We start from the raw sequence: 288,358 nt of genomic DNA on the forward strand, positions 1-288,358 counted from the left end.
CACACTTTGTCCCATCACTCTTCACATGACTCTCTGTCATCCAACTGTGGTCCACCTGGATGTTCCTTACCCTTAAGGCATCTGCTTTACTCACAGAGGAAAATCAGACATTTCTGAGAACAGCTATAGACTAGCAGGGTAGGTCTCTTTTGTGTGTGTGTGTGTGTGCAAGGCACAAGCACAGATTCAACAGATGACGTCAGAAACAGGAGTGAAAAGGGGAGGGTCAGTGTACCATTTCCCCCAAACTTGCTATATAGTACTGACTGCAGTGCGGAAGGACTACTGCAATTCTGCATGTGACCACAATGGCTGGCTGTTGCCACAAAGACCCTGCTGAGTCCTGTACCACCCAGGGGTGAGATGCAGGGGAGTGAGTGAGTGAGTGGAGGCAGTGGCTGCACCTTGCAAGCACAGCTATTTCTGGCTCCATCACCCACCTGCCTTCTGCCTTCTCCTAGTCCCTACTGTCACACCACTCAGCATTGCCCCCAAGCAACAATGGCCTTGCTCTGCTTGCCCTCTGAGTCTGGGAGAAAGGAGGAGGCGTTACCTCTGCAGGCAGCAGCAGGGCACAGAGAAAGGAGATCTTCTCAGGGTTGGCCCAAGACTTCTGATGCCAAATGAGGCTGCCCCCCCCTTACCTGATGATGTACCAGCCTCTTCTCCTTCCCCCACTCCCTGAGTTGGAAAAGGAAGGAGGTGGAGCTGAAGTGGAAGTGCAGACACTCTAGCGCACCACTCTTCTGTTCTCCACAGCTCCTCTTCCACCCTCCTCTTCCAATCAAAATAGTGGGGGAAGGAGTAGTGGAGGTGAGTGGATAACCCCTGAGGTAACTGTCTCAGTTGTCCTCATGGACTGGCTGGCCCTGCATCCACCCAAGGATCTCTCCACTGCTGATGGTGGCCATTGCACCTCACCAGCAGTTGTTGACAGAGTAGTGTCTGTGGCCTCGGCCAGATTTTCTGAGTCAAACAATCACCATTCTCTTTTGGCTTCATAACAAGGGAAAACTCAAAAGGGGGTTGCAAACATCTCCTTTTGAATTCCTGCTTGTTATGGAAGAGTTAGGGCATATCCATACCACATTATATCGGATTTTGTAGTGTTTATAATTTCTTTTTTTTCCTGATAGGTTTTGTATTTGGGAATGTATTATCTAGTGATGTTTATTGAATGAACAGCAAACAAACAGACAAAATCCCTCATTTAATTCTCTCTTTCTAGGGGACGCTGGGAACTCTAGTTACGTATGAGGAATAGGGGGTCTCTAATGAAATTTTCAGCATCTTACAAAGCTACAGTTCCTATGATTTCTTGAGAGGCACTGTGACAGTTACAGTGCTATAACTTTGATATGTTTGTATTGCTGATAGAGTCTCTATTGTAGCAAGAGCCTTAAAGGCACAGCGGCCTTGCTAAAGAGGAACGGATGGTAACTTTGAAGTGTTCTAAGGGCACATGACACTATTCCCAGATTCTCAGTTCCAATCCTTCATGGTTTCCCAGTTTCAGTTTTCTCAATGGATAGTCTTTGGGCACAATCCTAACCAGGTCTACTTAGAAGTAAGTCCTATTTTGTTCAATGGGGCCTACTCCTAAGTGTGGTTAGGATTGCAGCCTTAATCTTACCAGTGTTCTTACCACTACCAGCCCATCCATGAGACCGCCTAATTCAGGTTGCATCAGTGGCAAATAGTGGTCTGAGTGGACAGTAGATCCGGGGTGCCTTTCACCCAATGTCTGCCGCTGCCTCTTCCCTTCAACCTAGTGGCATCACTATGGAGGTGCGGGCTGCACCGGGTGACACACATGGGTGGTGGTGGGGGGGTGACACTACCACTAGCCAAAATTTTTAAAATCTTAGTATTATTGAATAATACCACTATGTTATATATCATTCGATGTGTAATTTCATATGGAATGCAGTGAAACAAACTGTGTTGAAATATCGCTATTTTTTCAAAAGTTATAGCAAAAACAGTGCGGATTCCGAGCCAACAGGTCCACCACTGATATGGTATTCTCCCTTAGACAACTGCAGGAGAAATGCAGGGAACAACGACAGCCACTCTTTATAGCCTTCATAGATCTCACGAAGGCCTTTGACCTGGTCAACAGGGATGGCCTCTTCAAGATTCTCCCCAAGATTGGATGTCCACCCAGGCTCCTCAGCATCATCAGATCCTTCCACAAGGACATGAAGGGCACTGTTGTCTTCGATGGCTCCACATCAGACCCCTTTGACATCCGAAGCGGCGTGAAGCAGGGCTGTGTTCTTGCACCAACCTTGTTTGGGATTTTCTTCGCTGTTCTGCTGAAGCATGCCTTTGGAGCTGCAACAGAAGGCATCTATCTCCGGACCAGATCAGACGGAAAGCTCTTCAACCTCTCCAGACTGAGAGCAAAGTCCAAAGTCCAGCTGAAATGTCTGCGTGACTTCCTCTTTGCCGACGATGCAGCTATCACTACCCACTCTGCCAAAGATCTCCAGCAGCTCATGGATCGTTTTAGCAAGACCTGCCAAGATTTTGGACTGACAATCAGCCTGAAGAAAACACAGGTCATGGTTCAGGATGTGGACTTACCTCCCTGCATTACAATCTCTGCACATGAACTGGAGCTTGTCCATGACTTTGTGTACCTTGGCTCAACGATCTCCGACACTCTTTCTCTCGATACCGAGCTAAACAAACGCATCGGTAAAGCAGCTACCATGTTTTCCAGACTCACAAAGAGAGTCTGGTCCATCAAGAAGCTGACGGAACATACCAAGAGGTCTACAGAGCTTGCGTCCTGAGTACACTTCTGTACTGCAGCGAGTCATGGACTCTTCGCTCACAACAGGAGAGGAAAATGAACGCTTTCCACATGCGCTGCCTCCAACGCATTCTCAGCATCACCTGGCAGGACAAAGTTCCAAACAACACAGTCCTGGAACGTGCTGGAATCCCTAGCATGTACGCACTACTGAAACAGAGACGCCTGCGTTGGCTCGGTCATGTCGTGAGAATGGATGATGGCCGGATCCCAAAGGATCTCCTCTATGGAGAACTCGTGCAAGGAAAGCGCCCTACAGGTAGACCACAGCTGCGGTACAAGGACATCTGCAAGAGGGATCTGAAGGCCTTAGGAGTGGACCTCAACAAGTGGGAAACCCTGGCCTCTGAGCGGCCCGCTTGGAGGCAGGCTGTGCAGCATGGCCTTTCCCAGTTTGAAGAGATACTTGGCCAGCAGTCTGAGGCAAAGAGGCAAAGAAGGAAGGCCCATAGCCAGGGAGACAGACCAGGGACAGACTGCACTTGCTCCCGGTGTGGAAGGGATTGTCACTCCCGAATCGGCCTGTTCAGCCACACTAGACGTTGTTCCAGAACCACCATTCAGAGCGCGATACCATAGTCTTTCGAGACTGAAGGTTGCCAACAACAATAGCAAAAACAACAACAGTGGAGGCAAGACAATGGTGCATCACCACACCCACCGCCTGGAGCCTTGCCCCGCCCACTGCACGGGAGGAGGTCCATCATGGGGGTGACACGCTAACCTCCTGCAATGGGCGACACATACCCTAGTGCTCCAACCTGCTGAAAACTACAGTCTTCTGCTTTTTACTTGAGTGAGAAGCCGATCATTTCCCTGTTTACCAAGTTCCTTGCACTGTGCTGTGAAACCCAGAAGGATGGGACTTCCAGGTTTATGGCAGCACATTAGGACCATAGTAAAGGTGCAGCAGATCCAAGGCAGCAGTTTGAGTCATGCCATCCCTGGTTCTGCTCATCCCCTGAATTTGAGAAAGAACGTACCTTACAGTCCCTGGACTTACATTTCATATTGGACTCTGATGGGGACAGAACTAACACTTATTGGAAATCTACTTCATCTTCTATCACTTAAGGTGGCCCTACTAAGAATGTCTTGTTCTGTTTCCACTTTAACACACATTTGCATGACCGACATGTGGGTTTATGCAAATGTTCAACTTGGCCATCAGAAGATGTAGTTTAAAAATATTCCCTTTGCCATGCTGAATGTTAAGCAGATGGGTCACTTGAGTTGCCAGGTCGCAGTGGCTGAGTTCTCTTTGGCTGAGGCACAAAGAGAAACACCCTTGTTCTTGTTAAGCATTTCCTGGGGTTTATGGAGTTTTTGGTTTAACACACAACTTGTTTAAACAATTAAGGGCCCAATCCTATCCAACTTTCCATCATCAGTGCAGCCGCAATGCATCCTGGAGGTAAGGGAACAAATGATCCCTAACATTGACGAAGCTTTTGTGACTGCCTCCCCGCCAAAGGATGAAGCACACACCCCATGGCTGCACCAGCCCTGGAAAATTGGATAGGATTGGGCCCTAAGCTATTTACTTGGGGGCAACAATACTAGAGTGCATATCTGATTTTTCCATGCAAAGTCTTCTCTCATTCCTTTTCTAAAGGAAAATCCTTAATTGACTTATGTCAGCTGGCAAAAACAAGGCCTAACATAGTACAGCTGTATGCAAAAATAATGTTTGGAGAGAACTCAAGGCCCAAACTAGACATGACACCAGAATTCTCCCACTGCTGTTTTCCCCCCAAGAGAGCTTTGGAGGCAGTTCATCTTAGCTGGATTGGGTCTGAAATTTGTTTTTGTTTTTAATTTCCTTTAGTAGATAGATAGATAGATAGATAGATAATCAGTAAACATACAAATAGCCATATATAAAAATGGATATTAATTATACTGTACATACATTTCTAAAAAGGGCTTCCAAAAATGTACCTATATACAATTGTTATCTATAAGCCATAGATGCAAATATTGACAGAGTTAAAAGGTTCTTCATCCATTGAAGAATAATGGGAAGGCCCTTGTCTTTCCAACATTTCAGTAGGAGTCTTTTAGCTACAGTAGGGGGCACCAAGAGTCAATTTCCGATGTCCTTCGCAGTGGCGTAGCTAGGTCATTTGACACCTGCGGCCCATAAATTTTTGACACCTTCCCATATGACAAAATTAATTAATTAATCAATATTTTCCATTTTTATGCCACCCTTCCTCTAAGGCAGCATTTCTCAACCTGTGGTATAGGTGCCAACAGTGGTACTTGAAGTAGTACTTGGTGGCACTTGTGGGACCCCTGGACACCTGCCATCTGGCAGCAAGACCAATGACACAACAAATAGCAGTAGGAGCTTGGTGGGCAAAGCTCCAAAATATGTTTTTAGTGTGCTTGAAAAAGCTCTTCCTCTTCCACCCTGAACCTTTACTGATGTCATCACCAGTTACTTCCAGTGGTACTTCGAAGAGGTGAACCACGTGAAGTGGTACAGCGGAGAACAAATGTTGAGAAATGCTGCACTAAGGAGCTCAGGGTGGTGTGCATGGTTCCTCCCCTTCTTTTGTCCTCACAACAACCCTGTGAGGTAGGTGAGGCAGAGAGATAGCAATAGTCATGTCATGAAATGAATAATAACAGTGGCCAGAAAATAAATGCAGTGAATATTTCCACACAATCAATGGATGAATGTCACTGCCCTTCCCTGCTATTACTCCCCTACACATAGTACTCAGTGACATACTGCCCTTGCAACTGGAGGTTCAATGTAGCCATCATGTTTAATAACCACTGATAGACTATAGTCCACCATGAATGTTTAGAATCCACTTTAAAAGTCATCTAAGCCAGTGACCAACAGCACCCAGCCTTCCCACCAGTGGCATCAGTAGGGTTGGTGTCACCCAGTCTGGTAACTCTTGGTGTCACCCCCAATAATTTGATTTATTTATTTTACTGTAGAACAGTACAGGTCACCCAACCAATCAGTAAACAACAAAAGAACAGTGGCCAATTTGATGACACTCCACTGAATAGGTGTTCAAATTATTAACTCTGATACATGGGAAAGAGAGGTGACTCATAATAAAATCATATTGGTTCCAAGCTGTGTGATAATAACACCTCGTTAGTTCTCAGAACACTCAGACTCATTGGTCAGTTCTGAGTTAAGGAAATCCACTTTGTCAAATGTCAGTTGTGTTTTCTTTTTCCTGGTTGTTTGGCTATAATTTTTGATAGAACACAGATATTTCAATGCAGTTAGTTACATTCTGCATTAAATTACACATCAAATGATATATAACATGATGGTATTATTCCTAAAAGCCATGATTTCCACAATTTGGTCACTAGTAGTCTCTCTCTCTCTCTCTCTCTCTCTCTCTCTCTCTCTTTCTCTCTCTCTCACACACACACACACACACACACACACACACACACACACACACACACACACACACACCCGGATGGTGTCACCTTATTAACACCTTATTGGTTCCATGCTGTGTTATAACAACATCTCACTGACTCTTCAAACAGTCTCATTGGTCCATTTTGAGTTAAGGAAATCTATTTTTTTGTTACATAGTTGTTACATACATAGACAGTTGTATTTTTGTTTTCTGGGGTTTTTTTGCTATAACTTTTGATAGAACAGAGATATTTCACTCTGGTTTGTTTCATTGCATTCTGCTGTAAATTACACATAAAAAGATGTAAAACATGATAGTATTATTACTAAAAACCACAGTTTTCTCAATTTTGGTCACTAGTGATGTCTCGTGCCCCCACCACGAGGGTGGCACCTGGGGCAGCCAGCCCTCACCCTCCTCTAGCTACGCCACTGACTTTGCTTCCATACAACAGGCAGATAATGGGGTTGAAGGTTTTAAGGTGACCTTTCCCAGTCCTGCTTCTCACATCTTTTAAGTGGAGATGCCAAGAACTGGAGCAAGATGATTAGCTGAGACACCTTCAGGTCCCAATAATAGGATTGAGCTCTCGATCAAATAGGTTTTCCACCCTGCTCAAGCCCGAAAACAGAATGTCATGGGGGGGGCAATTTTCCACATATGCAACAATGAGAAGTAAAGTACAAAGAAGGAAAAAAAATGCATGGAAGAGCTGTGAATGTTTTTGTGATCTTTTCCTTACAACAGATATGCCCAAGGCTGGAAACTCAAGATCCTCGGTTCTTGCTGTGTACTGCTTTCTTTAAGAAGCAAACCCAGAAGGCTTCAGGGTGAGATAGGTCTTGTGAGTGAAGGAAACAGTTTTCAATTGTGCAGTAGGTGCCCTTGTGAATGGTTCGGCCTCTATGAACTCCTAATGGACAGAGCTGGGAAGCACCCATCTCTGTGTGCACATTTGCCCCTCTACGGCTCCCCCTTCTCCTTTGGATTGGAAAAAGGAGAGGAAGAAGACATGTGGAGGGGAAGAAAGTGCTGAGTTAGAACACTGGAGAGCAGGAGTAGCAGAAGTTGGTGCATCTTCGGGTATGGGGGGGCAGCATTTGGCATGCCTCCCCAGGCATTGGGAGGTCCTGGGTGAAGACTATGTGTGACACATGACTAGAGCTCTGGTCAGAATGGAGAATCTGACTGGCCATTTCCTTGGTCAGCTTCAGTGCAAACAGAAAGCTATCATTTAGGGAGGAAGAAGTTTTCTTAGGAGAAGGGTGCTTGCTCATGACAGCCCAGTATAGGGCTTTACCCCAGCTAGGCTCCCAATAACTTGGCCCCAGCACTGCACTGTACTGTACTTCTGTTTATTCCAGGGGAAGCTGCCTGTGTTATTGATCTGTTGTGGTGTGTTCTTCAGCACCCACCCTCATCCAAAGCAAAGAGGTCAACGTGACACATTAAAGCACTGTGAGCAAGCCCCAGAAATCTCCCCAATGATGCATTCTCTGCTTGTGCTGGAAGAGAAACACTGCCTGATTGATAAAAAATGGCCTGGAGTACTTATTTAAAAAGTCTCCCAAGTGGCCAAATGAAAAAGAAAACACAGTTCGTCTATAAGAGTCACTTAGAAAGCAAACCAAAGGGGAACAGAGTTAATTGAATGATGAGAAATTGTCATCGTCAGGCACACCAGAGTGGGACAGGAGAACATTGTGGTACAACATGATGTTGGAGATGCAGGCTTGAGGGGTACAGCCTGACCGGTCACCCAATCCAATGTGCTTACGTGGAGCATTCAAAATGAGGCCTGATAAAGGAACACCTAAACAGCACAGCAGAAATTAGAACTCACCCTTGGCTGGAGAAATGGTAAAAAAAATACAAAACTCAGGCTGACCTCTTGGCATGCTGCAGCCAATCAGTGTCCACAGTACTGAGCTTGACAGATGAAGGGGCTGTTTTGGTATGACACAGGTTCATGTGTTTGTTATGTAACACCATAATCATGTTATATCTGCACTGGATCTCAACCTAATCCATCTCATTGGTCAGGGGTCTCCAACCCCAGCCCGGGGGCCAGATGCGGCCCGTGGCCAGCCTCTATCTGGCCCATGGTCAACCTCTTGTCCCCGGAAAGCCACTGGCCCACTCAACCAACCATGATCGGAGCTATGCTTCGGTTGTGTCTAGAGGGCATACTGAGGGCCGGAGAGGTTGAATGAATGAGCCCATTCATTCAATTATCCACTCATCTACGTTCCATCTCTAATTTATTTATTTAAATTTTATATTTCAATTTTTTCTGGCCCTCAACACTGTGCCAGATATTTGATGCGACCCTCTGGCCAAAAAGTTTGGAGACCCCTGCCATAGGTAATGATGGGAGAAAACAGTTTTATTTTTTCACCAATTTTGGAGTTTTCTAAAAGTAGAAGGGCAGAAGTCAGTCTTATGTGTTTTTGTTCAAAATTGACATTATCATTATAAACTTAAATTGCTTTACAAGTGTATTAGGTAGGCGATATAGCTGGTATAGTGTCAGCAGATGCAGCCACAGTCATTACCCACGCACCTCCCATCAAATAATAAATAAAAACCAAATGAAATTTTTTTTGCAGATTTTGTGTGTGTGTGTTTACAAAAATGCGAAGCGCAGAAAGTGGTGTTATGTGTTTTTATTTCATTATCGACATTCTCTTCCATCTCTGGTCATATGTTGTTGTGAAGTTAGAATAAGCTCTTTGGAGAAGAGTGGAAAAAAATACAAGGGCTATTCTGAAAGTAGGTACCACTTGGCTGTTAAAAAAACAAGACTTAAGGAAAACAATTTAATACTGCTTCTACTTCTCCATGCAATTTCCATCTGAATTGAGGCAATTGTCATGTTATATGACAAGCCTCTTTATCACCTCCATGAAGAATGTTCCTGCCAGGCTCAGCCAGCTGATAACCCTTTCTGCAGGTCGATGTGTGTGTGCATGCATTGTCAAGCAGAAGTAGCAGCCCAATGTGAGCATTCCTCTCCTTTTCTTCCTAATCAGCCTCCTACCTCCCAGGTGATTTTCCTCCTTTAAGGTCCTTCCTTTAAGGTCCCAGAACACAGTGGCCATTCACTTCTTGTTGTAGAAAGTTTGTTCAAACTGCGGTTGTCTTAGGGACCTAACTGCCCAAACAGCCCACTTGCCAAACAAACTTTGGGCACAATCCTATCCTGCGCTGGAACAGGCAAGCCAAGAGGCTTGCGCTGTACCCAGTGCAGGATAGGGGCCAGAATCGGCTCAGCCAGAGGCAAGGGGAAACTTTTTCCTTTACCCCTGGGTAAGGCGCCCTGGCTCCAATGGGAGGTGGCACAAGTCTGTGGAGAGCGGAGCAGCTTCAAGCCACTCTGAATTCCCTAGGAATGGGGGTTGGGAGCCAGCATAACTGCCAGATTCCAGCCCCGCCTCCTGCTCCCCACCTGCCCCCAGGGCCACCACCGCCCGCCCTACCCCTGCCAGGAATGCCCAGCTGGGCCGACACAAGGCTCTCTCCCTCCGCCAGCATGGAGGCTTCTGCTGATCTCCACAGGCTGGTGCACCTCTGCGCGCTGGCCTTGCCAATTCTTGAGGAGGCGCAAATGTGCCTTTCGGCACATGTGCAGCTCAGGATCGCTCTGTTTGTCTGTTTAGCCACTGTGTTCTGGGACCTTAAAGGAACCAAAGATTAGGAACATTGGGCTGCTTCTTCTGCATGGCAATGTATGTGCACACATAGCAATCTGCAGAACAGCTGGCTGAGCCTGGCAGGAACATTCTTCATGGAGGGCATAAAGAAGCTTGTCCCATGACATGATAATTGCCTCAATTCAGATGGAGATTGCATGGAGAAGTAGGGTGGCCATGCTATTTGAACTTCTGAGCAGTATTGAATTGTTTTCCTTAAGTCTTGTTTTTTTTAACAGCGGTACTTACTTTCATAGCGCTTTCCACATGCGCTGCCTCTGATGCATCCTCGGCATCACCTGGTAGGACAAAGTTCCAAACAACACAGTCCTGGAATGAGCTGGAATCCCTAGCATGTATGCACTGCTGAAACAGAGAAGCCTGCGTTGGCTCGGTCATGTTGTGAGAATGGATGATGGCCGGATCCCAAAGGAGCTCCTCTATGGAGAACTCGTGCAAGGAAAGTGCCCTACAGGTAGACCACAGCTGCAATACAAGGACATCTGCAAGAGGGATCTGAAGGCCTTAGGAGTGGACCTCAACAGGTGGGAAACCCTGGCCTCTGAGCAGCCCGCTTGGTGGCAGGCTGTGCAGCATGGCCTTTCCCAGTCTGAAGAGACACTTGGCCAACAGACTGAGGCTAAGAGGCAAAGAAGGAAGGCCCATAGCCAGGGAGACAGACCAGGGCCAGACTGCACTTGCTCCCAGTGTGGAAGGGATTGTCACTCCCGAATCGGCCTTTTCAGCCACACTAGACACTGTTCCAGAACCACCATTCAGAGCATAATACCATAGTCTTTCGAGACTGAAGGTTGCCAACAACACACATTTACTTTCAGAATAGCCCTCATATAAGTACAGTCTACTAAATGCAGTCACTTACTATGCTATACAGGTGAGTGAAAATGCAATTTTTCCTGAGTTTGCTTGATTCATTTATTCATCATTATGCTCTTGTTCTAATGGATGCTGTTGTTTTACTGTGTTGATAATGTGTGTTTCTAATAGAGAGTGTAAGCCACCTTGAGCTCCCCAAAATGAGGAAAGCCAGTAGATGTTTTTAAAAGAAATACAGAAAATTAAAATACAGGTTGAACCCATTTCTCCAGATTTTCCATTCACAGATCTGGCTCAACACCGGTCCCCCGGACCTGCATTTGGCCAGACTTGGCCCAACCTGAACCCTCTGAAGGCAACTGGAGCTGCCTTCCGATCACCTCCAGAGGGCTTTCAGAAGACCACAGAGACCACCTGTCTGCCCACGACCTCTGTGGGCTTCAGAATGGTCATTTCAGACCAAAAAAATGCAACTTCCAGTTTCCCAAGAGAAACTGTAAGTGGCGTTTTAATGCCTTTTGAGGCATTCTAACACCCAAGGAGGTGCACGGCCTCTGGGCTTCAGAAGGCCTTTTGGAGGCAACTGGAGCACAGCTCTGGTCACCTTTGGAGAGTATAAAGGAGCCAAAACCACAGGTTTCCGTATCTGCGGTTTTCTGCATCCACAGGGGGTCCGAGAACAGACTCCTCACAGATACCGAGCTACCACCTGTAAACCCACATGGGGTCTTTGTGTAAATTTACAGAATGCACCATGATTTATGAATGCAACCCACTGAATGTTAAAGCTTGCCCTGTCAGAAATAATTATGGGGGACAATATACCAGTTGCTGAACTGAGTTCCAGAAAAGGGCCTTCTTGCCCAGTATCCTACTTCCAAGAGTGGCAAGCCGGGTGTCTCTGAGAAGCTCACACTATGAGCTTCACAGTGTTCCATTTCACAATATGTAAAATGGGGTTAACAATATTACTTTTCCAAAAATGCATTTAAATACCTGTCCATGTGAAAAACACTGTTGTTAAGCATTGGTCTTATTATCTCCATAGCAATTGTTAGTAATGCCCCCCCCCGCCGCAGTATGAAGTCCTCCATAGATTTCAGTTTCCATTGCCTTGCTGTGAAATTATTATTATCCAAGAGGGCATAGCAATGAACCAGAAGTGTTGGCTTTGTAGCAAAGCACCGAAAGGCTGACCTGATTAAGACGAATTGGCTGAGTTTTGTTTTATTTTTTTCTCAAAGTTAAAATAAAAGTGACCTGGCTGATCTGGGCTGAGATCAGGGAAGAGAGATTTGATTATGAATACCACACTCCATTAGCAAAACCGAATAGTTTATTGTATATGTTTCACCTGTCCTGCCTACCCAGAGGAGCTTTGAGCTTTACTCATACTTGCAGAGATGTGTCCCATAAAATAATTAGGAACTGATTCACGGCACCAACAAGAAAGCAGATCCTGGCGCAAGATGTAGGTGTTGTTGAGTTCCTTGGAAATACTGTAGTGACTTCAGTTCAAGACGTGTGAATGGAATACCACCACCACCACCAGCCCACCACCCGTCAACACAGTTGGTGAAGGAGAGTGAGAGACCCAGGCAACTATGCTAGTCATCTTCAAGACAGGACACTTTATATAGGCTCTGTGTGATTTCCCTCAGTTCTGTTGTTGTTTTTAATGAAAAGCAGTAATCGGAGGCTGCCTTTGGGAGTAACCGAAGAGCAGGTTGGCTGCACTTTCTTCCTCTATCAAAACTGCCTCACTGGGCTGTGTTGTGGGAAAAATTATACAGGAGAACATACCCCCCCCCCCGGCAACAGGTAGTGTCAAATGGCAAACTGGCTGGACAACAGCAGCCTGTGGAGGCATTGGTGTCACTAGGCTGGGGGGGGCAACCACATGCATGAGTCTTGAGGGGGTGCATCACCACACCACCATGGATCATGTTTTTGCTGCTAGCAAGAGCACCCCCAATCTTCTGGAACTCGAAGCTCCAGGTAAACACTGATGCCCTGCATACAATCTGCGGTAGATGCCTTTGTGTGGAGGGACAGGAAGATCCCTGGTCTCCCTCAGTATTGTTTTGCAGACTGAGAGGAGGCAATAGATCTGAGAGTCTTTGAGTCAGTGGCCCCAAGTGAACCCTCTAGCACAGGGGTGTCAAACTTGTTTCATACAGAGGGCCAGACTTAGCATTCATGCTACCTGCTAAGGGCCAGAAGTGACATCATTAAGCTGAAAGTGACATCACTAAGCAGATTAAACACTTTTTTCTCACATAGAAACTGATTAGCTGCAAGGGACAGAAGAGAAAATGTGCAAATCATATTTTCAAGATAAGGGAGAGCCCAATTATTCAGCTGGGAGAGTCCAATTATAACAGGGGGTGGGAGGCAGATAAATTGCTTCCAGGGGCTGCATTCAGCCCATGGATCTTTTTGTTTGACACCCCTGCTCTAGTATTAACAATTCCTTGGCCTAACCGGAACTGCTTGTCATTCCCTAGGGGGCAAGAAACCAGTAGTTGATCTGTAGGTATACTCCTACTCAGGCTCCCAGAGCTCCTCCACCTCTGTGCCTGTCACTCTAGGATTATTTAATTTCCTTATTATCATTCACAATTTGCCATTTAATACTTCTTATTCCCAGCTCCTTGGCCATGAGACTCATGGAAATCCTGCTTTTCAGAATAATGAAGTCTGCAGAAATGTTGCAGCTTGTCCAACAGCAGTTGGTTAATGGCTGGAAAGGAGGTTGACGGTCTGAGAAGGGTTGTCCAAGAAGTTCTCAATAAAAATCAAAGACCTTCTGGCACAGCGGTGTCTGACTTTAGCTTGCCTGGCAGGCTGGCCAGCTTCTCTGCTGGTGCTGATGAACTCCAAAGGAGGTTGGCTGCACCAGCAATTGAGAGTCTGCCTGTACGGCTGCTGCCATTCATGTAGCTGTCTGTCTACCAAACTTGGTAGCTGTCTGTCTATGGGCAAAAGGTATCAGAGGATGAACCTTTACAAAGGCCGCCCCCCCCAGTACTTGTCACTTTGGAGATCAATGAGCTTAACATGGTAAACATGGCTATGCTCCTACACCATCCTTTATTTATTTTATCTGAGATAGTTGTATCCTGCGCCTCTCAATCATATGCCTTCACAAGGCAGCTAGTAAAATAAAACACCATAAAACAACAAAATGACAGCCATTAAAAAAAGAATGAGAACAATTCAAGCAGAGAAATGGGAGAACCAAATGAAAACAGCCACAGCCTTAAGTCACATTAAAAGTCACATAAAGTCACTCTATTCTTTGCTCATTGGCTGATGTTATGCTTTGATTGCTTCAGTTGCTCGTCCAGGTGCCCTCGATCCTTTGTTGCCGTAGTTTTCCTACTGATTCTGTCTTTTACACTTTTTATAATGTTTTGCAAGCTGCTTGATTGTTGGTGATGAAAAGCAAAATGTAAATATATTTAGAGACCAATCCTATCTCTCCCCCCCCCCTTGCTGATGCAGCCACGCTGAAAATTGGCACACTGTATCCAGCCGGGAGGGGGGGCGGTTGGGAGACTTCATACAGGAAAGGGGAATTATTTCTCCTTACCCATGCTTGCTCCACAAGGGGTCTACTCGGACCTAGCTAAATATCTGGCACAGGTCTGCATGGATCTGTGCTCCAGGATTGAGTCCAGAAAGGGGGAGTTAAGATTTGGCGGCTGAGACTGCCTCTGAACCTGCCCCCTTCCCTGACCCAATCCACCCTTCCCCCTGTCATGAATATGTACAGTTCAGGCCTAGTAGCATTGCAAGGCCTGAACCAAGCTAAAACAGTAACACAGAAGTGGCTTGCATTTCCTAGCTGCTAGGATTTACAACACAATGGAAGGTGATTATGTAGCACCTAGGCAGCCAGAAAGACACCCATCAAGGATGGAATGCAGCTGCAGATCTCCAGGGGGAGGGAAGAGCTGAGAGGGGGAGCTTCCAGCCCCACTTCCTGAGGACAGGGTCTTTGTTCCTTGTCTCTTGGTGAGAGAGGTGGTGGGTGCACATCCTGCCCTACCAGGACCATGTGGCCATAGGTAACTGGCCTGAGGATCTACAAAAGAAGCTGACCCAGGTGAGGGTTAGGAAATAATAGAGTTAGCCAGTTAGCTTTGTTGTTTTATGCTGTTATGTTTCCTAGAAGTTTTATGCCTCTAGCATTTGCTGCCTTTTGTAACCTTTTGTAACCCTATGTATTTAATAAAGTAGAAAATCTTTTTACCATGTTGGTTCATTGTCTGTTGGGGACAAAGTTTCAGAATCCTGCCTAGCCGTTCAGCAAGCTACCAAAAATCCTCATTGTGGACTAGTAACTTGAGGACTGAGACTTTAAGTAAAGAAAGTGCTCAGTGCCTACAAGGGATATAGTTAAGCCTAAAGGGTCTTGGTTTCCCTGGACCGAGGCACTGGCTCTTACAGGGTGGTGTCAGTACTACCGAACAGGGATCTTTGAGGGCTCTAGGGTTCAGAACCAACAACTCTGAGCACCCGAAACCCTGGGAGTGAGACCCAAGTGTACGACACCCCTGTCCCAACGCTGCCCTCTTTCACCCTCCCCCACCCACGTCATCACCTCACTTTGACCTCCCCCACTCTTGTTCTGTCCCTCTGTCACCCCTCCCACCTTACTTCCAGTGGTGGGCCGCTCCAGATCTGCTGGCATGGATGGAAAGGCTTCAGCTTTACAGCAGTCACCACCAGTGCTAAAAGTGCTCCGACGACAGCCAGCCCTATTAGTGTTGGGTCCTATTAGGTTGGGCCATAACTGCCACAAGATATAGGAATGGGCTCAGGTCTAGATGACTTGAACAAGGTTCAAGACAAATTCTTGAAATAAAGTTCAGTTAATGGCTGTTAGCCATGCTAGCTAAACCAAAGTACAGGTGGTGCTTTATTATCCATGACGGTTCTGTTCCCTGAACCCTGCGGATGCTGAAAACTGCAAGTAATGAAACCCATAGATCAGGCACACCAGACTCTCTGAATGTGACTAGAGCAGAGCTCTGGTCATGTCTGGAGAGTGTTCTGAGGCATGTGAGGCCACACACAACTGCCTGCAGCCTCTCCAGTCCTCGTCATGGCTTTTTAAAGGCATAAAAACATCACTTCCTGTTTTAAGACAAAACCCATGAGTAGCTTTTTTTTTTTTTGCCTCTAGAAGGCATTCTGAGGCCCACGGAGGCCACAGGTGGTAGCACATGACCACCCCAGGTCTCAGAACACCCTCTGGATGTGACCGGTGCACAGCTCCTGTCGCATTCGGAAGGATCAGGTCAGGCCTGATTGGGGCTCAGTGCAGGTTGGGGGACCCATGCTGAGCCATATTCATTAATGAAAAATCTGTGGATTATCAGGCACCACCTGTATGTTTAAAGGTAGTTGTATTGGCAACCTTCAGTCTCGAAAGACTATGGTATCGCGCTCTGAAAGGTGGTTCTGGCACAGCGTCTAGTGTGGCTGAAAAGGCCAATCCGGGAGTGACAATCCCTTCCACACCGGGAGCAAGTGCAGTCTGTCCCTGGTCTGTCTCCCTGGCTATGGGCCTTCCTTCTTTGCCTCTTAGCCTCAGACTGTCGGCAAAGTGTCTCTTCAAACTGGGAAAGGCCATGCTGCACAGCCTGCCTCCAAGCGGGCCGCTCAGAGGCCAGGGTTTCCCACTTGTTGAGGTCCATCCCTAAGGCCTTCAGATCCCTCTTGCAGATGTCCTTGTATCGCAGCTGTGGTCTACCTGTAGGGCGCTTTCCTTGCACGAGTTCTCCATAGAGGAGATCCTTTGGGATCCGGCCATCATCCATTCTCACGACATGACCAAGCCAACGCAGGCGTCTCTGTTTCAGCAGTGAATACATGCTAGGGATTATGACATAGAATACCAACTGCTGGGGAACAAAGAGGGTTGGAAGGTCTGTTAACCATCATGCCATCTTGTGGGCTTTCCTAAATTATCTGACTGATCAGGAGTCTCAACTTGGTGAATCCATAAGAACAGCCCCACTGGATCAGGCCATAGGCCCATCTAGTCCAGCTTCCTGTATCTCACAGCGGCCCACCAAATGCCCCAGGGAGCACACCAGATAACAAGAGACCTCATCCTGGTGCCCTCCCTTGCATCTGGCATTTTGACATAGCCCATTTCTAAAATCAGGAGGTTGCGCATACACAACATGGCTTGTACCCCATAATGGATTTTTCCTCCAGAAACTTGTCCAATCCCCTTTTAAAGGCGTCCAGGCCAGATGCCATCACCACATCCTGCAGCAAGGAGTTCCACAGACAAGCCGCACGCTGAGTAAAGAAATATTTTCTCTTGTCTGTTCTAACTCTCCCAACACTCAATTTTAGTGGATGTCCCCTGGTTCTGGTGTTATGTGAGAGTGTAAAGAGCATCTCCCTATCCACTCTGTCCATCCCTTGCATAATTTTGTATGTCTCAATCCTGATGTTCCAGCAGGGCTCTTCAGTTGAGAAACAAAGATGCCTCCGGCATGGAGGTGCCTTGGGCACTGTTGGCTTTTGGGATACCAGCTTTTGGATTCTTTGGTTCCTGGTCAACACTAAGAAAAGCCCAGAGATTTGGATTCAGGGCACGGAAGACCAGGCTGGAAAGCCACTTTTATTGTACGTTCTGAGGCAAATGGCTCAGCCTCCATTCCTAGCTAAATGGAATCTCTGTGAATACCAGATACTTGAGGAAATGTTGACCACACTCTGCTGGTTGCTGCTGAGAACAGAATGCTAAATAAATGTACCATTGGAAAATCTGATCAAATCTTAAGGCAACCTTAAGGAAACTTAAGGTAACTTTCTTAAAAGTTACCTGTATCAAACAGGAATTGTCCTGACGCAGGCACAGTAAAGGCTGTAAAACATATTACAAATTATCGCAGTAGCCCTGTGAATAATCTTTTAGAAGTAAATCCCACTGAAGTGGGAGTGACTTGTCTGGATATAAGCATACTTAGCTCCACTGGTACCTGGGATGTACTGCTCCCACCACCTCACCTTTGATTACAGGAGGCCATAGGTAGACCTGACCTCTATTTCATGATACCCCAGTGGAGACCAGGTCTATCCAGCATTCCGAACAACAGGAAGACCTGGTCTCCACCTTGAGTTCCTCACCAGGGAGGCCAGGTCTACCAGGCATTTGAAGCAGCAGGCAGACCTGGCCTCTATTTTGATATCCCCCTCCACCCATGGAGACAAAATCTACCCAATATTTGAACACCCAGCTGGGATGCATCTGCTCCTGAGCACACTGTGGCCAGAAGGAGTGGGTTGGATGGGGGGCAACAGAATTGGGCTGCTAGGAGGATCAATTTTATTTACAGGCACCTTACAGTGATGCAGGCACCCCCCTCTCCCCATTGCTGGCACCTCAATGGAGTGGTTCAATTTTTGTGCCAACCAGCAATACATGAAGCGACAGACACATGATACTGGCACACCCTCTTATGGCTGGCACCCAGAGCAGACTGTGTCCGTTCCCCCTCCCAGTATGCTACTGTGCATAAGATCCAGCTGCAAAAGTAATAATAATAATAATAATAATAATAATAATAATAATAATAATAATAATAATAATAATAATAACTTTATTTTTACCCCGCCTTTCTCCCCAAAGGGACTCAAGGCAGCTTACAACAGATTAAAAAACATAATTTAAAACAAATAAAAACATATTAATACATGTCATATAAACAGCAGTCAGATAAAAAATAGGTAAAAAGAGCATAGAGCAGCAGCAAATCATAAAACAATCAGGCCTGTAAAAAATATTAAAAGATGTTAAAAAGGCCGAGAACTCAGAAGGCTTGTTTAAACAGAAGGGTCTTCAGGCCTCGCCGAAAGGTCTCAAGAGAGGGAGCCATTCTTAAGTCAAGGGGAAGGGAGTTCCATAGTGTTGGTGCCACTACTGAGAAGGCCCTATTTCTTGCAGCCGCCCCACATACCTCCCTAGACGACCTTCTCTGATGACCTCTGATGACCTCCCTTCTCTGATGACCTAAGAGGACGAGCCGGATTGTATAGGAGTAGGCGATCTCTAATGTACAACGTACAAAAGTACAATGTAATTTTAAGTAGGAGAATCTGGGTGCACTTTTGCAAAGCTGGATTGCACTAATGCGATCTATTTTTTGTTGTTGAAAATTCACCTTTATTCTCCCCACGCTTCTCTATTGCTTTATTGGCAATTGATGATAAATGTATCCTTGCCAACAGGACAGGGTCAACCCAGTCATGAAGCAAGCTGATGTGGTTTGTGTCAGTAACAGACAGTGGGGGGGAGGGGCAAGGCGAACATGTCTAAGGTGCCCTTCACTTTGAGTCTACAGCTGATTTCCTCCAAGCCACTGCAGACTCAAGACACATTGATCAGCTTCTTGCTCTCTGAAAGCAAACAGAAAGTGGATCATGCACTTCCCTCCATCTTTGTATGGGGTTTAAAGTTTAGAGGGAATGAGTCACTTTACAGTGTAAACCCCATACGAGGAAGAAGACTTTACTACCATCTGCCTTCACTCTATCCAGAGTTTCAAGTTTAAAAGGATGTGTTCCCTTTAAATTTTAAATATTGTGCAAGGATAGGGTGCAATAGGGAGGTAAAGGGCTTGTTTGGAGGGTAGGTGTGTTGCACATGGTCTGGTGAAACGGACAGCAGCAAGTCAGGGATGGCATTGGGCAGAGGACCTGGTTAGCCCGTCCCTGCAACAGGAAAACAAATAAAAGCAACTGATTGTGTTACATAATATTCTAGCTACTTTTTTAAAAAAATTGTTGTATATCTTTGTTTTTCCTGGAATTCTCTTAATCCAGATGGAATACTCAATCAAGAGTAAAAGTGGGTGTTGCTGCTGGAATTAGAGAATAACACAGAAAGCAAAGTTATCCTAGGAAAGAAAAATGACTAGGGTATGATGAAATGTAAGCTATGGCTTCTATTTTGTTTCCTGTTGCAAGAATACACAGCATCATCAACTTTTTTAAAAAGCATGACTCGGGATCTAAAACCACACTGATTCTTGTGATGTGGAGGAATCTACACTCTTTGAAGCAAGGGAATTTAACACGTATGTCCCTGTCTGCTGTGTAGTTTTCTATCTCATTTCTGGCACACATTTCAACACGGCTGTGCTTCATAGGAGATTGTTTTGTGCACCAGCAACATAGAGAATGTCAGCATGGCGGTAGGAACACTGTTCATCATTCAGCTTGTGTTTGCTGGAGACCAGCAGGTTGTAAAAATACTGTAAATTATTTATAGTGGTGTTGTCTTCCTCTAGCAGAAGTGTACATTTAGGGCGCAATCCTAACCCCTTTTGTCAGTGCTTTCCAGCACCGACATAAGGGCAATGCAGCTCTGAGGTAAGGGAACAAACATTCCCTTACTTTGAGGAGGCCTCCGTGAGTGACATCCAACTGCAGGATGCAGCACATGTCCCATTGGCACCGCTATGCCAGTGCTGGAAAGCACTGACATAATGGGTTAGGATTGCGCCCTTAGTCAGTAGTGTAGCTAGAGGGGGTGCAGAGTGCTAAGTTTTGCAGGGAGCCTCTCCATGGTGTGCAAGCGGCCCCTTCCCCTTCCCTTTGGAGCTATTCCGAGTAGGGGGCACGAACGGAGGCGTGCTCCAGGGCAGGTGAGGATTGGGCTGTAGGTTTTGCAGGGCATCTCCCCACAAAAGTTATAGGTCAATCCTCACCAGTCCTGGAGCAGGCTGGCTGGCTGGCTTCCAGAGCAGGGTTGGGGCTGAAAGCAGCTCATCCTGGGGCAAGGGGAATCCCTACCCCTTACCGCTTGTTGTGCTGCAGCAGCCCCAATGAGGCTACTCGGATCTGTGCCACCTCAAGAGGTGGCGCAGATCCAAGAGCCCAGAGCTGCTCCAGGCTGCCCGGGACCAGGGTTAGGATCTGGCACAAAGGTTAGGATTCAGTATAACTGCCAGATCCTCCCGCTACCCCCCTGCTTGCCCAGGAACACCTGCCGCCTGCCCTCCCCCAACTCAGAAACGCCTCCTCCCCGCCCTCCTCATGCCCCCCCCATCCCTGCATTGGCCGAGCTCCTCCAATGCAAACTTAACCCAGCAGGCCTAGATCTGGCACATTTGTGACACCCTTAGGTGGGAGCAAATGACTTGTGCCAGCCTAGCCTGTGAGTTAGGATTACTCCCTTTATCAGGTACAATGTTTAGAACAAAGAACTATGATTACTTAGCTTTTCTTGCAAATATTTCATATTGCATTTTCTGGCAATCATTTGGAAGTTCCAGTAGAAGTTCAATGAATTCAGTGGGATTCCTTCCTAGAAAGGATTTCAACAGAGAATGAAGTCTGAATGAGTACTGTGCTATACAGCACAGTCAGTGAATTAACTGCATACTGTCATCCCAAGTACATTGCAGCATCCAACAGGAGACCCTACTGCAGGCCTGTGTTAGAATTCCCCAGCCATGGAGCTGTATATAGCCTTGCACATAAATCATTCATTCATTCATTCATTCCACCTTTATTGGCATAAACAATCCAACAAGAAAACAAAATTAAAACATTCAAGGTAGCCACCAATCATTGATCAGGCAAAGAAATACAGAGGAATTTACGCCTCGACAGTGCCTTAAATAAATATTTTGCTACATTTGATGAGCGGCACTCATTTCTCCCGTCCAACAAGTACAGGAGCAAGTCTGTATCTGAACCATGAAAGTTTTCCAGGAATGGATATAGAAATCGATGGTGTAAATCAATATAGTGGGTGCAATACAAAAATACATGGGTCAAGGACTCTTTTGAGTTCAGGTCGCAGGAACATGATTGGGGACTCTCCAATAGTCTATTAAATCTTGCTCTTAGTACATTTGTAGGTAAGATATTAAATGCACTTAGATCAGTTAAGCTACTGATGTGGGGCCTGAATCTGTAGGGAAGTTTGAATAAACAGCAAAATAGAGCAAAATGGCTTCAGATTAGTGCAAGAAATATTATTATTAACAACAGTATTTCTATATGCTTTCTATGGATTTTTAAAACTGGAAATATTTCAGTGAACTGAACTAGATAATTGATTTTTGCAGGACCAGAGTCAGATATGTGGTCTTACACCACAATCCTATGCATGTCTACTCAGAAGTAAGGTGTGAGATATGTGTGTATAGGATTGCAGCCTTATTCTGACATCTAAATCCTAAGCATGTTTGCTTAGAAGTAACTCCCAATGGGACTTCAAAGAATGAACAATGACATTCAATGCCATTAGAACACTTTACATATGTTTCTCTCTGCAAGGGAGCTTGGCTTTATAACCAAACTACAAGTGCCTTCAGATCATTAGATCCATATAACTAACACTTTGACATTTCTTACAGGGCGTTGTAAAAGCCTTTGTTGTAATTAAGGAGAAACCAAATGCAAATTTCTTGGCGCATTAGCTTGTCTGTTTGTTTGTCTAACCTTGATTTAATTGTGCTCCCTGCATAAGCAATGACCTCACTTAGGTCATGAATGTTTGAATCAATGGAGCAAAGAATACCACTTTCAGCCTTGCCATTAATGGCAAAGCTTTGAAAGAGTACAGTATAATGCTCTCAATGAAACATGCTTACATTTTCCTTTGATTCAATATGACTTTCTTTAAAAACATAAACATAACATGAAATGATCATTTCCAAGTTCTAAACCCAAAACACAGTCAAAGGGATTTGGCACCAAACCTACACGCAGCTCCTAAAATGTGCATCTCGTTGATTACACTGGAATATTTTTGAAACAAATGGGGACAACATCAGCCTATGAACTAAGGTAATTGTATGCAATCCAGTTTCACTGCCAAAAGGAAAAATTGATTGTATAAAAAAATTGATTATTCATTAAGCATTTTGCAGTGAAGAGCCTTGTAGGGTTTGGGAAGAGCTGAAAAACAGAATAATTTGTAATATTTTTCAAGAAATAAAACTTGACAAAAATTAAAGTGGATATAAAATTTTGTTGAAACAACTCCTATAATCTTGCTTTTTTTCCTCTCTTTAAAGTGGTGGTTCTCATATATTCAACGAGAGGACAGCAACTGACCCTATTCACCTCAATACAGCATGTTTTCTAGTGGTGATTCTAGTCTAAATGTGTGCACACACATACAACAAGGGTGTCTCATCTCAAGAAAATGCATATATTGCATAGTGTACACAGAAGCAGTTGCTTGACCCAGTTAACTGGACCAGGGGTGTCCAAACATTTTGGCAGGAGGGCCACATAATCTCTCTGACACTGTGTCGGGGGTCAGGAAAAAAAAAGAATTAATTTACATTTAAAATTTGAATAAATTTACATAAATGAATATATTAGAGATGGAACATATGAATGAATGAAGGTCTTGCAGTAGCTCAAGGCCTATAAAAGGCCTTGCACAAAGCAAGGCTGGCTTTTCCTTCACTGCCAGTGCTGCATCGCAGACGTGAAACAGCAAGTAGTGAAGGCAGCCCTCATCCCACAGCTCAGGTGAGAGGTCCAACATTCATCCTCACACTGAGAGCAGTTGCGTCGGGCCAGCACGGGCTCCAGCAAGTCTCCAGAGGGTCAGAGGCTCACTGGAGACTGAGGGCTTCCCGCATGCTGGATTGGGAGCCCCCGAGGGTGGCAAGTGGTCCCCAGGCTGGGGTCTGGGCACCCCTGAACTAGACCATGTACAGGAGATGTTCCCCATTGGTATCTGTTTCCTGCTGACATCATTGACTAAGGCATCTGTACACAGTGTGTGTGCTGGGGTGGTTCCACGCATCTGTTCAATTGCATCCTTTAGACTTCAGGCACGTTTACGTCTTGGCCAGGTCTGCATATAGCAATTTGCCACCACTGGCAGGTCAAGGACAACTCTCAGGCAGACGGAGTCATATCTTATAAGGCAGTGTCTCTCAAACTTTGGGTCAGGACCCACTAGGTGGGTTGCAAGCCAGTTTCAGGTGGGTCCCCATTCATTTCAATGTGTGTTTTATTTTTAATATATTAGACTTGATGGAATGTGACATGGAAGGACATCTGCAAGAGGGATCTGAAGGCCTTAGGGATGGACCTCAACAAGTGGGAAACCCCGGCCTCTGAGCAGCCCGCTTGGAGGCAGGCTGTGCAGCATGGCTTTTCCCAGTTTGAAGAGACACTTTGCCAACAGTCTGAGGCTAAGAGGCAAAGAAGGAAGGCCCATAGCCAGGGAGACAGACCAGGGACAGACTGCACTTGCTCCCGGTGTGGAAGGGATTGTCACTCCCAGATAGGCCTTTTCAGCCACACTAGACGCTGTGCCAGAACCACCTTTCAGAGCGCGATACCATAGTCTTTCGAGACTGAAGGTTGCCAATACAATACAACAATGTTAGTCAATGGGGCTTATTCCCAGGTCAGTGTAGATAGGATTGCAGCCTTTGGGATGTTTGGGGAATGTTTTTAAACAGATCAGCAACAACGTGGGAGGGTTATGTGGGTTCTTCTTCAATAAATTATTGAGCTTATACTTTTTGTAAACTTTGATTACTTCATTACTTACTTACTTGATTACTTACTCAATTTTATTTTATTTTGTCATATAGGGGCTGTTAAAAATTTTCCTGCTTGATGATGTCACTTCCAGCCATGACATCACTTCTAGGTGAATGACATCATTCCCGGTGGGTTCCAACAGATTGTCACTATAAAAAAATGGGTCCTGGTGCTAAAATATTTGGGAACCACTGTGATAAGATACCTTTGCAACACCTAGGTAATGACCAGAGAGATCACTGCTGCTTCTCAGTCTAGTCAGATTAAGAGATCTGGGCAATCAATAGGGGCCTGGCTGTCCCCATACAACTGTTGCTTCAGGTTTGGTCCTTCAGTATGAGCTTCACCACCCCTCTCCCTGGACTCCCACCTTAGCAAACCTGAGTGGCTGCCTGACCTTGACTATGTACCTGCCTCTGGTCTCTCAAATCTCTGTTTACTTCTGCCTAACCTGTCTCTGGCGTACTTGAACCCTGATCTGTCCACTCTGGAACAATCTCATTTCTGAAGCTGGTTGAGGCCTGCCATTGCCTCCAAACCCGTACTTCAAGTACCCTCCACTTCCTCCTGATGTGTAGTCTAACTTACTGTGTATTCTGAAGTCACGACATGGAGCAGAGCTCTATCTTAGCCAGCCAATATTGTGGAGCCAGAACATGGAAATGTGGTGACATCAAGACCTAGAGCAGTGTTATTCAAACTGTGCGGCGCGGCTCTTTAGGGAGGCACCAGGAACTCAAAAGGGAGGCGCGGGATGTCCTCTTGCAGCAATACAGTCACACCCCTGGGCAGAATATGAACCCATCTTCTGCCCATCGTCTGAACTTTTTTTTAAAGCAGAAGAAACGGGATTTGCTCAGCTACGAGAGGGGCTGCTGCCACCCCGCCCTCTTTTCCCTCCACTCTGAGGCAGCCGCCTTCTGTGGCAACCCCCACCTGGCAAGTACCGAGCATGCTCAGTTTGCAGTCCTTAACCCTCGCTGATCCTTGTCTGGTTGGTTCCTAGTTCCCAGCCTGGGCTCGCTTCTCATCAAAGTGAAATCTCTCTTTTCAACCCCCTCCCTCTTCCGCTCCCCCCTTTCAATCTCCAAACCTTCCCGCTTTCCTTCCCCTCCCCAAATGAAACACTTCCTATTTTACCAGTCAGCAGGGGTCTTAAAGTTGTTTCCATGCAGTTGGCAAAGGGGGAGGGGGGAGAGAGAAGCACACACTTTGCTTGGCCAGGAGCAGAAAAAGGGTACTGTTTTTAAAGTGATTTATTAATCTTGTTGTTTGACTGAAGAGGAACGGCTGTATTTTTAAAGTGATGAATCTTGCTATTTGAAGGGAATACTTATCAGCCACTGATGAAGTGATTGCCAGCCCAATCCTATCCACACTTTCCTGGGAGTAAGCCCCATTGACTCTAATGGGACTTACTTCTGAGTAGACATGCATGGGCTTGAGCTGTGCATCTCCTAGTATAGGAGACAAATCAGCTTCCTAACCAAACCCTTATCAGCTCTGATATATTTTCATGGTCTATTTTTGTTTTCCCCACCAGCTGCTGGAAAAATTTAATTTCATTAAATTAATAGAGGGTTCAATCCTATCCAAGGAGAATGGGAGAAATGACTAGTTGGATTGGGGTTCACAGGGGTGTGTGTGTAATGTTGGTCAGACTGGTTGTTCACAAAGTTCATTTGATAAAACAATTCTATTGGTATGCTTACAAAGTTTAAAAAAACTTTTATGTTTTTTTAAGTCCTCCTGGACTAGACAAAATCTACCTACTCCAGCATCCTGTCTCCAACAGTGATCAGCAGCTGATCATTTATAAAGCATGTATATTGCTGTGTATTAATAATATATTTTAAGATCTGCATTTAATTAATGATATGATTAATATAATATATAATTAATATAATATAATTAATAATTAATATTAATATAGTTAATATATATATATATTTAATATTATAATAAATATAATATTATAATATTATATTTAATGTATTTAATATAGTTAATATTTCTGGCCACTTCCTGTTTAATGATGTCACTTCCAGCCCTCAGGAACATGATGGGGAGTCATGGCCAACAGCCACGGGGGTCAAGAGAGCCACTGGCCGGAAAAGTTTGAGTACCACTGGCCTAGGGGGATTTGAACTACATGTTATGGAGTGAAGCAACTTGGTCCACAGCTGCCATTTTTGGTGGAAGTTCCCTCTTTTTGAAGGAAGGGTGTACTTCCTCCCTAAAGAGGCAAAAAAGTGTGACACAGCCCTGAACAACTCCTCCCCGCTCTCCCCAGACCCCTGTGTTGGCAGAGCTCCCTCCCCAAGTCAGTGCGGAGGCTGGATACAGCCTCCATGGACGGACACGCATCCCTGTGCTGGCCCAGATGACTCCCAAGGAGGTGCAAATGTGCTTTATGGCACGTTTGCGACCCTCCTGGGCCGGTGCAAGTGACTTGTGCCAGCCCACAGCGCTTTAGGATTGCGCCCTGTGATATACAAAGTTGTACCAAAAGGCCAAAACTTTGTTTTGATTTAAAACAGCAACAAACTGTGATTATTCAACCAGTCTCTAAACCTATGCATAGGTGGGAGTAATGAGGTAGGGGAGAGAAAGAAGTGACTCAAATTCCATTAAGATTATTTTGAATTGACCTGAAATTACAACTAATGCTTAGTTATTGAATGAATTGGAAGGAGAAACTGTTGCAGATTGCCTAATACATGGTCTGTATTTTACTAATGGAGAAGGTTCTATTCTGAGATCCTTACTGCATTACGGAGGTCACCCTGGAGCATCTGCTGAAGAGCCACTTCCAAGTTCTCTGAAAGCCTTTTGTCACACTGCCTTGAGATTTGAACAGACACACTTTTCAGTTCTTCTTGCCCCAAACAGGCTGTCGTTAGGAGTTACGAAGCAAAATGACAGAGACAAAATCTGCCATCTCCTGTCTATTAAAATTATACAGTAGGACAGCTTTTCTTTTCCTTAAATGCAATATGAAATTGACTGCTGTTCAGACTGACTCTTGTAGATGAGCCTCCAGAAGTAGTTTTGTTGTTTAAAACTGTTCATGTTCATTGTATAGAATGTGTCATGGGCCAGGGTCTCTCTGACCGACCTCATGCACGCCTGACTCACTGCAGAACAGCCCCAGTGAGTCAGAAATGCATGTTCCCAATTTGTTTTTTGTGCATCCAACTATCTCAAGAGTCTTAAGACACCAGGGGAGAGCAGGGTACAATTCCCAGGCAAATAAACCAAATGTTGAGTACAGGTTCTTACACACATCCACCTGACTGGTCAAACACACCATACACGTGCATGTATGAGTCTTCAGAGCAAACTGACCTCTAGTAGGCACCACCACCACACCTTCTAACAGCCAGTCCTATAGGCCAACTTCCCAGCTCTTGCAAGCTCTGAGCACCCCCAAACTCCATGGACTTAAAACTCAAGATTCTGGTTCATTCCAGTACCAGACTGAATGACCTAGGACACACTTGATGACCCCAGTTCCGTCTTTTGTACTCACACAGGCACAATCTTGTAAGAATAATCATTTATTCAAAATATAGAATTAAGGTTACATGTTACTTTGAAAGGCATTTAAGTATTTCAGAGATTACATTGCATACACAATACTAAAGCAATAAAGCTAAGTTCCTAAGCTTACTTTTTCCTAACATCCAGCTGGATCTTTCCAACATCTAAACATACACACAGCATAGCTCTTCTACCTGTTGTACCATTCATGATGGAATACCAAAGAACAGTTCACCCTTGACCAACTACAGGGTTTTTTATACCTTAAACATAGCTCTTAGCCAATCAGTGTTACAGACCTACCAAAGCTTCTGGAAAATAATCTCATCTCCTGAGACTATTGTTAGTCACTCACTCTGACACCTCCCAGATGGAGAATCACAGCTGCAGCCAATTCCCATTTAGGGGGACCTTGAAGATCCAGTCCGTTATCAGACCTCTCATCCCACTAAATTGAGGTTAAGAACATAAGAACAGCCCTACTGGATCAGGCCATAGGCCCATCTAGTCCAGCTTCCTGTATCTCACAGTGGCCCACCAAAAGCTAAGTTCTTAAACTTGGTTCAAGAGAGGTTCAAGAGAAGGAGCTTCTTTCCCAGTTTACTAGCAAGCTCTGTTCGCACAGCTGCCCCCAGATGGCTGCAGGCGTACAAGATGGAGTCAGACCTAAGTCAGTGATTTTGGACCTGCTCTTCTCAGGCTGTGTATATATGCATTATGTATATAAGCTGTATAGGCACAAAAAAATTAGTTCAAGAAGACACAGAAGCCTGCAGGGATAGGTAACTGGGTAGTTGTCTTTGGGGAACGGAGCCTTGTTCAAGTCAGACAAAACCAATATTTTGGCAATGAAACTCAGTGGAACCTCACATGGTTTTTTGAACTTTCTCCTGTCCATTCTATTTCTGCACCAGTTTAAAGCAGCAAATGAAAGGCATGTATCTGACGTACATCCCTTTCAGGGGAAGGAGGGCTGCCAGCAGCCATTTTTTCCCACAATGTCTCAGACAGAGATTTGCCAACTCTGACTCAAGCTATATCTGGCTATTTTTTTTTCTCAGTGTAACATAGTGTCATTGAGCCAAGAAGTCTTGGCTAAAATCACCAGGATTGCTTTCATTAGTTTGGACATCAGTACTGTTTCCTGGAGACTCCAGGCCAGTCTTGGAAATTACCAGCCTCAGCCCTATCCATATGGTACCCTTGCAGATCCCGAGCTCCGTCAGCATACCACACAGTCCACCATCACTGCCACCTCTCTGACAGACTGCAGAGCATGGCCCCCGGAGCAAAGGCCGGGAGGCCAAACACTGGCAGCGGGGTTGCACAGACCAGCTGGCGGCATGGTGGCGATGGTGATGGATCAGGGGGAGATCATGTAGGGGAATAGGTCAGGCCCTGGGATGAATTGGGGGAGAAACTTGGCAGCAATGGTGTCCAAAGGATTCAGGGACCCCACTTCGGGCCTGACACACTCTCTCTGCCTTAATAGATCTATGATAGCAAAAGAGATGGCATAGAACTGCATAGGCCTTTAGGAGACCAGAGAGCAGTGTAGAAGTGTAAATGGTTGGCAACCTTCAGTCTTGAAAGACTATGGTATAAGCCTACAGCACCCGGTATTCCCAGGCGGTCTCCCATCCAAGTACTAACCAGGCCTGACCCTGCTTAGCTTCCAAGATCAGACAAGATCAGGCATCTGCAAGTGTAAAATTGTTCATTATTTTCCTCTCCTGGCTGCCCTGCACTGGCTGGTCCGGTAGGATGCAGCAGAGACTATGTCAGCTTTAATTTAATTAAAACTTTGCTTTAATTTACAGAGTGAATGCAAATTAACGGAATGGGTACCTTTAATTCATTTTCCCTTCTTTCCGAAAAAGAATACGGTACACACCTCAGGTTGGAGGAAATCATGTTTGCTGCAAGGCCTACTCAACAGTCCAGCTTCAAACATTTTCATTTTTAATTGTACTATTTTTATGATGCAGATTATTATTATTATTGCACATTGTATTTCATTCCTATTTTGGCATATTGCTGTTTTCTCTCTATGTTGTCTGCTGCTGTGAACATTCTGTTTATTTGGAGGGAAAGGCGGGGTATAAATAAAAAAAATAAATGAGCAAGCAAGCAACTAGTGGTTTAGCTTTAAGCAAAGAAATATGTTAGGCTTTCAGGCACCTCCCTGAAATTGGCTTATGCTGCTAGAATATCCAAATGCCTTTCTGAATGATGCTGGGATCTGAAGCAAAAGCTGATGAATTATGACAGCGACCTACAGACAAAGCTTTGTTTGTCTGCCCACCTGTGTGAATGGGCTCCTGAGATAAAGGATGGGGCCGTTGCATCCTTCTTTCTCACACAGCACATTACAGGTGATGTGCCTCGGTTGAACATTTGGCCCTTCATTTTCTCTGCTGATAAGTTTAGCAGCGTCCCGTCCTGCACTTTTATAAATCATGGTGTCTTCTTGGAATATGCTAGAATCAATGCTTTGGAATACTGGGGGAAAGCTGCCTTTTCTGCTTGTCATTTTTTATTTGTTGCATTGTCACATGAATGCATCTTCTTGGGGCTCTGTTATATTTCAACTTTATATCTAAAAATAAGTGGGTTCTGCAAAGTGAATTAAAAAGTTTAAATTCCTGCCACGCCAATCATGCCTTCTCTTATCTGAATTGCCAGCTTTCTCACAGAGGAGGAAAAAGCCGTACCCCAAACAGAATTAAATCAATAGCGATAATAATAACACCATTGGTTGAAGAATTGTATTATGGCCAGTTAAACACAAAATAGAAAAGAAATGTAAAACTGAGCAATCTTTCTATCCAATGCCTATCCTCACTATGTACAAGCCTGAACTATTTACACCATTGCATTCCAATGATATCATCAGGAGTGCAACAGAGTCCAATCTGCACTCCTTCTGTGCAACTATCTGCCTCTCTTCCTTTATCCCACCCACCTGCTTATCTGGCTTGTTGTTCTGGCAGTGGCCATGGAATCAATAGAAGAAGGGAAATGACACATCCATATGACCGCAAGTCAGGAGCACTAGGAAAATTACATTTCCCAGTGCTCCTAGTCACAGCCATAGCAGATGCCAGGCATCAGAAAGACATTTTTCTCTCTCCATTTCATTGCTGCCAGAGCAGCAAGAAGTGGGTGAGTGAGAGGGAGAGGTGAAACAGCTTGCTGGTGGCTGGCTGGAAGAAAGTCAGGTCAAAAGCACTTGACCACATCTGGCTCATATTAAAAAGCAAGCTTTAGGAGAATTTTTGGAACTGTGATGCTTGCCTTGTACTTGAGTAAGAATACGTGAGTAAGAATACAGATAGCCAGGATTCACATTTACGAACCAGGAAATAAGAAAGTCAGTGACATCATTAGTACCAATGCATTCATCATACTTCGTTCAATTTTCTAAAATAGTCTCTCTCTAGCAGATGAGTTAAACTAAAAATGAATTCGCAACTAATTTCTATGTGGCTGGAAAGGGCTTGATTCATCCCCTTTCTCTCCACATATTCTCCTTTTGGTTAACCTAACTTGTCCTTTCCCTGTTGTTAAAGAGGTTGTATGCCCAATTTCCTATGCTGAGCAATGCAGGGTGCCCATCACTAATGCTCAAGGGCCCATCGCGTAGCTAGAGGGGATGCAAAGCACACTTTCCTGGGGGTACACTTAAGTGAACGCAATGGGACTTACTTCTGAGTAGACACACATCAGGTTGTACTGTCACTCACAGATGCGAGGGGCCTTTTCATGCACATTTTTTCCTTTCCCTTAGCATGCTTCAGGTAGTATTCCTCGCCTTCCAAAAATTGTACCACCAGTGAGAGGTGTACCTTAGTAAATCTGCCCAGGACTACAGCCTAAGGCTGAGAGGCTAAACACACCTACTGGGAAAAAAGCCTCAGGGTTAGAAAAGCAGTGCTTGTTTGGTAGTATTTGTTGAACAAGCAAAGAGTTCCCCATCCAACTCACTTCGCGTGGCGTAAGACTCACTTCACATGGCCTTAGACCCCCCCCCCCAAATAAATCTTGGGAAAGGCACTTCTTGTGATGCTTGTCTTGAACATTATCACATTTTTTGAGTGCTTCATGTCACCCTGCCTCCCTGCTCTTTACTCCTACTATAATTTTCTGGCAGTGAGTGTTGAGTGTTTTTGTCTTTCATGCCATGTCCTTCAAGTTCCATATGCCAACCATCGCCCTGCTCACCAGGAGACAAGTGTCTTTTCTTTCCAGCGTTTGGGTCTTGCTAACTACTAAAAGCAAGAAAGCTGGGAAGCAACGCTTGTCTGAGGTATTATGCTGCCTAGCAACCTCCATCTTGGCCTAGTAATGTAGCAACATCTTAAAAGCAGAGGGTCCTGGGAAAGGTGTTTGGAAATCATTCAGTACTGACACATGGACGTTCTGCAAAGTTTTGTTGTGCAAAAGAGAAGAACAAGCCAGGTGTGATATATTTTCAGAGTTATACTTGGTTGTATAGGTTTGTATAAAGACTAGAGTTGCCAGCCCATTTCACCTACAGCAGGACCTTACTCAGAGCCCAATTCTACTAAGGGCGCAATCCAGAGTGTGCCTTGGGCTGGCGCAAGTACCTGGCACTGGACCATCAGAGTCGTAAACGTGCTGTAAAGCACAAGAGGCGCACCAGCCCACAGAGGCTGAATCCAGCCTCCGTGCCGACTCTGACGGGGAGGGTTGTGTTGGCCGACCTCAGCCGACGCAAGGGTCTGGTGTTAGGGGAAGAGGCGGAAAGAAGGCGTTCTGGGTCAGGGGGAGGGTGGTCCCGGGGACAGGAGCAGAAGGCAGGGCTGTTATGCCAGATCCCAACCCCGTTCCCCAAGCAGCATGGAGCGGTTGCAAGCCGCTCCGCTCACCTTGAACTTATGCCACCTCCGGAGGTGGTGCAAGTCCGAGAAGACCCAATGGGGCTGTGGTGGCTTACCCAGGGGTAATGGGAAGGATTTCCTCTTACCTCTGGCTGAGCCACTTTGGGTCCTTATTTTCACTGGATACAGCACAGGCCTCCTGGGCTGCCTGTTCCAGCGCAAGATAGGACTGCGCTATATGCCACATGCTCAGTACAGTGCAGTTGCAAAATGCAAACCACCATTGTTGCCATCATGTGCCAGCAACCTCTGGAGATGCCCTGGCACTGGTAAGTCAATGTGGGCTGTGGGTGCTGGTGGGAAGGGGGCAAATATCAGCAGCAACAATTCTGCAGATATCCTATCCCTCTTCCCAATCTTGAACCACCTACCCAGGTTTACTTGGACTTGTGTCAACAAAATTGCTGGTTCAAGTCTGAATAGACCCATCAGGGCAGCAGAGCCTTACTCCTGGGCAAGGGAACAAATGTTCCTTTACCTGATGCAGACCTCTGGGACTCTCCACAGGATGTAGCACAAGCTCCCGGGGGGCCGGGAATTGGGCTGTCAACATATGAGAAATCTTGAGGGAAGAAAATAATAATTTCATTGAGAAGAGTGATATTTCCGGTCCGGGATATTTTTCTTTCATCGGTATCATATCCTTTCTTCAGCACACATCTTCAAAATGGTTAAGGATGGCTTCCTGTTTCATAGCTGGACAGTTTGTTCAGATGAACTCAATTTTTTCTTGATATTTGAGTATCACAATTTCTTATCTCAGTTATTTCACCAACCTCGTAAGTCTTACTGGATTTAATTTTATGATTTGTCACTCAACACTTTCATCAGGGTTTTTGTTGTGGTGGTTTGCATGAATGCAAAGAAAATATCATTCACCCATTTCCAGTGTTGGGAAAATCCAGCGTGGCTTGACTCGAGACGAGCCACCAAGTCACCACCCCCCGTGATTCGACTCAAAAAAGCATCATAACGGGGGCACTTTCCAAGTCTCGGAGTTACCCTTTAGTGACTCTAATTAATGGACTCGAGATGAATCGTCCCCACTTTAAAAAGCCAGCTGCAGGAAAAACAGGGCTGCTGCTGGGCTGTGCGTATGTGTGTGTGTGAGTTCTCTTTGAACAGTCCCCTGCTGTCCCCACCCATCTGTAAACAGGGAGGCGGGGTGGGAGGGACTGCAAGAGAGCCATGACCTAAGCAGCGAGAGGGAGGAGGATCATGAACAGCAGCTGCGAGGCTTACCAGGATGATCAGATCCTTGGCAGCCCTACTCACAGGTAGTCCCATTTGTGCCGGTCATTTAATGAGGGTTGCCCTCCCTCCTCCTCCTCCTGCCCTCCCTCAGCCAATGGAAATATGAGAATGCCATTCCCTTTTTCATTGATCATCCTTTTTCCTTCTTTCCTGTCAGAGATGGGGAAAAAGAGCTCACTCCACCCTCCTCCCTCCTGCCCAATTCATTAACCCTGTGGTTTTCAAACTCTCCAGGAGTTTGAAACCCACAGTAAGTCTTTGCCCGGGGCGGGGGGAGGCAGTAGGGGCAGGGGGAAGGCAGCGATGTGATTCCCAGGATCGTATCGCTCAGGGGGCTGCAGGGACTGGGATGTACTCACCAGTCCCTGCAGCAGCCGTCCCTGTGTGCGGGGAGCCCTGCGCAAGCGCCTGCAGGGTGCCCCAGGTCAGGGAAAAGGAGAGTGGAGTGATGCACCCAGTGGAGCGAGAGTGGAGGGTGCACCCCAGTCCCTGCAGCCCCATCAGAAGGGAAAGTGGAGCGATCGTGCTCCACTTCCAGTTTTGTGGAGTGGGATGCAATAGCTCCGCTTTCACTTTTCCCAACCTGGGGAGCCCTACCGAAGGTTGTGCAGGGCTGCCTGCACCCCAAGGAGGCTGCAGGAGGCTTGGGCAAGTGCACCCAAGCCCCTGCACCCAAGCGATCCTGCGGATCACGCTGCTGCCTTTCCCCTGTCTCCTGGCAGCCCCTGCCCCTTAAGGGGGCAGAGGCCAGGACCCACAGGCTGGGGTGTCGCAATGCCCCAGTTTGAATACCACTGCATCAACCCTTTCCTGCCTCCCACCTGGAATTCCCTCTGCTCACCCATCAAAATGCTTACCCCAAAAGATTTTCCACATGGCAAAAATAGTAAGCAAGCACCCCAGACACAGACAGATTTGAGTCAGCACATATGGGGACGAGTGGTGAATCAGGGGGGCCCTGACTCGAGTCTTTTTCAGAGTCTTCCACTCATGAGTTGCTGAGTCAGCAAAATCACACATTTTCGCACCTTGAGTCAGGGTCATTGACTCGAGTTCCCAACACTGCCCATTACCCCAAAGCAGCCATTCCTCTTCAACATCCAGTCTTCAAATATTTACGCTGATTCACATAATCAAAAATTAGCCTTCACCCTACAATGAATCGATTAGATCTTATAGTTGTCTACTTGACTACAAGGTTGTATGTGCACTGACAATTACTGTTCAGGAAGCAAGAGTGTCGTTTTTGTTGCTTTCGCTTCACATCTCATTGACTGCTAAACAGCCATGTGAATATGATGTGACAGTGTGTTTGAGACTATCGTACACCATTACACCCCATCAGCCCAGTAGGCCACTGTACGTGCGTGGCAGGGTTCACTGTGTTGTTGAAGCTTCTGGAACAAGAGAATTGTTCTGGATATCAGTGGGTTTGGTCTGTTCCACTGTGGCCAGAACCTGCTGCTGAATTCCATGTATCTGACACTGTTTCTGGAGTGTTCATGTTCTCCATCATCACTTGTGATCCTCCACAACTCTGCTAAGAGTTGCCGGGACAATGGAGTTGCACAGAAACTTAAAACATGATAGCAGAGACTAATTCAGTAAGGTAGTGGTTCTGTTGCAGTAAGCAAGCAGCCAAAATGCACTGAATCTGTGGCTCAAGGCCAGGCAACACACTCCCGGGAATGAAGACGACACACGGCAGATGTCCACCACCAGATGTCCTTTACTATGTACAATATATTTACAGATCCAAGCAGACTTGTAAGCAAACAGTTCTGATAATACACAAATCCTCACCGACGTAGCCTCCCGCACACAATCCACTCTGCATCTCCCACAACGCAGCTTGCTCAGGCTGCAATATATACTGGCGTTAGCCAATCAGGGCAAGCTACTGTCTGGTGATGTGCTGAGTCACCATCGGGTGATACATGGGGTGACACACCAGGTGACAGTATCTGGTGACCTGGTCTTGCATCAGCCACTCCCATGATGCTATGCTTTGTGTCAGGCCTAGACACCAGGGCCTTGTTCTATCCAGCCTGCAAATTCCCAGCAGGCCTGGGGCTGATACCACAGCAGGTTCCCAAACTCTCCAGGACACACCAGGGCAGACCTGGGCAGCCCCAGGACACACCAGTCACAAATCTGTATCTGCCATTGGTCTCCCTCACCCCTTCCCCCAACTCTCCTGCATGACCGTCCTGCCTCCATGTGCCCCTCTGGGTGTCTGACTGGGCTTTCCTCTTGGGATTTGGTATTTAAGCACAGCCCTGCCCATAACTGCTGGCAACAAAGTCAATTCACTGCTCACTGCCTGCCTGCTCTCTGGTGCACAGTCCAGTAGCCACATGAATGGAGAAAACAAGGGCGATGCTGGCCTTTATTGCCAGTGACCCCAGAGTAGGCTGCTTGCGCCCCACTTGCCTCCAGATTTCTTTCCCTACTGACCCTATAGAAGGCTGCACTACCTTAGGATGGAGAAGTGCAGGGCCTCTGAGAGGAATTTTATCTGAAGGTTCAAAGTTTCTTTTTGGGCCCCTTTCAGAATTTGTATGCATCACAATATCGAGAATTATGTGAACACCAAAAAAGTGAACGCTAGTCTTCAGAATACATGCAAACCTTTTTTGAGATCCCACAAAATTAACCACCTCCCCTCGTTTGGTTTCTGCGTCCACTATTCCACTATTTGACCCCGAGCCCAGGTACGATATACCCCCTGTACCCCCTTCTCATAGGCCCTGGTAAGATCAGAAAATGTTAGATCCCAGGAAAATTGGGGGGTCCCTCCTTTGGCTCCTTAGATCTGTTTTTGACCCTTGGCCCAGGTACAATTTACCCCCTGCATGTCATGGACCTCGTTATGAGCCTAATATGAGTACTGTCAAACAGAAAGTGTTCTTTAACATTTAGTTGGTCTCTTTCTCTTGCTCTGCTTGGGTTTTTATTTGGGGTGGAGGTTGAGGGTCTTGTTTTAGATACTTCTTGGATTTTACTGTGAAGGATACTGTAGAAGGTTTGGTGCTTTTTTCATCTGTAATGTCATGAAGCGTAGACTCTCTGCCTGTAACAGTCTATGCAGACCACCATTTTCAAGTCCTCCTTTTGGTCTAGAAATAACACTCTTCACTTTAGGTGATACCCCCAACAGAATGCAACAAGCTCTATTGAACAAATATTTAGATTTCACTAACAGAATAATTCTGTCCTAGTTTATATCTTTCCTGATCATCACAGCATTAAGTACTTCATATATCGTTTGGCCCTTAAATTAGCAAGATAAGACAGTATCATAGCCTGCCATCTGTTTATGTTAAATGTTTATTTCCAGCACTAGATGTTCCTTTTAGGCACTTTGAAAACTCTATATAATCCTGAAGAACTGGGTGGCAAAGCCACAGTAATCTACACAGCTTACTCTTCAACCCTTCTTATTGCATGATTTGCGTTACCTTTGTGCAATATATTGTTTACTATCATGATTAGAATGCAAAACCTTGACAAGTGGCATAGGTGAGGGGGTCAATTGCCCCAGGCACCAAGCTTTAGGGGGGCAACAAGCTGAACTTGACACTAGTGGCCAAAATTGTGAAAACCTTAGTAATTCTGAATAATGCCATCATGTCATTTGAAAGGTAATTTAATGTAGAATGCAATGAAACAAACCACATTGAAATATCTGTATTCTTTCAAGAGTTATGGCCAATTAACCAGAAACAGAAAACACAACCGCCTTATGGAACAAAAAGTGGATTTTTTAAAACTAAAAACTGACCATTGAGACTGATTGTTCTGAGAGCCAATGAGGTGTTACTATGACATTTCATGACACCAATAAGGTATTAATATGAGTCAGCTCTCATTTCCATGTATCATAATACAGTTACTCTTGCTAACCGGATAAAAAGTCACTTTTTCAAGTGGTGCTCCTCTTATATTTCCCAGGGAGGAGAATAACTGTCCCTCTTCACCCCAGCACAGTGTGTTTTGTAGTGGCTGTGTGGCTGGTGTTCTTCTGCATCTTTTTAGATTGCTTGTGGGCGTTTCTGTGAAACTAGATGGGGCTGGGGGGGGGGCAGTGGCAGGGAGCTCTTTGTGTGTCAGCTTCATTTGGGACATAGTGCCTTGCTGAACATAAGAACATAAAGACATGAAAACATGAAAAAGGGTGCCCACCTGTTCAGGTTTCTAACATTGCGCAAACAACCAAGCAGCCCAGTTTTTCATGTCTTGCTCTTTTCTATGTTTCTGTGCATTTAACAGAACCCTCCCTCGCTCCCCCCCCTCCCACCGAGGATCATGTACTGGACAGGGGTGCTTGTAGAACTTGCCTCTAACGAAAACAGGGCACACGTTTAATTTATTTACAGCGTGATCCTATCTTGCGCTGGAACAGGCAGGCCAGGAGGCAAGGGGAAACTTTTCCCCTTACCCCTGGGTAAGTGCTGCTGGCCCAAATGGGTCTCCTTGGACTTGCGCCACCTCCTGAGGAGGCACAAGTCCAAAGACAGTGGAGCGGCTTGAAGCTGCTCCATTTCCCCTGGGGACAGGGGTTGGGATCCAGATCCCAGCCGTGCTTCCCTCACCCACCCCTGGGGATGCCTATTGCCCTCCCTCCCCCACCCAGGAACGCCTCCCTCCCTCCTCCTCCCCGCCCCCCCAAGCCTACCTTTTCCGCTTGGGTCAGTACGGGTGGGCCAACACAAGCGGCGGAGGGGAAGCTAGCACGGAGGCTTCTGTCAGTCTCTGCAGGCCGCTTGGAGCTCCACTTCTTGGAGCTCTGGCCTGGCTTCCCCTCGAGGAGGCGCAAACGTGCTTTATGGCACGTTTACGACCCTTCCAGTTTACAAACTGCAGGTTTGGATTGCGCCCTAAGTCTCATTGAACAAAATAGGACTTACTTCTGAGTAGACCTGGTTAGGATTGTGCCCAAATTCCCGAAGCACATAGACCGCTGACATCAAAAACTCATTTGCTGTAGCTGCCGTCCATGCTTGTCACAGGCGGATCAGCAGTTTAAATGCTTTTGCATCAAGTTGCCTGGTCACAGCACCAAAACAGACCACCTTCTCTGAGGTATAGAGAGGTCACATCTCAGTGGGGGAAGCACATGGTTTGCATGCAGAAGTTCCCAGATTCAATCCCAGGCATCTCTGCCGCATGTATCAGGTAGTGGCAGACCTGACCCAGACACAAACACCAATTGAAGTGGGGCTCAGATTCTGCCACTGCCACCCCCTGAAAAACACTGTGTGAAAGTCAACAGTCTAGCCCCCCCCCTTCCACCATGGTCCCTTTAAACAAGACAGGAAATGTAGGGCATGCTGGGAGCAGTCCCAGTGCATTTTGCATGGTTTTAAACAATTAAGAGTTTAAAACCGTGCAAAATTAATGGCTTAATTAAGCCATTTCTGCCCAACGTTGCATATACGCAACAGGGACCAAATGTGTACACCTTTGGGCTGGGCAAAAATGGGTTAAGCTCTGCTACACAGAGAATAGTAGAATGAGGAAAAGGTCAGAAATGGTAGAAAATGGAACTTCTGTGTATACAGTACATCTGTAACAAATTCTGTAGACCAGGAGGGGGGACTTGCCTTCATATTACCTGTTTGAGATTGTCACTGAAGCATGTAGCCAGTCACTGTTAGAAACAGGATACTAGTCTAGTGCTGCAATCCTACACACCATTACTTGGGACTAAGTCTTGCTGAACTCAGTGGGACTTATTTCTTAGTAGACGTGCATAAGACTGTGTTCTTAGTCATTTCAATCATATTCCCCAGGATTTGATTAGCTTTCCTAGGCATCTATTAAATTCTTATTTTCTTATTAAATATTCTTATTTTCTTATTAAATTTTCTCCTGCAATGTTGAATGAAATTTGGTGCTTCGTAAGAAGTTCTGTTGTTATGTTTTGTGCAATTTCATAACTGAAGACTCATTGCCTACTATACACTTTATGGATGTAGCTTTGGCATGGTTTCTTAAAACATGAGTCAATGTACTTTTGTGGCCAATTACTTGATATGGTCCACCCATCCCCATGAACTATGCTTTGCATTTCGATACCCAATACCTTCCATCACTGCCACCTATAAAATCCAGTTTCAAGCAGCTGCGAATCCAGTAACTTGTTAAATACAGTATGCTTTTTTTAAAATGTCAGTTATTAAACCTTAGTAGCCAGCCTATTTAGGCTAGAAGTGTCATAATTGGTCAATGGGATGCAGCCACAATGTCATTCCTCAGAAAAAAAAAAATTCACATTATTATGTCGTCTTTCTCTTGCGCTTAAGACAAAACATCCAAGGAAAGGTTCTCAACTTTCTCTGACCTCTTTAACTGCTCCGACCATGGAACTTCATACAGAACATTCTTGAGAAATAACTTGCTGGTAAAGTTGATTTCAAAAACAATGGACTGAAGAAATAGCTCATTGTATCATGGTGGGCCTTGCAGGATGAGGAAGACGTCCACATGTTTGCATTAGTGCAGGCAGCACCATGACTTGTCTCCTCATAAAAGGGGGTGGGGAAGACATATCTGCTGTACAGGAAGGAAAGAGGCAAGCAGCCAGCAGTTTGCCTGTTGATGACTTTTTAAAAAACTCAACCTACAAGTGCATTCCAGGGCTGGAGAGAGGAATGCACGGCTAGGAAGAAAAAAAAAAGGAGAAAAAAATGGCAGTTAGCCATGGGAAAGAAGGTAGTCATGCTTGTGTACACACTCTAGCGTGAAGTCCGGTGTACGTTATACACTTTTATTTCGCTATATTAGTGCAATCTCGTGACCTTCTGAGTACAAATGCAGTCTCATTTTCCTCTTTCCCTCTCTCTCCGGCAGAGTTCCAAACCTCAGGGCCAAACAAGATGAGTTTGGATCAAGGTCACAGTGCAGGGGAACCAACCTTTCCTCCCCGTCCCCCCACATGTCTGTTTCCTGTCTTGAACTCTCTCCACCCATCCCCTGCTACTGTGGAAGGGGAAACTTGCAGGCCCAGTCTGTGTCTGCAAACTTTCACCTTCATGAGGAATGGCAACTTAGATTGGTAACAGTTGGCATTAAAGCCAGGGTGTAGAAGGAAGGGTAAGACCCTGCCTCTCCTTGCTGTGGTACCACTGCAGATGAGAATCTCTGCAGTCTTCCCAGCATGCCACACCTTTTCCAGCAAAGATTGCAGCCAACACATTCCAACATGCACAATCCTCCCTCCTGACCAGCAGATCATATCCTCATAGAATCCCTGAGGCAGAAGGCCAGCTTCTCAAGACAGAGGATACTGGTGTGAGATGCAATCTGCTCACTTTGCAACTTCTTCTTGTACCACCACGTCTAGTTCCATGTTCTGATTCTTCAAGTAGCTGGTGCACAGCTCAGTCAATCAGGGGAAGAATGACTGCTCTTGCATGGGCTTCAGCTTTAGACTGGTGTCTAGATCCACGCTCCAAGGTATGTTTCTGATGCCCAGGGCTCTATGGCTGTGCCCTGCCTCCTCTTCCCATAACTGACCATCATCAGGGTGACTCAAGAGGCATTCCTATTCAAAAGCTCTCTTATGAATTAAGGCTGTGCCAGAGTAGAGGTCAGAGAAGAAGGGACTCAGGGGGCAACTGTTGCTCATGCATAGGCCCAGTCCAAATATAAAGTTTTTATAGGACTCCCTATCCAGCTGGGCCTGGTATCCTTCCTGGGCAAGCAGAGCCAGCTTAGAACTCAGGAACTCTTATTGTCTCCAAATATACTCCATAAGGCCTGGAGGCCTCACCACATTGGGAAGCCATGCACCAATCTTTAGGACTGGCCCAAGCAGTAGCATAGCTAGAGGGGGTGCAAAGCACTCAGTTTTGCAGTGGGCCACACTACAGCATGAAAGCAGCCCCTTCCCCTCCCCTTTGTAGCCATTCTGGGCAGTTGGCACAAAACAGAGGCGTATACCTCTGTTTTGTGCCCACTAACCAGAATGGCTCTGAAGGAGAGGGGGAGGGGTTGCTTGCCTACTGTGGTGAGACTCCCTGAAAAACTTGGTGCTTTGCATCCCCTCTAGCTATGCCACTGGGACCAAGCCCTCCTGATGCCTGAGGCAGCAAGCCAAATACTTCCCCCTTACTTGATGATATGCCAGCCTCTGCTCTTTTCAGTGCTCCAGTTCAGCAGCACTCTCCTTCCCATCACATCTCTCTAACCCATTCTTCCCTTTCCAATCCAGGGGGTTGAAGGAGAAAGTGGGGCAGGGGAGGCAAGTAGACAGACAGAGATGGGCACCTCTGCCAACCTGCTGCTTGAAGCGATCGCTTCAGTTATCCTCATGGATGGGCTGTCCCTGCAAGCTGAGTGTTCCTGGTCCCAGGACCAGAGCCTCCTGACACTCTTTCCCTCTCTTTCTTACCAGCTACAGTTCATGGCAAGGCTTAACTGCAACAAGTGTAATTACAAGACTGGTTATCTAAATGAAACGTCCATGTTTATAGGCAAAGATACTTCTAAATCCCCCAGGAACTGGGGTTAAACATCAGGGGAAGACCATTGCCATGCCCTGCTTGTGGTTGCTACTGTTGAAAACAGATTGCTGGACTACCTGGGCCCTAGTCTGATCCAACACAACCGTTCTTACAGTCTAGTCCTAATGGGCTGCCCTGCAGAGCAGCCATAAAGCACGCTCTGATAGCACGCACTGCCAGAGCCTTCCCACATGTGCTGGCAGATTGATAGAGACCCTCCAGAGCAGGTAAACCCATGCAGGGGGTGGAATGGGGCAGAGGGAGGCCTGGGAGGGGGCAGCTTTGGTAACGCACACCAAATCCTGACCCACCTTCCTGGGCCTGATCCATCTTCCTGGATCAACGAGGACTTGTGCCAGAGTTTGAGCTGGTGGAGGTCCAAGTTGACCAATACCAGCTGCTGGGGCTTACCCCAGGGCAAGGAAACAAATATCCCCTTACCCTGAGAAGACCTCTAGCAGCCAACTCCCCCCCCCCCCCTGCAGGATACAGCAGAAGCCTCACTGGCACGACTGCAGTGCTTCCTGGGGAGTTAGATAGGGTTGTTCATCTTTTCCATGGTGCTATTTCTTTGTATCTTGCAAAACCATCTTTAAACTCTTTCCCCTCACTCTGCTAGATAAATCCATTAATGACTGGCTGCATCCACATCACACACTGATGGACTGCCTTTCATGCAACTCACATTCAGCAACTTGCAGCCAGTCCTATGCTGCGGACAGTATCATCGTTCTCAGAAATATACCAAGCCTGAAGGTAAAAATTTCCAGGAAGGCTATCTAATCAAGATAGGGTCAGCATACTCTTGTGTGTTTTTGTATCTACCCATCTGGATATGCCTCCTATATTGACCCATGTTTGTTCTGGCATCCTTTTGGTTTTAATATGTCACATTGTCCCTTCGCTACAAGCACCGAGTCTGCACGGCAATTTTACACTCAGGAGGTAGCTGTGAAACTAAGAAAAAGTGGGGCTGTAAAACTGGGAAATAGGTTTCTTTGCAAAATGTGTGAGATAGATTAACACACTGCAATTTTAAAAACAGTTTGGGTTTCATTGTTGTTGTTGTGTTGTTGATCACAGATTTTCACTATCACACTCAAAAGTGGTTTGCAAACTTGCTTGGTTCCACAAAAACCTGTCTGCTGAGGAACTCTACCATGTCTGCATCTGCAACAGAGTCTCCATTGCAGATAATTTTTCATAAGCACACACTTTGGACTGATCTACATGTTTGACAGAATTAGCTGGTCCAGAATGGAGCTCCTACCTCCTCCTGAAGTAAGGGAATGGACTGTGCCACTTCATATTGCAAGGGAGAATTGCATTTTTGTATGATTCTCCAAGTTTTGTGTTGTTTTTTAAAACTCTGCAAGTAAAATGCTAGCACATTAAGGAGTGTTTAGCAGTTTAGCACAGAATTCAGCACAGACGCACTCCCTTCTTTGCTAGTTTTCTACTTGCAGGAAGCTCCAGAGGGAGCATTCAGAAAAGTGCTTTAACCTGAAGTCTAGTTTCATGGTCCATTCTGCCACCTCAAGATTCCACCACCTCATTCCATTATGGTTCTGTGTAAATGTGATCCAGGTTCATGACCAGCTCTGTGAAGCTTTCCAACTGCTCCATGTGAACTGAGTTCCAAAGCAACACACCCATCTCCCTCCTTGCAGCAGTGTTGCTGAGGTTGGTCAATAGTGACTAGAAATCTTTGGGGGAAGCTTGTCCACAATTATTGATCCTTGAGGTTTCCTAGGAATCTTCCAGGGCACCTGAGGGAACACTAGAAGGAGGAACAGAAACTTTGGGTTCAACAGAAACAGAATAAATAAATATACAGATAGAAACAGAATAAATCACAGAAGATTGAATGAGTGGTTTATGAACTAATGAATGAGAACTCACTGTTAGCCTTTTGAATATCTTGGGATTTGTCATCACTTGAAATGCAGACAGCATACTGCCCCTGGAACTGCCTACAAGCTGGACAGGGTGCAAAACAGACACCAAAGATCATGTCACATATAGACAGTTGTTGACTAATTTCCATTATTTGATGTTTCCTTTGCAACATGGAGTCATTAAGCCTGTTTTCTCAAGCCAGTAACTAAAAAGCCAGACATCGGCTGGCACAGAGCCTTAGACAGAGCAGCAGACCAGGCAATATGACACCTGGACAAATAAATTAGCTTATTGGCTCCTCAAGGCCACACATTTCCATTTGTGTCCCAGAGTGTATTCACTGACCACTGAGTAGTTGCCATCTGACCCCGAATTACAGTCAAGGCGATAAACCTTGCATTGGTTCTCAAATTACTTTTAATGTTGGATGCTATCTACCACCTACAGCAATGTTTCTCAAGGTTTGTCCTCCACTTTACCACTTCACATGGTCTACCTATTCAAAGACATCATCGCCAGTTACTTCCAGTGGTACTTGAAATAGATGGACCATGTGACATCATCGCCAGTTACTTCTGGGTTTGGAGTTCAGATGCAATGCAACAAACACCGGTTAGAGGCTCAGGGTGGACTTGAAGGCTTTTTCGAGAATGGAAAGACATGCTTTGGAGCTCTGCCTGCCAAGCCAAGCCTCGTACTGTTGTTTGTTGTGTTGCATTCCTGGTCTTGCTGCTGGGTGGCAGGTGTCCGCAAATAAGTCCAGACACCACCTCAAGTACCACTGGTGGTACCTGTAGCACTGGTTGGGAAACTCTGATCTAGCCCTTCAGGTGCCATCACCACATCCTGTGGCAGGGAGTTCCACAGCTTAACAATCCCACTGGGTAAAATATTTTCTTTCGCTCTTGCTGTTTCCACCTCCTCCTCCTCCTCCTCCTCTACTAGCAACTGATATATTCAGAGGTAGGCTGCCCCTGGACATGGAGACTCTACACAGCTACTATAACGTCAGTCAGTCTGTCAGAGAAAAGGCAAGTGTCTCCCCCCCCCCCAAAAGCAGGTGTTCAGCAAGTACCACCAGACACCATCTCAAGTGCCACTTGTGGTACCAATACCACTGGTTGAGAAACAATGACTTAAGGCCCAATCCTATCCCACTTTTCAGCACTGGTGCAACTGCAATGAACAAATGTTCCCCTACCTTGAGGAGGCATCTGTGAAGGCCTGCCCACCACAGGATGTCGTGCACGCCCCACTGGCATGGCTGCACTGGCACTGGAAAATTGGATAGGATTTGGCCCTTAGAGTTTGATGTAACAGTTTCCACTTCTCATAGCAGCAACAGAGGAAAAATAAGACGTCATATTAACGTCATAGCCATTACTCTAGTTTCCCAATCTCCTCAGACCTATTTGCATGTCTATCAACCAATATCCTGACACTGAAAAAAGGGGCAGGGTGGTTAACAGGCGTGGAAGCAGACAGTCAAGAATGAATACAGAGCTGAACAACCACCAGTATTCACGCACACTCTTCTAGTATAGGTCATTTTTCTGGCTAGATTTCCATACACATTTGGTGGACATACCCTAACACATCACAGTAAGATTTGGAATCTTTATTAAAAGGTCATGGAGAATCAGGCAGTAGTGATTTCACCTGTGCTGGCATAGTTGTGTGTTTTAATTCAAGGTTCACCAACAATCAAAGGACCATGATCCAGTTCAAAAGTTCTAGAATAGCCTTGGATTCTGGAATCCAAAATGGATTTTTCAAGCATTTTTCAAGCAAAAATGTTCAGTTGCAAAAGAACAAATCAGATCCAAAGTGTTTGGTGTTGTTGTTTTTTTGTGTGGTTTTGGTTTGTTGAATTGACATCAGAGATGTATGAATGAATAATTCTCATTCTGCTGTCAGTGTTTTGCTATCAGTTGAAAATTGCTGCTAAGATGCGACACAGCTGAAGCATCAAAGATTCAGAAAGATTGCATTCTCGCTCATCCAAATGGCTTGGGGTGCATCCAGGCTTTGAGGGCTAATCAGGAGACTGAGTAAACAGGACTCTTGTTTGCACAGGGTTACAATGACATGAGTTTTAAGCAGACATTTCATCATTTAGTCTGCCCAAAGCTTTTGGGAGCATTTGGTTTTTGCTACAGAAGTCACATGAATTTGCATAAGTAGGTTTATTCCGTAAGGTGCCAGGCTACAAGATTCTTGCGCTGCCATTTGATCAATATTCCTGTGTCCTGGCATGCATCAGTAACTTGCAAAAAAACAAAACAGAAGCCAATTTTGAACTGAAATGCACAGCAAATTCCACGGGCACCCATTCCCAAATCAGTTTACAAATTCTCCAAGTTAAACCAAAGGCAAGGGACAGCAAATCTATGCACCGCCCATGTCCAGTGGAGTAGCTAGAGGGGATGCAAAGCACAAAGTATTGCAGGGAGCCTCACCGCAGCATGCAAGGGGCCCCTTCCCTTCCCCTTCCCTTTGGAGTCATTCCAGGTGGTGGGAGCAAAATGGAGGTGTATGCCTAGCTCTGGAGGGGCTGCTTGCATATTATTGTGAGGCTCCCTGAAGAACTTGATGCTTTGCACCCCCACTAGCTATGCCATTACCCATGACACATCCATTTTAGCCCTAAGATTTGATATGCTAAGACAGGGGACTGGAGAGAGACACAGTGGAGGTTTGGCCACGATGAATCCTGCTCTGCAGTGAAAACTCAGATGTGGAGATGTGCTAGAAAAAGAGAGAACATTGCTATTCAAGGCTGCCTGGCAAAAACCTAGCTGCCTTGACTTTTTTGTGTGTTTGTTGAACTGATCCAGAAAAAAGCACGTAACATCTTAAAGGGTATAACATATATATATGCCTTTCCTCTTGGAGCCCAATCCCTTCATCCAGCTGAGTTGGGCACCTCTCCGTATTTTTTTTTATTTGCTGCAGCCTGCAGAAACACACTAGCACAATAACCAGGTGGGCAGCCCAATCCTAAAGGTGATGGCGCCACCACTGCATCCTGTTGCCCTGCAGCAGCTGCTGAAGGTCTTCTCAGGGGAAGGGGATTTCCCCCAGAAAAAGCCCCAAGTCCCGCAGTGGGGCTTCTCAAGTCTGCACTGGCTATTTTGCAAGTACAGACTTGAGAGACTCTAAGAACATAAGAACAGCCCCACTGGATCAGGCCATAGGCCCATCTAGTCCAGCTTCCTGTATCTCACAGAGGCCCACCAAATACCCCAGGGAGCACACCAGATAACAAGAGACCTGCATATTGGTGCCCTAACCTTGCATCTGGCATTCTGATACATGGCCCATTTCTAAAATCAGGTGGTTGCACATACACATCATGGCTTGTAACCCGTAATGGATTTTTCCTCCAGAAACTTGTCCAATCCCTTTTAAAGGCATCCAGGCCAGATGCCGTCACCACATCCTGTGGCAAGGAGTTCCACAGACCAACCACAAGCTGAGTAAAGAAATATTTTCTTTTGTCTGTCCTAACCCTCCCAACACTCAATTTTAGTGGATGTCCCCTGGTTATGGTGTTATGTGAGAGTGTAAAGAGCATCTCTCCATCCACTTTATCCTTTCCATGCATCATTTTGTATATCTCTTTGAGACCCCTGATCTCTGCCTGCCTAGCTGGCCCTGTGCATGGAACAGGTAGCACTTCCAAGAATGCTACCTTTGAGGTCCTGGCTTTCAGCTTCCTACCTAATAGCCTAAATTTGGCCTCCAGGACCTCCTGGCTACACTTGCCCACGTGATTGGTGCCGACATGCACCAGAACCGCTACCTCCTCCCCAGCACTATCTACCAGCATGTCTAGATGAGAAGTGATGACTCTGTGTCGGGTCTTCCAGCCTGACAAGGAGTTCAGGATCTGGTGGAACAAGGTTCAACTGCTACCACCCCATTCCACCCTAGTTCCTCCCCCAACCTGCCCTCCCCCCCCCGAACGCCTCCCCCTGAGACCCTCACTGCCGCCTGGAGCTCTTAACTAGCTCCGGGTGGTGTCCAGCCATCACCGGGATCAGCGCAGACTGGCACTGAGTCAGCACTGACTCAGCGCAGGATGCTGCAGATGTGCCTTACAGGTCACTTGCGAAACCCAGAGCTGATGCTACGCTCATACTGCCAGCACTGAAGAGCTCAGGACTGGGCTCTAAAAGAACTTGGATAAAGGTAGGAAATGGATGCCCCTACTAATGAGATGGTAGCACTGAGCAATTCCTCCACCAGCCACAGTGTTATTGCAATTACAGAGTGAAAACACCAATCAGGGTACCTCACCCTGGCAAGCAAGTGGCCCCTCCCACTCTCCTTCAGAGTCATTCTGGGTGTGAAAGCAAAATGCAGGCAAATGCCTGGCTCCAAAGGGGAGGGGGGGGCCACTTGCATGCTGCGGTGAGGTTCTCTGCAAAACTTTGCGCTTTGCACCCCCTATAGCAACGCCACTGGATGTGCCTGTCTTTCTTTGAATTTGTCTCTAGGTCAAAGCCATTTAACCCAGTGGCTATGGCCACATCTCAGTGAGTTCTATGCACTAATCCTGCATTGTGCAAAGCAGCACTTTCTCTTGCCTGTTCTGAACCAGTTTCATTGGACGACCTCTACATCTATGCATTTCTTCAACACTATGCAGAAAAGACCAATCCCAGAGTACTGCCATTTGGCAAATCCCTCCTACCTATGATTCTTGCTGTTTAGGATACTTACTAAACACTCTTCAGCCAAAGCTGTGGGAGCATCTTACAAAAGGCAAACGCGATAAAAGTACAGCTAACCATAAAACAAATTGGTAATAAAACAGAGCAATAACATTCCAGCAGAAAAACAAAGGACCCAACCAGATGTGACTTTATTACATCATGGGCTCTGGTGTTTATGGTTTTTTGTATGCAAATCATGTACATGGAGATCCCATCCAGATTGGGACCATGGACACGGTTAGGGGAAGCGTTGCCATGGTCCCGATCCAGATGAGCCTCCCCACATGCTATTGACACCGTGGTGTGTAGTGGTTGGAAGTGCAGGAGAAAATCTTCTCACCCGTCATAGCCATGCCCAACAAAGGCTTTATAACAAATGAATCAACTTTAAATTTTGTCATTAGAGTGTTTTCTTCTCCTGCTATTTATTCTTACATTGAAATGCATTACATGTAGCTCAGGGTTTCCCAAACTATGGGTCGCAACCTGCTCATGGGTGGTGACCCCATGCCAGGTAGGTCAGGGCTTGAGCTCTCCCCACCACCCTTTCCTCCATTTGGCTCCAAATTGAAGCCATTCTGGAGGTGAGGGTGTAATGGAAGTGTGCAAGATCCCTCGAGGAGTGTGGTGTCAACAGTGGCCCCTTGCTCTGGCAGGCAAGCATGGGGTTAACACCAGGGCCTTAGATTGCAGTGAGTGTGCTGCACAGCTGCAGCCATTTGGAGGCAAAAAGGCCCTCAGGGTTAAAAGCAGCACCTGGAGGAAGGAAAAGGGGTGTGGGTAGTAGAAAGAGGAAAGCTTGGAGAAGGCAGGAAGGAGAGAGCAAGAGTTAAACTGATGGATTAATGGACTGAGGAACTAATGGATTCGCTGATGGATTACTGGACCTGATGGCTGACTAATGGACAGGTGGGCAAATGGACCTGAGGACTGCTGGAATGGAGACTGCTGGAGACACTGGAGATTGGTGTGTGGCTACCACTCCTAAGCTTTTGTATGCAGATACTGGGGGGCTGACGCTTTATGAAATGTATTTTAATTGTTATATTGCATTGTATTGTTATATTGTACAATGCACATCAGACCCTTTTGACATCCGAAGCGGAGTGAAGCAGGGCTGTGTTCTTGCACCAACCTTGTTTGGGATTTTCTTCGCTGTCCTGCTGAAGCAGGCCTTTGGAACTGCAACAGAAGGCATCTATCTCTGGACCAGATCAGACGGAAAGCTCTTCAACCTCTCCAGACTGAGAGCAAAATCCAAAGTCCAGCTGAAATGTCTGCGTGACTTCCTCTTTGCCGACGATGCAGCTGTCACTACCCACTCTGCCAAAGATCTCCAGCAGCTCATGGATCGTTTTAGCAAGGCCTGCCAAGATTTTGGACTGACAATCAGCCTGAAGAAAACACAGGTCATGGTTCAGGATGTGGACTCACCTCCCTGCATTACAATCTCTGAGCATGAACTGGAGGTTGTCCATGACTTTGTGTACCTTGGCTCAACGATCTCCGACACTCTTTCTCTCGATACCGAGCTAAACAAGCGCATCGGTAAAGCAGCTACCACGTTTTCCAGACTCACAAAGAGAGTCTGGTCCAACAAGAAGCTGACGGAACATACCAAGATCCAGGTCTACAGAGCTTGCGTCCTGAGTACACTTCTGTACTGCAGCGAGTCATGGACTCTTCGCTCACAACAGGAGAGGAAACTGAGCGCTTTCCACATGCGCTGCCTCCGACGCATCCTCGGCATCACCTGGCAGGACAAAGTTCCAAACAACACAGTCCTGGAACGTGCTGGAATCCCTAGCATGTATTCACTGCTGAAACAGAGACGCCTGCGTTGGCTTGGTCATGTCGTGAGAATGGATGATGGCCGGATCCCAAAGGATCTCCTCTATGGAGAACTCGTGCAAGGAAAGCGCCCTACAGGTAGACCACAGCTGCGATACAAGGACATCTGCAAGAGGGATCTGAAGGCCTTAGGGATGGACCTCAACAAGTGGGAAACCCTGGCCTCTGAGCGGCCCGCTTGGAGGCAGGCTGTGCAGCATGGCCTTTCCCAGCTTGAAGAGACACTTGGCCAACAGTCTGAGGCTAAGAGGCAAAGAAGGAAGGCCCATAGCCAGGGAGACAGACCAGGGACAGACTGCACTTGCTCCTGGTGTGGAAGGGACTGTCACTCCCAGATTGGCCTTTTCAGCCACACTAGACGCTGTGCCAGAACCACCTTTCAGAGCGCGATACCATAGTCTTTCGAGACTGAAGGTTGCTTCAGGTACCACTCCTAAGACCTGCTGAGGACCAAGTTGTTGCTGTGGTGCTGGAGAAGCTGCTGGCAGGAGAGGGGAGGAAGGAGGACATCTGCAGGTTGAACAGGTCAGCTACAGGTGATGGTCCTGCAGTGCAGAACTAGGGCCAGGAACAAAGGGGAGCTAATTAGCTTAAAGTGGGCATAGGTTCTCTAGGCAAAGCTTGGACTAGGAATTTGGCAGAACAGTGGGGAGGCCCCAGAGGCCTCTTCTGGATTGTACCAGTCTGGCAACCCACTCTACAGCCCTCTGAACGGCCTGTTGAAGCCACCAAAATTTACTTCTAGGTTATAGAAAGCAACTTTTGGTTTGCCTCCAAAAACCAGAAGTAGCTTTCTGTAGCTTTCAGAGGCCGTTCTGAGGCCTGCAGAGGCTTGAAGAGTGGGTTGCCAGCCCAGTGTGACCCGGAAGAGGCTTCTGGGACCTCCCTGAGTTCCACCAGGATCATTAGCCAGACAACATGGGTCATAGTGTGGGAAAAATTTGGAAGTGCTGATCTAGCTCATTTCATCCCAGCCACTGGGATGCAATTATAACCCAAACACTGGGTTGCAATAATTTAAAACAAACGTATACAAACTGAAAAATGGATTTAAAAAAGACATATTTAAAAGGTATGCTATGGGCCAATCCCATTAGCCAATCTCGTGATCCAATAGCGTGAGGCTTGGACTGCTAGAAACACAGCCACTCCAGCATTTTGTACACTGCTGCATCCAGCGCCAAACCCTAAGGGCCACATCCAGTCAACACCAGTCTAAAGAATCTCCACCATCACTGGTAAGTTGGTGGCAGGGGCAGGTTGTGGGAGGATCAGGGCAGGGAGTAGGCTGAACCAGGGCAGGGTTCAGGGGCAGGAGGGCTGAATCTCAGCAGCAGTTTTATACACCAGATCTCTTCCTTCATTCCCAGCAGAACCTGCTCCCAGAGTCTCTTCAGAGTTGTACTAGCAAAAGAGTTGGTGTAGGTCTGAGGAGACCCATTGGGGACCGGGAGGTAAATAAAATATGCCTTTACTGACCTTCCCTGGGCTGTCTGGCGCTGCATGTCTTGGATTGGCAGAGGACAGGATTGGGCTGTTAGAGTGCTAGCCTGTGAATGTTTGCATAAGATTGTAACATGAGTATAGCACGCACTTTATACTGTACTCAGGCAGTCCTGGAGAAAGATGATGGCTCCTAGGCATATTTTTCAGCTTTCCTTCTGATGAGCCAAATGCTTCTCCACTAAGGTCCTTCATAAAACACTTCAGAGGCAGCCCGTGAGAGCTCCTGCTGATGATATCACTGCTTTTGCTGTAAGGGAAAACCAGAAGCTCTGCCTCCCCCCAAATTATAGTCTTGGTATTGATGTAAGAAAAAACAAGCAAGTGGGGCCACTGACATGGTTAAAACCATGTCTAATTTGGCTCTAAAAGGCTTACAGGGCAATCCTATGCACATCTACTCAGAAAAGTCTTCTTGTGTTTAATGAGGCTTACTCCCAGAGACGTAAGTATAGAACTGCAGCATTAGACAACTAAAAAGGTTTTTCTGGTGCCAGGCTTGTAGCCTGGGGAAAGGCAGTATAGAAATCTATGAATGAATGAATGAATGAAAAGGAAACAAATGAAGGCCCAGGCAAGAGGAAGTAATTTCAGAGATGGGGTGCCATAATTGAAAAAGATCTTTCTCTGGTCACCAGTCAGTGGTTCCCAAAATGTGGATCGGGACCCACTGATGGGTCTGTAATGTCCATGGCGGGAGGAGGCCCCTGCGCTGGGGTCTGTACCGAGCGCGAGGGGTTTACCCGGTCTAGGCGCGGTGAAGTAACGCACGGGACGCAGGTAGGGCAGCTTTACACAGACAGTTTAATTTAGTCACTCTTTACATTCATGGGGCTCGTTGTTTCACGGCCCCCTTCAGTCTATGCTGACTGATGCCAGCGTCGGCAGAGTGGTTCTGGCCCCATTCCTTCGGGTTCCTGGGAGTTGGGAGTCCAGGCTTCCCAGCCTGGGTCCCTCTGCCTGGGTTCGGGAGGCTTCTGCCCCGGCCGGCAGGGATCTGGCTGGCTGGCCCTGGGATGGCCCCTGGCCCCTTGGTGTTGGCTCCCATCTCCATTTGTACTCTGGGTTTGTAGTTGGCATCGAGTGCCCCTCTCAACCACCACGGATCTCCAGGGTATGCCCCTTGGGACTGGGCAGGCCCTGGCTCCTGGAGGTTCTGGCCCCAACCTCCTGTCTCTATAGCTGACAGTAGTCTCCTCCCTACGGAGGCCTCTCTCCTTTCCCCTTGGCTGGGGTCACCCTTTACCTCGGGCATCCTCCTGGCCTTCCACCCCTCCTGAGAGGAGTGACCTCCCTCTTCCCTCTCCAGCTCCCTTATGAGGCTTACCTCTGGCTGGCCTGACCCCACCCTTCCTTCCCACCTGTCTTCCTGCTCCCAGCTGTTCCTTGTCCCTACTCCCCTGTAGGTGTCCTACCCGGGCCCCAGTCCTGCTGACACTTGAGGCTTCCTTCCGAGTAGACCTTGTCTCCGAAGGAGACCCTTGTGTCTATGGAACTCCAGGCCACCTGAGCTGGGCCCAGGTGACAGGGTCACAACCTGATTTTTGGTGGGTTGCCAAAGGTTGATGGAAACATTAGATAACTAATTGCCTCAAACCCCGGATGCTATTCAAAAACCAGATACTGTAGGTGCTAACTGCCCTGCAAGGAGCTGAGCTCCTGCGGTTTGCAAGCATGTGTAACTATAGGGAGATAAATGTTTGTGGGTCTCTCTTTCTGGTTATTATTATTATTTAAATAAATAAATAAATAAATAATTTCTTTCTGGGTTTCCTTTTCTTTAAAGTCTGGTAAATCTAGGTGGGTCCCGATAGCGTTTCATTTTAAAAAGTGGGTCCTGGTACTAAAAAGTTTGGGAACCACTGTTTTACATCAGCTGTTGGTGGCCGGGGGTGGGGGGGGCGATGGGGCAAGAACATGGAACTAAATGTTCAAGCAGGTTCACACTGGAAGAAGCAATTCTTAAAGGACAGCTTCAATATTTGTTTGAAAGCATATGGTGCTGTGCTTCAGCACCCCTTGTCGCATGCACCTTTATCCTTATCATGCCAGCTACGTTAGCCTCATAGTTCAAAACAATCTGCTTGTATGACGAAGAACCCAGCGTTGCTTTTCGTAGGCCTTGAGAGTTAATCCTCACGGCATCGTTTGTTGACCTTGCCTCCGGGAGCAGCTAGGATCAGCCCAAGTGCATTGACACTGATGTTTTTCCGACTCCGCTTCCTACTTGTTCTGTCGCAACTGATTGCTTCAGGGTTACGCCGGACACCCACACTCAGGGGGTTAAGTGGCAGTGCAGATGCTTTGCACTCAGAAGGTCCCAGGTTCAATCCTCGGGATGCCCAGATAGGGCTGCGAAAGACCCCGCTCTGAGAGCTACTACCAGTCAGTGCCAATTACAGTGAGCCAGACAGACCAGTAGAGTTGCTTCATATAAAGAAGCTTCATATGGAAACCTGTTTACTGCAAGGAACATCCAGACATTCCCTTTTCAGGCATTCCTTCCCTCTTGATGGAGAATGGCATCCAGAGTGACGTCCACAGAAAATTGCTGGATAGCCGGCTTGACATCATGCTCCAAGTGATTTATTGGCATAGACAAACAGCATACCCAGAGAAAGATTCTCACTATGATTACAGTAACATAGCTGGGGGAGGAGACAAAATGGTAAGTACTGCTGGCACCACAATGAACTGTGTACGTGGCCACTCACTACTGTGGCCATTTTGTGGCCAAATCCTATCCAATTTTCCAGCGCCAGTGCAGCCATGCCAATGGGGCATACGCTGCATCCTGCAGGGAGGGGGTAATCATGGAGGCTTCCTCCAGGTAATGGAATGTTTGTTCCCTTTCCACAAGGCTGCACTGCGGCTGCACCAGCACTGGAAAGTTGGATAGGATTGGGCCCTTGGGCAGCGATGGTAATGCACAGGTACTCACAGAACCAAACGGCTTCTCCTGCTCATTGCCATCACTGTCCGGAATGGTGAGTGGGAGAAGCTTCTTACACGGTACATTGCAGCACCTGAAATACTTACTATTTGCCCCCCCCCCCACACACACACCTATGGTATTATATGATCAGGGATCCTAGGCACTCTACACCCTTAGTGGGAGGGATGATATCTACCCAGCTACAGCATTTGTCTGTAAGGACAAGAAAGTGCACTGACCAGCCCTGTCTCCACTGGCAAGCCCTGTCATCACATGGGTGATGGGGCGTAAGGCCACACTGGCAGCAAGAGACAGGACCTGCCACTTCTGATGTTCAGTTTTCTTGTCTACAGAACATCTGCAAAGGGCTCAACTGCCTCTTCTCTGGAGCAATAGACAGATGGACACTTCTGGAGATGAAAAGAACAGTTTCGACACCCAAGCACAATTTACTTAGCGGAGTGGCAACACAAATGCCTACTTTGCCTTGCTTTTGGATACAGATAAATTCTGGAATTTTAAGTCCGGTCAACCCATGCAGCAGAATTAGGTGGTGCACTCCAGAGTGCACACTCTGAGCACTCTGAGCACTCTGAGGAGAGTGGACTGTACCACTTTACGCTACATGTAAGGGATTCCAATTTTGCATGTAGAAAATGAGCACAGTGGAGAGTAGACTGGGACAGATATTTCTCTCGAATCTTGTGTGCATTTGTACACATGTATGCATTTCTTGTTCAATGGAGATGCATTGGCAGCCACCAATTGCAATCTGAAGTGGTGTTAGGCACTCCCAACTTCTCGGGCTACTGTTTTATTATTTATTTTCCACATTTTAAAACCACCCTTCCTCCAAGAAGCTCAGGGCGGTGTACATTGTTCCTTTCCTTCTTTTGTCCTCACAACAACCCTGCAAGGTAGGTGAGGACGAGAGCTAACTGGCCCCAAGGGTCCTCCAGTAAGCTTCAAGGTTGAATGGGGATTTGAACCTGGATCTTGAACAACACCACTAGCACTACTATTAAGGCCATTCTGCTGCATGCATACATTAGCATTTAGTTTATACTGTGGTCCAAAGGATCCATGCCTTACAGCCCAATCCCATCTAACTTTTCCCCTCTGACCAGTGGCAGCCTCACCACCAGCGGGTGCGCTGCATCCTGCAGTCCCAGAGATGTCCTGTTGGTAAGGGAAAATGTGTTCCCTTGCTCAGACATAGGCCTCCACTGCCTGAATGGTTCTACTGGGACCTGTGATTGGTTCTCAGACCTATAATTTTGCTGATGCAAGTCCAAATGGACCTGGAAGACAGATCAAGGTCAGGAAGAGTGACAGGATATCAGAAATGCTGAGGCCACCAATATCACCCTCTTCCAAGCCTCAACCACCCGCCTTCTGCCTGATATTATGGAGTGGAAGAAGAGGATAGGATTGGATAGAGAGTAGATTTTTTTCTGCTGTAGAGACCTGGGCCTGCCAAAGGGTTTTGTGAAGCCTGGAAATTTGTAGAAGGCTTTAAAATATGCATTTGTCCCAATAACATAAGTAATGTATGCCAATTCTGTCTCCCCTAAGTCAAGAAAGCAGTACGGCCATCACAAGCTACTGACATAGCTGGGGGGGTGGGGCACTAAGTTTTGCTGGGAGCTTCCCTGCAGCGTGCAAGCGGCCCCTCCCCTTTGGAGCCATTTGCCTCCCCCCCCTGCCCAAATGGCTGCAAAGGGGAGGGAAGGAGCCGCTTTCACGCTGCCGGGAGGCTCCTTGCAAAACTTAATGCTCTGCCCCCCCTCTAGCTACGCCAATGTCACAAGCCATTTGAAACTGTTGTTGTTCTTGTTCCTGCCTGAGAACGGAAGGAAGGCATAAAGGTCTCCTCTCAAGACACTAATTAAATCTTAAGGGAGAGGTCATAGTTTAGCTTTAAGAAGCAGAGTACATTTTATTGCTGGGGGGAAAAAAAAGTTACAAGCAACAGTTATTTATAATACAGAGAAATTGCACCTGATTTAAGTCCTCATATAAATTTTAAGGTCATGTTGCTCCATAGCTTTTCTCTGAAAAACACTACATGTCGGTGACTTGAAAGCATCTGTCTGTGTAGCGTCATAATAAAAGCAAAGAGGAGATGCATTTATTTTATAAACACATGGAAAGGACAGGCTCCTAAAAGTTCTGGTCTGTCGCAATGTAAAATGTGAGGCTGAAACCAAGGCACATGTTAGGGACCCAAGACTTCCCATTCCAAATTTTGGAAGACCTGATCCACACTCATCTGAGAAACCTCAGAAGAGATTTTTAGATTATATTTTTATTGCTCTTGCTCTTCATGGAGCCTCGGGTAGCATACACAGGCCTCTTCTGATTTTATCCTCACAACTACTCTGTGAGATAACTTGGGCGCAGAGTTAGTGATTGCAGCAAATCTTACCTTGCACATGCCCGATCTCGTCTGATCTCGGAAGCTAAGCAGGGTCAGGCCTGGTTAGTACTTGGATGGGAGACCGCCTGGGAATACTGGGTGCTGTAGGCTTATACCATAGTCTTTTGAGACAGAAGGTTGCCAACCATTTTTAGTTAGTGGCATCATTGGTTAGCAATTGACAATTGAGGACCCAATTCTATGGCCTCAGTATACGCCCCTCCTCAGTTTCCACCCTGTTTCTCCTTCTAACTGGTGCAAGTCCAGGGAGAAAAAGGGGGCATGCTGGCTGTTATCGGAGAGGATAGCATCAACTGTTACCCTGCACATGCCCGATCTCGTCTGATCTTGGAAGCTAAGCAGAGTCAGGCCTGGGAATACCAGGTGCTGTAGTCTTTCGAGACTGAAGGTTGCCAACCAGAGTTAGTGATTGGCTCAATAGCCAATCTCTCCTCTCCCCCACACTTCCTCTTCCACACCATCTCCCCCTTCCCTTTCCATTCCAGAGAGTGGGAGGAGGAAGAAGAACTATGAAGACAAGTGGTCAGATGGACATGGACATACCCCACCAACCTGTTGCCTAAGTCAACCATTTCACAGTCCAATCCTGAGCTGCCCAGCGCCTAGAGAAGCAGCACCGCTGAAATGGCTGCCACTGCGTCCAGTGGCTGCTGGGCAGCTGCCGGCTGCTCCTTGAGGGAAGGGGACATTCATCTCCTTCCCCTGGGTAAGGGAGGTGGCCCCACAATGGGGTACTCAATTCTGCACTGGCCATTCAGCCGGCGCAGAGTAAAGCAGTCCCATCTCGGGCAAAGAGTCCCAACTCCCACCCCCTGTCCCACCTTCCTCCTGCTCTCCCCCCACTCCAGAACACCTCTCCCTACCCCCACTCCACTGCCCAGTGCTCACCCGTAGCTCTGGGCAGTATGCGACGGGCCACCATCCACGCTGGCTTAGGATGGGCTCACGCTGAGCGGAGGGCCAATGCTGACCCCATAGAATTGGGTCCTCAGTGGTTATCATGGATGGGCCAGCCTAACCCTTACCCTTTCTGCTAAATAGTTCTTGTGACCTATACCTATGGAAGGTTACAGAAAAGTAAATCCCATTTCATTCAATAGTACTTACTCCCAGGAAAGTGTGGGTAGTAGCCTTAGGGTACAATCCTAACCAACTTTTCAGCACAGAGGTAAGGGCAATGCAACCCTGAGGTAAGGGAACAAAAATTGCCTTACCTTGAGGAGGCCTCTGTGACTGCCTCCCCCTAACTGCAGGATGCAGTGCATGCCCCACTGGCACAGCTATGCCAGTGCTGGAAAGTTGGTTAGGATTGTGCCCTTAGTTGGCTAATCTGAATGTAGTCAATAAATCAATTGGTTAAATTTATGTAAATTTTCCTAGGAGGGAAACTATAGATTGGAATTAAAAAATGTACTTTTGTTGTTTCAGATGATGCACTCTTGTGTTGTAGAAGACCTCATCTTAAAAAGAGGCATTCCCTCCTGTGTGACAGAGAAAGGGGGATGCCTCTTTTAAAATGCCCCTTGCCATCTGCATTAGGAGTTATCATAATAGTTGTCTTAACTATTAATATATTAATAGTTTGTTGCTTAATATATTGTTTAAAATTAATCATTATAAAAATTTGGAATGCTGCATCAGACACCAGGACCGTGATCAGCCCTACTGTCTTATACATGTCTGTTTTGATGGGAAACAGACCATTGGGTATGGTTGTGTACAAAGCAACATCAGTCCACACCTGACTGAGACCTTTAAGCACACAGGCATGCACAAACACAAATGAAAATTGTTCTGTTCAGTACAACTGCAGCTTGGTTTTCGTTTGTGATTCTGTTCCAACTTTAGCCTTCAGATCTAAGCCACAGTTTCTGGAAAGTGATAAAAATTATCTGGAAGTTTAGGAGCGTAAGCAAATGATTCAAATTACAACCCAATTTTACCCGTTTCCAAAATCACATTGTGTTCTGTGCCTGTCCTTCATCTTAAAAAAAAAAAATGCATTAGCCACATGAATGCAACCAGCAAAACAGATGTGGAACCTACAATTGTTTTTCAAGGGCTTCTGCTGGGGAAATACGGGGGGGGGGAGACATGCACCCAAGGTACAGCCTATGCGAGGGCTCCGTTCAACATTGAGATCCACTCTGATGTTGCAAATGGCTTGCTCAGCTCTGAATGAGGAAACCTATATTTAAACCTCCTGAAGTTATGGAACTTGGGGGAGAACTACTTTGAATTAAAGCAAAACAAACCATGGAGCAGCCACCAAAAATGTCCACATTCTGTCACATGCTCCTCTTCCTCTTTTCATTATAGCGTTTCACATCCTTGGCTAGCAAGGCATGGTCATTGTCCATAAGAACATAAAAAAGCTCAGCTGCGTCACGCCAATTTAGTCTAGCATTCGGTTTCCCATCAGCTGCCTCTGGGAAGGCTACAAGCAGGGGGGAAAAAGTAAACTGTCCTCGTTCCCTTGCAACAGGTTTATTGCCCTTGAACCTGGAGGTAATACATAGCCATCATGACTATGTATTGGTAGACATTGGTAGACTTGTCCTCCACGAATTTGTCCAATCCTCTTTTAAAACAAGTCAAGCTAACGGCCATCATGTGGCAATGAATTCCACAGGCTAATTAGGCATTGCATAAAGAAGTATCTGGTTGTCCAGCCTGAATCTCTTGCCAGTCATAAAAAGGGCTAATTTCCTCTGTGTATTGTGGACAAGAACCAACATAGGGCTCCTATTTAAAATAACAACATGCAGTTCTGTCCTCACTGATCCTCAGAGGATTGTTGCAAGGGTAACATGGGAAAAAACTAGATACAGAGCACCCTGAAAGAGCAGCACATGATACATATGTGATAGATGGGATGCATCACCTATCCTGCTCAATGCAATCCAGCGGTCACAACAGAGGGCTGGTTCGGACAAAACTTTAAATGTCCAACTGGCTCCATGCAATAAAAAGTACTCATATGCAAATGGGGTACGCATATTATTATGAAGTCTGGCCAATAGGTGTTATATCTCCCAATCTGTTGAGATGAGTTCTGGTATCTGCAGGCCAAATTGCATTGTTCAGACTAAAGCAGTTGAGTAAAACTACAGGTTCACATTCAGGACTATTCAAGAGAAAGGACAGGTTTACAGAAAGAGGGCCAGCCAAGCACAGTCATGTCAGAACTCTGTGTGGTTCCAGCTTTATTTCAACTTTGTATTGATCTCAGCTTTATCTCAGCCTTATGTCAGCTTTACCTCACCTGCGGTAAAGGACAAGGGATCATATAGTTCTCATTTCTGATGCTGCCAGTGCTTCTCAGGTCATCCCCTCTTGACTTGGTTAATATCAAGTTGTCCATTTGGGGTGTTTTAATGTGGTTTGTTTTTCCAGATGTAGAGAAGCTAAAATTGCCACTTAGTGTTAGCCACTTTGCCACTGGTGGTTAACACTTAGCCACTTTGAGTGTTATCTTGTCAAATGTGTCTCAACCTAGGACAGTGTCCTGACAAAAAGCAACGGCTTCTCACAGTCAAGGCTTATTATTGCCGAGGGAAGAGTCATCCAGGTTGATGTCACACCTAACTTTAAGCAAAAGCTTTAAAGAGAGCCTAATGATAGGTTACCTGCATTTAGATTGTTGAACACTGAAGTCAGGCTGACCTATGCAGAAAATGAAATGGGATTCATAGGAAATAGCAGGGTCCTGTTGAAAGAGTGATTGAGCATTTACAGTAGCTCCCCTTCTCATACTTCTTTGCTTCCACCCTTTAATAGAACAGTGCCTCTTATTTTGTTCCAGCAAGCTTTGCATGCCTTGTTCATCCAGACCAATTGCTTATCACTAGGGCTGGTTCACCCACGACAGTGTCTGCAAGGCTTGTGTTCAGGGATGAGTTGGGAAGCCACAACAAACTGATGAGAAGTGTTCTGCCCCTGGCACCTGCCCCCACCCTCCTCTGGCCCACCAGCCACAGAACCACCTCCAACGGCTCTCCAGTTCTCTTCCTGCTCGTTCCAGAGTGCTGCATCTCACCCTCCTTCTCCACCCCAGTGAGGGGGAGAAGGAGAGTGAGAAGAAGGTGGCAGCAATGCGCAAAGAGGTGGTGGAATTGACCTACCCCAGCAAGCACCCAAACTTCATCTGGACCTGCTCGTCACAGAGATAAGCGTTTCAAAAAATATCTCCTTTTCCAACTTCGGACAGACATGTAGCCAAACTACATGTGATGTTACATGTGTAGTTTGGCCCTTAAAAAAAAGAAACCAAAAACCCTTGAAAAGTAGCCTTGAGGGCTGATGCATTCAGGATCAGAGTGTAGTAGCATAGCTATTGTGGGGCTGGGGGGGCAATTACCCTGCAGAAGAGTGGCAGCTTTCCATCGTCTCCGCTGGGGGGAGGGGGTGACAGGGCTTACCACTGTTGGGCGGCAAGCACCATGAAATGGGCCCTCCCACCCACCGTAGTCTCCATATGACTCCCAATGGAGTTGTTTCCAGGGCCAGGGCCATGCATGAACGAGGGAGGGGTGGTGACTGCGTAGGTGTGGGGGTGACGTCATGATGCGGGGGGGCGGGTGTAAACACATCATCCGACCCTGGGTTCCCGCCCCTCCAGCTATGCTACTGGGACTGTGACCCACAAGGAGTGGGTATTTAACCCTTTTCTGGTATGCTGGGATCTTGATGAACCCCTGCTTCCTCCCCCCAAAGCATAGCAAACATATGTTGATATGTTTATTTAGCTGTCCTGGAACTAGCAGTACTAATGGGTGACATGAATCTTATCAATAAATTGACAGAGTGTACATTATAAATCCAGCGCTACTGTACCTCTGCTCCATCAGTCCTGTTGTGGCCATACCTCTTCTATCAGCCATAGTATCCTTTTCAGCTGAGATGTGCACTAAATATATACACTACAATGGCTCTTACTAGGGACCATCCCTATTATCTTGTGCCTGTAAATCTCTAAAAAGACCATTGTGGTGCTCCTTTTGCAGTGCCTTATATGTACCACCTGTCTGAGAAGCTGATGTCACCACTTTGACTCCTCTGCATTACTGTCACCGACAGGAATGGCTCTGACGGCGAAGGGGAAGGGCAGCTTGCACAGCGTGTTGAGGTGGCCTGCAAAACTTTGTGCTGTGCCCCCCATAGCTATGCTACTGATCAGAGGGCAGTTTATCCTGATGACTCATGCATCCACCTGTTAGGCCAGTTGGGGGAATGTGGGCAAGAACTTGTACTCAGTGTAAGGCTTATTTGCCTGGGAACTGTACCCTGTTCTCTCCTGGAGAATTAAAACCCTTAACATAGTAGAATGCACAAGAAGAAATTGGGAACATACTTTTCTGACTCACGGGTCAGTGAACCTGAAGTGAATAAGATCAGAGAGTGGATAAGGTCAGAGAGACCCTGGACCATGACAATATTATTCTTGGTACTTGTTTGAGTTCTGACAAGTAGACTCTACCCAGTTTCTTCTGCATTGTACCTTCCTCTGTGTGTCCTCTGTGTGTCCTTGCCTTAAGGAGGAGAAGGAGCTGTATCTCCACACTCCCAAGGCAAAAAGTATGGATTGTAAACATTAGTCATGTCTGTCTGTCGCGACCCACCAGTTTGTGTAACACTTCCCCTATCCCTTTAAGGATCGGGGGAAGAGGAGGGAGGCAGCAACGCGATCCCCAGGATTGCGTCGCGAAGGGGGGCGAGGAGGGGCGCTTGTGCCTTACTTGCATGATGCTGGGCTGCAGCAGGCTGCAGGAGGTGCAGGCAGCCCTTCACAGCGCTCCCCAACGCTTGGAATCTGCAAAAGAAGCGGGCGCAAAGCACTTCCGTTTTGCAGGAGGGTGCCCGCATGGCTAACCAGCCAAGTTAGAGAGGCCATAAAGGGCAAGGAAGCTTCCTTCCGTAAATGGAAGTCTTGCCCTATTGAGGAGAATAAAAAGGAACATAAACTGTGGCAAAGGAAATGCAAGAAGGTGATACGGGAGGCCAGGAGATACTATGAGGAACGCATGGCCAGCAACATTAAGGGGAATAATAAAAGCTTTTTCAAATATGACAGAAGCAGGAAACCCGCCAGAGAAGCGGTTGGCCCTCTGGATGGTGAGGGAGGGAAAGGGGAGATAAAAGGAGACTTAGAGATGGCAGAGAAATTAAATGAGTTCTTTGCATCTGTCTTCACAGCAGAAGACCTCAGGCAGATACCGCTGCCCGAACAGCCCCTCCTGACCGAGGAGTTAAGTCAGATAGAGGTTAAAAGAGAAGATGTTTCAGACCTCATTGATAAATTAAAGATCAATAAGTCACCGGGCCCTGATGGCATCCACCCAAGAGTTATTAAGGAATTGAAGAATGAAGTTGCAGATCTCTTGACAAAAATATGCAGCTTGTCCCTCAAAACAGCCATGGTGCCAGAGGATTGGAGGATAGCAAATGTCATACCAATCTTTAAAAAGGGGAAGGGGGAACCCGGGAAACTATAGGCCAGGCAGCCAAATATCTATACCAGGTAAGATGGTGGAATGCCTCATCAAAGATAGAATCTCAAAACAGATAGACGAACAAGCCTTACTGAGAAAGAATCAGCATGGCTTCTGTAAAGGTAAGTCTTGCCTCACAAACCTTTTAGAATTATTTGAAAAGGTCAACAGGCATGTGAATGCGGGAGAACCCATGGACATCATATATCTGGACTTTCAGAAGGTGTTCGACACGGTCCCTCACCAAAGGCTACTGAAAAACTTCACAGTCAGGGAATTAGAGGACAGGTCCTCTCCTGCATTGAGACCTGGTTAAAGACCAGGAAACAGAGAGTGGGTGTCAATGGGCAATTTTCACAATGGAGAGAGGTGAAAAGCGGTGTGCCCCAAGGATCTGTCCTGGGACTGGTGATTTTCAACCCCTTCATAAATGACCTGGAGACAGGCGTGAGCAGTGAGGTGTCAAAGTTTGCAGACAACACCAAACTTTTCCGAGTGGTGAAGACCAGAAGTGATTGTGAGGAGCTCCAGAAGGATCTCTCCAGACTGGCAGAATGGGCAGTAAAATGGCAGATGCGTTTCAATGTAATTAAGTGTAAAGTCATGCACATTGGAGCAAAAAATCAAAACTTCATATATAGGCTAATGGGTTCTGAACTGTCTGTGACAGATCAGGAAAGAGATCTTGGGGTGGTGGTGGACAAGTCGATGAAAGTGTCAACCCAATGTGTGGCAGCAGTAAAGAAGGCCAATTCTATGCTTGGGATCATTAGGAAAGGTATTGAGAACAAAACGGCTAAAATTATAATGCCGTTGTACAAATCAATGGTAAGGCCACACCTGGAGTATTGTGTCCAGTTCTGGTTGCCACATCTCAAAAAGGACATAGTGGAAATGGAAAAGGTGCAAAAGAGAGCGACTAAGATGATTACTGGGCTGGGGCACCTTCCTTATGAGGAAAGGCTACAGTGTTTGGGCCTCTTCAGCCTAGAAAAGCCTGAGGGGGGTCATGATTTAGACATACAAAATTATGCATGGAAAGGTTAAAGAGGATAGAGAGATGCTCTTTACACTCTCACATAACACCAGAACCAGGGGACATCCACTAAAATTGAGTGTTGGGAGAGTTAGGACAGACAAAATAAAATATTTATTTACTCAGCTTGCAGTTAGTCTGTGTACCTCCTTGCCACATGATGCGGTGATGGCAACTGGCCTAGATGCCTTTAAAAGGGGATTGGACCAATTTCTGGAGGTAAAATCCATTACGGGTTACAAGCCATGATGTGTAGGTGCAACCTCCTGGCTTTAGAAGCAGAATGCCAGATGCAAGGGAGGGCACCAGAACATAAGAACATAAGAAGAGCCTCACTGGATCAGCCCAAAGGCCCATCTAGTCCAGCTTCCTGTATCTCACAGTGGCCCACCAAATGCCCCAGGGAACACACAAGACAACAGACACAACCTGCGCCCGGTGCCCTCCCCTGCATCTGGCAATCAGACGTAGCCTGCCTCTAAAACCAAGAGCTTGCACATACCTACTATGACTTGTAACCCGTAATGAATTCTTCCTCCAGAAATTTGTCCAATCCCCTCTTAAAGGCATCCAGGCAAGATGCCTTCACTACTTCCTGTGGCAAATAGTTCCACAAACTAAATACACGCTGGGTGAAGAAATATTTTCTTCTGTCTGTCCTAATTCTGCCAACACTCAACTTTCACGGATGTCCACTGGTTCTGGTGTTATGCGAGAGGGAAAAGAGCATCTCTCTATCCACGCTGTGCATCCCCTGCATGATTTTGTATGTCTCAATCATGTCCCCAGTCAGGTGCCACTTTTCTAGACTGAAGAGGCCCAAACGCTGTAGCCTTTCCTCATAGGGAAGGTGCCCCAGCCCAGTAATCATTTTGGTTGCTCTCTTTTGCACCTTTTCCATGTCCAGTATATCCTTTTTGAGACATGGTAACCAGAACTGGGCACAATACTCCAGGTGTGGCCTCACCATCGATTTGTAGAACGAAAGGTTGTGTCTTGTTTTCTTGTGTGCTCCCTGAAGCATTTGGTGGGCTGCTGTGAGATACAGGAAGCTGGACTAGATGGGCCTTTGGCCTGATCCAGTGGGGCTCTACTTACGTTCTTATGAAACAAATGGGATCCATTCCGATTGCATTCTGTTTGTTCCAAAGTTAAAGAACTGGGGTAGGAATGGGGGTCCTTTGGACGCCTATCCATACCCATTTGTTGAGGGTCAGCGTGTGTGTATGTTGTTATTTTAAAATCTTAACTGCTTCTTTACCACTGCCTTTGGGGTTGGTAAAAGGAAATTATGGGAATGGCCATCTGTTTACTAGCTCTGCCCCAGGAATATGTCACACCCCAAAACGAGTTTGGGTTAGAACAACCCCCTACCCCAAGGAGCACTCCTAGGAGGTAGCTAGTGTGGTGTAACTGCTGCCAACAAGATTTAAAAAAATTTAAAGCCCATAAGCAGGGGTCATTTTCCAGACTCACAAAGAGAGTCTGGTCCAACAAGAAGCTGACGGAACATACCAAGATCCAGGTCTACAGAGCTTGCGTCCTGAGTACACTTCTGTACTGCAGCAAGTCATGGACCCTTCACTCACAACAGGAGAGGAAACTGAACGCTTTCCACATGCGCTGCCTCCGACGCATCCTCGGCATCACCTCACAGGACAAAGTTCCAAACAACACAGTCCTGGAACGTGCTGGAATTCCTAGCATGTATGCACTGCTGAAACAGAGACGCCTGCGTTGGCTTGGTCATGTTGTGAGAATGGATGATGGCCGAATCCCAAAGGATCTCCTCTATGGAGAACTCATACAAGGAAAGCGCCCTACAGGTAGATCACAGCTATGATACAAGGACATCTGCAAGAGGGATCTGAAGGCCTTAGGAGTGGACCTCAACAGGTGGGAAACCCTGGCCTCTGAGCAGCCCGCTTGGAGGCAGGCTGTGCAGCATGGCCTTTCCCAGTCTGAAGAGACACTTGGCTAACAGTCTGAGGCTAAGAGGCAAAGAAGGAAGGCCCATAGCCAGGGAGACAGACCAGGGAGAGACTGCACTTGCTCCCGGTGCGGAAGGGATTGTCACTCCCAAATCAGCCTTTTCAGCCACACTAGATGCTGTTCCAGAACCACCATTCAGAGCGCGATACCATAGTCTGTCGAGACTGAAGGTTGCCAACACTTGAAGCATGGGTCAAATGGTGGGGCAATTTAAAAGTTCCTTTCTTGTGCCAAGTTATGAACTAACTAACTAACAGCTCAAAACACTAGATGGGAAATCCTTTAGGGTGCATTTTTATTTATCACAAATGGAGAAAGAAGCAGGAATAAACTTGAAAGGGTTCTGTTTTGCCCTCGGGCCTCAGGCTATAAATTCTAAATGGAAGAGGGACAGCTATTGCTTAGCACAGCTCTCCTGGAAGAAAAAGATATATTGGACTAAAGTTCTGCTTCATTTATGAAAATGAAATACCATCTACCTGTCAGGGTTAATAAATAAAGCTCAAGAGATTAATTTTTTCTTCAGATTCAACAAATTAAAATGTGTGAAATATTTACTCACTAAATGCCAAGGCTTTATTTAGGGGGGGATTTTTAGTCTAAATTTATGCACTTTTTTCCCAGTTGCAACTTGCAACTGCCTAATCATAAAACCACTCAATTAGTACAGTGTTGTCTCCTCTACACCAGTGGTCTTCAACCTGTTTCAACCACAACCCCCCAAAATAAATAAAGTATGAGACTGGGGATCCACTGCTGATTCTGCCCCCCCTCCTGGGACCCAATCCCTGTGCCATCATCACCCACCACCGCCCACCCCGTTTCTCCCTACCTCTTGTGTCTTCACAACAACCCTGTGAGGTAGCAAACTGAGCAGGGCCAGCCTTAGGAACTGCAGGGCAAGACTAGTAGTTAGCAACCTTCAGTCTCGAAAGACTATGGTATCGCGCTCTGAAAGGTGGTTCTGGAACAGCGTCTAGTGTGGCTGAAAAGGCCAATTCGGGAATGACAATCCCTTCCACACTGGGAGCAAGTGCAGTCTGTCCCTGGTCTGTCTCCCTGGCTATGGGCCTTCCTTCTTTGCCTCTTAGCCTCAGACTGTTGGCCAAGTGTCTCTTCAAACTGGGAAAGGCCATGTTGCACAGCCTGCCTCCAAGCGGGCCGCTCAGAGGCCAGGGTTTCCCACTTGTTGAGGTCCACTCCTAAGGCCTTCAGATCCCTCTTGCAGATGTCCTTGTATCGCAGCTGTGGTCTACCTGTAGGGGGCTTTGCTTGCACGAGTTCTCCATAGAGGAGATCCTTTGGGATCAGGCCATCATCCATTCTCACGACATGACCGAGCCAACGCAGGCATCTCTGTTTCAGTAGTGCATACATGCTAGGGATTCCAGCACGTTCCAGGATCGGGCGCAGCAGATGGAACGCTGGGTGCAGCACTACTCTAAGCTATATTCCAGAGAAAATGTAGTCACCGAAGAAGCGCTGAACAACATTGAGTGCCTGCCTGTGCTGGAGGAGCTTGACAGTGAACCAACCCTAGAAGAACTTCACGTGGCCCTGGACTCCCTTGCCTTTGGCAAGGCACCTGGAAAAGACAGCATCCCTGCTGAAGTCCTAAAGTGCTGCAAAGAGATCATCGTCACTGAGCTGCATGAAATCCTTTGTCTCTGCTGGAGAGAAGGTGGAGTACCTCAAGACATGAGGGATGCAAACATCATCACGCTGTACAAGAACAAAGGCGACAGGGCAAGTCAGTGAGAAAAGATTGTGCAGGATTATATCAAGAAGTCATTTTTAATAAGGCAATACTATGACTGGAGTGGATCCAAGCCCTCTCTTTCACAGGTTTTGAAAGGGTGCCACAACCCCTTATAGGAGACTTCAACCCTCAGGTTGAAGAACACTGCTCTATTATACTATCAATTATACCATCAAGCCACTAGTTGTTTGATTTTTCTCTGTAAACCGCTTTGTGAACTTTTAGTTGAAAAGTGGTATATAAATACTGTTAATAATAATAATAAAATCAATAAGGACCTAATAACATGAGAACATTAAAAGGTCTTTCTGGATAGGACCAAATGTTCATGACCACATGCTTTGATTTTTAATTCATTGCCTGAAATGCTAAAAAAAAAAAAAAGGGGTGATGTGATGAATGCCCAATCCTGCAAGTGGTAGAAGCTAACTCAAGATCCGTCCAATTCAACAGCCTGTTTCAGACAGTGGCTTGCCAGATGCTTGTGAGAAGCCCGGAAGGAGGATGTAAAGGTGACAGCTGTCCTGTTATTGCCTCCCAGATACAAGCTTGTGAACCTGCAGTTCCATTTAGCCATCATATGGGCTAATAGCGGTTGACTGGGCTGTTTTCCATAAAGGTGACTAAATCTCTTCTTAGCCATCCATACATCTTGGAGCAGCCAATTCTATATATCAGAGGTTCTCAAACTGGAGCATCGCAACGCCCCAGCCTGAGAAGCCCTGCCTCTGGCCCCTTAAGGGGCAAGGGAATGCAGCAATGTGATCCCCAGGATTGGGCCACTGCTGGGGACGGAACGGTTTTTTTTTTTTACTGACCCACAGCCAGCATATGAGGGTCCTGGGAGCGCTGGGGAGCCCTCCGCACCTCCAAACAGCTTTAAAAAAGAAAAAAACAGGCACTTCTGGTTTTCAATGTCAAACCAAAAATGCCAGTTTTTTTTTCTTTTTTAAAGGTGTTTGGAAGTGTAGGGAGCCCTGCGGAGGGCTCCCCGGATCCCCTAGGACTCCTGTGCTGGCTGCAGATAAGGGGAAAAAACCCCTCTTGTCCCCAGCAGCAGCGTGATCCTGAGGATCACGTTGCTGTCTTAGCTCCTCCCCTACACACACTTAATTCGGGTCTCAAACTCCTGAGGAGTTTGAAAACCAAGGTCATATATATATATTTATTTATTTATTTATTTATACAGGTATTTATATACTGTCTTTCTTTGGTCAGCAGATTTCTCCTCAGACTTTAATCCAAGGCGGTTTACATAGGCAGGCTGTTCTAAACCCCCATAGGGATTTTTACAATTGAATAGTTCTAGTCTTTCATAGAACTCCTCGTTCCAGCTGGATTTCTTCTGGGCAATACATTCTGGGCAGTGGAGCAAAACAGAGGTGAATGCCTCCATTTTGCTTTCACCAACCACAATGGCTCCAAAGGGGAGGGGCTGCTTGCACGGCGCATTCAGGAGCCTGCAAAACTTAGTGCTTTGCACCCCCTCTAGCTATGCCACTGGCCAGAACCATACATTTCAAGGACAATGAGCTAGACCAGGGGTGTCAAACATAAGGCCCGGGGGCCGGATGCGGCCCGCGGAAGCTTTTTATTCGACCCTCAGGCTCTCAGCTGCTGAGCAGTGCTGAGGTGTTACTACTAAAAGGGCAGCCCCCACGAAAATTGGTCTCTCCCATATCTTGAAATATGATAAAGATTTGCGTATTTTCTCTTCTGTCATTTGTAGTTAATGAATTCCTAAGTGAGAAAAAGTGCTTATTTTTGGTTATGAGTTGTTTAATGACATCACTTCCTGCCTAACGACATCACTTCCTGCCCTCAGCAGGTATCATGAATGCCATTCGGCCCTCGGTATTGACACCCCTCTGACACCCCTTTGACACACCTCTGGTCAGGCAGCAAGTCTAATGAGCCCCATTTTCAACAAACGTCATGCATTCTACCTACAGAGTGCCTCCTGTTGCACAATTCCTGCTGTTGTTAATTCTTGTGAAATTCTCCCCTCCATAAATATTTGGGCTGTTCAGATGTCTGTTTTCCACAGAGATTGCAGGACTCTGATAGGTGACTGGCATGCTGATTCAATTTGCAGAGCGAACACTGTAAACCAGATGTTCATTGCGGCAAAAATCCACGTTGATTCTTGCTACTCTAATGTACTAGCAGAATCCATCCAGAAGGGAACAGCAGTTATCCTTCTTCCTGTGAATCTAGCTAAGGTCAGCTTTGGGCCTATAGTCTAGCAGGGTGGACAATTCCAACGTATAGATTTGCCTTTGAAAACTGCTGGGAAAGTTCAGGTAGTGCAGAACACAACAGCAAAAGCGTGGAGATCGTGTAGCTCTTTTATTTCAGCGATGTGGCTCCTCCCCCGCATCAAGGTGTGATTCAATGTGTTGCTCATTACCTTCAAAGCAGTGATTCTCAAACATTTTAGCACCAGGACCCACTTTTTAAAATGACACTCTATCAGGACACAACTAGCTTTATGAGACTAAAAAAAAACAAAATAGTTTCACCTTACCAACTGCTCACGACTATGCTTTTGTCCTTTTTACTATTGGGGGGGGGGGATTGCCTTCTGGAGCATTTGTTCCATGTTCACTGGATTGGGACCATTCTGGTGGCTTTGCATTCCCCTTTGCCTGGCCTTCAATAGCAGCCCAGGCCCAGTTACCTACTCAAGAGTATGCAAGCCCAGTTACCTTCTCATGAATAAGCTGATGTGTGACTCAGTTTCACTGTCCATAGGGCTCAATATATTTTCCTTGTCAGCATTCGCCTCCATTTTGCTCCCCCACCCGGAATGGCTCCGAAGGGGAGGGGGAAAGGCAGCTTGCACACTGCTCCCTGCAAAAGCCTCCCACAGTGAGGCTCCCTGCAAAACCTAGTGCTTTGCACCTTCTCTAGCTATGCCACTGCCTAGAAATCAGACTCTGAGTACTGAACAGATGTGTCTTATTTACAGCATGTGAGTGTATCTGCATATCCCTTTAAGTGACAGAAGGAAGAGGCCCCAATTCTAATTTGGAGCATTAGCACTAAAGCAAAAGTGTGGGAAGCTGTAATAGATGCCAGAGGAAATACCATGGGTGCTTTTGCATGATTGTTACAAAACCATGGCATCTTGTACATTGAGGCACAAATAACCATGTCACCCGACCAGGGAACAGTTTGTGGCCCTTGTCCACATGGTGAGCTACACATTACCACTGGAATGATCCAATATGTACTATAAAAATTGATAAAATTCACTTTATGGGCATCCTATGGCAATTTTTAAACATTTTTTTCTTCTGTATTCACAAATACGTGCACTGCAAACCATTCTTGAAATTCCTCATTTTCTCAAAAGCAAGTTTGGCATGTGGGAAGGAAAATAGCCTGCTGTTGAGAAAAAAAAACAACACAAAAACCCCAAAGTTCAATGCTCCTTGGTGCTTATGGAATTAGTTGTCATAGTCTTCTGGATTGTGTTATTATCAAGACAAGGATGTGCCCAGTGTTTAATATTAGCTCTCATTCCTTGTTCTAGCTCTTACTTGACTTGGTTAGAGCTCTAGATATTTGCTTTCTGCCTGCGTGAGTCATGCCACTGAACTCTGTCACTCTGTTATCTCTTTGAACCCTTTGAACCCTTTCAGTTTTGACCTGTTCAAAGCACTTCATTGGCAGGGCACTCAAGGAAAGGCTTGCCAGTGCATAACATGCAGTGGACCCGAACCATGAAAACTCCAACACAGTAAAAATGTAATAAACTGGTACAGATATCTGTATTGTCCATTTGGATTGCCTCCAGTGGTATGCCTGAGCACCATTCACTGTTGCTTTGGTGGTGAAGATGGAGGAGAATCCGGCATTACTTATCTCCATTCTTATAGCTACTGATCTGTCTCAGAGTCCACTTTAAGCAGAATGTCTTATCTCAGTGTTTCTCAAACTGTGGGTTGGGACATAAGAACAGCCCCACTGGATCAGGCCATAGGCCCATCTAGTCCAGTTCCTGTATCTCACAGCGGCCCACCAAATGCCCCAGGGAGCACACCAGATAACAAGAGACCTCATCCTGGTGCCCTTCCTTGCATCTGGCATTCTGACATAACCCATTTCTAAAATCAGGAGGTTGCGCATACACATCATGGCTTGTACCCCGTAATGGATTTTTCCTCCAGAAACTTGTCCAATCCCCTTTTAAAGGCGTCCAGGCCAGTCACGAGCCAATTTCAGGTGGGTTCCCCTTCATTTCAATATTTTATTTTTAATATATTAGACTGGTATGTGACTGCATTTGGGGAAATGTTACAGATCTGTACTTTTAACAGGCTACTAGATATATGCTTTTAACAATGATAGTCACTCCTGGGTAAGTGTGGGTAGGATTCCAGCCTAGGATTGTTAAAATTCTTCCTGCTGGATGATGTCACTTCCAGTCATGACATCACTTCCAGTGGACCTGACAGATTCTCATTCTAAAAAGTGGGTCCCAATGCTAAACACTTGAGAACCACTGTCTTATGTCATAATTAGAAATTGGATGCTTCTAATTCAATGGATTTGGTCCTTTCCACTGCACCACTGTTACAAAGGCCAGTTGTAGATTTACAGCATCTGAACAAGGTTCTCCCTGTGTTCCCCATATTTAATTGTGCCACAATGCCATCTCCAGTCAGGGTTCATTGGCACCTCGTGGGTATTGTAGTGCCTTGGTTTTGGCTCTATTCCCCATCCTGCTTTTTGGCAGCTTTGCTCTCTTGTTTTGAAAACCTCGGGGTATTTGGCAAACCTGTTGGTTGAAGAAGACCATGTTGTTCAAACTTCAGAGGAATGACGACAAAGTGCATTTGTTTTCCAGGAAAAAAGCTTGCTGGCAACTTAACAGAAAAGAAACATTTTTTTTAGTTGAGGCTAGCAAGCTTATTTTGGGTTACATAATGTCCACAAGCTGATAAATGACAGAGACTAAAGTTTGAACTTCAGAGGCATTGGCCCAGCTTGGTGATGTAAGTACTCATCTGATGAAGTGCTGTTGCTGTAGGAACTTAAAACAAAGACTCTGCTCGTACATCTCTCATTTTCTTGGATCAAAGCTCGTATCTCTGAGTTGAATTGCCTGTTGCTCAAGCCAGTGTGCAGCCTGTTAAGATGGAACGTCTCATTAGGAATTTTATAAACTAATTGAGAAGCGGAAGTGTTTCCACCTAGGAGTGCAGAAGTGACTTCTGAGTGGACATTACAGAAGGCTAAAATGTCACCTTGTTAAATGGGAGCCATCATTTTCATGACCCTTCTAGCTGATTGAAGAAATGCAATACCTCAGTAACGCTCAATGTCTATGGTATGGAAGCCTTCTTATAGTGCTTTTGGATATTCACTGTGCTGGAATATAGTTGGCCTGCATCTTGTGCAAGGGTCGCATTCCGAGGGTGGCAAGTTAAACTGAAAGCACATAAAGTCAAAAGTGTCTTTAAAACCCCTGACCGTAGGAAAATGTATACTGTCCCTTTAAAAATTCAATTTCAATTTCAGTAACCTCTATTAGGCATAATTTTAAAATTGATGAGCCCCAGGTGGGGACTGAGGTGAGTAGCAGCTTAATTCTCCAAGATCTTGGGCTCTCTAGAGGTAGTGGCATCACTAGGGTTCGCGTCACCAGGTGCGGGAGGCCAGCGCATCACCCCCATGCAGTGGGCAGGGCAACACTACAGGTGGTGGGTGTGATGATCTACCATAGTCCCGCCCCTGCTGCTTTTTGCCTGTACCTTTTGATAGAATAAAGATATTTCAACACAGTTTGTTTCATTGCATACTGCATGAAATTACACATTGTTTGATATATAACATGATGGTATTATTTTTACAAACTGTGATTTTGGGCACTAGTGGTGTCACCTCCCCCCAGGGTGTCAACTTACTAACACCTTATTGGAGCAGTTCTCAAACTTTTAGCACTGGGACCCATTTTTTAGAATGACAATCTGTCCAGGGCCCATCATAAAGCAAATTAAAATAAATAGTTATAAATAATTAAATTAAAGTAAAACAAATAATTAAATAAGGGGAAGCCAGCCCTGTTCCACCAAGTGAATTTTCTCTGTAGCCTGCCTGCAATAACACCCCTCCCCCAAAGAATCAGTAAGACTTTCACCCCTACCCAGTACCCAGGTCAATTTAAGTTCTTATATTTCAAGCATGTCACCATCAGGACCCACCTGGCTTTACAAGTCTGAGAGCCCAATCCTACGCCTGTCTACTCAGAAGTAAGTCCTATTATAGTCAGTGGGGCTTACTCCTAGGAAAGTGCGGCTAGGATTGCAGCCTAAAACAGAAAAAAATTCACCTTACCCTGTCAAGCCTCTGCTTCATTCTTTTTATGGGGGATGCTGCCTTCTGGAGCATTTGTTGAGCTCCAATTGCATGAAATCAGGACCACTCTGGTGGTCTCACATTTCCCTTTGCCTGACCTGCCCAGGAGCCAAGTAGGTATGTGTAAGCCCTTTTGTTTTAGAGACAGGCTGTCTCTGATTGCCAGATGCAGGGGAGGGCACCAGAACACAGGTTGTGTCTGTTGTCTTGTGTGCTCCCTGGGCCATTTGGTGGGCCACTGTGAGATACAGGAAGCTGGACTAGATGGGCCCGTGGCCTGATCCAGCGGGGTTCTTCTTATGTTCAAGGCACATTTGCTTACTTGTGAGTAAACGCAACCATGTGGCTTAGTTTCGCTTTCCATAGGGCTCAATGTATTCGCCAGCTTGAAGGGAGGGACCTCCTTCTCGGGTGTTTTTTGGGGCTACATTCATTGGATCAGGACCATTCTGGTGTTGTTGGATTCCTCTCAGCCTGCCCTTTCAGGTGGACTAAGGCAAGTTCGCCTACTCACGAGTAAACACGTGATATGGCTCAGTTTCACTTTCCATAGGGCTCCATGCATTTTTTGTTTTCCGGTTTTATGCCAATAACTTTTTATAGAAAGGAGATATTTCACTCTGGTTTTTTTATTGCACTCTGCTGGAAATTCCACATTCAGTGGTATATAACATGATGGGGTTACTCCTAACCACTGCGATTATAGCGCATCACCCCCAGTGTGCATCACCCCCCTTGTGCGTCACCTGGTGCAGCCCGCACCACCCACACCTCCCTAGCGATGCCACTGCTAGAGGGCATGTATTTAGTAAGTAGAATGGCGGGCAGAATTGCCTGCACTATGTTGCTTTTTTGTTTTTAGTTTGCTGAAGTTGAATTGGCACAAGTCTGTCATGTGCAAGATGTGGGCTGACTCTACATTGAGCAGTGGTGCAACTTTTCAGGTTGAGCAGATAGGAGGTCTGCTACAGATATTAGTTTGCAAGCAACATCACATCAACACCCGACTCTCTAAGGAAGTGGTTCTCAAACATTTTAGCACTGGGACCTGCTTTTTAGAATGACAATCTGTCAGGACCCACCAGAAGTGATGTCACTAACCTGGAAGTGATGTCATGAAGTGACTGGGAGTTACATCATCAAGTAGGAAAATTTTTAATGCTCCCCATATCAAAATCAAAAAATCAAATCGATTCAATAAGTAAGGGTACAATCCTAAGAACAATTTCCTGGGAGTAAGACTCACTGGGCAAAATACAAATTTCTTCTGAGTAAACCTGCATAGGATTGCGCTATAAGTAAATTAAAAGTTTACATTTAAAAATTTATTTAAAATAAAGAGGAACCCTCTTAAAGCTCTAAAGCAGTTGCTGATCTGTTTAAAAAAATTCCCCAACATACCAAAGGCTACATTTCTATTCACACTTATCCAGGAGTAAGTCCCATTGACTATCATTGTTAAAAGCGTATACACAGTAGCCTGTTAAAAGTACAGATCTGTAATTTCCCCAAATGCAGTCACATACCATGGGAGCATCAAGTCTAACAGATTCAAAGAAAATACACATTCAAATGAATGGTATCATATGGTGCCATTCTCCTTGAGTCCAGCTATATGTGCAGTGAAGGAACTGAAAATATACAAATATATTTGTATAATATACATTTACATTTTGTATAATATACATTACAAAATATATTTTGTATTATTTGTTGTTTTGTATTATTAACAACAACAACAACAACAACAACAACAACAACTTTATTTTTACCCTGCCTTTCTCCCCGAAGGGACTCAAGGCGGCTTACAACAGGTTCAAACAGATTAAAAACATAATTTAAAAACAGATAAAAGCATATTAACACATATCATAAAAACAGTAGTCAGATAAAAAGTAGTCAGGTAGAAAGAGCATAGAGCAGCAAATCATAAAAGAATCAGGCCTGTGACCAAGTATTTAAAAAATATTAAAAGATGTTGAAAAGATGTTAAAAAGGCGGAGAACTCAGAAGGCTTGTTTAAACAGAAGGGTCTTCAGGCCTTGCCGAAAAGTCTCAAGAGAGGGAGCCATTCTCAAGTCAAGGGGAAGGGAGTTCCATAACGCTGGTGCCACTACTGAGAAGGCCCTATTTCTTGCTGCCTCCCCACGTACCTCCCTAGGCGGCGGCACTTGTAAAAAGGCCTTCTCTGATGACCTAAGAGGATGAGCCAGATTGTACGGGAGTAGGCAATCTCTAAGATACCCTGGCCCAGAGCAGTATAGGGCTTTAAAGGTCAAAACCAGCACCTTGAATTGGGCCCAGAAACAAATGGGCAGCCAATGCAGCCACTGGAGAAGCGGACTGACAGAGTCAAACCGCCTACCTCCAGTAACCACACAGGCCGCCGCATTCTGTGCTAGTTGCAGTTGCAGAAAAGTATTTCACTCAGTGTGAAAATGAAAAAATAACAATTTTTCCACTGTAAAAACCTGGGAAAATTCAACTAAAAACATTAGGATTCCCAGCAACTCATTCCCCCCCTTCTTGCCACCACTTTGCTGTGGGGCTTCACCCTGGTACCAGAAGCTTTTGGGCACTCAGTAGCACATAATGATATGACATTGCCAGGCCTCGCCTCCTGAATCTCAAGTTTCAGGGTGCTTCTGACTTGGCAATCCTACCTGGAACACACCTTCAACCTTATCTGCAGCAAGGCCCACTTTAAATTAGTCAGCCTTGTGCCCAGTTATTTTAAACGTTACTTTAAACCTGGCTTTCACAGACAGACTTAAAGAAGGAAGTGGGCCAGAAGTGATCCTTTTAAGCCCCACAAACAGTTGAAGGACTGGGAATGTGGCACATGGTAGTGGAGGGGTTTAACACTTTCTCCCTCCAGTGGTTGCATCAGAGCAACCAGGTGTCAAGATATGTGCATTTCCTCATAGGCTGAGTGAGAGCATCAGCCACAGCTCTGCATCATCCATATTGCCAAGGATATTGCTTTTCCTCAAATGGCTGGGGTTGGATGCCATGGAAGTGAGAAGAGAGTTGATAAGTTATAGAGACTGGGATGCCTTCAGTGAATGTAATGTCCTGTATTCAGTGTGGGAATTTTCTTTCAAGGGCGCATGGTCTATTTCATGTGCACATGTGCATGTGCTTTCTGCAGGTTAGCTAGAAGGTAAAATTTTCTCAGGGGAAGTGGTGAAGCTATTCTCCCTCCCTTCCACTTATCAGAAGGCTCTGTCTTGGTGTGTGTTACCGTACCCATCTACACATTTGGGGCCAAGTCCCAAGAAAGTTAGCTGGACTTAAGTGTCATTTAAGTTAATACGCATTCAAGGCAGTGGCAAGCAATCAATTTCAGTGGGATTTCACAGGATTCATTTTCTGTGGTTTGAAAGTTACGGCTGCAATGTAAATAACGTTTGCAGGGGTCTGTGTGTTTCTCTGTCTGCGTTTTTTTCTAGCCTGCATTTTCTAAATTTATCTGTTGAGGAATTTGAACAGTGTAGCCCGACATAGCTTCATTCTTGGCACAGCCAACAGGGTCAGATTACTAAATTCGGTAATGAGCATTCAGGAAAGAAAGGGAAAATGAAGTGAGGGCACAATCCTAACCAGTTCTACTCAGAAGTAACTCTTATTTTGTTCAGTGGGGTTTACTCTCAGGAAAGTGTGGCTAGGATTGCAACCTAAGTTGCAGTGACTAGGTAACTGTGCATTGGCTGTACACCTTTGTATGCATAAAATACTGAAGAATGAATGAGTGGCAAGGAGATCGCCTGCATATTTTTGAATCTAACCTCTGCACTACAAAATCACATTCTCCCAACTAATGCAAAAGTTTCTTAAGTGAAGAATTTCATTTTATTTTTTTTTTCCAGCACAGATGGTCTGGAAGCAACAGAAATGGCTGGTGAATTTCATTTGTATTTCCACTGAGCAGAGCTAGGGATGACATCAGGCCCCAGCAAATCAAGCTCCAAGGAATCAAATACTTTTGCTTCCATGTGTAGATATCATTTTCAGGTCTGCAGAGGTTGCAGCCTGAGCAAGTTCAGAAAGAAAAATATGGAGTGGGTGCAGAGATACTACATGTGATTTACGTCATGTGTAATTTGAGCCTCCGTGCCCTGTTAAGCAGGTTGGAACTTCCAGACTTGGCAGCCGCACCAGTTAAACAACAAAGGATCTTGTGGCACCTTAAAGATTAATAAATGAATTTCTGAAGAAGAGGACTATAATCCACTTCATCAGATGCATGGAGGGAAAAGCTTAGGAGGCAGATATATATACCGAAATTGCAAAGTGGAACAAGGATGTTCAAACAAACAAACAAACAAACAAACAAACAAACAAATAGCAAAGTTAGTGGCGAAAAGCCTGATGACAAGGTCACCGTTGGTGATAGCAACCTCCCAACCATGCTGAATCAATCAGCTTTGGAATATAAGAATCCATGTCCTTATCTGAAGCCTATTCCATCACCCTTGAAGATGGTACCCAACCCAAGTTATAATTCAATGGGCAGCCCAATCCTATCCAGCGCTGGTGCAGTAGGGCCACATGGCCAACGCTGTATCCTGTGCTGGGACCGAGCAGACTGCAGGTCTGCTTGGGATACGGAAACATTTGTTCCCTTACCCCATGTCGAGCCCCAGCCTGTTCAATAGGATCTGTGCCAGCAAAATTGCTGGCACACGTCTGAGAAGGTCCGGGAGAATGAAAGTAGCATATGCCAGCACCGCCAATCCCGCCTCCCTCCCAGGCCTGAGCTGCCCCCTTCTGCCCTTCCCCGACTGCTGCATCACTCAGCGGGAGCTTACCTGCTCAGTCCAGCAGTGCTCCAGGATTCAGCATCGCCAGGATGGCGCAGGCCTTCCCACCCGCACCTCTTACTTGTAGGGTGCCACAAACATACTTTACGGCTTGCTTGTGACACCCTACACAGTTGCAGCAGGTAATTAGGTTTGGGCCACCAGGCTGCAATCCTATGCACCTTTCACTGGGAGTAAGACCCACTGAACTCAAGGAGACTTACTTCTGAGTAAACATACATAAGATTGTGCTGTGATTCTTTGTCTAATCAGGTCACAATTTAGCCACATCTAGATTTTAGCCATAGAAAGCTGCCACAGAAATAACTATTGAGTATTGCTACTATTTTTTAGTTCTTTCAGTCGTACCACGAAAAGACACCCACTACAACCAAATGCCAGCTGTTCCATCTCCGACCATAGCTAGGTCAGTTAGATCAGATTACCCGTGTGTTGACGTCCATCAGTTGGCTGTTCAAATCCTGTACAGATTTGAAACATACTCCTATTTGTTTACAGGTTCTTCCATAACGCTAGTCTAGGGTAACCATGTTTCCAACGGAAGCTTTAGAATCATGTGTGTTGTCATCAAGTCTCCACTGAAATAAATACATAAAATGGAACTTTAAAATGTTTTAATTTTGATTGGATTGCTTCATAAGCGGGAAGGAGGAGTTCAAGTAATCACTTGTGTGCCCAGTTCCCTGTTTGGGTCATCACCTAGTTTTGAATGTGTGCATCTGACTGAGACTGCTTGTGTAACATCCACCCCACCGCCCAACAGTTTCCTTTGCTGAGGTGAAAAGAGTGATCCCAGAAGTGGTGTTGATTTCCCCCAGTCTGGGGGAAATCTGGGATGTTGACATTTGAGACAAGGCCGTGTACAGTACTTCAGGATTTGACCACCTCCATGGCAACCATGACCTTGTCTCAGATAATATCGGGTCCTTCACACATGGTAGGACACATGCTTGATTTGGCAATTCTGCCTGAATGCGATGGAGGTGGAATATTTATAATGTTAACTCCTTTGTCATGGACAGAGCAGTGTCTGGCAGTCTTTAGATCTTCCATTCCTTCTGATCTTTGCAGGCTCATTCCAGGAGAACTGATAGTTCCTTAAGAAGGGGCCCCAGGAGATGGTTCCTGAAGGATTTGAGATTGTACTGGGGGAGTTTCTTGTAACAATGACTGTTGAACCTGATCAAAACCTATCAAAATCGTAGTCAACCTTTGGACTGGAAAAGTATCCTGGGCTTTTGATATAATTACTCCTTTCAAGCAGACCCACTTCTCCTTGGTTTTCCAAGAAGCTTAGAGTGATTAACCTATTGGTATGACGGGGCAGTGCACTCTAACTTGCGCTGGAACAGGCAGGCTTGCAAGCCTGTACTGTATCCAGCACAGGTTTCGGGCTGACTGAGGCTTGGCCCAAGGCAAGGGAAAAATTCCCCTTACCCCAGGGAGAGCTGCAGCAGCCCCAATGGGTCTACTCGGATCAGCACCACCTCAAGAGGTGGCACAGATCTGAGCAGAATGGAGCAGCCTAGAGCCAGGATCTGGCATAAGTGCTGAATCCTGGTCCCTCTCCTGCTCCCTGCCCACGGGCTTGCCAGCTGCCTGCCCTCCCCCCACCCCAGAATACCTTCTTCCTACCACCACCCAGCCCTCCTCACACCCCCTAACCCCCACGCCAGGCAAGCTCAGCCGACACAAACTTACCAGTCTCGGTCAGCGCGGGGGCTGGATCTGGCCTCCACAGGCTGGCATGCATCCATGCGCCAGCCCAGTCGACTCACACAGAGGCACAAATGTGCTCTATGGCACGTTTGCAGCACTCCCAGGCCAGTGCAAGGGACTTGCGCCGGCTGGGCGCGGGGTTGGGATTGTGCCCCCTAGAGAAATGTTCATGGATGGAGAAGGGTTCATGATGACTCTGACCTAATATAGGCTAGATTAGGAGCAACTTCATAGCAGTAACAGTGGCAGAGAAATCCTACTTCATAAACACTGTGTTCATTCAGAGTTGTCCAGTGAAACTTTTCTGAGTGGTTAAAAGCCTTTTACAACCTGGCCTGCTTGGAGGGGAGGTGGAACTATTGGTAGGAACGTGTTTGTAAGGCACTTTGTTGTCAAAAACCCTCAAATCCATCTGTTTTGAGAGCAGCATTCTCACTGAACACTGTGTTCAATGAGGCCTACTCCATGTAAGTGTGCATTGGATTGCACTGTAGGTTTCAATCCTGAGCATACTTCTTAGGAAGTAAGTTCACTGAAGACGCTGTCCAGACAGTGGGACTTGCTTCCAAGTAAACATAGTATTGCACTGTTAGTAGATAAATGGGCTTGTTTTATTTAGTTATTGGAATGTGCACTATGGACATATTAGCCTTGAAGAGACTCCTTCAAAACAAATGTGTGATATCTTACTTTCAATGAAATGAATGAAAGGCATCTCTTTTGATTTTAAACACAGTAGTCAGCTTCATCATGGACAGTGTGTTCATTAGGAGAAAAAAAAACACTCTGAAAAGTACAGTAGCTTAACACACTCTTTGGAATGGAGAAGTTATAAAGTTATAAAATAGTGAGCTGGCTTTGGAGATGAGCAGATTTTGAGGTCTTTTAGCTCTCTGAGATACATTTGTTCTGTGAAAGGATGTTGTAGCTCTTAGTTCCATAGTTTTCCAATGCTGGTCCAAGACCTCTTGCTGCATTAAGTGGTGTGAAAATACTGTTTCCTCTTACCCAGTGATCTAACAGCCTCTCTTTCTCCCACTCCCTGGATTGGAAAAAAGAGGGGGTGAGGTGGAGGAGAAAGCTCTCTCTTCCTCTTCCTCTTCCAATCTAGGAAATGGAGGGAGGAGATGGAGCAATAGAAGCAAATGGGTCAGCAGATCTCAAACTTTGAACTGCCACAACCCACATCCTCCTTCGGAGTGGGTCATGACCCAATGCTTCCTGGGGTGGCAAAGCATTATTGGGAGCCACCAGAGGCCACTTTGGGGTCGCACCAGGTGTCCAGCAATGCATTCAAGAATCTGACTGAAACTGACAGAGCCTTGTATACATATAACTATGTACAAAGATCCCAGTCCCATAAATCAAATGAAAGTAGGAGCATACTACTGTCTGTGTCTCTTCGAGACAAGAGTGAGGAACTACTGCCCCAGTGTGGTGCACGCAGTTCTTAGGAGTTTCAGGAGTTAGCATCTCCACTGAGAGCTTGAAAATGTTCCTAACTGATCAGGACAATGTCCTGGTATTAAAAAAGAAAAAGAGGACACAACTCTACAGATGTTGCTGCTAGAGCTGAAACAGTAATTGAAATACAACCTCTTCTCTTTGTTATTGATGGATGGAGCTTTCCGGTTGCAATTCAAAAAATTATTCAGACTCGCCAAAAAATTTTCTCCAGACATCTGCAGGAAGATTCACAGCGTCTGAATTGCTCCTTGCTGGCTCGGAAGTCAGTGCCTTCTGAGGCATTGATATTCAGTGCCAGGCCCAGAGAATTGTGCCAGATCTAAGCCCTGGTCTACTCAGGCACAACGATTGCCATTATCGTTGTGTTGAAACCAGGCATCTTGAATTAATTGTGCACTATCCCTTAAGTACAATCCAGCCTCCAGACTTCTCCCTCCCCTTATACCAGGGTGTCAAACTCCTTTCATGTAGCAGGTCAAATATCATTCACGGTGCCCGCTGAGGGCTAGAAATGACATCATTAGGCAGGAAGTGACATCATTAAACAGATAATGGCAGGAATAAATTATTTGTTCACACATAGAAATTTATTAGCTGCAAATGGCAGAAAAAAAAAGTCAAAATCGTGTTCCTAATTTCAAGATATGAGAGAGCCCAGTTATTAGTAGTAGAGTGAATCAGTGCGATCCCACTCCCCTCCATGTGTTGACTGAACTCATGATCATCCCAGGTTTCCTCTGGTATGGAGTATATGGGTACATCTTCTTGCCCGTGCATGCCAAATGCAGGAGGGCATGAGCAGTGGGTGCATCAAAGAAGATGGTGATGAATGTGCTTCCTCTTCCACATTCAGTGACTGCGAGTAGAAAGAGAAGTGTACGGTGTAGTCTTCAAGGCTGGTAAGCACAGCTGCAGATATCTTAGAGCTTGTCTACTCTGAATTAAGTACCATTTCATAGTGGTTCCATTTCATAGTGGAAATGGAAAAGGTGCAAAAGAGAGCGACTAAGATGATTACGGGGCTGGGGCACCTTCCTTATGAGGAAAGGCTACGGCGTTTGGGCCTCTTCAGCCTAGAAAAGAGGTGCCTGAGGGGGGACATGATTGAGACATACAAAATTATGCAGGGGATGGACAGAGTGGATAGGGAGATGCTCTTTACACTCTCACATAACACCAGAACCAGGGGACATCCACTAAAATTAAGTGTTGGAAGAGCTAGAACAGACAAAAGAAAATATTTCTTTACTCAGCGTGTGGTTGGTCTGTGGAACTCCTTGCCACAGGATGTGGTGATGGCGACAGGCCTGGACGCCTTTAAAAGGGGATTGGACAAGTTTCTGGAGGAAAAATCCATTACGGGGTACAAGCCATGATGTGTATGCGCAACCTCCTGATTTTAGAAATGGGTTATGTCAGAATGCCAGATGCAAGGGAGCGCACCAGGATGAGGTCTCTTGTTATCTGGTGTGCTCCCTGGGGCATTTGGTGGGCCGCTGTGAGATACAGGAAGCTGGACTCGATGGGCCTATGGCCTGATCCAGTGGGGCTGTTCTTATGTTCTTATGTACCATTATAGTCAATGGGGCTTACTCCTAGGTAAGTGTGGATAGGACTGCAGCCCAAGGAACATTTCAGCCAGTGTGTTCATGACCCTTTCCTTCATGCAAGCCATGATGCTTCAGACTGGAACAACTGCTGTTATGAACCTCTGTAAAGGGGCATACAAATATTCAGTCTAATCAAACATGAGTGAGAATGGGCCCTACCAGTGGCATAGCTAAAGGGGGTGCAAAGCACTGAATTTTGCAGGGAGCCTCACTGCAGCGTGCAAGGGGCCCCTCCCCCTCCCCTTCGGAGTCATTCCAGGCGGTGGGAGCAAAACGGAGGCATAAGCCTGGCTCCAAAGGGGGAGGGGCCACTTGCACGGTGTGGTGAGGCTCCCTGCAAAGCTCAGTGCTTTGCACCTCCTCTAGCTGGGCCCTACAAAACTAAAAGGAATTTGGAAGATACAGACTCATCCTTTCTTATTTCATGTTGCAACCATGCTTAAGCAAAAACAAACAAAAGTAACATTTGTTTTATGTTAATTTTAAGATGGTGTTGTTACTCACCCTGACTCTACAGGACAGGGGAGGATGCAGGTATGAATGCATAAAAAGCGTTTCCTTGTCTTCGAACCAGAGTTTGTTAACTTCTCCTACCTATGTTATTAAGGTACAGCATAGGTTAAAATACATTCACTGCTAAGCAGGGAAATCTCTTTTGCGAAGGTCAGAGCCTAAAATATACAACCGAATAATCTGGCCAGCATGTACTGTGTATGTGAGTCACTGAGTATGACTCAATCGTCAAAAAACAGCTGGTGGTGGTTGAGATGAATGTCTACTGAAAAAAAACTAAGACCAAGGACTTACACTGGCCAGACAGTTAACTCCAGCAATGGTTCTCTCGCCCACCTCTGTCTGTCTGTCTGTCTGTCTGTCTTTTTTTCTTGGCTGATTTAATTCTTGTTCCCTTAACAGAAACCAGAAATAAAGCAGATAAAACTTTACCAGGCTGTACTGTAAAATTATGAAAAAACTGCCCTCTGTTTCACTATCAGTGTGTCAGTGTGCTGCTGTTAAAGGCACCAGGATGCTGGTTGTGCCTGTTGTCTTGTGTGCTCCCTGGGGCATTTGGTGGGCCACTGTGAGATACAGGAAGTTGGACTAGCTGGGCCTTTGGCCTGATCCAGCGGGGCTCTTCTTATCAGCCAAAGGAAAAAATGGCAACTACATCCTGCTTCCTGTTAACTCTCGATTAGTCTCTTCAAGTGTTCAGGCTGCCTGCCTGCACAGCATCCTCTAAGCCTGCATGCTTATAGAGTTCAGTAAAAGGAATAAACATTTTTGCCAGTGGTAAGCAATTAAACAAAGTTGGGGTGCGTGGAGTTAGGGTTGCTCCAGATCTGCATATACCGGATTCATAGATACAGGAGGATGCCCATAAATAATTCTAAGTAACAAAATAAAAATCCAATTCTGGGCCCAATGGTGTGAGCCTTTTTTTCTGTACTTCTGCAGAACCAAGAGCCCCTGATTGAGGCTGATGCACCCAAAGGAGTAGAGCTCCAGTTTACATTGGCTGATGCTTGAATGAAACAAGGAGAGACCTTAACTGATATGCTTTTGGATTTGGATCTTGTTTGTTCTAGTCTTAAAATTTTAAGGGCAGAAATGATTCTGGAAAATACAAGAACAATTTATGTCAAAACGAGTTTGAGACATTGTTCTGACTCCGTACATTTCTATTCACACAAAAATGGCACAATTCCTTCTTTGAAAGTCAATGAAGCCAAAGGACTTCAGAACTGAAGAATTAAAAGGAGTGAGCTTATTCAGTGCCATGAACAGGAGATTAATTTCCTGCATAATAAATACATTTGATGTGTTCATCATATTCAATCAATGCAATTGTCTGCCATTTTTTCCAAAGTTATCAGCATTTTAAAAAATGCTCGGTTGAATACAAAATCCATAGGCATAACATAATGAAATGCATATTTACAGTGAGACCATTCAGCAAATCAAAAGAAAGAACTGAAATTATTCAGTGATATCTTGGTAGAGAAAAAGTGTTCATTTCAGGGGTTCCTCCTTCCCCTGGTGGATCTGGTGGTGCAAAACATCTTCCAACAGGACAAATGTCAAAGACAGTTGTCACTAAAGGCAAGATTCTGCTAAAGTCATTTACTTCATAAGAACATAAGAAGAGCCCCGCTGGATCAGGCCAAAGGCCCATCTAGTCCAGCTTCCTGTATCTCACAGTGGCCCACCAAATGCCCCAGGGAGCACACAAGACAACAGACACAACCTGCGTCCCGGTGCCCTCCCCTGCATCTGGCAATCAGAGGCAGCCTGCCTCTAAAACCAAGAGCTTGCACATACCTACTATGACTTGTAACCCGTAATGAATTCTTCCTCCAGAAATTTGTCCAATCCCCTCTTAAAGGCGTCCAGGCAAGATGCCTTCACTACTTCCTGTGGCAAAGAGTTCCACAAACTACACGCTGGGTGAAGAAATATTTTCTTCTGTCCTAACTCTCCCAACACTCAGCTTTCATGGATGTCCCTGGTTCTGGTGTTATGCGAGAGGGAAAAGAGCGTCTACTTCAAAGTAGGCTGTATATGATCTGTGCTTTAACAAGAATGAAAACTTTGGGACTATCAATGTTTGAATAAATAAGCATAGAGTAGCTTATTTTGCAATAATAACCACTGTTTCTGGTAGTCTTGAGGAGGAGAAACTTTAAACACCGGAAATCCTACCACTCTTGGTTTTTAATCCATACCTTATACCCATCTGAACAGCTAGAAACTTGGTTGATTTTGTGTTTTTGTTTGTTTTCGCTTTTTGAAATGAGCTTAGATTCCGAAGACCTTGAATTCTGTGCCTGTAACAAATTCTGTACACCTGTGGTGATTATTGAGTCATTTGGTGACAGAATCCTATATGCCTTTTCCATACATTCAATGTGTGCTCTGTCAGTGCAGGCTGTCACAAACATGCCAGTAAGCACGTTGCAACCATGTAGGGGTTAGTAGTGGGAAGTGTAGTGGGAAGGCCTGTGCCATTCTGCTGGCACCAGATGTAAGTAAGTAAGCTCTGCGCTGGGCAGTGGACGGACAGGGAAGGGGATGTAATGGGGTGGGATTGGCAGCAGCAGTGGATGCCATAACCTATTCCCTTCCCAGCCAGATCTGCCAACATGGATCCACTCAGATGTGCACAAGTTATTTAGCAGGCACAGTTTCAAATAGACTCATTGCGATGACTGGGGCTTTCCCCAGGGAACAAATTTCTCCTTACCTTGAGAAGATCTCCAGATTGAAAAATTCTCCCATAGGATACAGCTCAAGCCATGCTGGCCCTATTGAATGGATGCACAGGAATTCTAATAGGACTGGGCTACCTATATGCTTTTGTCTTAGAGCTAGGGAACTGAGTGGCTTTCCCCCCCCCCCTTGAAGAATATGGAAATACAAACCCTCATGGACACGGGGGATTGAGTGCAAAGTCTTTTTCTGTTGTCCCTTTGTTACCTGCATATCCCACACAAGGACCAGGGAACAGTTAGGAGGCAACAAACAGTAGATGTCTCTGTGCCACCTGATTCTTGAATTATAGGGCATCGAGAGGAGCCTGGCCCCCATTTCAGTTGTGAGGGCTATTTTTAAGAGACTCGGGGGGGGGGTATAATACTGGCTAATAGTGGTGATGACCACCACCCACTTTCTTCTTTACAATTTAAGTGCCGAAACAAACTTTAGTTGATCCTTGATCTGGAGTTCAGTGCTCTAATGAAGAAGCTAGCCAATACCAACACTGCTGTTTGGCTTTCCTGAGCTGGCAATATAAGTTGGTGAATTCCAACAGCCAACTTTTCAAAAGAAGTTGCCAACTTTGGGCAACCTGTTCAAGAAAAGCTGGACAGCAATCCGGCAAAATCCACTGAATACAAATGCTAAAATGTGCCTCTGTGACAATCCCTTTGGATGCAGTGCCATGAGGGAGATTCACACACATAGAAAAAGGCCCTGCCATTTTCGCTTACAGCAGGGAAAAGTATCTTGAGAATCTGCCAAAATTGGTTCATAGGACTCTGGTGAGGCAGACAGACTTTTGGATTGTAGCCATACTCTTAATTTGAATAGATAAAGTGAACAAGTAGGAATTTCTACTAATTTATACAGATAATCTTTGACAGGCACACACTGGTCAGAGTGGATAGATTTTTGTAAGTGGATTTAATGGAATTACTGGGTAATCTGAAACATGTTTGTTCAGCAGTATCGCCCCATAAATGATTGCAGATTGAGTGTGACTCTTCCATGTGACTTCTGAATGAGGCTTACTGTTACATTCCAGTTCCATAAACCCCTGAAATGAGCCAGTGTTTCAGAGGATGCAGCATTAATTGCAAAGGAACATCCTTTGCCATTGAAAGTACTAAGATTCAAATTCACACAAGAACATAAGAAGAGCCCCGCTGCATCAGGTCAAAGGCCCGTCTAGTCCAGCTCCCTGTGTCTAGTCCAGATGCCTCAGGGAGCACACAAGACAACAAGAGACCTGCATCCTGGTGCCACTCCCTTGGCACCTGGCATTTTGAGGCAGCCTCTTTCTAAAACAAGGATGTTGCACATACCCATCATGGCTTGTAACCTGTGGTGCTATTTTTTTCTAGCAATCTGTCCAATCCCCTTTTAAAGGCATCCAGGCCAGCCACCATCACCACATTCTGTGGCAAGGAGTTCCACAGACTTAATTGCATGCTGCGTAAAGAAATATTTTCTTTTGCCTCTTCGCTCGACCAACATTCAATTGTAGTGGGTGCTCTCAAGTGTTATGTGAGAGGGAAAAGGCCATTCCATATTAATATTTATAAGATCCAAAATCCTCCTCTCCTGTCCCTTTTTTCTCCTCTTTTCCACTCATTTTCTTCCCAGTTCTATTTTCATTTTCTTCCTCCTTCTATTTTAAATCCCCTCTTCCCTTAACTTACATAACCCTCTGGGAAATGAAATTTGAGCTTCTGGGAATGGTTGGTTCTAGTTATTAGGAAGAAAAGAGGCTATGGGTGGGGGAAATGCTCAGTTTCAGTTTGGCCTGTACCATCTTCATTGAGCACAGCTCAATGCTCTGCAGGGCCTGATGTACAGGGGAAGAACACCTGCACAGTTAGAGCAATGTAAATTACCAAAGGCTGACAGATTAAGCAGCTATAAGAATTAAGGGACAGTGAAAGGAGATGCTTGAAGACCTGCCTTAACAAGACAGAGTTCCTGCAGTTTCCAAAATTCCCTACCCCAGGATAAATTCTACTGCAAGGTAGCTTGGGGTGCAATTCTATACACACTTAATTGGGAGTAAATTCCATAATGCTCAATGGGGCTGAGTAGGCTTGCATAGTACTATCCCATTAGTAGAGGTGTTTGTTTCTGATGAGTAAGATAGGATTACAGCCCAAGACTTACCAAACACAACAGGCTAACTTTTGAGTAAAATAAATAACACCTTGATGAGGTCTGTATCATCTCATCAAGTGGTCAGATGGATTTCCCCATATGTCAGATACAGATGTATGGTAACACAAACACCTGTATCCAACCAGTGCAGGCTCAAGGTATCAAGGTGACTATCAAGTGCCTGGCAGTGGCCAATGAACATTTGGCTGTGGGTGGGTTTACCGTGGCACCAAGAATTGTAGGTCTGAAAGTTTAAATAAGATGATTGGATATATCAATCATTGGATATATGATTGGTTTATCATCAGCTATTTTTCATCAGACTGTATAACTGATGCAGACCCCAAATCCTGTGGTCCGCGGCACAGCTCCGTGCCATGGACCACAGTCGCAAACTGTCATAAGGCACCACAGTAGCAGTAGTAAGGCACGTTTGCGGGGCTCACCGCCAGGCTCCTGCCAGAGCTAGCCCCGTGCTGGCCAGAGCTGGGCTAGCACGTGGCAGTCACCCAAGTTCCATAGCTTGGCGGTCTCCTGGACCACCGGGCTGCGGAACAGGAGGCGGGGGCATGGCCAGGGGTGTGGGGGAGGCGTTCCGGGGAGGGGGGAGGCATGCTAGGGGGCAGGCAGGAGGCATGTCGGGGGAGGGGGAGAGGCAGATCCACGGAGCTGAGCTCCACAGGATCCAAGGCGCTCAAGGAGGGCTGCGCGCCCTACACGAGAGTCTTTACTTTGGCACCGACCTTTTGGTCGGCGCTAAAGAGAGTAGCCCCATTGCGGGGCTGCTTCCCTTACTCAGGGGAAGGGGACGAATGTCCCCTTCTCTCAAGGTGCCTCCCACGGTAGCGCGGGAGGCACAGGATCCAGTGGCAGTCCTCCACGGAGCTGCCAAGCCTGGGTGCTGCGGGCAGCTCAGGATTGGGCTGGGAGTCAGGAAGGGAATGTGGCAGACATGGAATTAATAAGTAGCCTTCTAAGGCTACTTAGGGCTTTGGGCATTTGCTCCTAATCTCAATAGTTTTTATTTTAAATTAATTAGTAGGTGGTATCCTTGTAATCTTCAGGTTAAAAAATCTGCAATGATCGCATTATGGTTTTCAAACTTGCTGTTGCCTTGAAAGCTTCCCTCCATTCACACAAAGCACATCTTTACTGGCATAGACATTCTTTCTCAGTTCAATTAAAACCATTTAAATATATTTTGTTTCTGTTCCTTTATCAGATGCGATTTTTCAACCACTGTGCTGTGGCACACTGGTGTGCCGTGAATGACCCATAGGGGTACTATGGGAGTTTGGAGGAGGGTCATTTATTAGTAGGGCCACTGCGGGATGTGAACCTCCGGCCAGCAGTGTGGTATGCCTTGTCAATTGTCAAAAAAACCGATGGTGTGCCTTGACAATTTCAGTGTGCCACGAGATGAAAAAGACTGAAAATCACTTATTTAGATACAGTAATAACAAGTTCAGTTTTAAAAAAAAAAGGGATCACAACTCTTATTCCTAAAATACATTTATTTAGAAACCTCATTGATTTCAGTGGAATTTAGCCCCAAGTAAATATGCTTGTGTGTGAGAGAGAGAAAAAGAGAGAGAGAAAGAGAGTGTATCTTTGTTATCAACAGAACCAGGGCTGGCCCATCTATGAGGCCAACTGAGGCAGTCACCTCAGGCAACAGACTGGCAGGGAGTGTCCACTTCTGTGCACCCATTCATGATTGCTCTTCTCCCATTTCCTGAACTGGAAAGGAAGAGAGTGATGGAAAGGAAGTGTGGAGGAGAGGAAAATAATGGGTTAAAATGTCTCCAGTGTTGTATTTCACCACTCTCCTTTCCTCCACACTTTCTCCCTCACTCTACAGTCCTCTTCCTTTTACAGTCCGGGGAGTGGGAGGATGGCACATCACCAGGTTTCGAAGACACATGACCTCAGGAGCCAGGAGGTCCTTGGGCCAGGTCTAAATTAAACCAGCAATTGAAATCTTTGATCGTGCAGCTTCTCAAACTATATTTTATGCTGTTTCTAAATGTTCACATTATTTTTAAAAAATATTTTTCCCCTTCTTGGACTGGGAAAACAAAAACAAAAACACCTCTGTTTGTGGTTTCTCCCAGTTACACATGAGAAAAGATCCATTCAAGATGTATCTGCTTCTGCAGTAAAAGTGTCAGTTATATGGGGGGAGGGGGAAGAAAAAGTAGAAGAAAGAACTGATATGGCTTTCAGTGGATGGCCAGCTTGGAGTTTCTCTTCAGAAAGAAGTTCATGTTATCTGTTGCTTTGTTCCTGCTTTGGCTCAATGCACAGTTTCTCCCCGAGTTTCCTGATGAGTTCTGCCAGGTCTTCAGTGTTCTGTGATTTTTCTTCAAGGAGTTCATAACGAAGGCTTGAGATGTCCTGTTTAATTTCTTTCAGCTCACCTGTGAGAGAAAAGATCAGAGGATTACAATTAGAGAAAGGAGAAGCTAGATCAGCCTTTTCAGAGCTAAAGGTGCTTAAAAAAATCTGTTCTGATAATTTTTTAAAATGCAGTTTGTGGACTTGTTGGCAGCTGCACAAAACACACCTATCATGAGCAAAAATGGATTCTGATGGATTATGGTGAGTTTATCATGATCCTAAAATGGTTTTCTAGCATTTACAAACACCAGGTATTTTGTTTGCTGTCCTTGATAACTATAGCTCAGGTCTGAGTTATCTCGATGTCTACTTTGCCAATAGTATTCCAGGGATGTTCGGAACTCTGACATTCTGTGAAATAATTTGGCAACCTCATCCTAAATTCCATCTGAAGGTGGCTGCCATTCACCCCTGCTGGCACTTGTACAGAAGGACCTCAGTAACAGTGGGGGTTCTGAAATGGAAACACCAAAATCTGTGGGTATCGGGGTCCACATGTAAATGCTTTTAAGAAAATCAAACCCATGTTTTTAATCTTTGCATGGTGAAACTGTTCAGTTTCCCAGCCTCTTCAGCTATTTTTTAGATCTGAATAACCAATTTCAGGATTGCGCAGAGGTTATTTGTTCCTCCCAGCATCACCCTAGAATGCATCGCAATGGAACAGGCGGGAAAGAGGAGCTGAATTTCAAATACCAGAGTCCCAGAAGGAGAAAAATGGCTTTAGATAGCTACAGCTATTCAAGTGAGGGGTCAGCTCCTTCATCCTACCTGCTCATGTTGTACCTTAAATTACACCTACTTTATAAGGAGTTTGTAAGACTCAAGATGGATCCTGTTCACAACCTGTGAGTCACAGGATTACTATTGCTTCAAGTTCTGCTTCCCGGTTTTCAAATGCTATCATTTTAGAAACTTACCCTCATTGACTTCGTCACTCTCCTTGTCCACTTGAGCTTTTAAGACATAGCGTTTAATAAGACGTTTCATAATCTTCTAAGAAAGAGAAGAAGAAAGATGTATTTGGCATTCAAATAGTACGCATGTTTGCTCAGAAGTAATCCCAGCTAGTTCACTGAGACTACCTAATAAGCATGCTTAAAATTTAAGCCATAATGCTCAAAATGAAACGATGTGTAGAATAGCTATGATTGGAACATGTGAATAAAAAAAAATTAAGAGTAAGAACATAAGAACAGCCCCACTGGATCGGACCATAGGCCCATCGAGTCCAGCTTCCTGTATCTCACAGCGGCCCACCAAATGCCCCAGGGAGCACACCAGATAACCTCATTCTGGTGCCCTCCCTTGCATCTGGCATTCTGACATAACCCATTTCTAAAATCAGGAGGTTGCACATACACATCATGGCTTGTACCCCATAATGGATTTTTCCTCCAGAAACTTGTCCAATCCCCTTTTAAAGGCGTCCAGGCCTGTCGCCATCACCACATCCTGTGGCAAGGAGTTCCACAGACCAACCACACGCTAAGTAAAGAAATATTTTCTTTTCTCTGTTCTAACTCTCCCAACATTCAATTTTAGTGGATGTCCCCTGGTTCTGGTGTTATGTGAGAGTGTAAAGAGCATCTCCCTATCCACTCTGTCCATCCCCCGCATAATTTTGTATGTCTCAATCATGTCAGTAGCTGTAAGAAGACCCTGTTGGATAACAGCAATGGTGCTGGAATAGGTGGTGTTTACCTCTGCACTGTTTTCCTACTGAGGGCCCAGTCCTATGGGCCTCTGGTGCTTAGCTCCATTGCTGGTGCTGGGTGTTGCAAACATGCCATAAGGCATATACACAACACCCAGAGAGGAGGGATTGCCAGTCAGTGCTGAAGTCAGTGCTGGACAGACTCCACCAGTAAGAGCATAGTAAGAGCCCCAGGAGGTGGTGAGGGCCTTGGGGGTGGGAAGGGGTTGTGTTCTGCCATGGAGCAGGGTGATGGAAGGAACTTAGGGAGGAAGGGAGTAGGAACAATGGAGCCCTGCCCCACTGTATTCTATCTGTTGGGCTGCAAAGCCTGACATGGAGGTTCCCAAGTCTACGTCGGCAAAATAGTCTGTGCGGACCTGAGAAGCCCCACTGTGGGGCTTGGAGCTTTGCCCAAGGAGACCTCCGGTGGCCCTGGAGGTGCTGCTAGATACAGCAGTCACCATTTTGACACTCAGTGGTGCCAACGGGAATAGTGCTGAATAGCTGTGAAACTGCTCCCCAATTGCGATTAGTTCTACTGAAGAAATAGACACTGTATTGTGCCTGGAGAGCCAGGATGGTATAGAGGACTTTGGGCCAATCACCATCTTCTAGTCTAACCTACCTCAAAGGGTTGTTGTGAAGACAAAAGGAGGGAAGGAACCATGGAAGGAACCTACTCTTTGGAACCCCCCCCCCCCCGATTTACAAACTGCTTCCTCCTTAGAGACTTTCCGGCGGGGTCTGAAGACTTTTCTTTTTAGACAAGTCTTCTGAGTTCTTGGCCTTTTAAAATGTGAACATCTGGATAGCTTTTTAAAAAAGTTGTTTATTGATGTGATAGTATCAAGATCCTACCTGGTACTTCCTTTGAGGATTGCTTAAGCTATTCAAATTGAGGTCATCTGCACTTCTTATACTTGATTCTTTACTTTGGCCTAGCTGAAAAAATAGAAAAAAGTGTTTATTGGAAACACTGAGGATCATAAGGTGACTCTGTTTTTTGTCCCCACTCCACCTCCACTTTCAGTGAAAAATATTACTTTTTTGGGCATTATTAATAATTAGAAAGATTTGGATCTGGAAGAATACATATCAGATTGTAATGCTAATTGCAATCAGAAGAATTGTAATTGTACCTAGTGAGACCAAAAGGTCATAAAATGATTGAAGCAGAAGTGGATCTGTGACATTTCTGTGCAGAACTCAAGTGTATGCAAGAATAGAATATAAGTAGAATATAAGTAGAAAGTAGAATACTTAACCCATTTTTGTCTGGCCCACTGGTTTGCACATTTGGCCCCTGTTGCATATATGCAATGTTGGACGGAAATGGCTTACATGATCAAGCTATGCAATAGTATATGATTTAACATATATCATGAGGTGGTTCCAATTAACGATTTCTCTCAGTGTTGCATATATGCAATAGGGATCAATTGTGTACACCCGCAGGCAAGGCAAAAATGGGTTTTTAAGAGAGAGTTGAATGAAATCAAACTTGCCGATATATTCTAGCTTAGCAATTTCACATTGGAGTCTCCCTTTGAAATCTTTGTGTTGTGTTGAAATATGGTCAGCAGTGCCCTCCCACAAATTTCTGGATGTTGCCACTTGTAGCTTTTTTTTTCTTGCATAGAAAAAAGGACAATGGCAGGGGATGGCAAGATCAAAAGTCGTTTTCTGTCAATTCAAAGAAGTGGCTTCCACACGAGATCAAATGACTTTCAATGCATAACTGCTGTCAAGCCACATCTCATGTAGTAACCGTCATTTAAAGGAAACGGATGTTGTGAGCTCACTGCAAGAGGACAAGGAAGTGCTGACTGCAAACAGGAACTAAGGAACTGAAATGGGGGACTGGCTTTCATTAAACATTATTAGGAGATGTGAGTCAGTGGCACTTACACAGGCAAAATAATGTGGAGCTTGGCCCCAAGTCACTGTGTGTAAAACGTAACAGCTCTAAATTTAAAGTGTGATTCAGTCAAATGGAAGCTAGGAGCTGACAGAAGTTCTAATGAGATCTATCTAATTTGTACCTAGTTTGTATGTTGCATGGTTGCAATTTCCTGTTGCTTTTCTTTAATAATATGTTTTTATTTGTTTTTTAAATTATGTTTTTAATATGTTGTAAGCCACCTTGAGTCCCTTTGGGGAGAAAGGCGGGATAAAAATAAAGTTATTATTATTATTATTATTTCATGTTGCCTAGCTAACACTTAAATCTTAGCAGTCATGTCCAAGGGGCTGACAACATGGTTACTGTCACTCCCAGCATCAAGGAGCTGCATACACCCTGTGGCTGTTGTGGAGAGCCTTGGGGTGAAGTCCCCTGCCTTCCCCCAAGTACATATTAAGCACTGCCACTGATACTCGGGGGTTGGCCTGACCAAGTGGACCCCTGGCCAGTGCCTGACCTGCCTTACCTGATGCTACCACTGCACTGGTCCCTTCCAATGTGAGCTCCAAGGTTCAGTTCTGATTGATGTGGGAAGTGCAAAAGGGATAAGAAGCCTAATGTAAGAACTGGGCATTTTTCTTTGCATATCAAGAAAAAGCTGTTCAGTCTCTGCTAGCATATCAGAGGGGTACTATGTCTATTAGTATTTATGCAACAGTCAGGAAGTGTAAAATAAAGCAGCACAGAGCTCAACACACCCAAATAATGGATTAGTAGTACAGCTCCTAGGAAGCAAAATGCCTGAGATAATAAGCAAGTGGTGTTTTTCTTAAACTTGGAAAAAATTTTCTAAAAGCCTCCTTTTCCTGTGCATGTATGACATGTTGGGAGCTCAATGATGAAGGGTGGCTAACACATTTTCTAAATAAATAAAAATTGTTCACACTAGTAGACCCTTGTGTGAACTAGCTGCAATAACACCTGGACTGGGTACTGCATGGTCTGTATGTAAAATAAGCCTAAGTAAGGAAACATAAGCTGCATTCTCATGTATGTCCACTTGGCTGTGCTCTGCTTCCAAGCTTCTTTTTTATTTTACTTAGGGTTTTGAGACTCTTGAAGCATGATTTCAGTGATATTGTGCTTCACTGTTCATTTCCTGGGATGACAGGTAAGTAATAGGCATTCATTTCAGCTGCAGTAGTGAACCCTCAAATTAGGGAGAGCTGATAAACCATCTCTGTGGAGATATTGAGAGCCCAGTGTGAACAATTCCATATCAGCCAGCTGCATCTGCATTCCTATCCACTGCGAGGAATGCAAGACCTCTTCAGGACATGCAGCATTTAGCAGATACAGGCTGTACATTTCAAAGTTGTTTTTAATTGGACTAATGGCTGGGAACATGCTCGGTTTTTTTAAAAGAATGCTAAAATCAGAGGCATGGAGGGACTGAATGTACTACTTTGCTGCTGCTTTCAGTGGAGAGTAGTGGCATAGCTAGGGGGGTGCAAAGCACTAAGTTTTGTAGGGAGCCTCACCATGGCATGCAAGCGGCCCCTCCCCCTCGGAGCCATTCCAGGTGGTGGGAACAAGACGAAGTGTTTGCGTCCATTTTGCTCCCATGCCCAGAATGGCTCCAAGGAGGAGGGGGATGGGCTGCTTGCATGTCATGCTGAGGCTCCCTGCAAAACTTAGTGCTTTGCACCCCCTCCAGCTACTTCTCTGGTGGAGAGCATGGCTTTGTAGTGAAAGAGGGAGCAGCAAAGGCTGCACAGGTCTTTGGATGCAGGTGCTCCACTTGGAACAACCACTGTATGCCAAACACTACTGGCTTGCAACTGTACTCAGCCTGCCTCTCCCATTCCGAATATGCCTCCTAAACTGTACCCAGCCCAGATCTTCTCTCTGTGCTGCCAAGGCATACCAATAATGACAGGTGACCCTTCCCCTTTTAACTACTTGGCAATGGCCAAGCAGAGCATTCAGCATTTCCCCTCCTGCACAAACCACCATTGGCTAAGACTCCACATTTCCATTAGAGTCCTTTGGTGAACTGCTACTTCCTTGCTGCATCCACAGCAGTTTCATTCTGAGATACCTTGACAACAGTTAAGACAGATTATGCTTGTTTTTCTCTCCAGCAAGAGGTCCCTCTCCAGGCAGACACCTCAGCTGTTGTTCACCCACATGTTCAGTTTTTGGTCACCACTATGATAACGTATGAATGGCATCCTCTGGCAAAAGGTGGTGAGTGAAGTCTGGTCACTCCGCGCAGAGGAACCCTGGATGTCTTTGCTGAGTACAGCTGAATTCCATGCTGTCCTCTCCTGCTGCAGAGTGGGGAGGGAAATAGTGGCCATGCTTGGCCAAGCTGTCCAAGATGCTTGGCTGAGTACAGGCAAACAGCTGATCCCCAGGCTTTCTTCTCCTGCTCCAAACCAGGAGAGGGATGGGGGGGAAGGGTGTCTTTGCTTTGCTGAGATATCCAAGAATACCTTAGCCAAGCACAGCCAATCGCCTCGCCGATGTAAGTGGAAATGTGTGGGCCTGCTTTACGGAGACAACCACAGCTGTGGCTTGCCAAGTAAAGTTAGCCAACAATTGTGGAACATCGCACATTTACAAGCTCAATTCCTAAAAATGTAAGCCACAGAATCAACTTGATAGCTTTGGCTATTTCTAATTTAAACCCGAATTACACAGCCGTCCCACTGAGGGGCTGGAACAGGTAAAGTTATTTGCAACTCTGGAATATGGCAGCGTGTCCCATTATGACATTACCTGATTTAGCTCTGCATCTTCCTGAAAACCTTTTTTATGGCAAAGTAATAATTTATAAATCCACGTCTTTATTCTGAGTGAGAGGTAAATCAGAGATTTGGGACTAGGCACTAGGTTGAAAGGTACTGGAAGCGTCCTGCCCTCCTCAAAATAGGAGAACCATAGTTTTGCTCTTGCAAACTTCCATTCCACATCAGCATCATCCTGGAAGGCACAAGAAACAGTTTACAAACAACAAAGCAAACATCAACCAAATGTAATTTTGCTGACTATCAAAAGTTAGGGTAAAACAGTTCTACACACAACTATAGGAAATAATAGGAATGCTGCCTTCTAAGAATGTAAGAGCAACCTTACTGGCTCAGGCTAAGGGGTCCATTGAATCTATAAACCTGTTGCCAACAGTGGCTAACCAGATTCTTCTGGAGAGTTCACAGGAGGACATTACATGAAGTTTGCAGCTTGAAAAATCATGCCCATTGTCAGCAATGAATACAAAAATTGGAAAGGCAATCAATTTTGACAACTTCTGTTGGCATGAGAGCATGATGTTTACTGTAATTCATTCATTCATTCATTCATTCAGTTGTGTAAACTACTTTGTGAGTTACCTTTATTGAAAAGCTACTTTATTGAAAAGCAGCATATGCATTCTTCCTAATACTCCTAAACCAATCCAGACTAGAAAACATAGGTGGGACTATAGCTTGTATAGAAAATACAGGTAGGAGTACAAGTTGAGTCTTGGCATCCATGAGGGTTCTGTTCCCAGAATCCCCAAAAATAGCATTAAAGGAAATCCATTTAAAAAACAATGTCCTTTTGCTCAGTGATTTAAAAATAGCCTCCCTTACCATTGTAATGCACAAGAGTGGCAATAGGCACACAGTCTCTCTCCACGTGTTTAGAAGTGCCTGGAAAGAGAGAGACTGATTGCCTGCTGCCACAGTTACAATGGCAAGCAAGGTTATTGTTAAATATTGTTAAAAGATGTTTTTCCTTTAATTTAAAGGGCCCTTCTCATCATGTTGAGATGAAAAATCTGTGGATAATCAGGTTATACCTGTAGTTTGTATTTCATATTTTCCAGGACCAACACAGCACCCATTGTCTGTATTGGCCCACAATGTTGCTGATTTTATACACTGGTTGGTTGGCAACCTTCAGTCTCAAAAGACTACAGCACCCGGTATTCCCAAGCGGTCTCCCATCCAAGTACTAACCAGGCCTGACCCTGCTTAGCTTCTGAGATCAGACAAAATTTTATACACAGGTACAAACAAACATCCTGTACTTTGTATTATCACATATTCAAAATCATTGGAAGATCACAACACATTCATCAAAATGAATCTAGGTATAGAAAGCCATTTTTTAAAAATGTGTATTATTCAAACAAGGCCAATGTCTGTGGGTTTCAAAGGTTAAGCTAGTGGTTAACTCAAACCTGCACAGTTTGTGACCTACCAAGACAATCACACTTCTCCAGTCATGTACAGCTTTATGTCTGAATGTGAGACCAGCTGGGAACCCCTGAGTTCCAGCAAGAAAGAAAGACAAGAAGCAAGTGTAATTATATAAAGTATAATAATAAAAAATTCATAACGGATAATCTGCCACTCTTTAAGAACTCCTGGGACCAAATCCTACTCAACTTTCCAGCACTCATGCAGCCCTTTTGTAATGGAACAAACATTCCCTTACCTTGAGGAGGCCTCTGTGACTGTGCCCCCCACAGTAGGATGCAAATGAGCATCCCATTAGCACAGCTATATCAGTGCTGGAAAGTTAGATACAATTGGGTGCCTGAAATTGCCACCTGAGGGCCCCATTCTATCCAATTTTCCAGCACCGGTGCAGCCACAATGCAACCCCAAGGTAAGGGAACACATGTTCCCATACCTTAAGGAGGCCTCTGTGACTGCTGCCCCACCACAAGATGCAGTGCATGCCCTATTAGCACAGTTGCACTGGCACTGGAAAATCGGACAGGATTGGGTCCTGAGTTGACTATTCTTGGACTACTGCCCAACAATGCCTACTGTGTACATTTTTAATTCTGTGTACTGAGTACATTTTTAATTCTTCTGATCTGTTAAACCAGCCATTTCAACCACTGTGCTGTAGCACACTGTACAGTACACACACAGCACACAACCACTGTGCTGTGCCGCAGATGGCCTACAGGTGTGCTGCGGGAGTTTGGGGGAGGATCATTTGTTAGTAGGGCAACTGAGGGATGCGAGCCCCTGCTGTCAGTGCTGCGTGCCTTGTCAATTGCCAAAAACCGATAGTGTGCCTTGACACTTTTAGTGCCTTGTCAGTGTGCCGTGAGATGAAAAAGGTTGAAAAATCGCTGTATTAAACAGTTTAGAATACAGCAAAACAGACTGTAAAAAAGGATTATTTGAGTTTCATCATGAAATTATCTTTGGGGAAAAAATTAATGTACTGATATTAAAAAAAAAATGGCCAGAAATTACAATGGAAAGGCTAAAAATAATTCAACAGATTATTACCTCAATCTCTTGGAAAGAGCTGTTGATCATTGCAATAAGCATGTTCAAGAGTACAATCACCATGGTGACATTATAAACACCATAGAGAACATAGCCAATGTTCTCAATAAATTTGTGGTTATAATTTATGACAACTGATTTCACTTCTGAGAGTCCAAATATTGCCCAGAATAAAGTCTTGAAGCTTTCTTCCACCCTGGAGAGAAAAGAAAAGTCACCAAACATGAACATGTCGGGTAGTGAAACATCTAAAAAAGCTGCACATCAATAGCGTATTGATTTTGGCACCACTGGAAGCTTTTCCCCTTCCAGAGTTTATAGCAGCTCTGTGGGACAACAAGAAAGGGTTAAAAAAAAACCAACCTTCCCTACAGGCTCAATTCTGATGTCCCCCTTCCATGGCTGCTATTTGACTTAAAGCACCACACACATAAATCCACAGGACTAACTATATGTTTAACGTAATAGGTACTTTGGCACTAAGGTAATAAATATAATTACATATTTATTGCCTGGAAGAACCTTGAGGGTCACTCAGTCCAATTTGAGAAAGAGCAGCTAATGCATAATTGCTTGTGTCTGAAGCAGGCTTCTTCTCTAGTCCAAATTTTGGCATCCTCTTACCTAACTTTCCCTTTTCCTCATGCTGTGGGGTGTGAGTAAGTCACCTAGTTCTCAGGTACTACAGGACCTTACTATAATCTTATCTGGGTATTTTCCAAGGTATTATAAAAGCAGGAGGGTGAAAGGAAATCATTGTTTTTTTACTGGGTAACCTATGAAATTGCTAGGAGCAGTTTGATTAGTCACCATGGATTATTTCCCCTTTCAGACTCAATAATAAGACACAAGTGGGAGTTTACGAGCTGCTCACAAGTTGGTTATCAACGTGATACATACATGGCCAGCCTGGATGGTACCTTTTGAAAATCTGCCCTATCTGTGTAGTGTGGAAGCCTTCCAGCCCTTGATTGTGACCTGAATTTCTGAACTTTATCTTGAATATTGCATATGTTGCTGGTGTTATATAGGCAGGCCATTTTCTAGCATTAAAGCTGATATGGGTGGCTGGAGACATCCAAGGTAGGGCAAAACTATGAGGTGAATATGGAAGGAAGGTACAGTCTCCCTCGCTACTACATTGATGGGATGGATAGGGGAACAGATATTGTTTGATCTGGCACACACGTGAGCTCACTCTATGTGCTGCTGACTTCCACTATGATCTTACAGCAGAACGGGTAAAGAGACTTCATACTAACATACCTAGGATCACAACAGCATTATGTATTTATGCAAAGTAAATAGTACAAATAATGCGGAAGTGTTCTTCATGTGTTGCTGTTTGCTGTGGCAAACTGAAGTGACCACAGTTTGGATGCAGTGGTGCCCCACTTTAAACGAACCAAAATAATGGTCACAGGACTACTCTACCCTGAATCTGAGATTCAAGGACCCTGTGGAACTCCGATTAAAACACCAATCACCTGTCATTCATTCATGGGGCAACTAGTACAAGCTTAGGAAATATTCTTGGCAAATCAATGTTTAAGAATTGTACATCACAGCTGCCTATGACCATGAGGTTGGGTATTTACATCTTACTCATACTAAACACATTGCAAGACCCAACAGGCCTAATCCAGATTATTGCCATCCTTTGAAATCATTTGCATTCATAAAACAGGAGCAGATTTCAGAAACAATAACTTACGTCGTGAATGCTTCATTTTGTTTTGCCCCCAAGTAGTAGGAGTAGAGGTTAAACATTCCTATCATGAAGGCCACAAAGACCATGATAAATATGACCATGAACTTGAATATGTCTTTCACAGTTCTACCAAGAGATATCTGCAGAGGTCCAAAGCTTTCATTGGCTGGCAGAATGTAGGCGATTCTTGAGAAACTTAAAACCACAGCAATTGCATATAGGCCTTCAGATATGATTTGAGGGTCAGATGGATCCCAGTCTATTCTGGCTAAAGAGAAAACACAAGGGTCTATGTTTAATATTTTGAGATACAGGCATTTACATGCATAAAAGCCAAGCTCAGTCTTGGAGGGCTTGCTTTGTACTTCCTTGCTGTCAGAAGGATGGGAGCAGGTTGGAAAAGAAAAAAGCACCTTCTCCAGTGTAGCACTGAGGTTGTGGAATGCCCTCCCAAAGGACATCTGCTTGAAGTCCTCATTGTTTGCTTTCAGCAAGCAGGGAAAAATCTGAATTTTCCAGCATGTGTTTGCTATGGTTATGGCTCATTAGCAAAAAGTTTGCAAATCCTGCTAAAAGTTTTAAATGCTGCTACTTATTTCTTCTGGATTGGCTAATAGCTGCTGGGTTGTTTATTTTTTAAGGTTCCAGTATGTTAAGTTTAAACATTTGATGATTGTTTTTGTAATATATATTTTGTAAGATTATTTTGTTACTGACATTGAATACAGGTGGCCCTCCTCACCTCTGGGTTCGGCACCTGTGGATTTGACCCAACATGGGTGCTGAGCCCACATCTGTAGGGCCTCAAGAACCTCTCAGATGCAACCAGAAGGCACTTCCTGTAACATCTGGGAGCACTGGCATCGCTAGGGGGGTGACGGGGGTGCGGGCCACACCAGGTGACGCGCTGGGGGGTGATGTGCCCCGGGGGAGGATGTGCTAACATTGCAGGGTTAGGAGCTACCATGTCATGCCACAGACTGTTGGATGCGGAATGGCCAGTGGAGTGCAATGCAAAAAACAGAATTCAAATAGCTCCTTTCATTCAAAAGTTATGGCCAAAAAACCGGAAGGAAAAAATGCATGGAGCCCTATGGAAAGTGAAAGTGAGCTGTATCTCTCGTTTACTCGTGAGTAGGCGTACTTGCCATAGTCCACCAGAAAGGGCAGGCTGAGAGGAATCCAACAACACCACAATGGTCCCGATCCAATGAATGCAGCCCCCCAAAACACCTGAGAAGTCCCCCCTCCCAGCTGCGAGTCTGAGCCCGAAACGAAGCCACGTGGCCACGTTTACTCACAAGCAGGTGGACTTGCCTTAGTTGAGGCAGGCTAAGAGGCTCCAAGGACGTCAGAATGGTCCTCATCCAATGAGCGCAGCCCCCAAAAACACCGGAGAAGGAGGTTCCTCCCTCCCAGCTGCCTCCCTCCCAGTCTATGGAGCCCTATGGAAAGCAAAGCAGCCTCACAGTTGCGTTTACTCGCGAGTAGGCAGACATGCCTTGGCTAGTGGTCAGGCCAGGCAAAGGGGAATGTGAGGACACCAGATGGGTCCTGATCCGATGGAGCTGCTCCAGAAGGCAGCCTCCTCCCCCCCCCCCCAAAAAAAAAAAACAAAAAAGAGGTTTGAATGGTAAGGGGAAAGTTTTCTATTTTGCACTTGCAAAGCCAGAGGGTCTTTATCTGGATATGCCTGAAATAGAAGAACTTTAAACTGGGCACTGGGGAGGGCTGGATATCTCAATGATTCTTTTTGGGGGGTTGTTATTGCAGGCAGACTACAGAGTAAGCTCCATTGACCACTATGGGACTTCAGAGTAGACGTGCACAGGATTGGGCTCAGGGGCTTCAATCCTACCCACACTTTCCTGAGAGTAAGCCCCATTGACCACAATAGGACTTACTTCAGAATAGATTCACTTGGTGGAACAGGACTGGCTCCCCCTTATTTAATTATTTCTTTTATTTTAATTTAATTATTCATAATTATTTATTTTAATTTGCTTGATGATGTCACTTCTGGCCATGACATCACTTCCAATGGGTCCTGGACAGATTGTCATTCTAAAAAGTGGGTCCCAGTGCTAAAAGTTTGAGAACTGCTGCAATAAGTTGTTAGTAAGTTGACACGGGCGTGTGTGTGTGTGTGGGGGGGGGAACTCTACAAGTTTTCAAAATCACTAAAATCAGAATTTGGAGGAATAATACCATCGTGTTATATGTCAATCAATGCGTAATTTCATGCAGAATGAAATGAAACAAACCACATTGAAATATCTGTGTTATAACAAAAGGTACAGCCAAAAAAACGGTGGGGGCAGGGTGATGGTACATCACCACGCCCACCTGGGGCGTTGCCCCGCCCACTACATGGGGTGACGCACAGGCCTCCCACACCGGGTGTTGCGAATCCTAGTGACGCCACTCTCTGGGAGGACCTGTGTGGCCCTTCCATGGATTTCATTATTCACTGTATAACCCGTACAGACTGTTAACCACTGAGAAATATAGTTTTCCCAGGTCACCTGAGTTCTTAGTATGGAATTCAGAGGAAGGAGTCCTAGATCATACAATTTCCAGGGTACCCGAACCATCTGCAATGTTGCTGCTGCAGTGTTCAAAGTGCCAGGGAGAGAGGCATTTGCTTGGAGATTAAATCCAGCCAGAGAAGAATTCTTGGGAATGTGGTGCTCAGTTCAGAATATTACCTAGCATTATGAGCTGAGCAAATGCATTTTCCTGATGAGGTGAAATTTAACTTCTGGTGACACTGCTAAGGAAGGATTCATTTTCTTATCTTTTTCAGAGATACAAATGCACGTGTTCTACCACTAGGTCCCAGTATAGTGCTGCAGCATTACTTTCAAGCAGCATACAAGAAGTCTAACAAACATCATACCGAAGTCTACTGAACAAAGAGAACACAGAAAACAGTGGCTACTCCATTATCTATGATAAGGTACGACAAATACTTTCAGTTCCATGGAACTAGTGCATGAATATATTATACACACACAAATCAGGACAAAAGGGGACTACTGTTCACTCTTAGAAGGAAACATTATTCTGCTTAGGTTTTAAACAAATGACTGCAAGCCCATGTAGAATACAGATAAGGAAGACAGATCCGCTTGGGATTTCAGTCATGTCAACTCAGCCTTTGAAACCAATTCAATCAGCATAATTCTTTTTAGCTCTGCACAAAAATCTAAACAGTTCCTATTCGAACTCACCCAAAGTGTAGTACTTTATGTTGGGATCCAGCATGGCAGTGGACAAGTCCTTCATACCTGTGTTGGCATCAACAATGTTCTGGGCTTTGGAAGCATGCCAAAAGGCCATGAACCTTGCAATAAACGAAGCTGCAAAAATAGCTAGCATACCAAAATCTAGCATATTCCACAACTCAAACAGGTATTCCTTGGGACCTTGGGACCAAATTTCTTTACACTCTGACCATATCATACCTAAGGAAAGAAAAAGAGGTCAGGCACTGAATTCGGTTTTGACTACATATTCATCCCCTTTCATTGTGTAAAATGATACTGGAGAAAGATTTGCGCTTTGAATAGTTTAAATAGAAGAGATTTGTACTTTAAAATTTCCCAGTGTAGCAAGAGATGAGCTAGCTTCTTTCAAATCCAGTTATTTCTTGGTTCTTTTGTCAGCTCCCCGCTGCAATGGTGTAGCTAGAGGGGGTGCAAAACGCTAAGTTTTGCAGGAAGCAGCATGCAAGCAGCCCCTTCTCAACCCCTTTGGAGCCATTCTGGGTGGTGGGAGAAAAACTGGAGACACACCGTTTTGCTCCCATCACACAGAATGGCTCCAAAGGGGAGGGGCTGCATGCATGCTGCAGTAAGGCTCTGCAAAACTTAATGCACCCCCTTTAAGCTATGCCACTGCCCCTCTGTGATGGATGAGAAAACCAAACTTCTGCAGGGGAAGTCCCAGCAGCTTTTAGGTAAGAAATGCCCCAAATTAGTGAAAAATAGGGGAAAAATGGGGCAAATTTAGCTATCCCCCCATTAGATACTTGCAGGAGAAACTTCAACAATCCGGTGCGTGATACAGTGGGTAAAACCGCGACCTGATAGAAGACCAAGAAAAGAACAGATGTGGAAGATGGTGTTTTCATTCTTGTTTTTTGCTAGAAGATGTAAAATTGCACCACAGATCTCCAGCTTGCAACCTGGAAACTGTAATTGGCATTCTAAATGAATGAATATGTGTTATAACAAGTCTATTATGTTATATTTGTGACTTCTCATGATAAATGTATTAAGTTTGGTGGTCTCCATTCTTTTCATGCCTCCCACATTTTCTGTGCCACTTGTTGTTTTAATTAGCTTTTAAAGTGTAGCAGTTAATTTAACTGGAAAGCTTTCTTTTACCCTGTTGACTTTCTCTGATGTTGTGCATTAGTTCCCTCCAGTGGCCATTGGTAATATTTTAAAATGCTCATTAGTGTCAAATTATTATCTTGCCTGTAAGAAACAACTCTCTTTTTTAAAAGTGCCTTAAAAATATTGAATTCTTTAAATAATGCAACCTAAAATAAAATCACATTGGTTTCATTATATGTACGTTATTAATTCTACAGTTTAGCTGTTCTCTGCTGCTTTTATTTATTTATTTATTTTTTGCATAAAGCTAAGGGGATGAAAGGGAAGATTCATATACCTATATCAAGAGTTGTGTGTGTGTGTGTGTGTGTGTGTGTGTGTAAACTAGAACTCCTTTTTTTGAAATGTAAATTGAGAATAATTTAATAACAACATGTCACTTGCAAGCTCCTGGGTGTTTTAGATGTGACTATCAAATATATATATATACATATAAAATATATTATCTGAACAGAATTGTGTGTCCTACATGCATTGAAGTCAGTGAGGGTTAAGTTTTGGAACTGGGTTAATTGGTACAGACTTCATGGACCCAACTCAGAAAGTGTTTCCCAATATGAGTAGCAGGTAACCAAGTATCAAGGCATACTGCACAAGAACATTTTTTGGGCTGACTTTGGGTTCGCATGGGGCTCCCCGCTCTCCCGGAAGGCTGCTGCAGGGACTGGTAAATAAATGCCAGTCCCTGCACCCCCCTTAGTGAAGCAATCCTGGGGACTGTGTCACTACCTCCCCCTTGCCCCCTTGCCCCCTTTATAGGGCAGAGTCCACGGCCCTCTGGCTGGGGCATCGTAATGCCCCAGTTTGAGAAACCCTGATTTAAGGAATAGATAGCTTAGGGCCCAGTCCTATCCAGCTTTCCAGCACTGATGCAGCAGTGTCAATGGGACATGTACTGCGTCCTGTGGGGGGGGGGCAGTTACAGAGGCCTCCCCAAGGGAACATGTGTTCCCTTAGCTCAGGGTTGCATTACAAGCTGCACTGGCCCTGGAAAGCTGGATAGGATTGGGCCCCTAAAAAGTAAGATGATGGCATGGCAAGTATACTCACAAACAAGTACATAAAAGAAGACAAAAAAAATGAACGTTCAAAAGGCTGATCCCTTGGTATTTCTCATACTTTGTTATAATGAGACAAATGTATCCAGAAGAAGCACAGTTCATCATAATAAGACAGAAATTTGGAGAATAGTTTTTACCTATTACCCAAGAGATAATAAGCATCTCCATCCAGGAGAAGCATGAAGTTTTCATCCGGAACAGCTGTTTTCCACCATCTGTTCTGGTTTCATTTGGCAACAATTTGGTACCATTGAATCTATCAGCGGCATTCATCACTAGCAGCCCAAGAAAAATGGTGAACGAGGCTGCATGTGCCACAAATTTCATGAATGGTCCTCGCATGACTCTACCCAGCTGCAAACACATCAGAAAAGACAGGAAAAAAAATTACACTAACTTATTTCAGACTAAATTCATTAGAAGATAGCAAGCAAGAAGAAGCAACAATTGGATACACTGAGCCATGTGTAAAATCCGTATGCCAGAATGCAATTTTTAATTCTCTTTTAGCAGGTTTATGTATTTGTTTTTAAGAGTATCTACATACCACTTTTCAACAAAAAAAAAGTTCATTAAGAAGTGTACATTGTAATAGGATTGAGGAAATGATTTCCTGTCCCAAAAGGGCTTGCAAGCTAAAAAAGAAAGACTTTGGAGAAACACACTTTGAGGGGTTGAAAAATGGTTATATCCCTACTTAGTACAAGGGGCCACCACTTGTAGGGGTATTGTGTGTGTGTGTGTTGCTCAGATCACACAAGTACTTAAGGACTGTAACACTGCAAAGCACTGGAAAGAGGAAATGTCACACTATAGACTTGTGTGAGTCTGGATCATTGGGGAGAAGACCTGGCCTCTCAAGGCTGTCTCCTCAGTGTAAGACAGAGAGACATGGCACAGCCCCAGTGTTCAGCAGGCATATAACACAGGCCCAAATCCTAACCCATTTTCCAGCACTGGCATAGCTGTGCCAATGGGACGTGTGCTGCATCCTGCAGTTGGGGGGCACTCACAGAGGCCTCCCCAAGGTAAGGGAATGTTTGTTTCCTTACCTAGGAGCTGCATTGCCCTTATGTTGGTGCTGGAAAGTGGGTTAGGATTGCACCCATAGTTCATTTGCTGTGCAACAGGCATTCATAAGGATGTTCTCAGATATACATAACAAAGGTAGCATTAAGCAGTTGCAAAGGCAAAAAGAAACCATCAAAGCTGCTATCAGTAATGAGTTATCTGGAAATGGGAAACTACCACTAAATAGAATGTTATTTAATTCCATACTTTATTCAGGGTATAATCCATTAAAGAAATAAAGGCATGATTATAAAAATGTTATGACAACAAACACATCAAATGTTGATGGTTATAAGACATGTCACCTATGATATAGCTATCCCAGATCATGAACAAGCCAAATTCAAGTCTGCAATAAAATACTGTATATCTCAATAATCTCAATAATTCAATATTCCTCCCAAATGCTTTTCAGTGTGTTGGAAAATATTTTCATTATCTCAAATGTTGCTCTTTCAGAAGGCTCAGGTGTCATTATGGGAATCCAAATGCATCTAGCTGTCCTTGACCATTCATGCCTGTGAGTTATTCTGTGCAGGTTACTAGACTGACTATGACGTAAGGCAGCCACACTTCCTTCTGAAGGTTCACTGTTCCCAGTCTTTTTGTCTTATGGCACACCTGGAAGCCTATATCTTAGAAGGGATGAGTAATGGGACTGTTGCTTTGAAATGAAAGAAGCAGCAGCTGCTCCTATCCAAATGTGTTGATAGATTTAAAGGTAAACTAGGACACCTCTGGGATGGAACCTGACAACTATCCTGGAATTCCTCCTTTACCTCTGAATCTGCTGTTGAACTGGGACAAAAACAACAAAGGTTGGGGAAATAATTTCAGGGAATACAAAAAATCTCACACAAAACAACCTGATATTATATCCACTTACAGAGAGCTAGATGTTTGTCACAGACCTATCTAACTCCCTGTGCAACAATAAAGCCACACCAACAGGCACATACTGCATCCTGTGGAGGAACCTGGGGTCGTGAAGACCTCCTCAGAGTAAGGGAACTTGCCCCAGGGTAAGTACTTGCTGCCCTGTTGAATCTACTCAGACCTGCACCAGCTATATAGCTATATATAAGAACATCAGAATAGCCCCACTGGATCAGGCCATAGGCCCATCTAGTCCAGCTTCCTGTATCTCACAGCGGCCCACCAAATGCCCCAAGGAGCACACCAGATAACAAGAGACCTGCATCCTGGTGCCCTCCCTTGCATCTGGCATTCTGACATAACCCATTTCTAAAATCAGGAGGTTGCACATACACATCATGGCTTGTAACCCGTAATGGATTTTTCCTCCAGAAACTTGTCCAATCCCCTTTTAAAGGTGTCCAGGCCAGTCGCCATCACCACATCCTGTGGCAAAGAGTTCCACAGACCAACCACATGCTGAGTAAAGAAATATTTTCTTTTGTCTGTTCTAACTCTCCCAACACTCAATTTTAGTGGATGTCCCCTGGTTCTGGTATTATGTGAGAGTGAAAGAGCATCTCCCTATCCACTCTGTCCATCCCCTGCATAATTTTGTATGTCTCAATCATGTCCCCCCTCAGGAGTCTCTTTTCTAGGCCAAAGAGGCCCAAATGCCGTAGCCTTTCCTCATAAGGAAGGTGTCCCAGCCCAGTAATCATCTTAGTCGCTCTCTTTTGCACCTTTTCCATTTCCACTACGTCTTTTTTGAGTTGCGGCGACCAGAACTGGACACAATACTCCAGGTGTGGCCTTACCATCGATTTGTACAACGGCATTATAATACTAACCGTTTTGTTCTCAATACTTTTCCTAATGATCCCAAGCATAGAATTGGCCTTCTTCACTGCCGCTGCACATTGGGTCGACACTTTCATCGACCTGTCCACCACCACCCCAAGATCTCTCTCCTGATCTGTCACAGACAGCTCAGAACCCATCAGCCTATATCTAAAGTTTTGATTTTTTGCCCCAATGTGCATGACTTTACACTTACTGACATTGAAGCACATCTGCCATTTTGTTGCCCATTCTGCCAGTCTGGAGAGATCCTTCTGGAGCTTCTCACAATCACTTCTGGTCTTCACCACTCGGAAAAGCTGGTGCAAGTTCTAGTGAACCCAAGAAAGCAATCAAGCCTGGGAAGGGGGATAGGATATTGGTTGCACCAATGCCCTGACACAGCCCCCTTCCCAGCCTCAATCCAGCCTCCTCCCTGTGCCAATCTTTTTCCCATTCCTTTCTCTCCCTGCCTCATTCCACCCACCCTCTGCATCCCTCTTGTCCCCTGCAATCTTACTGGTGCAGGTGCTCTTTCTCCAACGACTGGCATGCGGTCAGGCCATGCTGAATGACTTGTTGTGCTTTGTGACAGCTGTAAAGGACCTTATGCTGGCAGACCACTAGTTCTGGCAGAGTAAGGCCCTGTTAAGATTGGGACATCAGTCTGTTGCAGCAAACAAAACAAAGAGTCTTATGGCACTTCAAAAACTAAAAGATTTGTAGTAGCAGGAAATAATGAGGTCTTATGTTCCCTTCAGCACGTGCATGACCTCAGCTGTGTGTATTCAATAAAAGGATGACATCCAAATCAATATCACTAAAACTATGCGAATGTGTTAGTTGACCAAAAGTTCCAGGAAAGCCCCTTTCCACAGCTCTATGTGGGCCAGTCCATCAATCTGTTTTGAGGGTTTTGAATTACGTTCACAGCTGGAGCAAATTCCAGCTAGTCTGTTTTTCCAGTAATAATATTTTGAAAAGCCCTGAGCGCTTGCTACGTAAGTCACCCCTCACAACTACATCCAGAAAATATTCATAAGAACATAAGAACAGCCCCACTGGATCAGGTCATAGGCCCATCTAGTCCAGCTTCCTGTATCTCACAGCGGCCCACCAAATGCCCCAGGGAGCACACCAGATAACAAGAGACCTCATCCTGGTGCCCTCCCTTGCATCTGGCATTCTGACATAGCCCATTTCTAAAATCAGGAGGTTGCACATACACATCATGGCTTGTACCCCGTAATGGATTTTTCCTCCAGAAACTTGTCCAATCCCCTTTTAAAGGCATCTAGGCCAGATGCCGTCACCACATCCTGTGGCAAGGAGTTCCACAGACCAACCACACACTGAGTAAAGAAATATTTTCTTTTGTCTGTCCTAACTCTCCCAATTTTAGTGGATGTACCCTAGTTCTGGTGTTATGTGAGAGTGTAAAGAGCATCTCTCTATCCACTCTGTCCATCCCCTGCATAATTTTGTATGTCTCAATCATGTCCCCCCTCAGGCGTCTCTTTTCTAGGCTGAAGAGGCCCAAACGCCGTAGCCTTTCCTCATGAGGAAGGTGCCCCAGCCCCATAATCAGTCGCTCTCTTTTGCACCTTTTCCATTTCCACTATGTCTTTTTTGTGATGTGGTGACCAGAACTGGACATAATACTCCAGGTGTGGCCTTACCATCGATTTGTACAACGGCATTATAGTATTAGCCATTTTGTTCTCAATACCTTTTCTAATGATCCCAAGCATAGAATTGGCCTTCTTCACTGCCGCCACACATTGAGTCAACACTTTCATTGATCTGTCCACCACCACCCCAAGACCTCTCTCCTGATCTGTCACAGACAGCTCATAACCCATTAGCCTATATTTGAAGTATTCCTTTTTATGGTTTCTGAGTTTAGTGTGTATGTATGTTTTACAACTACAACAATGAGTGGAGATGAAAGCAGCTCTCTCAGAGTTCAAAACTGTGAGGAAAGGGGGAAGACTGCAGTAGTTGCCATAGCCCCATCTCCAATTCTGCATCTCTGAATTCCGGTCCAGAGGTGTAAAGCTAAAGGGAGACCATTTTGATATCAGTCTGCAAACTTCACTGAATTACTGTTAGCTATAGCAACTAGCAGTGGTTATGGGACCATCACACAGGATTGTGCAGTCTGCATTATTATTGCATGAATCTGCAGCAAGAGCGGGACTTTTTTTTAAGGTAAATACTTTGTGCTTTCCTCTCTTACAAAAGAAGATTACAAAAACTGAAGAGAGACTGCAGGACGGTGACACATGCTAAAAAAGGGCAACACTATATAGTTGGCAACCTTCAGTCTCGAAAGACTATGGTATTGCACTCTGAAAGGTGGTTCTGGAACAGCGTCTAGTGTGGCTGAAAAGGCCGATTCGGGAGTGACAATCCCTTCCACACTGGGAGCAAGTGCAGTCTGTCCCTGGCCTGTCTCCCTGGCTATGGGCCTTCCTTCTTTGCCTCTTAGCCTCAGACTGTTGGCCAAGTGTCTCTTCAAACTGGGAAAGGCCACGAACACTAGGGTTCTACTTAAGGAAAACATGGATGAAGAATCTAGTTTCCTTCAGTGTAGATAAGGCTATATTTATCTTCTAATGTTTTTGCTGACATACTTTGTTATTTAAAGCTTAATAAAGCCTCTAAAGTATATGCATACTTTTATACATTCCTCAATGGAAACATATTCAGAAACCCATCAACACAGATGATTAAGTTTGTTTACATGGGCTAATGTGGATACCAAGAATACGTTTTCCAATAAGTCCACACCAGACATTTTTAATGGGTGGACAACTCTGTATATTCTGTATAGGGACTCTTAACTATTTCACCTTCTATAATAATAATAGTAATAGTAATAGTAATAGTAATAATAATAATAATAATAATAATAATAATAATAATAATAATAATAATAATAATAATAATAGCCTTTCTTGGTCGTCAGATTTTTCCTCAGACTTTAATTCAAGGCGGTTTACATAGGCAGGCTATACTAAATCCCAATAGGGATTTTTACAATTGAAGAAGGTTCTGTCTTTCAAGAACCACAACATTTCAGATGGATCTTTTATGATCTGGTATCACATTCCGGCCTCCATTTTCCTCCCACACAGGCTGACAGCGGCCAAAGAGCAGGTGGAATAACTCGGCATAACTCGGCTAGGCTTGTCAGCTGCTTCAAGGTCTTGCTGTTTATGGTGCCGGTGGCCTCGAACTGGCGACCTTCAGATGTTATCTTCAGGCAAACGGAGGCTCTACCCTCTAGACCAGACCTCCTCCCCCTTCTTTAAACTCTAAAAAGATAACAAGTGAATCTTAATATTGCATTTATCTAAAGCTCCAATCATGGCTATATCCAACTACAACTTCTTTGCTGTTTCACTATATCTATCCGCTTTCAGACCCAAGACAGGAGACAAGATTACGGACCACCTGAAGCACCATCTGTTGATGCAGAGGTGACCATCTGTTGACCACCTGAAGCACCATCTGTTGATGCAAAAAAATAATAAACAATTTTGGGCAGTTGTAGCAGGTTCGTGTAGATCAGAAACATACGACCCTGCTATTATTCCATCATCTACATGGGTTCAACACTTCACAGACATTTTTTACGATAAGAGCAAATCCCCAGACGCCTATCCTGACTTCACCTCTGTGGATCTGCCTATCTGGCCTCCTGTGACCCCTGAGGAAATTAAAGAACTAATTATGCAATTGAAGCCAGGGAAGGCTGCAGGGCCAGATGAAATACCACCTGAGCTTTTAAAAGGCGATCCGGAATGGTGGGCCCAGTTACTTGCCCACGTCCTTACAGTGATTGACAGTTCTGGCCTATTGCCCAATGTCTGGCTTACAGCGACAGTTATTCCTATCCATAAAAAGGGTGACCCTACCACACCAGGAAATTTTCAGCCCGTTAGTTTGCTTTCTGTAATAGGTAAGGTTTATGCTAAATATCTATGCAATAAACTTACTCTCTGGGTTACTTCGCAAGGCATCTTAGGCCCCGAGCAATCTGGCTTCTGTCGGGGCAAATCAACTTTGGACAATTGTTTGATCCTATCTCATTTGGCCCATAAGCAGGTTAGGATATGCAAGGCTCGCCTTTATGTAGCCTTCCTTGATCTGAAAGGTGCCTTCGATTCTGTGGATAGGGAGCTTCTTTGGTCCAAGTTGGAAAACATGGGGATTGATAAAAGATTGTTGCTGCTGATTAGGTCCCTCCATCTAAATACTTCATGCAGGGTTAGATGCTCCTGGAGTGGGAATCTAACTCATTCCATCGCTACCAACAAAGGGGTCAAACAGGGCTGTGTCTTGGCCCCCATGCTTTTCAATCTGTTTCTAAACGACCTTGCCCCATCCCTGAAGGAAGTAGATAGCCATTGCCCGAAGCTTGGCGCAAGCCAAGTGCCGCTACTTCTGTATGCGGATGATGCAGTACTGATATCCCGTACTAGGATTGGCCTAAAACGTCTGCTGAATCGCACTGAAGAGTATCTTCTGTCCAACAAATTGCAAATCAACTATGCTAAATCTAAGATAATGATATTTGCCAATAGATGGAAGGCTTTTAAGTGGTCTTGTAATGGCAATAAAATGGAGCAGGTTAAGCATTTCAAGTACCTGGGAATCAACTTCCATTACAGGCTCACTTGGGCTTTTCATCGTAAGGCAGTGCAGAACGCATCCAAACTGGCGTCCTCAGCTATTTCCCGTTTCTTTTTTACCTGCGGCAATGGTTATGTTCCAGCTGCTCTGGAGGCATTTAAGGGAAAGATTCTTTCCCTGGTCCTTTATGGCTCTCCCGTCTGGTATAAGGCTATTACCCAACCATTAGAACGCATTCAAGCCTCCTTTCTGCGGAAGATTTTGGGTTTACCCAGGTGCGTTCCCTACTCGGTTCTGTGTCTTGAGGTGGGGTTAATTCGGCTAAAGACGACTGCTTGGCTTAGATTACTGAAATTTTGGTTTAGGACTTTATTTAACCCTACCTCCTCTGGTCTAATGCTCCAATTATTGTCGGATTCAGTCCTGCCATTAGAGATCACTGATCTTCTAACCAAGCTCAAGTCAATAGGGCTGGACACTGCAGAGCTAGGCATGATTGGGTGTGATGCTGCTTACAGAATCGTCAAAGAAAGAATTCTTGACATCGAACAACAAGAGCTGTTTAGTGCCGCCAGAACCACATGCTCTCCACTCTATCTCCATGTTCCAATCAGTTTCGGGAAACTGGCCTCCTTCTTTTATCACCTGGAGTGCCCACAGGCTCGGAGAGCATTCACACTTGCAAGATGTAATGCTCTTCCATCAGCCGTGTTATCGGGCAGGTTCAGTGGTATTCCCTACTCGGAGAGGAAATGCAAGTGTGGTAGGGATTGTATTGAGACCATAACACATACCCTTTTCTACTGCCCACTTCATGACGTCTCACGCAAGAAATATCTAGGCCCTTTGCTAACTAGGATGCAGGGCTGGGAGGACTCAATCATGCTTCAGTCTCTCCTTTCCACATCTGACTCTGAGACCCTTGATAGGGTCGCTGCCTTTTTATCTGGGGTAATTGCCAGGCAGAGCTCTGGAACTCTGGGCAGTATGTGAGGAAAAGACTGATGTCTATGTTGTGGTGTCTTTGTATATTTTTGTTTTGTTTTGTTCTTTCTCTGTATTTTATGCCAATAAAGGTCTACTGAACTGAACTGAACTGATGCAGAGATGTGAGGGGAAGGAACATACTCCTGACTTATTACTTATAGCAGTGGTTCTCGAAATTTTCCAGCCCACGGCTCCCCTGATCCTTGTGGCCATTGGCCACAGCTCCCCATTACATCACATCACCTCAGTTACCCCCCAAATGGGGATGAAGGTGTTCTAATTATACACTAGAAACAAACAGACAGACCAGGGAGACAGACCAGGGACAGACTACACTTGCTCCCAGTGTGGAAGGGATTGTCACTCCCGAATCGGCCTTTTCAGCCATACTAGACGCTGTTCCAGAACCACCATTCAGAGCGTGATACCATAGTCTTTCGAGACTGAAGGTTGCCAACCCTGCTGGTGTTGCATCTTTTTAGATTGTGAGCCCTTTTGGGACAGGGAGCCATTAGTTATTTGATTTTTTTCTGTAAGCCACTTTGGGAACTTTTTGTTGAAAAGCAGTATATAAATACTGTTAATAATAATAACATGGGAAGTATCCCCCACCCAGGAGGCAGGAGGAAAAAGGGGGATGGCTGAAAAGGAACGGGTATTGCTATTTTTTAATCAATTTTTGGAGACAAAGCCATCAGGAGTGGCTTTTTTCTCTTTTTTGAAGGGAGAGGAAAAAGAGAGCATATTAGAGAGTAATATGTCATTTCCTATTGAATCTATTGACAAGGTCTAACAAAAAATATTTGCATTCAATGCACACATAATTTTCCAACAACCTAGAAAGCTCATGTCCCAATGTCACATTAAATGTGCATATTTTCACTTACACAGTATCCAAATACTGAAGCGTTCTGGGATTTGGTATTAAATATACACCACTAAAGATATAAGGCTCAGGCCCAAATGCCAACCAACTTTCCAATACTGACATAGCTGTGCCAATGGGTTATGTGCTGCATCCTGCAGTTAGATGGCAATCACAGTGGCCTCCTCAAAGTAAGGGAATATTTGTTTCCTTACCTCGGAGCTGGAAAGTTGGTTAGGATTGCGTCCTTATTAAACTAGTCTGAACAGAGAAAGATCTGAGATGAGTGAGTGGAGGACAACGAAGATACAGAACTGTAAACAAATGTTAGAAGACAAAGAAGCATGAAATGGAGGTTATATGGGAGTCAAGGACATGAAGCGGCTAGCTGGAGGAATAATAAGGCATGAAATAGGCTTAGAAATAGTGATCCCTTATATTAAAAACTAAATAGGACTATTAAAATATGTCTAATTGATATCCAAACCCATTTGTGGCTGAGTACATAAGAACATAAGAAGAGCCCTTTGATCAGGTCAAAGGCCAATCAAGTCCAGTGAGTAGTACACAAGATGTCTCAGAGAGCACACAAGATAACAAGATACCTGCAACCTACATGCCCACACTCTGAGGCTACAGACAGTCCAAAGCAAGCCCAAACAAAAAGGAGTGCAGTGTGCAATGGGAAAGGTACAATATTTTGCTAGTGAATCAAAATACTGCTGATGTGTTTAAACCATAGCTCACAACAAAATTAGAGCAGACTGTGTTTACAGTAAGATCAAAAGAGAAGTTAAAGTTCAGTTATCATAACTGAAAACTATATACACTGCCAATTTCCCGCACCCGCACCCCCCAGACAGTTGCAGCTGCATATGCAAAAAGAGGTTGTTTTACTCTTGTTACTGAGTAGGAGAAGCTGAATTTTTTTGTAGATTACACCAATCATCTTTTACAATGATTAGTATCCAAGTATTTATTCAGCTCTTTGAACAGTGGGAAATGGAGTAGCTGATGCATCAGATTGCCAGCAACCTGCTTTTCACAAGTTCAGAACAGGCACTCTCTGGTTTATGAAAGGGTTCTGTCCTAGAGACCTTTACTCAAGTTGAGTTTTAAGAGGGAACCAAGCTGTGCAAGAAGCGACTGCATGAACTAGGCCAGCATGCTTTCAACCAGTCAACAGCATTAAGCTGTTTGTCTCATTTTCAACTCCCTTGAGTAGGAATGTTGTAATTTAACAGGCTTACGGTTTGAACTGATAGTTACTACATAATACAACAAAAATATGGCCGCAGTCAAGATGCTTTTGCATCTCTGTTTCTTTGTTAGTTCATATCGTGCCATCCTCACAAATAAAAAACAAAGTTTGGTGAACGTAGTGCAAATGCCATTACAACAAATTACCGTAGATAGTCACATATAGTACCTGAAATTTTTGCAAAGTAATCAAGCTCCAATTGTCACTTCTGATCTCCGGGTCAATCAGAGGGCAGAGCCTTTCAACTCTGAACAGTTTGTTTCTCAGCTGAGCTGTTGCTCAGCTCAGGCAGGCTCCTCCTTAGTTGCTATAGTTCCTTTCCAGGGACATTCTAGCCAAAGTTAACCTTTAAATCTCCTTCCTTCTGCTGCAGTCTGGTTCTGGTTCTGCTTGGCAAATGCTTGCAAAGCAGGTCTGTTTTTTGAAACACCAGGATGGGACCCTCCTTCCCAGGCTACAATTCAGTGCACCATGACTTAAGAATAACGCCCATGGAAAGCAGTGAAAATGTCTCATCTCTCTGCTGTGAATTGAATTGCACACTCTCAGTTATGTGTTATGGGTTGTATGTTGTATGTAGAGCTTCTGGCTTAAAACACCAGACACCTTAAAGGTGTCTTTGATTCATGGTTCTCATGTCCACCTTCAAGGTGGATTTGATTCATGGATCTCCTGCAGTGGTTCCCAACCTTTTTCACTTGCATATCCCTTGGCAGCCTATTTCCATAAATTGTACCCTTCATATTGGCAAAATGTTTGTAATTACAAGACTTCATCTCCTCCATATGAAAGCCCAGACTTCATGTATTCATCACATACTGTCTCTTTTCATCTGTTTGAAGAACAGAAGACTCTGCCGTTGCACTGTTTTGCACCAGAAGTGTGCTGAGAAATTCTGGGTGATTGATCACTTTTCATATTATGTTTCAGCTTTTTTACTGTGCTGGTTTTCAATCACTGGTTCACAGATGAATTGATGACCAAAAACCAGCTATTGGTGGGGCTTTCACAGCCAACTAGCTACCTCCCTTCCTGCCTTGCTGCTCCTTGGAAGGCATTCCTGCCTTGCAAGGCTTTCTGGAGCACGGCCTGTCTTTTTCTGCCATTATTTCATTCTTTTTTCAATGGGAGTACATGAATACCAGGTTGGGAACCACTGTTTTACTGGTATATAGTTTACAGTCCACTTACTCTGATAGTGTTTACAAAAAGGTGGTGAAGACCAGAATTTAAAAAAGAATAAAAATGTATCTTATGATCTTTTACTATGTTTTTAATAAATTAGAGACTACGGTTCTTAGGTAACAATTAGTTGTGGGTTATTTTTCAGGATCTGGCCTCAGGTAAAATCAGACAAAACTATAGTCAGACACTCCCCTAAGTTTAACCCCCGACTTATCCGAGGTTCACAGAAAATTCCATGATTGTTGGCTCAAAACCTGCCCTCGACTTATCTGTCGGTCGACTTATAGGCGAGTCTCTGCGGTGACTTGCTGCAAAAAACATTAAGTGCCCTTCTTCTATGTGAGCATATTTCTTTTCCGGCTTCAAATCTGCATGCAAATAAAGAAAAGAAGCAATGAGAAGGCTGCTACAAGTCTGCATGAACAAGTACCTTACTGCATGGAGCAATCCAGTAGGCCATGGACAGGAATGGCAGACCCACCGCAACAGCGAGAACCACTAAAAACTTCACTGCCATGGTCTGTTGTCGTAAACCCGATAGATTCTCATACCAGATAGAGAGGAGCTGTTGCTGGCAGTTGGGATGTGCTACAAACTAATGACAAAGACAAAGAGAATATTACCACCACCAATCTGTCACTCATTTTGAAACTAGTCTGCTACAGTTAGGTTAGAAAATGTAAGAATTGGAGAAAATAAGTTAATCAAGTCATTATCTTGAAGGAAGCACAGCAATATGAACATGAGATCCTGCTGTGTGTAATATATGGCTAAAACATTTTGGTTCCTTGTCTGGCAGATACTGCAGTAAATTTTCAGCAAATGTTGTTCTTTAAATTACAACTCCCAGAAGACTCTTCTCGCAAACAAGTGGACAGAACCACTGACAGGATAGTTCAAGCAAATGCTATATCTTGCTTTGTACTCTGTATTAACACACGGCTTGAAAGATACTTCTGGAATGCTTGCAACCCAGGCATGATGGTCATTTCCATTCTTTTTTTTTAATCTCATACGACAGAGAAAATATTTTGAAACTGTTAGACGTGCTTTAGTATTCTGGCACCCGCAATTAAACAGAAACTCTACCACAGGCACCTTGTGGACATTATGACCCAGTTCATACAGAAACAGGAAGCCATGCTTTCCTACATACATGAATGATGTATATACAGTCGTGCCTTGCATAATGAATGCCTCGCGCACCGAAAAACTCGCAGAATGAAAGCATTTTGCGATTTTTGGTGACTCGCACAACGAATTTTTATGACCCTTGCTTCGCAAGACGAATTTTTTGTTTGTTTGTTTTGGTTAGTTTTAAGGGGGGGATCTTCATGCCAGTTTATGATCCTGTTCACCCTAATAAGGGGGGATCTTCATGTCAGTTTATGATCCCATCCACCCTAGTAAGGGGAGGATCTTCATGTCAGTTTATGATCCCGTCCACCCTAGTAAGGGGAGGATCTTCATGTCAGTTTATGTAAGTAAGTCCCATTGTGCTTGCTCCCAGGAAAGTGTGCAAAGGATTACAGCCTTCAAACTCCCCACTCAGCATCCCCCCCATCGCTCATTCACCCTCTCACTGCCCCATTTCCTTCACGTTTCCCCCCATGATCACGCCAAAAGCAAGCAATTGAGTGCAGCTGCTCTGTCCTCCTCCCCAGCTTAGAGCACAATCCTGTGCATGTCTCCTCAGAAGTAAGTCCCATTGTGCTTCCTTGTTTCCCTCCATGATCACGGCAAAAGCAAGCAATTGAGTGCAGCTGCTCTGTCCTCCTCCCCAGCTTAGAGCACAATCCTGTGTGTGCCTCCTCAGAAGTAAGTCCCATTGTGCTTGCTCCCAGGAAAGTGTGCACAGGATTACAGCCTTCAAGCTCCCCACTCAGCATCCCCCCCTTTTTGAAATCCTCAGGACAGTATGTATGCCTTTAAAGAGCACTTAATAAACACTTTGTAAACCAAATTTGACTTTGTTCTGACTTTTCTTGCCCATAGGAACGCATTAATTAAATTTCAATGCATTCCTATGGGAAAACGCGCTTCGCAACACGAAAAACTCACATAACGAAAGGACACGCGGAACGAATTAATTTCGTTTTGCGAGGCACCACTGTACATACATATGCATACATGTACATACATAGTCATGTTGTGAGAATAGATGATGGCAGGATCCCAAAGGATCTCCTCTATGGAGAACTCGTGCAAGGAAAGGGCCCTACAGGTAGACCACAGCTGCGATACAAGGACATCTGCAAGAGGGATCTGAAGGCCTTAGGAGTGGACCTCAACAGGTGGGAAACCCTGGCCTCTGAGCGGCCCGCTTGGAGGCAGGCTGTGCAGCATGGCCTTTCCCAGTTTGAAGAGACACTTGGCCAACAGATTGAGGCAAAGAGGCAAAGAAGGAAGGCCCATAGCCAGGGAGACAGACCAGGGACAGACTGCACTTGCTCCCGGTGTGGAAGGGATTGTCACTCCCAAATCGGCCTTTTCAGCCACACTAGACGCTGTTCCAGAACCACCATTCAGAGCGCGATACCATAGTCTTTCGAGACTGAAGGATGCCAACAATCACATACATACATATGCCTGACTGGGCTGCCGGCCCTAGCGCTTTCTGACAGTTGAAGTGATCTCAGTCAGCGACCATTTTGGAAGTTCTGCCATAAAAACTGTTAGAACTCCCAAGATGTCACTGGACTTTTTCGTACCCAGTGGAGCAGGTTAGGCAGTGGCAGGGGATGGGGTGAAACTGGGTGGGGTGAAAAAAGGCAGGGAGGGGGAAATAATGAGGGTAGGGAGGCTGTGAAAGGGGGTAGATTAGGCAGCAATGGCAAGTACTAGATCCGATCCCTTTTGGCAGCCTCCTCACCACCTTTCACTCCTTGGACTTGTGCCAGGTAAAGAGCTGGCGCAGGTCAAAGGAGACCCATTGTGGAGCGAAAAGTTTACAGAGTGGTAATGGAATTTAAGTCACCTGTCTAAAGCCTCCCAATCTGTGTCCCCCCCGCCGCCCCCAGATATTGCACCTTTTTGGTGTGGCTGCACCAGTTGGGAGGGGAGTTAGGATTAGGCTCCGAGTCTCCCTGAGCCATAAGCCTATGTGCTCCACCTCCTCTTTTGCATGTGGCGAATGCAAAACTTTTTGCCTTGTCTTCTCTAACTATGGTTTAAAATTACCACAGACTTCAGTTCCTAAGCAATGTAAAAATGTGACTTATCAAACCAAACAGAACAGCTTTCCGTCTTCTCCACACGTGCCCCAAAGTGGAGACTAGGAAAGGGGGAGCATGCAAGCCTGTGGTTTGCAAAGGCTTGTTCACACAGAGGGAAACTAGTTTCCTGCTACACTTGAACTAAACTTACAGAGTTTTGCTTCCCCTTGATTTTTCCTGCAACTATGAAGTTTTCATTTGCATAGTAATTTTAAATTTATCAAATGTTTACTCCATTACTGGTGTTCTCTTTAACAGCCCTACTTTACTGATGCAGACCTAAGTATGATATTTAACAACTTGTTGCACAATCGGGCCTCACGCTGCAGAGCAGGGGGAACCTTGAAGCCATGTCTATCACCTAGTCCATTAAAAAAAAAAATTTAAATCTCAGCCTGATGTTCTGTACTAAGTATTTATTTTTGTAATACTAAATAGATTTACATTTTAATAAATGCTTTGAAGCTCCACACGAAACAGGAACACTCTAGAATAAAGTTAAGCTGGATATTAAATATCCACTCTGTTATTTTTATCTTCCAATGAGTTAGGTCAGTGTTGTTTTCTTTATAACCAATGCTGTGTCCTGCTTCAGAAGCTTAATCAGAGTTCCATCACGGTATTAAATTGCAAATTATGTGGTTAAGGTACCTCCTACACCATATATTACTGCTACATTTTTACTTAGCGATATAGCTCACTTTAGCCCCCTAATCTTCCTTGACTGCGTGGTCACACAATAGTTTTCTAGGTATTGATTTAGCATTTTAGAGCCATGCTGGAAACACAGAGAGCATGCAGAGCGAGCCATTCGAGTGAAAATGTAGATTTTGCCCCGCTTAGAATACGGAAAGTCATGCATACTGCCTCTTAGTACTGGCATCCCCAGTTATATGCAGTGTTCATAATTGCCAAAAGCACTCCCAAACAAATTAGAAAGCCACCACAAAAAGTCTCTTTGCCTGCCAAAAGTTGGGACAATGGTTCTATCACATAGCACCCCACACACTAATTGGTTGTGCCATACTACCATTTTTGTATAGGATGATATTAATAGAAGCATTTCCAACTGAATCAGCTACTTTTAATAAAATCAGAGCTTACTTTTTTCACTTCATACTTAATGGCAAGTTTTAAGCGGCTAAGGCTGGGACGGCCTCGCTCTCCATAGTGCAGTTCAACATCTCCATTCAGAATAGCTTCCACTTCTTCTGTGTTTCTGCACAAATCGAGAAGTCCAACCACAAAGTCCTTGCATTGCATAGACAGTTTTTTGTAATCATTCTATAAAGGAAAAGAAACCACAAAAAGACCATTCTTTACAAGCAACCAGAACAGCATCAAGAGCATAATGGGATACAGTACTCTGTCAGATCACAGTGGTTCATTTTTGGCCCGATCCTACCCAGGGACAGCCCACAGCATGCACTGGTGCTGATACAGCATGCATTGCATGCGATAGGCCAGAAGAACATAAGAAGAGCCCAGCCGGATCAGGCAAAGGTCCATCAAAGTGGCCCACCAAATCCCTCAGGAAGCACACAAGACGACAAGGGACCTGCACCCTGGGGCCTCGTTATTCACTGGGGTTACAGAATGGAATATCCCCAGAAGGCATCTGTACGGAGGTTTGATAGTAGGCAAATTTGTTTACATTTAATTGATCACTTAAAGGACAAGTCTTTAAATAGTTAGACATTATCAAATAACTCTGTAATGTACATACATGTGCATCCTTCATAACTAATGTCTAATATGTATTCAGATATCAGAATCTAACTACAAAATATCACATAAGAAGAGCCCAGAGATTTGGAAAAGTGGATCTTCAACATTCTAGCAATCAAATCACAGAAATTCTTAGAAACTGAAGGTTCTCTAATTTCTGAACATTGATGATCCCATTTTCCATGAATTCACCAAACCTTTCACACAAACCATTTATTTAGTGCCGCTGTGTGTTTGATATGGTTCAGAAGTGATATATTCCCTGCTCATGTAGCTTACATCTGTATTAAACGAATAGTACAGGTTGAGCCTCATTATTTGCGAGGGTTCCCTTCCGAGCACTCACATGGATGGCAAAAAACGCACCACAGCAAATCAATTTGGTGGGCCGCTGTGAGATACTGGAAGCTGGACTAGATGGGCCTATGGCCTGATCCAGTGGGGCTGTTCTTATGTTCTTATGTAATTTAAAAAACAAAGTTTCTTTGTTCCGGTGATTTAAAAACAGCCTTGTTGACCTTTGTGATGTAAGATAAGAGTCATTAAGACAATCCATCAATCAGTCATCCTCCAAGTGCTTAGAAAGGCGCTTCACTCAGTCTCTCCCTTCACCAATGCAAAGTTATTCTTTCTTTCTTTCTTTCTTTCTTTCTTTCTTTCTTTCTTTCTTTCTTTCTTTCTTTCTTTCTTTCTTTCTTTCAAAGTGCACCTTTCTTTCACGTGCTCAGGGGAAAGGGAGGGGTTGCCTGGAGATTGAAGGATTGATGGATTGTCAGCCAGCTGCCCCCCCCATTAACGAGGCTATTGTTAAAGGACTGTTCAGTTTTTTAAACTGATTTTAAAGGGATGCACTTTTCCCCCCTCCTCCAGGGATCAGCACATTCCTTCTCATTTGCAGTGGGCATTTGTGTTGAGTCAAATTCATGTATAACAAGGCTGGAACTGTACTGTACTGGGATGGAAAGAGATGTTAAGGACTGACTATGGCTAGTGGACAATGGTAAATGCAAACACCAATGCATGAGCAGGTAAGGTAAACAGGGAGGAGATCATAAAAAATGTGGACGCCCACATCAGTGGGGGAAATGTGACCAAGAAATATACAAGGCCATGTCACAATGTGAGCCTGAATTTGGAGGTACGGGAAGCAATTTGAGGAACAGAGAGAGAGAGAGAGAGAGAGAGAGAGAGAGAGAGAGAGAGAGAGAGACTGTTCTATACATATGTGGCAAGGCAGATGGTCACATAGCATATAAGCCTATATAATGCTTCTTCATGCATTTTAGCTTAATCTGAGCATTCACAAACCCATAAGAGAGAAACCATCACCCTGTTTTGCATACCACTGTCTTTTACCAAGGCAGTTAAGCCACACAGCTTTCTCATGAAATATTACTGTCTGTATTTTGAAGTGGAGTATCTGAAAGATTACAAGGGCAGTTTCAAGTGAAAGTTTACAGGGACATTAAAGAAATGGGATTTTCAGCAGTTAATGACTAGGGCCTCTTCTTGATCCTCAATGTAACAGCTTCCCGATCTTGGAAAGCACCAAATAAACATACAAGTAATGGCACACATGTCTTTTTCATGTAGGGAAAAAATAATCAAGAAGGAAGCTGGTCCAAGATCAATATTTTAGTATACTGATGGCTGTTTTTTGCAATGAGTCAAATGAAATATAGTGGGCATTCCACATTCGAGGATTCGGAACCCAAGGATTTAATCATCTGTGGGTTCTGAACCCACAGCAGAATCCCAATGAAGACCTCCCAGACGCAACCAGAACCTGGTTGCATCTGGGAGGCTTTTTGAGACCTGCAGAGGCCGCACAAGAAGGACTCAGGACACGAACAGAACCTTGTTCCAGTCACGTTCAGAGGATCCAGGTGGCCCAAATCAATGGATTCAAACATTTGCAATGTTTGCAATGGTTTCTGGGAATGGAACCCCTGTGGATAATGAGAGCAGCCCTCTATATAAATTTCCTGTAGAACAATTTTCCATTCCTCTTTTTTCTTGTATTCTTCTTGAAATGTCCATGAAATAGACTCCTGTATGTTTTACTTCACATCTAGCCACAAGAAACACAGTTTGTATGCTTTTCGCACATGAGATTTAAATGGCTTTTTCCTTAAATTGGTCTGCAACACATTTAAAAAACTGTCATGCTGCACTTATGTTTGATTTCTTTTCCTGTACTCTGTTCCACATTAACAACATTCATCCACAATGCAAATGGCACTCAGAAGTTTCAAATGCACCTTTCCATGTCTCATGAGAAAAGACCCTTTGCACTGGTTGATATTTGCTATCCTGGAATATAAGCAATGAATTCAACAAGTGCAATGCAATCAAACAAGTGCTTTCAGCATCCAGCGATCCCTTGGAAAACAGAACTTGGACTCGTCCATTTTTGCACATTTTGATTTATCTCTCTCTCTCTCTCAGGTCCCCAGAATTAGCATAATCTTTCAATAAACATTGTGCAGAGAGCCAAAGAGTGCATTCAGCCCATCTTGCCCTTGTCTTTTTCATTCCTTTCTGATCTTTTACTAACCCTCAGGACATCATGGAACTGGGAAGGGAAAATGAGAAAAATTTCACAGTATTCTATACACTAAACAAGACCTGTAAATGATCTGAAGTGATCAAGGGGCAAACAACATGACAATTTTAAATAAAGTAATTTTTTTAATGTTTTAGTTGATTTATTGCTGCAGCTTGACTTTTATGACCTATTTCAGTGGTTCTCAAACTGGGGTGTTGTGACTCACCAGCCTGGGAATTACTGTCCCTGGCCCTATAAGGGCTCCACAGGGCTCCCAGCACCCCCTGGAGGCCGATGCAAGAAAAGGTAAGTTGATACAAAGTCTCTTGGTCCCTAACAGTGGTAGATGCCTTACGTGGAGCCAGACCACTGCTTCTGCTACATCAGATTAGTGTAGATTGACTGGCAGCAACTCTCCATGGCTTCAGGCAGTTTCCTTCCAGCCTTTCAGTCCAAACCAATTCCCTCCCCAAGATTAAACTCTTACCTTGAACTCTTTTTCAATGTTAGCAAGCACAGCCAGCTCATTGCTGAGTTCTAAGGCAGTCATTACTGGGTCTTCACTGGACAAGGAGAGGTAAGCAGGGCTAGCCAAACCTTTGTAGGCATTGATTCTGGACCTAGAATGGCTGAAAGAGTCATGCTTTTGCTTCTTATTGCATTCGCTACATTTGCAGAAGTAGTCATGAGGCCTTTTGATACGAGCGCCTTTCCTCAGCAAGGTGTGCACAATTTCATACTCATGGCAGTGAGCGGCCAAGATGATGGGGGTGACATCATGAGAGAATCGGGTTCCATCCTCATCATAAGCATAAAAGTCATCGTGTTGCAGCTCTGATTGGCTGGGACTCGTGGCAAGCCTCTTGCCTTCGGCAAATGCAGGATGGCTCAAAATAGCTTCTACAATCCGCACGTAACCTTTGCTAATGGCCAAGAGCAGGGCATCCCCCACACGTGACAGGTTCTCCTTCTTCAGCAGAAGTTCTGTGATCTCAAGGTGCTCATTTGCTACTGCCAGCTGCAGAGCATTTTGCCCAATGTAGTCCACACAGTTCACATTAAGCGAGGTACATTCTTCCAACATTTTACGAATGACGGGAATATTGCCGTATTCAGCCGCTTCCAAAAACCGTTCCTCTTCAAGAGAAAGGCTGGTTGAATGATCATTGAACATATACGCCGGGCCTCGATTGGCGAACCTCCTGCCTTTCTCACGGACTACAGTCTGTTGGCGGAAGGCATGTCTGTTCTCAGTACCTCTACTGGATGGAAAGAGAAAAATTGGTAATGTTCTGACATTTTAAAAAAAAAATGCACATTTTAGCACTATATGAGGAAAGGTATTGTGAGTCTTACACAACATTAAACAATATTTCCAATCAGCTTCTTGCCAATTATTTTACAGAGTGGCAAAACCAAATTAACATTGGGACCCATTACAGCTGTGAAGACTTGTTACTGACACCAAAAGGAGTAAGAAAAGTTATAAGATGTTATATTCTAGAATACCTTACACTGATTTCCCTTGTCCTGAACTGCTTGATGGCCTCCATCTTTTAACAAACAAACAAAACCACCACAACACAAGTCAACTCCATTTTTGCTTCTCCATTTCCCCATTTCTCTTTTTGTTTCTCCATTTTTGCTTCTGCAGCTTTTGACAATGAACCAGCACATTATTTTTCTGAACTTGCTAGAACTGGCAAACAAATAAACGGACTAGCCCACAGATGCTGAAGAACAAATGGGAAGGTTAAAATATCCTGGGTGCATGGAAACTGTTTCTTGCACATGCAAATTCTTTGGGTTGTAGCCTAACTACTTAGCCCAGTATTTAAGAAACAATCTCACCTTTCAAAATTCTATTATGTCATCCTAAACTTTCCTCTTTGCCCCTCCAGGCAGACTGCAGGACTGAGGCTGCAATTCTAAACATAGTCACAAGGAAGTAAACCCAATCAAACATAGTTAGACTTACTTCTGAATAAATATGCATAGGCTTGTGGTGTAATCTCCCTCTTCTATATTCTATAGAGAGAGAGTCTTCTATATTCACTGTCAGTTCTTATATCCCACTTCTCTTTTACTGCTTTAGTTCTCTGTGCAGCTCCTACCTCTTCTCCTGCTGGCTTCCACTCACCCATGTCACTTCATCTCTCCATCTAAATTGCAGAACTCATTAGCCCGGCTTGGAAGTAAGCTAAACCATTATTTAGTACTAAAAGCCTCCAAGGGTTCACAGTAATTTAGCTGAGCTGTAACAAGAATCAGTCCAGTACATATTGCAGTAATTTGCATATGTACGGAACATCATATATATTATCATGCGCTAAGATGGTGAGGATTTACTTATAGGTTCATGCTTGATTAATGGTTGTAGTATCTGATGTTCTGGATTTCTTCTGTATTGACTCACGTTGATATTCTGTGCCAGATCTTTCCTTAAGATCAAGTATTCAAGTCTTAAAATAAATACATTATTCTTCAAATGTATGAAGTTATCTTACAATAAGTATAAAGCTGTTAGTCTATCTAAATCACTATTTTAGACGCTGAGAGTTTCAGCCAGGAGTCTTTCCTAACCCTTCCTGGAGATGCTGGGAATTGATCTTGGGACCTTCTGTGTACAAAGCTGGTGTTCAGCCACTGAGCTTGATCTCCATCCCCAGAAGGGATGTGAGAAACCTGTCCTAAGAAGGCATAAGAAGCAGCTAATTCAGGTATATCTAAGTCACTAGAGCAGTGGTTCCCAAACTTTTCAGCATTGGGATGCACTTTTTAATATGACAATCCATTGAGACCCACCTAGCTTTACACCACTGAAACAAAAGTTTCACTTTACCAACCACTTAAGCCCCTGTTTTTATCCTTTTTACTATGGTGGAGGGCTGACTTCTAGAGCAGGGTGAGCAAATCCTGGCATAGGGGCCATTTGTGGCCCTCGGGAACCCCAATCCAGCCAGGAGCACTGTCCTGGGTGTAAGCCCCATCAGACACATTAGAAATGCATAGACAAACTGTGAAGATCCCCCATTTTTTAGTGAGGATGTTCCAAAGTGAGGCACTACTATGAAGAAGACCTTGTTGTTGCCTTCAATACTCTCCACATACACTACAAGGGGAACATGCAGCTGGGAACCAGTGTTTATCTCTAAACCTCTATTTGTACGGGAGGCCTTTTTCATGTGGCAAGAATTATCAATTCATAACTTGATTCATTTATGTTACCAAAAGTTAGCCACATTTGCTTGCCATCTCTCCCTGTATCTTTTGAATGCCACAACATATGCAGCGTGAAGAGCACTTGCAAGACAGCTTTTGCAAACACCTTTTGATCCAAGCATATTATAGAGAAAATCCTTTGCAGAAGAACTGAATTCAACAATTTAGCCTGCTGCTGAAAAAACATGAAAGAACTTTAAAGAGATTGCCTCTTTTATCATTGAAAAGACTGTTCAAAGGCCACCCTAACCCAAAGTTAAACTCTCTCTCTCTCTCTCTCTCTCTCTCTCTCTCTCTCTCTCTCTCTCTCTTATAGAATTTACCATTTCTCCAAAGCAAATAAAGACAAACTACATTAGTAGCTGTACCTGGGGTCCAAAGATCAGTTATGGTGATTAAGGTGCATAATTAAGGGTGCAATAACTTCCTGCGCTGGAACAGGCAAGCCAAGAAGCTTGCGCTGTATCCAGAGCAGGATAGTTGCCCAAAGCGGCTCAGCCAGAGGTAAGGGGAAACTTTTCCGGGTAATCCAGCCTTGCACCTATGGGTCTCCTTGGACTTGCGCCACCTCCTGAGGTGGAACAAGTTCAAGGAGAGCGGAGTGGCTTGAAGCCACTTCCAGCTCCCCGGGCACGGGGGTTGGGATTCAGCATAACTGCTGGGTCCCAGTCCACCTCCCACTCCCCACCCGCCCACCCCCAAGGCTGCCCACTGCCTGCCCTCCCCCACCCCAGAACGCCTCCTTCCTGCCTCTTTTCCGCCCACCCCAGAATCTTGCGTCGGCTGAGCTCAGCCAATGCAAGATTCAGAGCCTCCGTTGGCACAGAGGCTTATTCCAGCCTCTGCAGGCCAGCATTCCTGACTCCCGAGGAGGCGCAAATTTGCCTTTTGACTTGCGCCAGCCCAAGTACAGCTCAGCATTGCGCTGTACATTGTATGTCACTGATATTCATTATAGGATTACAGTGCGACCAGTAAGTACAAAATACATCTAGCCCAGAAGTACTGTAGTACATAACAGTACTGTAGCCAGATGCTTCTTCTACCAGTGCCAGGAAAAGCTACCCACTACAGCAAAGGTTCCCAACATTTTTTCACTAATGGACCCCTTGGCAGCCCATTTCCATAAACTGTACCCCTCATATTAGCAAAATGTTTGCAATTAATATAGTTACTATAATTTTGAATTTATATATTTTCCGCTACTGATCCATAACAGAGAATTCACAAATTGATGACCAGAAACTAGCAGTTGCTGGGGCTTTCACAGGCAGCTAGCTGTCTTCCTTCCTGCTTTGCCATCCCTGCAAGGCATTCTAAAACAGACCTACCTTTTTCAGTCATTATCCAATTCTTCTTCAAATACCCCTAAAGGTTCTGGCCAGTACTCCTGGGGGTACATGTACCCCAGGATGGGAACTACCTAACTACAGTATGTGTAGATCAGACCCAAATCTTGGAATATTATAAAAATATATTCTGAATTCAATTTAATATACAGACATGCTCAGTTGTTATCAAATTTTGTTTATATATATTATCAGCATTCTTATTGACTTCACACGGGCAGCCCAGTACTAAAGGTGATGGTGCTGCAGGGTGCAATGGTGCCAATGCAGCTACCGCTACATCTGCAGCATTCTCCGGAGATCTCATTGGGGGAAGTCCACAAAGGGGCTTCTCAAGTCTGCGCTGGCTATTTTGCCAGCACAGTTGAGCCACTCTGTGTTGGGCCAGAAGACTTGATACAGAGTTCAAGATCTGGTGGAGCAGACCTTCGCCACCTCCCACCCTGGTTCCTCCCCTCTCCTGCCCTTCCCTGCTCTTACCTAGCTCTGGGCAATGTCCAGCTGGCACTGGGCTTAGTGCCAACTGGTGCAGGGCTGGCGCTGATACAGCGCAGGGCATCATGGGTGTGCCATATTGCACATTCACCCAGAGCCAGCACTGGAGGCCAGGTCCAGTGCTGGCCCAACTCAGGATTGGGCCCTAAATGACCCATTTTCATCCAAAGCCCAGGAGAGCCCAGGAGAGTAACATGATTAGCAGGAGCATGCAAATATTTTCCAAGGTGGAGAGATTGTAGGATATATGTGCAGAACTTTTCCTGGTTGTTCATCATTTTGGCATGCTCACAACTTGGCTGATCCTTTTATTCCAGGTCAATAAAGCACAGCAGCTTTTGCTTCTTTCCTCAGTATAAGCAGTGTGGTTGCTAGGTATGCAAATAGGTCTGAAATGCATGTAGTGATTGGAGTTAATAGTTTTGCACCAGAAAAACTGCACTGTTTTGCACCAGAAGTGTGCTGAGAAATTCTGGGTGATTGATCACTTTCCATATTATGTTTCAGCTTTTTTACTGCGCTGGTTTTCAATCACTGTTTCATACATGAATTGATGACTACAAACTAGGTATTGATGGGGCTTTCACAGCCAACTAGCTACCTCCCTTCCTGCCTTGCTGGTCCTTGCAAGGCATTCCTGTCTTGCAAGGCATTCTGAAGCATGGCCTGCCTTTTTCTGCCATTATTTCATTCTTTTTCAATTACCCCTGTAGGTCCTGTTGAGTGTCCCTGGGAGTAAGTGAATACCAGGTTGGGAACCACTGTTTTACTGGTATGTTGTTTACAGGTCACTTACTCTGATAGAGCTTACAAAAAGGTGATGAAGACCAGAATTTAAAAAGAATAAAAATGTATCTTATGATCTTTTACTATGTTTTCAATAAAATTGAAACTACAGTTCTTAGGTAACAATTAGTGGTGGGTTATTTTTCAGGATCTGGCCTCGGGTAAAATCAGACAAAACTATAGTCAGACACCCCCCTAAGTTTAACCCCCGACTTATCCGAGGGTCATAGAAAATTCCATGATTGCTGGCTCAAAAACCTGCCCTTGACTTATCTGTGGGATTGACTTATAGGCGAGTGTCTGCGGTGAATGAATACCATTTCTTTCTAGAACTTTTCTAAAAGTCTGGTAATTCTAGATGGGTCCCAATAGAGTGCTGTTTTAAAAAGTGTGTCCTGGTGCTAAAAAGTTTAGGAACTACTGTTCTAGACAATACCATTCCTGCTCATGCTGGCGAAACAGTTGAGGAAGAGAATGCAGACACACAGAGGGATTTTTAAATATGTAGAATTAAATCATTATTGTAGGAAAATGACGAAATTGGTGAAAAAAACAGATAAACCGAGGCTACATGAGTTAAGGGAATGTATTTCACAAGGGCTATTCCTTGACAAGTAGAGTAGTGAACCCAGGGTCTTGCCATGTTAAAGAACTGTAGTTTATAAACAATATGAGAAAAGCAAATTCTTAACCTCCAACAAAACTTATCAAATTTTTATATCATGCTTTTGCTGCAAGTGGCTTCAAGGAGGCCTGCAACAAAAGTATACATAATAAAATAAAACCCAGGTATACAACCCATACAGTTGTAAAATTGCAAAATAAAAGCAAGAGATAAATGAAAGCAGCAGATAAAAGTAGCAACCAAAAAAAGGATCTCAAATAATTTCCCATTGGCTTTAGCCAACACAACATTAAGCACCATTCACTTCAATGGTGCAGCTTCTCCTCTTTCTGTTGAGCTCAGTGGTTCCACATTCACTTTTATTGACAAATCATAAAATGTTCCATTATTACTTTTCCATAAAAGTGATACCAACTGCAACCAAGCTTTTTTTTCCATGACATTTCATTTCCTCAGAAACATAAACTCAATATATGCAACAAGGGACATATAAAAACCTGCCATTCTTCAAGTGGAAATAAATGCTACTGATAAAGAGAAAAAAAGTTCCTCAGATAGTTTTAGTAAATAGATGTCTATAAAGCTAAAATCTATTCCCATGTTCCAAACATTTTAGTCTCCAGCTGTTACATGTCTAATTGGGATTGTTGGCTGATTAAGGAATTAGGCAAAAATAATCATCTGCATTTTAACCGATTAACTGACCGAGTTAATTAATCGAGTAACTGTAAAGTTACATATTGTCAAAATCATATGGTCCTTCAAAATGGTCAAAAATCATATGGTCAAAATCATATGTTCCTTCACGGAGGTAGATATATGTTGCCTAAATCATGTAGAATCTCCATTTACACTCAAATCCTTCCACAATGTCATTAAAACTACCCACACTGTATGATTTAATTCTTCTCTAAGGATTAAAAAGGTGGCAAAGGCTATCTGCAAAGCTAAAAGCAAAGGTGGCTGTAGCTTTCAGTTCTGATTCAGCTGTGAGAAGTCTAATGAATGTATAAAATTAATGAAGACTGGAAAATGGAACTATCACAAGCAAGCTGTCATGCAGAAAAATGCACCACTTTCCAAAGTATGGAGGAAGTAGCAGAACATACACTGGAGAAAGAAAAGGCTCTCCATAGAGTCAATATCAAAACACACTGCTAAAGATATGGCTTAGATTAATATGAAAGGACTTGGGTAAAAAGTATAGGACAGGGGTGTCCAAAGTTTTTGGCAGGAGGGCCATATCATCTCTGTGTCGGGGGCCAGGGAAAAAAAGAATTGATTTACATTTAAAATTTGAATAAATCTACATACGTTTACATAAATGAATATATTAAAGATGAACTTATATGAATGAATGAAGGTCTTGCAATAGCTTAAAAAGCCTATAAAAGGCCTTTCACAAGGCAAGGCTGGCCTTTCCTTTGCTGCCGCTGCTGCATCACAGACGTGAAACAACAAGCAGTGGAGGGAGCCCTCATCCCACAGCTCAAGTGAGAGGTCAAACAGTCGCCCTCACGCTGAGAGCAGTTGCTTCGGGCCAGTATGGGCTCCAACAAATCTCCGGAGGGCCAGAGGCTCATTGGAGACTGAGGTCTCCCTGAGGGCTGCATTGAGAGGCCTCAAGGGCCACAAGCGGCCCCAGGGCCAGGGTTTGGGCACCCCTGGTAGAGGACATCAGAGATCCAAATCTCTACAGGGTAAAGATGTCGCATGTCCTGATGATGCAGCCAGGTACTGAGTGCTCAATACTTTTGCTGCCATCCCAGGACAAAATGTCTGCTTTGGCATACCTAATGAACCAAGAACAGGAAGCCTGTTGTGAGGGTGCCAAACTTCCAGGCTAACCCCCAACAGACCAACAGGGTGAACAGGCATGGGCTAAAGCAGGGGTCTCCAAACTTTTTGGCCAAAGGGCCGCATCAAATATCTGGCATGGTGTTGAGGGCCGGGAAAAAAATTTAAATATAAAATTTAAATAAATAAATTAGAGATGGAACTTAGATGAGTGAATAAATGAATGAATGGGCTCATTCATTCAACCTCTCTGGTCCTCAGAACACCCTCCAGATACGACCACAGCACAGTGGGTCAGAGGCTTTCAGGGGACAAGAGCCTGGCTGTGGGCTGGACAGAGGCTTGCTGTGGGCCACATCTGGCCCCTGGGCCGGGGTTTGGAGACCCCTGGGCTAGAGAGAGGGACATGCAAACCACTCTATCTCAATAATGCTGTTAGAAACATACATACAATTCTGGCTGAATGAAAAAAGGTTTTAAAGATTAACAAAAATAGGTAAGGTTATAGAATTCAGAAACTTCATATATATTTTTAGAGTCCTTATCAGAGATTAATAATTGGGCTCTATGCTGTAGTCATCATAAGGGCTCAATACCTGAGATTGCATTTCCAATTAAACCGATGCTCTTTAAGAAGTATCTATATCCTAAATCAAGTATGTTCTTTCATCTGAGACAGATCCCCCCCCTGTTGTTTTCTAACCTCTTTCACAGTGTCTACCACCCACAGGCTAACCCCCTGGAGTAAAAATACTCCAATAAATGTCAATGGGACTTTTAAGGACTTAATTTAAAGTGTTTGTTAAGTGCAGTACGTGTCTCTAGGCATACTGTTAAGAAACACATCAATACGTTTGCTGGTGCAGGGTCTGTAGCAAGAAGGGAGCATATGAGATTCTAAGGCCCCAATCTTATCCGTCACCACATTACAGCATGCAGCCACACCAACAGAGTCTGTGCTGCAAGCTATGATGGGTGAGGCAATCGGACAGCCTGCACGAGGTAAGTAAAAAAAAATTCATTTACATTTAATATTTAAAATATTTAAAATATCTTTTAATATTTTAAGATATTTTTAAAATATTTAAAATATCTTTTACTTACCCCCCACCCCAGCAGGCTGCACAATCACCAAAATAGCTCTATAGCTGGTGCAAGTTCAAGGATAGCCAGAGAGTGGGCAGAAAAATGGAGGATAAGATCCGGCATGCACGACTATTGCCAGATGCACCCATTCCCACCCTCCTCATACCCCCAGTTCCTCCCCCAACAACCCTGGTATTCAAGTTCCCCACCTACTGCCTATCCTGCGCTTACTTGCCTGCACTGGAGCAGGTTGTGGGCTGTGGTAGTAGGCTGCTGATGTTGCCACTGCAGTGGTGGCGGTGGCCGTTCAAAAATAGAAGTTTACGGCATGCTCCACAAGTTATTAACAGCTGATTTATGACAGTGGAAAAATGTCCTGCTACCGTAAATCCATGGATATGGGCAATGAGTCCAGTCCAGGAAGTTCTGGACAGCATAACAGAAGGTAGAGAAAAGAGAGACTCCATTCCAGATATAGGAGAATAAGAGCAAGCCCTGGAGTGAATTATACTAGTTATTTTTATACCACTTTTCCTAAGTGCTAAAAACCTTTTTACATGCATATCAATAATCCTTATAGCAACCACATAAAATAATAATATTATTGTTACATTACAGATGTTGTACTCGTATATACATTTACATTTACTGTAAGTTGTCTTGGGCACCCCATTATGAGGGTGGGTGACATGGGATAAAAAATCTCTTGAATGAATGAATGAATGAACAAGGGGTGAGTAGGATAAAGGTTGGGCAGCATGTTAGGACTTTCTAGTTTATAGCTATTGCTCTTAACCCAGACACTAGAGTAACACCCATATACACCCATTACACAGATGGATCGCATAAGGTAAAATTCCTAATGCAGATACTACCTCTGCTAAGCGTCAAGTCTGAATGAAACCAGGCTAGGCATAGCAAAACCAACATGTTTCCAAGAGTGGGATCAAAATATCCAGCACTCTGCTGCAAAAATCATTCCGCTCCCACCTCTTGTTGTCTGTTGACATGACGTTCCTCCTTTAAATGGCTTCCTATCTGCCCCTGAGGTCAGTACAAGGTCCTCATCCTTACCTTTAAAACCCTCCAGAACAGGCAGGCTGAGTTAGTGGTAGCAGTTGGCTGAACATCGAGGGTGGCTGTGCCTTCTCTGTGTTGCATACGTGGTTTGAGACTGTCTGAGCTCATCAGCAGCCTTGAGATGCAGAGATTTTCCTTCTAACTTAAAACCCCACTGAGACTCAAGAGAATGCATTTTCCTTCTAACAGATGCATTCTCTTGAGTCTCAGTGGGGTTTTAAGTAGCATGTCTGAGAAGCAGGCTGTTGGAAGCAGGAGTTCCTGAATCCTGAACAACCCAAAATATCTTAAGGGGGCATGTTAAGAGTCAGCCAAAGAGAGGAGGGGACACCCCCAAGCCAGCTGGGTCAGCACAGCAGGAGGAGGGCAAAAGGAAAGCTCTGTTCATTTGAAAGGCTTCCAAGGTCTTGAAATGACTTACTAATCAGAGTATTATTGGGTTCACATAATGATATTTTCATGATATGATGGAGTCTCTGGAATGGATTAGAATCATAAAGCAGGGGTCCACTGTGTTTGGATAATTCATTGGCTAATTACTCTGTGCAGGAATTGTATAGTATCAATGCAGCCTCCAAGCTTTTTTTTTATTTTTTCAAAATATAAAAACTAAATGTTTCATGATATGAGCCTCGCAGCTAGGAACTGGGTTTTGACAGAACGTATTGGTCTCTTGGTCACTTAAAGTTTTTTGATTAAATATTGCTTCTGTGCATGAGGGGAGACCAGTCTCCAATGTATCATATTTTTCCGAGCTACAAAATATCATCATGGGTGTACTTGGAAACTTGTGCATTTGTCAAAGAAATGCTGATCATGCAGTAAGATAGCCCAATCCTATCCGGGGCTGCCAGATGCAGCATGCTGCAATAGTGGAAGACAGTTCTGTTGTGAAATGACCAATGTTCCAAAATGACAGTGCGCAGAGTGCTCCATCAGCGCCCATTTTGGGAGAGATGATACCAAGATGATGCCAGCACCGCAGCCACTGCTTGCTCCCGCTGCACCAAGTCTGCAGCGGGGGCAGGGAGGGGGTGAAACTGGGCAGGGTGGAGGAGAAATGGGGGCGGGGAGGCTGCAGGAGGAGGTGGATCCAGAGACAATGGCATGCACTAGATCCCATCACCTCTTTCAGCAGCCTCCCTCTTCCTTTCTTCTCCTTGCTTGTACCAGTTGCAGAGCTGGCACAGGTCCAAGGAAGCCCATTGAGAAGTGGGAGGATTACAGAGAGGTAAGGGGATTTAAATTCCTGATTCCCCCCCCCCCCATGGATACAGCATGCTAATTTTTGAGGCACTGGCAAGGAGGGTAGGAGCGGGCCCTCAGTGAAAGCAAGGATGAGAATCAGAAACTCTAATGAACACATTAGAAACAGCCCAAGTGAGGTAAGTTCTAGGTCAGGGTGCAGTATATACTGTATTCAGGAAGTGAATGAATGAATGACAGTACAACACAGTCCCCTGGCTCATGCTCTCTCTTCTTCCTCCTTTGGCCTAGAAACCCTGGAGTGATCATGGGGTTTTGCCAAAGAGCTTTGTAGAAGCTTATTAATAAACTAGCGGTGTTAGAAATACAGGTACACAGCCTGAATTCAGTCCACAAGGTTTCAGAATAGATCCTGGGTCTCTCCATCCAATACCCAGATAAGACTACGACAGTAAGAACGGGCCATGACAAGAGACGAGGCTGGGAGGAGTCCAGGAACAAAGAGACAATTTAAGTATATCAGCCACAAAGACAGACTCTTGATGTCTTCTGTCAGTAGCTCTCCTAGGACTCATACAGAACTCACTTTATATACAGGCGGGCCTCCGAATCCACACATTGTGTATACAGGTGCAGCCTATTGATCCGCGTTAGTTCCGTTCCGTGATGCGGAATGACTCGGCGCGATTAACAAAAAACATGTGCTAAATTCCATAGAGTTATGCAAAAACTCTGCAGCCTGACACATGGGGCTGGAAGGAATCTAAGGCAGCTGTTATCAATCCCCTCCCCTCCGCTCTGTACTCAGTCCTCAGCTGTCCCTGCTTCTTTCACTGTCTGTTCTAGTGGCTGTCTGCTGGTATTCCTTTGCATCTTTTTAGATTGTGAGCCCTTTTGGGACAGGGAGCCATTAGATATTTGATTTTCTCTGTAAACCGCTTTGTGAACTTTTTGTTGAAAAGCGGTATATAAATACTGTTGCTGTTGTTGGGATGCTGAGCTTTTAAGAGTCCAGGCCTATGCATTTCTACTCAAAAGTAAGCCCCATTGTAGTCAATGGGGCTTACTCCCAGGAAAGTGTGGAGAGGATTGTAGCCTAAATCTCATGCTTTGCTTGCTGGGAAGGCTTGCTTGTGTCGGTGATTGCCTGCACCATCTCAGGGGGGAGGGGAATTCAGCAAACACTCCCTGGATTTTTTAAAGCAATCCCCTCTGTTACTAGCACCCCTGCCCCTGTGTGTGTCTGAGTGAGAGAGAGAGAGAGAGAGAGAGCTGCACCTTGCTTCTCTGGCTACAGAGATTTTCTGGCCCCCCCCTTCCCTTCTTCAGCCTCTCTGCTGCCTCAGGAGCTCCAGGAGTCTTACTGTTCCTTCGAAAGGGGAACCTCTTCCAGGGCTCCAGGGCTATTTCCCTGCCTGGTCGAGGTGGAGCCTTTTTGCAGTGTTTTGGGCTGCCTGGAAACGGAGCGAGCACAGGGCAAAGGACGCAAAGGTGTGTGTGACTTTCGGTACCCCCACCCCATTTGCATTGAGACAAATCCGCAGATAAAAAATCTGTAGATAAATAGGCTGCACCTGTACATGAATCTGGCTCAACGTGGGTCTCCTGGACCCACGCTGAGCCAGACTTGACCCAACCTGAACCCTCTGGAGGCAACCAAAGTTGCACCTCTGGACGGCTTTCTGAAGTCTGCAGAGGTCGCACACATCTGCTTGCGGCCGCTGCAGGATTCAGAATGGCCTTTTCAGTCAAAAAAAATGCCAAAAAAGTGAGGTTTTTGTGTCATATAAGGCATTCTGAGGCCTCAGAAAACCAGAAGTAGTGATTTTTCAGCTGAAAAGGCCATTCTGAAGCACACAGAGGCCACGGGTGGATGAGCGCAGCCACTGTGGGCTTCAGAGGGCTTAAAGGGGCAAAAACCGCTGCAGATTTAATTATCTGTAGTTTTATGTATCTGCAGTGGGTCCAACGAGGTCCCACCTGTATTCCAATTTCTTTTATAGCACAATCCTACATATGTCTAAGGGCTCCGGCGCCCAGGGCAGGTCAGTAAGCAGACCTCTTGCATTTGATTTTGCACTTTATAGCAGGGAGTGCGTTCTCCTTTGGAGGAAAATTTTTTTACTGCCCTTAGTGTAGTGCCTGGGGCAGGTACCCCTTGTTACGCCTCCTTTGCTCAGTAATAAATCCTAATGTATTAAATCGGGCTTTCTCCCAGGAAAACATGCATAGAATTGCAGCCTCAGTATAGTTCTAATGCTGATAATATAATAATGGTGCCATTTCCCTCAGAGGAGCATCACTTGAGAAGATCTGTAATAATTTTTTGCTAACAAGTACATCTTAACGAAACCCACTGGAGAATGTTACACTGCTGGCAGCAATAGAAAGGCAACACACATGCCAGTAAATATTACTCTCTTATGTTCTTATGTACTCCTTGTAAGGCAAGTGTTCACAAAAATTACATCTTTTTTGCATTAGGGGTATGCTTAACTAATCCAGTGGAGATATAACGCAATCTGTACTTAACAAATGGTGGGGGGGGGGGAAGAGATCATGAGTCAGGTATGGATGGGGGAATATATCAAGAGTGTAGCAGGGAGGCAGAGAAATGTTATTAAAATACGAGTATCTAGCCATGACTGAAGAATAATTTGGTATAGTGTATCTAGAAAAAATAACACGATAGGTGATCCAATTGTGGATCTCCAATGTCTTCTCTACTTCCGTTCCAAACAAGATTAGATGGGAAGATGCAATATTATAGATTGAGGCCTGCCATAGCAAATGTTCCAGGTTTCCTTTGAACAAGTCATTCTCAATGGTTATCCAATTCTTCTGGTTGGATTCAGTATAAAATCAAAACTGCCCTCAACTGTTACACATTATAGTACAAGCATATATTAAACCTCCATGTTTTATTTCCTTGGAAAGGGCACTGTTGCTTGTTGTGGGCTTAATGAAACCATTATGGTTTTGCCAGCCTTTCAATCTTTCTGGAGACTGAAATAAAAATTAATTCTATCTAGATTCTAGAACATTCATTTTTGTGGTTGCAATTAAATACCAATACCAAATTTTCAATGCAAAGAACTACATTCCACTTTACCACCCACCTCACTACCCATCTTTACTGTGGAAAACAGTAATGATTTATGAGAATTCCTGTCTTCTTCATCTCTGCAGCAAAAATGTATCCACCATACTATTCACAGAAAGAACTGATTCTTAACATCTTAACGAAACCCTCGTTTTACTGAATGGACAGTTCAAATCCAGCTTTGCAGCTATGGCCCTTAAGAACTGCCAGTTTGAGAGATAAAATGTGTTTTCATCATTCAAAGTCAGGCAGTTGCCTATCGAAAGTATGGCTAATGTAAGTGTGAACGTGAGAGATTGACCAGACAAAGTATCAAATTCTGACAAGAAGCTGATGAAGGACAGAACTAAAGAGAGATAATGAAAGAAAGAATCAGGTCAGTTAACATATAGAGATTCTTATCAACAGAAGACTTGAGAGCTCAAGGCTGTGGGAAAAGGGAACAGCAGAAGCTGAATTATACAGTGGGGCCACCCAAAATCAGATGTAGCATGAACAGAGTTCTATGGGCCTCCTCCCCTCCCCCCCAAAGAAAATGCGTAATCAGAAGGCTCCCAGTCATCATCAGCACAGAACAGCCTAGAAATGCGAACATGGGTTTGCTTCACTTTCTAGTTCATCAATTGTAAGCAATTTGCTTTGCTACTACTTTTATAATTAATAAGCTTGGAAAAAGTAAGGAACAGCTCTGCTTAGGCATTTCTCAGAGTTTAAACTTGTTCCTTGGAGCTATTAAACTTTGAAAGACTCTGCTGGAATTCAACTGAGAAATTTAGCTTCTAGGCTTCTTTAAGCAAATCTGCTTTCTCCCTGCTTCTCTTGTTATTGACCACTTCTCATTAATATTCCCCCCCTCTACTAAAAGCTTTTAAAGTGTTACGCATAGTGAAGATGAACACACCAAGGGTAGAATTCATTTTCTAAACACACACACACACACACACACACACACACACACACACACATACAGGGCGGGCAGGCCTCTGGGCAACATGCTGTGTAGAAGCAACTCCCAATCCTTGATCTGTATTCAGCATGCAGTGGTTACATGTTGCATTCAACATGAATAAATTACTTTTTCACTAGCTCTTTTCTCTGGAATTACCACTGTTTGCTTATTTTCTATGGGGACTCTAAATGTTGTCAAATTGTTGTAGTCCAGTGTTTTCTACTGTACCTGGTGAGCTGCTCCAATGCAGGTAAGCTGGTATAGGAGGTGGGCAGTGGGTAGGGCAATAGAATGGGGCAGGTGATGGGCGAAACATGAGGAGGGCAGGAGGTGGATTGGGGGGGGAGCAGGCAGCTCCCAGCAGCACTGTTGAGCACAGCACACTATCCCTGTCCCCTCTCTCCTCTCCTCTGCAACTCTTATTAGACTTACACCAGTGAGATAGCTGGCATATGTCCAAGGAGAACCAATGGGGAAGCAAAGGCTTACTCCAAAAGTTCCTTTACCTTGAGAAGGACTGCATGACTGCCCTTCCCCCACCATCAGATGCAGCATGCACTTTGTTGGTGTGACAGCATCAGCAGGCAGGAGTTTAGTTAGGATTGAGCCCTAAATAAAGGAGATGAATTTGCCTATCTCACTCTTTGACGAGTGTTTTAAAAAAATACACCCATCACATCTTTGCTTCTTGAAACAGAAAATGTCACATTTTAAAACGGCAGTAGGGAAAATTAGCATTTCTAATAAATATTTATTTGGAGGAGGTATTTCGCTTAGAATAATTTAAGGCTCAATGTTGATTGTAGTTTATACTGAGCAGGAAGGAGGAAACAACAACCCCTAGCATTGAATGTTAGAGGATCTGGTCATAAAAATAAAATACTCATTTATTTCATTCACCCTGTAGACAAGAGAATCATTAGCCCACTGCCAGAAAGAAACCAGAACTGCAGCAGTTTATATTGTAACATATTAAAGGGTTTTGTGATAGTGGTTATGAAGCCCTTGGCTGTTACTGACAGTAATTAGCTGTTCTGATGCTGGTGAGAAGAGCAGAGGAAAAAAGGCAATAGAAAAAACTGAGGCCTAGAAAGGAGGAAGCAGGACCCTGAGAAACTGTAAGCCACAGGGACATGAGATTTGGGGGTGGAAGGTGAGCTGTACGTGGGTTGTGAGTGCTTGCGCACCTCACATGGTGCCAGCAGCGGCACTGCTTTTCAAAGGGCTCTGGTGGGGTGGCTCTGCCTCACCTGCCACCCCCACACCACATGTTCCTGGTAAGCCAAAGGAAACCTTTTGATCTATGAAAAAATGGATGGTCAACAGGAATGAAGAAGAGGATCTTAAAAGAGAAAGAAAAAAATTTAGACGACAGAATGGCCAAAGAGGCAAACGATCAACAACTGTAGAGAGGAGGAATAAAAAAATACACATATTTGTATTACTTCTATGGCCTTTGGGTGTCTAGCACTCTCAAAGTTGACAACACATACAAGGGGTGGGGGGGGGAGAAAAGCAGGTGTGTTTGTTAGGAAAAAACAACATAATACTACAATAAGAACTTTACTAGAATCTGTTAAAAATTCACAGAATAGTGGGGAAAACTCCACGGTTCAGTTCACTGAAACTGTTCTTCTACACAAAAATAAATAGAAGAGGAAAAAAGACGGTGGCACTTTGATAAGCCCTTTGCAATAGTCCTAAAATGGAGCAGAAAAGATATTCTGGGGACTGAAGATCAGGCTAGCCATGGATACGAATGTTGGAAATAGAGATGAACTAGCCTTAAATCAGAAGTATCTCTTATTTACAAGCAGTAGCCCAATATGGGGGGGGGGGGGATGGACTTTGTCAGGATGGGGAGACTGGGGAGAGGGACTCTTTCTCTGTGCAGTTTTCAAGCTCAAAATTGCCAGTTCATTTTTAACTTGAAAATGAGATATAATTTTCAACTTGAAAATGAGACAAAGAGGAAGGAGGGAGCCTTCTCTCCCACACACCATGGTTCCAACTGGAGGCGGGATGGGTTTGGTCAGCCTCGCTCTCTCTGGTATGAAAGCACTTTTGGTTTGACACATACCGCCATTGCATGCATGAGTGATGTCTGGCTTGGCCCTCAATTATCTTAGGCTGTGCTTTGAGAAAAGAAATCTCAGCAGCAAGGCACTCTGGAGTGTAGGAGCAATGACTTCTCTCTGAAAATAAAAGCCAACAATTTTTCAGATCTTTCTTTGGAATGAACCAGAATATATACTTTGCCTTACCATTTCTTCCCATTAGTATTGTTGGTAAACTACAATTAATGGGCAATCTTTGAAAAGGAATGGGGTTGCTGGCCAGAATAGGGGAACAGCTGACTGTTAGGACCAACCGTCCATATTTTTGCTCACCATGGCAAGCAAGGCACCACCATTGGGCATATGGAGTAGGCATTGCCTACTATTGTGCAGCAATGCTCTTCCTCACCCCACCACCACGGTTGGGATGAGGGACAGAGAAAGGCTGGAAGTTATTTTGCCACTGTGTTGCAAAAGTATTCAGAGTATTAACTGCACTGAGCCAAACAGGCAACCCCCACTTCCCTTGCTTGCTCCAAAGCAGAGAAGGGGAGCCCTTGGCTTCTATTCATGTCATCCTGACCTAGCAGCAACCAAACATGCTTCCAATCTTACTTTTCTTCCTTGGGGCAGGACAAGGGAGGCAAGGCTTTGGCTGCTATTCTGCCAGGGTACTGCTGGATGACCAAGTAGCAGACAATGTCTACGATCATCTTGTCCATTATCTTGCTTGACCTAAACAACAAAAGAGGCAGGTGACCACAATTTTGGCTTAATGATCAAACTCAGCCAAAAACTTTGGAATCCTGGACAAAATAATATACTCTATTATCGTGAGAGGTTCACTTAGCAAATGGGAAAACTTTTGTAGATGTTACCAGTTGCTTCTTCACTAGACCCCTTTAGCGCTTCTCAGGCATTGCTTTTCTGAAATTAAAATGGAAATTTCCATTTTGGAATTTCCACACACCACTTAATATAGCACCATATTATTCAGCAATACCCTTCCCCACAGCCAAAGTCCTTCCATAAAGTTCAATTCACAGATATGTCCCATTTAGCATAGCTCCCTAGCAACTTGAAATAAGAGTTTATTACTTACAAACACAACCCATTTTACTGCTGGGTTGAACTTCCCAGTAATAAACTACCTCTTGTTGATGCTGGCTGGAGAATTAACCATTTCCTCAAAGTCCATTTTCTGCATTTCCCCCAAAGTTTGTTTCTGATCCTGGAGAAACTTTAATTTCTTTGAATTATTTTTGCCTTTTCTGCACAGCAAAATAAATGATCACTGCTTTATAGCTCTGGGCATACCGGGCAACAATATCAGTTCAATTAGTACTGAACAACTTGTAAACTACTGAGTCAGATGTCAGTCATATATTCATGATGACCCATCTTTGTTGCCAGACACCTGGAAGAACATAACAGATAACTGATGGACTGGGTTTGACTTCAGGTGTTCCATAATTAACATAAGAACGTAAGAACATATTTTGTATTGTGGATTGTATCATTGGTACACTGGTATTGTATCACTGTATGTGCATTGTATCATTCCATCCTATTCTCTGTTTCATACAACAGATGAGTATTCCTCAGCAACATCTATATCTCTGGTTATCATGCCGTATAAGAAAGGATTCATAACAGACACTCTAAGCTGCAACTAAACTCACACTTTCCTGGGAGTTGCAGGAGTTTTCTGTTGCATGGTGCAGAGTTGTCAATCCGCTTGTTGGTTTTCACCCTAAACCCCATGCACCCCATGAGGTTAACGGACCGTGGCAAGGCAACACCTTACTGGCTGGGGACTGCCCAGCTTAAGGCGGGCGGTAGCTGCCCAATGAGATGCAATGATCTCTCCCACCGTCGGAAGCAGCCCCTGATGTCATGCTCTACGCCAATCGAGCAAAGACTTATAACCGGTAAACTGCTGCTTCCTGTGTTGTGCCAATGCCGTATGGCGAAGTTGGAGTGTCCTCTCCAGTGCGCGAAGCCTGGGTAAAGAAGGTCCTGGGAGAAGGTCCAGGGAGCCTGGGTAAAGAAGGTCCTGGGTAAAGAAGGTCTTCCTGGGAGTAAGCCTCACTGAACACAATAGGACTTACTTCTGAGAAGACATGCATAGGATTGCTCTGTAAAAGTCATATTGCGTTTTGCAATTTAATCTTGAGTAAATTGAAGAGAACACTGAACCTTCCTGCAAATCTTCCCATTTCCTCCACTACAGAGAGAGAGAGAGAGAGAGAGGGAGAGAGAGAGAGAGAGACCAGAAGTCATACCCCTGTTCAGTTTCATGGGTCATCATTTGTACAATTTGAGTCGAACTGAACTTGGCTGGCAACTTCAGTCTCGAAAGACTATGGTATAAGCCTACAGCACCTAGTATTTCCAGGCGGTCTCCCATCCAAGTACTAACCAGGCCTGACCCCGCTTAGCTTCAGAGATCAGACGAGATTCCTGTGGCACACCTTATTGTGTGGCTAAAGTGACCCTCTGAGAACCTTGATGAAAGAGTAAGAGAAAATGTAACAAATAAATAAATATAATGTATCAGGACCCTTAGTAACCATATTTGTGATAAAACAGCCACCGCTTCAGCAGTCTTATATAAGCCACTCTGGAAGCCTTGTTGCCTAAACAGCAGGGTAAAAATGTTTTGAATAATTAAATCAATAGTCCCTTAGTGACCGATGTCCATGGAGAGAAATGGGCATTAAAACTTTCTACCTTAAGACTGGGGCAGCATTTTCACTAAGCTGACTGGGCCTGAAACTGTTTTCGTGGTAGAAGTATTCAAAAGCTGAATGTGGAGATAATCTGTGCTAAAAGACTTGGTTGTACTTTATCTTCAAGCCATTAGCAAATCCCAATGAGGGATGAATATGGATCTGTCACAAAATACATCTAGGGCGTCAAGGGAACTTTCCTTGACATCTTCATTTCCACACTGCAAGCGCAATAACACTTTCAGTAAGTTTTCCAGCTGATAACTACCAGAGGAAACCCTGTCATCTAAGGGAAAGAGGGGCACTTTTATCACTCGTTTCACAGGTACAGTTAGGCCAAGGGCAAGTTCACACATTGGTGAATCCAGCATATATTGTATATCCACCAACCTTTCAAATAGGAGATGAAGGGTGAATTAAATTATGGTTGCAGTAGAACAATCTGGTCATCAGGAAAGGTAACAGGCACAGTGCATATGATGACTGTACAGTGACAAGAAAAATGACCACCACAACAAAAAATACAACATAATCCAGGAGTTCCCAAACTGTGGATCAAGGACCCACCAGTGGGTCATGACCCAATTTTTGTTGCCCTGACAGGGCAGATTAGGCTCTGTTCATCAAGGGTTAAACAAACTGCTACTTTAGGGCAGATTGCACTTTGTTACAATCACCATTATAACAAAACCCCTTGGCATTTATAAATCAGGCAGCAGCCTCTAGGGCAGGGGTGTCCAAAGTTTTCGGCAGGAGAGCCACATCATCTCTCTGACACTGTTCCTCTCTGAGGAAAAAAAAGAATTAATTTGCATTTAAAATTTGAATAAATTTACATAAGTTTACATAAATGAATATATTAAAGATGGAACTTATATGAATGAATGAAGGTCTTGCAATAGTTCAAGGCCTATAAAAGGCCTTGCACAAAGCAAGGCTGGCCAAAGCAAGGCTTGCTGACAAAGCAAGTCGGGCCAGTGCGGGCTCCAACAAATCTCCGGAGGGCCAGAGGCTCACTGGGGACTCCTTGAGGGCCACACTGGGAGTCCTCGAGGGCCGCAAGCGGCCCCAGGGCTGGGGTTTGGGCACCCCTGCTCTAGAGCCTCTAAAAAGTTTGGGAACCACTGCCATAATCCAAATCCAGCAGCAGCCCACTGCAATCTCAAAGACTTCCTTAAAACCTAGGTTTTCACTTCTTGCTGAAAGGAAAAGAGTGATTGAGCAGGGCCAGCCTCCCTCAGCAGTTTCTTCCAAAATCATTATGTCATGACTCTTGAGCTTCCAATGGGGCACTGAAATCTTTTACATTCTTTTTGGCCTTCTTCTTTTAATCTTTGTTGCTTACCTTTTTCTGTTATTCTAGTTTTGTGCTTCTATTGTGTATTTACTTTAATGTTATTGTTTTACTTAACATTAATTATATTATATTGTGTGCTTACATTTCCCCCTTATATTTAAATGGGCACTTTTGCGAGGCATGTTTGCGAGGCTGACCACCAGGTGAACACCCTTGCTAGCCCAGCGCTCCGCTGCTCACACAGACTGCCAGGTCGTGGAGAGGGAGAAGGAGAGGAGGCATTCTGGGGAGGGGGAAAGTGGGGAGAGGGTGGGTGGGAAGTGTGCCGGCGGGAGGGAGCAGGGAGGGAGGGAGATGGGTCCGGTGGAGCTCCACCAGATCCAGAGCGTTCGTGTGGGACTTGGCACCCGACAGGAACCCTCTTACTTCACCGACGACCTTTTGGTTGGCGGTGAATTGAGTAGCCCATTGCGGGGCCATTTCCCTTACCCGGGAGAAGGGGATGAAAGTCCCCTTCTGCTGAGGTGCCGCCTGCGGCTGCCGCTGGTGTGCAAAATGCAGCAGCAGCAGTTTTCAGCAGTTTTCGGGAGCTCAGGATTGGACTGCCTGTCCAGTCTGTAAAAATATGTAGACGTAAACAATATTGGAAGCTTGGACAGTGTTCTTCCACTCCTTAGTCAGGCAACACCTGACTAACCTATATGCACGCAACCGTCTTTTGTTGGGTTGTGCACATTCAGTAGAAACCTTAGAAACTGCTAACATAAAATGTGTTGGTAGGTGACAAATGAAGTAATGCTCACTTTAAAGCACTATTCAATTCACAGGTCAAGGAAATAAAACCTGAAGCATTTGTTCACCCATTTTTTATTAGCCATATGGAAAATGCCCATAATTTATATGAGCCAGCACACTCTGCTAGCGTCAGTCCTTAGTAAAACAGCAATGTGAACTTAATTGCATTTTTGCTTTTATTGATACACATATTGACTCATTAAAGAACACTCTTTTTCACTGTAATTCACCATAATCTTGTCCTTAATCTTCTGAGTAAAAGAATACAGTATTGATAAATGCATATATCATTCTTAGCTGTATCACAGCATGAGTCTTAGGAGATAAGAGAGAACAAAAAATCAAGGACAAATAAAGTTAAATGAAATTAAGCAAAGATGCTTGTGTTTGCATTTGTATAGAATTTTTTTTTTCTAGTCCATTTAAACTTGGAGGCATTGTCTTGGATTAAATTAAGGACAGAGCACATTTTAGTAGTCATTAGCCTTACATTACATGAATAAAGAAAGTAGCCTGCTGCTGAAAGGAATCAGAGACTCCGAACAGAAATCATCAGGAAAACACAGAATATCTTTATTCATGCTTCTGCCCAGTTACTTACACACAAATGTGTGTGTATGTGGGGGGGTGTTCCTGCCTATTTAGACATCTAGCCCAGTGTTTCTCAAACTGTGGGTTGGGACCCACCTGGTGGGTTGCGAGCCAATTTCAGGTGAGTGCGTATTTATTTCAATATTTTATTTTTAACATATCAGACTTGAATCTACCATGGTATGTGACTGCATTTGGGGAAATGTTACAGACCTCTACTGTTAACAAGCCACTATGCATATTCTAGCTACTATGCATATTACAATTGTTAAAATTGTTCCTGCTTGATGATGTCACTTCTGGTCATGACATCCATTCCAGTGGGTCCTGATAGGTTCTCATTCTAAAAAGTGGGTTCCAGTGCTAAATGTGTGAGAACCACTGATCTAGCCCAGGGGTGCCCAAAGTTTTTGGCAGGAGGGCCACATCATTTCTCTGACACTGTGTCAGGGGCGGGGGGAAAAAAGAATTAATTTACATTTAAAATTTGAATAAATTTACATAAGTTTACATAAATGAATATATTAAAGATGAACTTATATGAATGAATGAAGGTCTTGCAATAGCTCAAGGCCTATAAAAGGCCTTGCACAAAGCAAGGCCGGCCTTTCCTTTGCTGCCGCTACTGTATCACAGACGTGAAACAGAAAGCAGTGGAGAGAGCCCTCATCCCACAGCTCACGCGAGAGGTCAAACAGTCACCCTCACGCTGAGAGCAGTTGTGTCGGGCCAGTGCGGGCTCCAACAAATCTCCAGAGGGCCAGAGGCTCATTGGAGGCTGGGGACTCCTCGAGGGCTGCATTGGGAGTCCTCGAGGGCCGCAAGTGGCGCCAGGGCCAGGGTTTGAGCACCCCTGATCTAGCCTATTCAAAACAATAGTAATTAAACATTCTGTATATTCTGCAAAGGTGGAAGGCAGTAATTAGTTCAATCTAGCAACAACCTGCTACTTGGGAAGACCACTGCTGCCCAATCACCATTATAGTCACAGAGGATTGAGTAGCTGGTAAAATGAGACCTTTTCATAGGGGAGTCTCGGTGCTAAAACATTTGGGAACACAGTACTAGAAGATCCAAAGTCTGAGACAGAGATAGACACTGCCTAGCTACTTATAGTTTTTCTAACACCAGCAGATCTGGACAACTCCAGAATCATAGCATTTATGAATGTTCTACATTCTTCTGCTCCTAAGCTGCCCACTTTCCAGTTTAAGTATCATGGAACACTTAGAATTCAAGCACAATCTAAATTTTCAGCCAACAATTAATCAATTTGATTTTTCTCTGTAAACTGCTTTGTAAACTTTTGTTGAAAAGCGGTATATAAATACTGTTAATAACAATAATAATTTAGTTTTGAATAAGCATGTTTCTTTCCCATTGCAAAACATTCTCAAAATCTGCCATTTGAAACACACTCAGCGCAAAAAAGTATGGATTTTTTAGATAGGTTTCCTGTCCTCCTTTTCCTGCATTTTGAAGAATTAAGAGAGCATCTACAGAAACATTCCATAAAGATTTATAACATCAAGCTGCACAGTATAAAAGTATTATAATTTTGTACACTTCTATCAGTTTTCAAAGGTATCCCTTTCAGCAATGTTTTAAAACAGCAGTTGCCAAAATCCTACTCAGACATTGGGAACACTATAAGTCATGGTGGGGGCGGGGGCAGGGCCTGGGGTTGGGAGGTGTCCCACGGGGCTATGGGGACCCAGGGGCTTTCCCTCTTAACTGAAAGGTTGTGCTGGCCTTGGGGAGGGTCTGAGAGGCTCACAGCCTGCAGGCCTTCGCAATGCTTGAAATTGCTCTGATCTGTGATGGGAGTGCACTTTCGGTTTTCACATGAAAATAGAAGTGTGCTCCAATCACAGACTGGAGTGATTTCAAGCATCATGAAGGCCCACGGAGAGGGCTGTGGGACTCCTGGGCCCTTCCAAGGGCCAGAGCGACCCTCCAGGTTAGGGGGAAAGCCCCTGGGTCCCTGAGGCGCCATGATCGCTGCAGAGCAATGGGGACACTCATTGCTGGGACACTCCTCTTAAGGGGGAATGTCTCTCTTCCTGTTCCTGTGGTGGGTTGCAACCCACCACTTTGGGAACCAGCATTTTAAAACATGTCTGAAATGACAGTGTTTGAAAAAAAATTCACCCATTCATTTCTTTTACTCTCTCTCTCTCTCTCTCTCTCTCTCTCTCTCTCCTTCATTTGCCATCATCAAATAGCCAAATATGACCGTCCGCCCAAGAGAAGGATAATCATTACATTGATGAAAAATAAGGTTTGATTTTGCAAATAGTATTTATCACATTTGCATCCTGTGGATACGAGGAATCCTATCCAAGGAACAGCTCAAACAACTTGTGATTCATCAAACTGAATTCAGCCCAGCAGTCATGGCCGGCAGTCAACCACGTGTTTGATAAACTTCCTGTTTTACTACCTGCCTGGAAGTGGAGAAATAGAGAGGTTATCAAGTACTAGGCAGGTCACAATTTATGGCTGTGGGTCATGCATGCTTTTCCTAGGAGCTCAGAATGGTTTAAACACAGCCCAATCCTAGCTGGCTCCCCTGTGCTAATACAGCTGTGCCAACAGGTCACATGCTGCATCCTGAGGAGGGGTTTCAAGTCATGAAGGCCTTCTCAAGGTAAAGGAACATTTGTACCCTTGCCCCAGGGTAATACACTTGCCCCAGGATAAACTCTCACAGTACCGCTGGGTCTACTAGGACCTGTGCCAGCTACTTTGCTGGCACAAGCCTGAATGGACCCAGGTTTGGGGATTGAGGCCAAGAAAGGGGATAGGATATTAGCAAACAGATTTAATGGCAGTCAAGGCAGCTGGTGATCAAAAGGCAAATTAATATTTTCAAATGATGCTCATTTCATAATTGCCTGGCAGCTACTGAGAACATGATTTGATACATCTTTATTTTGTGAACTCAGTTGATGAATCAAGGAGCTGTTTTCAGCTGATCTGAGAAATTGTGATAGGGCACAAGGCAAGAACAATAGAATCACAGAATTGAAAGAATCCCACAAGGTCATCTAGTTCACCCAGCCTGTAGCAGGAAATCTTCCTAGAGTACCTCCAGCAGGTTCCACTCAAGCATCTGACTGAGGATCTCCAGTGTGGGATCTCCTTTGGTAATTTATTCCATTGCTAAACCACCCTGACTGTTATTAATTCCTTCCTGATATCCAACTGGAATCTCCTCAAGAGAAGAAGGCTTCTTTTAAAGGGCATTAGCCATTGCAAAAATGGCTTAAATCATCACCACCCCTTCAGATGGACTCAGCGGAAAGCTTGTGAATATGGCACTGACATATCCCCACATACCCCACTGACATATCCCCATCAGAACGCTGACCACCATATAGTCCGTTGAGCAAGTAATCATTATAGTTCATGAATTTTCCCAGCAGTGTGTAACTCAGCTGTCTCCTGGGCCTCAGTGTAGCAGCTGTGATCATCTGGGAGACTGTTTTCATAATTAGAGTTAAATTCCTTGATGTTTGTAGTCTTGTATTACAATCTCCATAATAATAATTGCCTGTTGCGGCTTTGATCATCTGAAACTGGCATAAACTGTAAGCAAAGGAATGGGCCTTTCTTCTAATGAGCAGAATACTCATGCCTGTCAAAGCCTTGGCTTGGTGGCATTCACAGTGAGCTTATCACTTATCACTTACAATAGGTCAAGCCAGCATCACACCAGTTCTCATAGCTTGAACTGCATTTGTCTGCAGTCAGCTGTTTTAACTGAAGCTTATAAACTGAACACTCTGTTGACACAGCAGCAGAGTGGTCGGGCCTAAAACGCTGCCCCCAACCTTTGTTAGAGTTGAGTTCTTCCACAGCACTATTGCCCAGGCTATTGCTGGTTCGCCTTTGATCGTTTTGTATTGGTATGAATTTTAAAACTCATGGAGAATGTCGCAATTGTGTTGAAAACCCGGAATAGGTAGAGGGGGTTTCTTACCATCAGGTTGAGCTGACAGAACTTACATGTTCCGGTAGCACAGCCTAAACTATGGAGTCACAAAAAGAGGCTCTGTATAGTTTTTCAACCAGGCCACTCGTAGAAATGGCAAGAAGTGGGGACCTGCCTCAGCCCTCGACACAAGAAATTCAGCAGCATAGAGGCAGGAGTGAAGGAGAAGGAGTGGGAGCACTGGGGGTGTAACTGGGCGGGGAAAGGTTGGAGGAGAAACAGTACGGTGTGAATCCAGAGACATGGTGCACACTGGATCTTATTCCCTCAATTTTCAACTTCCCATTTCTCTCCTTGGTCATATGCCACCAAAAGAGGTGGCAGTTGTCCAAGGAGACAGGTAGGTAGCGCCACGGTTTACATGGTGGTAAGTAAACATTATTTTTACTTACTACATGTTTGCTCTTGGGTCCTTCCACCACCACTGAACACAGCTTGTGTCTTTTTGGTGCGGATGTATCGGCGCTGGTGGTGGGGAAAAGGATTGGGGCCTCACTGATATATGGGTAGCAGCCAATGTTGCAGAGCATGACCTGAATGCAGTTCAAGCTTAACAACATATGAATTAGCACTGAGGTGTCTGAGGCTCACAAACTTCTTCCCTACAAGTGTTGCAATTCCCTGCCTTCAGTCTTGGATTGAGACCAACCATGGCTTGACATTTATCTGAACTGACAAACTATGGTTTGTACTTTCCCTGTAATCCAGGGTTGAAAACCAAGATCTAGCCTTCTTTTCTGAGCTGTTTTTCAAGGCAAATGCAAACCATAGTTTGCCAGTTCAGACACAATGTGAATATCACATAATAAAAAGATTATAAATAACATATTTTTTGAATGGTGATGATCTTGTGAGTCTACACAGAGAGAATACACAGCTGACGTGCACTATCTGTCAATGGCCTTGGGATCTGCCTATTGACCCTGGCATCATTCTGAAGAAAGTTTGGGCTTTTGGTTAAGACAGTGTAAATGTAATGGGAGCACACACCGGCAACTCACTGGCAGCTGAATCCTAACTAAAGGACATGCTAGTGTTCTGCCGGCGCTGGTTAACGTAACAATACTATCAAGCGTTTTACATAAGAACATAAGAACAGCCCCACTGGATCAGGCCATAGGCCCATCTAGTCCAGCTTCCTGTATCTCACAGCGGCCCACCAAATGCCCCAGGGAGCACACCAGATAACAAGAGACCTCATCCTGGTGCCCTCCCCCACATCTGGCATTCTGACTTAACCCATTTCTAAAATCAGGAGGTTGCGCATACACATCATGGCTTGTAACCCGTAATGGATTTTTCCTCCAGAAACTCGTCCAATCCCCTTTTAAAGGCGTCTAGGCTAGACGCCAGCACCACATCCTGTGGCAAGGAGTTCCACAGACTAACCACACGCTGAGTAAAGAAATATTTTCTTTTGTCTGTCCTAACCCGCCCAACACTCAATTTTAGTGACTGTCCCCTGGTTCTGGTATTATGTGAGAGTGTAAAGAGCATCTCCCTATCCACTCCCTGCATAATTTTGTATGTCTCAATCATGTCCCCCCTCAAGCGTCTCTTTTCTAGGCTGAAGAGGCCCAAACGCCGTAGCCTTTCCTCATAAGGAAGGTGCCCCAGCCCCGTAATCATCTTAGTCGCTCTCTTTTGCACCTTTTCCATTTCCACTATGTCTTTTTTGAGATGCGGTGACCAGAACTGGACACAATACTCCAGGTGTGGCCTTACCATAGATTTGTACAACGGCATTATAATACTAGCCGTTTTGTTCTCAATACCCTTCCTAATGATCCCAAGCATAGAATTGGCCTTCTTCACTGCCGCCGCACATTGGGTCGACACTTTCATCGACCTGTCCACCACCACCCCAAGATCTCTCTCCTGATCTGTCACAGACAGCTCAGAACCCATCAGCCTTTATCTAAAGTTTTGATTTTTTGCCCCAATGTGCATGACTTTACACTTACTGACATTGAAGCGCATCTGCCATTTTGCTGCCCATTCTGCCAGTCTGGAGAGATCCTTCTGGAGCGCCTCACAATCACTTCTGGTCTTTACCACTCGGAAAAGTTTGGTGTCGTCTGCAAACTTAGCCACTTCACTGCTCAACCCTGTCTCCAGGTCATTTATGAAGAGGTTGAAAAGCACCGGTCCCAGGACAGATCCTTGGGGGACACCGCTTTTCACCTCTCTCCATTGTGAAAATTGCCCATTGACACCCACTCTCTGCTTCCTGGCCTCCAACCAGTTCTCAATCCACGAGAGGACCTGTCCTCTAATTTGCAGCAGTACAGGAAGCTGGTGCATCAGCGGGAAGGCCGGAGTCTTTTCGTGCATGCTAGCAAAGTGACAGAGGCCCAATGAAGCAGTTAAGCCTGAAGGGGGGGCAGAATGGGATGGGGGAGGAAAAGGAGGGGGTGGAATGGGGTGGGGGTGGGTAGAACAGGGAGGAGATGTGGCAAGTGGGCAGGACAGGCGTGGGAGGGGGTAGAATCTGTGGTGGCGGCACACATCCAATCCTGAGTCCCTTCCTGGACCTGAACCGCCTGCATGGACCAATGCAGACTTGCGACAGCTATATTGCTGGCAAAGGTCTGAGTTGACCTATTGCAGCTGCTGGGACCTATTCTGAGGCAAGGGGACAAATATCCTCTTACCCCAAGGAGACCTCCAGTTGCAAAAATAATCCCCCACGGGATGCAGCAGAGCCCACGCCAGCACCACTACATCACCACGAGTAGATTTAGGTCAGATTGGACTGTGAGCTACAGAAACTGGGGAAAAGTATTTGACATGGGTATGTACATTTGAAAATCTGTCTTTGATGGCAGCAAACTGATAAATTACTGTATATTTTGCATGGCATGCCATATACCATGGCACTTCATGAAACATTGTGTGGGTTATTTTTAGCCTCCATTATTATTATAATGTATTACAGCACTTTTAATTGTATAAGCAAACAATGCTATCCAGCTTTCCAGTGCTGATACTGCCGTGCCAATGGGATGTACAGTGCATCCTGCAATGGGGATGTAGTTCGTATAAAACTGCAGCCTTAGTGCAGTTTTAGGATAAGACTGTATCATTACTAGGGCCTAGAAAAACATTAAGACAAAACCGTATTCCTGCCCCACACATACAAAGTCCAAGATTTCCTACCCACAGTTCCATTAAGTACAAATTAATGTGTTGTTTATCAGATTACAAGAAAAAAGATCAGGAACTGATAGACTGCAGATTTGCTTGGAAGAGAGAAACAAATGAAGCTCCTTCAGCAGTCATTAGCCTCTGTGTCTTGCTTCTTTGTCGCCAGACTAATGCAATTGTTGTTCTCAAAAAGCTAAAGTTTACATAAGTATATACAGAAATGAACTTTATCATTTTAAGCACCACTGTCCTGACACACACATTACAAGACATGCCTTATTTTCCAAACTCTCAAATCAGACTCTTCTTTTTAGTTCTATGAGGAGAGTTGATTAGTAAAGCCACTGCTAAAGATACAAGTGTGGTCAGTTTCCAGTCAGTTGGCATCCCTACTGTCAATGTGACCAGTATTGGCTGTTACAAGGCTGCCACCTATCATTTTAATAATTCCGCATCTTAAATGGCAGCCTGACCTTTAAAAAAAAAAAAAGGAAAAGCTTTTCCTCCCATGGAGAATATGCAGATATGAAAAGCTTCCCACACTTAATTGTTGTATGTGAGACTGCTGGAAAGGGGTCAGAAAAAGCAAGGCTCAAAAACCAGGTTAGAAAAAGGTGGCAACTCTAGTGGGCCCCAAGCATCTGTTGCAGAAGAATACCAGCAATTTAACCCAGGCATTCGTACATGCTAATTCAGACACACACTACTCCTTTGCAATGATTTTCATCAAATCCCTGACTAAAGAGTGTATTGGAATCACGGAAGGTATGGCAAGGAGATAGGATGTGGTGTCTGCAGTGGCCCTTTGCTCTGGTGAATCTGGGAAACATGGGGTTAACATCTGTGCATTCAGCAGAGCGTGTGCTGTGTAGCTGTCCCACTAGAGGCAGTCAGGCTGTTACAAGATATAAGGAGCACCTGGGGCAGGGAGAGTTTGTGGGTTGTAGTTGGAAAGAGTGGAGAGTTGCTGACTAAACAGACTGACTTTTTGACTAACTGACCTACTGGCCTGTTAACTCATGGACTGACTCATGGCTCTGCTTATTGGACTGATTCTCTGGCTAATGACTTACTGGACTTTTGGACTGGCAACTTGATCAATATGGATGCACAACAAACTGGTGGACTGACTTGTGGATTAGCTAATGGACTACCCAACTAATTAATGAACTGCTTGCCTGGACTGAGATTGCTAGGTGGTAGAGAGCTGAAGGGGTGCTACTGCACCTGAATGGTGCACAGGAACTGGGAGGAGGGACCCTGCAGGCCCACAGGCAAGCTACCTGTTTCACTGGTGCTGGGGTACAGCGGTAGTGTTTGCTAGAACTGGCTGTAGTTAAACTGGGGGAACTAATCGGCCTTAAAGTGGGCATAGGTTCTCTAGGTCAAGTTTATAGCAGGAATTTGGCAAGACAAAGAGACAATCTGTTGTTGTTTTACTTTTTGGAAAAAAGAAAACCTTCCACACCCACAAATAAGCAGAGAAGACTCTAAAATACACATTACCGAGTTTTGAACATTACACAATGGTAACACTGGAGCCTTTTCAAGCAAGTAGTGGTAGTGATTTACAGCACAATCCTATCTTGCACTGGAACAGGCAAGCCAGGAGGCTTGCGCTATATCTAGCGCAAGATTGGGCTGCAAAGTGGCTGCCCTTACCCCCGAGTAAGCCATTGCAGCCCGTATGGGTCTCCTCAGCTCTGTGGTGCTCAGGAACGGGGGTTGGGATCCGGCATAACAGCCTGATCCCAGCCCCGCCTCCCGCTCTCCACCCACCCGTCCCTGGGACCCCCCTCCATCCCGGAACACCCCGGAACACAAGGGTGCCACGGAGGCTGAACGCAGCCTCAATGGGCCAGTTCACCTCCATGCGCCAGTGCAGCTTGCTCCTGAGGAGGCACAAACGTGCAAGGGACTTGCGCCACCCTAACTCATGGTTGGGATTGTGCCCTTAGTTTGTAAACGTATTTTCCCTAAACTAGCTTGAAAAAGATGTTCAAAGTAGCTGAAAGAGCAATGAAAAGCACTGGAAAACACATTATTGAATCTACATAGTACTGAAAACCCAAGGACTGGGGAAAGAAGAAAGAGGCTTTAACTGACAGTCTAGTCTAGAATCAGGCAACAGACTTTCCTTCACTGCACTGCCGGTAGCAGCAAGTCCAATGCTTGAAAAGGTGGAACAAGAGATCAGTGCTGTAACATAACAATTAACAGCTGTTCAGCAGCAGGCAGTCCACTGAGAGTACACCATGAAGGTAGCAGTGGAGACAGAGTGACAAATTGCACAGCTCAGAAGTTCACAAAGAGTAGCTACAACAGTGGAGAAAAACAAGACATGCACTAGAACAGTGGTTCCTAAACTGTGGGTAGGCACCCACCACTGGGTTGTGACCTGATTTTTGGTGGATCACCAAAGGGTGATAGGAAGATCAAATAACTAATTGCCTCAAGCCCTGAGGCTATTCAGTAATCACATTCTGTAGCTGTTAATTACCCTGCAAAGAGCTCAGCTCCTGCAGTTAACAAGCTTGTATAAATACAGGGAGATAAATGTTTGAGAGTCTTTTTCTGGTTATCATTACTTATAAATAAATATTTCTTTCTAGACCTCCTTTTTAAAAAGTCTGGTAAACCCAGGTGGGTCCTGATAGAGTATCATTTTAAAAAGTGGGTTCTAGTGCTAAAAAGTTTGAGAACCCCTGCACTAGAATGTAAAGCACGGCAGCAGAGCACAAAACGATGTACCTTCAAGGGGGCATGTAGAATTTTAGCAAGGAAGTTTCACTCTCTCCTACTTGACAAGTTGCACCTGTAAGTACTGTCTCATCAGCTTTCCTATTTGCAACTACTAGTGGTTTAGGGTGCAGAGGTAGAGAATATGTAGAAGGGAATGCTTTTATTTTTTCAGATTTTGTAGTTTTCAGGCATTTTATTTTAAAAGAGAAGTGCAGAAAGCAATGTTATATGTTTTCAGGCACAATCCTATCCATCTTTCCAGTGCTGATGTAGCCATCCTGCAGTGGGGGGGGGGGCGCAGTCACAGAGGTCTCCTTAAGGTAAGGTAACATTTGCTCCCTTACCTTGGGGCTGCATTGTAGCTGCATCAGTGCTGGAAAGCTGGGAAGGATTGGGCCCAGTTTTTCATTATCACCAAAATAAACCACCTCTACCGATAGATGAAAATCAGCATCAATTCTGTGGCAATCACTTACAGACACCCAGCTAAAGTTCAGGTCCCCTGGCAATGTTGTGTTGATTCTTCCTGAACACACCTTAAGAAGTTTTGTGCAAACATGCTTGGAGATGATTTCTTTTGAAGTGATTTCTTTCTAAATAAAATGGATGTAGGAAAACCAACCAACAAAACAAAAATGATTCAGAATCTAATTCTAAATGGATTCTAATTCTAGGTTTTAAAAATTGCACTGGGAAAGTAAATGAGTAAAAAAAAAACAACTTTTAAGGGCTTTTATTGCATATGTTGAAGACCCCATAATATTCATGAATGGTCCTCTTGAGGTCTACAATTATGTAAGAACACACTTCGCACCAGAAAGTGCTAAAAAAGCTTGCCAGAAAGTGCTAAGAAAGGTTGCCAAAAAGCTAATAAACAAGATACATTGTCTAATTGCCCCCTTAAAGGTTTCATTCCTACAGCTATATTATTAGTTTTCTGAATTCCATTGGAGTTGTGAGAAAATAAGAATCTTAGAGACTAACTAGTATATTCTGTAAGCTCTTGCAAGTAACAGCCCACATCATCACAACTGTATCTGATGGAATATTTGGCAGTTGCTATGCAATCTACAAACCATGAACGCCATTTCTTTTCTTGCTGTAACAAAATCAGGACTGGCTTATGGGGACACCCACATTCTCACAGTGCTAAATAAGCACGATGCAGTAACTGGCAGGAAGCATCTCTGGAGGGGAAATGCTGGGCTGCCCTCACTTTCTCCCTCTTGCTCTGTTCAGGCCCAACATTATGCACATTCATCAGAAGTCAATCTCACCAAGTTCAATAAGACTTACAGTGCAAGCCCTCACATGTTAACTCAGAAGTCCAATTTTGTCCAAAGGAGCAAACTTTGGAACAACACTACCAGAGAAGTGTTCATAGGGTTGTCCTGTACTCTAGTAGGTGTTCAGAGGACTGCAGCCTGAACTCCCTGACAAAAATGCTAAATTTTAGGATTTCTTCATTAATTAATGCTCTTGCATTGCTATACTCCATGTTTAAAACCAAGAGTGTACATAAGTAGGGTACATGCAGCCACATACAACTTTGAAGTCACAGATGCAGCTGAGGAAGGTTTCCAACTGCTGGATTACAAACTGAATTTTAAAAACCTGACACCCTATTGATTTTATCAAAAATAGTCTGTGTAAAAATGTATGTATACATGACTGGAACAGTGGGGCAGATGTGGCAGAACTGAGCACATATTCAAATTCTTGTCTTTTTCTCTTTACCTTCATGCATGTCTTGTCTTTGGAAAACAATGCTTACAATAACATTCATTCATTCATTCATTCATTCATTTTAAAACATTTGTATCCTGCCTTATTTGCCCAAGATGGCTCACGATAAGATAAAATATTATTTTATGTGTCAAAACAGCAGCCTGCAACAGAAACACCAAAACTGAAAAGCTACAGGTAAATAACCCACCATCTCAACCCTCTCTAAAAGTTGAATAGCTGCCTGGCCTTTGAATATGGTGGGGCAAGCCACACACACTTAACACAAACAGCCTCTATAGCAGCGGTTCCCAACCCACGGTCCATGGATCACAGATGCTTCACAAGACCCTGAGAAGCAGTCCGTGAGGTCTCAGGGGAAAAAAAATGATCACCTTCAATCACTTTGAGTATCTCACTGAGTGAGAGCCCCCAACCCACAGACCACCACAGAGGGCAGAGAATGGATTACCCACAGCCGGTATTGAAGTGTCAGCTGCAGCTGTAGCTGTGGGCAGTCCGTTCTCTGGTAGTCTGTGGGGGAGCACGCACTCAGGAGACACTTCCCCATGGACAAGGAGAGAGGGCAGAGAACAGACCACCTGCAGCTACAGTCAGCACTTCTAGCAACTCACCATGCGATTCCCCACATTTAATACAATTAAATTGTATTTTTCGTGTACAGGGAGGTGGGAGGGTTTGCACGTGGTTCCAATTTTTGTCTGAGTGGTCCATGGGCCCCTAATGGTTGAGAACCACTGCTCTATAGCAAGGATGGTCTTTCCTCCTACAAGATCCTTCTGTCTTCACCTAAACATTTGAAGTCGCTCAACAGCAAACTTAAATCATCAGGGGAAGAAAAAAAAAGATGCAAAGGCAACAGAGGAAGAGGGGGATCACAGCATCAACATTACGTCTCAGCCCCTTCTGCAGGAGGATGCTCTGGAGCCTCTGTTTTGGCTCCTCAGTGCCAAACCAACCTGGCTGAGGCTACTAGGGTGTCTCTTCTGCAAAATTGGGAGGGAAGTAGCACTGTTGTCTCTACTGCATGGGCAAGGAGATGATGATCTCCTGAACTCCCAATTGGCACAAAACTCTCCAAACTGGAAGAATGCTGAACAGGACAGCTGGCATGCATGCATATGGGTGTATAAGCATAATGTGGGAAGAGCAAATATTTGTAGAGAAATAAGATAATAATGAAGAAGCTCTGGAAGTGGCCCATACAACTGTCAGGTTAGTTTGGGATGAAAGCTTGTTATTGCCAAATTCATTAAATTCTTTTTAAAATTAAATTCTATCATGCACAACAAAATTCTGTACTAACGCTAGCTATTAGCACTCAGCTTTTGGAAAAGAGAATGGAGATATATTAGATGGACTTAAAAAAAGGGAACAAGATATTCCCTCTACAATACATTTCACATCTTAACTGCACTACTAACTTTTATCCTCAGAGAGGGGAAAATGATTGATTCTTTATTGGTGCATAAAGAATAATGGGTACCTCATAATAAATCTGATTTTCACTGCAGAAGAGGTTTGCACATCTTGTGCGCATTCCAACAGGAAGTTTGACTGTACAAACTCCTTTGAAATGAGTGGAAGAGGAATACTGCAGGACTCAATGTTAATGTCATGCAGAAATAAGGACAGCAGAAAGACAGAAAGAAGTGACTCTGTAAAAAGACTGACTATATTTTCTGAACAAGCTAGTTTTGTTATGTTAGCATTTTATGTTAAAAATATTAAAATTCATTGTTTCAACATTTATGGAAACATGAAAATCAACCACGTAGAAAAGTGACTACAAATTACAGTTGCTACATATAAGTTTCTGAAGTTGTGCTATAAACTATTTGTGAAATAATGTTTTGCAGATATGAGGAGGGCATTACTTGGGGAGTTCACTGTTCTAAGCAATACATTTGCAAAATATCTGAGTTACAAAGTATTATAGTGTTTTCAGTTCTCCCACCTTGGCAACCTTCAGTCTCGAAAGACTATGGTATCGCGCTCTGAAAGGTGGTTCTGGCACAGCGTCTAGTGTGGCTGAAAAGGCCAATCCGAGAGTGACAATCCCTTCCACACCGGGAGCAAGTGCAGTCTGTCCCTGGTCTGTCTCCCTGGCTATGGGCCTTCCTTCTTTGCCTCTTAGCCTCAGACTGTTGGCAAAGTGTCTCTTCAAACTGCAAAAGGCCATGCTGCACAGCCTGCCTCCAAGCGGGCCGCTCAGAGGCCAGGGTTTCCCACTTGTTGAGGTCCATCCCTACGGCCTTCAGATCCCTCTTGCAGATGTCCTTGTATCGCAGCTGTGGTCTACCTGTAGGGCGCTTTCCTTGCACGAGTTCTCCATAGAGGAGATCCTTTGGGATCCGGCCATCATCCATTCTCACGACATGACCAAGCCAACGCAGGCGTCTCTGTTTCAGCAGTGAATACATGCTAGGGATTCCAGCACGTTCCAGGACTGTGTTGTTTGGAACTTTGTCCTGCCAGGTGATGCCGAGGATGCGTCGGAGGCAGCGCATGTGGAAAGCGCTCAGTTTCCTCTCCTGTTGTGAGCGAAGAGTCCATGACTCGCTGCAGTACAGAAGTGTACTCAGGACGCAAGCTCTGTAGACCTGGATCTTGGTATGTTCCGTCAGCTTCTTGTTGGACCAGACTCTCTTTGTGAGTCTGGAAAACGTGGTAGCTGCTTTACCGATGCGCTTGTTTAGCTCGGTATCGAGAGAATGAGTGTCGGAGATCGTTGAGCCAAGGTACACAAAGTCATGGACAACCTCCAGTTCATGCTCAGAGATTGTAATGCAGGGAGGTGAGTCCACATCCTGAACCATGACCTGTGTTTTCTTCAGGCTGATTGTCAGTCCAAAATCTTGGCAGGCCTTGCTAAAACGATCCATGAGCTGCTGGAGATCTTTGGCAGAGTGGGTAGTGACAGCTGCATCGTCGGCAAAGAGGAAGTCACACAGACATTTCAGCTGGACTTTGGATTTTGCTCTCAGTCTGGAGAGGTTGAAGAGCTTTCCGTCTGATCTGGTCCGGAGATAGATGCCTTCTGTTGCAGTTCCAAAGGCCTGCTTCAGCAGGACAGCAAAGAAAATCCCAAACAAGGTTGGTGCAAGAACACAGCCCTGCTTCACTCCGCTTCGGATGTCAAAAGGGTCTGATGTGGAGCCATCGAAGACAACAGTGCCCTTCATGTCCTTGTGGAAAGATCTGATGATGCTGAGGAGCCTGGGTGGACATCCAATCTTGGGGAGAATCTTGAAGAGGCCGTCTCTGCTGACCAGGTCGAAAGCCTTTGTGAGATCTATGAAGGCTATAAAGAGTGGCTGTCGTTGTTCCCTGCATTTCTCCTGCAGTTGTCTAAGGGAGAATACCATATCAGTGGTGGACCTGTTGGCTCGGAATCCACACTGCGATTCTGGATAGACGCTCTCTGCAAGTACCTGGAGCCTCTTTAGTACAACTCGGGCAAACAGCTTTCCTACAACGCTAAGGAGAGAGATGCCGCGGTAGTTGTTGCAGTCACCCCTGTCACCTTTGTTCTTGTACAGCGTGATGATGTTTGCATCCCTCATGTCTTGAGGTACTTCACCTTCTCTCCAGCAGAGACAGAGGATTTCATGCAGCTCAGTGACGATGATCTCTTTGCAGCATTTTAGGACTTCAGCAGGGATGCTGTCTTTTCCAGGTGCCTTGCCAAAGGCAAGGGAGTCCAGGGCCACGTGAAGTTCTTCTAGGGTTGGTTCACTGTCAAGCTCTTCCAGCACAGGCAGGCACTCAATGTTGTTCAGTGCTTCTTCGGTGACTACATTTTCTCTGGAATATAGCTCAGAGTAGTGCTGCACCCAGCGTTCCATCTGCTGCGCCCGATCCTGGATGACCTCGCCTGTTGCAGACTTCAGAGGGCAATTTTCTTCTGTGTTGGACCTAGGGCCTGCTTGATACCATCATACATCCCCTTGATGTTGCCCGTGTCAGCTGCTATCTGTATCTCGGAACAGAGCTGGAGCCAGTAGTCGTTAGCACATCTCCTGGCAGTCTGTTGGACTTTGCTGCGAGCAGTTCGGAGGACCTGCAGGTTGCGCTCACTGGGACAGGCCTTGTATGCTGCTTGAGCTCTCCTCTTTTCCTCAATGACTGGTGTCAACTCCTCAGAGTGGGCTTCAAACCAGTCTGCCGCCTTGTTGGTCTTCTTGCCGAATATGGACAAGGCGGTGTTGTAAACGGTATTCTTGAAATGTTCCCATCTGTTGGATGCGTTTGCGTCGGCCGGGCCTGGAAGAGATTCCTCAAGCGCTTGTGCAAATTCCTCCACTTTTCTCTGATCCCGGGTCTTGCTGGTATCAATGCGAGGTCTTCCTTCCTTTTTCGTGTGATACAGTCGCTTTGTTTGCAGTTTCACTCTGCTGCACACCAGGGAGTGGTCAGTGTCGCAGGCAGCACCATGATAACTGCGTGTGATCTTGATGCTGGGAAGGCTGGAGCGTCTGGTGAGGATCAGGTCGAGCTGGTGCCAGTGCTTTGATCTTGGATGTCTCCAAGAGACTCTATGTTGGGGCTTTGTGTTGAAGAACGTGTTGCTGACACAGAGACCGTGATGACAGCAAAACTCTAGCAGGCGTTGGCCATTTTCGTTCATCCTCCCAGTGCCAAACTGACCTAAGCAAGTGGGCCATGAACTGTTATCAGCACCAACTCTAGCATTGAAATCGCCGAGGATGAACAATGGCTCTTTTACAGGGATTTTCTTGACAGTGGTGGTTCTACTGATTTCATTATGGTATAATATATAATAAGGATTTGTTCTACATGCATAAGAAACAGTGCTACTAGCAAATGCCTCATGACACTAGGCCAGTGGTACTCAAACTTTTCCGGCCAGTGGTTCCCTTGACCCCCGTGGCTGTTGGCCATGACTCTCCATCATGTTCCTGACGGCTGGAAGTGACATCATTAAACAGGAAGTGGCCAGAAATATTAACTACATTAATATTAATTATATTAATCATATCATTAATTAAATGCAGATCTTAAAAATATATTATTAATACACAGCAATATACATGCTTTTTAAATGATCAGCTGCTGATCACTGTTGGAGACAGGATGCTGGAGTAGGTAGATTTTGTCTGGTCCAGGAAGACTCATTTTTTTAATTTTGTAAGCATACCAATAGAATTGTTTTATCAAATGAACTTTGTGAACAACCAGTCTGACCAACATTACACATACACACACCCCTGTGAACCCCAATCCAACTAGTCATTTCTCCCATTCTCTTTGGATAGGATTGAACCCTTTATTAATTTAATGAAATTACATTTTTCCAGCAGCTGGTGGGGAAAACAAAAATAGACCATGAAAATATATCAGAGCTGATAAGGGGTTGGTTAGGAAGCTGATTTGTCTCCTATACTAGGAGATGCACAGCTCAAGCCTATGCATGTCTACTCAGAAGTAAGTCCCATTAGAGTCAATGGGGCTTACTCCCAGGAAAGTGTGGATTGGATTGGGTTGGCAATCACTTAATCAATGGCTGATAAGTTTTCCCTTCAAATAGCAAGATCCATCACTTTAAAAATACAGCCTCTCCTCTTCAGTCAAACAACAAGATTAATAAATCACTTTAAAAACAGTACCCTTTTTCTGCTCCTGGCCAAGTAAAGTGTGTGCTTCTCTTTCCCCTCCCCTCCCCTTTGCCAACTGCATGGAAACAACTTTAAGACCCCTGGTGACTGGTAAAATAGGAAGTGTTTTATTTGGGGAGGGGGAGGAAAGCGGGAAGGTTTGCAGATCGAAAGGGGGGAGCAGAAGTGGGAGGGGGTTGAAAAGAGAGATTTCACTTTGATGAGAAGCGATCCCAGGCTGGGAACTAGGAACCAACCAGACAAGGATCATCGAGGGCTAAGGACTGCAAGCTGAGCATGCTTGGTACTTGCCAGATGGGGGTACTTGCCAGGTATTTGCCAGGTACTTGGGTACTTGCCAGGTGTGGAGTCAAAGAGCTTAGGAAACAATATGCAGCAAACACAGAAGGCAGCAGCCTCGGAGTGGAGGGAGAAGAGGGTGGGGTGGCAGCAGCCACTCTCACAGTCACTCTAGGAGGGAGCAGCTGAGCAACTCCCTTTCTTCTGCATTAAAAAAAGGGTAGAAGATGGGCTCATATTCTGCCCAGGGGTGTGAATGTATCCCTGCGAGAGCATATCCCACACCTCCCCTTTGAGTTCCTGGCGCCTCCCTAGAGAGCCATGCCTCACAGTTTGAATAACACTGCACTAGCCTCTGTTGGATTGTCTTCTCTCTCTTTGGAGTTCTCCTATGTAGATTTCAGACTAATCTCCATGCTGAGAAAAGACATACAGGCGTCCCCCGCTTTCTGAAGGTTCGTTTTCCAACAATCCGCTCTTTCAAAACATTTCAATTATAACTGGAACTCATTCATTAAATGCATGTTCTGCTCTTTCAACCTCACTCTGCTGTTCTAAAGGCTAAAATTGCCCTTCCCCAGATTGATTTGCATACGACATGGTGATTCAAACTGCTTTGGTATGTGTGTGTGTATGTGAGAGAGAGAGAGAGAGTGCGTGCTTGTGCCAACTTTAGCTCTGGGGTCGATTCCCATTCCCGAAGGCGTTAATAAGAGTCTATTTGCAGAAATCTTTGTATGACAGCAGGAATTTGCAAAATAAAAAAGGCATTTGCAATTTGCAAGCTAAAAAAGCATTGGAAGCAACAATTGTAAACTATAAATTAAGACCGGGTTCCGCTTTTCAACCGTTTCTGCTTTGCAACACTGTTCCGGTCCCTAACCTGTCAAATGAACCTGTATATGAAGATCAAAGATATTCAAATTCATGGCTCGATCCATGTCACGTGTTGTTCCTCCCCCTCCCCCCCCCCCACAGCTCATCATCTGGAAAAATTGTTCCTGAGCTATACTACTAATTGGCACAACTTCACTGAAGGGTCACCACAGTAGGAGTTTACTGTGCTCGGCAGGCAAAGAACTGAGCAACAGAAGAGCTTTATGTTTGTTTTATTTTTATTTTTTATTTGTTTCAGTATTTATACACCACCTTTATTTGTTGTTTAGTCAGCATTCAAGGTGGTTTACATGGGCAGGCTAATCTAAACCACCATTTTTTCAATCAGGCTTTTACAAATATATTCTGTGAATTACAGGATCCTTGATCACCAGGTGTTGCCTTCACAGTGTGAAGGTTATCTGCTCTTACTGTGTTCCATCAGGCTTCAGTAGGAAATCGTAAATCAAGCCTGGACAGGACCTCCACACTTTGTTCTCTGTTCTTTGCCGGCAGACCTCACACACTCCCACACTTCTCACTGCATGGCGAATCAGCTCAACAGTGACTCTGTTCTGCCACAATGGGTACTGCCTCGCATTCTGTCTCCCATCTGTCTCCCATCTGTTCTGTCACAATGTCACAGCCTAGCATTCTGTCTCCCATCCAAAAACCCAACCACAGATTCTCCTGCTTCAGGCAGTATCAGCATCTCAACCATTAAGCATCTGTCTCATGGAATACGGAAATGCAAACATATGCAATTAAGTACTGATTTGCAGGGCCTCACGTGGTGCGAAGTTTTTCACGTGGTGCGAAGTTTCTTTTGGGCCCCTTCCCTTCTCCACAGGATCATTATTTTAGATAATTTCATAATTCTGGATCATAATTTCTGTGCATTACAATATATAAACTATTTAGGATTACACAAAATGCGAATGCTAGTGTTCACATAATATATGCAAACATTTTCTGCAATCCCAGGAAATTTCCAGCTCCCCTACTTCGGCTCCAGGTCCCCCTTTGACCCAGGCCAGGTATGATATACCTCCTGACCCTCACTCTCATGGGCACTGATAAGATCAGAAAATTTAAGATCCAAGCAATTCCCCCCCCCCCCCAAATTTGGCTACTGGGCCTAGTAGAATTTACCCACTGCAACCCCAACTCATGGGCCATGCTGACTAGCTTGAGGTTGTGTGTGTATGCAGTCATTATATAAGTAAGCAAACATTGTCTGTGGAACTATGTACAGAGCTAAAAGGGATTGGGTCAGAGATCATCCCAAATCAGGCTATACTGTAATTTTGGCTACTGGAAGAATATATTATATGGCTGGCTGCCAATAATCACTTTCTGTTTTATACTGCTTGGCAACATCTGCCATTTATTATAATAATAGAGTAAACATGAATGCTTGGATTGTATAACAGGTAACTCTCATTCACATAATAACCACTAGATAGTTTGCTGCGCTGGGACTAATTTTTATGTAAATAATTTGTGTGTAGGTGTACAACTTTGAAGTTCCTGTTTGGTAAAGAAAATAGGAAAAGGAAAACGAGGCAACTACCTTTTCGACAAAGTAAGTATGTGGGGTCTTACTTTCCTTCTTGCTTTGCAATAAACTGTTATGAAACAAAGGGCATCATGCAGCCCAAAGTCAGCATGTTAAGGCTTGTTGATTTCTATTGAGGAGCCACTTAAATCAATGTTGTTTAAAAGGGGTTTAATTTTAGGTTTATCATATTTTCAGCTTTTATCATTTTGTTTCCTACTACTATATAACAGTTCTTAAGGGCTTTGGGTTTACCATTTTATTAAGTATATCGATCACCCTTCCAGTTCAATCAGTTCAACTTTCTCTCTATAAGCCTCAGGGGGACACCCTCTGAGCTCTAAGCACGCTAATCAGCAGCTTCTCAGAAAACCTGTTATAAACCATGACCATTTCCCCTTGTGGGGCAGAAGAGGCAGGATAAAAATCAAATCAAATCAATCAATAAGGAGTGCACAGGAAATCACCCTCTACATGTTCAGAGGCAAATTATGCAAAATAAATACAATTTTAGGCTTCCCCTGTCAGCACTTGCCGACTCTGGCTACAGTTCTACACATTTCTGGACATGCAGGGGAGAACCGCACCACAATCAGTTGTGTTTTTGAAGTTTCTGCTGAAGCTTCTTGCACAGTTGAACTGGTAAGCTGATTTTAAACTGAAGATTGGTTTGCCTGTTCAGCCATGCGAGTAGCTGCCATAGAAAGAACAAACACCTCTGACTGTCCAAGTGTTTCTTTCCTCTCATCATTCTCCTGCACACACAGCTTTGTAAGACTACAGCCTCTAGTGCATTACATACCCCCAATGAAATGGCCCTTATGACCCCAGCCATATCCCTTTCACCAGACTATCAAAATCATCATCACCACTAGTCCTATTAGGTACCACTATGACTTCAAAGGATGTCAATACTTGATTTTACTTTACTCTGCTCTCAAGCAGAGAAGCAGGGGCAGGAAAGTGGAAAGGCGACAAGCCTAAAACCACTGAGGCCCATGGTCTAAGCCAGCCATTTTCTTTTTCTTTCTTTTTTTGTGCAAAGTTTATTTATTTATTACAGATACAGGTTAAACTTAGGGCTGGGACCACATAGGTTACACATGAGGATATTGGCCATATATTACAACATGTCTTAATCCAAAAAAAGAAATCAACAACGACTGAAAAAAAAAATAATTGATACAAAAATTATCCTATTTGTCATTATACTAATTAATGATTTAACTAAACAATCACTATTGTTTAACTAAAATTATTTATCCAATCATAAAAAGGCTTCAAATTTTGCACATACAATATTCTTGCTGCTATACTAATATGTACAATAAAATGTTTCTTATATTGGTCTTCAATTTCTGATATCACATTTAAAAGGAATATTTCCAGTTTGAATGGTACTACACAATTCAATATCTCTTGTAACAATATATATCATTTTCCAATATTTCTTTACTTTCCACATAACCACCACATATAATAAAGAATTCCCTCATTCTCTTTACATATCTAACAATTATTTGATGAACCAGGGTACATTTTTGCTACTTCCTCTGGAATTAAATATCATTTATAAAACAATTTATATAAATTCTGTTTAGAAGATACCGCTTTAATTATCTTAATACCACTTTAATTATCTTAATATTTGTGTTCCAACTTTGTTTTCATTTACATCTACTTGATTTGACATAATTAATGGAATACTCCTCACTTCTGAGGAGAATTCAATCCATTAATATCTACAAAAAAAATTCCACTTGTTATTCAGCCATTTTCACTTGCTATCTTAGTATTTTCTGTGTTTTCTGTCTTGTTGATATTTTCCTTCTTGCTCCTCCCACTGCTCCTTCTTAACTCCCTTATATTTCTTGATCCTGCTCTTGTCTTCTTCCATTTTCTCCATTTTATTCTTTTTGAATTTAATCCAAAGATTCTTCTTCTTTTTGAAAGGACGTGCTCTCTTTCTCTAAGAGTTCCCTCTTTTTTCTTCCTGAAAATTCTGAGTTCTAATAATAAATGCTGCTTTTTCCATCTCCTGTCTCATTACAAAAATCTCCAATTCTTTAGTTTCATCTGACATTTGGTCCAATCTTTTTTCCATCCCCTCCATACTTTTCTTTGTTTGTCTGTTTGTCAGGAAGGAGTTTATTTGCCTCATTTGTTCAGATAGTTTTCCAACCTCTTGCTTCAGTTCATTTCTGAATTCTCGCAACATATCCATTAATGAGGTCTGGCTTTCGCTAACACCCTTTAAATTTTTTGACGTCATTCTTATCAGTATCAAATCAAGCCGATTCCCACAGTTAAAGTGTCATCCAATTCTTATTGCCTTGCATCCCTTCTTGTCAAATATAGTCTTTAAGTTTTTATATCCAAAAGGGGTGGGTCAGTAATCCAATTCAAGTTAATAACACTGTCAAATTAAGTTAGTATACCTTTAATTGTTCAGGCCTGAGTCAACCTTTCTGCGGCAAAAACGAAAGTGAAAATGGTTCCATACTTTAAAGATTAATTGTTAATATCATAATTAGCCATAATTCAAGTGCTAGAGTTAAAGGAAAGTTGTATTACACCAAGTTTTATGTTCTGACTGAATATGATTGAGAAACAAACTACTTTATCCTCAACAAAAGCATCTAACCTGAATATTCTGTTTAAACACAGCTCAAAAGTGAGATGAAAGCTGGAACTCACCATTGAACAGATGGTGGGGCTGCTAGCTTTGACAAGGCTGCTATTTTTAAGGGAGTGGGTGTGACTGTAATCAGCTTCCCTGCTCCAAGCAGTCAATCGAGATATTACCACAGTTTATCGTTGGCCACTGTGTAAAATGTCACAGGCATCTGCTAGATAGCACAATGTCATGATAAGTGACCATGTTCCTTTTGTGCCAATGCCAATTTGTTGGCATATTTTTTGCTGTATCCAGCAAACTAAACTCCTGAACTTTCTTCCCTTGCCTTGCTGGATATGTGTAGTATACTGCTCCAATGGAAGAGTGCTTATCTATTTTTTTCAAAACAAGAGTCTGACTGAGAGTCTGCTTAGGGTGGCGGGAAGTTCAGCAGAAAAGCATATAGAAGGCCATAGGTTCCATTTCTTGCAGGGCTGGGAATGACCCCCTTATGAAATCTTATAAAATTGCTGACAGTCAAGACATTGAGCAAGATGGATCCTAGTTTTTAGAGAAGTAGTTCCTCTCTAATATGGAGACTGGCTATAACACTCAAAAGAACCATATGAGAAGTAGTTCCTCTCTAATATGGAGAAGTAGTTCCTCTCTAATATGGAGACTGGCTATAACACTCAAAAGAACCATATGAGAAGTAGTTCCTCTCTAATATGGAGACTGGCTATAACACTCAAAAGAACCATATGAGATCTTCTTTGCGCCCATTGCAACTTTGTTGCAAAGTTGTGTTTTTCAAGCAGTAGCTCTCCCTTTTTGAAACTAAACTAGTTTAAAAAACAATTTAAAAAAATGAAATGGAGATCTATCAGCTGAAATGAAAATCACTGTTCAGAATTCACAGACCTTTCCCAAAGGACTAAATGTTGTTGGGCACACATTAGGTTCATTGGTTCCATTCCAGCTTTACTATCCAGAGTAAACCAACCAAAGTTAGTTGGCAACCTTCAGTCTCGAAAGATTATGGTATCGCGCTCTGAAAGGTGGTTCTGGAACAGCGTCTAGTGTGGCTGAAAAGGCCGATTCGGGAGTGACAATCCCTTCCACACTGGGAGCAAGTGCAGTCTGTCCCTGGTCTGTCTCCCAGGCTATGGGCCTTCCTTCTTGGCCTCTTTGCCTCAGACTGTTGGCCAAGTGTCTCTTCAAACTAGGAAAGGCCATGTTGCACAGCCTGCCTCCAAGCGGGCCGCTCAGAGGCCAGGGCTTCCCACTTGTTGAGGTCCACTCCTAAGGCCTTTAGATCCCTCTTGCAGATGTCCTTGTATCGCAGCTGTGGTCTACCTGTAGGGCGCTTTCCTTGCACGAGTTCTCCATAGAGGAGATCCTTTGGGATCCGGCCATCATCCATTCTCACGACATGACCGAGCCAACGCAGGCGTCTCTGTTTCAGTAGTGCATACGTGCTAGGGATTCCAGCACGTTCCAGGACTGTGTTGTTTGGAACTTTGTCCTGCCAGGTGATGCCGAGAATACGTCGGAGGCAGCGCATGTGGAAAGCATTCAGTTTCCTCTCCTGTTGTGAGTGAAGAGTCCATGACTCGCTGCAGTACAGAAGTGTACTCAGGACCCAAGCTCTGTAGACCTGGATCTTGGTATGTTCCGTCAGCTTCTTGTTGGACCAGACTTTCTTTGTGAGTCTGGAAAACCAACCAAAACAGCTAAGCTAAATGTCAGAGATGAGCTGTAGGTAGCCATCAAATAAGAGCCTCAGCTGTAAGGGCAGAACCAGGGCCATGCTCAGAGCCAAGAAAATTTGTCCTTGTCCAGACAAGGTCCTTTCCTGAACAGGAAGCCTTTATATCCCTTCCTGCTGAGGCAAGCCAACAGCCAGCTTGGGTACGGAGAGTCAGTGAGAATGCTTTCCTACCTAGAGAGTCTTTTCTTTCCACATGTAGTCCTAGTGGCTCACGACACAAAATAGCTCTGCCTAGAGCCATTAGTTCTTACCTGACACTAACCATGTTTTATTCACACTGAATGCAACTTCTTTTTAATGTAAATTTCATGATAACCTGCTAAAGTTAGGAAAAAATTACATATTTAATACAAGTGGGACATAATGCCTGACTTGTTCACTATCTAGATCTCTTGTTTCTGTGATTCTCCTTCACAGACTCTTTCATTTGTAGGAATTGTACTATCTTGTGTTAAGAGTACTGTAATATTATGAGGTACTGACATTCACTGGGTTGCCATCAAGGGATTATATGTGTTTGGCCTTAATAAAACACAGAGTCGCAGTCTGCAGACACAGATAACTTTTTATGCCTGGTAGCCACAATTACATACAAAAGAGCTGGCTCTCTGAACTTTCAAATTAAAGGAAATTAACCTTAGTTTAACAAGATATAAAGAAAACACTTTCATATAAGAAGTCTGGGGGTTTCCTGTCCTCAAATGACTTTAAGCCTCAAATCTTTTCAGTCTCTCCCTTTGCAAGGGGGACTGACCATATGTCTTACAGCTACTGATACACAACAGTACACTGTGTATCATTTAGCATGAAATAGAGTGACTTGCAGAAGTGAGTGTGAAATTTAACATGTCAGCCAGGGACTTAAGTATTACTTTTACCCTGTAGTACAGTGATTTTCAACCTTTTTTCATCTCATGGCACACTGACAAGGTACTAAAATTATCAAGGCACACCATCAGTTTTTGGACAATTGACAAGGCACACCATGCAGTTGGTGGGGGACTCATATCCCCCAATGGTCCTATTAATAAATGACCCTCCACCAAACTCCCGTGGCCCACCTGGGGACCATTCACGGCACGCCAGTGTGCCACGGCACAGTGGTTGAAAATGGCTGCTGTAGTACCATAAATGTACATGACACTGTACAGAGTGAAAAGAGGGGGTCCCTGTCTCCTGAGTTTACAATCTGTATACTGGTACAAAGGAGACAACAGAGGAAAGGAAGATGGATGGAGGCAGGGGTAAACATGGGGAAAATATGCCATGCATGTATGTAGTTACACATACAGTACTTAATTTTGCAGCAGTAGGTAATGGGGCCAAGCACTTCACTGAGACGTACTTTACTGGTGGGTTTTAAGAAGGGATTTCAGGGAAATAAGTGAGGAAGAATTATGCAAGTGTTCCAGGAGGAATGCCTCCCATTCTCACAATTGGAAAAGGCACACCTGTAGGAATTCACACACTTAATAATCACTGCATTGCATGTGTATGGAGGGGAGGGGGAAGGTTACGGCGTAGCAGTCGGAAACCATCTGTGCATGTCCTGTGGGCATATGCACAGCTAAAGTGTTGAAGCAAACCTAGGCGGCACATGCATGGGTGATCACCAGGGAGTCCTGGTAATGCAGCCTTGAGTTCCATGATGAAAGGAAGGCAGAATGAAATAAAATATTTATATATGATGCATGCAGAGCGCAAGCTGTATTTATTTCTGTGTGTGGGTACATTCTGTTTATGGCTGTGCAGGTGATTTGCTGCTAATTCACCACACAATGAAACCTGAGTTTCTGATGCAGACTTGAAAAGAGTCTGTTACCAGGCTGCTTAATCAATCATTCTTTGCTTAAAGTTTTCTCCAACAACAGGCAGCTGAATATAAGCACTTATTGCAAATGAATATACTGTATAGCCTTTTAGGTTTTGCCCGTAATCTCTCCAGGGAGTAGTGTACATTAATAAATGCTCTGTTTAAGTACAAGATGTCTCACTCCTCTCAAAGCTCATATCTACTTCCTTTTGTTGCATCTTACTGTATACAGAGCATATTCTATTAGCTGTATATACACAAACTACCCCAAACTATCTTTTGCTCTAGATGATCAGTCCAACTTTTTTTCAAATATTGTAGAGATACAGAGGAGGCAATTAAATATGGGGATTTATTTTAAAAGGTTACTTTGCTGCATATATGTGCCTTTCCTCATATCCATCAATAACGTATTCTGTGTATTTGCATGCCTACTGAATTTCATTTAAATTATCATAGCAAAACATAGTGATGTATCAAGGCACTTTCAAGTCATACTCACTGGTACCCATCTCTTAGTATTAAGCAGGTCATAATGAGGATAGAAAATTCATAAGAAAATTCATAAATTCACTCCTCTTCTGGGTACTGGGCAGCTCAAGATTGGGCTACCTGATATTTACTTTGTAATATATATTACAGCTAAACATTAACTGGAAAAAAATGCTCACCTCAATGGAGCATTCATGTTTTTTCACTGCTATTTGGTATCCTTTTGCCTGTTGCTGTTTCTTGGAAAAAAAAAAATTCATTTTATCTGTCCTTAGTCTTATTTGCCCACATTTCTGTTTGCTCCAATTGATTGTGGTGACTCTTGCCATTTTGTTCACAAGAGGCCATGATCTCATTACAACATATTCATGACATCACTGATAAAACATACGATCACAGCCAATGAGAATAACTATCTGCATCAACAAATGACGATGAGGATTGTGAAGGCAAGGAAAAAAGAAGGAAAATGACATCAAGAACAGCACTGACACAACACAGCTGTGTTTGCAGCAGGTGCCAAAACGGTCAAAAATTTGGAGGCATTAACTGGTACTCACAAAAAAGTGGAAGATTAAACAAGGCAAGTCATTTTGGCTCAGTCCTAAGTATCAACTGATTCTCATTCTACCTCTATTGCAAAAGGTGATACTTATAAATAAATGCAGAGTATCCTGTCAGCAGCAATAGGACTTAAGACTATTCAGACTTAAGGGGCTGCATCAGGGGATGCTCATACTCAAACCCAGTCGTGGGCCCACTTGACTGAGCCCTCTGTACTGGTGGCACTGTAGCACCTTTTGTGCCATCAGGAGGTGGGCAAGGATGTCCTGCAGGGCTCAGTACAGGGATTTGCTTCACGTCACATCCCCCAACAGCCTGGCATTGTGGCCAGGCATTATAAATTGCATTTCTGAAGCAGTTTCGTGTTTTGCAAAATAAGATGAAAGGGCTTACCAGTGGCAACTTATTGCCTAAAATTGTGTAGCCTTGACCAAGTTACTCAGCCTGTTCCCTATCTAGCTCTTCTCCCCTGCTCTTCATCTTTTCCTCTATCTATGCAATATCTCACAAAGGAATTCCAACCAATGGGATGTTCATTTGGCCAGTGCACTTGACCTGAAGACTGCAGGCATAAGACTCTTCAGGCTGTTCCCAGACTGAAAGTCTTAAACCCATCATAATTTTATTTGCCTAATCATATTTAACCGCATGGTGATTACAGGGGCTGTTATAATTTTTGGTCAGATTTTTTTACATTGAGTGCATATTCTTAGAAAGACACTGAACTTCATCATCTTAATCCTTTCCTACTGCAATTACCTCCTACCAGCTCTCCAATTTGTGCCAGGCTGTTTTAATTTATCTTGGCAGGTTCAAGTGGTATAAATCAGAGGAGGTGGATAACTACTTAACATGAGTCATTTAGTTAAGATACAAAGGGATAGTATTAGAGATAGACAGTATACCTCTTACAGCCATTGCTGAATATTTCAGATACTTGCCATGTGACACAGCGTACTCACTTCTTGTTCTTTATGGGGAATGACTGTACTTTAAAACACTTTAATAAGCGGAAATATCACAATCAACTGTTACCCTGCACATGTCTGATCTCGGAAGCTAAGCAGGGTCAGGCCTGGTTAGTACTTAGATGGGAGATCTCCTGGGAATACCAGGTGCTGTAGGCTTATACCATAGTCTTTTGAGACTGAAGGTTGCCAACCAACCACAATCAACTCAAAAACCTAGAAACTATAAGCACAATGTCTTATCCTGGCAAGAGCCTGTCTTGATTTAAATATCCACATATGTTTCAATGCATTTTAATGTATACTCCTGGTTTTTCTTTTCTATTTATTGAGCTAAAATAGGTGAACTTAACCCTAAACCAATTCAACTCTTCCATTTATTCCTGATTGCTCAAACATGACTAAGGGCACAATCCTAACCAACTTTCCAGCACTGGCACAACTGTGCCAATGGGGTACATGTTGCCTCCTGCAGTTGGCAGGCAGTTATGGAGGCTTCCTCAAGATAAGGCAATGTTTGCTCTCTTACCTCGTTCTATTGCCCTTATCTTGGTGCTGGAAACTTGGTTAGGATTGTGCCCTAATATTGACAGACACTTTCAGACTCACTGAACTTAACCCAGTTCAAAGCTGATACAAGGTGAGATCTGACTGCTTTGTATTTTGGCCAATCCAGAATGGTTCAGATTTGGCAGCTCAGGAAAGGGTAAAAAAACAGATGACTGTTGTGCTAAGTTTCTTTCACACTAAAACAAGTGAGCTAATGTGACCTACAATCCTGAACTACGTGTCAATATTTCCAAGGAATTTTGCATATTGTTCTGCAACGTGCCCAAAGTTCCAGGCAACTAGTGGACAGTCAACTAAAACAACTTGCATCTTACTGGCAGGACTGTATTCACATTAGGGTGAAGGAAGGAGCTGTGGAGAAGTGCCAGAATGAAACTGCTGTGCCACTAACTTCTCCTACGCTCACACACAGAGGCATAGCTATGACACATGCAGGTGTGATTTTACTACCTCAACATTACTAACTACTTTGGAGACAGCTCATCTCTCCTTTCCACCACCATACCATATGACCACCCCCTGAAACGGAATCAGTTAATAGGTAGGTCCTTTTATTCTGTTTCTTCCATAAAAATTCTGGCAGAAAAAGAATCCACAAAGTTCATCAGTGCCAGTGCCTGATTCCTGGGGGCTCTGAAACACAGTCTCAAAATAATAATACTGACCATACTGATCCAGTATTATGGCACATTGGGTGCTATTTCTGCCCAGTATTACTGTTGTTATTACAGTATTAAAAACATTTATATGCCGCTTGACAACAACAAAAAAACCTCACAAATGGATTTACCTAGCTAAATAAATAAATAGTTCCCTGTTCCAAACAGACTCACAATCCAAAAAATGTGCAGAAGGAACACCAGCAAACAACTACTAGAAAGGACTCTGTTGGAATGAATAGGGGCAACTGCTCACCCTGATTAATAGTGTAGCTACAAGGGGCTTGTTACCATTGCTACCCTGAGTGGCTCCAGCAGCAAGTGGGAGGGGCCGCTTACACAGTGCATCGTGACACCTGCAATACTTAGCACACGCCCCCATAGCTACGCTACTGCCCTGATGAATATAAAAGGAGCACCATTTTAAGCCTTTTCTGCTCAACGTTGCATATATGTGTACACCAAACGTGTACACCTGTGGGCTGGTCAAAAATGTGTTAAAAACTATTTCTTGGACCAATTAGCAGTACCCAGGACTAAGAGTTTGGAGGTCAGCCTGGATGGATAGGTTCAAACTGGTCTGTATCCAACCTGGCTAACTCTGGACACCCATAATTAGAAAGGAGATGAATAAGAGGGTGCTCCTTCCTTCCCTTCCAAGCATATTATGTGGGATCTCTCCCCAGAAATATGCATGCCAGTTTTTCATCATGGTTTCCTAGTCAACATTTTTGTTAGCTGCGTAAAATGTTTATATGTGAGAGTCTTTTCATTTTCCAGTTTACTATTATGGCTTCTCATCTTGAACAGCAATATATAAGTAGGCTAAGAAGAAACTTTTAAGGCTTCTGATACTAAGTTTTAAACAAAATACACGAACTCTTTAAAAGCACATATGATCATCTTCCTTAGAACAGCTGGCAATCTTTATGGCAATATTCGGTTTTATTCACACTGAAATCTAGTTGTGGCTAAGGGTTGTAAATGTATCTTGCAGCTATATCACTTTAGACTTGAGGCAGATGTTCACATGATAGAATGAAAAGAATATTGTAGCTTGCACGGGGGTCAGCATCTAGGAAGAGGTCACTGCCCCAGAGCAGCGAGGCACTGGCCCCAATGGGATTTTATTCCTTGTAAATTGCAACCACTGCAAGGACACTCCAGAGGAGGATCAGGACAGGGGGACATGGTTTAGGAGGACCACCCACTGTGATCACATTCTTGAGGGGGTTAGTCCAGTTGCTGTTTACCAAAGAAAACTGAGGTACTTCAGGTCTTCAGATGACTTTAACATCTTGTACTTACAATCACTTGTGAAGTTTAGGATTGTCACTGTGCACAAATGTGTGTTGGAAGAATGAGAAAAATCCACTTTCTAACCACTATTTTAACTACCCTATTTAGGAGAAAAATGTTATCAATTCTGTTTCTTTGGCATTTTTTTTTCTGTGACTCTACCCTGCCTCCAAAGGTTCAGGATGATTTAGATTAGTAAAGAAACTATATACAACCTAGTGCAAGCAACCGCATACTCTCCACACAGTCATCCCATAATAAACATCCTTACATGGTCTCTCACTCTTTTGCTCTCTACACACTTGCGACTTGACCACACATCCCAACACTGCATCCATTCCACAGTTCCATCCTGCCCCTTATACATGCTGTTCAGTTAAGAGCAACAGCAGCTCTGCCTCCTTGTCTCACCTCCCTTCCCCCATCAACATGCATTTCATAAGGCTTCCCTCTACTTTGCACTCCCCTTACCTTAAAAAGGCAGCTTGCGTTAGATTATATTGTGTTGTTTTGTAATCTGGCATTTTAATCATTCTTTGGTTTTACTCCAGAATTGTGAGCCACTCTGAGCCTTTCAATGGAATGGAAAATTTGCAAACAAACTCATAGACAGACCTCTCCACTTCCCTCAGACACAGGCACCTAAAACTGGACATGAAGGCACAAGCTCCTGCAGCAACCAAACATACCACAAGTGTCAGATGGAGACACCAAGGGGACATTCCGTTACCTGTGCAGCCTTCACCCTAGTGCCTTGATGTGCTTTTGCCAGCAGCACAGAATAGACGGCAGGTAGGAATCCCTCTTTCAATACCAAAGCCAAGCCCACGGAGCTGCCCAGGTGTGCCACAAGGTCTCCACTGCCTGCAACTCATGTCCTGCATCTTATCCACCTAAGAACATAAGAACAGCCCCACTGGATCAGGCCATAGGCCCATCTAGTCCAGCTTCCTGTATCTCACAGCAGCCCACCAAATGCCCCAGGGAGCACACCAGATAACAAGAGACCTCATTCTGGTGCCCTCCCTTGCATCTGGCATTCTGACATAGCCCATTTCTAAAATCAGGAGGTTGCGCATACACATCATGGCTTGTACCCCATAATGGATTTTTCCTCCAAAAACTTGTCCAATCCCCTTTTAAAGGCGCCCAGGGCAGACGCCATCACCACAACATGTGGCAAGGAGTTCCACAGACCAACCACACACTGAGTAAAGAAATATTTTCTTCTGTCTGTCCTAACTCTCCCAACACTCAATTTCAGTGGATGTCCCCTGGTTCTGGTGTTATGTGAAAATGTAAAGAGCATCTGTCTACCCACTCTGTCCATCCCCTGCATAAATTTGTCTGTCTCAATCATGTCCCCCCTCAGGCGCCTCTTTTCTAGGCTGTGCTTCTTGAGAAATGCTTCCTGTTTCACCACGTGCCTTATGCATGCACACTTATCCAAGTGGATAAAGGTCACTTCTGCCTGACCCTGGAAATGCCTTTTCTGTGGTGGTGCCCTGCTTATGGGATGCCCCCCATCCCACATGGGCATACCTAAGCCTATATTGAATTCAGCACCAAATAAAATAATAGTTTATTCTTTGTTCAGGCTTTTAGTATCTTTGTTTTGCTGACTCTGTGCTATAATGCCGCTCTTCTGCTATTATTGTTCGGGGTTTTGTTGATGTATTTAAATTTATCACTGTTGTTTTTATTTTATTTTTTTCACCATGAAGTGTTTAGCTAAAGGGGGGAGAATGAAAATATGTTAACTAAATCAATTCTAAGTTCTTATTTGAAGCCCATCCCACCCTCCCCTCCTCCTACACACACCACCCTGTTAGCAGAGAGAGGGCCACCTCTCTGGTCCATACTGGATAGAGAGAATACCAAACACACATTTTGCTCTTCTATAGGAGCTACTCATATGGAAGACCTGCACCTGCAGCAACTCCACAATACCCTGTCCCCTGACAATCACCTTGGCCTATTCAACTCCATAACCCCCCTCAGAGCCTTTCTGTCCATTGCAGGGGGGGGGGGAAGTCCCTTGATGATGGTTAGTTATGTAGGGCCATTCAGAGATACAATACATAAGGGGGCAGGCCCCTGCCCTGAGGGGCTCACATTAGAGAACCATACACAAGGGAGAGAGCAGGGGGTTGGTCTAGATCAGTGTTTCTCAAAGTTTTCCTCCGCAGTACCCACTTCACATGGTCCACCTATTCGAAGTACCACCAGAAGTAACTGGTGATGATGTCATCCCCAGTTACTTCTGAGTTGGGAGGCCAGATGCTATGCAACAAACACCAGTAAGAGGATCAGGGTGGATGGGAGGGCTTTTACAAGTGCAGAAAAGCACGCTTTGGAGCTCTGCCTGCCGAGCCAATCCTCCCACCTGTTTGTTGTGTCCTGTTCCTGGTCTGGCTGCCAGGCAGCAGATGTCCAGGGGTCTTGCAACCACCAGACAGCACCTCAAGGACTGCTGTTGGTACCTGTACCACTGGTTGAGAAACACTGGTATGGATGACCTCCCTGAATACACTAACCAGTGGTTCTATGCAATGGCGTAGCTAGAGGGGGGGCAAAGCACTATGTTTTGCAAGAAGCCTCAATGCAGGGTGCAAGCGGCCCCTCCCCCTTCCCTTCAGAACCATTCTGGGCGAGGGGAGCAAAACGGAGGGGGGCCACTCTGTGAGGGGCAAGAGGGGGGTAGGCCACTCTGTGGGGGCAAGGGGGGCCACTCTGTGGGGGGCAAGGGGGGAGGTAACTGTGAGGGGCAAGGGGGGAGGGGCAAGAGGGGGTAGGCCACTCTGTGAGGGGCAAGAGGGGAGGTAACTGTGAGGGGCAAGGGGGGAGGCCACTCTGTGAGGGGCAAGGGGGGAGGGGCAAGAGGGGGTAGGCCACTCTGTGAGGGGCAAGAGGGGAGGTAACTGTGAGGGGCAAGGGGGGAGGCCACTCTGTGAGGGGCAAGGGGGGAGGGGCAAGAGGGGGTAGGCCACTCTGTGAGGGGCAAGAGGGGAGGTAACTGTGAGGGGCAAGGGGGGAGGCCACTCTGTGAGGGGCAAGGGGGGAGGGGCAAGAGGGGGTAGGCCACTCTGTGAGGGGCAAGAGGGGAGGTAACTGTGAGGGGCAAGGGGGTAGGCCACTCTGTGAGGGGCAAGGGGGGAGGGGCCAGAGGGGGTAGGCCACTCTGTGAGGGGCAAGAGGGGAGGTAACTGTGAGGGGCAAGGGGGGAGGGGCAAGAGGGGGTAGGCCACTCTGTGAGGGGCAAGAGGGGAGGTAACTGTGAGGGGCAAGGGGGGAGGCCACTCTGTGAGGGGCAAGGGGGGAGGGGCAAGAGGGGGTAGGCCACTCTGTGAGGGGCAAGAGGGGAGGTAACTGTGAGGGGCAAGGGGGGAGGCCACTCTGTGAGGGGCAAGGGGGGAGGGGCAAGAGGGGGTAGGCCACTCTGTGAGGGGCAAGAGGGGAGGTAACTGTGAGGGGCAAGGGGGGAGGCCACTCTGTGAGGGGCAAGGGGGGAGGGGCAAGAGGGGGTAGGCCACTCTGTGAGGGGCAAGAGGGGAGGTAACTGTGAGGGGCAAGGGGGGAGGCCACTCTGTGAGGGGCAAGGGGGGAGGGGCAAGAGGGGGTAGGCCACTCTGTGAGGGGCAAGAGGGGAGGTAACTGTGAGGGGCAAGGGTGTAGGCCACTCTGTGAGGGGCAAGAGGGGAGGTAACTGTGAGGGGCAAGGGGGGAGGGGCAAGAGGGGGTAGGCCACTCTGTGAGGGGCAAGAGGGGAGGTAACTGTGAGGGGCAAGGGGGGAGGCCACTCTGTGAGGGGCAAGGGGGGAGGGGCAAGAGGGGGTAGGCCACTCTGTGAGGGGCAAGAGGGGAGGTAACTGTGAGGGGCAAGGGGGGAGGCCACTCTGTGAGGGGCAAGGGGGGAGGGGCAAGAGGGGGTAGGCCACTCTGTGAGGGGCAAGGGGGGAGGCCACTCTGTGAGGGGCAAGAGGGGGAGGCCCCTCCCTCGCCCCCTCCCCTCACAGAGCCCCCCACTCCTACAGCGAGTGGCTCCCTCGTCCTGTGGCAGCTGCGCGACCTGCGAGGCGGGCTGGGGGTGCGCAGCTGCCTGCCTCCGCCGCCCACCCGGCCACGCTCCCTCCCCGCGCCTCTAGTTGGCGGGAAAGCGCCCCCCACACTCACGCGGGGTAGTAGGCGTAGGGCGCCAGGCAGTTCTCCTCGCACGCCTCCGAGTCCATGAGCAGGTAGTCCTGGCTGCCGTTCCTCCTGGCGGCCCCGCTGGCCGGCGCGGGGCTGCTCATGGTGCCGGAGAGGGGGGCGCTCGGCGAGCCCCTGGGTGGCCCCGGTGCGCCTTCGGGAGCGCAGCTGCCGGCGGTCCTGCGCGCCCCTCGGGCCGGCCGGCTACGCGCTGCGCAGCATCCTCAGGGCTGGCGCGGGCGGGGAGAGCATCCTCTGGAACCCCAGAGCCGCCGCTTCTGCGCGTCTACTGGGAAGCAAGTGCCCGCAGAGTCGGTGGGGCTGACCCCCAGCAGCAGCCGCGGGAGCCCTTCTGCTCCTGCGCGCAGCAGCCCCGCAGCAGGCGAGAGGAGTTGCGAGGTCAACAGGCAGCGCTCTCCGTCCGGCACGCGCAGCCGGAGACATCCAGCCAGCCTGGGCGGAGGCTGCAAAAGTTTCCCGGCTCCGGCTGGCTGGCTGGCTGGCGAGGAGGAGAGCGAGCGAGCGAGCGAGCCACGGGGGCGGCAGGAAGGACGGGCTCCAGCGCGCATCCCCCGGGGAAAAGTTCCAGCCCTGCCCAGCCGGGCTGAGCCACCCCAGCAGCGGCCACTCCCCCGGCTTCCCAGCCGCCGCCTCCCAGCCTCGAGAAATCGCAGCGCCTCCCGATGAAGCAGCCTGGACTTCTGGGGGAGGATGCTCCAGCCTCTCGTGCTCGGTACATGAATCCAGGCTGGGGAGGCTGCCCCCTCCCCAGCCACCAGCTCACAGCATTTGGGGGGGGGGGATGTGGGAGTGGTGACCAGGCACATCATGCCTCTCCCTTACTCACTCTACCTCCAGTCTCAGGCGACGGGCGACATGACTGACAGCCCAATCCTGTCCACACTTTCCTGGGAGTAAGCCCCATTGACTCAAATGGGACTGATTTCTGAGTAGACATGCATAGGATTGGGCTGTCAGGCTGCGATCCTAACCACACTTTCAGAGTAAACCCCACTGAACAAACTAGGACTTACTTATGAGTAGACCTCGTTAGGATTGTGCCAGGAGACATACAAAATTATGCAGGTGAACGGATAGAGCGGATGAGCAGGGGTGTTCTTTTCCCTCCCTCACAACACCAGAACCCAGGGACAGCCAGTCACACTGAGTGTCAGGAGAGTTAGAACAGACATAAGAAAATTTTTATTTGCTCGTTAGTCTGTGGAACTCCTTGTCACAGGATGGGGAAGGCAGCATTACTTTATCCAGCATGCCATTAGTCGGCGGAACTCCTTGCCACAGGACATGGTGATGGCAACTGGCCTGGTTGCCTTTAGAAGGGGATTGGACAGATTTCTGGAGGAAAAATCCATCACAGGTTATAAGCCTCCTTGCAACCTCCTTGTTTTAGTAGGCTGTCATAAGAACATAAGAACAGCCCCACTGGATCAGGCCATAGGCCCATCTAGTCCAGCTTCCTGTATCTCACAGCGGCCCACCAAATGCCCCAGGGAGCACACCAGATAACAAGAGACCTCATCCTGGTGCCCTCCCTTGCATCTGGCATCCTGTACCAGAAGGCCAGGTGGCAGGGAGTGGCGCCAGGATGCAGGTGTCTCCCTGAGGCATCTGGTGGGCCACTGTGAGATACAGGAAGCTGAACTAGTTGGGTCTTTGGCCTGATCCAGCAGGGCTCTTCTTGTGTTCTTCTGTTGACACATGTCTTTAACTCACTCTGGAAGAATGCCCCAATGGTGGCCATTCATCTCTTTTTTCCAAAATCAATCCGCTGGATAAATTGGTTTAAATTCTTCCTTTATTACAAACATCCCAATCTCCCATTCTGTGTTTTTGTTTAAGGTGGGGAGGGGACATCATAAGTCTCAGCAATATTTTTGTGCAAATAAACAGATATTATCTGTATTATCTGTAAGTGTATATTATCTCAAGACTCACAAATTGCAGTTATCGTAACTGGGCATAGAATACGAGCATTGACATCAGTCTTGGCAGGCTCCTCTATGCCCCGCAATTAGACATCTGATTGCCTATTCTAGACAAACCTCTAATTCACCAATCTTGTGTCACAAGCTGATCTAGCTTAATGAACATTCTTTTTTTTTTTAAGCTATGTAAGTGCAGAGTTAAGGTATAAGTCAGAACAATATACAAGTGCACAATAAGGAGGAGGAAAAATACCCACTGAGAGACTCTGGCCCTCAAGTGCCTGCCACCTTAGCCTTGGTGCCAATCAGGTAGTTTTTCCCCTTGCCAGATAACAACTGGTTGGGGGGCATCTGAATGAGGGTAACTGCAGGGGCAAAGTGTTACCAGCTGCCTACCACCATCATGGTACCAATTCAAATCAGGTCCCCACATGCTGTTTCCAAAAAGAAACAGCCCTTGAATCCCTGCAATGTCGTTGTTTATAGTTCAACCCCGTAGTTTGATCCTTAGGGCATAATCCTCCTAACCAACTTTCCAGCACCCAGGTAGGGGCAATGCAACTCTGAGATAAGGGAACAAACATTGCCTTACCTTGAGGAGGCCTCTGTGATGCCCACCAACTGCAGGATATAGCACATGCCCCACTGGCGCAACTACGCCAGTGCTGGAAAGTTGGTTAGGATTGCGCCCTTAGTGTTATAATGAAACAGGAAAAAAGAGATAATGTTCTCTGTGTCACATCCCATAACCATTCATTAATTGCTGGCCATATCTGAAATTCACAAATAAATATTTAAAATCATGTTTGAAAAGTAGATAACTTTTCAGCTTTCCCCACTCCAAAGGAATATTATTATTGATGTTTATTCATTTCGTGCCATAGGGTGAATAGACAATTCCCTGCCCCATAGAGCAGTGTTTCTCACAATTCCCTGCCCCATAGAGCAGTGTTTCTCAAACTGTGAGTCGGGACCCACTAGGTGGGTCGCAAGTCAATTTCAGGTGGGTACCCATTTATTTCAATATTTTATTTTTTATATATTAGACTTGTTGCTACTGTGGTATGTGACTGCATCTGGTGAAATGTTATAGCTCTGTACTTTTAACAGGCTACTATGTATATGCTTTTAACAATGATAGTAAATGGGACTTACTCCTGGGTAAGTGTGAATAGGATTGCAGCCTAGGATTGTTAAAAATTTTCCTGCTTTCTTCCACTTCCAGTCATTACTTCACTTCTGGTGGGTCCTGACAGATTCCCATTCTAAAAAATTGGGTTCCAGTGCTAAACATCTGAGAACCACTGCCATAGAGCATACAGTCAAACTGTTGATGCAAGGAAGACAAGAGAGCGAGGCAGGGGAAAATGGGAATCATGTTTTTGTTTCAATTACCTGTGGTATGGGAAGACAGAGGGCAGGCTGGACAAAGCACCTAGCAGTTAGTGACTGGTGGTCACTTCACACTGTAAATGGGGGTAAACTGAATAACTGGAAAAGGTAGATCCCTGCCACCACTCCAAATTGGGAAGCCAGTAAGAAGGAGGACACCTGGGGAAAATCTTCCTCCCAGTAAGGCCAAGTACCCCAAAAGGGGCTTCCTTAAGATCAAACAGAACATGACAATCTGAGAGGTGTGGCAAGCTGCTCCCTCCTGAGTGAACTGAGATGAAGTCACAAAAGGCAAGTTTATATAAAAGGCAGTACAATATATCAGGACAGTGGAAAATAAATTGTAAGTGCAAAACAAGACATGTGTGATCTTATTAAAAGAGGGGGGAAGAAAAAGAGAGGTGACAAAGGTTGGCAAGGATGCTAAAAGGCAAATGGAAAGTTTAACATGCCCTAGCATACTTTATTGGATATGATCCGTACCTACTTAAACATGATTCCAGGGTCCTGGCACACACACTTGCAAACAGGTAAGTAGGTAAGCCCCCTGTGAAGCATCAGGTGCTTTTTACATTAAAAAGTGGGAAACGCAGAAAGTGTGACTCTGCTTTAGCAAGTGTTGGCCTGTGTGACTGGATACTTGGGTCAGCTGGGCCGCTTGAACGAGTTGGTTTTGGGAACCCAGTGGACATCACAGTTCAATGACCTGTCTCAGAGCCTAGTCCTAAAGGCTCTGAGCACCGGAAGAGGATAGGATATGGCAGAGCAGGGGTCCAGTCCACAGTTTCATCGAGATTTCAGCCCCTCTTTCATTTCATAGCACAGAGTTAAGAGCAGAGAATGCCAAGTGTTGCATTTCCTTGCTCTGAAGCTACCATTTACCTTAATGTTAGGCTGTTATGGGGAAAAAAGAAAGAATGAAATTTCACAAGCATAAAATTTCCAGTTCAGCACAAATATTCTGTGTCTCTTTCCCCTAAATAATTGTCACTGAATAATTTAAGATTTCCTTGGGCCCTCTTTGGTGCTGTTAGTCTTTTTTGTTTCATTCTCCCGCAATTCAAAATGTGATAGTTGCTCCTTTGTCCCTTGGAGAAAGGGTTACTGAAATATTATTGTACCAGGCACTCTAGTACTTATCAGTACGCTTCATAAGATTTCGCTGTTGCATTACCCTAGAAAACTTTTCCCCTCTTTGAGATGAATGAAATAAAAACCTACATTTTTTTCTTGCATCACACAATTCTAGATGGATTGTGAAATGACAAACTGCACCTGCTGAAATTTCCTCTTCTACTCAATAGTTAAAGGTTTAGGAGCCCTAAAGTTGAAAAGTTGGCAACCCCTGAGCTAACTAGTGTTCAAATATGCAGTTCAGCAAAACATACAAACACAAATTAAATTAACAGTGCAATCCAAACACCACCCTTTGTGCCGGCTCCCAGCCATTTCGAAGACAAGCCAGTGCACAAATTTTGGATAGGCCAGCGCACAAAAGGCCCCATCCCCAGAGGCGGTAGGTTTGTACCAGCCTGGGCAGATCAGCCCAGAGGGTGGGAGAGGACAGAGGGAGGAGTCATTTCTGGGCGGTTGAGGCATCTGGAGGGTTGATTGTCCGGGGAGGGGGAGGGGGCCAGCCATGGCAGTGCAGGCTGAATCCCAACCCCTGTCCCTGGCTTGAGCAGAGTTATTCGGACTTCTCAGATTTGTGCCCGTAAAATTGTGGGTGCAGATCTGAGTAGCCCCATAGGGCTGCCTGGGGAGTTTCTCAGGGTAAGGGGAAGAAAAACCCTTTACCCCGAGTTGCACCAAACCCATACTGAATACAGCGCAAGCCAGTTAGCCTGCCTATTCCAGCTCAGGTTAGTAACGTGCACCCTAAGTTTGTAACATGAATTTTTTTTTTCTGCAATCATCAATCTTGTTCTCACCAAATCATTTTGCAACATTTTGAGGTAAATTTGGGGGTACCTGCTGGTGAAAAACATAAGCGTATTTCCATGGAAGCCAACAGTTTTCTAAAGTTTTCAATAAGACCAAAGACATTTTCCAGGGGGACTCTGTACATCCTTCCAGAAGTTATCCATATACATCCTGCATTTCCATTTTGCTTCAAACATATTTTTGCATTTCTAAATTAAACTGATCAAAATATCCTTTATTATATGAGGTTGAAGGTTATTTAAAAAGCTGATTTGCCATTTTGAGATAGTTCTAGTAAGAACATAAGAACATAAGAACAGCCCCACTGGATCAGGCCATAGGCCCATCTAGTCCAGCTTCCTGTATCTCACAGCGGCCCACCAAATGCCCCAGGGAGCACACCAGATAACAAGAGACCTCATCCTGGTGCCCTCCCCTACATCTGGCATTCTGACTTAACCCATTCCTAAAATCAGGAGGTTGCGCATACACATCATGGCTTGTACCCCATAATGGATTTTTCCTCCAGAAACTCGTCCAATCCCCTTTTAAAGGCATCTAGGCTAGACGCCAGCACCACATCCTGTGGCAAGGAGTTCCACAGACCGACCACACGCTGAGTAAAGAAATATTTTCTTTTGTCTGTCCTAACCCGCCCAACACTCAATTTTAGTGGATGTCCCCTGGTTCTGGTATTATGTGAGAGTGTAAAGAGCATCTCCCTATCCACTCTGTCCATCCCCTGCATAATTTTGTATGTCTCAATCATGTCCCCCCTCAAGCGTCTCTTTTCTAGGCTGAAGAGGCCCGAACGCCGTAGCCTTTCCTCATAAGGAAGGTGTCCCAGCCCAGTAATCATCTTAGTCGCTCTCTTTTGCACCTTTTCCATTTCCACTATGTCTTTTTTGAGATGCGGCGACCAGAACTGGACACAATACTCCAGGTGTGGCCTTACCATCGATTTGTACAACGGCATTATAATACTAACCGTTTTGTTCTCAGTACCCTTCCTAATGATCCCAAGCATAGAATTGGCCTTCTTCACTGCTGCCGCACATTGGGTCGACACTTTCATCGACCTGTCCACCACCACCCCAAGATCTCTCTCCTGATCTGTCACAGACAGCTCAGAACCCATCAGCCTATATCTAAAGTTTTGATTTTTTGCCCCAATGTGCATGACTTTACACTTACTGACATTGAAGCGCATCTGCCATTTTGCTGCCCATTCTGCCAGTCTGGAGAGATCCTTCTGGAGCTCCTCACAATCACTTCTGGTCTTCACCACTCGGAAAAGTTTGGTGTCGTCTGCAAACTTAGCCACTTCACTGCTCAACCCTGTCTCCAGGTCATTTATGAAGAGGTTGAAAAGCACCGGTCCCAGGACAGATCCTTGGGGCACACTGCTTTTCACCTCTCTCCATTGTGAAAATTGCCCATTGACACCCACTCTCTGCTTCCTGGCCTCCAACCAGTTCTCAATCCATGAGAGGACCTGTCCTCTAATTCCCTGACTGTGGAGTTTTTTCAGTAGCCTTTGGTGAGGGACCGTGTCAAACGCCTTCTGAAAGTCCAGATATATAATGTCCACGGGTTCTCCCGCATCCACATGCCTGTTGACCTTTTCAAAGAATTCTATAAGGTTTGTGAGGCAAGACTTACCCTTACAGAAGCCATGCTGACTCTCCCTCAGCAAGGCCTGTTCGTCTGTGTGTTTTGAGATCCTATCTTTGATGAGGCATTCCACCATCTTACCCGGTATGGATGTTAGGCTGACCGGCCTATAGTTTCCCGGGTCCCCCCTCTTTCCCTTTTTAAAAATAGGCGTGACATTTGCTATCCTCCAATCTACTGGCACCGTGGCCGTTTTGAGGGACAAGTTGCATACCTTAGTCAAGAGATCTGCAACTTCATTCTTCAATTCCTTAATAACCCATGGGTGGATGCCATCAGGGCCCGGTGACTTATTGATCTTTAATTTATCAATGAGGTCTGAAACATCTTCTCTTTTAACCTCTATCTGACTTAACTCCTCGGTTAGGAGGGGCCGTTCGGGCAGCGGTATCTGCCTGAGGTCTTCTGCCGTGAAGACAGATGCAAAGAACTCATTTAATTTCTCTGCCATCTCTAAGTCTCCTTTTATCTCCCCTTTCCCTCCCTCACCATCCAGAGGGCCAACCGCTTCTCTGGCGGGTTTCCTGCTTCTAACATATTTGAAGAAGCTTTTATTATTCCCCTTAATGTTGCTGGCCATGCGTTCCTCATAGTCTCTCTTGGCCTCCCCTATCACCTTCTTACATTTCTTTTGCCACAGTTTATGTTCCTTTTTATTCTCTTCATTAGGGCAAGACTTCCATTTACGGAAGGAAGCTTCCTTGCCCTTCACAGCCTCTCTAACTTGGCTGGTTAGCCATGCGGGCACCCTCCTGGATTTAGTGGAACCCTTCTTTCTTTGCAGTATACACCTCTGCTGGGCCTCTATTACTGTTGTTTTAAGCAGCCTCCATGCACTCTGGAGAGACTGGACTCTTTTTACCCTCCCTTTCAACCTCCTTCTAACCAGCCTCCTCATTTGAGGGAAGTCCGCCCGTCGGAAGTCAAGGGTTTTTGTTAGAGATTTGCCTGGTATTCTTCCCCCAACGTGCACGTCAAAACGGATCGCAGCATGATCACTGTTCCCCAATGGCTCAGTAACGTTTACATCTCTAACCAGGTCCTGCGTACCGCACAAAATTAAATCCAGAGTCACCAGTCCTCTGGTGGGCTCCGTGACTAGCTGATCTAAGCCACAGTCATTTAGCACATCAAGAAATCCGGTTTCCTTATCGTGACCAGAACACAAATTGACCCAGTCAATATGAGGATAATTGAAGTCCCCCATGATTACAACCCTGTCCCTCTTTGTCACCTCCCTGATCTGTTTCCTCATTTCAAGGTCCCCATCACAAAAAGTATCACAGTAAGTATCACAAAAAACAAAGTAAGTATCACAAAAAACGCAAAGATGCCACAAGGTGAAAGAATTCAAATTCACACAGAATGGGTATAAGAAAAAGAGATGAGAACACTGTTGGTCATAAGTTTCTAGTTATTAATGCATTTACTGTAATCCAGAAAAATCTCTAGGTGCTTTAGAAATGATTAAAAATTTGAACATAAGAACAGCCCGGCTGGATCAGGTCATAGGCCCATCCAGTCCAGCTTCCTATATCTCACAGCGGCCCACCAAATGCCCCAGGGAGCACACAAGTCAACAAGAGACCTGCATCCTGGTGACCTCCCTTGCGTCTGGCGTTCTGAGATAGCCTATTTCTAAAATCAGGAGTTTGCACATACACATTATGGCTTGTAACCTGTAATGGATTTTTCCTCCAGAAACTTGTCCAATCCCCTTTTAAAGGCATCCAGGCCAGATGCCGTCACCACATCCTGCGGCAAGGAGTTCCACAGACCGACCACACGCTGAGTAAAGAAATATTTTATATTGTCTGTTCTAACCCTCCCCACACTCAATTTTAGTGGATGTCCCCTGGTTCTGGTGTTATGCCTGCCATCTCTCTATCCACTTTATCCTTCCCATGCATAATTTTGTATGTCTCAATCATGTTCCCCCTCAGGTGTCTCTTTTCTAGGCTGAAGAGGCCCAAATGCCACAGCCTTTCCTCATAAGGAAGGTGTCCCAGCCCAGTAATCATCTTAGTCGCTCTCTTTTGCACCTTTTCCATTTCCACTATATCCTTTTTGAGATGCGGCGACCAAAACTGGACACAATACTCCAGGTGTGGCCTTACCATAGATTTGTACAATGGCATTATAATATTAGCCATTTTGTTCTCAGTACCTTTTCTAATCATCTCAAGCATAGAATTGGCCTTTTTCACTGCCGCCGCACATTGGGTTGACACTTTCATCGATGTGTCCACCACCACCCCAAGATCTCTCTCCTGATCTGTCACAGACAGCTCAGAACCCATTAGCCTGCATGTGAAGTTTTGATTTTTTGCCCCAATGTGCATGACTTTACACTTACTTACATTGAAACGCATCTGCCATTTTGCTGCCCATTCTACCAGTCTGGAGAGATCCTTCTGGAGCTCCTCACAATCACGTCTGATCTTCACCACTCGGAAAAGTTTGGTGTCGTTTGCAAACTTTGCCACCTCACTGCTCACCCCGTCTCCAGGTCATTTATGAAGAGGTTGAAAAGCACCGGTCCCAGGACAGATCCTTGGGGCACACCGCTTTTCACCTCTCTCCATTGTGAAAATTGCCCATTGACACCCACTCTCTGTTTCCTGGTCTTCAACCAGGTCTCAATCCATGAGAGGACCTGCCCTCTAATTCCCTGACTGTGGAGTTTTTTCAGTAGCCTTTGGTGAGGGACCATATGGAATGCCTTCTGAAAGTCCAGATATATAATGTCCACAGGTTCTCCCACATCCACATGCCTGTTGACCTTTTCAAAGAATTCTATAAGGTTTGTGAGGCAAGACTTACCTTTACAGAAGCCATGCTGATTCTCCCTCAGCAAGGCCTGTTCTTCTATGTGTTTTGAGATTATATCTTTGATGAGGCATTCCACCATCTTACCTGGTATAGATGTTATATAGTTTCCCAGCCTATAGTTTCCCGGGTCCCCCCTCTTTCCCTTTTCAAAGATTGGTATATTTGCTATCCTCCAGTCCTCTGGCACCATGGCCGTTTTGAGGGACAAGCTGCATATTTTAGTCAAGAGATCAGCAACTTCATTCTTTAATTCCTTAATAACTCTTGGGTGGATGCCATCAGGGCCCGGTGACTTATTGATCTTTAATTTATCAATGAGGTCTGAAACATCTTCTCTTTCAACCTCTATCTGACTTAATTCCTTGGTCAGGAGGAGCCGTTCGGGCAGCGGAAGTCAAGGGTTTTTGTGAGAGATTTGCCCAGTATTCTTCCTCCGACGTGCATGTCGAAATGGATCATAGCATGATCACTGTTCCCCAACGGCTCAGTAACATTGACATCTCTTACCAGGTCCTGAGTACTGCACAAATTTAAATCCAGAGTCACCTGTCCTCTGGTGGGCTCCATGACTAGCTGCTCTAAGACACAGTTATTTAGCATGTCAAGGAATCCGGTCTCCTTTTCGTGACCACAACACAAATTGACCCAGTCAATATGAGGATAATTGAAGTCCCTCATGATTACAACCCTGTTCCTCCTTGTCACCTCCGTGATCTGTTTCCTCATTTCTGGAAACATTCGCCTTCCAGTTTCTGGTCTGGAGGACGATAGTACGCCCCCAGTATTACATTGCTCCTGAGGCCTGGTAATTTAACCCACAGAGATTCTACGGTGAAGTCGGACCCACCTTCAATCTCTACTTTGCTGGATTCTATTCCTTCCTTAACGTAAATGGCCACCCCACCTCCAACACACCCCTCCCTGTCCCTCCTGTAGAGTTTATAGCCTGGGATTGCGGTATCCCACTGATTTTCCACATTCCACCATGTTTCCGTTATGCCCACTTTGTCAATGTTTTCCCTTGTCACCAGACATTCCAGTTCTCCCATCTTTGCTTGGAGACTTCGGGCATTTGCATAAAAGCATTTGTACATGGAATGCCCCAGGATGGGGTGCTTATTAGCTCCTTTATCCCTGAATCCTCTCATTGTGCCAAACCATCTATCACATCCCATCACGCTACCATTCCCAATTTCTTCTCCTACTCTGCCTTTACCTTGTTGTTCTCTAACCTCCCCATCCTCGTCCCATAGGGATGAGGAGTCCCGAACCGGATGCCCCTCGGCTCCTGTCGACTTTCCCTAGGGATCAGTTTCAAAGCTGCTCTGCCACCTTTTTAATGTTATGCACCAGCAGTCTGGTTCCATTCTGGTTCAAGTGAAGCCCGTCCCTCTTGTACAGGCCCCGCTTGTCCCAAAACGTTCCCCAGTGTCTAACGAATCTAAACGCTTCCTCCCTACACCACCGTCTCATCCACACATTGAGACCCCTGATCTCCGCCTGCCTAGCTGGCCCTGCACATGGAACAGGGCCAAGAACGCGACCTTTGAGGTCCTGGCTTTCAGCTTCCTACCTAATAGCCTAAATTTGGCCTCCAGGACCTTCCGGCTACACTTGCCCACATCGTTGGTGCCGACATGCACCACAACCGATACCTCCTCCCCAGCACTGTCTACCAGCCTGTCTAGACGAGAAGTGATGTCCACAACCTTCGTACCAGGCAGCCAAGTCGCCATGCAGTCCTCACATCCATCGTAATCCCCCCTTTCTATATTTCTAATTGAATCCCCCACTACAAGAAGCCCCCAACCCCCCTCCTGCCGAGGAGTATCCTGAGTGCGTTCGGATACGGGCCCATCCCCTGGAGAAGGGGTCCCCCCTAGGGGATTGTTTCCCTCTTCTCCAGGTTCACATCCTCCAGCCCCTTGACTTCCCACCTGGCCAGCTGAGGAGCTGCACACCTGAGGTTGGGACGAAGCCTGATCGTCCCTGGAAGTTTCCCCACGGTCCTTCTCTGCCTGCCTCTGCTTCTCCAGGTCGGCCACCAAGACTTCAAGGGAGCGAACGCGTTCCCTGAGTCCCTGGAGCTCCTTGCTCCGAGGACACACCCATGACTTATGCCCCAGAGGCATATAGTCATACATGTGGCACTTGACGCAAAACACTGGATAGCTCCCACCCTGCTGCTGGCTGTCTGACTGCAGAGCTTTTTTATTTTGTTTGTTTTTGTTTAGGGGTACTTAAAAACGCTACACTGGTTAGGAGCCCTCTTCTCAAGGGAAGAGAAGGACAGTGTCTGGGGCCCTGGCTTCTTCGCCCTGCTGCTGTACTCGCCTTCTTCACTGCCGCCGCACATTGGGTCTACACTTTCATCAATCTGTCCACAAGCACCCCAAGATCTCTCTCCTGATCTGTCACAGACAGCTCAGAACCCATTAACCTGAAGACAGACCCAGCCTACAGGTTTATATTCTAAGGTACTTTAAGAAATATGAACCATGAATCCCATTTTAGCATCATGCTAATTCATAACTGAAGACAATGAAAGCACCACAGATCTTAAAATTATGTCCAACTGGACATGGTGTGGAATTCCATGAACAGAATCATTCAACATTTTTTTTAAAGATCAAATCTTTGAAACCATTGGAGGCACAGTTCAAATGACTGTGTTCAGTAAAAATATTTTTACTTACCCTCCCCAGTAAGCTGCCCGATTGCCTATACGTCTCCTCAGAAAAGTGCCAGCCATTTTGCTAGTGTATGTCTGAGACTAAAGGAGTGGGGCAGCTTGGAATAGATGTGGTGCATGCCAGTGCTTCTGAGATCCACCTCCCTGATCCTCCTCAAAACTCCCCCTCCCTACCCACACCACACCCCCTTCTTCCAACTTATCAGTGCCAACAGAGGCCTTTGGAGCTGCTGCTATCCAAGCCATGCCACTTCTCAATTGTAGCAACAGTCTGGAAGTGCATGACATCAACCCAAGTTTCACACCAGCATAAAGGACCTATGGAGCTGAAGGCACTATGGAGGCCTGAGGCGTATTCAATATACATATCAAGGAGCCTTCCTAAAAAGGGGGCCAGAGGCTGGTCTCAGGCTTGCTCCTAAAATAGTGAAAAATAACTATTATCACACTCAACACACTCAGGAATGCAATAAGAAGTACTAAACATGGTATCAATTTGACTGCACAGGAGACAAGTGAGGACAGAGAGAAGTTCATGGACTGGCGGTGAGGCTCTGCCAAGGACCAACATACCAGTCCTGTTCTGCTGTTTCATGAGAGCTGGGGCTGCAGAGCTAAAACACTGAGATCAACTGATCCTCCTGTTCAAGAGCAGAGTGTAAAAGACCTAAAGGCGGCTTTGAAATGAGCCAAGGGCTTGGATATAACCATAGCTGACTTCAGGAGGGAAGCAGGACAAGAGCTGGAGGTGCTTTCCCAGGGGAAGGGGGAATGTTGCAAGGCAGCCCCCAAAGGATGACTCTCCATCCTATGCTGGTCCAGTGGCTTATGGTGTACCCAAGAAGGAAATTGGGAAAGAAGGCTGAGAAAGAGATGGGAGGGGATGTCAGCTTGGCACAGTGGGCGGTGTTGATCTGGAGGCTTCAGAGGGAAAAATGGAAGCATTTTTGGTGTGGCTGCATCAGCCTGAGTGGGGGCAGGACAGGACTGAGTCCTAAGTAAACACCAGGGCCACTAGCTGGCTGAGAGAACTGCAAGAAATTCAGGGTGTGATATACCCTGGCTGTGATACACCAAACACTGCAGAGATAAATAAAAGACAACACAACTGCATGTGGATTTGAAAGTTGGCCACAACTTTATTAATACAGGAATAACAGCATACCTAAGGACCAGTGTGGAGGGTGGAGCTAAATCCCTGATTAGAGACTTTAAAAAGTAGGAACAGAGGGCGATGGCCTGGTATCCCAACCAAAATGGTGCCTTCATCCCTCTCTCCACAAGAACTACAGGTGGGGGGGGGATTTCCTGGTGGAACCACATGCTCAGGTTTAATTTGTCCCAAAACTAATTGACTTGTTTGCTATTCAGGTGTAGCTCTTCCATATAGTAATGTAGTCATTGATCTCCAAGAGTCATTCCTGGATGTGAGGGCGATCTTTCTGCGACAGGGTTGATTCGGCTGATCTAGTTGGCAGGTGGACGTCCGTTTCTTCCCTCACCACTCCATGTGTATCCCTTCCAAACCTGAGCGCTCAGCGGAAGAGAATGACCATCCCAGATAGATGGAGTGTACCGTTCTTTGATCAAGGGTCATCTCTCCCAAAGCTGAGCGCTCAGTGGAAGAGGATGACCATCCAAGATAGATAGAGTATACTGTTCTTTGGTCAAGGGTCATTTCTCTCAAAGCTGAGCACTCAGTGGAAGAGAATGACCACCCCAGATAGATAGAGTGTACCGTTCTTTGGTCAAGGGTCATCTCTCCCAAAGCTGAGCACTCAGTGGAAGAGAATGACCATCCAAGATAGATGGAGTGTACCGTTCTTTGGTCAAGGGTCATCTCTCACAAAGCTGAGTGCTCAGTGGAAGAGGATGACCATCCCAGATAGATGGAGTGTACCGTTCTTTGGTCAAGATTTATTCCCACTTCTAATTAGTTTTAAAGCCCCAGACTCAGCTCTCCCTTCACACTGGTCAGAAACTGTTCAGTTGTGACAATTACAATAGCAAGCAGCCAATCAGTGCCAAATAGAACAATGAATTGTTAAAGAGTAAATACCCCGGGGAAGGCAAAAAATCCAGCCATCAGAGCCAATCGATGGCTGAACAAAAATTCCTTCCCGGCCTCCAAAACTGGACGACCAGACTAAGTCAGGGTGCAACCATCAAATTAACAGGAAGTGTGAGGGTGGGGTGCTTTCTTTCCAACCTCTGGAAAACTGCTGCATATATTACATCTTAATTCCTTAGGATCTGACTGCAGCATCTGTCAACCCATTGGTTGGTAGGGTTGGTTTGGATGATCTGGCTGACTAGGCGGATCTGGCTGACTAGGATGATCTGGCTGACTGCATGTGCATCCATCCCAAAGCTGTGCGCTCAGTGGAAGAGGATGACCATCCCAGACAGAAGGAGTGTACCGTTCTTTGGTCAAGGGTAATATCTCCCAAAGCTGAGCACTCAGTGGAGGAGGACGACCATTCCAGACAGAAGGAGTGTACCGTTCTTTGGTCCAGATAGTATAGCCATAGTTCCCGCCTCTTGCAGTTTCACACAAGCCATGAAGCCAGACAGCTGTCCAAGTGAGGCTCAGATTGATCAGATGCATTCAATGTCCTTGGAAAACATTTGCCAGGCATATAAAAAGACAGAATGTTCCACGATCACCTTGGCACACTGTGGCCCCCCACCTCATCTCTGCCTGACTGCACATGGTAATTTGTGGCAGCAAGACAGCCTGGCCTACTGAGGCCACTCGCTGCAATGTGGCTGCAGGGCCTGACATGACCACTCACTGAGGTGTGGCTGCTGGGCCCGAAATGGCCTCACACAGTGATGCACAACCACGCACTCAGACCCCAGTGCCATGGCCAGGAGCCGAGGGAATACCCTGGGGGTGTGGTGTGCTGTGTTGCTTTGGCCCGGCTGCCAGAGCTCCTCAGTAGCCGGCAGACATGCCACCGAGCTGGGCCTCTGGCTGGCCCAAGATCCTGAGTTCTCAGGCCTGCCATGAGCCCAGAAAGGAGAGGCCTGCCTGAACTGGCAGGTTGGCTCAAAAGGACTGGGCAGCCAAGGGAAAGGATTACTCATCCAACAGCTGTGGAAACAGTGGAGCTAACCCTTGGCTTACCTCAACCTGTCTCCCAGCCCTGAAGGGGCAGCAGCCCACAGCCCAGCAATCTGGCTTGGACCAGGAATACCCTGGAGCCTGGCCTGGTCCCTGGGCGGCACTAATCCAGCCTTGGGAAAGGGTGAGGGAGGCCCTCTGGAATGTGGCCTCCCCTGTGGCAGGGGGTGGACCCTGAGGTCTCCCTGCACAGCTGCTGTACTCCCTGGGCAGGCACCCTGCCCACTCCAAACCATGGCCCCATACCCCAGGGACCCCAAGCACTTACCACACTCATCTGGGAGACCCAGCCCCAAGGCTGGAAACCAGTGGCTACCAGGACTCCGATTGATAGCACCTCAACCCAGCTTCAGACCAGTGCAACAGACCAGGAGGAACTCCTGTTAATAAACTGAGAGTGAGCCCTGTGGCATAACAAGTATCACGGAGATGTTGGAAGAGACCATGTGAGTCAACAAAGCCCCAAGGACAATGGGTTTGCCTCCTGTGAGGGAACAGGGAACCCATGAATGTAAAGTTGTTCACCAGATTAAACTGAATCAGCAAATCGCTCCAGTGTCCTCTGAGAGATTCTCTGCAGAAGGGCAAGCTGGTGACAGAGCAAGGTAACCCTGCTGATGTCTCACGCCACAAGGGGGTGGATCACGCACACCACCCCAACCTGGAGAGGTGAGCAGAAGCATCACTCTGCCTAGCCCTTGATGCCTTCTTAACTCTAAATTCGGGCACTAGCATCAGAAATACTGATGTAACAGGACTACCAGCCAACTTACCAGATATGTTGCAAGGCAGCAAGACCATTTCCCTCTGAAAAGCACACATTTCCAGCACAACCACGGTAGAAATGGGCTCTCCCTATGGACACTTTTCCTCTGTTGAAAACTGGAAGAAAAAATAGCTGAGAGATCTGCCAAAAACTTTCCTCGTGGTAGACAACACTGAGGCATCAATGGCTTGCCTGTACTCAGTTGCCAAGGACCCACAGGTTCACAAGCATGATACCATCCATTCCTTATGCTGCAAGAATGCGATCTTGAGACCTATGAAACTAAAAATGGGATGGAACTTCAAAAATCCTGTGGTCCTTTTTGTGGCATGTGCAGGACATTCCTGCTAGTCTGCTCCTCTGCTAGCAAACACCTACAAGGAACCCCACATACTCACAGGTGAAGACTACTGCCTGCTGACATGGATCTTCCCCCAGGCTCAACTGTCTTCAAAGCCTTCTGCAGAACAGGTAAGCCAATCTCACCAAAGTGTTGCATTGCCTTCTTTTCAGAAACAGACACAACAAACAGCACTCAAGTCATTCTCTTGAGGGGGATTTCCTGGTGATATCACATGCCCAGAATTAATTTGCCCCAGAACTTCTTGACTCATCTGCTTTTGGAGTCTAGTCCTCCCATCCAGTGATGTAGTCATAGATCTCCCAGAGTCATTCCTGGATGTGAGGGTGATCTGACTGCGACATCTGTCAACCCATTGATTGCCAGGGATGATCTGGCTGGCTAGACGGGAGTTCCCTTCTTCCTCACCGCTCCATGTGCATCCATCCCAAAGCTGAGTGATCAGTGGAGGAGGACGACCATCCCAGATAGAAGGAGTGTACTTTGGTCAAGGGTCATCCCTCCAAAGCTGAGCACTCAGCAAAAGAGGATGACCATCCCAGATAGGAGTGTACTGTTCTTCGGTCAAGGGTCAAGAGTCATCCCCCGAGAAGCTGAACACTCAGTGGAAGAGGATGACCATCCCAGACAGAAGGAGCGTACTGTTCAGTCAAGGGTCAAGAGTCATCCCTCCCAAAGCTGAGCACTCAGTGGAAAAGGATGACCATCCCAGATAGAAGGAGTGTACTGGTCATTGGTCAAGGGTCAATGGTCATCCCTCTCAAAGTTGAGTGCTCAGTAAAAGAGGATGACCATCCCAGATAGAAGGAGTGTACTGTTCTTCGGTCAAGGGTCTAGAGTCATCCCTCCCAAAGCTGAGCGCTCAGTGGAAGAGGATGACCATCCCAGATAGAAGGAGTATACCTTTCTTAGGTCAAGGGTCAAGAGTCATCCTTCCCAAAGCTGAGCGCTCAGTAAAACCTCATGACCATCCCAGATGGAAGGAGTGTACTGGTCATTGGTCAAGGGTCAATGGTCATCCCTCCTAAAGTTGAGCGCTCAGTAAAAGAGGATGACCATCCCAGATAGGAGTGTATGGTTCATTGGTCAAGGGTCAATGGTCATCCCTCCCAAAGCTGAGCACTCAGTGGAAGAGGATGACCATCCCAGATAGAAGGAGTGTACCGTTCATTGGTCAAGGGTCAATGGTCATCCCTCCCAAAGTTGAGCGCTCAGTAAAAGAGGATGACCATCTCAGATAGAAGGAGTGTACTGTTCTTCGGTCAAGGGTCTAGAGTCATCCCTCCCAAAGCTGAGCACTCAGTGGAAGAGGATGACCATCCCAGACAGAAGGAGTGTACCGTTCTTTGGTCAAGGCAGGATAGCCACAGTTCCCTCCTCATGCAGTTTCACACAAGACATGAAGTCAGACTACTGTCCAAGTGAGGCTCAAATTGGAGAGATGCATCCAATGTCCTAGGAAAACATCTGGCAGGCAGGTGAAAAGACAGGATGTTCCACAATCACCTTGGCACACTGTAACCAGGCCACCTACCCGCTGCTGTCTGGTTGCTTATAGCTGAATGAGTGACAAACCAATTCCTACCTTTTTTTGGTACTTACCAGTCCAGAGAATGAGCTTCCATGCTGGAATCAGAAATCCTTTGCACAGAGCATCAATACAAGAGAGAGAAACAGCCAAGAAATAGTGGGGAGGGGTTGAGAAATGTATCATGTCCACAACCTTTGAGCCAAACTGGTCAACGCAAATGGAGAGCAACCCCAAATGAAGACAATTATAATACACAGACAAGGACCCAAACAAACTGTCACGCTGGAAACCGAGACCAACAGGTCAGAGTATTGATGCATAACACAAAATGAGCACAACAAAACAAGAAAGTAGCATGCAAACTGTCATCCCGCATCATTACCGATATTATTGTACACATTACTGATCACCCCATTAGAACTCAAACATGTGGGGAGAGGCCCTGCAAGCAATATACAACCCAATTTAAAAATCAAAGTCCACACAGACCTCAATCTTGCCCAATAAGAGACAAAATTTAAAAATCCTAGTGATCTTAGTCAATTTCAGAAAGAGTCACTTTAAAAATCAAAGTCCACAAAGACCTCAATCTTGCCCAATAAAACATGTACAGAATTTAAAAATCCTAGTGATCTTGGCCAATTTCATAACTGGTCAATTGCTAAGTGAAAGTCTATATTAGGATTCAGGGCCCAATCCTGTATTGGGCCAGTGAAGATTTGGGGCTTTCCATGAGGGAAGGGGAGAAAATTCCCCTTCCCTCCTCCTGAGGAGACCTCCAGCAGCCCCAGAGATGCAGCTGGATGCAGCTGTAGCCATTTTGGACCAGCTGCACCTGGCGGCACCACCAGGGATAGGATTGGGCTGCCATCCTGCCCAGAAACCTATGAAGAGAAATTCAGTGGAAGAAAGGATGCTCATTTTCTCCACCATTGCTGTCCCCACATGTTTAGCACTATTCCCGACCATTATTTATTCTGCTCTATAATTTCCCTCAATCTCCCAAGTTCTCTTTCTACTTGTTTATGTTGTTACTTGCTGTGGAGGGTGACCAGGGCCTAATTCTTCTTCTTCTTCTTCTTCTTCTTCTTCTTCTTCTTCTTCTTCTTCTTCTTCTTCTTCACCATTGTCATCTGGATGGAAGAACAAAAGGAGTGCAGGATGAATTTGTTTGACTTCTAAAGGTTACTTCTTGATCTGTCCCATCCTCACTCCACTCTATCCTGGTGGTTATAGCTTTGGATAAGGATTATTTTTCTCTTCAAAGATATATCGCTTCTCATTTTTTATGACATTCATGTCAGGATTTCATTTGCCTCTGTCTCTTGAAAGACTTTCTCTATCAGTGGCAGGAAAAGGAGAAAAGAGCTAATGAGAACTTAGCAGGACTTCTTCACTCTGTTCTCACATGTTCCTTCCAAACTCCCCATCTTGCTTGTCTTTTTCCTAACTCTCCATCCAGTTCCCTGGAACTGGAATTAAACCTTAGCAGCCTCTGTTCCATTTTCTTGAAATTTAGATTCTGTGTTTTCTGTTCATACAAGTGCATATTCCATCTGCTGGTCAGCCACAGCCACAGTTTCCTCTTGCTGATGGAGTTCCTCGTGATTCCTTCCACTTAGAACAGAGCCACGGGAATTGGGAAAGCTGTGGCCTTAAGCAGCCCCTCCTGCCCTGAGTTCCTATCATGGCAAGACCAGGGGAAGAACCCATCCATCATCTAGGAGAGAACTTGCAGGGAGTTTGCGGCCCCCACCTTCTTGACAGAGAAAGTTCCATTTCAACTGTCAGTTGCTGGGCAACCCCAGAAACATATTTTGTTTGGAAGATGGGGCAGTTGCAAGCTTGACTAATCTGATACTAAGTAGTGTATCCAGGTAGGGGGAGGCTATGCAAGGTGGGCAATCTTCTGCCTCAACTTGTGGTCTCCTCAGTCTTGGACATACTTCATCCCTGAAAATCGTGTTCTAATTCAGTATGTTTTGGTATTGTCCATATATCAGTCCCTACCACATGTCTAGTTTGTTTAATTCATTTATCATTCAGTTCCTGCATTTTTACACCACATCTCAGTTATATGAATTTCATAGGCAGCTTTTAATGTGCAAATTCTATGGACTCAACTAGGTACATTAAATCATGTAAATCCATGTAGCCCTGAACGATAGCTTGTATGTCTCTCAACATCCGCTGAACCAATAATACCTTCATCGTATTAGATTAATAGGTTCATCTTTATAACAGATGAATTAATTAGAATAGGAAGTTAAATTCAGACAACTTGAAAACAATTCTTCTGGTTAATTTCTCTCAGGAGTGAGATAAGGATGCAACTATGGGGAGTGCACTTGTTGCCCAGTTCTATCCACCTCCACATTAAAAATCAATGTCCACCCAAATGTCGGTCTTGCCTGATGGAGCTCTTGTGCCTTGACATTGCTCCCAGTCACATCATACTGTTTACGGGAGGAAAAGGAGTGTTAAACCAAATTGTCCCTGCTCGCTAGCATACTCCCTCACATGGTTCCCTATTCCATCACATTTTCAAATGATCTGCTTTCACAGACATTCTTATTCCTACATGAACTTACATCCTGGCATATTTGTGAATTAGATTTTGTAGGATTTCTAATTTGTTTTGCTAAGGAGGTGTCCAGGGAATGAGCTTCCATCCTAGAATTAAACAACAAAAATCCCAAGCAAACAACCACAAGAGAAAGAAATCAATGGCGGCGGGGGGGGTTGTTTTTTTTTTTAGAAACATAGCATTGCCATAACCTTTCAGCTTATCACCACCATCACAGGGGAACTCAAAATGAACAAGGCTACACAGACAACAGACAAGACAGGCGTTTGGTGGTCATGGATGAGTTCAAGTCATTAAACTCAAGTCACGACTCACTGACCCTGCGACTCAACTCAACACATGAGTCATTGTGCATGGCTGTTATGACTTCAAAAAAATTTCAAGTCTTTTGAGTCATGAGTCAGAGTCATTTCAAGTCACATTCATTCCTATATGTAAACAACCCCCTACCCCTTGTGTCCTGGCTGTCCTCACCTTCTGTTCTCTCTCCACAGCCTTGTGCAGCCAAAAAAAATCTTAATAAGACATGTTTAGCACTATTCTCGACCATTGGCAATTGGTGGTCAGGGATGAGTTCAAGTCATTAAGCTCAAGTCACGACTCACTGACCCTGCGACTCAACTCAACACATGAGTCATTGTGCGTGGCCAAAAAAATAACTTCAGCCTTCCCTCAATCCCCCCCAGCCATCTCTTTGAACCAACCTACCGTCCCACAGCATCTGCTGCCTCCCTTCAGAATGCCTGTTACTGGATCACCCATGAGGTCTTGTAGTGCGACACGTAAGTGGCAAAAAAAAAAAAAAAAGCAAGAACATACACAAACTAAAAAGACAAGGACTCAAAGTCATTTTGAGTCGATAGTCACTTTTCAAGTCACTGGCCACAGTCAGTCATGAGTTGAGTGTGAGTCAGTTACAGCTGTGACTTGAGTCAACTCGACTACTTGAGAGAAGTGACTTAGAAGACTCATATTAATGTGTTGAAGGAATCTGGGTGATTTCCTAATTCATCTGACTTCCAATACTAGCTACCTCTGCAATTCCCTGCTTCCTGGGCCTCTTGGATGGGGGGAACCTTGGGTTTCTCTCGGCAAGGAAGTTCCTTTTGATTGCTTGAGCCTCAAACAGAGCCGGGGCGGAAGGAAAGTTTTGGGCATAGCGATCTCTTCCTGCCCTGAGTTTCTATCATGGCAAAACCAGGGGAAGATGTTATCCATCAGCCAGAGAGAGGGTGAAAGTGAGTGCAACTGCCAGAGTTTGCAGCCCTCACCTTCCTAACAAAGAACATTCCACTCCAACTGTCAGTTGCTTGGCAACCACAGAAACAAAAGAAAAACTATTTTGTTTGAAAGATGGGGCAGTTACAAACTTGATACTAAGGGGTGCATCCAAGTAGGGAAAGGCTAAGTAGGATGGGTGATCTTCTGCCTCCCAACCACCACCCTCAGTCTTGGACATATCTCATTCCTGAAAGTCATGCACTCCTTACATACTTTTTTGAATTGTCCATAGATAAATATCTACCACATGTTTTGATGGCTTGATTGATTGACTCCTGCACTTTTACACCACATCCCACTTTTATGAATTTCGAATGTGGCATTAATTAAGTATTAATTAGGCAGACACCATTCACTCACATAGGCATCTTTCATCCTGTAAATCCAAGTGTTCCTGAACTACAGTTTGCATCTGTCTCTACATCAGCTGTTCCAACAATACTTTACTCATATTTCATGAATTAACATAAGAACATAAGAACATAAGAACAGCCCCACTGGATCAGGCCATAGGCCCATCTAGTCCAGCTTCCTGTATCTCACAGCGGCCCACCAAATGCCCCAGGGAGCACACCAGATAACAAGAGACCTCATCCTGGTGCTCTCCCCTACATCTGGCATTCTGACTTAACCCATTCCTAAAATCAGGAGGTTGCGCATACACATCATGGCTTGTACCCCATAATGGATTTTTCCTCCAGAAACTCATCCAATCCCCTTTTAAAGGCGTCTAGGCTAGACGCCAGCACCACATACTTTTTTGAATTGTCCATAGATAAATATCTACCACATGTTTTGTTTGCTTGATTGATTGACTCCTGCACTTTTACACCACATCCCACTTTTATGAATTTCGAATGTGGCATTAATTAAGTATTAATTAGGCAGACACCATTCACTCACATAGGCATCTTTCATCCTGTAAATCCAAGTGTTCCTGAACTACAGTTTGCATCTGTCTCTACATCAGCTGTCCCAACAATACTTTACTCATATTTCATGAATTAATTAGATTCAGAAGTTAGATTAAATTTGGGCAAATCTACTCCTCAATTGGTTAACTTCTCTACTGAGAAATTTCTCTGCTGTATATTTCTGGGCAACACTGAAGACTGTGTGGACTTTGATTTTTAATGTGGATTGGATGAGACTGGGTAGCAAGTTCACTTCCCCCTTTGGTGCATTCTTATCTTATCCTCAGGAGAGAAAGATAAGAATGTACCTATGGGGGACGTGAACCTGCTGCCCAGTCCTATCCAATTCACTTTAAAAATCAAAGTCTGCACAGTCCTCAGTGTTGCCCAGTAATATACAGCAGGGGTGCCCAAACCCTGGCCCTGGGACCACTTGCCACCCTTGAGGACTCCCAATGCAGCCCTCAGGGAGACCCCAGCCTCCAATGAGCCTCTGGCCCTCCAGAAATTTGCTGGAGCCTGCACTGGCCCGATGCAACTGGTCTCAGCGTGAGGGTGACTGTTTGACGTCTCATGTTAGCTGTGGGATGAGGGTTCCCTCCCCTGCTCACTGTTTCACATCTGTGATGTGAAAAGGCTAGCCTTGCTTTGCGCAAGGCCTTTTATCGGCCTTGAGCTATTGCAAGACCTTCATTCATTTAAGTTCCACTTCTACTATATTAATTTATGTAAACTTACATAAATTTATTTAAATTTTAAATGTAAATTAATTCTTTTTTTCCCCGGCCCCTGATACAGTGTCAGAGAGATGATGTGGCCCTCCTGCCAAAAACTTTGGACACCCCTGATATACAGCAATATATACAGCCACCAAGACTTCACACTGAAACAACTTCTGGGGTAACAAAGAATAATCAAGCTCTGGATGACCTTTGCCTACTCTAGCTGGGCACTGGTTGCTCCCAGGCAGGAACAGCTACAAAAAGCTTCCTGTTTGACATGGAATTTTGCTTGATACCCTCTGGCTCATTCCTAAAAAGCACTCATGCCTGACCCTGAGGACTGATTCTTACAACCATTAGGGCCTGATCCTATCCAACTTTCCACTACTGATGCAACCATGCCAATGGGGCATGTGCTACATCTGCACAGTCATGGCGGCCTCCTCATGGTAAGGGAATGTTTGTTCCCTTACCTTGTTCTGCAGTGCTGCTACATTAGGGTTGGAAAGTTGGATAGGATTACTATCACACACTCCTATGCATGTCAGAAGCAGGTTCCCTTGTGTTCATTGGGGCTTACTCCCAGAAAATTGTGTATAGGATAACAGCTGAAGATGTGACTTGAATGGATATAGGTTGGTTTCTTTTTATTCTCTGTGCAGGTGATGGCATCATTGTGTGACTGTACATTGTTATGATTACTGGGATGGGGCACCTCCCTTACAAGGAAAGGCTACAACTTTTAGAGCTCTTCAGTCTAGAAAAAAAGCACCTGAGGGGGGACATGATTGAGACTACAAAATTATGCAGCAGATGGAAAAAGTGGTTCGGGGAATGTTCTTTTCCTCTCACACTATACCAGAACCAGGGAACAACCACTAAAATTGAATGTTGGGAGAGTTGGGAAGAGACCATGTGAGTCAACAAAGCCCCAAGGACAATGGGTTTGCCTCCTTTGAGGGACCAGGGAACCCATGAATGTAAAGTTGTTCACCAGATTAAACTGAATCAGCAAATCGCTCCAGTGTCCTCTGAGAGATTCTCTGCAGATGGGCAAGCTGGTGACAGAACAAGGTAACTCTGCTGATGTCTCACACCACAAGGGGGTGGATCACACACACCACCCCAACCTGGAGAGGTGAGCAGAAGCATCACTCTGCCCAGCCCTTGATGTCTTCTTAACTCTAAAATCAGGCACTAGTATCAGAAATACTGATGTAACAGGACTACCAGCCAACTTACCAGATATGGTGTGAGACAGCAAGACCATTTCCCTCTGAAAAGCACACATTTCCAGCACAACCACGGTAGAAATGGGCCCTCCCTATGGACACTTTTCCTCTGTTGAAAACTGGAAGAAAAAATAGCTGAGAGATCTGCCAAAAACTTTCCTCATGGTAGACAACACTGAGGCATCAATGGCTTGCTTGTATTCAGTTGCCAAAGACCCACAGGTTCACAGGCATGATACCATCCATTCCTTATGCTGCAAGAATGCGATCTTGAGACCTATGAAACTAAAAATGGGATGGAACTTCAACAATCCTGTGGTCCTTTTTGTGGCATGTGCAGGACATTCCTGCTAGTTTGCTCCTCTGCTAGCAAACATCTACAAGGAACCCCACATACTCACAGGTGAAGACTACTGCCTGCTGACATGGATCTTCCCCCAGGCTCAACTGTCTTCAAAGCCTTCTGCAGAACAGGTAAGCCAATCTCACCAAAGTGTTGCATTGCCTTCTTTTCAGAAACAGACACAACAAACAGCACTCAAGTCATTCTCTTGAGGGGGATTTCCTGGTGATATCACATGCCCAGAATTGATTTGCCCCAGAACTTCTTGACTCATCTGCTTTTGGAGTCTAGTCCTCCCATCCAGTGATGTAGTCATAGATCTCCCAGAGTCATTCCTGGATGTGAGGGTGATCTGGCTGCGACATCTGTCAACCCATTGATTGCCAGGGATGATCTGGCTAGCTAGACGGGAGTTCCCTTCTTCCTCACCGCTCCATGTGCATCCATCCCAAAGCTGAGTGCTCAGTGGAACAGGATGACCATCCCAGATAGAAGGAGTGTACGGGTCATTGGTCAAGGGTCAATGCTCATCTCTCCCAAAGTTGAGCGCTCAGTAAAAGAGGATGACCATCCCTGGTAGAAGGAGTGTACTGTTCTTCGGTCAAGGGTCAACAGTCATCCCTCCCAAAGCTGAGCACTCAGTGGAAGAGGATGACCATCCCAGATAGAAGGAGTGTACCGTTCATTGGTCAAGGGTCAATGGTCATCCCTCCCAAAGTTGAGCGCTCAGTAAAAGAGGATGACCATCTCAGATAGAAGGAGTGTACTGTTCTTCGGTCAAGGGTCTAGAGTTATCCCTCCCAAAGCTGAGCACTCAGTGGAAGAGGATGACCATCCCAGACAGAAGGAGTGTACCGTTCTTTGGTCAAGGCAGGATAGCCACAGTTCCCTCCTCATGCAGTTTCACACAAGACATGAAGTCAGACTACTGTCCAAGTGAGGCTCAAATTGGAGAGATGCATGCAATGTCCTTGGAAAACATCTGGCAGGCAGATGAAAAGACAGGATGTTCCACAATCACCTTGGCACACTGTAACCAGGCCACCTACCCGCTGCTGTCTGGTTGCTTATAGCTGAATGAGTGACAAACCAATTCCTACCTTTTTTTGGTACTTACCAGTCCAGAGAATGAGCTTCCATGCTGGAATCAGAAATCCTTTGCACAGAGCATCAATACAAGAGAGAGAAACAGCCAAGAAATAGTGGGGAGGGGTTGAGAAATGTATCATGTCCACAACCTTTGAGCCAAGCTGGTCAACGCAAATGGAGAGCAACCCCAAATGAAGACAATTATAATACACAGACAAGGACCCAACCAAACTGTCAAGCTGGAAACCGAGACCAACAGGTCAGAGTATTAATGCATAACACACAATGAGCACAACAAAACAAGAAAGTAGCATGCAAACTGTCATCCCGCATCACTACCGATATTATTGTACACATTACTGATCACCCCATTAGAACTCAAACATGTGGGGAGAGGCCCTGCAAGCAATATACAACCCAATTTAAAAATCAAAGTCCGCACAGACCTCAATCTTGCCCAATAAAAGACAAAATTTAAAAATCCTAGTGATCTTGGTCAATTTCAGAAAGAGTCACTTTAAAAATCAAAGTCCATAAAGACCTCAATCTTGCCCAATAAAACATGTACAGAATTTAAAAATCCTAGTGATCTTGGCCAATTTCATAACTGGTCAATTGCTAAGTGAAAGTCTATATTAGGATTCAGGGCCCAATCCTGTATTGGGCCAGTGAAGATTTGGGGCTTTCCCTGAGGGAAGGGGAGAAAATTCCCCTTCCCTCCTCCTGAGGAGACCTCCAGCAGCCCCAGAGATGTAGCTGGATGCAGCTGTAGCCATTTTGGACCAGCTGCACCTGGCGGCACCACCAGGCATAGGATTGGGCTGACATCCTGCCCAGAAACCTATGAAGAGAAATTCAGTGGAAGAAAGGATGCTCATTTTCTCCACCATTGCTGTCCCCACATGTTTAGCACTATTCCCGACCATTATTTATTCTGCTCTATAATTTCCCTCAATCTCCCAAGTTCTCTTTCTACTTGTTTATGTTGTTACTTGCTGTGGAGGGTGACCAGGGCCTAATTCTTCTTCTTCTTCTTCTTCTTCTTCTTCTTCTTCTTCTTCTTCTTCTTCTTCTTCTTCTTCTTCTTCTTCTTCTTCACCATTGTCATCTGGATGGAAGAACAAAAGGAGTGCAGGATGAATTTGTTTGACTTCTAAAGGTTACTTCTTGATCTGTCCCATCCTCACTCCACTCTATCCTGGTGGTTATAGCTTTGGATAAGGATTATTTTTCTCTTCAAAGATATATCTCTTCTCATTTTTTATGACATTCATGTCAGGATTTCATTTGCCTCTGTCTCTTGAAAGACTTCCTCTATCAGTGGCAGGAAAAGGAGAAAAGAGCTAATGAGAACTTAGCAGGACTTCTTCACTCTGTTCTCACATGTTCCTTCCAAACTCCCCATCTTGCTTGTCTTTTTCCTAACTCTCCATCCAGTTCCCTGGAACTGGAATTAAACCTTAGCAGCCTCTGTTCCATTTTCTTGAAATTTAGATTCTGTGTTTTCTGTTCATACAAGTGCATATTCCATCTGCTGGTCAGCCACAGCCACAGTTTTTCCTCTTGCTGATGGAGTTCCTCGTGATTCCTTCCACTTAGAACAGAGCCACGGGAATTGGGAAAGCTGTGGCCTTAAGCAGCCCCTCCTGCCCTGAGTTCCTATCATGGCAAGACCAGGGGAAGAACCCATCCATCATCCAGGTGAGAAGTTGCAGGGAGTTTGCGGCCCCCACCTTCTTGACAGAGAAAGTTCCATTTCAACTGTCAGTTGCTGGGCAACCCCAGAAACATATTTTGTTTGGAAGATGGGGCAGTTGCAAGCTTGACTAATCTGATACTAAGGAGTGTATCCAGGTACGGGGAGGCTATGCAAGGTGGGCAATCTTCTGCCTCAACTTGTGGTCTCCTCAGTCTTGGACATACTTCATCCCTGAAAATCCTGTTCTAATTCAGTATGTTTTGATATTGTCCATATATCAGTCCCTACCACATGTCCAGTTTGTTTAATTCATTTATCATTCAGTTCCTGCATTTTTACACCACATCTCAGTTATATGAATTTCATAGGCAGCTTTTATGGATTCAACTAGGTACATTAAATCATGTAAATTCATCTAGCCCTGAAGGATAGCTTGTATGTCTCTCAACATCCGCTGAACCAATAATACCTTCATCGTATTAGATTAATAGGTTCATCTTTATAACAGATGAATTAATTAGAATAGGAAGTTAAATTCAGACAACTTGAAAACAATTCTTCTGGTTAATTTCTCTCAGGAGTGAGATAAGGATGCAACTATGGGGAGTGCACTTGTTGCCCAGTTCTATCCACCTCCACATTAAAAATCAATGTCCACCCAAATGTCGGTCTTGCCTGATGGAGCTCTTGTGCCTTGACATTGCTCCCAGTCACATCATACTGTTTACGGGAGGAAAAGGAGTGTTAAACCAAATTGTCCCTGCTCGCTAGCATACTCCCTCACATGGTTCCCTATTCCATCACATTTTCAAATGATCTGCTTTCACAGACATTCTTATTCCTGCATGAACTTACATCCTGGCATATTTGTGAATTAGATTTTGTAGGATTTCTAATTTGTTTTGCTAAGGAGGTGTCCAGGGGATGAGCTTCCATCCTAGAACTAAACAACAAAAATCCCAAGCAAACAACCACAAGAGAAAGAAATCAATGGCGGCGGGGGGGGGGGGGGTTTTGAGAAACATAGCATTGCCATAACCTTTCAGCTTATCACCACCATCACAGGGGAACTCAAAATGAACAAGGCTACACAGACAACAGACAAGACAGGCAATTGGTGGTCATGGATGAGTTCAAGTCATTAAGCTCAAGTCACGACTCACTGACCCTGCGACTCAACTCAACACATGAGTCATTGTGCATGGCTGTTATGACTTCAAAAAAATTTCAAGTCTTTTGAGTCATGAGTCAGAGTCATTTCAAGTCACATTCATTCCTATATGTAAACAACCCCCTTCCCCTTGTGTCCTGGCTGTCCTCACCTTCTGCTCTCTCTCCACAGCCTTGTGCAGCCAAAAAAAATCTTAATAAGACATGTTTAGCACTATTCTCAACCATTGGCGATTGGTGGTCAGGGATGAGTTCAAGTCATTAAGCTCAAGTCATGAGTCACTGACCCTTCGACTCAACTCAACACATGAGTCATTGTGCGTGGCCAAAAAAATAACTTCAGCCTTCCCTCAATCCCCCCCAGCCATCTCTTTGAACCAACCTACCGTCCCACAGCATCTGCTGCCTCCCTTCAGAATGCCTGCTTCTGGATCACCCATGAGGTCTTGTAGTGCGACATGGAAGTGGCAAAAAAAAAAAAAAATAAGCAAGAACATACACAAACTAAAAAGACAAGGTCTCAAAGTCATTTCGAGTCGATAGTCACTTTTCAAGTCACTGGCCACAGTCAGTCATGAGTTGAGTGTGAGTCAGTGACAGCTGCGACTTGAGTCTACTTGAGAGAAGTGACTTAGAAGACTCATATTAAAGTGTTGAAGGGATCTGGGTGATTTCCTAAATCATCTGACTTCCAATACTACCTACCTCTGCAATTCCCTCCTTCCTGGGCCTCTTGGATGGGGAAGAACCTTGGGTTTCTCTGCAAGGAAGTTCCTTTTGATTGCTTGAGCCTCAAACAGTGCCGGGGAGGAAGTAAAGTTTTGGGCATAGCGATCTCTTCCTGCCCTGAGTTTCTATCATGGCAAAACCAGGGGAAGATGTTATCCATCAGCCAGAGAGAGGGAGAAAGTGAGTGCAACTGCCAGAGTTTGCAGCCCTCACCTTCCTAACAAAGAACATTCCACTCCAACTGTCAGTTGCTTGGCAACCACAGAAACAAAAGAAAAACTATTTTGTTTGAAAGATGGGGCAGTTACAAACTTGATACTAAGGGGTGCATCCAAGTAGGGGAAGGCTAAGTAGGATGGGTGATCTTCTGCCTCCCAACCACCACCCTCAGTCTTGGACATATCTCATTCCTGAAAGTCATGCACTCCTTACATACTTTTTTGAATTGTCCATAGATAAATATCTACCACATGTTTTGTTTTGTTTGTTTGATTGATTGACTCCTGCACTTTTACACCACATCCCACTTTTATGAATTTCGAATGTGGCATTAATTAGGCAAACACCATTCACTCACATAGGCATATTTCATCCTGTAAATCCAAGTGGTCCTGAACTACAGTTTGCATCTGTCTCTACATCAGCTGTCTCAACAATACTTTACTCATATTTGATGAATTAATTAGATTCAGAGATTAAATTTGGGCAAATCTACTCCTCAATTGGTTAATTTCTCTACTGAGAAACTTCTCTGCTCTATATTTTTGGGCAACACTGAAGACTGTGATTTTTAATGTGGATTGGATGAGACTGGGTAGCAAGTTCACTTCCCCCTTTGGTGCATTCTTATCTTATCCTCAGGAGAGAAAGATAAGAATGTACCTATGGGGGACGTGAACCTGCTGCCCAGTCCTATCCAATCCACTTTAAAAATCAAAGTCCGCACAGTCCTTAGTGTTGCCCAGTAATATACAGCAATATATACAGCCACCAAGACTTCACACTGAAACAACTTCTGGGGTAGCAAAGAATAATCAAGCTCTGGATGACCTTTGCCTACCCTAGCTGGGCACTGGTTGCTCCCAGGCAGGAACAGCTACAAAAAGCTTCCTGTTTGACCTGGAATTTTGCTTGATACCCTCTGGCTCATTCCTAAAAAGCACTCATGCCTGACCCTAAGGACTGATTCTTACAACCATTAGGGCCTGATCCTATCCAACTTTCCACTACTGATGCAACCATGCCAATGGGGCATGTGCTACATCTGCACAGTCATGGCGGCCTCCTCATGGTAAGGGAATGTTTGTTCCCTTACCTTGGTCTGCAATGCTGCTACATTAGGGTTAGAAAGTTGGATAGGATTACTATCACACACTCCTATGCATATCAGAAGCAGGTTCCCTTATGTTCATTGGGGCTTACTCCCAGGAAATTGTGTATAGGACAACAGCTGAAGATGTGACTTGAATGGATATAGGTTGGTTTCTTTTTATTCTCTGTGCAGGTGATGGCATCATTGTGTGATTGTACTCGTACATTGTTATGATTACTGGGATGGGGCACCTCCCTTACAAGGAAAGGCTACAACTTTTAGAGCTCTTCAGTCTAGAAAAAAAGCATCTGAGGGGCGGACATGATTGAGACTACAAAATTAAGCAGCGGATGAATAAAGTGGTTCGGGGAATGTTCTTTTTCCACTCACACTATACCAGAACCAGGGAACAACCACTAAAATTGAGTGTTGGGAGAGTTAGGACAGAAAAAAACACTCCTTTACCCAGTGTGTAATTAGTCTGTGGAACTCCTTGCCACAGAATGTGGTGATGTCATTTGGCCTAGATGCCTTTAAAAGGGGATTGGACAGATTTCTGGAGGAAAAGTCCATCACAGGTTATAAGCCATGATGGGTATGTGCAACCTCTTGATTTTAGAAGTAGGCTACTTTAGATCAGAGGCAAGGGAGAGCACCAGGATGCAGCTCTGTGTTGTCTTGTATGCTCCCTGAGGCATCTGGTGGGCCACTGTTAGGTACAGGGAACTGACTGGATGGGCTTTTGGCCTGATCCAGTAGGGCTCTTATGTTCTTATGATCATACATTTTAATATTCCGATTTACCACATTTCCACACTGCTTGTTTGTTGAATGCAAGCTGAGAAATAATGTGGGAAAATGTGGCTGCATGGTGAAATGAGGGGATCCACTGAGAGCTCTGTTGTAAATTTTTAAACAAGATAAGCCAAGGAGTACTAAAAGGAAACTCTTAGTGAAATAATTGTTTCCCTAATATGAATACCAAGGGTTTTCCATTAAATACTTGCGCTTTGTACTGGAAGATCTAATAAGGTAAATACATTTCTGGGAGGATCTGAGGTTTATTAAAATGATGGATTTCTCTTTTAATGGGACTATAATAATTACAATTAGATTTGTATGAAAATGCCAACTCAGACACTATTGTCTTATAAACCAGAAGCCTGTTATCAAGCTATTATCATACCTTACTGGAATCAGAAATAAAAACTAGAATTTTAAGTAAATGGCAGCATTTATGCTAATGCAGCAACAGAAAATTTGTCTTATTTTTTTCCTGTCAAGATTTCAAGTTGTCAGTTGACATAATGGTTGGCAACCTTCAGTCTCGAAAGACTATGGTACAAGCCTACAGCACCAGGTATTCCCAGGCGGTCTCCCATCCAAGTACTAACCAGGCCTGACCCTGCTTAGCTTCCGAGATCAGACAAGATCAAGTATGCACAGGGTAACAGTAGAAATAAACCTGACAGATAACCCTTTTAAGATCTTATATAAGCAGTACCTGACTCCTTGAAAGTGTAAAAAATATTTCTTAAAAAATAAATGCTGTTAATGCTCTTTGTCCTCAGGCCTTCTCAACTCCCTCCTGCTGAAGGTTCACTGTGCTCCTTCTCTTGTGAGTTTTCAGAGAATGTTAAGAACACACTTGTTTTGTCTTCTCTAACTTGTTTTTATTGTTGTGTTTTCTTTTAGCTTTCTCTTTTCACTGAATTTTGGTTGAATTCATCTTTAGTGCATGCTCACTGGTTCTTTAAAAATCTCATCACATTTTGGATTCATGTTGTTAGCCACCTTGAAGTGGCTTACAGGGAAAGTCGGGATATACATTTTTAAAAAATGAAATTAATAACATTCAAATGTGGAATTATCAAAAATTAAACAATATGGGAAAGCTGTTAACAACATAGAGATGTCTGTTGTTATATTCTTCTTTCAGAACTCTTATTATTTTTGATATAGAGATGGGCCCTTTTAATCTGCAAGTTTGGAACCCAAGGATTTGACTCAGTGTGGGTTCCAAACCCCACTGGAAGGCCCTACCTGACTTCCTGGACACAACCAGAAGGCATTCTGGTTGCATCCGGAGTTTCTCTGTGGCCCAGACCCGTGGATTCAATTATCCATGGGTTTCAGTATCCTTGTGGGTTATTAAAGATGAGCTGAAAGCGGATCACCTGCCTCTTAGTCCGTACCTTGCTCCTGGCATAGTTTCTTCAAACATGGAAGTGCAGGACTTCTGGTTTGATTGACAGGGACCGTGCAAACAAAGGAATTCCTTCATTGTTGTGCTGCATTTAAATCAAGCCCGGAAGTCCTGCACTTCTACAATCAAAGAAACTGTGCAAGGGGCATGGTAATAAGCTGCTTTTTTAAAAATTGTACAGAGGCTGCAGACCTGAAGCAGCATAAGGCAGCATTCCAAATCATGCCACCACTTGCAGTTTAGCATTCCACACAGTTTCTGAGAATGGGAAACTTGTGCACTTCTCCCATGTTTGCATCTAGCCCTCCACTTAGAGAATCCAAGCTTCATGACCAGCATCTTTTGAAATGGGGGAGGGGGACTCTCAAAAGCAGTCTTGTTACAAAAAGGGCTGTTTTACATAGGGGGAATTAATAGACTGCCCTTATTGGAAACTTATGGACCATAAGCTGGATAACAAAACATCGTAATGCAGAGAAATTCCCTTTTAGCTTAAGGAGGAGATTGGGAGAAAGATAACTTTCAATAGGATCATATTTTTATTGCAAAAACACACAGGTAAACATAATGCACATGGAAAATTGATAAGTATAGGTTTCTAGTACTTGTATCTAGTGTGCCTAGCTTATGGTGGTTGCACGTGAGCAGTATTTGGTGCATCCGAGGAAATCAGGAAAAGGGAAATTTGTAGGGGAGGATTTTAGGGGTCCCAGGGCTGCCAACCCAGTTGCTGACTAAAGATGGGGAGAGAAGGGGAGAATTAGGTGGGGAAGAAAGAGGGGAAAGAGTTCCAGAACGCAAAATAATTACCTGTCCTGAGGAGCAGATGGATGAGGGGGGGGGGAAGTCCTGGGAGGAAGCCCTCTGCCTTGGAGGGGCAGCCAGAGAGAGAGCACATGTGCCACCCAGCCCTCTCTTAAAAGAAGGGGGTTTTCCTGCCAGAGCTGAGCTGGGTGGTGCTTGGGAATAAGTTCATAGGGAAGTGGATTTGTCAGTTATCAGCAAAATCCAATGGGTCTAATGGCTGGCTTAACTTAAACAATACAGTAAATACAGCAACCTAGGAAGGCATTTCAAATTTTCATAGAGCACTTAAGCAGTGATGTTAAGACAAAACAAAGAATAGGCGATACTTAAACAATGATAATAATAATATAATATACAGTATTTATATACCGCCTTTCTTGGTCTTTATTCAAGACTTTATTCAAGGCGGTTTACACAGGCAGGCTTATTAAATCCACGCAGGGATTTTTACAAATTGAAAGAAGGTTCTCTCTTTCAAGAACCACCACATTCAAGATGTTACGCTCCGATCTGGTTTAACATTCTGGCCTCCATCCTCCCACGCTCCGAGCAGATGGAACAGCTCAGCTGCAGCTTGCCAGCTGCTTCAAGGTCGCACGGTGCCGGTGGCCTCGAACTGCCGACCTTGTGGATGTTAATCTTCAGGCAAATGGAGGCTCTACCCTCTAGACCAGACCTCCTGCCCAAGATGATTCAAGATGCTAGACTTCTTCCTCCAGAGGTGCATGCAAAAAAATCACTTGTTTTACATACACAGTGATTGGATCAGGAGACACTTTTGCATATATCTCTTAAAACAATACAATGCATACATTGACCTACAGGGAAATGGGGGTTGTGTAATCCATGTGCTTGTGGTTTTGAGCAGGGTTTTTGGAAAAGTGTGCTGGGAGAAGTGTGTCCTGTGTTTTGAGGTTTGGCCTGCATGAGTTTTAGTCCCTAATACATAACCAGTTATAAAATCACAGCTTAAAAGAAAAAAGGGGATTTTCACGTAACAGTCTGTAATATGGCATCACATGAAGGTTTTGTGTAACATTATTAAAAGTTCTTTGGGTTTGTGACTTCAGGTTATGGGGGTGAGCCCTGCAAGTGCCCTAATGGTGTGCCCCCCATCCTTCGAAAAACATGTGTGCATGCCAACTGTTACCCATGGTCTCAGACACTGAGTAGCAGACTGATGTGGGTTCACTGGCAACAGTGATGAAGGACTTTCAGCTATCTATTGCCTGCTTACTGGTTAATTTTCCCAGCTGGACACCACTGAGGCTAACAAGGCAGTGATTGGGTGATAGTTCTCTTTCACAGCCACTGTTATGGGAGGCAAAGCAAAGGAGGACTCATCCCTACAGCTTTTTCCTGTTCCCTTCCAAGTTCTGGACCCTGCCTGACTTACCGGGTGATGGTGGGAAACAGCTGCAGGAGCAGTTGGTAAGTATCCCCATGGGCCCTGACTTGCCAGCCAGTGGGGGGGACGGGACTGAGGCACTTGCTGGTCACAGGTTGGCCAAGCATGAATGTGGGCATGGGTAGCACAAGACCCAAGCTGCGGAGCCACTCTTGACCAAGATATTGGAGCCCATCTAAACTAGCTTTTCTTCCAGTCAGTTGGAGCCAGCCATGTGTCAAAGTGATCAACTCTTTCCACTTGGGCCCACAAGAAAGGGACACTTTTGCAAATACTAAATGTTGAGTATCATAGTGAAGAATCAAATCCGAATCACTGAGCCCACAATTGCCACCTCATCATTTTAATGTGAAACTTTAATGTGACCAACATTCACATCAAAGGAATCCAAATTGAGCAGGTTCAAGAATTCAAATACCTGGGATCACTGGTACAGGAGAAAAAAGTGCCATCCATCACCAAGCCACAACAGGATTGGCCAGGCAGCAGTTGCCTCTTAAATGGTGCCTCTGGAAGACGGTCAATATCTCCATCAAGATCAAAATTCCCCTCTTCCAAAGAGGTTCCATACAAAACTGTTACATATGCTCTGTACAACGTAGGGCACAATCCTAACCAACTTGCTTGCACTGGCATAGCTGTGGCAGTGGGGCATGTACTGCATCCTGCAGTTGGGAGGCAATCATGGAGGCCTCCTCAAAGTAAGACAATGTTTGTTCTCTTACCTTGGAGTTGCATTGCCCTTATGTCAGCGCTGGAAAGTTGGTTAGGATTGCAGCCATACTTGGCACTCCCCTACAACTGTGGTGATGGATGATCTTGTGGAACAAATCAACAAAGTGATTCACGAGCCCCGTTGGTTCACAATTTTTGAACTTTCAATCATCCGTGAAATTTGAGGGAATTTGATGGAAAGTTCAGAAGTAGTATAGGGAGCATACACCATGGTTCTGTATGAAACTGACAAAGAAACTAGGCTGTTGTGCAAGGTGGGTGCCCTAAAAACCTCACAGACATTCACAAAGAGCAGTGAACGGGGTCTGTGTTGATGTTCACCAAGTCTTGTTGATGAAGGTATACAAAAGCTTGTGCCACACTAGAACAAGTGCCTCAGTTCAGGTGATGATTATGTTGAGAAGTGGTGTTGTATAATGAGCAACTTTGTACAGTTGCAGAATTGTCTTCCTTCATTCTTTTTCTTTTCTTTTTTTAACAGCCTACCGGAGGTTACTTTCTGAATAATTCATGTATTCAGGTCTCTGTGGGCAGGGCCAATCACATGAGTCCTTCCCACCTCATTGTCATCCCCATCTGGGTGACTGGGTGGGTAACACCCAGTGGCGTCACTAGAATTCGTGTCACCCGGTGTGGGAGACCTGCGCATCACCCCATGTAGTGGGCAGGGCAATGCCCCAGGTGGTGGGCATGGTGATGTACCATCGCCCTGCCCCCACTGGTTTTTTAGCTGTTCCTTTTGTTAGAACACAGATATTTCAATGTGGTTTGTTTCATTGCATTCTGCATGAAATTATGCATTGATTGATATATATAACATGATGGTATTATTCCTCTAAATTCTGATTTTAGTGATTTTGAAAACTTGTAGAGTCTCACACACACACACACCCGTGTCAACTTACTAACACCTTATTGCAGCAGTTCTCAAACTTTTAGCACTGGGACCCACTTTTTAGAATGACAATCTGTCCAGGACCCATTGGAAGTGATGTCAAGGCCAGAAGTGACATCATCAAGCAAATTAAAATAAATAATTATAAATAATTAAATTAAAATAAAAGAAATAATTAAATAAGGGGGAGCCAGTCCTGTTCCACCAAGTGGATTTTCTCTGTAGTCTGCCTGCAATAACACCCCCCAAAAAAAGAATCAGTGAGATTTCCAGTCCTTCCCAGTGCACAGTTTAAAGTTCTTCTATTTCAAGCATATCAAGATAAAGACCCACCTGGTTTTACAAGTGCAAAATAGAAAACATTCCCCTTACGAGTTGAAGCCTCTTTTTTTGTCCTTTTTAGTGGGCGGGGGGGGGGAGGCTGCCTTCTGGAGCATTTGTTGTGCTCCAGTTCCATCCAATCAGGCCCATTCTGGTGGCCTCACATATCTTTTTGCCTGGCCTGACTACCAGCCAAGGTACATCTGCCTACTCGCAAGTAAACGCGACCATGAGGCTGCTTAGCTTTCCATAGGGCTCAATAGACTCGCAGCTGGGAGGGAGGGACATACTTCTCGGGTGTTTTGGGGGGCTGTATTCATTGGATTGGGACCATTCTGGTGTCGTTGGATTCTCAGTCTGCCCTTTCCAATAATGGCAAGTACACCTATGGCAAAACGTGTGATACGGCTCAGTTTTACTTTCCATAGGGCTCCATGCATTTTTTCTTTCCGGTTTTTTGGCCATAATTTTTGAAGGAAAGGAACTATTTCACTCTTGTTTTTTGTATTGCATTCCGCTGGGAATTCCGCATCCAATGATGTATAGCATGATGGGGTAGCTCCTAAAGCTGTGATTTTAGCGTGTCATCCCCCCAGAGCACGTCACCCCCGCTGGCGCATCACCCGGTGCAGCCCGCGTGCCCCCGCACCCCCTAGCAATGCCACTGGTAACACCTCCACCTCTGGCCCTACCCAAATAGTTTCAGCTTTCAAGCATTGCCACAATAGTGTGGTACCACACCATGGGAAAGCAGAATAGTGGATTTATTAAAGGAATCAGTATGAAACTCAATAATACGAAAGTGGCATGTGTGATTTGAGTGCAAGGGAGAAGGAAGGAAAGTTCCTTCCTGGAGCAGAGAAAAGGCATGACATGAGAAAGGGAAATTCAGAATAGTTAAGGAAGTCATGGAGTGCTCCTAGAATTGCTTGGATACCGCTGAAAACTGTTTTGACACAGTGTGCTGCATCAGTGCAGGGGGATAAGTAGAAAGCGAACAGGAACAGCCAAATAAATGTGGTGCCAAATCCAAAGTAGCCAAGAGAAGGGTTCAGGATGACCAACTCAGTTCAGAAGAAAAACATCTCAGAAATAAAAGGGAATGATTTCAAACCTAATGCTCTGTAGCCAACTATTTTATTACTCCAATAAACTGAGAGGACTTATCCACACCATGTTTTTGTGCATAAAAGATTAATGTTTCTTGTAGCATCTCACAACTGAAGTGGCAATTGTATAACCATTTTAAATCCTAGTTGTAGTTAACTATGGTTTCTATTTTTCAGGGGGACACTGAATGGGGGGATATGTACATATGAAGCTCATTATACTGAGTCAGTTCATTAGTCTATGAAGCTCAGCACTGTATACATTCAGGCATAGCCCAATCACAAGTCCACCTGAAATGTTCACATGGCATGGCACCTAGGAGGGGTGGTGAATTGATGACTCCCCCACCCTTCAGTCCACTGATTCTCCAGTGTGCTGCCCCACTGAAAGCAAGTCAGAAGAGGACTGAAGCTTCCTTCTCCTTTCACCACTGCTGGGGAGGGGCAGAAACGTCTATGGCTTCAGGTCACCTATTCCTTACAAAGTACCAATTAAGCATGGCCAGGTTATTTGGAGCCTGCCTGCCCTCTTTCTGCACTTTCAAAGTTTGCTGCGTGTAGCCCTCCTACTCCACTCTTCTTCCTCCTGCTTCCTACTCTTCTGTTTGTAGTATATATTGATGAGCAGTGGGATCCTGGGTCCCCAGCATCCCCTGTGTCTGTTCAGACAGAAGATGTGCAGGCCAAGGAAGCTCCACAGCATGAGAACAGGGGAGTGAGAATGAAAGTGTGCCCACTTGTTCTCCCACCCATCCTGCATGGGACGGTGCTTATGACTATGCGTGAGCAGAAGCAGCTGTGGGTTCAGGCAGTGCCCACGTATACATTGACCGGCAGCAGCTCTCAGGGTTATCCCTGGAGATCCCATCAACTGAACCCAGAATCTTCTGCATGAAAGGCATGTGCTCTGCCACTGAATGACAGCCCCATCCCCTGTTGTGTGTCTTGACCTTTGGTGCGCATGAATGCAAACCAAGTGTGGCTCATTTGAAATAGGTTTCATTCATTCTGAAGTTGTGGGCCAAATGGGATGAATGACTGTAAATTGGGGTCCCTCTTCAGAACCCCCATTGGGTTCGCAATTGCTTTCATTGTTGTTGTTGTTAATCTTTTACATTACGCTATAGATCTTGCCACCAGCTCTGTCATTTTCAATAGCAACTTCAACGTGCAGTCGGCAGTGGCCTTTCAAGTCCATAATTGTCTGGGCTGCAATCCTGTACCTGTGAACATTTACTGAGATCTCCTACCTGTGAACATTTACGCACCTACCACTGCCCCCTGCTTGGTTGTGCTTTCCTATTGGAGCTGGGTAGGTCAAAGTGATTGGTTCCTTCTTGTCTGGTCAAACCAAATTGACATCAGGCCGTCTCCTGGACTGGTGTGCTGTGTCAGGGTTTTCATGGAAGCTGACCATGGGAAGGCTGCACCAGCACAGATTTGCTTGTACTCTTGTTCCCCCCTCCCCTTTTGTGCTGGCTGCACTTAGGATAGGAACGATGTCACTCTGCTGTTCCTCCAACATAGCAGGGAGAATGCAGCGGCTTCATCCTAGGATTGCACCACAAGCGAACTTATCCTGCAGTGGGGACTTGAGCACACATTCCTGATGCATTCCCTGTAAGGAGACCTTGAGAAATAATGTGTTAAGAAGTCATTATCCTGTGAAGAGAAAGCATGCACCCAAAGTCTTGGCCTTCTGCATGACCTCTTTTCCAGCATCTTTTTTCTTTTCTTAAAAATTCTTCATTAAGAAAGGTTTTTGGCATTTTTATAAATAGACTGGGCAGTGTTCCCATCAAATGTAATTGCTTGACAAACCACTGCTCCTTCCTTTTGGAGGTTTATTTGGACACCTGCTCAGGGGCAACCTTAATTAGGAGTTCACTGTCAAGGTCCTTTGGAGACATTTCAGCAGCCTCAGAATGCAGACCTCATCTGCTTTCCAGTCTTTAGGAGCCTGCAATGTTCTGTATAGTACTGCATCAGCATTGTCTTCAGACAGTTGAAACTGAAATTCATGTAAAGGAAAAAAAAAGTTACATGAGTCAAATACTCCGTTAACTTCAACTTCCAAGTAAGTTTCTGTTTAACTTGCTAGAAATGAACAAATGCTTTATTGTTCTCCAGAAATTACAATGAAATAGTGCAGAAGTTATTAATTTAGGCTGCAATCCTATGTACACTTTCATGGGAGTAAACCCCAATGAATGTGATGGGACTTCTGAGTAGATGTGCATAGGATTGCACCGTTACAGCACAACCCTATGCATGTCTAATCTGCAGTAAATCCCACTGTGTTCCATAGGGCTTATTCCCAGGGAAGTGTTGTAGGATTTCAGCCTAAATAACTTCCGCATTGTTTCACTGTAGATTCTGGAGAAAGATAAAGAGTATTGTTTGTTTGTTTTCCTACTGAATTAAACAGCAACTTGCTTGGTAGCTGAAGTCAAGTGAAGTACACTTGACTTCAACACTTGCTTGGAAGTTGAAGTGCAGCCTACAGCCCAGTTCTATCCCCCCACCTGTCCAGAATGTGTGATTCTGCTGATGGAGCATGTGCTGCATGCTGTAGGCTGGCAGAAGACCAGACAGCATTTTTACTTACCTCTCTGTAGGCCACCTTACCTTTATTCACCTCTATAGGCCGCCTGGTCTCCAAAGGGTCCCCTCTGACCTACACCAGCTAACTGGTGTAAAAGGCTCTGGGAGGGCAGGTCCAAGCTGAGAAGGGGGTATAAGATCCCATACATACAAGTGCTACCAAGATCCATTCCCTCATGTCCTGGGCCCCTACCCTAATCTACCAGCAGTTATCCCCTGAACTGCCCTCACTGCTGACTTATTGCCAGCAGCAGAGAATGGCAGAGGTTCTGCAGGCCAGTGGCACTTGCATCTCCTACTGGTTGCACAGGTGTGCCCAGCCTTCAATATGGTAGAGCAGCTTTCATGCCATCAACCTGGGGCTTACAGTGGCAGATTGTGAGACCCACCACAATAAGTCCCTTATAGGATTGGGCCATCAGTTTATGTCCTACCTTACTGCATCATAATGCATTCGAGGTGCCTTCAATGTATCTATAGTGCCTTACAAGCACATAAAAATAAAACGCAATATAAAATGTCACAATGCTGTTAGAAGCAGACTAAAATCTCAAACAGGCAGCATTTCTAAAAGGCTTACTGCAATAAAATAGTGTTCACTGCACTGATGTAAAAGCACATAGTGATGGGCCAAGTTGTCCATTATTAAGTGGTTGCGAAAGTCTTAATTTTAATTTGCAAGGTCTGAAGAAGAAAATTATTGTTGATTTGAAGCTTTAGAATTTGAATTATCTATGTTATGTAATTTTTGTTATGGTTTTGTCAGCCTTTTCAGTCACACTAGACGCTGTGCCAGAACTACCATTCAGAGCGCGATACCATAGTCTTTCGAGACTGAAGGTTGCCAACTAAAATTTGTCATCAATTTGAGAATCTTGCGCTTTGCTTTTTATATTGTTACGTATAATTTTTAAAAAGGGATGGGGCCAGGTGTATCTTTGGGGGGGGGGGCTATTCTATAATCTGGCACCACTATGGGAAAGGTCATCCCTTGTGTTCACTTACTGCATCTCCAATGAAAGAAGAAGTGGAGCAGAAGACTGGAATTCTGGGGCAGGTTTGTACAGGAGGAGGTGTCTCTTAAGATACCCTGGTTCACAGATCTTCATGGACTTAAAGATCAAAACCAAGAGAATTTTGCTCAGGAAGTGATTGGTAGCTAGTGAAGTTGTACCAAGATTAACATGACAGGAACCAACTGGTCCAACTGAGGTTTCTGGACAGTCTTCATGGCCAGTCCCACATAAAGCACACTAGAGTAATCCAACCTGGGGTTGACTAGGGTATGTATGACTTATGTCAGATCTGACCTTTCCAGGAGAGGGCTCATCTGGAGTACCAGCTGAAGTTGGTAAAAAGAATTCCTTGCAATCACAACCATCTGGATATCCAGGGGTAGCAGCAGATGCTGGAGTATCTGTGAGCTGCAAACCTGCGGCTTCAGGCAGGAGTGCAACCTCATCCAAAAGTCCCAACCACAAGCACTTCCATTTCCTCTTAATTAAGTTTCACTTCGACAACAGTAATCCACTTGAAAGCTATTCCCAGACAATATTTCAGGCCTTCCGCTGCCCTTCTATGACTGGCAGATGGAAAGAAGAGGGAGAGGAAAAGAACCAGATTTAATCTGCTTACTGATGATGCCCAAGCCTAACCCTCCAGACAAGTAGACCAGGCTGTTTCTGTACTGTGAAAAATTAAACCTTGCAATTTATACTTGAGAAGTAGTGGGTCAAGTTTGTCTTATCACAGAGATTGTCTGTGCTTCACCGACATCTTGAAATTGACTTTTAAAAGTAACCTTTTCTCCTTGTTCTCGGCAGACAAGTTGCAAGCATCAGTTTTTCAAGAGGTTTCCGTAATATACCATTCCACAGAACAGAACATCGATTGAAGTCAATCAGAATTCCCTTTGACTCCACAGAGTTTGTACCTCTATTTTTTTTTTTTTTTTTTTGGAGATGTATATTGTTAGAGAACCAATATAGAAAATATTCTGGTTTAGTTAGATGCTCAGTATGAATTGTTCTCTGATCTATGGCTCCAGCTGCGCTGAAGGCAACGTACATTTTTGCATTGATTGTAGAGACTCTCCAATATTTGTTAAGCTGGGAGAGGAGGGGCAGTTGGGGAAGAGTGGAAAGGAGGAAACCAGGAGGGAAGGGTAACTAGAGTGGATGGCATGGAGGCAGCCACTGGGGTGGGAGGAGGAACTGGGGGGTCCATATACCTGCATGTAAATAGGACCCAAAACCTGGCCCTACCCAATGCTCAATTCACTATACAGCTCACTTTGTATAAGTGTTTTTAGGGGTATTTCATGCTATAGTTAAAACATGAAAAGTGACTCTAAGCCATATAATGATCAATGGTACTGAGTTCTATTTATTGCAGTACGACAACATAAGCATCCAGTGTCTTGTCTCCTGATGCAATTTTCTCATAAGCAATTGTTTCTCAGCAAAGTGCCTGGACAAAACACTGTTCTCTCTGTTTTCCTTGCTCTTATTTTGGGGCTTGGCCCCGAAAGATTTCTTTCAACTGTATAGTCTTGTTATCCGCTTCCTGGGAAAACGGTTCACCAATTTTAACAAGTTAATAATTGCTCCCACTGGTTTGGCAATAAGGTTTGTAACTCTAATCTCTCAATAATTCTTCAGTTATTCTTCAGTGTCTTTCAGGGCCAAGCTAGGTATTATGTTAAACACATTGTAGCCCTCCTTTCAGGGGGAATTTAAAACTCTGTGTGTGTGTGTGTGTGTGTGTGTGTGTGTGTGTGTGTGTGTGAGAGAGAGAGAGAGAGAGAGAGAGAGAGAGAGAGAGAGAGAAGTTAACCCTTTGCCCTTCCGTAGTCCCAATACAAATTCTCCATGCGTGTCCCGCCCCCCATCCCCGTCATAGAGGGGGAATAATCGAGGAAGCTATGATCCCAGCCCTCTCTCCTGTGGCTACCATGGATCTCCCCCACCCCTCGCACTCCAGCTGCAAAAATACTAAGAAGAATTAAATGCAAAATAATATTATGCACTTTGTTTTTCTGTCCGTTAACATGTTTATAGGTTTCTGATATATTGTTTATTTTACCACTTCCCCCCATCATCTGGAGAAAGAAAGGACATGGGACATTTTAGCTCTATCTAGCATTTCTATCCTCTTTTAAGTACTCTTATTTTCAGGGACAGAGTTTTAACTCCATCTCAACTTCTCCATTAAAATCAATGGACCTTCAACATGCTTGAGAATGTCTGGAACATGCCCTTCGTTTTGATCCAGTAGATCAGATTACAACTTAATGAAGAATCACAGACAGTTGCGTTGTAGAAACATAGCTTTGCCTACCAGGTGTAAGGGAGGGCACCAGGATGCAGGTCTCTTGTTGTCTTGTGTACTCACTGAAGCATTTGGTGGGCCACTGTAAGATACAGGAAGCTGGACCAGATAGGGCTGGCCTGGTCCAGCAGTGCAGTTCTTATATCCTAGGTTGTATATGGCTCAGGGGAGCAAATCACATTTAACTCAGTGCCACTTAGCTTTCAGAAAACATGTTTGCATAAGATCATGCTGTTGATTTAGTTTTGTTTAGTTTTCATTTGGGGAACAAATGAAATATTATCTGATATGACCATTCAAAGTGTCATATTTTTTTCTAAGGGCATAAATTTTTGTAAAAACAAAACAAAACAAAAAACAAAAGCTCGTAGGGACCCAAGGGTGGCATCCAGAGTAACCTTTCTGGGAGTGGAATACCCCTTCCATTTTTGGAAGGAGTTTGTGTTCAGAGTGCAGTTCCATGAATGGAAGGGTTACCCATAATGCCACCCCAAGACTTTAGATTCCACTGCACAGTGTAACAGTTATATGGCCTCAATATAGTCTGTTTTAATTCATCCTCCTCTCATCTGCCACAAAGCTTAAACCTTTTCCAGGAAGATTAGAACAGTCCTGTTACATGTTTGAAGATGAACAATCACATTTCAACTCTGCTATGGTGATTTGATAGTTACAGTATCTGAACCTCTCTGTTCCAGTTTACAAATCATGGAATGATTCCCTTGTGGATATGGATGTATGTATGAAATTATTTCTGTGGCATTTAGAATACAACAACAAAGCATAATAATCTACCCAGAACAATCAACATGAAAATCATAGAGGGCAGGATTCCAGGATTGAAATATCTTTATAAACTGTAATTTTGGATCTTGTCTTATTAGTTTAAGAGACCACACTTATAAACCTGAACTATAGTGGACTGACATGGGATGGAGGAGACTATAGGGAGGGCATTCTGGTGCACACTGAATGATTGCATTCTTGCTTCAATTTACTCAAATCCTGCTTTTTAAAATTAAAGCCTTGGAACATACTAGGCTTTACATATACCTGATGTTGCTTGCAGACCCACGTACATGTACCTGTGCTTGCTCGTACATGTACCTGATGTTGCTTGCGGACCCGCGTGACCAAATTTCATTTAACTACTCACATTTGTATATTTGTACATAAAGCAATGACCTGTTAAGACCCTTTAAGCCTTCTATGCTCCAACATTCTTTCCTTCAAAGGAAGCCCAAATCTGCATTATGCTACACCTGCTGGAACTTGTCACTGCTCTGAGAAGTGGGGCATAACCTTTGACCCTATTTTCCCCCGTTAAGCAGCTTTCCAATCTGAACTTAGTCTTCTGCTTCCCTTCCATTTTCTTGTTCTTCTTCCTTTCCATTTCTAGATCAAATGAATCTAGAGCAGATTTTTTTTTCTCATAAGAAATGTTGAAATGAATCAGATAAAACATTAGTGAAATATGGATTTCTGAAATAAAATGGATTTCCATTTTATGCATGGGAAATTGGAACTAAAATATAATATCTAAAATACAATTCCTGTCAAGGAAAAGTATTGCAATAACTATGAAAGCGTGATACAGTTGCAAAAATTCTGTCCCGGTGGATGTCGCTCATTGAGTTCTTAACATTTGAATTTAATAACATTTTATATTGTTTTCTTAAGTGCTTTACTTATGCATGCATGCATGCATTTCTGAGTTGTCTTTCTATGACAGTGCTCAAGGAGACTCTTACACTGGCAAAAACCGGGCATCAAAATGAGCATCAGCATTTAAAGAACTCCCAGGACAATTGAGGGAGAGGAGAAGTGTTTGAAAATAAAAAATATTTCTACCCACCAGCAAGAGATGAACGGTGAAGGGGCATAATGGATGTGGCTGCCTATGCACCATGCTCTCCAAACTTACCAGGCTTGCGGCGCCCTGTTTCTACTGCCAGTCGCAGAATCTAGAAGCATTGGCAATTGCTTCTGGGAATTGCCAGAATTCACACAGCACAATGATGTCATTGGCACTTACTTCCTGATTCTGTGACCCCAGACAACCTTGAAATTGGCACTAAACAGGTCAGGGTGAGCAGGAGGGCCCCCCAAAACCAGTGAAATGATGCTCTGTGATCTGTTGCATCACGATTGCACTGCCGAGCAGCTCAGCTGGTGCGCCTCTCACAACGTTCCTAGGGGCTTGTCACGATGCCCCAAAGTGTCACAATTCCCAGTTTTCGAACATCTGCTTTACACACTTTCCTGGGAGTAAGCCCCACTGAACTCAGTGGGACTTACTTCTGAGTAAACATGCATAGAATTGTGCTGCGAGTCCGAAAAGGGAGTTTGACAATGTTTGCAATATCATCAAAAAAGCTACTCTGTTCTTATTTTCTACCGTCCCTGAGCTTTGGGTATCATTTAAATAAGTGATATGTTTTTAAAAATTTACTTCATGCTGCCATCCACCCATGAATGATTTATGCTGTGAAGCATTTGACTTTCAAGAATATTTACATGACTACCAACTTCCAAGCAGGTCTGCAGGAGGGGGCTGTAGTGTAGTATAAAGACATATATATATAATCAGGCAGGCTGTGCAGCATGGCCATTCCCAGTTTGAAGAGACACTTGGCCAACAGTCTGAGGCTAAGAGGCAAAGAAGGAAGGCCCATAGCCAGGGAGACAGACCAGGGTCAGACTGCACTTGCTCCCAGTGTGGGATTGTCACTCCCGAATTGGCCTTTTCGGCCACATAAGATGCTGTTCCAAAACCACCTTTCAGAGCGCGATACCATAATCTCTCGAGACTGAAGGTTGCCAACAACAATATAATCTGAGGGTCCCTTTGCACATGCAATCACTAACATGCGAGTCACTTCCAAGTGAAACAGACCTGTGCTGCTGTTCTCTGTATACATAAACAATGCAACCATAGAAGAAGGCCCAATTGTGTAGCTCTTTTGCATATCAGACCAGCCCTCATGGTCACATTATTCACATGAGCATGTCTGCTGCATGGGATTGCAACAAGTTTACTTACAATAAAGAACGTCAATCCAATAACAGTTATTAGAATGGAACAAGGACAACTGCACTTGCCTTATTTGGCCAGAGCTTGGGGTTGGAACACACAGGCTAAATTCTCTGCCAGTACACATCCTCATCCCAGAGACTGGGTGAAGCGGTTTTTTTGAGCAATGGACTGAGGTAAGGTGGCAAATCAGTGGGGGGAATAGTTCGTGCTGGGCTGTGACATGCCTGATCACTGACCCATCCTTTTCTTACCTGCTCTCCTTATAGAGTGAGCAAGAGGTGAATGAATAAGCAGTTTACCTTCTCCAGTGTTGCTGCTGAGGATCACAGGCAGGAGAACTAGAGGCGGAGGAGCAACTACTACAAACCTTTTCTTCCAGGAGAATGAGTGGGAAGAGGGTGGTCGCTCCCACTGCTGTCTTCTCCATCTCATATGCTCCCCCACAACTCCTGCAAAACAGGCAAGTGGGAAGGATCTTGAGAGTGGAAGAGGTTTCACTTCTGTTCCCAGGAGGAGATGGCAATGATGATGGGGAGGCAGGGCACGCATATTCTGACATGTGTGCATGAACAAAACAGAATAAAAAGTAAAAAGGGGGGAATTTGGTGCTGTTTTGGATTGGGCAGGACCTCAATTCTTAAGTTTCAGAATTGCTGGGGCCTTGAGCCCTGATTAGGGTTGCAGTGTAAAGAACTGAAGATGTGCTCCTGGTCAATTTGGCAGAAGACTAAAAAAAATATTTTAAATACGAAAACAACAGATTGCTACCATTGCCTTAAAAGAAGCATTCCCCTTTTTCTCCCCCATAGGAGCGAATGCCTCTTCTGAGATGACGCATGCTGGGGCACATAAAAAGACAGCATGCGTCTTACAAACTTTCTTTTCTACACATGCAATAAAGGTGCCTTATATGGTTTTCCCAGTTTTTATTCTCACAACAACCATGTGGGTTAGCTTAGGGTATCGTGACCAGTGCAGCCAAATCTGACCAGTGGACCAGTGACCAGTGACCAGCCAAATCTCTACTTGGCCAAGTGAGTTACTTGGCCAAGTAGAGATTTGGCTGCTCCTAGACGGCTCCTCTCAGTGCTACACCACACTGGCTCTCGTAGATTTTTAGCCTTTCTCAATTCAATGGAAAAACATACTTGCCCTTTGCTGCTTAAGAACACCTTTCAATATATGTGCATTTTGTTGGTAACAGTAGATGGGGTGGGCTATGATCGTTGTTTATCTCTCTGAGTTCGAACTAAATCTTGATTCCCCAATGATTGTTGCTGGGGGATGTTTTTTCCAGTATCAGTCCAAAGCCTCTCACAGAATTGCAGTAGTTCCTTTAGATTTAGCCCAAACCAGATTGTAGCTTTTGTCAAAAATAGTATGCAGGTGAGTTTTCATCATGGCAGCCATATGTAAACAAAAAGCTGGCTACCTTTTCATTTCTGTTTCCATGCCCTGTCTGTAAATTCATACGTAGTACAGTAAATTTGTATATTAGAATAAATAGTAAGATAATACAGATTTTTTTAAAAACATGTCAGTGACAGGAGCAGCATCATGCATTAAGCAAACCATGACAGGAAGCAATTTGATCTTTGGTGAGTTATTTTTAATATTGCTCTTTTCTTCTTCTTCTTCCTTACTCTCAGACAAATACTTTAAAATTCTATCTATTTTGAGAAAAACAGAAGGTGGGAACTTGTCATGGAACAAATTCCAGTCTCTTTGTGGTGGTGTTTATTTCCTGTGGAGAACTGAAACCTGATCAGTTAGCATTCAGAGTTCTGCATAAACAGCTGCAGATACAAAAGCACCTATCTGCTCCCTATTAGTTACTAGCAAAACGCTTGTTACTGTGAAGTGAAGGATAGACATACTACAGGCTCTTTTTGTCTGACACATGTATTTTATGTTGAAACATGTTCATGACACTGGGCATCTGTCTGGAGAGCACAACCCAGGCTGGTCTCATGACATTTGAACTGAGCAGACAATAAGAGGCCTCATGTACTAAGGGTCTCAAGGAGGGCCACAACTTTGGTTCATCAGAGATAGCACTGCCCCCCCCCCCACATGTACACACATTCTACTGACTGGCTTGGAAGAAGCCTTGTCTTTTTTTTTGTTTTTCCAGAAAGTCCATAAGCAGCTGCACGGCATATTTGAATCTGTGAACAAAAGTCACATCCTGAGCTTCCTGGCCCAGAGTAAACACAGTGGTTAGCAATATAAAAGAACGATCTTCAACCCTATTTGTCCTAATCTAAATCTAATCAAGAGCTGTGTTTTAATGGAGGCACTGGTACATCTAATTCAGGAGCCGATTTCATAGAAGAGCCAACGGGTTGCTTCAGGAAGCCCACAAATAGGGGAAAAGACAGTATTGCTTCTCAGCAGTTAGTATTCAGAAGTCTACTGCCGCTGATTCTGGAGGTTCTATATAGGCATCATGACTAATAGCCATTGACAGATCTATCTTACTTAGAATCAAGACCCCCAGTTTTATATTTAGGAAGCATTATAAATTCTTCCTTTATGCTTCCTTTATGAAATTCCTGATACAGGATGACATTAAGAAGAAAACAATGTCCACTTTTCTCAAATGAAGGTTTACAAGCTTTAATAGCCCAGTTCTATCCCTTTCTCTCTCTGCCGATGCAGACACGCCAAGGAGACTTGAGCTGTGTCTTGTGTGGGGGAAAAAGGAGGCTTCATGAATTTCATGAGCATGATAATACCCTCCTGCTTATAGCTTACGTCAGTAGTTCCCAAACTGTGTGTTGGGAATCACTGCCCAAAGTTCATCAACAGAAAATCCCTTCAATCTCCTGTTAGGTTGGCAGTGTCTGGAGAGCAAGCATTTTCAGTCATGGGACCCAGTATCTAGAATGTTGCTCCCAGAGATGCTTGCCTGGAGCCAACCTAAATGCCTTTCAGAACCAGGTAAGACATGTTTGTCACTGTGTTCCTGCATGTGAACCAGATGTGGTTTTGCAATGTTTTATCAACTGCACTGTTTTTATCTTTTAGCTGACATTGCTTTTGGAGCTTATGCTAAAGGGGAACTCATGCATTGATTAAATAAAAAAGAAATAAATCCCAAATCAGAAATGGCAAAGAGCTGAACCTCACAAGATGATGAAGGAAATACAATTTATTTATAAAAACATTTCAATCTTCTGTTATGACTTGTTTTTGTGAACACCAGAACAAAATTTGAAAACCACTGCTTTGGAAGTACCAGTGTGGCTTTTATCTGGTGCTTTCCAGTATGGTTGGTGCTTTCCTTCATAAGAACATACGAATAGCCCCGCTGGATCAGGCCAAGGGCCCATCTAGTCCAGCTTCCTGTATCTCACAGTGGCCCACAAAATGCCTGAGGGAGCTCACAAGACAACAGACACAACCTGTGGCCTGGTGACCTCCCTTGCATCTGGCAATCAGAGGCAGCCTGCCTCTAAAACCAAGAGCTTGCACATGCCTACTATGACTTGTAACCCGTAATGAACTTCTCCAGAAATTTGTCCAATCCCCTCTTAACAGCATCCAGGCAAGACGCCATCACTACTTCTTGTGGCAAAGAGTTACACAAACTAATTACACACTGGGTAAAGAAATATTTTCTTCTGTCTGTCCTAACTCTTTCATCACTCAACTTTTGTGGATGTCCGCTGGTTCTGGTGTTATGCGAGAGGGAAAAGAGCATCTCTCTATCCACTCTGAACATCCCCAGCATGATTTTGTATGTCTCAATCATGTCCCCCCTCAGGCACCTCTTTTCTAGACTGCCCAAAGGCTTCTGACAAAAGCACAAGCACCCTCTTAATATTTCCCTTTGAAAACAGTGGATTTTGTCCCAAAGCAAAGGCATCAATAAAATGGAGTCTGGAAGAACTACAATGACCACCAAAGTGGTAGGCATCGTGGGTTGACAACTGTCCTGCCAAGACAGAACTTGAGCAAGACTTAGTTGGCAACCTTCAGTCTCGAAAGACTATGATATCGCGCTCTGAATGGTGGTTCTGGCACAGTGTCTAGTGTGGCTGAAAAGGCTGATTCGGGAGTGACAATCCCTTCCACACTGGGAGCAAGTGCAGTCTGTCCTTGGTCTGTCTCCCTGGCTATGGGCCTTCCTTCTTTGCCTCAGACTGTTGGCCAAGTGTCTCTTCAAACTGGAAGAGGCCATGCTGCACAGCCGGCCTCCAAGCGGGCCGCTCAGAGGCCAGAGTTTCCCACCTGTTGAGGTCCATTCCTAAGGCCTTCAGATGCCTCTTTCAGATGTCCTTGTATCGCAGCTGTGGTCTATCTGTAGGGCGCCTTCCCTGCACGAGTTCTCCATAGAGGAGATCCTTTGGGATCCAGCCATCATCCATTCTCACGACATGACCGAGCCAACACAGGTGTCTCTGTATCAGCAGTGCATAAATGCTAGGGATTCCAGATTGTTCCAGGACTGTGTCGTTTGGAACTTTGTCCTGCCAGGTGATGCCGAGGATGCATCGGAGGCAGCGCATGTGGAAAGCGTTCAGTTTCCTCTCCTGTTGTGAGTGAAGAGTCCATGACTCGCTGCAGTATAGAAGTGTACTCAGGACGCAAACTCTGTAGACCTGGAACCTGGTATGTTCCGTCAGCTTCTTGTTGGACCAGACTCTATTTGTGAGCCTGGAAAATGTGATAGCTGCTTTACCGATGCGTTTGTTTAGCTCAGTATCGAGAGAAAGAGTGTCCAAGATCGTTGAGCCAAGGTACACAAAGTCATGGACAACATCCAGTTCATGTGCAGAGATTGTAATGCAGGGAGGCGAGTACACATCCTGAACCAAGACCTGTGTTTTCTTAAGGCTGATCGTCAGTCCAAAATATTGGCAGGCCTTGCTAAAACGAATCATGAGCTGCTGGAGATTTTTGGCAGAGTGGGTAGTGACAGCTGCATCATCGGCAAAGAGGAAGTCACACAGACATTTCAGCTAGACTTTGGACTTTGCTCTCAGTCTGGAGAGGTTCAAGAGCTTTCCAGCTGATCTGGTCTGGAGATAGATGCCTTCTGTTCCAGTTCCAAAGGCATGCTTCAGCAGGACAGTGAAGAAAATCCCAAACAAGGTTGGCGCAAGAACACAGCTCTGCATCACTCTGCTTCAGATGTCAAAGGGGTCTGATGTGGAGCCATCAAAGACAACAGTGCCCTTGTGGAAAGATCTGATGATGCTGAGGAGACTGGGTGGACATCCGATCTTGGGGAGTATCTTGAAGAGGCCATCCCTGCTGACCAGGTCGAAAGCCTTTGTGAGATCTATGAGGGCTATAAAGAGTGGCTGCCATTGTTCCCTGCATTTCTCCTGCAGCTGTCAACCATATCAGTGGTGGAACTGTTGGCTCGGAATCCACACTGCAATTCTGGATAGATGCTCTCTGCAAGTACCTGGAGCCTCTTCAGTGCAACTCAGGCAAACAGCTTTCCTACAACGCTAAGGAGAGAGATGCCGCGGTAGTTGTTGCAGTCACCCCTCTCACCTTTGTTCTTGTACAGCGTGATGATGTTTGCATCCCTCATGTCCTGAGGTACTCCACCTTCTCGCCAACAGAGACAGAAGATTTCATGCAGCTCAGTGACGATGATCTCTTTGCAGCACTTTAGGACTTCAGCAGGGATGCTGTCTTTTCCAGGTGCCTTGCCAAAGGCAAGGGAATCCAGGGCCACGTGAAGTTCTTCTAGGGTTGGTTCACTGTCAAGCTCCTCCAGCACAGGCAGGCACTCAGTGTTGTTCAGCGCTTCTTCAGTGACTACGTTTTCTCTGGAATATAGCTCAGAGTAGTGCTGCACCCAGCATTCCATCTGCTACGCCTGATCCTGGATGACCTCACCTGCGGCAAACTTCAGAGGGGCAATTTTCTTCTGTGCTGGACCTAGGGCCTGCTTGATTCCATTATACATCCTCTTGATGTTGCCCATGTCAGCTGCTATCTGTGTCTGGGAACAGAGCTGGAGACAGTAGTCGTTAGCACATCTGGCAGTCTGCTGGACTTTGCTGCGAGCAGCTCGGAGGACCTGCAGGTTGCACTCACTGGGACAGACCTTGTATGCTGCTTGAGCTCTCCTCTTTTCCTCAATGACTGGTTGTAACTCCTCAGAGTGGGCTTCAAACAAATCTGCCATCTTGTTGGTCTTCTTGCCGAATATGGACAAGGCAGTGTTGTAAACAGCATTCTTGAAATGTTCCCATCTGTTGGATGCATCTGTATCGGCTGGGCCTGGAAGAAATTCCTCAAGCGCTCGTGCAAATTCCTCCACTTTTCTCTGATCCTGGGTCTTGCTGTATCAGTGCGAGGTCTTCCTTCCTTTTTTGTGTGATACAGTCACTTTGTTCGTAGTTTCACACTGCTGCACACCAGGGAGTGGTCAGTGTCGCAGGCAGCACCCTGATAACTGTGTGTGATCTTGATGCTGGGAAGGCTGGAGCATCTGGTGAAATCAGGTCGAGCTGGTGCCAGTGCTTTGATCTTGGGTGTCTCCAAGAGACTCTATGTTGGGGCTTTGTGTTGAAGAACGTGTTGCTGACACAGAGACCGTGATGACAGCAAAACTCTAGCAGGCGTTGGCCATTTTCATTCATCTTCCCAGTGCCGAACTGACCTAAGCAAGTGGGCCACGAACTGTGATCAGCACCAACTCTAGCATTGAAATTGCCAAGGATGAACAGTGGCTCTTTTACGGGGATCTTCTTGAAAGTGGTGGCCAGGTCATCGTAGAATTTGTCTTTGGCTTCTGCTGGAGACGACAGAGTCGGTGCATATGTACTGAAGAGAGTGACAGGTCCTGCTGATGACTGGAGCTGCAGGGACAAAATTCTTTCACTTCCCGCAGTAGGTGGGATGATGGATTCCAGCAGGGTATTTCTGACCGCAAAGCCAACGCCATGTTCCCTGGTTTTGTTTGGTGGTTTTCCCTACCAGAAAAATGAGAAATTTCTCTCCTTGACAGATCCGGAAGCCGACAGCCTCGTCTCTTGAAAGGACGTCTTCGTCTCTCGTCTCTCAGCAGGGACAGCAAGATTTAATGCAAATTGATACACTCAACTGCTGACACATTTAGCAAGCGAGCTACAGAATCAATAGAAGAGACACTGAAGGATTGACACTCTTTTCCTTCTAAACACCTTTGTTTATATGCTTAAGAGCTCTACTGATAAGTACCACTTAGGAAACTATTTCCTTTTGCTATGAAATATCCCCATGTCTAGTTAATATTCCAGCCTTGTTTCATGGTGGGTTGTTTTTTTCTGAACACCACAACACCCAATTACACCTAATCACATCATTATTATCCTGTGGCATTATCAGCATCACCATGCAGAATAATTAGTGGGATTTCATTTTTTATTTGACAAAAAGTTTCCATCTTCCATCCTGACAGTTGTTTGCACTCGTGCTACTTTCCAAAGCTCCATCAAAGACAATTTGAAGAGGCGTGTAAATGTAGCTAACACCCATCCTTTTCATAGCTATAGTGCCGCAAAGTGACCTTGGTGCAAATGGAAATTAGGCCTACTGGGCATGAGGAAATGTCTCAGAGCTTAGTGTAACTTTGTCTCTGTCATGAAAGTTGTTTATCATACTATGGAGATCACCTGTTAAAAAAACACTTACAGCCCAATCCTAAATAACTCCCCACATGATGATGCAGCAACACCAGCACAGGGGTTTTCAACTGCAGAAGGTCTCCTTGGGGTAAGGAGACAGTTGGCCCCTTCAATTGCTGGTGCAAGTCCATGATCCGTGAAGGTCCAAGATCCACTATTGACATAGTGGGCATAACGGAAACCTGGTGGAATGCGGAGAATCAGTGGGATACCGCAATCCCGGGCTATAAACTCTACAGGAGGGACAGGCAGGGGCGTGTTGGAGGTGGGGTGGCCCTTTATGTTAAGGAAGGGATAGAATCCAGCAAAGTAGAGATTGAAGGTGGGTCCGACTCCACCGTAGAATCTCTGTGGGTTAAATTACCAGGCTTGTGCAGCGATGTAATACTGGGGGCGTGCTATCGTCCTCCAGACCAGAAATCTGATGGGGACCTTGAAATGAGGAAACAGATCAGGGAGGTGACAAGGAAGGACAGGGTTGTAATCATGGGGGACTTCAATTATCCTCATATTGACTGGGTCAATTTGTGTTCTGGTCACGATAAGGAAACCGGATTTCTTGACGTGCTAAATGACTGTGGCTTAGATCAGCTAGTCAAGGAGCCCACCAGAGGACAGGTGACTCTGGATTTAATTTTGTGCGGTACGCAGGACCTGGTTAGAGATGTAAACGTTACTGAGCCATTGGGGAACAGTGATCATGCTGCGATACGTTTTGACGTGCACGTTGGGGGAAGAATACCGGGCAAATCTCTAACAAAAACCCTTGACTTCCGACGGGCGGACTTCCCTCAAATGAGGAGGCTGGTTAGAAGGAGGTTGAAAGGGAGGGTAAAAAGAGTCCAGTCTCTCCAGAGTGCATGGAGGCTGCTTAAAACAACAGTAATAGAGGCCCAGCAGAGGTGTATACCGCAAAGAAAGAAGGGTTCCACTAAATCCAGGAGAGTGCCCGCATGGCTAACCAGCCAAGTTAGAGAGGCTGTGAAGGGCAAGGAAGCTTCCTTCCGTAAATGGAAGTCTTGCCCTGATGAAGAGAATAAAAAGGAACATAAACTGTGGCAAAAGAAATGTAAGAAGGTGATAGGGGAGGCCAAGCGAGACTATGAGGAACGCATGGCCAGCAACATTAAGGGGAATAATAAAAGCTTCTTCAAATATGTTAGAAGCAGGAAACCCGCCAGAGAAGCGGTTGGCCCTCTGGATGGTGAGGGAGGGAAAGGGGAGATAAAAGGAGACTTAGAGATGGCAGAGAAATTAAATGAGTTCTTTGCATCTGTCTTCACGGCAGAAGACCTCGGGCAGATACCGCTGCCCGAACGGCCCCTCCTAACCGAGGAGTTAAGTCAGATAGAGGTTAAAAGAGAAGATGTTTCAGACCTCATTGATAAATTAAAGATCAATAAGTCACCGGGCCCTGATGGCATACACCCAAGGGTTATTAAGGAATTGAAGAATGAAGTTGCAGATCTCTTGACTAAGGTATGCAACTTGTCCCTCAAAACGGCCACGGTACCAGAAGATTGGAGGATAGCAAATGTCACGCCTATTTTTAAAAAGGGAAAGAGGGGGGACCCGGGAAACTATAGGCCGGTCAGCCTAACATCCATACCGGGTAAGATGGTGGAATGCCTCATCAAAGATAGGATCTCAAAACACATAGACGAACAGGCCTTGCTGAGGGAGAGTCAGCATGGCTTCTGTAAGGGTAAGTCTTGCCTCACAAACCTTATAGAATTCTTTGAAAAGGTCAACAGGCATGTGGATGCGGGAGAACCCGTGGACATTATATATCTGGACTTTCAGAAGGCGTTTGACACGGTCCCTCACCAAAGGCTACTGAAAAAACTCCACAGTCAGGGAATTAGAGGACAGGTCCTCTCGTGGATTGAGAACTGGTTGGAGGCCAGGAAGCAGAGAGTGGGTGTCAATGGGCAATTTTCACAATGGAGAGAGGTGAAAAGCGGTGTGCCCCAAGGATCTGTCCTGGGACCGGTGCTTTTCAACCTCTTCATAAATGACCTGGAGACAGGGTTGAGCAGTGAAGTGGCTAAGTTTGCAGACGACACCAAACTTTTCCGAGTGGTAAAGACCAGAAGTGATTGTGAGGAGCTCCAGAAGGATCTCTCCAGACTGGCAGAATGGGCAGCAAAATGGCAGATGCGCTTCAATGTCAGTAAGTGTAAAGTCATGCACATTGGGGCAAAAAATCAAAACTTTAGATATAGGCTGATGGGTTCTGAGCTGTCTGTGACAGATCAGGAGAGAGATCTTGGGGTGGTGGTGGACAGGTCGATGAAAGTGTCGACCCAATGTGCGGCGGCAGTGAAGAAGGCCAATTCTATGCTTGGGATCATTAGGAAGGGTATTGAGAACAAAACGGCTAGTATTATAATGCCGTTGTACAAATCGATGGTAAGGCCACACCTGGAGTATTGTGTCCAGTTCTGGTCGCCGCATCTCAAAAAAGACATAGTGGAAATGGAAAAGGTGCAAAAGAGAGCGACTAAGCTGATTACGGGGCTGGGGCACCTTCCTTATGAGGAAAGGCTACGGCGTTTGGGCCTCTTCAGCCTAGAAAAGAGACGCTTGAGGGGGGACATGATTGAGACATACAAAATTATGCAGGGGATGGACAGAGTGGATAGGGAGATGCTCTTTACACTCTCACATAATACCAGAACCAGGGGACATCCACTAAAATTGAGTGTTGGGCGGGTTAGGACAGACAAAAGAAAATATTTCTTTACTCAGCGCGTGGTCGGTCTGTGGAACTCCTTGCCACAGGATGTGGTGCTGGCGTCTAGCCTAGACGCCTTTAAAAGGGGATTGGACGAGTTTCTGGAGGAAAAATCCATTATGGGGTACAAGCCATGATGTGTATGCGCAACCTCCTGATTTTAGGAATGGGTTAAGTCAGAATGCCAGATGTAGGGGAGAGCACCAGGACGAGGTCTCTTGTTATCTGGTGTGCTCCCTGGGGCATTTGGTGGGCCGCTGTGAGATACAGGAAGCTGGACTAGATGGGCCTATGGCCTGATCCAGTGGGGCTGTTCTTATGTTCTTATGTAAGGCAAATCAGGGTCAGGAAGTGCATCGGGACTTGGATCACATCGCCACTACCAATTCTACCCACCTCCTAGGCATGATCTTCCCTCTTCTCCGCCCATTACAGCCCCATTGTCTTGAGCTTGTGTCTTGAGTACACTTTGTCTTGAGCTTGTATCTTGAGTACAATCTTATGTACTGCAGTGAGTCATGGACTCTTCACTCACAACAGGAGAGGAAACTGAATGCTTTCCACATGTGCTGCCTCTGATGCATCCTTGGTATCACCTGGCAGGACAAAGTTCCAAACAACATAGTCCTGGAACGAGCTGGAACCCCTAGCATGTATGCACTGCTGAAACAGAAATGCCTGCATTGGCTGGGTCATGTTGTGAGAATGGATGATGGCCGGATCCCAAAGGATCTCCTCTATGGAGAACTCGTGCAGGGAAAGTGCCCTACAGGTAGACCACAGCTGCGATACAAGGACATCTGCAAGAGGGATCTGAAGGCCTTAGGAATGGACCTCAGGTGGGAAACCTTGGCCTCTGAGCATCTTGCTTGGAGGCAGGCTGTGCAGCATGGCCTTTCCCAGTTTGAAGAGACACTTGGCCAACAGTCTGAGGCAAAGAAGCAAAGAAGGAAGGCCCATAGCCAGGGAGACAGACCAGGGACAGACTGCACTTGCTCCCGGTGTGGAAGGGATTGTCACTCCCAAATTGGCCTCTTCAGCCAAACTAGATACTGTTCCAGAACCACTTTTCAGAGCGCGATACCATAGTCTCCCGAGACTGAAGGATGCCAATGATGGACAGCCCCATTCTTCCCACCCCCATTCCAATGATCCTGTCTCATTTGACCCCCTCCCAACCTTCCACCAACCCCCCCCCATGCCGGTTTACCTTCTCTGCTGGGCATCTGTTGTCTGTCAGCATACTGAGCTGGTTGCTCGCCATTTGTATCAGCGACAAGCCTGTACCCAATGCCCTACTAGTTCCCAAACGGTGAGCTGTGGCTCCCTGGAGAGCCATGGAAACCAGCCAGGGGAGCTGTGGAATCGTCATGAAAAACCTGCTGCCCTATATGATGTATATGATTGTAGCCACTGGGAGCCACTGCCAATGGTCCAGAAGGTCAAGGAGTCACCAGTCAAAAACATTTGGGAACCACTGCCCTAGTTGTATTTGTGTTTGCTGTAAAGGAAGCTACACCTATGGAACGTACATTCTGCTGGCAAAATCTTTCAGTCCTTTTGTTAATGACAAAATCCTGCCTAATTTGTTATTTGCCAGAAATTGATTGTTTTCATCCAGGTGATAAATTTGAGAAGTAAGTAGTCACCTTCACAATCATTTAAATGAAATGGCTATTGTCTCGTTACATGGTATGTACAAATGGGAGGTAAGAGAAAATAGGTCATGCAAATACTCAGAGAGGCAATTCTAAGCATAAAAGGCAACAAGAAAAAAGGGGCAGGATTGTTTGGAGGAGCAGAAGATCAATGTGCAGCTAGTGCATGCCTGCATTCTCCTATATGGGTGTGATATCCATTTGGGAAAACAACCTCCTGATTTTAGAAATGGGCAATGTCAGAATGCCGGATGCAAGGGAGGGCACCAGGATGAGGCCTCTTGTTATCTGGTGTGCTCCCTGGGGCATTTGGTGGGCCGCTGTGAGATACAGGAAGCTGGACTAGATGGGCCTATGGCCTGATCCAGTGGGGCTGTTCTTAAGTTCTTATGAAGAACATTTGAAGTCTGTAACTAATTTTTTTTTCTGTCCAGACTCCACATCCTCTTACACCAACTCTGTTAAACGAAGACCAAATTTCGTGCATCTGCTAAATTGCTCCGAGATGTTTATGAGCTCTCTCACAGCCCGTAAGCAAAACTGTTTTCACAGGTCTCGCTTCAGAGCTCAGATTCATCCACATGGTATTTTAGAAAGCGTGTCTCAATATGCCACCTCCCTCCCTGACCTGAGAACTTGAGGTGTTCAGTCTGCCTGAAGCTAGCTTTCAACAGTTTGCTCAAAAGCCATCTCAAAGAGCTTTTTGCAAGATTCATTAGTGCTACTAAAAACCCTTAACAGGTTCCTGTAAAAAGAGAGGAGCTTAAACTTCTTATTAAATGTTCACAGTAATGCCCAAGAGCCTTCTTGCTATCCTAGGTAAAAAAAAATCATCATAATAGAAAAAAGCTTCACCATCAAAGTTTTCAGATTTGATCTCTCTTTATCTGTTTATTTAAAATTTCCAGCCTGCTCTGCATCTAAACACCAGGTCATATTACCCACATCTATTGCTGTGGATATGTGGATATTATTATTATGTTTTTGATGTGGATTGACTCAAGAATATATGCTTATAGTTATGTAACTATTCAGGCATCCCCCCCCCATATCCATGCATATTACTTATATCCATGCATATTACCTTTGTTTATGTTGATTATAGTTGCACAAAGGAATAGTTTGCTTCCTGATCCCCATTTCTGTTCATGTTCACTGAGTCGTCGCCTCAAGATGCAGGTTGCCGGCCTACTTATTTTGCTACAAACTTTCTGCTTATTATAGAATCTGGTTAAAACAAGTACACAATTTCCTTCACACAGCAATAAACAATATAAACAATTGGCATTGGGGGGGACGGGGAACTGTGGATACCAGATCCATGGATACCAGATCTGTGGCTACAAGGAGGCACCTGTACTGTACTGTACTGTACTGTACTGTACTGTTATAGTTATTCAGATGGTTTTCAAATATTCATTATTCGAGGAATATTTTTACAGCAGCTGCCTGTCAAGGAAATTCCATGTGTGGTATAAGATTCTGGGGAATATTCATGAGGGTTTTCTCTGTGGGGCAATGGACCAATGGGTTGTAAAAAACATTGCCATCTTCCCAGGTTCACACTCCACTCAAGTAGGGCACTGTTTTATCTGGCTCCCAGTTGACTACCCAATCCTACTCCATGCAATGAGCCACTGCCTGTCTTTCAGATACTATCAGCTCAGAATCAAAGACAACTGGAGGCTCTTCTTACTGCCAACCTCTCTATGACATGGAAGAAGACCACTGAACCAATGAACTGCTGGCCACCACTACTGTTGTCATTGTTGCAACTTCCTTTAGCACACAACAATATTGGTGGCTACTTAATGCCTATTTATATGCAGCAAAATTTTCACTAGTTGGCAGCAGTCAAGGAAATGTGTTGTTGCACAAACTGTGCATTGTTGTATTCTTCATGTTTCTGCAAGAAACTGCATTTTCTTTGTGGTTATCCACATTATTGCAGGTTGAACCTAGCCCAGCAGTTCCCAGACTTATGCCCTTCTTTCATGCCACCCTGTCACACTAGTGCCGTGCCACAAGAAGATGAGGCTGCCACCAGCACTCTTCCAAGATCATGCAAAATCTTGTGAGGATTGTGGGAGATCTTGTGTGGTGTTAGCCCAGCCAAGATAGCAGTGCCCAGGTACATCCTGCACACCCCTTTGAGTTTGCCTTGCCACCCTGGGGTGCAGTTCGGGAAACACTTGCCTAACCCATTACATACGTCTGTACTTCAACAGGTTAGAAATGTTAATATTTCACAAACCTAACAAAATATCACTTACAGACACAACTATTTTATTGAAAAGCAATATACAGGTTGAGTCTCATTATTCGAACTGGTTCCAGTCCCAGAACTCATGTGGATGGCAAAAATCACACTATAGCAAATCAATTTAAAAAACGGAGTCCCTTTGTTCAGGTGATTTAAAAACAGCCTTACTGACCTTTGTGATGTTAAGACAGAGTCATTAAGATGACAATCCAACAATCAGTCTCTCTCCAGGCGCTTAGAAAGGATTATCTTTCTTTCACCTGTTCAGGTGGGTCGCTTGGATAGAGAATGATTGATGGATTGTCAGCTGGCTGCCCTCTATCTAACTATTGTAAAGGATTGCTTTCCTTTAATTTAAAGAGCTCTTCTCATCATGTTGAGATAAAAATCTCTACAACAGTAAGAAAAGCATTTTAAAAGGGTGCATTTTTTCCCTTCTCCAGGGATCAGCACATTCTTTCTCATTTGCAGTGGCCATTCGTGTTGAGTCAAATCCGTGTATAAAAAATCAGTGTATAAAAAATCCAAGCTTGAACCTGTATAAATATTCTTCTTAATAATAAGACTCATTAAATGTCTAAATAAAGATTGGGTTACCAAAAACTCCTTACAAATAGCATGAAGGCAGCGCTATGTGTTTACTTTGGTATAAATAGTTTTAGCCATGATGTGATCTGAGAGAATCAAGATAACAAAATAAAGAAGGTCGTCACATTTATTGAACCAAAGGACCAATGGATATGTTGCTGTCAAACCTTCCATAGAAGTACCCTCATACTGTATTGCAACAGAAACCACCCAGAATCGTGGGGCATCAGAAATATTAACACACTATTGTGGTATAAGCTTTTGTAGACTTGAACTCACTTCATCAGGTTACATTTTCTGCATCTGATGAAGTGGGCTTTTTGCACAAAAGCTTATGACACAATAAATCTGTTGACTGGTATCTCCAGGCTTCTAGCTGTCATTACTCTAGGGGTTTACTTGTTTCTTTTTAATGATATAAAACTCTTTGCTAGACTAAATAAGAGTTCTGAATAAATAGGAAACTTATATACGCCTACATCAATAACAATTAACCCAATATAAAATACTGCCTTGTCTATTTTGTATTTTTATATCCTCCTTGTACCAGAGTCAATTGGCGTTTGATTGATTTGTTAATCATAACATTTCATAATAATGTGAGTTGCTTCAAGGCAGCACTGCTAATTTCACATATTAAATTGCTTCGTTTGCACAAAAGCAAGTGGAGCTACAACGCATTATGTGTAAGAGTGGATTTTTTTTAGTTATGTCATATTGCACTGTTTCCATGAAATACACTTGCAGTCCAATTCTATCCACTAACACACATACACTCCATTGATGCAGCCATGCCAAAATAATGACCACTGCATCCTATGCTGGGGGCCAGTTGCAGAGGTCCCCTCTTGGTAAGGGAACAATCATTCCCTCACCTGAATGTAAGCCTCTACAGCTAATCGGGCATGTGACAGCTAAATATCTGTCTCAAGTCTGCATTGACCCACATCACAGGGTCAGGTCTAGGAAGCGAGTTAGAATCCTGGTGGCGTTAATAGTCCAACCACTATTTAGAGATGCCAGGGATTGAACCCAGGCACTTCTGCAGGCAAAGTATGTTCACTATACAACAGACAGCCCCACTATACAACAGACAGGTGCGCAAGTCCAAGCAGCCCTGTGTAGGCTGTTCAAACTCAGGAGGGAGGATAGGATATGGCAGTGGTCTGCTCTGCCAATCCCACTTCTTCCCAGACCCAATCTGCCCATTTTGCCCTCCCCCATCCATAAACACCCACTCCCTGGTTCTGATCCACCCTTCCCGCTGCCCAGAGCAACTCTAACTTTCAGTGGTGGCCATCCATCCGGATGCAGCATTGGTAGGGTTGCGCAGGCCTCCTGCTGGCACGGCTTGCTCTTCAGGTGCCACGAACATGTTTTATTGCACATTCACAACAATCTCAGCTGGTGCACCAGTCACTGCACCAGCCACAGACTAGGTTTGGATTGCACTTTGAATTACATCTCTATTGCCAAGCAACTGGAAATGGGTCTTGTAATGTTTATATGAATCAACATTGCAATCTTGTGTTTAACACTGAGCCCTTAAGATCTCCCCGTACACTCTGTAACATTTAGGCAGAAAACATTGAACAGTTTTCTCACCATCAGCAGGCAATGACGTGCATGAAAATGTGCATACTTATGAAAAAGTATAAAACCTATTGATACATCTAACATGATAAATTTCAAGTGACAGCTCTAAGAATCTGAGATCGTGTCTGCTTTAGTAGTATAGCATGTATTTCATAAATACATATGATATGTTTTCCCCTCTACCATTAAGTTGATTTTCTTCAGTAACACCTATATTTCACTGAATATTCATCTATGTGTTGTGTGCTATTGCTTACTGACATACGTATTTTCATCTTCTGTAGATTTCTGAGATCTGTCATCAATGATTTTCAAAACTCTGTCCCATTCAGTACTATCTCTGAAATTTATGAATGCTCTGCTGATTCCTTCTTTCAGATTACTTACAAAGAATAAATTAGGGTAACCAAAAAGATAGTACAGTCCAGTACCTCCCCCCAGCTCTCTACACTGCTGTTTATAAATAAGTTGAGATGCAGTCTCTGTTCATCCCTGCGGCAATGTTCATCACCAACTGCCTTGATTTAAGTTCCAGTTCCAAAGAATTCTGCCTTCAGATGAGATTTGTTTCAAACAGTAAATCAACCCTTCAGGGTCTTTGAAGAAAATGGTGTACTTTCTGCCAATAAGTAGAATTTGCCAGACCTTTGCATTGCCAGTACAACAGATGACCGCAGACCACAACAATTGACTTTTATTTTGCAGAAAAGTTGTCCAGTCCCCAAATGCTAGTTCATGGATCACAGCAAAAATAAAAAAACAAGAAACACAACAATTTTGTATTCAACTGGCTGTCATAACAAAAGTAAATCTATACTAGCAATGATGCTGACTGGTACAGTTAGATATCTGACTCGATGTGAATCTACCCAGCTCACAGTATGTGAACACATTTTGAGGTGAGCTCCTGTGCCTCTGACAATGGTCTTCTGCTCACAATTTAGATCAAGAGAACTGTGAGCTCAATCAAGTGCTTCGTTTGCAGCTGTGTGGTCTCCTCACACATTCCCCAGGAGCATGGCACATGCCATGTAACTGTGACCTTACAAAACGCAAGTCACACAAGAGAAGCTATGTGAGGGAAGAGACTCCCAGGAGAAGGCAAGCTGAACAAGGGGAGTAGCACCTAGTAATTTGCGTGCATGCATCCCTCCCCTGCTCCCAGTTTCCCTTTACTGGATCAGCAGCTGAATGGGGAAAAAAACCTTAGTAATTTGTATTCACTGCCACCTTCTCAAGCTGCAGAGACACAAAAGACCGGGATGCATTTGGTCAGGACACAGTTGTCCAGGATGCAAAGGTCCTGTCACCACTAGCACGAACCTGGAATGAAGCTGAAGCAGAAATATGTCATGATAAGGAGGCTGGATGTTCAGATGGGAGGAAAGGAGTGGTTTCCTTTCTCCCTCCTCAGATACTACAAATTCATTCTATTTCTCTATTGGTCCCACCTGGAGTTCTACTTCTTCTCCTCTTTATCCTTCCTCTTGATTCCCACCCAATTTCTGGGACTTCTTGCTATGTACAGAAATGCCAGATCATCTCCAACTCCATGGCATTTTATTGGTGGACTGGTATAATTTTTCCTGCTGCTCTACTGAAAGCTGGATGACTATCTTGTTGAAATAACTTATTATTGTGTCTCATGGAAGGGATACCTTGTCCATGAGAGCAATTTATGGCTGATGGGTTGACTACATGTTATATTTAGCATGTGAAAGACAGTGTGACTGTCAGCCCAATCCTATCCAATTTTCCAGTGTGGGTGCAGTTGTGCCAGTGGGGTGTGCACTCATCTTGTAGTTGAGGGGCAGTAACTGGGGCCTTAAGATATCTGAAAGCCTTAGGAATGAACCCCAACAGATGGGAAACCTTGGCCTCTGAGCATTCTGCTTGGAGGCAGGCTGTGCAGCATGGCCTTTCCCAGTTTGAAGAGACACTTGGCCAACAGACTGAGACAAAGAGGCAATGAAGGAAGGCCCATAGCCAGGGAGACAGACCAGGGACACAGTGTACTTGCTCCCAGCCTGGAAGGGATTGTCATTCCCAAATCAGCCTTTTCAGCCACACTAGATGCTGTGCCAGAATCACCATTCAGAGCACGATACCATAGTCTTTCGAGACTGAAGGTTGCCAACAAGTAAGATATGGGAACATGTGTTCCTTTACCATGGGGCTGCATTGTGGCTACACAGGAGCTGGAAAGTTGGATAGGATTGGGCCAACGTCTGTCAAAAACTTTGACAACAGTCTGCCAATTGTCAAAGTATCATACTATGGATTATTCAGTTCATGATGTAGAAAATTAAATAGTACATTGTTGGTATGTCATAGCATGAGAGGAGCAGAGACCTGTGATTCTGCCATTATATGCTCCAATGCCTCTATTTCTTCACATGAAACATAAATAAAAGAGTCAACAATTGTCTTCCTAAGAAGGAACTCCGGAAACGGAATACTCAGGCTTCAGTGAAGTTGAAATCCCAGGTCATAAGAAATATGTTTCTTGTTTCACTTAAGGAATATGTTTTGCTTCCACCTTTTATGGGTTATTCTCCATTAAATTTTTTTAGTATTTATTTTACCAAGAGCAACTATTCAGAGAGCCAATGTCTAAGCAGCTTTTCAGAATCCCTTTGCTCCAGTGATGCTTTTCCTCATAAGGAACTCTGTTTCATGTATTGGTGAATGATACAACAGTAATGTAATAACAGTGCAAAGCAACAAAGGTAAAAAGAAAAAGAAAGAAAGAAAGAAAAGGGGAATTGAGGAAAAAAAATGTATGTTTACATAATATATTCACAGCACAATCCTAACCTGAGCCGGTACAGCCGGGTTATGTCCAATGCAGGTTAGGAGCAGGCTGAAGGTCACCCCAGGATGAGATCTATTTCGCCTTACCCCATGTAACACTCCAGCCTGCCCTACGGGGCTACTCAGATGTGCGCCACCTATTTAGCTGGCCAAGTCTGAGAAGCCCGGTGCAATACCTGCCTGACCAGGAAGAAAGTTAAGATACGGTATGCACTGCTGCTGCTGATCCCATTCCCTCCCAGGGCCCGATACGCCTATTTTGTGCTCCCCCTGCCCAGAAAGGCCCTCTCCCTACCTCCAGAATGCCCCTCGCCACCCATTTCCTTTGCCACCCAGCGCAAACCTACCTGCCTGCTCTGGTTGGAACAGAATTGGGATCTGGCCCAACTGAGTTGGCATGGGCCTCTGTGCCAGCCCGGCTGGCACTCAAGTCAGCACAAATGTGCATTACAGAAATGTTTTTCCAGTATGAGTCTTTTCAGCTACAGTAAGGGCACAAAGAGTCCATTTCTGTTGTCCTGCAGATTACTTCCACAGAACAGGCAAATAATTCAGAAGAACATATATATCAGCAAATAACAATGGTTCCCCTGCTCTCAAAATGTGGTGGAGACAACTGCCCACATTGTTTTGCAATGTCCATACTATGATGATTTGAGATCTAAATTTATCTCCCCAATCTTCGGTATTGAAATGGGGATGCAGGTGGAGGAGCAGCTTGCTTTTCTGCTTTCTGATGTATACTCAGATATATCACTCAGGGTTGTCTGCTTTTGTTATGCTGCACAGTTGGTAAGGAAGAAAATTGAGAGTGTAAATCTCTGATTTTATGATTTTACATATGTGTAAAGGGGTGCTGGTTTTAATTCTGTGTATTTTATTTTGTTTCGTTGTGTGTGATTAGCTGGTCGGATGACCGTAAATAACGTACATACGTACGTACGTACGTACGTACGTATCTATCTATCTATCTATCTATCAACAATGGTTGCTGTAATACATGATTGATACAACTAATGACCTCCACTCAGAAGGGTTGTATCACCATGCAAGACCAACAGCCCAATCCTAACTAAACTCCTGTGTGGCAATGCAGGGTGCCAGCATAGGCTATGCTGCATCCTGTGGGGGAGTTTTGGCTGCTGGAAGTCTGCTCAAAATAAAGTGATATTTGCCCCTTGCCCCAGCAGCCAGAACAGGTCAACTTGGACCTGCACCAGCTCTATAGCTGGCACAAGTTCGCATATATGTGTTGGTGGATCAGGCCCGAGAAGGGGGATAGGATATGATGTGCCAGAATAGACAATTCTGCCCCCCTTCCTAACCTAATCTGCTCATCCCTGCCCCTTCACCTTCATCCTCCCCACCCCATTCCAGGTCTTGTTCATGTTAATATTGCACTATTTGCAATGGGTTTGGGCATCATTTTTGTGAACGTTACCACATATATTCAGAATATGTGTCACTCCATCTACTGTAAATAATGACCCATCCCAATTCATGTTCCAAATTCCGACATGCCAAAATGTAGTGGGAAAGTCGGCAGCCTTCAACATGTACCAAATGGTCACCATAGCCTGGAACACTCAGGTTTCATTGAAATAAATGGGAGCTGCACATGGGGCTTGCATAGGAGACCTCCCCATATCAACAGCTGTATGGATTTCCCCCTTTCATAAAACCACATTTCCTGTTGGTAAGAGACATGTTTGTATGAGCTTATTCCCCTAGACTTGTACATATTCAATCCCATGTATATCCTTCCACCTTGTATATTTTATAAAAATCACCCATCACCCAACAGATCTGCTGACTTTGATGCATGTTAATGCATTCTCCAACTTCTGGATGGTTTAGCCTTTTAAGAACATAAGAAGAGCCCCATTGGATCAGGCCAAAGGCCCATCTAGTCCAGCTTCCTGTATCTCACAGTGGCCCACCAAATGCTTCAGGGAGCACACAAGACAACAAGACACAACCTGTGTCCTGGTCCCCTCCCCTGAATCTGGTATTCTGAGGTAGCCTACTACTAACATCAGGAGCTTGCACATATCTATCATGACTTGTAACCCGTGATGGACTTTTCCTCCAGAAATTTGTCCAATCCCCTCTTAAAGGCATGTAGGCGAGATGTTTTATTTTCTTGGTTTTCAGTGAATGCTCTGAAATGCACATCCCATTGCCTGGCATTCATTTTGCATGTCAGGAAAGAAGGGGGGAGGGAGTAAACAGATCATTTGTCATCTCTAACAAAGATGAAAAGCTCTAAATGTGATGTAGCCTGCGGGTGGCACAACTGAAGACGCTTCCTTTATGAGCTATTTTCCAGAACGTGCTCTTTTTTTCTGGTTTGAGTTGTCCACTCATTGATCAAAAGGGATCTTGACTAATTTAAAGAGATAAGTGAGATTTTATTTTTGAAAGGTGGTATATGGGGCTTTTGGTTCAGTGCACGTGCACCCAACAGTGCCGCCTCTCCATAAGTCATAGACTGCCCACTGTTCTCCAACACTTCCTGTCAGTAGGCAAGCAATCTTCCAGGCGAGGGGCCACAGCCCAGTAGAAGAGTACCTGCTATAAATGCAGAAGGTCCCAGATTCAACTTCTTTTATCTCCAGAAAGGTGTGAGAACGCTTCTGTCTGAAACACTGGAAAGCTGGCATAGATCTAGATGTACAAATACAGATCTAGATGGCACTTAACGAAGCAATCGCTGCCCCAACGGCTCTGATGGCCAGTGGGAGGCACTACTTACGCGGCACCTGCAGTACTCACTGCACCGACCTCCTTCTGATCATGCTGCTGTTGCAGAGTGAGCAACTTCTGCAAAGATGAGTCCTCTAGGACCTTCAGATTCATATATCTAGATCAGTGATTTTCAACCTTTTTTTGTCTCAGGGCACACTGACAAGGTACTAAAATTGTCAAGGCACACCATGCTGTTGGTGGGGGGGCTCATATCCCCCAATGGTCCTACTAATAAATGACCCTCCCCCAAACTCCCGCGGCGCACCTGCCAACCATTCACGGCACAGCGTGTGCCACGGCATAGTGGTTGACAATGGCTGATCTAGTTTCAGATAGACTTTTTTTAACAATACTTTTCATCCCCCATTCCCACCTCAGCACAGACGCCAAGCCTGTCATTTTCCTGTGATCATTATGAACCATTCCATCAAGAGTCCCCTTACTTCTGAGAATACCTTTCATAGACATTTCCCACCCTTAAAAAAAAAAAATCCCATATTTGTGTAATGGCCCTGTATTCATTGTTGGCAACCTTCAGTCTCAAAAGACTATGGTATCGCGCTCTGAATGGTGGTTCTGGAACAGCGTCTAGTGTGGCTGAAAAGGCCGATTCGGGACTGACAATCACTTCCACACTGGGAGCAAGTGCAGTCTGTCCCTGGTCTGTCTCCCTGGCTATGGGCCTTCCTTCTTTGTCTCTTTGCCTCAGTCTGTTGGCCAAGTGTCTCTTCAAACTGGGAAAGGCCATGCAGCACAGCCTGCCTCCAAGCGGGCTGCTCAGAGGCCAGGGTTTCCACTTGTTGAGGTCCACTCCTAAGGCCTTCAGATCCCTCTTGCAGATGTCCTTGTATTGCAGCTGTGGTCTACCTGTAGGGCGCTTTCCTTGCACGAGCTCTCCATAGAGGAGATCCTTTGGGATCCGGACATCATCCATTCTCACGACATGACCGAGCCAACGCAGGCGTCTCTGTTTCAGCAGTGCATAGATGCTAGGGATTCTGGCTCGTTCCATGACTGTGTTGTGTGGCCCTGTATAAGACTGTGTTATGTATAATCAAATTGTTTGTACTATATTTCCTTGCTTTTTAGGAGAAAAAGCATGCCTGTCATTTTTAAGCATGGAAGACGCCAAGGTACTAATAGGTTTTCTATTGTAATATTGTGGTCAGCCACTGATAATGCATGTCACTGAGATTACATCTGTTATCCATAGCCCAGTGGTTCCCGAACTGTGGCTCCCCTATACAATATATAAGATTGTAGCTCAAATGGGGAGCTGCGGCCAATGGCCCAGGAGGTCAAGGCAGCCACCAGTCAAAAAAAGTATGGGAACCACTGCCATAGTCCATAGCCACAGGTCATGGACTCACACTCACAGAATTCACAGTAATTGCATTTTAAAACATTAGATTCGATATGTCATTCACTCTTAGTGTCTGTTGGATTGGGAACGGCCTGGGTCCTCTTGTTGCGTAACTCAGTGAGCAAACCTGATTTGGAAGCTTCAACAGGGGCCTGCAGTATCTTATTGCCATATTTTTTAAAGAGTTTCCCTTGCTGGTTTGACTGATTTTCATATCATTCCCTACTTCAGCTGGAAGATTTTGTTTATCCGCTCATTCATGTAAACCATTTTCTTCCCAGATCTTCAGCCAACAAGGTCTCCAGAGTGGCTTACATAAAATCAATAAAAATGGTAAATGATTAAAATAACAAAGAGACTTGTGTTTGTTTTCAGGGGCTTCTTCTCTTCTTGCCCTCGCAGGGCAGCAGGCCTAATCGCAGCTTAAGAAAAAGCAGCAGTAAATCCAATGATGGTGTCACCTCACTTTGCTGGCTGCTTTATCTTCCTGTTCAGAGAGAAGTTGGCAGCTCTGTTGGCATCTGTGAGGAAAGGAGGGACCCAGACTCAGCTGGAGAAGCTGCAGGAGGTGGAGGTGGTGATTGTGACACATCTTGGTGATGGCAAACAGCCTGAATCCTTACCTCCTAATCCATCTGCAGCAAAGCCTGAACAAAATCCAAACATATGGTTCTCAAAAATGTTCTCCTGTTGCTCTGATTCTCAGAGTGAAGTCCCAAATAGAAATTCTTTATGTTTGCTGCACATATTTTTGGAACATTAGTGGCCAAAGAGACCCTCGTGTAAACCGTCAAGTCTACTTGTACTAGTAATAAAGCCAGTAGAATGGCTAGGTTTACAAGAGAAATTATAATACTGTACAAATAGCAAACTATTCAGTCACATCTGAATACACAATATTGTGCTGAAAGGAGTTGGTTGGTTGGTTGGATGAATGAATGAATGAATTTGTAGCTTGCTTTTCCTGATCACCCAATTAAAGAGGTGGTCGGAGTTTGTTTGCCCTGGCCTGGACACGAGAGTCCAGCCCCTCCCCAAGGGGGAGGTGAAGGGGGCTGGGTCTAGCAGCCACAGCGGACCTTTTAAAAGGGGGCGAGACCCAGCCCTCTTCCTCCTTGTGCACGTGGGCACTGTGGGAATACCCGCCCGCCCGCCCTAGAGGCAGTCTGAGTTTAACTGGTCACCGTTTGGGGCCGGGTAGGAATTTTTTGCTGCCTGCCAAGATTGGCCGAGCGGCAGGCAGTTTTTTCGCCTACCCCAGACTGTTATGGGCCTGGGGGTTACAACCCCCGTTTGCAAGCTGCCATTGGTCACTTTAAGAGGGCAGGTGGTGCGGGTTAGGAGGCGTGAATGGGACTTTGGCATGCACCTTCAGGCGGCATAGGCAGGGCAGAACCCTATTTCAGTCCTCAGGGGCTTGGCGGCACGAGGACGTAGACGGGGCCCTGGCCGGGACCGCGGGGCACACCTCAGAGGCTCAGCGGCTCGAGGTGGCACAGTCTGCGGTCCGGCTGCCTTCCCCTTAAGGGACAGACATGGATGAGACGCGCTGTCCCAGCAGCGGGGCGCGACTCGGAGTCGGGTGCATGCCCGCCTGGGGGCAGAGGTTTCTGGTACCGCCCAGAGGTCCCTCCCCGCACCACAGGGGCTTTCGCTGCCTCGGATGCTGCAGGTCTCGGCCTCTGCTTCTCTTGGTAACATGAAATAAAGTTGCCCTTTCTCCCATATCTGTTGTCTTGAGTGTTCATTGGACAGTGCGGAAACAATTTCCCAGTAAGGGCACTCATAGCAGCTGTCAAGGTTAACAACTAATAAATATTAACAAGGTTAACAACATACAATATTAAAGCAATAAAACATCTAAAACAAGAAAAAACACCCAGTGGACTGCATAAGATTAAACAAATTAAAATATTCAATTAAAATTTAAAAGTCAGTCCATTATTTCAGGCATCAAAAGCCCTCTGAACAAAAAGATCTTAAGGTCTCTCTGAAGGTCTTCAAAGAGGAGGCAGTTTTTAATTTTAGGGGGAAGGAATTTCACAGTTGGGGCACCACGACTGAGAAAGCCCTATTCCTCACTGCTATCCCCTTTACATCCATCAACAGCAGCATGGTTAAAAGGGCCCCTTCTGATGATGTCAGAAAATGGGTTGGATTATAAGGAAGGAGATGGTTTCTCAAATACCCAGGCCCCAAGCTGTAAAGGACCTTGAAATTCCAAGTGAAGACTTAAAGACCTGCTTCTCAGCCTAAGTAAGAATTAATGGATACTCCCACAGTCTTCTACGGCATTAGCCAAACTATGCACATAAGAACTCATTTCCCAATATTTATTCATTACATTTGCATACTGTCCTTTTTTCAGGAAGCTTGGTGGGACCGACAGTGTTTTCCGATTTTCTCCACACAGCAACCACATGAGATTGGTTTTCTAGGTATTTGTGGTTCCCATCTAATGGCAAACCATTGCTTGGTCACATGTGTCCAACCCTCAGGCTCATGTACTCTACTTTTCTCTCCTTAACACACTCCAATTCCTTTCCTGGTTTGATGAAACAACAGTTTGCTGCTTTATCTGAACTGTGAAAACTTTGTATTTCATAAACCACAATTTGCTTGCAAACCAGAATTGGAAACCAAGTCTAAAATAAGCCACACTGAAAGCCAGTAAATGCCAGAGATTTGGACTCAGGTCACCTCTGGCCAACAGTCTATTCAGTTCACCACACCGGCTGTTGAGTAAGTGGCAATAAACAATGCAGAAGTGAGAATGGACCATCCTCCTGTTCTGTGGATTGGGGCCATGGAGCATTATGTAATTTTTAACAGCTCTATTATAGCCCAATTGGGATGATTCAGCATGTCAGCAACCATGACATAAAAAAGCTTGTTTTTTGCAAGATGATTGAAAACCCATTTTAAAAAATAAGAATTTAAAATAAGATGAGTCATCATTTTGCCATCTTGTAGTACTTCTATAGCTGACAATAATTCGCAATAAATAGACTAAATGGAATGTGGGGGACTTGATGGTTACAATCGCAGATGTAAATAAAAGTAAGGAAGAGCTAAAAGTTGCAGCCCAACAGAGAGAAAGTTGCAGTTGAACTGTGAAATAGTTGGCTTCATCCCTGTAGCATAGCTATGGGGGCGCAGCACTAAGTTTTGCAGGGCGCCTCAATGTGCCGTGCAAGCTTTTCCTCCTCCTCTGTGTCAAAGCCATTCCTGGTGGTAAGAGCAAAGCACAGAATTTGCTTTGCTCTCACTGCTAGGAATGGCACTGAAGGTGAGGGGGAGGGGTAGCTTGCATAGCACACTGAGGCACCCTGCAAAATTTAGTGCAGTGCCCTCCCAGCTATGCTACTGTTTCATCCAGCCACTGATTGATCATTAAAGTTTAAACTATCCAATGGTTGGCAACCTTCAGTCTCAAAAGACTATGGTATAAGCCTACAGCACCCAGTATTCCCAGGTGGTCTCCCATCCAAATCCTAACCAGGCCTGACCCTGCTTAGCTTCTGAGATCAGATGAGATCAGGCATGTGCAGTCCAAGCCTGGCCTAATCAAGGTGTGCAGGTTGAACCTAGTTTGAGATGGCACAAAACCAGAGCATGCACTTTACATTTCAAAGATACCAAGTTCAGTCTCTGGTATCCCCAGTCTGGTAGTAGGACTGGCAGTCATCATAGAGAGCTTCTGTCAGTACCAGCTGCTGTCAATACCTGTACTAGTACCAGGCTGTCAGTACCAGCAGTTTGACTAACATATCTACTCAGTCAATGAGACTTACTTACAATGAGACTTGACATCATAGGCAATGAGACTTACAGCACGATCCTATGCATGTCTACTCAGAAGTAAGTCCCATTGGGTTCAGTGGAACTTACTGACAGGAAAGTGTGTTTAGGGTTGTAGCCTTACTCAATGAGACTTCCAGGCAAGTGTGCATAGGATTGCAGTAGCTGAATCTATATCATGGGGCTTTTGAGAGGATAAAGGAAGGAAGGAGGACTGGCTATGCCACCCTGAGCTCTTTTGAGGAAAAGTAGGACAGAGATGTTAACGCTGAATATGCATGACTTGTATGCAATAAAGGAGTCTAACGCAGCAATTAATATCTATTGTCCTTTGTCTACGCAGACAGATCTGTAAGAGTATGAGCTGTAGGAATGCGTTATACACCTTTGTCTGTTTGGAGGGGTGAACAGTCCCCCAAATAATCTCATTAACCTTCAAGAAATTCTTGTTACTTTTCTCAAAATTCCTCATATGTTTTCCTTGAAGAATAATCCTTCCAGATTAATTATGAACTTTGCTTGAGGCAAAATCTGATGGCAGCCTGAGGACATGTGAAACCCCCGCTGAGAAATGACAATATCTAATGAATGCTTATCAAAATTCTGTTCCCTTCCCTTGGAATTCTCCTGAGGTTTCCTTCCTGTTTTGAACTTAGAAACGGTGAATTAACTGTGTACTGTCTTCTTTAAGTACAATCTGGCATCTAGACTCCCTCCTTCATCTCTTCCCTTTAATTGGAAACAGCCCTGATGCAGGACAGCGTAAGCCAGCAATTTTGAACCACTCTGCTATGACACATTGGTGTGCCACAAATGGTCCTCAGGTGTGCCATAGGGGAGAGTCATTTATTAGTAGGGCTGTTGGGGGATGAGAGCCCCCCATCAACAATTTTAGCACCCTGACTGTCCAATCCTATCCCCACCAGGTTATAGAATGCAATCGTGTTACTGGAGTGTGTGCTCCATGCTGTGGTGTGGAGAGGATCAGACAACCTTCAGGAGGTAAGTAAAAATATTTAATATATTTAATATATTTTACTTACTCCCCCTACCCACCCACCCACCCACCCATTTAGTAGCCTTCCTGCCTGGATCTCCTCAGACCTACACCAGCCATTTTGCTACGGGGGAAGCGGGGGGGAGAGAAAAATGGGAGATAAGATCCTGCTTGTATGACTGCCACTAGATCCACTCCCACCCCTGACACACCCCTGGTTCCTCCCCAACACAACCCATTACTCCCCCTGTTCTCCCCTCCCATAGCCTGCCCCCACCTGCCAACTTACCAGCACCTGTGGAGCCCCCTGGAGCCTCTGCCGCGCATGCTATGCTTTTCACTTTTTCCACCAGCAGCCAAACTTTTGCACTGCCGTAAAAGACCTTGTGCTGCCAGAATGCTAGTTTCGGCAGTGCAGGGACTCAATAGAATAGGATTGGGGCCTAAATCAGTTAAATGACCTGCACATAGCCTGAAACCAACAGCCAAAGTTCCACAGACAGGACACTCCCCAAGCAGGAACCTCCACATTTTCTTTTAAATTTAACTCTTGCTGAAATTCGGTGCTACTCTAAGTCCACATTATCAGCTGAAAACTTTTTTAAATGTAATCAGCTGAAAACTTTTTAAAATCTTAATTTAATGCCTAGGACATGCAATCCTATGCATGTCTATTCAGAAGTAAATTCCACTGTGTTCAATGGAGATTACTTCCAAGTATGTATGTATAGTATGTATTACTCTCCAAAAAATTCTCAGCCAAAGATGTTTTTCTACTCTGTTGACCACAAATTATTGAAATACACAGACATATAGCAGCACACATCAATCTGTTCTCTCTCCAGACTTCAGATTGGACAGTATCATTCCTTTTTGACAGTTAGCCATTCCCTGATTTGCCTATTTCTCATAAACAATGTTCACATATTCTCATAAAAGGTCCTGTCCTGGTTTACAGTTAATGTAGCTTGTCGATTTAATCCAGTTTTACACATCCCCAGACTCTTATCTCTGTGCCCAGCAAAATTCATTAATTGAGTCATTCCTTGGTGCAACATTGCATAAATAATTTTGCCAAGCCCCACAGAGCAAATGGCACTGGTATCAATGCGCTGTCTTATGTAATGGCAAGCTGATAAACTAAAATGTGAAGAAAGCTGAAATTTTTCCATGTCACACAGTGTGAGACAGTTTACTTCACACGTTGGATAATATGGAGATGTTAATAATGATTAAGGCCCAAATCTTAACCCACTTTCCAGCACTGGCATAGCAGTGCCAATGGGACATGTGCTGCATCCTGCAGTTGGGTGGCACTCATGGAGGCCAACTCGAAGTAAGAGAATATTTGTTCCCTTACCTCGGAGCTGCATTGCCCTTATCTCAGTGCTGGAAAGTGGGTTAGGACTGCGCCCTAAAAACGGATCAGTTTTCTGCAATCTTCACTGGTTATTACTTGAAGGAGAGTGTTTTTTATTGCATGTTAGGTAACACTAGGGCTAAGCTGACAGTCATACTTTCCACAAGTGTTTTTGGCTGTGACAAAATCTGTTCCTTCATCTGCAATTTTCTGTGATTGCTTCAGAAGAATGTGAACAGATTCAATTATCCAGAAAATACTGTCTTCTATTTTCAATTGACTTCTGTAATGTTCACCTATTCCCCCCCCCATATCTGCAAGCTATAGGGTGGGGCACATGCTGGTGACACCTTTTGATCTCCACATGTTGAACATCAGTGTGAAGAAACTCTATATGCATACCAGTGTATACCAGTAGAGCATAGTCAGCACATGCTCCAACATGTGCCTAAGGGCTGCATTGCAGCTGCACCAGTGCTGGAAATTTGGATTAGATTGGGCTCAAAGTCTGCCTGAAGTTGTAAGCAAGCCTACAATCTTGAAACAGTGGGGGTGAGAATCACATTTTGAAATGCTTCACACTTTTTTAAATTATCTGCAGACAGAAAACTAGCACAACAGGGAATAAGTTGTGTTAAAGATCTCCCCCTGATATGCAGTTTTTGCTTGCAGGGATTCATTGTTACACAGGTGAGCATTCCAAGCTAGTCCTCCCACCTGTTTGAAATGGTGCAAAGCCCAATCCTGAGCTGCCCAGGGCACGCGGCTGCAGCGGCACAAAGAATGACTGCTGCCACATTCTGTACGCCTCAGCCTGCCGCGGACGGCACCTTGGGAGAAAGGGACTTTTGTCCCCTTCTCCCAGGTAAGGGAAGCAGCCCTGCAATGGGGCTACTCACTTTACCACCAACCAAAAGGTCAGCTGTAAAGTAAAGGCATTCGTGTAGGGCACCAAGACCTACATGAACGGCCTCTCACGTCCCCACTCCCACCCCCCGGCACACCTCCCACCCATCCTCTCTCTGCCCTCTCTTCATCCTCCCCACACCTCTCCCCTCCCCGGAACGCCTCCGCCCCGCCCCCGCCCCGCCCCCGCTTACTGTGCCATGGCTCTGCGGTCCTTGAGACCGCCGAACAGAGGAGGATGGGCACCCACCTGGCACTAGCCCAGCACCAGCGCTGGCCCAGCAGTAAGCCTCACAGACATGCCTTATGGCATGTTTGCGAGTGAGCTCTGGTGGAAAGCCAGAGTGCTGAGCTCAGGATTAGTTTCACAGTCTGCTCACAAGAATCTTAATTCTGCAGCATGTATCTAAATACATATATGTCCACTATTATAGGATTCTGTTTGAAAAACACGGCCATAGCTATACATGAAACACTAATGGCCAGGGAGGAAGCTGAGCAACAGACAAAAATGGATCTGGGCATCTGTCATGCACAGGCAATGTGCTGCGTGCATGTTGGTACTTTTTGAAAAGTTCTGTAATGAAATCAGATGCTGCCATAAATTCCAACTCATCCTCCTTGGGGCTCTTATCTCTATTTCAGTTTCTAAGACTACGGGTTGACTTACTGGAGCTCAGGCAGCAGCACTGAGGATAAGATACGTACTTTTAGATCTGTTTGCACACTAGACGCTTGCTGTTGAAAATACCCAGCTTGCCTCTCAAGGCAGTTGAACCCAGAGAAATAACACGTCCAGCAAAGTGATTCACTGGCAAGTCTTTAAGAGGAAAGGAGCCATTCTAGTCTGAGGCAGGAAAGGGGATTTAAATGGAACCTCTTAACAATGGAATACTAAAGCTTCATATTTGCTATGTGTTTAAAGACAAGCGAAGAAGGTCACTGCTCGCAATCCTACAGATGAAAGCTGACAACACACAGAGTGATGGTGGCAGTGATTGCAAAGAACACTTTCCAGGCACACCAGAGAAGAGTGAATTTAATTAAATGCGGGGAATAAAATCATTCTCAAACAATTCCTTCTCATACCAGGTCATGGCAGATCTAAAGCTGCCGTATTATTTTAAATGAGAAGCAAGCTTGATCTAGCAGCATGTCATTTCAGGGGGCTGTTTCTGCACTGTAACCAGGCACACAGAGAATTAACTGTGCACAGTACAGCACAGCCTTCAGACGCACCCTCCCTCTAATCCCTTCCGGGAGAAAAAAATGATGCAGGCCTGTGTTAGGAGCCCTGCCAGGGAACTGCCTAGGATCCTGTAAAGAAACCTGTTGTCACCTGCTGAAGCCTGTGAAGCCTGAATTCAACACCTGAACATTGAATTGAATACTGAATTCAATACCACCTGTGAAGCCTGAATTCAATACCCGAGGTTCACTATTCACCAGATTACTCCGTTCCTAATTATAATGCCTTACCAAAGAAAGGAGAGGCAATTCATGATATAATAATATTGTTTCCTATTCTGGTCTGTCCTCGAATGAATGTTCTCTCAAAGTGAGACTATCCAGTGCTTCTGATGCCTACCTCCTGGTCCATTTACCGTACTGCAACTAATCCTAAATATGTGTACATGAAATAATCACATATTCTTCCCCAGTGGGGTAGCTTCCCCCCGCATGCCCCCATCGCCCCTCCTCTCACCCCCTGGATTGGAAAAGGGATGGGGCAGAAGAGGAAGTTCAGAAGAAAGGAGAGCAGTGGGCTAGGGTCAGAGACACTCTTTTCCTCCACACTTCCTCTTCTGCTTTGTCCTCCTCTTCCTTTTCCAGTCAAGGAAGTTCCCGTAGCCCATCTCTGCCTTCTACACTGTCTCTTCCTTTATTAATCAAGGGAGCGGAAAGAACAGAGGCAGGCAACTCACCAGGAAAGGGGGGCAACATTTGGCACACTGCCTCCAGTGCTTGAGGAGGCCTTTAATTAACCTGCAGGCTACCCTAAGCTCCTTGGAGGAAGGGTTGGGTATGAATCCCCTATTACAGCATTCCTAATTCCTCTTTAATGACATGGTGTTTATTTTAGCAAAGTAACTAGGAATGACATTTCAGTTTATTCTCCACTTCCAGGGAAGATTAAATTCAGAGCCCGTGCCAAAAGTGCATATAACTAAAGCCAGAAACTGTTCCCTTAAACTATAAATATCTTAATTATTTTTAAAGAGAAATTGGGGCATATGAAATAGGAGGAAGAAAAAAACATGAGCAGTGGACAGCAGCTGTCAAAACTGTCAGTACTACTACTTCTAATGGTCCCAGTAACAGGTTATGGTTAGAGTAAACACAGTAATAAATAAACACAGTAAATTCTGTGGGAATACAATACACGAACCTTTCCACGATGTTGCCAATTTCCAGTAACAGTTTTTTGGACCAATGATTCACAATATGTTGAGATTATACACACATTACGTGTGTACAATGCAGGGAGAGAAGTGCACAGCCTGGCTCTGCCCTTGTATGCATTCATGTTCAGCATAGCTTCTAAAAGAGCCTTTGCACGTACAAACCGTGTATGTGTAGGCTTTCTGTGTGCAGTCAAAGGTTCGACTGTCTACTGGGCAAATGGGGCAATTGGTATCTATGTGTTTGATTTTTGTTCCCCAATAGAAAACATGCACCAAGGCAGTGTTTCTTAAAGTGTGGGTCAGGACCCACCAGGTGGGTCATCAACCAATTTCAGGTGGTTCCCCATCCATTTCAATATATTATTTTTAATATATTAGACTTGATGCTACCATGGTATGTGACTGCATTTGGGGAAATGTTACACATCTGTACTTTTAACAGGCTGCAATATATATGCTTTTAACAATGATAGTAAATGGGACTTACTCCTGGGTAAGTGTGGGTAGGATTGCAGCCTAGGATTGTTAAAACGCTTCCTGCTTGATGATGTCACTTCTAGTCATCACTTCTGGTGGGTCCTAATGGATTCCCTTTCTAAAAAGTGGGTCGTGGTGCTAAAAGTTTGAGAACCACTGTGCTGAGTATACTTTAGAAACTCCTTTAGGAGGATACTTCCATAAGGGGTATGAAGACCCTTTGCAGACTCACTGAAATGATTTTGTCAGCTTTCCTGAACATTATAAAATACATGGGCAACATGTACATTTTCTTCTACAATAAATAAATAAAAGGCCATTAATGGAACATATTCCATATAAAACATGTTCTTCTAACAACTGCAAAATTTGTTGGAACTAAAGTAACTCTTTGACTTTTTTTAAACTTACTTTGTGTCTGGGCCATCTTCACATGCTTTTATTGATGCAAAAAAAAAAGTTCATGTCACTTTAAGTGTCACATGTACACCCTTTTTGTGAAGCTTTTTGCAGTTTTCCCTTCCACTAGGGCTCAAGATTTAACTAGTGCAAGCACTGAGTGCAGTGGAAGTGGTTTTTATTGTGCTTCTCTGCTAGCCAGTAAAGAGATTTTTGGCAAGTTTTTTTTTCAATAACATTTTTATATTGCGTTTCACAGTTCCAATAAATAAACTAACTCTAACAGCCTACTCTCAATAGTTTGAAGCCATTCCACTGCCATTAATTTCTGTTAACCTCTAGGAAGACTTAAATAAGGGAACAAGGCGGGGTTGAGGGGAGAACAACAAATTAGGAATGTAATTTTATGCCCCAGACCGTTTTATGCTATACTGATTCAATTTTATAGCTGTCAAAAAAAGAGCTCTAAAACAACTCAAACTGGCAGCTACCCAATAAAAAGTTAATTTTGGGCAAGGTAATTTGGTATACTGATTTAATGTAGGAGAAATAAAATGTACATTATATAACTGAGCAGTGACTGGAAAGTAACTGGGAGCCAGTGCAGATCTCTGAGCACTACGGAATCCGGTGTCAGAATAATTATCATGACCCACATCAGGTATGACAGTAACCCACTCTAATGTTCACCTATATTTTAATGGCCAGATCTGTCTTGCAGGAGGAGGTGCAGTTTTGGGACCAACTTATGCTTTGTGTGGTTTTAGTTTGGAAAACAGACAACTAATGAGGGATAGAAACATGACTTATAGCCCAATCCCATCCCCCACCAGTCTTCACAATGCAGTGGCACACTGCATGCAATGGTGGGCAATACTGGGGAGGGGCAACCAGACAACCCAAGAAAGGTAAATAAAAATTATTTTTACTTACCTCCCCATAACCCACCTGGCTTCCAATGGATCTCCTTGGTTCTGCACTGGCTATTTGGATGGCATAAATCGGGGGGGGGGGGGGCTAGGAAAAAATGTGCTGACACCATTAAGATCTTACCCCTCCTACTCCCCAAAACAGACCAGTCCCCACCCCAAACTACCCCTGAACCACCGAAACGGGACTTACAGCAGCGGATCACGAGACACACTTCTGGAGGCCCTGAATAGGATTGGGCTGTGAAATTTGTGAAATTAAGCAAGGTATAGAGAAAGTGGAAAAAAATTTTCTCCTGCTCGTATAACCTTCTCATATCAGGCATAATTAACTTACATAATTCTGTGCCACAAAATGTCGTGATGGCCACTATCTTATGGCTCAATTCTACCCCTCCCCCAAGCCTCCATAAGCCTCTTGCTCCACAATGGTCATGCTCAGACCTGAGCCAGTTCTTTAGGTGGTGCAAAGGCAAGGAGAAAAAGGAGGCACAGAGAGTCTGGAAAAGGAGGGTAGAATCCGGCATATGCCATTGCTTCCAGATCCACCTACGCTTGCAGCAGTAAGCCACTGCCTTACTGCTCTGGTGGGTTCAATGTCCCAGGATCGCTGTCTCCCTCTTGCACTCTACATGGCCTGTTGGCATTCGTTTTACAACAGCAGAACTCTGTTTCACTGCCATAAATGGCTGTGCACAACAGCCAAATTTGGAATAGGACCAGGCTGTTAGATGCCTTTAAAAGGGAGTTACACCAATTCAGGCATGGCTGTCTGTCAATGGCTATTCATTGAGATTGTTAAATACAAAATTCAGGTTGCAGGCTGGCCACTGTTGGAAACAGGATGCTGGGCTACATGGAACTTCAGTTGGATCCAGCAGGACTTCTTAGTCGTAAAAATGCAATCACAAGAATTGTTACCTCTATAACTGTGATTGATTGATTGATTGATGCACATGTTACATTTGTCCATGTGGAAGTCTGCCTGAGGTTAGTCTGCACCTGACCAAACAGGTACTGAAGCACTGTGTGAACTGGCTCTAATTCACAGACATTTTCAGAGTATCAGCACTTTGCCACTTATTTTTGCAAAGTCGGTGACAGTCTGCTAGTAAAAGATGCAAGGAGACAGCCTATTTCTGCAACAACCTGAATCTTTATAGCTAATCTGGAACGTAATGTCTTTAATCAACTTTATACAGCTAATAATAATGGAACACAGATGCTACATTGATGAGTTATTTCATGCCATAGATAAAAAAAGATGTTCAGCCTAAGATGCCGTTTGATCAAAGTAAAAAATTCAAGACATTACCTTTACATCCGATCAGGAAGGAGACCAACAACCCCCTTTCCTGTATCTTAAGAATGTAATGGGTGCCCATAAAATTATATAGTACAAAGAAGGCAGGTGCTTTGGATACTGCTGGTGCTTTGGATACTGTAATTCAAGCCTGTGTTATGCTGAGCTACAAGGCTGAAATAACGCATTTCCTTAAACATGTAGTTTGCACCTGCATGTTTGCTAAATTAAATAGCAACTGTGGAGGAGGGGCCTAGTCAAGACTGGGCTGTGACACACAGGAAAATGTGTTTATTTAGATCTTTCTTTTGCCCTGTTGTTCCAAAGAAAATCATAGTTCAAAAGTGATTGGCAGCCCAGTCCTATCCCATACCATCTTCTGACATGCAACCACAGTGAAGGAACATCCACTCCTTGCTATGGTGGGAGGGATGACAATCAAATGGCCAGTGAAAGGTATGTAAAAATCCTTTTTACTTACCTCCCAGAAGGCCACCTGATTACTTGTAGGTCTCCTCAGAGCTATTTTGCTGGAGCAAGTCCAGGGAGAGGAGGCAGGAGGGTTGAACCATACTGGGATAGGCAGACCAATGGTCTCTTTAGGGCATCGACTAGGTTCACATTCATATCTCTTTACCATCCCTGTTATGCAATGGAGGTTCTGCTTTTCCTCCTTGCAGTTGTTCTTCTGTGTTGTGACAGATGAAGAAGAAAGCAGCCCTATGACCTCAACCGGCAATCAATAGCTGCCATATTTTTTTTGTTCCTTAGGCCCCTGGTTTGCAAAGAAACATCAATTGCTTTCATGGAAGGATCACTGCCACCTGGCATGGTTATATATACAAAATATGCAAGGTTCTACTGTGTTGACCTGGCTTGCAGCAATCAAAGAAAATGTAAACCACTCTGTAGAGCTGTACGATGTGGTTGCTGTTTCTTTTTCTAAAAAATGAATATCTCATACATTAAGTCTGCGCATCAATCATCTTCACCCAACATTAATGACTATAATATTCACTGCATACAGATCTCATCTTTCTCATCTTTACCACCTTAAACTCACAGAGTCATGCTTATCATATTCCTGTTTCTCCTAATTATCCAAATCATAGATGAAGCAAAAACAGATAGATCAAGCAGTGCCATGGAAGGGCAAGCCAGGGGGAACCCCACAGGAGATAATAAAAATGCTTGCAAAAATATCTAAATAGTACATCAAACACTATGAATGCCCAATTACCTTATTTCCCAGTGTAATTACCACATCCCGAAAAAATTTCAGTTCAGTCTTTCTTCATTGGGCAGTAGCTATCAGACCACAGTACGTTAATCACTCACTTTGCTATCTGAAGCATGCTTGTTAGGAAGTGAGTCCCACTGGAAACAGTGCAAGTTGCTTCAGGATGCAGTTCGGTGGGGAGCACTCATCTCTGTCCCCTACTTGTCTCCAAGAAAGGGGGGCACAGAGGAAGAGGAAATGTGGAGGACAGGAGAATAAGAGGAGCAGAGGCTGGGACATCATCCAATAAGGAGGCAACATTTTACATGATCTTTTAGACATTGGGAGGACTTGGGCCAGTCCTGAGGAAGTCAATACAGACCTTCCATTCTCTGTAGTGGACCAGGACACCGAACATGGATAGAGGAGAACAAGGGCCATTATTCAGCCCTGTGGACTCAGGATTAAACAGGTTTCACAGTGTATCTAGTATATGGGCATGATTCATAAACCTGACTTTGACCCTTCTCTTTGGCACCATAGGAGTTAAAAATGTGCTCACCGTACCTTACATCCTACAACAGCAACAGATTTCCCTTGTATCAATGTTCAAAATAACCTCGGTGAAAAGCATTATAACAAAACGAGCAAGGGAAATGAGCAAAAGGCACCTGTTGAGCCCATTTCCATAGTCAAACTTTTGCATAATTAAATCCCCAACCACCAGCTGGGTTACATGAGTAAAGGGCATGGGGATACATTTGGGGTTTATATCACAGTTAATAGTTCAAAATTAATTGAAAATAACCATACCAAATGTATTCACTCTGTGAAACAGTATCTGAATTAATGTAACAAAATTTGCCATTAATTTGCTATGGCCAACGGAAATTCAAGCATTGAAAATGATGGTTTTTCCAAGATATTATATCACCTACAAACTATTCCAGTCCTAACACCCAAGAAAATGTTCCAAGAATGGCAATAACTGTTTGATAACTGTATAGGGAGTCACAAAAAAGTGAGGGTGCCCCACATCACTGACCAGTTGATAAGGGAGGTTTAAACACACCTGATCTCCAGTGTTACTACGTATGATGAAGCAACTCAGCTGTGCTTTATATTTGTTGTAGCTGAGTCATTAAGCCAGAATACATGGCTGGACATTGAAAGATCATATACTGCAGGTTATTATACCTAGGAGGAAATGATATGGATAAAGGACAAATTTAGATCTCAAGCTCTGCTGTAAACACCGTATTTGACTCCAACATTGTTCATACGAAATAAGGGGAGAAATGCACCTGATATCTCCCCCATACCTACTTATTGATTAGTACATGATTTTTCTGAACCTGGGTAAGAAGCTTCATCCTTTTCTGAATGGAGGAGATGTAAAGCTTACAGATTCCCTGCTTTGTTACTTGGAAAAGCATTGTTATTTTAAAAAAAAGACATCCATACGAAATTTAAATTTATTAAAAATATTGGTGCAATATTTACAATTGTCAATCTAATCAAAGCACAGGGAGTTATTTCCCTGGTCTACAGGCTACCAGATCTACATATTTCAAAGGAGCCAACTTGTTTCTGTACAAACTTCAGCATTCATACTACTCTCAGTGGTGTATAAATGAGGGGCGGGGGGGAGCTAAGGGTCCTGGATGCTGACCTGCAGGGAGGTGACGGAGGCCACCTCCCAAAATCTTGGCATTTTTGAATAATACCACCATGTTGTATATAGTTTGATGCGTAATTTTATGCGGAATGCAATGAAACAAACTGCGGTGAAATGTCTCTCTTTGCATCAAGAGCCTCTTTGTTGTGTGAACATACTCTCCGCTGCAGACTCTGGCAGACCTGACTGCCTCATTAAGAGCCTCTTTGTTTTGCTTTGACTGCTGTCATATATATGGTCTGTTGTTAACCGAACAGTTGTTAAGTGACACATGCCTGTAGTTGAATTTAGAATCAATTACTGATGGGGCTAAATAAGTTGTAAGTTGGGGCTCCCCCAACCTTGGATAATTTGCTGTCTGAATCCTAAAATAAAACATTGAATTGGTTGGCCTACAACAACATTATGAAACTGGCCTGATTCATTTAGACGGATTTACAGACTTTAGTATGAGTGGGTTGCAAAGTAATAGTTTAACCATCTTTCCTTGATTATACTTTTTATTTATGATAATACCATCTCTAATTTTATTTGCTGTGACTAACAAATTCACCAAATGTTTCCTTTTCAGAGAGAGTGTCAATCTTGTAAATGTATTTTCTCAAACAGTGGCTTATGACGCACATCAGCCCAGGAGAAATTGAATTTTTTCATGGACTGGAATTTTTTGCATGGGCCAGATAGCATGACAACTGCACATTTTGTGTTGCAATAAACATACAGTAATGAAGCAAGGAGTTTGCTCAAGTCTTAGTGAAAAGAGTTTCAGACTTTCAAGGAGTATCCATGTTACCTGGCAGCCAGATGCAGAGAATCCACAGATAGTTATTCAAGCCTAAGAGCCCAGAGATTCCATCAGAAAGGACTAGGGTGATGTACTTGTCCATAAAGCCTCCCATTTAATAATGTCCTTTTTCCATTAAAAATATCCATATTCAAATAGGGGAAAGAAGCCTCAAGTGAAACTTTGCAGCCTGCAAAAGAGGAGTTAATATATTAGTTTTGGCCCAGCTCTGTCTCTATTCTCTTCCCTAGAGGTGCTGCTATTCGTTTTTCAGTAGCACAGTGGCAAGCAAAGAGATTTACTACTTCAACCCACCCTTTACAGCTGCATCTGAAAGAGAGCCACTGGTGTTCCAGTTCAGATACAGGTGGGCCTGCATTATCCATGGATTTGATACCTGCAGATTCCAGTATCTGTGGGTCCCAGAATGTAGGTCAGACTCACCTGGACCCTCACCTGCAGCAGCGCTGCCCTCACCTCCAGAGGGTTTCTGAGAGGTAGGAGGCCATGCACAGCCTCTCCAGCCCTTCGAAGGTCTTTTATGGTCTTAAAACTTCACTTATGATTTTTATGAGAAATTGGACGTGACCTTAGAAGGCCTTCAGAGGGCCAAGGAGACCATGCATGGCTTCCCCAACCCTCAGAACACTCTCCAGAGGTAAGGAGAGGCTCCCTTCCCTGGAAGATTTACAGGGCTCCAAAACCCATGGATTTCAGTATTTGTCAGTTTCCTTATCCACAGAGGGGTGGGTGCTCTGCTGTTCTGCTCCTTACCACTCAGAATCACAGCAATTATACCCTTCTATATTTGATTTTCATTTTTAAAAAATCTTGTAGATTGGCCAACAATAGTAAAATGCATGTCATTCAGAAAAAGGACTTTTAGAGTTTACAACACTGACCACATGATCCAAAATCAGTGAAAATCTGCCTTTCCTTTTTATCCCCAAACAGCTGCCTTGGCCCAAGATGTCAAAAGGAGGTGAAATTTCCTTTGAGACATAAGACTGACTAGAACTCGGGCTGAAAATGGCACAAGTGATATTGCAACAGTTCCTGCCCACTTTCTTTGTGGCAGGGAGATTCCTGCTAATCCGTGGCGTAGCTAATGATCGTGTAGCCTGGAGCCAAGCTCAAAATGTTGCCCCGGAAGTGATGTCACAACCGGAAGTGATGCCACAACCGGGCTTTTTTTAAAAGTGAAAATTGGGAGGAACCCACCTCCTCCCCCCCAGCAGCTTGCCACCTACTTGCTCTGCTGCCTTCCCCCAGTCAGTGGCATAGCTAAGGCATCTATCTGCTACCTGGAGTCAAAAAAGATATGTAGCCCTCCCCCCAGAAAAAAATCAAATTAATTAAGTAAATAAATAAAAAGTGCGCCCTTGATAGGTTTGAGATACTGTGAAGAGAGATGGTTATTCTTCCCTTGCTAAATATAGGAGGGGCACCTCCTGAAAAAGTGCCTCTTTACCCAGTTAGCAGGGTAACTGTATTATGATACATGGAAGGTAGAGCTGACTCATATTAACACCTTATTGGTTTCATGCTGTATCATGATAACGTGTCATTGCAACATCTTAATAACCTAGCAATATGTCACTGGCTTTCAGAACAATTAGGGCACAATCCTAACCGGCAGTTATGCCTGCATAGGAGCCCCTGGAGGGCCGCAAACGTGCTGTAAAGCATGTTGACGCCTCCATAGGAGGAAGCTGTGTTGGTGCATCCAGATGCGCTGATGCGCAGAGGCTGGCAGAAGCCTCTGTGGCGGTTTCCTCCCTGTTACTTGTGCCAGTGCACCCGTGCCGACACAAGCAGCGAAGGAAGGCGTGGGGGCGGCGAGGAGGTGGGAGGGGGCGTTTCTGGGTGGGCGGAGGGCGGGTGATGGGCGGCCCCGGGGGCGGGCGCGCGGGGAGCCAGGGGCAGGGCTGGGACCGGCGGCTTTGAGTTGCTCTGCTTTCCTCAGACTTGCACCACCTCCAGAGGTGGTGCAGGTCCAAGGAGACCCATTGGGGCCAGCAGCCCTTATGCAGGGGTAAGGGGAAGAGTTTCCCCCTGCCTCTGGCTGAGCCGCTGCTGGCCAGTAACCCGCGTTGCATGCAGCGCAAGCCTCCTGGCTTGCCTGCTCCAGTGTGGGTTAGGATTGTGCCCTCAGTTTCATAGGCCTGTTTTGAGTTAAGAATATCCACTTTTTGTTCCATAAGGCAATTGTGTTTTCATTTTCTGGTTAATTGGCCATAACTTTTGATAGAATACAGATATTCAAATGGGGTTTGTTTCATTGCATTCTGCATTAAATTACCTTTCCAGTGATATATAACATGATGGTTTTAATCATACATACCAAGATTTTCACAATTTTGGTCACTAGTGTCAAGCTCAGCTTGTTGCGCCCTAAAGCTTGATGCCTGGTGCAACTGCTACCCCCTGCACCCTCTTAGCTATGCCACTGCTGCTAATACTCCAGGAGGCCAGCAGACGTTCCTTATTTATTTATTGTTGGCTCAAGCCTATGCATGTCTACTCAGAAGTAAATCCTATTGTGTTCAATGGGGCTTATTCTTAGGTAAGTGTGAATAGGATTGCATCCTTTATTTATTTATTGCATGGATTTCTATCCCACCTTTCCCCCAAAATTGTGGGCATTAAGTGTTGGAGACATACAAGGATGGTTCGGGAATGTTGGAAAGCCACAAGTGACTGGAAGAGGGGAGGGGCAAGCACAGAATCCTGTGGTCTTTTATTATTATTTATGGGTGTTACAGACCTGAGGAAGAATCTCATTAACATTTTGAATGCTCCTTGAATTATTGTGGTTATGGCACACACGGAACTGACGATAAACAGCATTGCTCTGGAGCCCTTTGATGATACCATCCTCCCTCCCTCCCTCTTGCCAACTGTTTGAAAACAAATCTCCCAGAGCCCAGCAACTCATTTCTCTGTTAAAATGACCATCTTATGAGATGATCAGACTTGGCCGTGTTAAAAGTCCTTTCTCTTAAAATTTGATGAAGGCCATAGCATTTTTTTTTCTTCCAGTTTAAAAGCACAGGCTGAAAGAACAGCAGCTACATTAAAAAGTTGTGGGATTTGTCTCCAAGCATTCATGCAATCCGTAAGTGATTTAATTTTCATTTAAGGAAATACTGAAATTAAATTAGTATACAGTATCTGCATTCCATGACAAATCCAGCACAATACTGTATAGGTTTAGGTTTGATTCTGTCCAAATCATCTTGCCCATGAGGCAAGTGGCCAGCTTGGGCACTGGGCTAGTAGGATGCTGTGGCAGCAAACCTGCAGAATGCCACATACACACCATGTTGCCTGCCTTCACCCAGCTGCTCCCTTGATCTTTCAGTCACCAGGTCAAAAAAATAAGTGAGCAGCAGGAGCCAGGCCAAGAAAAAGGACCAGGTCAAGAGCTCTCCCCCCCCCCCTCAGCCCAAACACTGCCACTTGCTTGCTCTTGCAGCAGGCCAGTCTGCAAATATTCCCACAACTGAGTGGTTGCAGGCACAGCAAACCATTTAGGTGACCACAAACCCAGCGTAGAAGTGGAAGTGTTGAAGCTACTGCCACAAGCCAAATGCCGACTAGTGAACTCAATGTGCCTTGTTCCTTAGCTGTTTCATTGCTGTCTTGCCACTTCAGATACATTTATCTGCAACTTTGTTAGACTTTTCTAACACCTAAACTGATAGTAAGTCCCTGAGAACATTGAATTCGCTAAGTGCAAATCACCAAGTTGCTTTGTGCACATCCTGAACTTGGCAGAAGTGTCAAACTCCCCAGGTAGCCAAAGGCTGGAGATCTGCAAGCAGGCAGAACAGCAGAGATCATTAGAACTTGTAATTGGAGAAACCAGAGGTGGTGTCACAAACAGGGCCTTGTCAAGCAGGGACTGGAGGCCTATGCCTATACAAGAACCCATGCAGGAAGGGATCTGGCCTACAAGAAGCTGCCAAAATTTGAGCAGCAGCCAATGGACTTGCTCTCTGGACCCCTGCTTTGTCACAGGGGGACCTTGAGAACAAGTCACTTCCTCCCCTCCCTTCCACCAAGACAGAATAGAGCTGCCTTCATCAGCTGATCACCCTGCCAGGAAAGCTTGGTAGTGGGCCTCAGGACCCAGCACAATTTGGTACCTGCCCTGAGCAAAGTCATCCTTTGAAAAAGGAAACAAATCTGTAATTCAGAGATTTTCAACCTTTTTGGTCTCACAGCACAGGGACAAGGTACTAAAATTGTCAAGGCACACCATCAGTTTTTTTTACAATTGACAAGGCACACCATGCTGTTGGGGGGGCTCATATCCCCCAACAGCCCTACTAATAAATGACCCTTGCCCCCATTCCTAAATGCATTGGGGTGTTGAAGTATATTGAAACTTGTAGGAAGCTTGGCCCTGGGGATTTTGCCTCCCTGCCCTCCCTCCAGACCTGATTGCTTTCAGAACATTCCTTTCCCACATTGCATATCTGTTCCACAACCAGCCAAATCTGTTTCCATGCCCTACCAGTTAAATACCTGTGCCTCTGTTATATAACCAGGGACAGACTGCACTTGCTCCCAGTGTGGAAGGGATTGTCACTCCCGAATCGGCCTTTTCAGCCACACTAGACGCTGTTCCAGAACCACCATTCAGAGCGCGATACCATAGTCTTTTGAGACTGAAGGTTGCCAATTGTTATATAGTGGGTCCATGCGAATAAAGGAAGGCATAGAGATAACAGCTCAATACATTTATTCCATCTTCAGAACAGGACCTGGCAATGAATCATAAGGCAAACACCCCTGGCTTTTTATAGCCTTTAGCTCCGCCCAGACTTCCCATGATTGGTGCAATTGAAACCGTAACTAGAGGGCCAGTCGGATGGTAAGATTTCGATCCATCACCCAATTGGCCAGCAATAAGTCTGGGCCAATCAGTTATGCAGGATTTTGAAATAGAGGATATTTCCCACTATCTATTAAAATGTCCTTTATATGAGCTTCCTAGATCAAAATATCTATTTAATATTATTGCTCTGTTCCAAGAGAGATCTACCTCAGCTTTGATTTGCTGGCTTCTTGCTGACTCTGACCCTGATGTCACTTACAAAGTGGCTATCTTTGCCCTTGTGGCAAAGGAAATACGAGCCAAATTTTTGTTATCTTAAACTCAAATTTCTTTGTCGTCTTTATTAGTTGGCAAGATCCCGATAATGGTTGAAGCTTCTTTTATTTTTGAACTACTCCAAAAAAAATATATTCTCCATTTTATGGTTTTGACCTATGCTGAGCACTAAAACTTTTTGCCTCATTTTATGTGTTTGGAAGGCTGTAATGCTATTGTTTGTTTTAAATGTGTATATTGCAGTATGTGCTTTCATACATTGTAATGACCTATAGTTATATAATAAATTCCTAAATCAAAATCAGATCCTGCATAACTTGCATACATAACAGCCTCCATAGGCAGTCATGTGTTTAGGCCTCTCAGAGCACAATCCCATGCACTTCTACTCAGAAGTAAGTCCCATTAGAGTCAATGGGACTTACTCCCAGGAAAGTGTGGATAGGATTGGGCTGCCAATGTTTTGTCCATTACCACTGAATCCTTTTCACACTAATCCCATTAAGGAGTGACCAGATACTCCCTACCGAATTTTCATATCAGCAGAATGGTGCTAATGTGATGTCTAAGTTTTGGAATGTCTTCTTGAGAAGACTATTAGAAGATAACCAGATTTTTTTTCCCCATTATTTCTAGTAGTACAAGTGTAAATACTGCCTATTTTAAGCAAATGTCCCTAAGGAAGAGCAGATGTTCATAACATTGGTATGTTGGGTTTTTAAGGAAGCTTAATAGACTTGGTTGTCAGCATCTTTAGACTGTTCCCACATACATACTTTTTGCAGCAAATTCCATGAATTGTGTGTGGTATGAAGCAGTCCTTTTTTTTCCTTCCCGGAGTTAACTACCAACCAATTTCATTGGATGACCCAGAATTCTAGCACTATGAGGATGAAAATCCATGTATCTGCTTTCACCACACCATGTAGGAAAGAGCAGCAGGGGTATAACACAATGTTCCCCAACCTCTGTCCTCTGTCTTACCGCTTCACATGGTTCACCTATTCGCAGTAGCACCAGAAGTAACTGGCAAATGACATCATTGACAGTTACTTCTGGGTTGGGAGGCCAGATTAGGATTTCCTGTCTAAGGCAGGGAGATGGACTAGAAGACCTATCAGGTCCCTTCCAACTCTATGATTCTATGACTCTATTCTATATGTGATGGACAAACACCAGTAAGAGGCTCAGGGTGGACAGGAGGCCTTTTTGGACTGCAGAAAAGCATGCTGTGGAGCTCTGCCCGCCAAGCCAAGTCTCCTACCACTGTTTGTTGTGTTGCATTCCAAAGGTGTGGCGCCCGGGGCATTTGCCCCCCCAACCCCTTCCAGGTACGCCATTGGCTGTATGTGAGGTTATCTTAAGCTTACCTATGCAAAAAGCAAATAGGTTATTTTTGTAACGGTTTTGTGCCTCAAATCAGCCTAGAATAGCATCTTTACCTATCAAATAGATTAAATCAGCAAGTTTAACAGAATTTTAATGATAGGAGGAAAAAAGGAGAAATTATTTCCGTTTGATATTTTTCCCTCTTTTTAAATAAAGAACAAAAAAAATGCAGTACATTTCTATAAAAGACTGTTCCTACAGAACCAGCAATTTTTTTCTGGAGGAAAAAAGTCTCCTACATATTTACCGTAACACCAAAGAAAACAGTAGGCGTTCCTTCTTGTCACAATCAATTCTATAATGGGACTCTGTAATTGGAATCTTTTATAGCTCGTTTCCCTTACCCTCCCCATCTGAAAAGTTAAGCCAATGAACAAAAACCTCCTCCTTTTCTCCAAAGTCCATATAATTAGTGATTTTAAAAAATGACTCAATTATATGGATAGGATTCAATTGGGTTTTTTTATTTTCTCACTGAGAATTGTTGCTGAAGCCCTGGGTTGCCTTGGGCTCCACCTTCACATATATACAGAGAAAGAGCAAAAATCCACTAAACAAACTCACTGCGAGCAATAGCCCATTCCTGACAATGGCAAACTGTTAAGAGGGGGTGAATTCATGTGCTCCTCTGACGTCTTAAATCTTTCTTGCACGTCAGGTTGGGGAACCTTGTTATTTTCACAGTGAGGTAAAGCTTTATTTACTTTAAAAAATGAAAGCTTTGACAGCCACAGCGCACTGGGGACTTTTCCCTTGCACGGCCCATTGAAATGGACTGGACTGGCCCAACTTACCGCTGTGCTGTTATGCAGGCCACAGTCATTTCAGAGGGCTTTGTGTGGGTGACACTGCCAGCAGTGTTCACGAAAGTGTTGCGCGCTACCTGTGTTTGGACTCCAATAGAATCCAGCCCACTTTTGCTATTCTAGGATCGTAAAAATTCTATAAGTCATAGAACTATCAGCCCAATTCTATCCTCCCCACCCCCCGCAACAGCATGCAGGTGCACCAAAACAGTGCAGTATACTATGGTGGGGGGAACTCAGGAGGCTAGGGGGGCAAAGGAAAATATTTTCCCTTACCCTTCCTTTAGTTCCTCAATTACCTACAGGACTCCTCAGACCTACCCAGCTATATAGTCCAATGAGAGGCAGGGGACATCAGGAGGCTCCAGAGGAGATAGCATTCCAGCACAAGTCAGTTTTGCCAGTATATACATTCTCCCACCTCCAACACACAATGCACCTGGACAAGTGGTGCCTCTCTCAGCTGCTGCTGCGCATGGCGTGCGGCTCACCATCTCTGGTGGGTCCTGACACAGCCAGGTCCCATGAGACTGGTTGTCAAAAAATACATTTATGGCTTCTATGTGTGAATATAGAAGTTGAAAATAGCACCTGATTGGTCAATATTAGTTCATTCACCAGATCATCCATAAGGCCAACTGAAGCGGTTGCCTCAGGTAGCAGATTGATAGGGGACTGGCAGTGCTTGGCTGACACAGGGGTCTGGGAAAGGTGGGGAGGAAGTGGAAGGGAGGCGTTCTGGGGCACGGGGAGAGCAAGGAGAGGGTGTTCCAGGGGGTGGGTGGGTGGGGAGCAGGAGGCAGGGCTCGGAGCAGGAGGCAGAGAGTATTCCAGGGAGTGGGCTCCCCAAGCAGCACAGAACAGCTCGAAGCTGCTCCATTCTCCTCGGATTACTCCTCAGACTACTCCTCAAACTGAGGTGGCGCAGGTCTGAGGAGACCCATTGGGGCTGTGGTGGCTTACCTAGGGGTAAGGGAAAGAGTTTCCCCTTGCCTCCAGCTGAGGCACTTCTGGCCCCAATCTTGCGCTGGATACAGCGCAGGCCTCCTGGCCTGCCTTCCAGTGAAAAATACAATTGCGCTGTAAGGCAAGAGCTTAATCCAATACACTTCAAGGAAGAAGGCAGCACTGGATGAAGAGCAACGGTGGTGGAGCCTGATTTTTAGGACCCTGGTTCAAGACTTCACCCCTGGCTAGGTCCTTATACTATCTACATTACTTCTAAGGAGGAAAACTAACTTGAGGAGCTCCAGGGAGGAGTCTGAAAGCTTTTGAGCAAACTGTTCCCCCTTAGAGAGAGATATTTTCCATTTTGAAGACCAGGTGGGCATTATTAATTTACTCGTTTAACTCACTTAGATAAGGCTGATATCCAATGTTTTGGGAACTGCGAAGTGCCCAAGGCTGTAAATCCTCTTGACAGTTTGGATCCAAATTACATTTCTTTCTTCTACATCCCCTGCCATTGTTTATGTGCTCTTTTTATATTGTGTGAGGCTGATTTATCAACAGGTCCATAACTGTTGCTAAATTATTTTTAGACCAGTTATCACCAAGAACAGTTGCTTATATCTGCCATGTCATGTCTCCTGCTTGGGCAATCAATCTTCTCTCTCTTTCTTTCTCTCTCCTATACTCCATGCTGGTTTTGATGAATAGAAGGGGTGAGATTATGTCCCCTGCTGCTGTTCCCCAAGACTGTCTGTACATATCTTCTGGCTTCATATGGCAGTTTCTACAGTAACATGTTTATAAAAAGCTTCTATGAGTGATTGTTTTCTGTATTAAACTACTCAGAGCAATTAAATTGATATTATTTCCATATGTCTAGTTAAAACAGGGTAAAAATAACAGAAACCAGCTTCTCAAGATTAATAATACGATGCGATGGCAATTTTAAACTAGGGTGGTGAGTGATCTTTGTATCCAGCCAAACACAGTGGCTGCATTCAGACATCATATGACAGCTGCTCATCCAATACCTGAAAGGCTGTCCTATGGAAGAAGGAACAAATCTGTTCTCAGCTACCGCTGAGAGAAGAAATAGATCCAATGGGTACAAACTGCAAGGGAGGAGATTCTGATTGGATATCAGGAAAAAATTCTTAGTGGTGAGGGCGATTCAGCCATAGAACAAATTAGCAAGGGAGGTGGTGAATTCCCCTTCTTTGGATATCTTCAAGCACCTTGACAGGCACCTACTAGAGATGTTCCAGGAGGATTTTCTGTGCAGGCCGGGGGTTGGACTAGATGACCTTGTGAGTAACTTCCACCTCTATGAGTCTGTGATTCTATGATCATGTTCCTGATCCTCCAAATCATGGACAGAAGAACAGGGGACAAGGTTTATGACCGTTGTGCAACCATCTCCCCTTCTCCCTTTTTTTCCTTCTCTATACATGTTCACCACCCTGGTTTGATCAGCTTCCCGATTGATCAAAATTCTCCAACTATCCAAGGACCAGTCTTGTTGTATGTCCTGCCCTGTGCCATTCCGCTTTCTTGTTTGATGGGTTCTCCTCTTCTCATCATCCTTTCCTTTTGAAGCAGCAACTGTTACCCTGCACATGCCTGATCTCGTCTGATCTCGGAAGCTAAGCAGGGTCAGGCCTGGTTAGTACTTGGATGGGAGACCGCCTGGGAATACTGGGTGCTGTAGGCTTATACCATAGTCTTTCGAGACTGAAGGTTGCCAACCCTGATGACACACAGCGAATGAAACAGTAAGTACTAGGGTTACCAAATCAAACTGTACTAATATGAGAACTTAATACAGTGGTCGGGGGGGGAGGGCATTACCTGGAACACCACCTGATGCTGGCAGGAGGCACCTGATGCTGGCACCACCTGGGCAGGAGGTCTGGTCTAGAGGGGAGAGCCTCCATTTGCCTGAAGATAACATCCGAAGGTCGCCAGTTCGAGGCCACCAGCACCGTGAACGGCGAGACCTTGAAGCAGCTGACAAGCCTAGCCGAGTTATGCCGAGTTTTTCCACCTGCTCTTTGGCCGCTGTCAGCCTGTGTGGGAGGAAAATGGAGGCCAGAATGTGATACCAGATCATAAAAGATCCATCTAAAATGTTGTGGTTCTTGAAAGACAGAACCACAATTGTAAAAATCGTCTTCAATTGTAAAAATCCCTATTGGGATTTAGTATCGCCTGCCTATATAAACCGCCTTGATTTAAAGTCTGAGGAGAAACCTGATGACCAAGAAAGGCGGTATATAAATACCTGCATTATTATTATTATTATTATTATTATTATTATTATTATTATGGGCCCACCACCTCTGCACGATGAAAAAAACCCATTGTTTGTTGGCAACCTTCAGTCTCGAAAGACTCTGGTATCGCGCTGTGAAAGGTGGTTCTGGAACAGCGTCTAGTGTGGCTGAAAAGGTCAATTCGGGAGTGACAATCCCTTCCACACCGGGAGCAAGTGCAGTCTGTCCCTAGTCTGTCTCCCTGGCTATGAGCCTTCCTTCTTTGCCTCTTTGTCTCAGACTGTTGGCCAAGTGTCTCTTCAAACTGGGAAAGGCCATGCTGCACAGCCTGCCTCCAAGCGGGCCGCTCAGAGGCCAGGGTTTCCCACCTGTTGAGGTCCACTCCTAAGGCCTTCAGATCCCTCTTGCAGATGTCCTTGTATCGCAGCTGTGGTCTACCTGTAGGGCGCTTTCCTTGCACGAGTTCTCCATAGAGGAGATCCTTTATCATTCTCCTTACATGCTGTTATCAGTCCCAGAAGTGCAGGACTTCTGGTTCTATTTACAGCAGCAATATTCAACCTTTCTCATCTCATGCCACACTGACAAGGCACTTAAAATGTCAAGGCACACCATCAGTTATTTTACAATTGACAAGCCACACCATGCTGCTGGTGGGAGGCTCAAATCCCCGAATGGCCCTACTAATAAATGACCTTCCCCCAAACTCCTGTGGCACACCTGCGGACCAGTGGCAGCGCACCAATGTGCCTCAGCACACTGATTGAAAATTGCTTAATTACAGGAACAGCATGAATGAAGGAGAGCAAGCAGCACGGCAAGGAAAGGAATGATAATTAGTCTTGCATCAGCGGCAGGTTGGAAAAGCAGTGAAAAGCACCCTGACTTCACCGTTCCCTCTGACCCCTCACAATATGTCATTGATGCAACCTGTATCAGTTGGCTTCATGGATGGGGCAGGCCTGAGAGTGGTTATTCTATGCAGGTGGGTTACTGCAATTGTATTAGCGATCGAGATAGAATGTTAATGTTCTAACACGAAGCGATGGAAGGAGCATGAGCTGATTTGATTGAAAGAATGCTGGCAAAGTATAAGAACTGCATGTCTATTATTATGCATTGTTTTTAAAACAATCCATAATGTGGATCAGCAAGACCAAAAGCCCAATCAATTCAAATAAAAATATCGACCAATGCAAAATAAAACCAGTAGGGCAAATAATTAATCCATGCTATGCTATGTATCAAAATGACCTTAAATTAAATCAGAAGACTGGAACAAAGAACAGAAAATCAAAGCAATAACTTACGCTCCGAAGAATGTGAAGAATTCTGTGTTCTATCAAGGATATTATATTATTAGTAAAGTGTTTTGGAAACGTTTTCCAGCCCAAATCTCTGCATGCCTACTCAGAAGTAAGTCCCATTGTGCTAGCCAGGAAAACATGGCTAAGATACACACTTACCTGGGAGCAAGCCCTACTGAGCATGTGGGACTTACTTCCAAGCAAACATGCAGAGGATTGAGCTTAGTCCCCAGCTGTGACAGAATGCAGTACCTACTACATGCAATGGAGGGGCAAATCAGAAGGCTTGGGAGAAATAAGCGAAAATATTTTCCTTTATACCTTCATAAGCCTGTTGACTACCAATGGATCTCCTCAAACGTTAACCAGCTCTTTAACTCGTGCAAGTCCAAGGCAACAAAGGGGCTGTGTTGGGTGGTTCTGGAGGGAATAACATCCTGCACAAGTAGCTCACACTGAGTGCCCCACCCCCTCCTGCCTCTGTTATGCCCCCAGCCCTCAACTGATCCACCCCATTTTACCCACCTCCCTGACTTACCAGCATCAGCAGGGTTCCTCTTCACTGCTGCCTTGCCCAGGGTCCTCCCTGCTGTCTGCAGCGGCAGCCCAGAAGTGAGCAGTCACACATAGTTCCAGAACATCATTTACAATGCCATAAAGCTTCTACCATTGCCAGAACACTAGTTCCAGTGGCAATACAGCCACACAGGATTGGACCCTAATTTAAGTAATAAATCACTGGTGATTTACTCCAGAGAAGGGTTCTGCTGTCCTCTCTGTCCTTGCTGCTGGCTGACTTTCTTTCTACTGACTTGCTTTCCTGAACACCATATGAAGGAAAACCAAAAGAAAGAGAAGGCAGGTAGAACAACTTCAGAAATGTATATATAACATTCAAAGCCACACTTTTTGTATAAATGCATGGTGCCAAACACCTCGTATGTAATAAATAAATATAGAAATATTTTGAAAATGTGCAATATCAGGCCTAGTATGTACAGGTGGAGTCTGTTTATCCACGGATTTTACATCCATGGATCAGGCCCAAAGCTGGTCCCCCGGACTTGCGTTGGGCCAGACTCAGTCTCACCTGAATGCTCTGAGGGCGACTGGAGCTGTGCTCTGGTCCCCTCTGGAGAGGTAGCATGTTCTGCCTGCTGCCTCTGCAGGCTTCAGAATAGCCCTTTCAGCCAAAAAAACCATATATGGTTTTATGCCATATAAGGCATTCTGAGGCCTGGGGAAGCCCTCCAGGGGCTTCAGAAAGCCCTCTGGAGGGGACCAGCGCACAGCTCCAGTCCACTTTGGAGAGCCTAAGGGGCCAAAGATCACGGTTTTGATTATCTGTGATTTTTGGTATCCGCTCAGGGTCCAAGAACAGTTTCTCCATGGATACCAAGGCCCTATCTGTATATCTACATCACAGAATTATACCATAGTCATTGCATCTCCTTTAAGTACTGTAGTTCTGTGTAACAGAAGTAGCTATGCTCCCAGTAAACTACAACTCCCAGCATTCTTTGGGAGAAGCCCAAATTGTTTTAAAACAAATATACACAAGTGTTGTAGACATGTTTCCTAAATATACATTCTAAGGCTGCAGACCTATCCACAACTTCCTGGGATAAACTGCATTGAACACATTGGGACTTACTTCTGAGAACGGATTAGGATTGTGTACTAAGACACTCAGTTCTTCAATGTCTAAATTTCTGGTTCTGGGAACATGTGAGAACACTATGGGCTTGGGGGACATCACACATGGGCAAGTTACTTAGCACAGCAAGGAGGCCTACTTACAGATCAGCCCAGACATCCCAGGTGAAGCTGGCCAAGGAAAAAGCTCTGTGTGCTGCTGCTGGGAGCGGGGAGTAGATAGCCATTGCCAGACAATGTAGACAGTCTTAAACTTGATGGACCCATGGAATAATTCCATATGAGTCAGTTTCATATGTGCCAACCGCTGGGCTAGAGTGGTAGCAAAAATATTTACAAATAGAAAGATAATGAGACCCAGCATGCATACAGCATGTACCAAGTTAATGAATAAAACAGAACATCAGTCCTATGAAAAATGCATTAGAAAGTAAGAGATGTCAAGGTTCCTAAACAATGCTGTAATTCTCATCTTTTTTGCTTCCTTTTTTGCTTCCTTGTTTTGTTTTTTGCTTTCCATTAGAGGGCTTTTAAAGCAGTCAGATGGAACGGGGAGAAAGAGTAATACAATATATTTTATATAGTGTTTTTGTTTTACGTGTTTATAGACCTGAAACTCTACCTTCCATCATGCTGCAAATCAAACATGGGAAATCAGTTCATAAATTGTCACATGGAAAGATGTTTCAGGCTGTACCATGACAATGATGTTTGGGCACTTGACATAGCCATGTCTCTGTTTCCGAAGAATGAGGTTACCATGCTCTTTCCAAGAAAACACATCCTGCCCACAATGAGTTTGCACATGACAAACACTGTCAACTATAAAAGTGGCCAGGTTTATTTCCAGGAATTTTCTTTCCTCAATGGAAAGTATGAATGTTTGACATTGTAAATTGAAGTTAATGTGTAGCAGAGGACAGAAACAGGAAATTAATTTTAATCATGGGATTTTTCGGTATGTTGCCAGGATCCTAGATTCTGGGAAAAGGGGGAAAGAGGCATCAACCCAACTCAGACCATATATCTCAAACAATGTATTAT

The 288,358-nt window shown here is 44.8% G+C and overlaps 1 protein-coding gene and 3 pseudogenes across 2 annotated transcripts; 2 read left to right on the forward strand and 2 right to left on the reverse strand.

The window, feature by feature from the left end:
- The first annotated feature begins 57,850 nt into the window (after positions 1–57,850).
- LOC136646259 (5S ribosomal RNA) lies at positions 57,851–57,970 on the forward strand (annotated as a pseudogene).
- A 34,105-nt stretch (positions 57,971–92,075) lies between these two features.
- Positions 92,076–186,872, reverse strand: TRPC6 (transient receptor potential cation channel subfamily C member 6). 2 transcript variants are annotated; one of them, XM_066620186.1, is made up of 12 exons: positions 186,360–186,872; positions 128,767–129,538; positions 125,108–125,287; positions 121,219–121,383; positions 109,161–109,377; positions 106,793–107,026; positions 103,563–103,827; positions 101,849–102,044; positions 99,330–99,533; positions 95,501–95,584; positions 93,864–93,939; positions 92,076–92,963 (listed from the first exon to the last, which is right to left on the reverse strand). In XM_066620186.1, the coding sequence occupies exons 1-12, from the start codon at positions 186,476–186,478 to the stop codon at positions 92,812–92,814; spliced, it is 2,664 nt and encodes an 887-aa protein (XP_066476283.1). In that variant the 5' UTR covers positions 186,479–186,872; the 3' UTR covers positions 92,076–92,811. The 2 variants fall into 2 exon arrangements, with proteins under 2 accessions (XP_066476283.1, XP_066476282.1); XM_066620185.1 differs by having other exon boundaries at positions 128,767–129,541.
- A 32,169-nt stretch (positions 186,873–219,041) lies between these two features.
- Positions 219,042–219,161, reverse strand: LOC136646453 (5S ribosomal RNA; annotated as a pseudogene).
- A 64,511-nt stretch (positions 219,162–283,672) lies between these two features.
- LOC136646376 (5S ribosomal RNA) lies at positions 283,673–283,789 on the forward strand (annotated as a pseudogene).
- The last annotated feature ends 4,569 nt before the right edge of the window (positions 283,790–288,358 follow it).

Source organism: Tiliqua scincoides, chromosome 3 (genome assembly GCF_035046505.1).
Source record: "Tiliqua scincoides isolate rTilSci1 chromosome 3, rTilSci1.hap2, whole genome shotgun sequence".
Taxonomy (NCBI): Eukaryota; Metazoa; Chordata; class Lepidosauria; order Squamata; family Scincidae; genus Tiliqua; species Tiliqua scincoides.

Excerpts from the sequence above, each read along its gene's own strand:
- TRPC6 (XM_066620185.1), bottom strand. The coding sequence starts at position 186,478 with ATGAGCAGCCCCGCGCCGGCCAGCGGGGCCGCCAGGAGGAACGGCAGC. Across the intron at positions 107,027-109,160 it reads TATTATCTCTTGGGTAATAG|GTATGATATGGTCAGAGTGT; the intron begins GTAAAAACTATT and ends TTCTTTCCTTAG. Across the intron at positions 92,964-93,863 it reads GAGTGACGAAGTCAATGAGG|GTGAGCTGAAAGAAATTAAA; the intron begins GTAAGTTTCTAA and ends TTTCTCTCACAG.